A 259,509-nucleotide genomic window follows, 5' to 3' on the forward strand; every position below is an offset into this window, starting at 1 on the left:
TGGCATAGGTAACGAAAACGAATTTAAACGGCGTCGCCGAAAAAAGTATGAATAAAATTTGTAAGAAGATCATTTAGTCTCAGCTCGTGAGTAAAATCGATAAAATGCAGCAAAATTTTGATAAGTTTGACAAATTAGAGGAGTGTCTTAGTAAGTTAGATAAACTGGATAAACTAGATGCTATTGAGAGAAGTGTACGAGATCTCAATGTTAAGGTCTATGACATGGATGAGAGACTTCGCGCTGTTGAGACAAACAGTAAGGAGGTTCAGCGTTCAACGGAGTTCCTTAGTACTGGATATGACACTCTTAGAGCCCAGCAACTTAATAACCAGAAATCCACTGATGAACATTCTAAAATCATTGAGACTTTGTCTTCTGAAAATGAAACCCTGAAAAAGTCCATTAGCGATATAAGATACCTCCATGATGAGCTTAAGGCTCAACTCATGGACAGTAAGTGCAGAGAAATGCGTGACAATTTAGTGTTTACAAACATTAACGAAGTGATGCAAACAAGTAGAACGGGTTCGCAGTTCAAGGACACGGAACATGTGTTAAGGAGGTAGGTTACCTTCATATTTGTATGTGCGCATGTCCAACCGGAAGCTAACGTGACGATTTACGACGACGTTTACGACAAATTAAATGTGTTTGTATATTCATTCTCCTGAAAACAAATCATGAACCTGCCTCCGATCTGTTACTTTATGGTTTAATAATGCAGAAATAATGAATCAATCGCCGCAGAAACGCTTCAAAACAATGTTGCCTTAAAATGACGTCATTGACGTCATGTCGTTACGTGTCAGTTACCGCGCAAAATTAATAGCTTTTATCTTGAAAGTACGTATTTCTGTGCATTTTCTTTATTTTAACTATCTTCAAATAACAAATATTTGCTGAAATATTTGTTATGAATCTTTTGCTCTGAATAACCATCAATATTTTGCTTCTTTTATGTAGTTATATTGAAACGTTATGCGGATTGTAAGAAAATGGATGATGGTAACCAATGTTATTTGGAATATAGTTGGATGAAAGGTTACTTGTAACGGCCATTTTCAAATAAAAAATCTAGCAGTTTGATTTGTATTACCTATTTTTCAGGTTCCATTGATAATTTGTTACTTATATACTAAAAATAAGATCTAAAACTGTTCAATATTTAGTAGAAAAATGTGATTCCTTAAATTTAATTGATGTTACCATGGAAACGAAGCCCGTGACCTATGTATCTAAATGTAAAATTCAAAAGCGTTGACACTGGTCTATTTAAGAAACACAACTTCGGCTTTTTATTTTCATTTCAACAATATCCATAAGAATAATATCAGCATGCTGAACGATTTTTCCATGAAAAATGCCAGGCGAGGGGTACTGCCGTATGTATTCTAAGCTGTAAAATTTGTTTGAATAAATGCAAATAACAAGAAAATATAACTTACGTAAGAAATAATATGTTTTAAAGCTACAGTAACTAGAAAGATAATCTTATTCAATATTTTTTTATAAGAAATTACGACAAAAAGTAAGATATAAGCTATTTTAAACATCTATGTTGCCATGGTTACTGTAAACTTTAAGATAACTAGGGTACCATGTAAAGTGCATGGTATTTTGCTTCTAATATTTCCCAAATATTCCATGTTAGTCATTAACAGAATGCCACTTAGGCCGTCGAAAACCCCTATTTTTATACATAGTTGTTTAAAAATGAGAGAAAATGCGTTACCATGGAAACACGAGCCCCGCGACATATGCATTTAAAGCTTATATTAGAAAGCTAACGTGCATACTAGGAAAATTAATATTTATGCAGACTTCTACGAATATCAATGAAACTAAAATACGCTGAAAAGTGTTAAATATCCGTATTTTCCTTCTTCTTTTAATATGAAATATCTTTAGAGGGTCATGTTCTTCAAACCTAGATAAAAATTGAACTTGAAGGGACAGAGACAAACGAAATTGAGATTGTAGCAGTTAAAACAACATATTACACGAAATACAAAAACATGTTGCGGTTAAACTAACTTGAATTTACCCTTGTAACAAGGTAACCTACCTCCTTAACAGACTTCTTGTCTTCAAAACTCAATTTACATTCAATTAAATTTGAACGTGTGCACAGAATTCCCACGCGTCGGGATCCAGAACGCGCCACCCCACGTCCTATAGTCGCAAAATTCTCCTTTTTTAAGGACAGGGAAGAAGTTCGTCGGTCTGGGTACCTGTTACGAGGAACACGTTATGGCATTAATGAACAGTTTCCGGAAGAAATCGAGAAAAAGCGGCGTGAACTTTATCCTCTTATGCGATACTTCCGTGCACAGAACAAGCGGACTGTACTTGTGCGCGACAGGTTGTTCGTCGACGGTAGGGAAGTAAGAGCCGGGGAGGTTGATATCTCCCAGGAGCAGAGAATGCCACGTGGACCGTCAACCGGAAGCAGAGGCCGCGGACGCGGGGGCGATCGGCGACCCCAACAGCGGTGGACCCCATCTCAGCCTTCCGGCGGTAGAGCTCAACCCCAAGGATACGGCCGGTCACCAGGCACCGGAAATGCGACCGACTCCACGCACCTATAAGGGGGCCGTGGTGGACTTTCATACTCTTGCCTCAATGTTTGTGGCTTAACAGCAAAACTGAACATCCCTGAATTTGTCAGTCATGTAAAGTCTGTTGATATATTTTCTTGTTTTGAAACCCATTGTGATGATTTTGATCTAATTACCATTGACAATTATGATTGTTTTCTTAAAAATCGTTCTCAAATAACATCCAAAAAGTCCGGTGATATAGCAACTTTTATTAAGAAAGATATTTCAAAGTTTTTCTCTATAATCACAACTGAATGTGAATATATACAATGGTTTAAGCTATCTAAAGCTGTTTTTAATGCTGACGAAGATGTAATATTCGGTGCAGTATATGTACCACCTGAAGGTTCAAAATATTTTAATCAAAACCTACTGGATAATTTTTATGCTGAGATTGAAAACTTTAACTCCAATAATAAGTACGTGATATTACTTGGAGATTTTAATGCCAGAACATCTAATATTGCAGATATTGCAGAAGTAGACCAAAGACTATTTGAATTTATAAATATGGACACGTCTGATATTTTTGAAATTTATTTGCGTGAGAAACTACAAAATAGTAATATGTGCTTTGAACGTTGTTCTCAAGATAGTCATGTTAACCGTTTTGGTAGATTATTGACCGAAATTGTCGTGCTAATGATTTTGTTATATTGAATGGAAGGTCATTGTCTAATAAAACTGGACATTTTACGTGTAAAGATACGTCTGTTATCGACTATGTAATATCATCGTGTGAGGCTATTTCTTTATTTAAAGATTTTCAATGTTAACCAATATGAGACAGGTAGTGAGAAAATACGTAAATGGGATAATAGTAAGAAACAAGATTTTATAGATAATATTAATATGCATATTATAGAAGATGCGTTGCAGAGACTCTGTGAAAACGATGCGGATCTTGACCAAACTAGTATTAATGAAATAGTGAGTTCTGTTGATTATGCTTTAGTTGACTCTGCCCGCACTACGTTTGGTATATACAGTAATACCCAATCAAAGGATAAATGCAATAAGAAACAGTCTGCTAAATGGTTTAATGATGACTGCAAAGCAGCTAGGAGTAACTATCACAGATGTAAACGCAGATACAGTTATGTTAAAAACAATGATACTAAAACAGAATTGTTACAGTCATCAAAAAAATATAAAGCTATAATAAGAAAATCTGTTGTAACACATAAAAGAGAAGTTAGGAAAAAAATTAGAAATATGCGGAGTAAGTCGCCGAAGGAGTATTGGAACTATATTAATAGTTTAAATACAAAATGTAAGCAAACTAATGCTAACCCTGACGCCTTTTTTGAGTTTTTTAAAAATTTGAATGCTAGTTACGATAATGCAAATGAACACGTTGATGCTGATTTTCCAAATGTACATATAGATCATAATCTTAATGACGAAATTACAGTTGATGAAATAAAAAAGTGTGTAAACAAATTAAAGTCCGGTAAGGCCAGTGGCCTAGATAATGTATCAAATGAATATATTAAAGCATCTTGTGATATCTTGATGCCATTGTATCAGAAATTATTTAACAAAGTATTTGATACTGGGTTAATCCCAGAATCTTGGCTAGTTGGATCGATTGTACCTATTTTTAAAAATAAAGGGGCAAAGGATGACCCGCAAAATTATAGACCTATAACAATTCTGAGTTGTGTTGGAAAATTATTTACTGCTGTGTTGAACAACAGGCTATCAGAATACCTAGAAACTTATAATTTGTTAAACGAAAACCAAGCTTTCTGTTAATAATTAGTTGTCAAATTTTTTCCCTTGTGCAAGAGGTGTGCGTCAGGGTGAAAATCTTTCACCGATACTTTTTTCTCTGTTCTTGAATGATTTGGAAAGCTATTTGATGGAACATAATAACGTAAGTGTAACTATATCAGATGAAAACTTAGATATGTATTTAAAATTAATAGTTATACTATACGCAGATGACACAGTTGTCTTTGCAAATTCTGAAGAAGATCTCACGTCTGTATTACATACTTTTAATGAATATTGTACAATATGGAAGTTAGATATTAATTTTGATAAAACTAAGGTTATGGTTTTTGGTGATCAATTTCATAGAAATAGAAATTTTGTTGTTAATAATCACCAGATTGAAGTTGTAGATACATTCAAATATCTTGGTGTGGTTTTCTCAAAAAATAGAAATTTTGCCACAGCTAAAAAGCATATTGTTGAACAAGCACGAAAGGGTTTATTTAGCCTGTATAGAAAAATAAGAAATTTAGATTTATCAATAGATTGTCAACTGAAACTATTTGATTCTACTATATTACCCATCTTGACTTACGGATGTGAAGTCTGGGGTTACTCAGATGTTAACTTGTTAGAAAAAGTGCATACTGACTTTATGAAACACATATTACATGTTAAACGTAGTACTCCACACATTATGCTTTATGGTGACCTTGGTAGATACCCTATTTGTATAGCTATTAAAAAGAGGATAATTGGATTTTGGTATAATGTTATTACAAATAATGATAAACTATCGTCTTTTATGTATAAATTTATGTATTCGGACTACATCAGAAACGACAAAATGTACAGTTGGTTATCATATGTAAAATCTATTTTAGATGAATGTGGTTTAGGTTATGTATGGCTTAACCAAGGTTTTCTATGGTTCTAGAGAGCTTTTGTTAGCTAAAATTGAAAAATGTCTTCAAGATCAGTATATGCAAACCTGGCATAGCAACGTTTTTGAATCTAATAAATGTTTAAATTACCGTATGTACAAAACCGAACATAAATATGAACATTATTTTGATGCACTATCACCATACTATGTTCAGACAATTGTCAATTTTAGAATGTGTAATAACCATCTACCTATTGAAAAGCTAAGATGGGCAAATATAGAACGTAATGACAGAATTTGTAATGTTTGTAATTTACGAGAAGTAGGTGATGAATTTCACTATTTATTTAAGTGTACTCATTTTAATCAGCTACGCAAAAAGCTAATTCCTGAACGGTATCTAAGAAACATTAATTGTATACGTTTTGACTCTTTGATGAATGAAAAGGATGAAAATATTCTTTACAAGTTAGGCAATTTTTTAAATGTCGTTATGAAACATTTTAAGAAACCACCCGGCAGGCAACATACCACATAATTTAACTTTTAACTTGAAATAGTGTAGCTCAACTTGTTTTCTACCTCTGTTAAGTGTAAACTTATATTACCTTATCTTTTGCAATCTGTATTATATACTACCCGCAGCCTGGTTAATATGTTTGTAATAATTGAATTATTATACCTCTTATCTCATTTGTATGTGCTGAGTGTACTAATAAACTGAAAAACGGTTACTTAAAAAAAAAAAAATCGAGTCTGTGAAAGGTAATAAAATATTCGTCACCCTATACTCCTTGTAGCATCGGCTTAAGCGTATCTCTATTACATAAATAATGTAGAAATCTATTACACAGAATTTAAATAAATTCCATGATCACAATGAAAGTGAAAATATAACAACACAGAGTCCAAGGACTAAGAGACATTCTTCGATTGCCATACTTCAATTAAAGATTCCTGTTGTTATATTCAAGAATATCTACTCGATGTTAGACTCTAGGTCAAATATTTTGAACCAGTGATTACAGATTTAAAGCATTCCCGCAATATGTTTGAACAGGTGAAAGTGATGTTTGGTATGTTGGAGAAATTAGCAATACTTAAAACACCACATACCATTGAATATTACTGTATCTATGTAAAATATCAACTCAAACTAACTTCTGATGTGCGCATTAATTAACAAAACAAACGCATTATATTTTCTTTAAAAGCTTTAATTATGTTCCATTTTGGTATGCCAAAATAATTTAAAGGCTTATGTTTGGTCTAAATTACTTTTTGGCAATATTTTCAAGTTGTTTATTTATTTTTACACGTGCCAAATAGTGACTGTCATCGATAGCATGTTGCTGGCCAAAGATTGAACCTGATAACTATGAAACAAGAGAATAGTTTCTATATTTTGGTGAAAAATAAAGCAGGAACACTGGTTGTAAAATCAATTATTGTTGTTTCTAGATATACAAGATTCAAACACTGCTGAGATGGTCAGTAGCTCAGATATCACGGATATTTTATGCAGTATATTCACAATCTTGCTCACCCCAACAAGGGCGCAAATATGAATATTGATATTCGTTTGATCTAAAAACATTCTTCACTAGGCTTAATGTCGAATCAACATTCAAAAAGACGGATCTGGCTTTATAAGTTTTCAAAGAACAGATTTAAAGTTTTAAAATAAGATTCAGTAACAATGCTAAAATGCAAGTCCAGAAAACTATTTTGAAAACAATTTCGAAAGTACAAATTCAGAAAATAATTTTGAAAGTACAAATTTGTAATACATTCTTTAATCGGTAAATTTAAGAAATCTGCAATTTAAAAGAGTAAGTGAAAACAATTAATTTCTTCAGAGAAGCATTAATTTCTTAGCCACTACTTTTATCTCGTTTCATGATATATCGTCCAATTCCGGATCAATCCGTTGAAACAATTCCAAAAAGTCATCGGCCTCATCAGTTTCCATGTTGTGTCCTGAAATATAAACAATGGTTACATTTATAAAAAGATCTTTTTGAAGTTTATACTACAACTAAGCAAATTACATGTAAATTACTTAAAATCCGCTAATGCGTGAGGTATTCTTGTTCAGAGAGCTAAAAGAGAGAAAATCTAAATTATTATATTTTTGCGAGAAATTGACCTTTGCTTGTAAATGAAAATTCTCTAGTGTATCATGTATATAACAAAGCCTTTTCGACTGAGCCAATTCAAGACGACACGTGAGCAAGGTCCACGGTGTAAGATGAAATAGTAAATTGTACAAAGGTTTTCTTTAATAATCTACTCATCTGATATAATAAAAAAATACAAGTGACTTTTATCATTTGTTTTAAAACGTTCTCAATATTTCATTATTGCTGTTTTCACTAATCTATTTGTGTTTGCTGACATTCGGATTGTAAAATATCAACTGCTGACACCAAGCAATTTTTCATTTGAGGAATTTAGTTGTCTTACTTCATTGAGATGTCTAGCTCCAAAGAAAATATATGCATAAGTAGAGAAATATTAACACATATGAAATGTCTGTAACCACATCTTAACTCCATGTTGATTTCAAACTAATATAGTATAAACTCTTCTGTTATTCCTAAGTGGGATCATTTGTTATTTTACAGTTTTACACGATGAATAAAGTCAAATCTGACATTCTTTACACTATCGGAATTTTATGTCGTCTGAAGCAATTTTACTAATCCATTCAAGATGATCTAGTGTGTGTGTGCTCGGCTTTAATTTCTTTTTAAACAGTTTTTCAGTCATATAAATGACAGTCAAAATTATCTAATCAACGTCGTCTGTCATATCTTAGATATATCTTAGCGTATGTGCAATGGCGCATTCTCCTTTTTTTTCTTTCTTTTTTTATAATTTATCTTTATATAGTCATCACATGATACGTATATTTACATAACTAGCTAAAATGCTACAGAAACAAACACCATTTACTTTTATTAATTACTCAAAATTGCCATTTGCTGTATGTGATGAAGTTTTATAGTTATAGTGCAACAAAAAGATAAGTTTCTATTTAAAAAAAAAACCTGATATAACGCATTCTCTTGATAATTGTTCAGTTGACAGGTAAAAAGGTAGGTTAGATATTCTGTACCTTAACAAATTAAGTCAAGCTACGTTATTGAGTAAAATGAGCTGTGCTCAAAGGCAAAAAAAAAACAAAAAAAAAAACAGAAATATATGTTTGCTTTTAGGGAACAGGAAATTTGATTGAAATACAATTCCCATTTTGATAAGCTATTATGTAATGCAGGGAAATACGCCTATTTTCTTATTTCTCATTTAGCTATTCAGAGTCAATATACTAAGAGCTAAAGTGATATGTAAACATTTGGGTATCTAGCTGAATTCTAGAATGTCCTTTCGAATTAATCAGATACCCTCGTGTTTCTACAAATTGTATAAATTCTTCCAGAAGACCCTTTGAAAGCACAGAACGGTACAAAGTAAAATAATAGCAGACTCGGATTGATTAAATTTGTTTTTGAGAAGTAAAGAAATTACCATACCCTCCACGGCCCCTAGACCAGATTTAAACGGAATTCTATTAAAGTAAAATTGAATGGGGCCCCTAGATCCGATTTAAACAGAATTCTATTAAAGTAAAATTGAATGGGGCCCCTAGATCCGATTTAAACAGAATTCTATTAATTTAAAGTAGAACTGAATGGACTCCACACTCTCAGAGCCAAATGATTTTACTAAGGCAAATAAATACACATTATAAATATTGAAAGATAAAAGAATACTAAAATTTTCAAATAAATGTTTTAAAATATAGGCAAAATGATTATAAATATGTTTATCGAGATGATGTTATAATTAATCGAATAGACTGATAAAACAGCATACAATATGCAGACCAGGGATCATGCAGTAACTTACTATTATTGTTTGGCGATTTTTGCTGTACAGCAATTAATATTGGCCTATGGTTTCTATCCTGTCCTAACTCTCCAAATATTGAGTGTTCGTTTGCCCGTATATCCAAAGAATTTTCTTCATTCGCAAAGTCACTTAACTTCTTAATATGCTGTACGCCCTGTGAATAAGTTTCTGAATATTTTGGAAATGAGTTCTCTCTTTTTAACACTTCGTATAATTCAACTCTTTTTCCAATTCTAGGGTAGTCATTTTCACGGCTATTCGTGTAGAAGAGTGTTGAGCAGAACTGACAGCATGATATAAGTAATATTACTTGAAGACTTGTGCCTGCTGTAAACATACTGATGATACCTGAAAGACATCAAGAATGAAAAGCATAAGACAAATACAAAACAACTCCATATACTCCAGATGACAAGGATCACAACATAATGCCAGGTGTCCATTGTTTGAACGTTTATGAGTTACATAAACAGGGCCATACAATAATCGATGAACTATTGAAATATACAAAACAACAAAAGGGGATAGTGCATAAAAATGGAATTTATCCATACTGATAACTACGTTATTATTGCATTGTTTTAAAAGATGTAACAAATAAAGTATTTGTGGCCAAAATGAGAAATGTATTTTATATATCAGTCCGTCGATAAGCCAAACGGGCACGTCAGTACTATGATTTTATATCTTTAATTCTTGTTTATAGCTAGAGAAAGATATTTTATTGTAATAAAAGTAAAAGTTATATTTTACAAACATATAGACAACTGGAAATATATTTCATGAAGATTTACTCCAAACTACAAACAGCATTTACTAACGCAGTGTGTGTTGTTCTGATAGTTACCTGTACGATATACCAGTTGTGTATAAGGCATACAAAATTATCAAAATGGCATTTTGTTTTTCAAATTTTCAAAGAGTTCAAAAAACTATTTGAAAAAAGAATGAAGATGAAAGTCTGAGGAACTGAATCATTTTGAAATTAAATAAAATCTTTTCAAACCATCTCAATTTGAATCTTGGTGAACAAAAAGTACTTACTTTTTATTATCACATTTATCATACCTAGACCATCTAGTTTATAGAAACGTATGTTAGACATAGAATCAAGATTAAGAGAAATTGAAAGATGTTGTTAGTATTTATTTCTTTTAAACCGGAAGTTATATTGTATTCCAAAACACAAAAAATATTTCATCAAAGGTGGGAATACTGAAGTCAAACCTTCCCCCGTTTTTCGTGCTAACTGCTCCTGTAATGCGTAGGAACACTTATTTTCAAACAAGACTGCTATGATTTTCAATTAAATGACTGTCTGATTTGGTTTTGCTAAATACCATAAATATCATGTATTAAGTGCCGTAAATTATTGTATATTAGAAATGTGCGCCTGACATTTTGTGAGAAACACTTGTAAGGCAATCTGAAAACTGTCTTATATTGATATATTGTTGATATCAGAAACAAACAAGACATGGACACATATTCTTCAATTTTTATTATTTGTACGAAATGAATGTAATAAACAAATTGTTGATATCAGAAACAAACAAAACATGGACACATATTCTTCAATTTTTTATTATTTTACGAAGTGAATGTAATAAACAAGCTAATTGTTTTTGTAAAAAGTAATAAGCGGTCCGTTTATTATGCTCAACGTAACGGAGACTAAACGATTTGCGGAGTACGCGATACTGGTATACAGTCGGGCAGTTACACAACATGGAAACAACTTTCATTTAGGATGAGTCTCTCTGGGTTTATGTGTTGCAATAGCTGATTAGCAGCTTTCCAGTGCGATTGCAGTTTAGGCGATTTTATTGCTTCATTAAAATGGATCAATTATTGAGATCTAAACTTTTTTCTAACTTTTGTTTCGTATCCTCTGATTGGTCCATTGGCCATAATGGATCGGATTTTGATTGTGATTATTAAAACAAAAATGTAAAATAAGTTTTACAGTTTTTCCCTCATTTTGATCAATGGGAGATATTTATTTGCAGAACACATTATCACAGATTTTTTGTATATTATTAGAGCCTCTCATTTGTATTGAGGAAGAATTTGAAATCTTAAAGGAGTAATATATAACGTAATTTGTACTTGTTTACTGAGGAAATTTCTGAGATGCTCTTGAATGTCTCCCACCTAACTAAGAGGCCTGTACTGGTTTCTTCCCAGGAAAGACGGCTTCGCGTGTATCAGTGCTATACACCGAGCACGTTAAAGTTCGCAAAGAGCTAGGCTAAGTTAGCCGGACAGGCCTGTATCTAAAAATGATTTCTCCGTATCTATTCTGTTTTTTTTTATCTCACTCTGTCCCTCTGGTCAGATCGCTCTGTGTCTGTACTAGTATAGAATGAATTTCGCGCCCTGTGTGGCTGCGTTTGCTATATGCACAGCGCTTTCGAACGTATTTATCATGAAAAGGGTGCTATATAAATCTGGTATAATAAAAATATTAATAAAATACCTGACGCTGCTATATAGTTTTGAAAATCATGCGAATAAACTTGTCATCCAAGATTAAATCTTCCAGAACATACAGTATAATTTTAGAACATAAAACTGTTGCAAAATGTTGTTGTGTTTATTTCATGTTTATTCATCTTTGATGCTGTTAGGTTTAACGTCGCACCGACACAATTATAGATCATATGGCGACTTTCCAGCTTTTCATGGTGAAATAAGGCCCAGGCGCTACTCGGGGTACTATTTCATCAACCTTCCGTACGCCAGATAGATGGTGTCCTAAAATGAATTCTACGCCCGAAGTGAAGCTCGAACCCACATCGGTGAAGAGCAAGTAATTTGAAGTCAGCGACTTTAATTTCTCAACCGGCCATGGAGGCCCAAACATCGATCTACCTTTATTATCTTATATATGCCCATTTGTCTCTTCTATATACGCGCTTAAGAAGTTTGGCCATTAAACATAGAAATAGCATGACATCATCATTTTTCAACACGTTCCTTTTAACATGACTAAAAACCTAATCGCAGTATATGACATTAAATTAAGATCAAATGATATTTGATATAAATAAAAACTTCATATAAAACTGCATGTAGCAAGGAAAAGTGATTTCATTTTTCATACATTTGTAAGCAATAAGCAATGATTCATGAAACAAGATGAAAGAGATAACATCATCACATAAATATTATTGAATATTAATAATAGGTGCTTCCGCATAAACCGTGTTCATAAAATATATTTTATACTGCCATAAAAAAATCTTACGTGTATATTGTATCCAGATTTATGTCCCACTTTCGTAAGCTCAAAAAGTACTTTCACTTGTTCCAAATGAATAGTAGGAAGAAAACACTATGATGTGGAAAAAAACTGCAGTTGTTTGGTTATGCCCGTGTGTCGTCTGAAACTATGTAGAAATAATGAAAGGATCTATTTATTCAAACATTTTAATGCATTTGGACGAGACTTTCACATTCTTGTGAACCCTTTGTTTGTCTTTGTCCTTGTTTGTCAATGCCGCATCAAAGGCATGACCTGTCGCTATTGCATTAGACTTATTTCCTTACGTTTTTTAACCAAAGCGACAAAACGATCTAACAAAATCAAGCAAATGAACAAGATCTGAAATAAAATTCATTAGATACCTGTAAGGTAAGTATCTCTTCCCTAATGTTTTAATAATTGTTTTATAATAAGCACACTTGCGAGGTCGTATTTATATAGCTAAGCTTTTGATTAGATGATCATCCGCAAAATTTGCATAGCCACGCAAATTTCTGGGTCAAATTTTGTATATGTTTAAAAAACCCAACATTTCTTGAATGAATGCATAATGAGGTTTTTTATTATTCTTGGTATTTTATAATATAAAGCATTTCTGTCGACCAAACAAATGTATCGAATGCCTGTGTGGCGAATCAAACAACAGTAATATTTGATAATAGCGATAACATTCTTATTTCTAAAGAAAATATACAAGTATGTGTACTAACTTTTTCAATTAGATCTTTTCTATCTGATAAACATTGTCATTGTTTCGATTCAAATTGTTTTCTATTTTAAAAAAATGGGAGGAGAGCAAAACCGTTAAAGATGAAAACTCGAGGCTGAAACATATTTGCTTGGTATTATGAGCCATATTCATTTTGTTCTTATGCATGTGTAAAACCCTGCCATTTAATGTACATATCTATTATTAATTCGGGCCATTATTCAATTAAATCATATAACCTCCTTCCGAAAGCGTTTGCTCAGTAGAAATAGAAAAATAACTACATGTAGTTGGACTTTATATCATCTCTGTTAGAATAATATTGACCTATAGTTTTTTAGACTTTACTTTTCCCATTAAAATAGTGATTTTTATCTGAACATATCTTAAGAAAATTTTCAAACTTTAAAAAATATCATGCCGATTACAGTCGAACAAATATATTTAAAATGACAACGAAGTCAACCGGTGATTTATCAAATATCAATTTAAGAAAAACGTAATCTATAAATTTCAATTTAAACGAAAAAATTCTTCATGTTTTTAATGTATTCTTTTTCGTTATATAACCAGATAAAAAGTAGCCATAAGAAACATTTTAAGTTACTTAATTATATTGCAAGAAATATTATTATTTGTGTATATAGCTGAATTGTTTGCTTTTATGTAAGTGGTCATGAAATTAATGTGCGCCTTTTGGTGTAATACAAATTTTACTTACATGATTTAAAAGACAGATGCTGTGATGCCAACTGGTAATAAACTTTATAACTGACCTAAATTGAATCAGTGTGAAAAAACATAAAGTAATTCTTATCCTAAATCTAACTACCAATTCCAACATTAACATTTTACACGATGTTATAAAGTCTTGTAAACTATAAAACTGCTTTGCTCACCTAAGCTCTCCTTTCACATGCAAAGTATGGATGGTAATGGAAGACTTTGAAAGCGTACGAAACTTTATATTTCATTTATAAATAGACTGAAATGCAATGCGTAGTAGATCATTATGAAATCTCCTTTTCAAAAACCGAGAAAAATAAATAACAGAGAAAGATGAAGCAGCAGTAAGAAACGTTAATTTTAGATGGTAACTAGATATGCGGATAAATGTTAGAACGTATCATTTGCGTATTGTTAAAAGAGGTATTAAAGATTTGAGCTGCAAAATATTGATACAATTATAGCTCTCATTAACGCAGAAAAAAATTCTTGCCTTTCATAGTCACAGGATATGTACATCGTAATTGGCCTAACCAACAAAAGATAGATATCACGAACACTATATTTCAGTAGTCCTTGTTGCAAAACAAGTACTTGAATATTTAAATGGAAAAGTATGGTACGTTTTGCGGACAATCAAACGTTGACATCGGTGTTTACATGTACCGGTAAATTCATACAACCATATGAGTTGCTGACCTGTAGATTACCTGTGATAACATATGAAATTAAAGGTACAACATTACCAGCCCAGGCATAACTTCACAAACTTTACCACGACACATACATTTTCGGCTGATTCCTACGGGACATTTGTCTTTTTGTATTTTTGAACAGGTCAGAATGCATTTGAGCAGGCAAGAGTCATACAAAGCTAAGAGAGATGCATGATTACGGCTATTATAGCAACATGATGTCCAACATTTATGTATCTTTAACTAAATGAGCGAAATGGTTCACTGGCATCATGAAAAACTCACATTTCATTTTCTTTTATTAAAATCAGAATCAATCAAACCGAGCCTGATTTTATTTTGCTTTGTTGCGTTCTCTACTTCCAATTACATTTTCATATATTCAGTATTCAACTTTAAAGATAATTCCCTTTTTTTTAGTAAAACGGCTTACTTTTTGTAAGCACATGGATATAATTTAAAATTTATCTTTAGTATTAAGTTTGAAAATGTAGAGCCGTTAATAGGTCATGAGAGATTATCATATTTCAAAATATTCTTCTTCTCCTGACACAACTTTTTTATTCTACTATAGAATTTCTAAAAATAAAAAGTGATATATATTTTTAACATCGATTTAAATATCTATGAAATCGGAAAGTGTATTCCTGTTTGACTTTGCTAACACATTGAACACTTTGCTGTCATGCACAATTGAAGCAGAGATATATATGGCTTATTTCTTCGTGATGCGTTACGTAAAATTTGCAAATCAGGTGAAAAGTCAACATAAAGTGCTTCTTTATTCAATGGCACGTTATTATTTACATACATAAAACCTAGCACATCAGAAATAAATTCTACACTATGACTTTAAATTCAAATTTTAATAGAAAAATATTAATCGAAAAATTGCTTGACTGCATAGCTCATTGGTCAGTGCATACAGAAATGGTCGGCAAATTAGTTTGCGCTTGTTTTATTAGATTCGAATTATACCCACATGTCCTATTGCTTTCGTTCCAAATGTAAGCAGTTAGGAAAATTAAAAAAAAAGGAAAATAAAACAAATAAATAGCTTCTGTGCACATCGTGATCCAAAATTTAGCCGCCTAAATGAAAACATTTATAATTTTTATACTATTCTATGAAGTCTAGACAGTTGTTTTTTGTAAATTGATTACCCAATACAACTCTCCTTGTTTCAACGGTTACAGGATATAGAACGATTTAAACCCGTCTGGATATTATTGCACAATAGCGTATTCTGGGAAACGATTTATCCTTGTATAAAAGACATTCGGGAAAAGAAAAAATACAAAAATAATTTCAACTGTTAGTAAGGACATTGTTAATATAAGGTTAAGTAAGGAATACATCCGTTTCAGAATGTTAGAATAGGTTACAATTATGTCATTTCATTATCTTTTAAAGAACTTTTTAAAGTTTTGGCAGTTATTCGACTATTCGAATAAGTAAAAGGTAGGCGTTTAAAGGGTATAAGTGACGCGTCTTCATTCCTTCGTCAAGCATCAATTAGATAGAATATAAACAGATCATTGACGTCTGTGCTTACTTGTGCTTAAGACAACATCAGGATAAGCGATGCATGAATGATTTTCTAATAAACGCAAGAACATTGTTTTAAGTTCAAAACAGATTTAAGTCAGCAGTAAGTGTACTTCTTTATTCAATGAAAGAAAATGAAAGACGACACATTATCACATTGATACATATTTTTTAAAACTTGAACACTTTATTTTCAAAAGATATACAAAAACGCCTAGTATCTCGATCAAATGTATCTCCTTTAGCTTACCTTGATACTTAAACAATAGACTACATATATATATACATAAAGAGTACTTCAATGTATTCAATGTATTTATTTGCAAAAATGCGGATTTTCGTGTTTTATGTAAGTCAAATTTTTCATTTCATTGTGGTCGTATACCTGACATTTTGGTAGCATTTTCAAGGAAATATTCTATGTAAACAAACCTAATAACACATATATTCATACTCACATTTTAGCTGTCAGTTTGGAAGATAGTGTTGACCTATCAGACAATAAAAACTCTCTTAGAAGATACATGACCCCAACTATTCTTGGTGTTCTTTTGTAGTTTAAGTCATTTAAGAACATAAGGCTAGTAATCCTTTTTAAAATGCGCCTTACTACGTGTTACAGCTCTCAGAAGATTGTTAATTTTATATAGAACACATAGCAAATATATTTACTACCGTATACCCTAATATCATCTCCAAATAAAATGTCATAATCACCATTATACCAAACAAATTAAACAAATATTCGGGGAGTACAAAGCACTAACCTTACTTACGGTTTTTAAGAAGATGCCGTTTTGAATCCGAATATATAAGAGTTAAGAAAAATATTTTTCAAACTAAAGAATGGAAACGGATACTATGTACATTACCTCAACTGTATCACTGTAACTTACACAATAAAAACAAGAATGTCCATTGTCGTCCTAAATCTCAACCACCCTATTTAAAAATTCTAGTTCGCAGTATAACTGTTAACCCAACAAGAGATCTCCGGGCACAGAAAATGCCTCAGTGGTATTACAGCAGTTTACAGCCATGCGAAAAATAATATATCGCTTTCTTTAAATATATTTTATACGCAGTAAATCTTTATGGAAAACAATCACGTTTTTTTTTATCAGAATTGAGATTTAGAGAAAGCAAAAGAAAGGAATACAGAAAAGTAAAAAATGAATTTTAATGTCAGCATGCTTTTTAATAAATATGCGGATAAATGTTGTGTATCATGAAAAATAACGGGAGCATTTATTGTATTCAGTTCTCTAAATGGTGTTGTAGGACTCAATATTACAGAGAAATTAATCTTTGACTTCGATACCGTGCAGTGTATGTACAACAGGATTATTTATAATGGAAGCTTGATCTGGGATGCTATATTTAGCTCGAGTGGATTTTGCCAGGTCGGATCACACGAGGCGCAAAATCAGTGAGAGCCATATACAAAATCCCAGATCTAGCTACTGTTATAATGACCCTTTCATTATATACCTTCAGCTTTTTGTTTGTTGCTTTGTTATCCAACAAAATTTTCAATGTTTAACGACGTTGAAATCTAACAAGGTGTAGTTTTTGTGTGCGATATTTATAGAACTGTGTCGGGTCATGCATATTAGATGAAAGTAGCTCGGCAACATACAATACAAAAGGTACAATACATTTTTCTTTTCTTTTTTCTTTTCTGCCTGCACGTATTTCCTTACGAAATCAAAGTTGTATTTTTGACAGAATTTCTATAGGTATATGATACAAGAATTATTCTTGCTTCCAACCTCTGCTAACTATCTGTTGTTTCCAGCCCCTTCATTTAAGTACCCAGGTAGTTATTTCACTGTGCTGTTTCCTTGCATTCCGTGATACTCTCGTGCTTATCAGTATGTTGTTTATGTGATTTTTACTAATAATGCCTCACTAACGGTAACATATATGACAATTTTGCAATCGTTTTGACTATTTGTGTATTCCTCTCCAATATTCCACACAACAGACTCAAGATCTAGTTAAAGATAGCAGCTTAGCAGTAGGCAGCACAAACATACAAGAACAAATATTTAATCCCCATAGTTTAAAAACAGTGGAACCGCTTCGGCATTGCCATTTGAAACCGGGGGAAAGCAACAATAATACAGATTCAATGACATGTTGTGGTGGTAAAAGTCTCAGTACTTGAGACTCAGTGTTGCTATATCTTCATATCCTCCACTCCAAATTATAGATAATGTCGGTGGCTTCCGGAAGTTAACCAATTCATTATCTCTCTCTTTACAAATATCGCCTTACTACTTCGAAACTATACATTATAGTTAGCTTATAATATTTAAAATTAGATAGAGTTATGATTTCTATAGCTTATTGCTAACGCACCTGATGATGATTTATAAAATTAGATTTTGTATCTATAAGGATCATCACCACTGTGACTGAAGGTGACAACACTTGATGATATATGTTACGTGTATCATTGACTTCAAAGCTGCATCTACAGTAACTGTAACAAAACATAAACATATATCAAATACGTTCCAATAAGATGCAGGTGTTTGTCCAGTAGTAAACAAGATCCATATAGTATCATTTAATTAAAGGGTGATACAAAATGTCACAAATATACGTGCATTTCTGTTGATGAAGAGACCATATATATTACGTTTTTTAAAAAGGCTAAGTAAAACAAAAAGGCATAATTAAATCAAGACATAAAAAAGAGCGGAATAGTGTCATTTAGTTTACTATGGCGAAGAAGTTGTGAACTTTTACTTTGTACATTACTGAGATCTATACAAACGCGAAAAGAATTCTGTTGAAATACAAAAAAAAAAATAGTGTAATTTTATCACAAGGTTAACATTTGGCTAGAGCTAGTCAACGACCCGTTTATTATTCTCAACATTTCTCAACTGAAATTGAAAGATCTGTTGAGAACATAATATTGGTATGTCATCGAGCAGTTACACAAAATAGAAAAAACTTTCATTTAGAAAGTGTCACTTTCGGTTTATATATTGCAATAGCTATTTAGGCGTTATTGCATAGCTATTTAGGCGTTTTTAATATTACATTAACCCTTATCATTATGGACACGATTGATTCTGCATTTGCGACCATAGTAGGTTATGATCAGCCTGCACATCCATGCAGTCTGATCATGGTCTGCACCTTTCGCTATTCAGTCAGTATCTTTTTGGTAAGAACCCCTTTTTACCAATTAATGGTACTGTCCAAAATGAAAGATGGACAAGTCCATTATAGAACTTTAGCAGGGTAAGGGTTAAAAGTGGATAATCATTATATTATTATATTATTAATGAACCATTTAAAATCAAGTAAATCTCGTTTTGTTTCGTTCCCTCTGATTGGCCAACGGTTTTATTATAATTCCATTGGTTCTTTATGTTTATCATTTTAATGTTCATTTCTATAATTAAAGGTTTAGTCTTGTCTGATTTGTTCAGTCTGTATTTTTCTTTGGCCAGAACACGTCAAAACATTCTACATTTAAAGTTCACTGAAATCATGTAGAAACTGGAGAGGATTCGGACGTTTTCAGTTACTTTAAAATTTCTTTTTATTGTTATAAAAATTTGAACATGGTTAAGTTCGTGATGACTTCATCAGATTAAAGCCTTAGGACGTCTAGGCGGGGCAGGTTTTGGTAGACTCATTTTCTGTTTTATGTCTGCTTTTGTACATCTTAACAGCGAATAACTAAATTTACATTTTCTCTATTAAAATGTCATGTCACCAGTACAACATGTAACTTTTTAAAAGTAAAACAAAAAACTGTTTGCATTCAAATCAAAAACAAAACTTCACTGTGAAAAAATTGCATTCATTTCTTCATAAATATCTCACTTCCATATTGTGTTCTTAATGGTTTATTTCTGATCTATATGTGACACTCTGAAACAACACAAATGCAAAACTATTAGGAAACATGTATGTGAAACAAATACAAATGTGCTTCAAATCTATGATTAACTCTACATGACCTCACATGAACCAGGAATTAACCTTCTCTAAATGGCCAACTAGAATGCAGTGATGTAAACAAGGGCTTGAATAACTTATCATGGATAGATCTTATGTAATCCTTATGGTCAGTGAGGAAGCATGCTAAATTAGGACTGCTTATTTACAACATTTTTCGATACAGCTTCTTAATGTTGTGGGCCTACTTTGCGATGCATGGCTCTATGGCTGTGTTTGGGGTGCTCTGTGCTTTCGGGACATCTACCATTTCCTTTTATCTTAGATCATTGATAATTCACCCGTAACATTCATGAATGGAACTATTTCGTGTAGCGTATGCACATTTGAAGTGAATAGTAAAACATAAAGATTCTAGATAGTTAGAAATACACTTATAACTTTGGTAGCGGACCCGCTTCAAAAATAAGAATTGAAGTCGGCAGACTGTAACACATAATTAAAGGGGAATATGCAACATTAGGCAACATTTCTTATGAAAAAGACCTAGGTGAAACATTAACACTAACGAAAAAGTATCAAAATCGGACTAAAAACAAAAAATGATATAGCCATTTAAATACAATTTATGCACTTACACGGTAGCCATTCTGGGCACAGTGACATCATCATTCTTTCCTTATATGGACATTACCATAATTATGTGGAAAATCAGCGAATAACAACTAAGAGAAACATATTTTATGTGACATAATATAATATGAACCTTAGTGTGTGTGTAAAAGTGTATACCTTACCTTTAAGCTCAATGTTTATTTGTGTTTATCATAATTTAGCCATAAATACAATATTTGGTAATGCCCATATAAAGAAAATACGATGATGTCACTGTGCCCAAAATTGCTTCCGTTTTATTAATTGATAATATTTAAATTGCCATATCTTTTTTGTTTGTATTCCAATTTTCATATTTTTTGACCAGTTTATAGTATTCATTAAATTCTTTCTAAATATGTACATTGTCAGATGTTAAAATTCCCCTTTAGAAACAAGTAAACTACGAAAGATTCGAAAGTTGCAAAGACGAAACTCCATTCGACAGTTCAAACGACATTCCAATGCAATTGCATTTGCTCGCACAGAAAGCAAGGGTAAACAATCTGAATGGGATTCTATGGCTTCGGTCTTTTTCTTCAGTTGATATCATGGTGGTGAATTTATTTAAGAAATAATTTATAGTAAAAGAGTGTTTTAACAAACTCTTTTCCATGCACGATGAGCGGTTATACGTCGGGCGTAATAATTTCACGAGGGCGGAGTAACTTGAAGCACCCTAGAAAAATGATATTCACAGTTTTTTTGTGTGCGCGCGCGCGTGTGTGTGTGTGTGTGTTTTATAATTGTTTACCAATAGTTTGACGTTTCTTTTATTATAATTAATAGTATAATGAATTCTCTCAAACGTTTTGAACAGTGGCCATCACTTTGAAATTTGTCTCTACTTGAGCTTGAGGAAATATCATGAATTATTCAAAATTAAAAAATACATTCGGCATGGTAAAAGTTGATTGAATTTTGCACACAAGTCTCTTATTGGATACAATATATTGCTGTAACATTGTTTTGAGCATTTGAAATATTCACCATTAGATGGGTCATACCTTAAGTCACTGAATCGTAAACAGCATGTCTACAAACATGTACGACACCAACGCCTGGGCTACCACTGTAGCGCAGACGGCAAAGCAAAATACCCATGATCAATACAAAGATTTCAATAATGTTCAAGATAAGATAAAAATCAAATAAGGGATAAAAACTACACTTTTTATTGAAAAAAAAGGTTTGAAAAGGGTAATTTTGATTGAACAAAAATCAGTTGAAATATTAATTGTTACTGTTATAACAAACAAATTAATTTATGTTACAGATCATATTGTGGGATTACAAAATGCATTTACTATATATTAATACATATTATAATCACAATCTTCCAAAAGTTTGCATATTCTCAATCTCGTGTTTCTAAATAATATACATTAAACTGATTTCAGTATTAATTTTAGTATATCTACAAGATGACCTAATATTCTTATTGATTATATAGGACAAATAATGCATAATATTTCTTCCAAAATAATAACATTTTCAAACATGAAGAATTATGTACGCCCTTTACAAACAAACAAGTGTAATTCGTTCAAAAGTCGACTTTCTAGTATTTTAATCTTGACATCAACAACTTTGACCCTTTGGGTTAAGATAGCCATTGCTTCGAACCAATACCCGTATTTTCATCTACGTTTTGAACGGGCATAGGTTTTAGATATATGAATGTTCAAGAACACTCTAAAATAAATTTATCACAGTTGCCTGATGTGGTGAATCGCGTCTTCGAGCAAGTTTCATTAAAGTCGGAATAAAAACAACAATTTTAGCAATAATAATTAAAATTCTTAAGTTTTAAATCTATAGGTTGATGAATATGGATCCTGAACAATCGCTGAAATGTTTTCTCTTGGTTAGAAAATTGCGTCAAATTTCCTTTTGTGTAGGTGTCTTGTTCAATGTTCAACTTCACCAAAACGATACCAAAACAACAGAAAACGTATCAAAGATTTCAGTCATAGACTAAACCAGTCAAACCCAACTAAGTCTGACTCATTTCAGTAAAAATTGCTACAATATATATATTTTTTTGTAAAAGGGACATTGCGACATTTGGCGTTACAGGTGTGACATAGAGCGGCAAATGACGATGCCACAAACTTCACTACTTATATCAATATTATAATTATAACATCGTTTTTGAGCACAATGCAATTGCAATTATTCAGTAGTCAATGATTTTCTATTGTTCTTATTTTCTTTAAAGCCAGCATATCTATGACGTCATAACATTATCCAGTCTCTTGTCCGGATAGATATACATACTCATTACATTATAGATATGGTATAGGTCCCTGTATTTCTAAGTATTTTCTCACGGCGGTCCATACCCCCACAAAGTGCTCCCCCACAAACTGCTTTGCACTATAATAGGAATAACAGCGGTTTTATATCACTACGTACAATGTATTTGCCTATCTATAAAACATCTATGACTGGTGTCATCTGTGATATATTGCATCAGCCTGAAGGACTACTTAGAATACTTGCAAACCGATCACCATTCATCTTAAATTATACACTGAAGACAAACGCGTTATATCATACCTTGCAAGAGCCATACATATTAGTTAAAAATACAAACAGACGCATTTTCGATTAAAAAAATCTTATGTCAAACGTTAAACGCAGACTTTATGATGCATCATGCTAGTGTTTCTTTCAGTCAATGAGAATAAACATTGTCTTATTTGTTTAAAGAGTGTATATCCTATTGCAAAATCAGATTAAATAAATGTCTAACACATGGTGCTAAGCTAAATATGGTAAAAGAAAAATGTAAATACGCTCTTAAAATGAAATAGAGAATATTTCATTTCCAAAACTAATTTTGTCTTGATGATATTTTTATCATCGTATGTTTGGTTTAATGTCATACCTACACAATAAACGGTCACATAGCAACATTTTCAATTTTTGGTGGCGGGGAAACATCACAGGTGCCGGTCGTACATTATTTCAGTTTAATTTTTGCAACTGACCGTTCAACTGACCGTTCCAAGACAGTGTTTCGCATTGTTTTTGTTTTCTTCATGTATGTTTGTGTCTTTTACTTCTGTGTTATTAAGGGCCTCCCTTGCCGAGTGGTTATGGTTGCGGACTTCAAATTATTTGTCCTTGTGGGTTCGAGTCTCATTTGGGGCGTAGAATTCGTCCAGAGGGGCATTTGGGGTCTTCCTCAACCCTTCAAAAATGGAAAGTCACCATATGACCTGACACCTGTGTCGGTGTGACGTAAAACCCAGGAAAAACAAAACAATCTGTTTTATTTCTGTTGCATTCGTTTGTGTGAAGGTGCGCATGTGCTTTGCAACTGTGTTTGTGTCAGAGGGTGAGAAAAATGTGCAGCCGGGGGCTTCGGTTCCGATACCGTTCGAATGCGCCTGAGCTACCCGGCCGCCGACATATATATTCGGTCTTACAAATACGGGAATTGTTGTAAGGCTCCTGGAAATTTAAAGCTTCTACCTAACAAAAGTTTACAGATACGGGAAAGTAATATTCACTATCACAAAATAAACTAGCAATTAAGATAGAATATGACTTACAGTGAGAATGCGCATCCCAAACTCAAAATAAGACGGAATGTTCCAATATAAAAATATCTGGTCAAAAAGGTATACCTCGAGTTAAGTATGATATTTGGGGGAGGGTTGGAAGAGGGGTAAACGTCACGCCAAAATAATTATAGGTCAAATCTAGACTTTCCAGCGGGCGTTATTTCATCACGGGCGGGCACCTAGCTAGAACCACTGATGGCTTTCTCATAAGACGAATTATACGCTCCAAGCAAGGCTCGAACCCACATCAATGAAGGACAATTGATTTAAAGCCAGTGACTTTAAACACTAGGTCGGAGCCACACCCCTCCTCCCCCTGCCACAATTAGATGAAGAGTACAGTGTATAAATCAAACATCATTAAGTGCAATAATCATAAAAAAGTCGACTCTCGTTGCCCAACCATAATACACCGCAATCGACCGGCACACAAAACAAACATCCCTCCATATCAGGAACGGAAACACCATTGCCACCATTAAACACCAACAATATCATTAAACACTAACAGTCTCAACTTTCAACATTTGAAAACAAAAAAAAACCTCTTTTTCAAAAGCTGTTTCCACATCACAACAGTTCATAACTCTCCTTCTTAAGAAAAACTGAAAGCAGTTTGAAGGTAAGCATTATGGGACATGTCAGAGAACTAAATTGGCCTCATGTTCTATATGTTCAAGTTTAAAGGGTCTAGGTCGAATGGTTCTCAAGTTGATGTGCGATAATCATTTTGAAGGTTCAGGTCCTTGTGACCATTTACTCACTTACCCCGCAACAACATGAGTCATTTTCGTCATAAGGTCAATTATGCTATAACGTTTGGGTCAAGTGGTTCTCAAGTTATTAGACTGAAACCATTTCCACCATAGGAATCATTTACTTCATAAGCGCAAACATGCTCCAAGTTTGAAGGTTCTGTAAAAAATATTCTGGGGTTGTTTGGTGGAAACCGTTTTCCAAGTTGCAGCCCTTGTGACCTTGACCTTTGACCTACTGACCCCAATACGGTACAGGTCATCTACTTCATAAGTCAATCATCTTATCAAGTTTGAAGTTTATGGCTAAGGCTGTTCTAAATTTATTGAGTGAAAACCGTTTTCAAGGTTCCGGACCCTATGACTTTAATCTTCGACTTGCTGACCTCACAGATCATAGGGATTATCTATCTTATAAGTCCAATCATGCAATGAAGTTTGAAGATTCTGGATTAAATGGTTCTTAAGTTATTTGGCGGAAACCGTTTTCAAGATTCATGCACCTGTGACCCTGACTTTTGACCGACATACCGGCCGATCGATGCTACCGACAGGCGAAAAGCAAGTTTACACCCACTTCTTCGAAGGGAGGCATAATGAAGGTTTTCATTTGAAAAATGTTAGTTCACGTTTTAGTACGATTTTTTCTGCTTCAGTGGAATATGGTCAAACGTGTTTTTCCTTCCATGTTATTTGTCGCAACAATGATAGGAGAACATTTTCACATTCAAGGAAAATCTTTCAATTTAAAACAGTATTGTAGAAAAAATAGAAGTTTTAAATATCTTTAAAATGTAAATGTATTTGTTACAAGATTTTTGTCAATGTTTTTTTTTATCTAAAAAAAATGTATGATTAAATTGTTTATAAATTTTTGATATTTCCTTTTGTGATAGTTTTCCTGTTTTTGAAACTTGACGTCACATTGCATAAAACAAAATTACGTCGAAACTTCTTTTTTATTTCCTTTAATTCTAATCCTTTTAAGTTCCCTAATTTTTTTTTATTTTTGTCAGAAACATTGAATAGAATATGCATGGACACATGGTAAGAAAAATGCAGACTTCGATATTGCACATGAACTTGAACTGTTTGAGTCATAAATGGAGGTAATAAAAGACAACAGATTCAGTTATTCTTCGTACTTTGTAAATCAACAGAAAAACTGACAAAAATGAGGGAACAATTATCGAAAATTCAAGTTAATAAGAAATGAGCATATTTTATGTTCATTACAAACAATACTGCAGCCCCATTTTAAATTAGGGCATTATGACCCTGTAAACTTATACCGTGACAACAAATTCAGTGTTTTAATACGAATATAATTCTACCATAATAAAATGTCAAGTAGTTTTGCAATATATCGTTTAAAGCTATACCAGACCTAAATTTCGTGTTTTAAAATATGAACAATTACTGCATACAGTTTATACAAGCATGAAATATATTAACCGTATAGTGTGTCAGGTTTTAAATAATAAAAAAAACTTAACAAATATATAACAAAACATAGTATACACTGCAACTTATCAAATTGTGAGAACTTTTTTATCTAAAAAAAAAACAACAAAGAACTGTTGTTGCATCCCACTTAATCATGAATGCAGCTCTATATATACAATTAATTTCGTAAAATTGAATGGTTGGTGAGATTTTGTTTTTAATCTGAAATAAATATCTAAATAAAACATATTAAAAATGGTTGGAAACACGTGCAAGAAAACTGAAATTTAATCTGGATCATAGTGTTTGAAGTAAGCACACTTTCTTACCTGAATTAAACGGGCTGAATACCTTGATCCCTATTCCAATCTTAATTTTATTCCAGTGTGATTCCTGGTAAAGCTTGACCCGAAACGTTCAGAATTTTTATTATGTTTCATTAATTGTCTATAGATTCCGTCTCAGCTTTGATTATAAGCAGTTCATCATCTTCATATGAATTAGAAAATTATCATTTGTATGTATATGACTGTATTTTAGATTCGTAAATTTTATTTTCTCCTAATATGCGTAAGACTTTATTGGAAATGTCTCCACAGCGCAGGTTTATATATACGATTTCAATATGAAACGATATCACATGGCGTTAATTCATAAAAATTATCTCTTTTAAATATTGCAACTTTTCTTTTACCAATCGAATGTATGCTGGCTCCTTTTCGCCATTTTTCTTCTCTAAATTTAACACAGTGTAAATCTGGAAAAGAATCAGTTTTTGGAGAACTTATCTGCTTACTTTAGAACCAAGCCCTAGGTATTAGACATGAACATTGGCCATATCGCCTTTATTGCCACTAAGAGATCACAATGCTTCCCTGGAAAGTAATCCAGACAATGCTACCATAAGTGTTTAAAATACATTGATGAAAAGAAAGAATGACTTTAGACAAATGTACGTACATATATGCCAACTGAATCATTTTGGCCTCCCGGGTGTAAGCAAACATTTACTCCATAGCATATGGATTTATTTTGATACATATACTGTAAAACACGACAGGAACGATGTAACATATTTTTTCGCCGTGCTCCGTTATTTCAGCTTGTTTAGACTATGGAATGATTTGTCGGTTAATGAATTTTAATTTCGAATTACGTAGAGATATGCTCTTAAACAAGGTTAGATACTTTGACTATCATTCAAATTGGTCTCGAATGATCATGCAATCTGAATTTATCATTAAACTGGTTGCGATTAGTATTGGTATGATCGTGTATATCACCCTCAATAGACACCATAAATCCACTGTTGTTTGTGAATATCAATAACTCACGTAGGTTAATATTACAATGTTTAGAATAATACTGTTCCCCTGGGTAATAATCGTTTCGTGCTTATTCTGTCGAACCAAATAAAATAATTCTTGAATGGTATGTGAAACAATTAATTTTTACGACCAGTGCATGCATAGATTTGTTGCATTTCATTTTAAAGTCATATTACCAAATAAAGAAATGCATGTGACGGTCACTTGCATAAAGCATAGCGCAGAGAATGATTATTCTTTTAGTGGGCAGGTGGTAGCTAATTTGAAAATTCCGAAACGATGTGTTGTTACCAGTGAGAGAAAAACACGAAATACATGCAATCTATGTAACTTGAAAACCAACAAATCAAACCTAACAAAGGTTCAATATGGCCAATATGGTATGTCTAAACAAACATGATCAAGTGACTCACTTTACTTCTTAGATCTATGCATTTAATACCGTGTTCACACTAGCAGAACGGTTTTATTTTTATTAGGCACTAATTGGCTATAATTGGTATTTGACATTCAAAACCCATCAAAATATAATCTAGTTTGCGTCCACACTTGGCAAAGAAATGTGGTTTAAATATATACATGTAATGTTGAAAGTTAACAAATATCTTGCAATAAGCAAAAAGGTTACAAAGAATTGAGGCTAAAAGAAACACGAAGGGGTCATCAATATTTAAACTTCTGTGTTCATCTAAGAATTTCTGTTCATTCCATCTATTGTCCATTTTGAGCATCAGCATGACTCCATATCGCAATTTAATGTTTTTGTTTCAACAACAGTCCAATTACTTTTGCCAGCCACAGCATCAATTGTTTGATACAAAAGAGAAACACATTGAATCTTCCTCCAAAAGGTAAGATCTGTGGATTTGGGATTGTAAAACCAGTTATAACCCACATTTGCGTTCACATTTGTAAAATAATGTAGCATTACTTTTTAATGTAGTATTAAAACCACCTCCCAAGGTAGTTTTAATGCTACATTACAGAAACCACTTGACCTTTACAAAATTCACGTTTTACACCACATATAGTGTGGACGCAAACGAGTTTAAAAAATAAACCCAAGTTAATGTAGGATTAAAAACGTAGTCTGAACACGGTATTATTCTATAGATCTGAGAAAAATTGGCATAACCACTATGTTAATTTACCTTAGTAAATCACGGTAAAAGCAAAAACGTCCGTCCAAATTTGATAAAACACAAGAACAGTTTGAGTGAGAGCACTATACCTATGGAAGGTAAATGATTTTAAATGTTTTCATTAAAACAGACAGTTTGAATTTAGAGGTTTAGTACACTGACTTATTCTTATGTCTATTTTACAATCGGTGAACAACAAAATACAACAATGCTACTTTTTTCTATATAATGTAAGTTTGCATTTGCTTGGAATAATTCTGATTAAATTGAAAATTAAGATCAAACATTTAGTCTAAGATTAATGAGTCCAGAATTCACTGGACTTTATCTCAGGAGATTTAATAAAAACTAATTGAATGTGCATAAAGTTTGAATTTACTTTTATAAGGATGACCATTACCAACATACCGGTATACAACTGTTTGGTAGTGTTTTCCCCCCAAATATTTAAGGAAGTAATGCTATTGAAAAGTCTGAATAAATGCTTTCGTACAAAAAGTGACAAGTAGGGTTTTCAAAGAACAGCAATAAAATATTATTCTGTAAATATATCTTGGTTAGAAAAATTTGTTGAGTCAGTTTTACAAAGGTTTGTCTTTTCGCTCAATATTCATCCTGGATTTGTAACAAATACTACCTTAATTAACATTTTACCGTGCAATTATGGCTTTCTTTAAAAAATGTATAGCATATGCATTTCATTTAATTAATACATTATTAGTAGTTTATTGATTAATATACGAATACTGAATGTCTAGAAAAGATATATAGGACCATGTACGACTGCGATTTTCTCATGATTTTAATTGTCACTATCACATTTGCTAGAGGAGCACTCCATTCGATACATCTTTCAGTTCAAGATATTTGAAACACAAAGGTCGACTTTGCCATCCAAATTGCAAAGCTTTACCGTTACACATAATGAATCATTAACACTGCAAAAAAAGTGCGATTAATGGGGGATACGACCCCAAAATACACATATTTACCCTCATATATGTGTATTATGACGTAACTATTAAATACACAATTGACCCCTTAAATATGTGTGTTATTATAAATACACGTTTTTACACTCGAGTATCTATATATTGGCTTTATCTTAAAATAAACAAAACCTTATCTGTCCAAACAGCTGATATGATCGAGCCATATAGATGCTTTAAAACTGCTCCAGATTGAATGTATCTGTATCAATCTTAGAAGATTACGATAAATTTTATTAAACAGCAAACATATACTTCTATTCTTATACACAATACATTGTCATGTTCTGTCTTATAATGTTATATAAATATATTTGTGATATATTATATCTAACTACTTTTAACACTGAGAACTTAAAAAGACACTATTTAAAATTCAATAATACTTTAACACCAGTTTTTGTCCGTCAGTTTTGTTTAAAATGCAAACTCATATTATACATGTTATGAAAAATGATTTTTTAACATCCTCATTCAACACTCTTTATTTACATCCTCTGAAAATATTGAGAGAAAAGGTATGGTTAAGCACACTTTATTCCAAAAACAATCATAACATTTTAAAAGAGACGTGTATTTTTTAATATTTAAAGAGGAATAAAATTAAACATTTTCAGAGAGGAATGTATTTTGTTTTAACATTTAAAGAGGAATATATTTTTTCTATAACAAATAAATTATCATACTTCTCTTTAAGTAATTATGTAAAAAGAGGAATGCATTGGTAGTATCTATGTATGCTATATATGTATTTTTTTATAAAAACAGATGACAATATAGTTTGTTCCTCTTCTTTAGAAATAAAATATTTATATAAGAAGTAAGAGTACAAAAACTGAACTCTTCCAGTGAATGTACATCCGTATAAACCAATGTGTTGTTTCTTAAAATTTTCAAATATTTACAATAATCAAGAGTAGGAGAGGGAGGTTACATATATAAATAGACCTAACACACCTACCGCTTTTTATTTCTAAACAAACCAGCATGGGGCCCAGATGTGTTCCTTGTCACAAACAGTTTGGGCGTAAGAATAATCTTCATAGATATTTGGGTGCTATTCATGACATATCAGATAATGTTTCTTCTGTAGAGGACAGTGAACATGAATGTAGCGACGTAGAAAGTATTATTAGTGAAATGACTCTGGGTATGACTCTGACACAGACGCGTACGAGGAACAGGAAGACTTTGACATATGAAAATATTTTGTTAATCTTACATATGAATCAATGGAAGATGATATCAAAGCGTTTGTACAACAGTTACGTTAGGCGGAACTCACATAGAACGATTAAAGTTGAGAGATGAAGCATTTGAAAAATTAAAGTCACAGTACGTCTAACAGTTCGGACAAGTTTATACAAATCTTATTTTTAAAAATGATCGTCCCGAAAAAAATCCTAAAGATAGAAAAGGCTGCAAAGCGCTTGACGGAAGATGGTGATTTTTTTTAACTGATGAGGCGATTCAATTTGCAGCGAATAAGAGGAAGTATTTATTGGAAAGTATTATGGATGATTATACGTCCAGCGACAGTGATTAGCAATCTGGAAACTCATATATTTATCAATATTAATAGTTGATTTTATTTATAATTTGGTCGGAGCTAAATAAGACTCTGTTAACTTGCAAATTAAAAACAAAATACAGTATCTTTGTTTTTATATTGATTTGTATGGGTCTTTGTATATTAGTTAAATATGAATAAATACATAAAAACATCTATGTTTTGTTAATAACTACATACAGCATTAGTTATCTAATTTGCTAATTACAGAAAGGCAATGTATGATTAACATTGCAAAAAGAAAATTATTCCCTGGAAAATCAAATACTGATTTGTTAACTATGAATAAAGGTATGAATAAAGGTTACAAATACAACATGAACTTATTTAAGGACAGTGAAAATAGGCTCATATTCTGCTTGACCATACAAAAGGAGTTAATCGTATTAGTAAATAAGGATTTATTTAAAAAGGATTAAGCCCTTTCATTGACCCATGAGAACTGTACTCAGGGTACAAAATGCCAATGCCGCTGTATCCTGACCAGGACTGACAGATTTCAAAGTGAATGAGTAAAGTATTAGTAGGGTTTTACAAATGATACAATGCTGAAGTACAGTACATACAGTACTTGTATCTAGATATAGTACAGAAAGCCTTTATGATAGTGTCATAGTAAAGAACTTTGTATCTATTTGTGCTACATTATTTTCTAAAGACCAATGTTAAAAGGTAGTACTTTACAATCATGACACTGAATTTAAGTTTGGTCATGATAAACTAATTATTATTACAACAATAAATATTGCCTGTGTCTATTCAGTTTAAATTACTGTGATTTTTATGACAGAAACTCTGATCGTACTCTTTCTCCTTCGGAAATAACCTTTTATATGGTTATAGAATAATATGTCACCCACAATTGTATGTCTGAATGCTACACAGATGTAGCCTCAGCTGACAATTTTTTATGATATAAAATAAATTAATAGAGATAACAAAGCAATTTTAAATTCATAAAGTTACAAGAATGTGCTAAACCATAAAAAGGGATAGTAGAGAATAGAGGCTTGATAAAATCTTTCAACAGATAGTATCTGTTCAGTACAAACAAATGGCTGTCTTTTGACAAGATTAATCTGAAAAAAAATATGTACAGACCATCATAAAGTAACCTTGGCACTTGCTATAATCAGCACAGCGGAAAGATATATTTTTTCCAGACAATGTATATGTTGGTTCTGTCCACAACAGAATAAAATCTTACCTGTAAACAGTGCTGTGTATTTCTGGTAGATCATGTTATCAGTAGTGGTGAAAGAGATCAAATACCAACATTTATATCAAATTATAAGAGCTTATTGTACAAGATAAACAAGAAAAGTGTTTGGGCCCTTGACATTTCCCTCATTGAAATGTGTTTAAGAAACAGCACATTGGTCTATACGGATGTACATTAATGCCTTAAAGTATTTTAATCGATTGGAATAGTTTACTTCTTACAAAAATATTTTACTTCTAAAGAAGAAAAACAGACAATATAGTCATCTGTTTTATCAAAAAATATACATATATAGATACTGGTAGTGCATTCCTCTTTTAACATAATTACTTACTTAATAGTGATTATACTGTTCTTTACAAATATGTTTCAGGGGGAAAAAACACCACTATATCTGACTTTTTTTTCTATTTATACTTATACACTCCTCTCTGAAAATTGTTTATTTGGTACAGAAAAAAATATATTCCTCTTTAGGTTTTTTTTTTCAAAAAAGATACGCTCCTCTCTGAAAATGTTTTAAATGCTTTTGAAAAAAAAGTATATTCCTCTTTAATTTTTTTCAAAACATATTCTCCTCTCTGAAAATGCTATTGAAAAAAATCTTCCCCTTTAAATATTTTTTTAAATAAAACACTCCTTTTTGATAGTTTTATTTGCTGTCAAATATATATTCTTCTTTATTCTTTTCTTTTAAAAATACAATCCTCTCTGAAAATGTTTCATTTGCTATAGAAAAAAATCTTTCTCTTTAAATATCTAAAAAATACATTGCTCTCTGAAAATGTTTTATTTGCTTTAGAAAACAATATATTCCTCTTTAGATATTAAAAAATACACTTCTCTTTCAAAATGTTTTTGGAATAAATTGTGCTTAACCATACTTTTTCTCTCAATATTTTCAGAGAGTGTGAATAAAGTATGTTGAATTATGATGTTACTTTAATAATTTTTTTAACAACATGTATGTTATGTGTTTGCATTTTAAACGAAACTCACGGACAATACAGACTCTAATAATGAATGTTAAATAGTGTCATTTCAGATTCTCAGTGTCAGAGGTAGGTAGATATAATATATCACAAATATATAACACTATAAGACAAAATATGACAATGTACTGTGTATAAGAATAGAAGCATGTTTGCTGTTTAACAATTTATCATTTTCTTCTAAGATTAATACTGATACATTCAATCTGGCGCTCCTTTAAAGCATCCATATGACTCATATCAGCTGTGTGCACAAATAAGGTTTGTTTATTTTAAGATAAGGTCAATATACACATACTTGAGTGCAAAAGAATGTATTTATAATAAAATACATATTTAAGGAATCAACGGTGTATTTATATTTACGTCATGATACACAAATATGTGTTTTTGGAGTCGTATCACCCCATTCATCAAAGGTGTATTATAACAAGCAGTTTAGATTTCTTCTCTTTTAAACTTATTTCAATTGCATGTCTTTGACTTTTCTACATATTTTATAGACCTTTTAGGAAATAAACTCTGCTAAGAATATTTTCATTCATAATTGCTGGCTATTAAAATAACCTTTTAAATTTTTGAAACGACTGATATTAATTTTGAGAAATTTTAATTCCGAATACGAATAGAAATATGTCATTTGTAAAACGGATAATGTGAATGCTCCCCAGAGATCATAAAATGTTCTTCTTGCGGTTTTTTATGACATTGGTACACTTACTCCCCGGCTTCTGTTGACACATGGCGTTGAACCAGAACAACACCTATTGAAGAGATTATCAATTAGTGGATAAACTGGCGCTAAAAATATGGATATCTGTCATTTAAACAAATAACAGACAAAAACACAGGAGTAACAAACAATTCTGTTATTTGCAGAAGGCAAAAGACATTAGTTAACTGACTTATCTTACACATGTAAATCAAAGCACTGAAAGTGCTGACAGCAAGGGGTTCATTGCAGATCATGGATGTCAGTTGGACAAATGTATACATTCAGTAATACCAGCCTATTAAGTACCACCATTAAAGTCAGATAGATTCAAAAACCCTCTTTATTTTGTTGGATTCATGCCAGATTTCAAAAGAATTTCAGTAAGAACCAGCAAACTGTGAGTCACGACTCACATAAACAGGTCAATGACCAAGTATACGTCATTGGAGTGAGTAATAGAGATTGGCTCCGCAGAGCTGAAAGCAGTTGAAGTAGATATCAATATCTCACTTTAGTCCATGATCTTGATGTCTAACTGTTGAATGTTGACAATTATTGGCAAGACCATGACTACGACATGTTCACTCGTAATTACAAACTTACAGGAAAATCAGATTAACATAAAAGCTATCCGACAAAATCAACCCTTAAACTTACTGTTCAATAATAACAACGAGAAGATGACTACTCAATAATTCAAATCTAAACAATTTGCTTCCAGTGGCTTGGCAAACTTGCGGAGACACTTCTGAGGAGGATTCCCGGAAAACTGTTTTTGAAAGGATTTTTTTTTCAAATCTGAAACTTGCACCCAAAAACAAATGACCCGTATTGACTTATTTGTTATATGCATTGTATTAATATTGTCTAATTGTATAATCATTTCAAAACAATAACTCTATTTTGGTATAAATTCTATCACTAGAGGCAAGATTTATTTTTTCTAAGTCGAGTTTGAAACTGATTCCATTTGTAGTCTGTTCCACTGATCTGTCTAAGCAATACAGCGTCAGTAATTATGGGGGCAAGGGACAGTAAATTTGAAAATTTCACAACACCAGTGCGAAAAAAATCATTAAAATTCAATTTTGAGAAATTCCCGAAAAGTGTTGTGTTGAGCGGATGTATTGCATATATTTAACACTTCATCATGGGACATTTTCAGAGTGCCGATTCCGTTGTTTCTATAATAAATGACAGACCTAAATCATATGTGTATTTTTAAAGCATGTGAACAGACGAAAATAATGGTGGGAAGAAAATGGTCTCATAACCGTTTACCTTTTCCGCAAATTTGAGCTGAAGCAGGATGGATGGATGACCGTTTCTATTTTTTCTGACTTCCGTTACCTCGGGTAAGATTTTAAACCCGGCCGCCTACACGGAGCTAGGAAATTCGATTCAAGCATTTATTTTAAACAATAATTACTCGTACGCAGGAATCCTTAGTTCTATAAACACCATAAATAACCAGTTGAATATAAAGGCCTTTAAAGTACATCTACCTATTTTATTTAAAAAACGTAGGCCAAATGCAAAACTGTCATCTGCCACTTAACAAACCAAATACAAGCGTACACATTTCTTAGACTCTGTAAGACAAGGGAAGTAACAAAGTCTAACAGATTTCTGCATCAATACCATGATCCACCGCGTAAATGCTAATTTTAAAAGAGACAAGCTTTCCCTAAGAGAAATGTAGCACAATATAAACCTTAGTATGGAATGCTCCTAGAAAATATTCTTAATTCTCAAAAGCAAAAAAAAAAACTTGACTTGCGTATCTTCAATTAACTATGGAGGTCTCAACAATATACAATTGATAAGAGCAGATAATTCCAGTGAAAGCGTCTAATTCCATCTGATTACTCGATAAGCATTGTTCCATACAGTTCACGTGTGATAGGCATTATTCCATTCGTTGAAGGTCGCTGTCGTGTAGGAAGACATTTTTATTAATTCTGTAATTACAATATTTTAACAGCGAATTTTTCTCGGGTGATTTCTATTGAATAAGTAAAGTCACTTCAAGTCCATTTTCCAGCTGATATCGCAAATGCTTACCGCTGCTTTCTTTTTGTTTACCAAGAACTACTTCCTTCATGCGACCTTGGCGGTTCAAATCTAAAAGCTTTTGAGTGTTTTCGAATTTAACCTAATTAAAGCAAGTGTCCCTGGCGAGACCATTGCTAGAAATGACAAAACAAAATTGTTCGGCAACATTCGATTTATATGAGTAGTATACAGTGACATTTTTACATTAATCTAATTAAATTAGAAATTCTATCAGATTAGATGTTTGTATACTCATCTTAGTTCAAATATTTTAGCGAAAAATAGCATGCATGAACAACACTGACTGCAGGCAGCTGAGGTCGCGTTCGCCAGCTTAAACAGTGTCACTGGAGAGTGAAAACAGTCTCTGCTGACTGCACTTTATTTGCTAAAACAATATGAGAAACAAGTTATTATAAGTAAGCACAGGCCTACTAGCTCATCAGTAGAGATATTCGCAAGTGTGTGCTACTAAAACATAGCCACAAGTATTATCACCTATCTTTCTGTTTAAAGCAGATCTTGCTGAAATACAACATTCTCTCCTCTGACTTATATACTTGTACAGACTGATCAACGTATAGTGGTGGGTATCACATATGTTTAAGCAATATGAAAAATTCCGCATATGGAATATCTGTTTTGCTTACAAAAGCGTTGAAAATAGCCATCCCCAGCTTTTATTATATTTGACTGGCTTATCGTAGTAGGTTGTCCCCCTTGAAAATTATCCGATAATCAATATTGGTTTCCATACTGATATTACTTTGAGCAATAGATTATATAGGGAATTTATTTTCAATGATTGATTTCAAATATTTATTTTGGTTTGTGAATATGTTATTAACAAAACGCGATAACTGTGGCCTTTATTTACTAATACCGGATCTACCCATAACAATGAAATAGGGAATCAGGTGGAAACATTACATGACAAATATCTTATATCGCATAACCGATGTAAATAGCGGCGTGGTCTAGTGGTTAACACGTATGATTTGTAAGCTTACGGTGCTGGTTCGAATACGGGACGAGCTACTTTTTTTTATCTTTTTAACATGTTTTACCTGGAGAAGAATGCAGGTAAAACTATTTGTATCATGATTTTCTTGTGCACTTATACTAAGTACATATTAATATTTTTCAGGGGATCTCATATTAGAATCGATATTAAATCTATTAACATTGCAAATGAATAGAGAAAACTCTTGCAAGAATGAAAGCAAAAATAAATACAAAAGATGATATAAAAAAGACCCGCAAAAATAGAATTAGTAAAATCTTTTTTAAAAAGGACTCGAACCTACACCATACAAACATAAAAAGAATAGAGATCCAACACACTATCCACTTGACTACAAATTTGTTATGGAATGAAGCATTGTGTCTGGAGTAAAGATTACTACAATATACAAATGAACACCACTTATCCGAAAATACACCTGCTTTACCTGTTTTTGGATTTTACCAAGTACCGTTAAAACAAAATAGATTAATATCTAACAAAAAAGTCAGGTTCGGAGAACGCAATCCAATCAAACCACAACCTCATAACAGTGTATGTATTGATTTGTACACATAAACATATCTTCAAAATATAAATGAAGCAAAAATTGTAGACAAACGGGGGCAAAATGAACAATGAATGGGACACAGTCGGGCACCGTCTTGTAAATGTCAGTGGCAAATACACCGCGTTTTTTTTCAAAAGACTTATTATGTCTCCCCCAGGAGACATATTGTTTTTGCCCTGTCCGTCCTTCCGTCCGTCCGTCCGTACGTCACACTTCCTTTCCGAGCAATAACTGGAGAACCATTTAACCTAGAACCTTCAAACTTCATAGAGTTGTAGGGCTGCTGGAGTAGACGACCCCTATTGTTTTTGGGGTCACTCCGTCAAAGGTCAAGGTCACAGGGGCCTGAACATTGAAAACCATTTCCGATCAATAACTAGAGAACCACTTGACCCAGAATATTGAAACTTCATAGAATCATTGGCCATGAAGAGTACATGACTCCTATTGATTTTGGGGTCACTCTGTCAAAGGTCACGGTCACAGGGGCCCGAACATTGAAAACCATTTCCGATCAATAACTAGAGAACCACTTAACCCAGAATGTTGAAACTTCATAGGATGATTGGTCATGAAGAGTAGATGACTCTTATTGATTTTGGGGTTACTCCATCAAAGGTCAAGGTCACAGGGGCCTGAACATGGAAAACCATTTCCGATCAATAACTAGAGAACCACTTGACCCAGAATGTTGAAACTTCATAGGATGATTGTACATGCAAAGTAGATGACCCCTATTGATTTTGGGGTCACTCCATTAAAGGTCAAGATCACAGGGGCCTGAACATTGAAAACCATCTCCGGTCAGTAACTTGAGAACCACTTGACCCAGAATGTTGAAACTTAATAGGATGATTGGTCATGCAGAGTAGATGACTCCTAACGATTTTGGGGTCACTCTGTGAAAGGTTAAGGTCACAGGGGCCTGAACATTGAAAACCATTTCGGGTCAGTAACTTGAGAACCACTTGACCCAGAATGATGAAACTTCATAGGATGATTGGTCATGCAGAGTAGATGACCTCTAACGATTTTAGGATCACTCTGTTAAAGGTCAAGGCCACAGGGGCCTGAACATGGAAAACTATTTCCAATCAATAACTTGAGAACCTCTCAACCCAGAATGTTGAAACTTCATAGGATGATTGTTCATGCAGAGTAAATGACCCCTATTGTTTTTGGGGTCACTCCGTTAAAGGTCAAGGTCACAGGGGCCTGAACATTGATAACCAGTTCCGATCAATAACTTGAGAACCACTTGACCCAGAATGTTGAAACTTCATAGGATGATTGAACATACAGAGTAGATGACCCCTATTAATTTTGGGGTCAGTCTATTAAAGGTCAAGGTCACAGTGGCCTGTTCATGTAAAATCACTTTTTGGAAATAACTTGAGAACCACTTGACCTACAATGTTGAAACTTAATAGGATGATTGGACATGCAGAGTAGATGACCTCTATTTATTTTGAGGTCACTTGATCAAAGGTCAAGGTCACAGGAGCCTGAACAGTGACTTGAGAACCACTAGGCCAAGAGTGTTGAAATTTAGCGGAATGAATGGACATGCCAAGTAGATGATCCCTATTGCAGCCAACCATCAGTGTCTCTTTGACTTTCGCTCCTGACCCCTATTGACTTCTTGCCTATAGGACTTTGCATTGGGGGAGACATGCGCTTTTTTACAAAAACATTTTCTAGTTATCATTGATTTGTTATACAAAAGCGGAAATTTTTCATTTGATTAGCCATTTCTTGCTGTTTAAAGTGAATTTAACCTCTGATAAGGAAGGGTGAAGGTGTAAACATCTTTGAAAATACTTAGTTACATGTTGTAAAAGTTCTTGATTTTGCTCTTATTCTTTAGTTTACAAATTTTGGAAGAAATGTAGGTAGGTTTTACTTCTGCCCTATGGTTCTTTTTAAATGCAAAGAGCAAGGCCATAATTTTTTAGTGTTGGAGCTTAATTTCTGTCCGATTAAATCCTTTTACTTGAAGCTCCCCTGAAAAATTGTTATCGACAGTTTTACTTTGTGTTTTATAATTGTTACGCAATACTTTGAGGTTTCTTTTAGCAAAATATTTGGTATAATGAATTCTCTGCGATCGTTTTGCGCAGTGGTTATCACTTTAGAAAAGAAAGCGACGCGGTAAAAGTCGTTTAAAAATGCAACACAGTGCGAAATAATGTTAACTTCAGGACTGTATTAAGTTAATGCAATTGCTAAACATTACAGTTACGGGTCCGCTATCTTAATATAACCTGAAATACTGTTGAAAACGTGTGTTTAAACAAAAATCGCTTACATCTACGCCCCATCCCCTTAAGCAAATTAGAGACAGAGCACTTTTTACAATATTACTTTCAGCATTCGTCAGAATGTTTCTAAAACGAATTTGTTTAGTATAAAAATAGCCCCAAAAAGGACAAAACAACACAAACAAATTGGCGTTAAATCAAATAATATTATAGTTTCTATTGTTAATGTAAACATTTTTTCTGTAGCAAAATATAACATGTACGCTGTTTCGGTACACAAATCGTAAAATGTGGTCATTTGGTTCTTCTCACGTTATTGTGGCAATTCCACGCAGCGATTACGTCCCGTAGAATCTATACCAACTGATCTGAAAGAATTGATTTTTAAAAACTATGCTTCCCTTTTACATTATACATATTTTGTGCTCATTATTTATTACATTATATGCAAAATTATACCTAGTAAAAGTAATACTTTTGTTAAACATTTAATTGATAATGCGCAGTATAATTCATATCGACATTTGTTATGAATGAAACTGTGCTCGGAACCAGCGTTTGTTTAATGAGCTATTTATAGACCGAGGTCATAATCTATAACGAAGTGGCCGCTGGAATTCCTTTTCCATTTAAACAACATAAACATTATCTTATCTAAGTGTTTCGATAAAATTTTAATTCGATGTGGTGCATATTTTTGTTAAATACGTCTTACATTTCGTATGATTTATCAGCTTTATCCCTACATGTTACACACTGTGTGTATTATGTCATTGAGTTTTACATTGCCAAAGACGAAAATTTTCCATTCATACGGACATTTCATTCATAGGGGGCGAATTGATTTACATTCATTATGTAATATTTTCTAATGTTTTCTTAAAGGATAACAAAGAGATGCATGACATAGTCATTTACAGAATCACGTAGAAATTATAGTATTCTATGCATTTTTGACAGCTATAAAAATTTATATGACATACATGTTATTACTGTTCTGCGGAAATGTTTGGGGCAATTGTTTACTGCTGCTTGTAGGCATATGGTGTTAAGAGAATCTGAAACATATTGTTCACTCTGGGGCTAATCAACCCAAAATTGTAATATAATTAAGATTCATGAATAGATATAAAAGTGTTATCAAAACTCTAACTGCAAGATTTTAAAGGAGTTCATCACAATATTGTATGCGCAGCTCAATCGCGCAGCAAGCGATAACCACTGTAAAGTTCAGGATTCGCCGCCTAAAGTGCATAATTGTCGGATATGCAGTGCACTCGCGCAAAAAATATCGTATGTACTGACAATATAGGTCGTGCATCCATATTTTACCTTTAAAAGAGATGGTGTTTTATTGGAGGAGGAGTCGTAGGAAGAGCTCGAATCAAATACATTGTGGACAGCCAATTTGAAAGTAAACTATTTCGTCCAGTAATGATGCAGCCGACTCCAAGTCAAATAGAAATCCAGAAAATTTTAACGTAGATCTATCTCCTTCAAGTTCAAATGTGACTTCCTAAAAATGTTGTTATACTTTTTGTGCCCCATCCCGCATTTCACGTAGTAAGACCAGAGTTATGGCCCTTGACAGTCAAATTGTACATAAACGGTCTAAACATTTGTGTCGCATATACCTCAAAAGTATATGCGCCGAGAGTCATGAAACCACACGAGAATTAAATTGAGCATGCGAAGTTGTACACCAGTGCTTTATTTGAGGTTTCACTAAGTAAAAACAGATTTATGTCCCTTGACGTGGTCAAATATATACGTAAATGGCATGTGAAAGCTTGTGTAGCACGTATCTCAAAAAGTATTTGACCTAGAGGCATGTAACCTTAAAGGAGCATTATTTCGCATGTGAGTAAGAAAACTGGTTAAGAAACTGATAATAACATTGTGCAGTTTGTTTTGTAAGAAAAAAAAATGTAAATAATTTTTGGTGGGTGGGGTAATGAAAAAATACTTTTGTGGGTGGAGTGAATATTTTTTAATTTTTCTTGAAAACAAGCACGGGTTGATATTATTTTTTTGGTTTAGATTTTTTTGTCTTAGTTCTAGCTTACATAATATAAAATTAAGTAAAATTCTGTACACTAGATTTTTCATATCATTAAGAAATACTTCGTGATTTTCTCAGATTCAGATACTTTCGACATCCGTCAAGAGTAATTTTTCTGAGTTAATATATCTATATGTTGACTTTTTATGCATAGTTATAGTGGTTTCATTAATTGTGATGCATAAACAATAACATCAGAGTGAAACTTTGAATAAATAGTTGTTTGCAGTGGTTTTAGTATGACATGTATGTATTGTTTCTTCAGACAAAAATATCGATTTGGTGTTCTGAATAAACTTTGAATATTGAAAAAAGAAGCACGGGTACCTATCATTTTTATTTTTTATTTTAACTTGTCATACATCAATCTATAAATAAGCAAAGTTACAAAAAATTCTGTCCGCTAGAAATAATTGTGAAAAACATCTTTAAGTGCATTAGTTTGTGTACCTCTACTTAAAATAGACTATCCCACAATCTAAAACTAAATTGTTTCCATACATAATGAATGAGTCTTTACTAAAGTGAATGAACATGCAGGGTGATGTCACACCAGCCTAATAAAGAAACGCGTACTAATTTTGAATATGTAATTAGCGACGCCTTTATAGACGTCTGTTTTTACTTTCAAATATTTTTTTCTTTGATAGAAAAACACGATAATAAAATGGTTGAAAAAAGTTTTTATTGAAACAGATGAGTTTAACAATCTTTCAATAAATCCGTGGTAAAACTGATATACTTGACGGAACTATTTGAATTGGGGATGAAATGATTTATGTTGTCAGTCTCAGCATACAGTTGATCTTTGTGACTTTCAATTTGTGTTAATAATAGTCTGGCGAACGAGTTCGCCAGCCTAAAAATAGATACAAAGTAGTCTTTAGGAGGAGTATCAAATAAGCTAGTGCTTGTAGAGAACAAATTAATTTCGCAGTGAAAATGAAACTTTGGTAGACAAGTTTCCCCGGCCCCTATTAACCCAATTTAGCTTGAACATTAGTCGTTTAAACTTAACAAACAAAATGCATTTAAGTACTTACTTGAACTCCAGTTTCATAGAATCCACTTACAATTCACATTTTTTTTTCTCGAATCATTTGAACCATGAAACATCGATGTAAAAATTTCAAAGACGAACAAGTTATAACAACAAATTAGCTTTATTGCTCCGAAGAGTTCCAAACATTGTATGAAACATACAAACGAGACGTAGATGCATTTCAATGTGATCCAAAGTGGATATATTTGTCTAGATGACAAACCTTGTCCGAATTTCGAAAAGAAATTTAAATGCACGTTTTTGTTTCAATGTCTCAGTAAAAAGATTAAGTTTCAACAAAAACCGCACGGATAAACAGCCCGGATTTCTTTGCTAGCCTTAACTAAAAGGGATATAAACGGGTATTTAATGTAATTATATAATAAATCACATATCAATATAAACTTTAAATTATATAATTCTCAAAGTTCTAAATCACAGTTCCATTGCATGACTGGCACTGTAGATAGCTACAGACAACATGAATTAATTTAAACTTAAATGCTGCCTTGAACTTCTATCCATGACATACATTTAGAGAAATACATGTTAAATGATAAATCGTGCGTGTTCTTCTGTTGAATTCAATATAAAGGATTTTTCAATATTAAAATGTTAATCTTCGTAATACTGAAGTATAATCGATTCGCAATATTAGGAAAATAGAACTTTTCATAGACAATTTATATGTAAACAAGTGGTCATGCACGCAAATGCAAAAGAATGCATTGAGTTATTGCTTCTAAACTTGACGCATTTAAATAGAAAAATCAAAGCATTGTAAATACTGGAGGACGGATTGTCTTGAAATGTATTGACTCTGTCAGGTCCGAGATCAGCAATGTCCCTTCTCTGTTGGGACTGTTAAACTAGTAAATGGTTTCGGTTGTTTTTTTACAACAGTATGTCCATTTCTTTGCAAAATTTCTATGTTCATTGTGAATTTAAGAGTTTAATGACTAAATATGAACAATGCAGACTATCATGATCAGACCGCACAAATGTGCATGTAGACACATAAACAGAATTACAAAACAATCATATATTTTGTAATAACTATTGGGCAAACTATAATAACATAGGGAACAGAACTGAAACACATTTTTAAGGTCACTAATTATTATAACATTATTATAATAATATAGCAGGCACGATCAGACTTTTAAGGAAAACACATAACGGATTTCCGTGTTGCAAATTAAAATATATTGTAACAGCCAAATCATTTGAGCATGAAATATTTTGTTTTTACTCAATAAATTCCTTTCGCAATAATTTTCCAAGTATCATAAATCATTGGAAAAGTATTTTACTACTTTTGATTATCAAAAGCATCTATCAAAGTTTTATTATTCTATTTCACTTCTTTGTGGTGATTAAAACTAACAAATATCCGTGCTTTTACTTCCCCTAAATTCTGAATTTTTAGTACAGCTAATTTATTTGTGAATTCCATTGATGTAAAATCTTCAATGAAAAACCCGTCATCCAGCCTAGTATATAAAGCGTGCTTAATTAATCTATTGGTCAGCGGGCACATCGTCTGCTCGCGTTTATACTACACTAATCGTCTGAATTCAATTAAACCGCGCAGTGAAGCGTGGTAATTTCAGTTGTTCTATTTGCTGCCATTTGAGAACTATTTTCTTAGGCGGAGTGTGAAATATATGGTGGTTATCAAAAAATCGATTAAGCCAAAAATCGTATATGTATTATTGTGGTCCCACTGGACGGAATTGTCTTCGACAATCCGTCTAAAAAGTGGAAAAGCACAGGTCACCCAACGCGACACAAATGAAAATGTTGCAGGCTCGGTTTGACTGAGCCTGTTCATGGAGTACAAATGCAAACTACCAACCACGCCCATTAGCCCCTGGTTGAGCAGAACTCAACATTTTGACATGTTACAAGTACCGAAGTTAAATTTAGAGACACCCATAGGTGTATTCCTGCGGCAGTACCTTCAATGATACACAATGTGCAATTCCATGAAAAGCGCGTACGGTCATACTTAAAATACTCATCGGGCTTTTGGGCAGAACTTCACAAATTAAAACTGAGGTTTTGAAGCCTACATATCACAGAAACTGCCGAAATGCCAAATTAAGAAGCAGGCAATATAGCCTAGGGACGATTAAACAATACCCGAAGCTATTAAACCCAGAACGTTGGAGCCACCCAAGCCAAAATGTTAAAGCTGAAAAATTAAACAGTACACTAACACAACATAAATGTATTGCTGAATTTTCTCTGAAAAGACCGAAATATAACAACTCTGATTGAAAGTACAGGGAGACTTTGTACGGCCGCCACACTCAAACTAATTTCACTGCAATCACGTGTGCTTTTCGTGCTGAACATGTGTTTGTTTTGGAAAATAGGAGAGTTCACCATTTAATCAGTGGAAAGAGATATATGCTGATATATATTCTAGCAGGCTACATTGCATACAGAAATAACCCGAGCTAATACTTAGAATACTAGTATATTATATACAGGTGTATTTAAAGTACAAAGAAAATTCCTTTGCAAAGAGGTATTATTATGCTTATTCGTTAAACCTAAAGTGAAAGATGTATTACATGTGAACACTGATGAGTTAACTGACCGTCAAAAACTGTTGACAAATGGAATAAAACCCAACAAAACAAACAAAAAGTACGAGTAACAGTCAAATTAATACAAAAACACGAGTAACAGACAAATCAATACGAAATACAAATAACAAACAAATAAGTAAAAAAATACGAGTAACAGTCAACCTAATAAAAATCACGAGTAACAGAAAAAATAATAAAAGGCACTGATAACAGTCAAATTATTTAAGAACACGAGTAACAGACAAAAGAACAAATAGTAAGAGTGACAATCATTGTCATAAAAAAACAAGTAACCGTCAAATTGATAAAAAAAGCACGAGTAACAAACAAATTGATAAAAAGCACAGATAACAAACAAGTTTATAAAAAGTACGATTAGCAGACTAATGCATATAAAGCGACACTAACAGACAAATTGATATATTGTGTCGTAACGAAACCAATGATCACTTGTTCGTATACAAATGAAATATAGCTAAGAAAAACAAAACTTGGTTATAAAAGTCTATATCACATCAGGAGTATGTCAAACCATTTACTTGCAGGGTGGTACAAATACCATGATTAATGGTAGGGGAAACGAAAAAAAAGCATGAAAAAAAGATCAAGCAAGAATAACCAGGTTCCAAGCACACAGTTTCCTAAAATGTTTTGATGCTACTGACTGGCATTTACACAAAGTATACATAGACAAGGTAAATACAGTTTGACAATTATGACAAAACAAACAAATAAAGATACGGTTCGAACCTAGTACCGATGTTGCTCATTGCATATTGCAGACCTGGAGCGGTCTTGTGCGATGTCCAGAAGTGATTATATGTATCATTGGAGCGCACGGCAAAAATACGCAAATTATTGCATGTCCGCGCACATTTAGTGTATAATATGTATGATATACTGACTAAAGGTTACATTTAGAATTACCATGGTTACAAAATGTACACATTAAGATACTTATCATTCAAATCGCCTGAATCCGGTATTTACCGGAATCTGGCGCTCCAGGTCTGTAGTGAGTCACATTCTGAACCTACAACCTTGCTGCAGTTGTTACTCAGAGAAATATCTAATAGACTGATCACGATTAACAAAATTCAATGTCAAACTTTATATTTTATAGATGTAACATCACTTTTACACGTGAAAACTATTTTTATTTTTACCGAATAACATTAATGTTGTTGTTCAACTGGTTCTTAACCAGTAAAGATTTTTTTAATAATTGGTCGTTATATTTCATAGCATGTAAGTAAAACTGATTCACGCTATATTAGAATTTATCTGTTTATATACGTCTTATCACTGTACATCAATTACAACTACCTAAAATGAACAAAGACGTATGTTTTTGGAATAATCAGACATTTATTGAACTCTTCTTTCAATCTCATTTCCATGCACAGTTTCTCCGGAAAGCTATAAGTAATAACAAATGGCACAATGATCATTCCAGATCTAAATATAGACTTTCTCTGAAATTCGTGGACTGAGTAATTCGCGTTCGTGCTTATCTGATTTGTATGGACAAAAAACAATCTCGTCTTCCTTTACGGTAATAATTATTGGAAATCATGGATCATGAAATAACTGTAATATGACAACATAATCTTCATTGAACAGTCAAATATATATATATATATATATATATATATATATATATATATATATATATATATATATATATATATATATATTAAGGAAAAACTGGGACGCTACGTGCAAAATAGTCCGGCTACCGACTAGATAATCTTTTTAAATCATTTCTCTAATCCGGAGGAAGTGGCCCTGCAAAGGACGGGACGACGAGGATGGGCCATGCAGACTTCCAACAACTCTACACGGGGGAGCCATCCTACTCAATTTCGGTTGTTTATCAACAAAAAGGCTTCGACCACCCGGCTCCATTCAACTCGGGTGGTAATGATGGAACCCCTGCATGGTGATAGACGGCAATGAACAACAGAACGCTGCGGCAGATCTTCGCTGGACACTTCTGAGTGGCACAGTCGTGTAGACCAGATAGAAGACCTGCCAGTACATCGACGGATCCACTGACGGCATGCGGAGAAGACCCCGAGCTGCTCAAACTTCACGCTCAACGTGAGGGGCAAGCGGGGAGGGACATCAGCACTACGGGAGACCAGCCTGCACCTGCGGCATCAACCGCCCTTTTAAGGGCGACCCTTGCCACACCCTACCTTCTCATATTGTCTATTGGCTACCATGGGGAAGCTGTCATTTAGGTTTCATTGGCCGCGACAGTGACCCACTTTTGGCTTCAAAATTACTTATCTTTGGCATATACTCTACGGAAATTGCGTAGAGGTAAATTTTCACCATTTTGGCTTCAAAAAGCATCTTTAACGGCATGCCTGGTGACATGCCGGGGGTCTATACTCTACATAGCGAAAGCTATACTGTGCCCGAAAGGGCGGAAGGACCCTTATTGAACTTAAATAGTCAGTCAGTCTTGGCTCTGATTATATTCAGTGTTTTTAGAAGAAAAGAGACATAATTATACAAAATTTGAATAGCCTCAGGAGTTATCTCCGGTGAACTGAACACGGACTACGTGCAAAAGCGCACTACGTAAGCTGCCGTCTATGTCCTTCAGAAAGAAACATCTTGAACATAAAAAGAAACTTCGTGTGGGATAAAAAAATATAGTAAAAATGCAGTGGTAGACTTGTTTCAGAAAAATATTTGCGGATTATAAAAATGCATTTACTATACTATGAACGACCGTTGTTGAGACCACAGAGTGGACAATCTTATTAAAGATATTGTAGTAATGAGACTTAAGACCCATTAATTACTCACTTCTTGTCTATCTTTCCGGCTTCTGATGACCACATCCCCCCTAACAAACATTATATGAGGAAAGAATGTACATCTGGCTTCTGATGACCACATCCCCCCTAAGAAACATTATATGAGGCAATAATGTACATCTGGCTTAACACCAACCTTCAGCTAGCCACTCGGATGACTTAAGGAGTTCTAGACTCCAAGGATTCGAACCGACAGTAATTCAAAGATGTTCTTTTAAAATATAATCTATGGCATACGTTTAATACACGTAACAAAAGGCCAATAGTGATCATGTATCGCTCACTTGAGTTTCATAGCTCAAAAATGGTACAAAAAGATGGTCTGCAGATTAAGTGGAGAATATTCCAAGGAGGCTTGTAGGTAAAGATATACATTGTATTCGCTCCAGAAACCATGGTTATATCTATTGTTTGACAAATGCTGGTGGTTTTTCAGGAAAAAAAGGCTTGACGTATATACATATGTATATATAAATTGGCACAAATGTATGAAAATTTACTTTTCTTATAAAAGTGCTGAATAAGTCTGATTTTCCTGTCCAAAAAGTGCTGTTAGGATTTTATCATTTATTTTCGCGCTAAATTAAAACTTAAAGATTAAAAATTTATTACGTTTTAGTACTTTTGTGTCCTTTTAAAACGAGGCATGGTTGTATTTTTGTGAGTAAATCATTAGGTAACCTAGATTAATTCTTTTAAAATCTCTTCAAACAAAACAATTACCTGTTTGAACGTGTGCCATATTTCAGAAACGTAGCCTTATTAACATAAAATGTTTGAGAAACTGTTGCATTAGACGGTTTGTTGAGTGTATGCATGTAATTAAACAATCGGCTATTAGGGACCAAGCCTACAGATGGTCCTCGCTTTTTCAAGATACAAGAGAATGGGGATTAGTACTGGATGCTGTGTGTATGGAATAGTATCAAAAGTGATCACATGGGTTGGATGGAACTGAAAATGCCGCACAGCCAGGTAGGCATAAAAGATGCTAAAAGCTTGAATCCTTGGACTGTCATCATTTCTTTCAAATTATTCAGATGTTGGTATCTTTTGAGAATGCGAGTAGACTTCAAGATTATTTTGAAGTCAATGTTCATATATCCTAGAGTATTTGGCATATTTTATAAAGTAAACCAAAGTCGTTCAATAATTTTATCATGTCTGTGTGGCAGGACCATTCAAAAATATTAACAGCTGTAATTTTGAGACATGACAGTTTTTCAGTTGTAGGCCTACCGTCAACCTGATTGTTTACGTCTGTAGGCCTAAATGTCACTTGTATTTTGGCCACTCTTTTACGTAGGCCTACAGTTGTATAAATCATCAAAGTTTAAACAGACAAAACAAGCCCTATAAGGTCTACTGTCAAGAGCTTCTGTCATAATTTTGGTTACCGTCACAGTTCCGGGGGTCAGGGTCCGCCCCCGATTTGGGGAGGACAGTATAGGCCTATGCTATATGCAACTTTTGACCCAAAACTGTTATTTTTCTCAAAAATTATGTACAATAGATCTATCTAGATAGCTAATGAGAAAATTCCAATTTTAGAGAGCATTTCTAAAAATGTAAGGATTTGATGTGATGTCATTATATTTTTTGGAGGGGATGGCTGGTAAAAAATCAGAGAAAATATAGTTAAACTAGCCCAACTGCCCCACCCCCTCCCCACTCCCCAAATACTTTGAGATCACTGCTACGCCAATGCGTAATCTTAAATGACCTTGACACAAGTACTCGATTACACCAAGGAACAACATATTTTTCAATCAAACGCACCGCATATGTTTACATTCAGCTGACAAAATAGACAAAATAAGTCTGGAAAAGTACCTTGCGTTTCTAATACAATTTCAGTACACGCGAACAAAGTAATGAGTGCTGAAACCAATGGACAAGTTGGTGACCCAAGTACCAGTAGTAGTGGTTTGTATTAATGACCGGTCTTTGCGCATGTATAATAATAATGTGTTTTTGTTTTATAATTTTTTTTTTGCGTATGCATGCCATGGTATGAAAAATTATATATCACGAGAAAAAGAAACGCCTTATTCAAAACTCAATGTGCAATATTTTCTTAACTGTGATTCAAAATTAGAAAAGAGCAATTCCAGTTACAATCTGATTATTTAAAAGAAATTATTGATGGTTAATTAGACAACATTTCATCATTCATGGTTAGACAAGCTTACATGGTCACATTATGCTTCAGTCCGATGAGCACGCTGGCCAAGACAAAACATCAATGATGCTTGTCTGTAAAAAGTTCCGGGAGACACGTGCAAGGTCGTGCCTTGTCGTGCTGCAGAGCACAATTGTTAGCATAGTGTTCACGATGTTATCTTTAGATATGCCAGATATGTCCACAAGTTGAAACCTGACTCATCACTGAACACTATGTTCTGCTAACACTGACCACGATGGTTGCAGGCCCAAATAAGACATTGGTGACCTAACGTAGCATAAAAACTAGACACGGCAGATAAATTCCCGTACTCTGCAGCATGAGCTGATTTCTCACGGTATGTCGACTTATAGGTCTACCACATTTACCTGCCACTAAACATGACGTGGTTTCAGTGGTCAAAAATCTGTCACGCAAATGGCGCAGATGTATGTAATTGTACTGACATTAAACGCTGTCTACCCAAAGGAGGCCTGTCGACAAGCATTCCCTTGTCTCTGACATGTTGAACATGACGCAGTATTGTCAAACGAGAGACGTTAAAAGTCTAGCGACTTGTTCTTGAGTTCGCCCACATTTTGCCTCGCTTTGAAATTTAGCCTTGCCATTATCAGAAACTGATTAATTGTAAGAAAACCTCTATTATGATCGTATGTTGACTAGCTCTGTGTACTTGCGTAAAATTTGCTCAATAAAACCACATGGGTGACACACACGGGCTGCGCGAGAAAATCATGAGCAGGTACATGAATTTAACAATGGGCTGAATAAAATTGTAGGAGTTTCATGTGGCTGTGTTTGTTGGTCAGGGTACATGTAGCTCTACATTTCTGACATTGTCCAACAAACTTACACTATGTAACGAAAATAACGCCAACTTTCAATGAGGCTTTTCATTGTTTCATCAGTATACTATATTTCCATTTCACATTTTCTGCCACCATATCTGTGTGTCAGCAAGAGTGATAGATATTTGAAATTACCTACCCCTACCCCATTGTAAATCTTACATCAAGTTTAGGCAAATGCCAGCCAAAAATAAGGGTGAAATGTTTTTTTCGTGAAAAGTAGAATCTGTTTGGTTAAAATAAAATGGTACATTATTGGCCGTATTTTAATTATTTAGCATTACTTTTTGGCAAAACTTCTGCTAGAAAGCAATATTCAAAGAGACATTTTTCAAAATGGCAGATATCCTAAAAAAAACAACGCTTGTACATCCTTAAGACATCGAGCACTCAAGGTCTCAATAGGATGAACAAAATGCTGGAGTTATCTATACATAGAAAATATAATGGCAACAGCCGGAGACCTCAAGAATTGTTTGACACTTTGGTGTTTCACATAGTTGCAAAGAAAATGTTTACGCTTTTATTTGCAGACAGATCAGAATGGCAGCCCTGTTTTATCAAGGATATCAGAAAATGAAAAAAGCTTATATTGATTTGCTGTCTGACATGCTATTCTAATTAAATGGTACTTGTTGGTTTGCAAACTCAAGCTTTATATTTTACAGAGTCCTCTTCATCAAAATCATTTGAACCTCATTCTCTGAAGTTTCCAAAACATACACCGACTGATGCTGATGATACGTTTAAAAGTCTCGCTGACACGTACTACCAGCGAACGCTTCAGGGAAGGAAGGAGATATCGGCACCGTACAAACAGGCGAGCTATCCAATAGAGCAGAGGGAGGACAGTCAGTACTTTGAACGACAGTTAAGCACAAGGTATGAAGTGGAAATTTTATTAGGTCATCGTTAGGAAAAATGTTTGTTTGCTGTGCTAAGACTAAGACTTTTAGATTCTCTCTTTCTATTGTGCTGAAAGCTCTAGATGCTGGAACACGTAATAGAAATCGGTGAAGTCAGACCAGGGTGAGAGTTATTTTGGTAACTCATTTTGAACTATATATATCATTGAACATATCTTTTTATGCTTCCACATTTATGTGTGTGTGGGGGGGGCATATAGCGTTGCTTCTGTCCGTGTGAATATCGTTTAATCTTGTGTGTCCATCTCTTTCCACGTTATTGGGCCTGATTTGCTTCAAACTTACACAGAAGAACAAGCTTGATATACAGATAACCTTAAAGAAAGGAACTTTTTCTGTGATTATATTTACCACAGTTATGAGCCTATGGCTTTTCCTTAATTCACACAAAATAGGCCATATTGAAGAAATTTGTTGTGCACTTTCTGAAGGAGTGGAATCAGAGTTGTTCAGATGCACATCTTTATCTCAATTCAATTTGTTTCAATTTTTTAGTAGGACATCCTTCATGTTTTAAGATGGTCTTTACTAAAAACGTTGCTACTTAGAGGATGGCACAGTATGTGGGGGTATCCATGTCATATGGACACAATTCTAGTTATTATACTGCTTTGAACTAAAGAGATAGTAACAGAGAGAGAGAGAATCACAAGCAGACATGGATACTTCAGACATATTTTCTATCTTGTTTTTTATCTGTCAACCTGTTGTGAGCTTTTGTGTTCATCCATCGTCATCCGTCCTAAATTTCTATTGGACATGATAGAGAACCATATTTTGCAGTCATTTTTTATTTGATTTGCACACAACTTGTGTTAGCAGAATATATCGGTTCCCTCTGAAAACTGGCCAGATCCCATCATGGGTTCCAGAGTTATGGCCCCTTAAAGGACCAAAATTTGCTATTTTTGCTTTTGCAGCCATATAGAGACTTCGTTGATGGTTTGATTTGATACAAACTTGTAAAATATCTTTAACAACAATAGATTTTGGATTCCATGATAAATCCATCAGATCCAATCATCAATTCTGTAGATACAGCCCCTGATTGACCCCTGAAAGAGCCAAAATATGTTAATTTTTACCTTGTGAACACGATAGAAGTGACATTTTACATTCGATTTTAACCACACTTACACGTAACTTAAATCACAGTAAGATCAGAGTTCTAGGTTCCTTTTGAAAGCCGGCTAGATTCCATCAGGGGTTCAAGAGTTACTGTCACTGAAAGTGGCAAAATTTTATGTTTTTGCCATTTCAGTCATACAGAGGTTTCATTTATTGATTTGATACAAACTTGCACAAAATGTTTATCCTGATGATCTGTAGGCCAAGTTCGAGACTGGGTCATGTGGGGTCTAAAACTTGGTCACCAGGTCAAATCAAAGGAAAAGCTTTTGAACACTCTAGAGGCCACATTTATGACCCTATCTTCATGAAACTTGGTCAGAATGTTTATCTTGATGATTCCTATGCCAATTTCAAAACTGGGTCATGTGGGTTCAAAAACTAGGTCACCAGGTCAAATCAAAGGAAAAGCTTGTTAACACTCTAGAGGTCACAATTTTGGCCCTATCCTAACGAAACTTGATCAGAATGTTATCCTCAATAAAGTCTTGGACAAGTTCGATATTGGGTAATCTGGGGTCAAAAACTAGGTCACCAGGTCAAATCAAAGGAAAAGCTTGTTAACACTGTAGAGGCCGCATTTATGACTATATCTTCATCAAACTTGGTCAGAATGTTAATGTTGATGATCTTAAGGTCCAGTTTGAATCTGGGTCATGTAGGATCAAAAACTAGGTCACCAGGTCAAATCAAAGGAAAAGCTTGTTAACACTCTAGAGGTCACAATTTTGGCCCTATCCTAACGAAACTTGATCAGAATGTTATCCTCAATAAAGTCTTGGACAAGTTCGATATTGGGTAATCTGGGGTCAAAAACTAGGTCACCAGGTCAAATCAAAGGAAAAGCTTGTTAACACTGTAGAGGCCGCATTTATGACTATATCTTCATCAAACTTGGTCAGAATGTTAATGTTGATGATCTTAAGGTCCAGTTTGAATCTGGGTCATGTAGGATCAAAAACTAGGTCACCAGGTCAAATCAAAGGAAAAGCTTGTTAACACTCTAGAGGTCACAATTTTGGCCCTATCTTAACGAAACTTGATCAGAATGTTATCCTCAATAAAGTCTTGGACAAGTTCGATATTGGGTAATCTGGGGTCAAAAACTAGGTCACCAGGTCAAATCAAAGGAAAAGCTTGTTAACACTGTAGAGGCCGCATTTATGACTATATCTTCATCAAACTTGGTCAGAATGTTAATGTTGATGATCTTAAGGTCCAGTTTGAATCTGGGTCATGTAGGATCAAAAACTAGGTCACCAGGTCAAATCAAAGGAAAAGCTTGTTAACACTCTAGAGGCCATATTTATGACTTTATCTTCCTGAAACTTGGTCAGAATGTTAAACTTGATGATCTTTAGGATAAATTCGAATCTGGGTCCTGTCGGGTCAAAAACTAGGTCACCAGGTGAAACCAAAGGAAAAGCTAGTTAACACTTTAGAGGCTACATATATGACCATATCTTAATGAAACTTGGTCAGAATAATCTTTAGGTCAAGTTTAAATCTGGGTCAGGTGGGGTCAAAAACTAGGTCACTAGGTCATATCAAAGGAAAAGATTGTTAACACTCTAGAGGCCACATTTATGACTGTATCTTCATGAAACTTAGTCAGAATGTTAATCTTGATGATCTTTAGGTCAATAGGTCAGGTGAGCAATACAGGGCCTTCATGGCCCTGTTGTTTCATCCATGTGAACCAAATTTTATTGTTTTGGCTACAGGCTACATTAATGACCAGATTTAGTTTATACTCACACTCAGCAGTTCTTGTGGCAAGACCTACAAACTGACCTATATGTAGATGACCTTGAACCTCATGATCTTCACCTTCAAACTTAAAACCTAATATGCAACATTTTATGGTCATACAGCCCAATGAATGACCCAGTTTAGATCATAGTCACATTCAACAAATCTTGAGGTAAGACATGCATACAGTCTGACCTGTATATTGATGTGCTTGACCTTCATATGATCTTCACCTTTAAACTTAAAACCTCAAATAACATCTTTGGGCATACACCAGGGGGCATGTTTTTGGTTTTGAAAATTCATTTTCAGGCAATGGTAGCAGGGCCTGTTGGAAGATGATAATAGTGACTAAAAAGCAAATAAATCATGTTTTAGTGACAATGACATTTTTAGCTCGACTATTCGAAGAATAAGTAGAGCTATCCTACTCACCACGGCATCGGCGTCACACCTTGGTTAAGTTTTTTGTACCAGTCCACTTTTTGACAAAGTCTTTTGAGATAAAACTTTGAAACTTTCAACACTTGTTTACCATCACCATGTCCACTTGTAGGCAAGAGTACATAACTCTATCAAGGATTTTGGCTGAATTATGGCCCCTTTCGACATAGAAATCTTGGTTAAGTTTTTCGTACCAGTTCACATTTTGTGTTAAGTGTTTGACATATGGCTTTGAAACTTTTATCACTTGTTTATTATAACAGTTTCTATCTGTAGGCAAGAGTACATAACTATGTCAACTATTTTGGCAGAATTATGGCTCCTTTTGGACTTGGAAATTGGTACAATTTGTGTACAAGTCAGCGTTTTGTCAAAGCTATTTGATATGTGACTTTGAAACTTTTAACACTTGTTTATCACCATGATTCCCATCTGTAGGCAACAGTACAGAACTCTGTCAACTGTTTTGGCTAAATTATGACCCTTTTTTGGACTTGTAAATCAGTGAAGTTTTTCGTACCAATCTATATCATGCCTAACCTGTTTGGCATATGGCTTTGAAACTTTGAACCACTTGTTTACCTTCATAGTCTACTTACCTAGGACAAGGACTTGAGCTCGGTTATGGCCCTTTTCTGGACATAGAAATTAGTTAGGTTTCGCATACCAATCGATGTTTTGTCTATCAACTGTTTGATATATGGCTTTGACACTTTGAACATTTGCTTACCAACATGGTCACACATTGCATTATAGTGCAGAACTTACCGAAATTCATAAATGCAGGTACATTGTTTAAATTGTCTTATCTGTTCCTTTTCTTTTGTCTGAAAATCTCAGGTAATATTTTGACCCTATACTTCTATCAATGCTTCAAATAGTCGAGCGCGCTGTCAACAGACAGCTCTTGTTATTAAAGTATTTCATTAGAAAAGAAAATGACTCAAAAAGCACATTGTTCTCAATGGTTTACATGGTAACATAGATTTAGAAAGAGTTTTGGTAGGAATATGTTAATGAAAACTAGGATTTTTCTGAAATTTGAGGGGGATACAAACTGTTTGAGAGGGGAATAGGGTCACAAAGACACTAAAGCATGTTTGCTTGCTGGTGGTACATTGTAAGTAAGCAAAAAATTATTAAACCTGTTTTTATGGCATCAACAAATTTTCAGTATATTCTGGAATTGGTGTAACACAGGCATGATTATAATTATATATGAATTTAAAAAATGACTTTCCAGTTGCCACTCTGAAGCCTCTTTGGCAAATAATTGTCCTTATAATCAGGCCTGGTTCAGCCCCTACCTTAGCTGAATTTCATCCAAGAATATTTCTCCGTAAAAGATTTGCAATTTATATTAATACTCCAGCTGTTAAAAAGGCGCAAAAAATATTGTTTATTTTAATGTACATCTTTACAGTATTATATTTATGGATATTTTATAGTAATCACATACAGCAAATTTGTGATTCGTTGAATTTCTTTTTTTTTTACGTGTGATTTCATTATCTGTTATTTGAGAGCCAAGAGCCAAGACTCAGGATTTTGTTTAAGTGCTAATGAAAATTATGGAAAAACTGCTAAGTTTGCTATTCTGCCGTATTGAACCAAAAATCAATGATTAATATAGTAGATTTGCAATTAGTTCACAGGAATGACATTGTACATTGGCTTTTTTATCATCAGATTGCTTTTGTATTTTCCTAACCATACATAGCCTTACAGTTGTTTTTTAGCTCATCTGATTTTTTGAAAAAAAATGATGAGTTATTGTCATCACTTGAGCGGTTGTCGGCGTCTGCGTCGGCGTTGCCTGGTTAAGTTTTATGTTTAGGTCAGCTTTTCTCCTAAACTATCAAAGCTATTGCTTTGAAACTTGGAATACTTGTTCACCATCATAAGCTGACCCTGTATAGCAAGAAACATAACTGCATCTTGCTTTTTGCAAGATTTATGGCCCCTTTTGTACTTAGAAAATATCAGATTTCTTGGTTAAGTTTTATGTTTAGGTCAACTTTTCTCCTAAACTATCAAAGCTATTGCTTTGAAACTTGGAATACTTGTTCACCATCATAAGCAGACCCTGTACATCAAGAAACATAACTTCATCTTGCTTTTTGCAAGAATTATTGCCCCTTTTGGACTTAGAAAATCAGTTTTCTTGGTTAAGTTTTATGTTTAGGTCAGCTTTTATCCTAAACTATCAAAGCTATTGCTTTAAACCTTGCAACACTTGTTCACCATCATAAGCTGACCCTGTACAGCAAGAAACATAACTCCATCCTGCTTTTTGCAAGATTTATGGCCCCTTTTGGACTTAGAAAATATCAGATATTTTGGTTAAGTTTTATGTTTAGGTCAACTTTTTCTCTTAAACTATCAAAGCTATTGCTTTGAAACTTGCAACACTTGTTCACCATCATAAGCTGACCCTGTACAGCAAGCAACATAACTCCATCCTGCTTTTTGCAATAATTATTGCCCCTTTTGGACTTAAAAAATCATTTTCTTGGTTGAGTATTATGTTTAAGGCAACTTTTCTCATAAACTATCAAAGCTATTGCTTTAAAACTTGCAACAGTTTTTCACCATCATAAGTGGACACTGTACATCAAGAAACATAACTCTTTCCTGCTTTTTGCAAGAATGATGGCCCTTTTTAGACTTAGAAAATCATGGGTAGGACAATATTTCTATTATACAAAAAAAATCAGATGAGCGTCAGCACCCGCAAGGCGATGCTCTTGTTTACAAAAAATGTAAGCAGAAAAACAACAACAAAACTTAAATTAACACGCCTTCAAACTGTCATAACAATTTTTATGGAAGTTTATGACAAAAAATGTGATAATTAAAAAAATAGAATCCTTTATATATCTTTCGTCATATTTTGTGTTTAAATCTTATGGAAATTTGAATATGGATTGTTCTAGAAAGTATTCAAGTAAATACATGTAAGTACAGTATATTTATGTCTCCCCCAGGAGACATATTGTTTTTGCCCTGTCCGTCCGTCCGTCCGTCACACTTCATTTCCGAGCAATAACTGGAGAACCATTTGACCTATAACCTTCAAACTTCATAGGGTTGAAGGGCTTCTGGAGTAGACGACCCCTATTGTTTTTGGGGTCACTCCGTCAAAGGTCAAGGTCACAGGGGCCTGAACATTGAAAACCATTTCTGATCAATAACTAGAGAACCACTTGACCCAGAATGTTGAAACTTCATAGGATGATTGGTCATGAAGAGTAGATGACCCCTATTGATTTTGGGGTCACTCCGTCAAAGGTCAAGGTCACAGGGGCCTGAACATTGAAAACCATTTCCGATCAGTAACTAGAGAACCACTTGACCCAGAATGTTGAAACTTCATAGGATGATTGGTCATAAAGAGTAATTGACCCCTATTGATTTTGGGGTCACTCCATCAAAGGTCAAGGTCACAGGGGCCTGAACATTGAAAACCATTTCTGATCAATAACTAGAGAACCACTTGACTCAGAATGTTGAAACTTCTTAGGATGATTGTACATGCAAAGTAGATGACCCCTATCGATTTTGGGGTCACTCCATTAAAGGTCAAGGTCACAGGGGCCTGAACATTGAAAACCATTTCCGGTCAATAACTTGAGAACCACTTGACCCAGAATGTTGAAACTTAATAGGATGATTGGTCATGCAGAGTAGATGACCCCTAACGATTATGGGGTCACTCTGTGAAAGGTCAAGGTCACAGGGGCCTGAACATGGAAAACCATTTCGGGTCAGTAACTTGAGAACCACTTGACCCAGAATGATGAAACTTCATAGGATGATTGGTCATGCAGAGTAGATGACCCCTAACGATTATAGGGTCACTCTGTTAAAGGTCAAGGCCACAGGGGCCTGAACATGGAAAACCATTTCCAATCAATAACTTGAGAACCTCTCGACCCAGAATGTTGAAACTTCATAGGATGATTGTTCATGCAGGGTAAATGACCCCTATTGTTTTTGGGGCCACTCCGTTAAAGGTCAAGGTCACAGGGGCCTGAACATTGATAACCAGTTCTGATCAATAACTTGAGAACCACTTGACCCAGAATGTTGAAACTTCATAGGATGTAAAATCATTTTTTGGAAATAACTTGAGAACCAATTGACCTACAATGTTGAAACTTAATAGGATGATTGGACATGCAGAGTAGATGACCCCTATTTATTTTGAGGTCACTTGATCAAAGGTCAAGGTCACAGGAGCCTGAACAGTGACTGGAGAACCACTAGGCCAAGAGTGTTGAAATTTAGCGGGATGACTGGACATGCCAAGTAGATGATCCCTATTGCAGCCAACCATCAGTGTCTCTTTGATTTTTGCTCCTGACCCCTATTGACTTCTTGCCTATAGGACTTTGCATTGGGGGAGACATGCGCTTTTTTACAAAAGCATTTTCTAGTTTAATTTGTATTCTACTGTAGTAGCTATGAGTTAAATTCATCAGTTGGCAAAATGATTTCCATGATTGTTTTATTATGCAATTAGTAAATGTTTTTCATATAATGCATAATATGCATTAAGCAGATTTTTTCTATGTCACGAAAATGAAATTCATTCCCTACCTCTGTTTCATGTTGGAAAGTTGTCAAGATAATTTGTGTGGAACAAACAACAAACAGGCCACAACAAACAGGCACTCACTGAGATTAAATTTCTGATGTCATGAGAGTGTCTTTTATATATACAAAATGTAACTGTGTTGAAACTTACACTAGAAAATTAGTAAATAATAATGCACAATAAAGTACACTGTATAGTGAAAACATGATAATTTGGTTTTATTAACAACCAGTGTTTAATTGTCGGTATCATTATCACGAAAAAAGTCATAAAATTCAAAGTGATAATACATTTTATACCTACAAAAAATGGTAAATTTATTTTATCATAAACATGCATCCATTGTTGGATTTAGTATAGGTTAGTGTTTATTAATGTGTATTTACAAAGTTTCAAATCAGCTACGAGCGGCGCACTAACCTACTTAGTGTTTGAAATTATTTTTTGTTTCCGGATGACGTCGGAGCGAATAAATTCATTAATTAACACACCTTTAATGTCCCTTATATACACATGACTAACCTGATTAATAAACGACTGCAAGTTAATGCTGATTTACTAAAATAAATTTCCCCAAAATTTGAAAAGAACTGCAATGCCAATGGACAAAAAATAATTTAAACACTAATTTGAATACGAGGTTACTTGATACAATCAAATTATTGTGTTTTATCAATATAAATTCACAGGTTTCCAATGCTTTAGTTCTCTGTGTACAATGATTCAGCAGACGAGAGTTCATAAAATCTAAAAGGGATTGTCAGCATCAAATAAATTTGTATAAATTAAAGCCAAATCCTAATTTTCTTTATTCGGTATGGCAGAATGAATCAGAGTGAATATGCTGACTCTTCCTCTTATTTGTATTTAGGAAGGGTGAACATTGAATGACCTTAGTCTAACTTTTAGCGCAATAGTATGGCTTAGAATGCAGCTGGGACTTTGGAATCAGCATGTTGTACACCTTCAACTGATGGGAATAAGTTTAAGATTTGAAAACTGGAAATTACACTTCTGTGAAATCATTTAACTTTATGGGCATCAGTTTCATGTTTTTAGCTATTTCTTGGGGATATGAATTTTTGGATAAAAATTTCCTCTTGAACATAAAATGAATAGAAATTTTACTCATCAATGAATTGTTTCACAAAAGCCACAAAAACTATAGTCTCCATAGAATATAAGATCCCAGTGTTTAGAAAATTGGAGAAGAGAACATTAAACCATCTAAATGTGTAAGGAATCTTAGTGCTTTTCTAGACTCCAAAATGAGCATGGAAAAACATATAAACTCAGTTTGTAGATCAGGGTACGGACAGCTACGTCAAATAGGCCACATCAGGAAATATCTTAATACAGATGCTACAAAATCTCTAGTAAAATCACTCGTCACTTCACGCCTTGATTATTGCAATGTATGGTATTCCGAAGGTCTTGCTGAATAGACTTCAGAGTCTTCAGAACACTGCAGCTCAAATTATAACGAGAATATCGCGTTATGATCACATTACGCTGGTATTAAAAGAACTGCATTGGATACCAGTTACTCATAGAGTGGACTTTAAGATTCTAGTTCACACATACAAAGCATTGCATGACCAATCACCGGTCTATGTTAAAGACTTACTAGAAGTCTATCAGCCAGCTAGAAATGAGATCTAAGAACAACTAAAAACAACTAGTTGTTCCAAAAAGCAAAACTGTGAGGTACGGTGATCGTAGTTTTTCATCAGCAGCACCGAAGTTATGGAATGCTCTTCCGGCTACCATTAGAGACGCTAAATGCTTGGATGCTTTCAAACGATCATTGAAAACACACTTTTTCTTCAAGATCTATTGAAACTCACTTTGCACTGGAAAACAAGCTTTGCAATGGAAATTATTTCCTATTGTTAATTGTTCTTTGATAATATCTAGGACAATTAAAATGTAGAGTAAAACCTGATTCAGGCTAAATACCTTTTATTGTTGATTCATTTTTTTGTGTTGTATTGTATGTCCATATCATTCTGTGATATGTAGTTTGTACAGCGCTTTTGAACGTTTATTTTATAGATGAAAAGAGTGCTATAAAAATCTGGTAAATAATAATTTAGTGTACCACAGCTTTGTTTATGACAGAGAACTTAGTATTAGCTGAAAGAGCAGTATTGGTGTAAAATTTTATTCAAATCTGCAACATTGTCTCTGAGCACATATATGAGCTGTGGTGGCCTAATGAATATTCTGCCCCACAGTCTGGAGGTCGAAGGTTCGAGCTCTGTCAGTGGTGGGTTTTGTTACTGAAGAGAGACCAGTTGGTGAGCGGCCAGCTAGTTAAATAATGGTTATATACCGATTGCCTACCTTCCTGGTGCCTGGCATTAAAAAATAGGAATCGGGAAGTAATGCTGTGCAATGCATGTAGGTGTCTCATAAACCAAATTGGCTGGCCCTTTCAGTAGGGGTGACACAATAATAAACAAACACTTCTCTTTACTTTTTATATGAAATTGGCCAATGGCAAGGTAGCAGTATGGGACTAGTCAAGTCAGTTTTATGTTTGGAAACCCTGGACTTTTTTTTCTGAGTTTTCATTTAACAATTTTTTGTTGTTGATTTCAGCTATTATATACTGTAATTGTCTCCAAGAATCAATCATACTAATATGTGATTTTACCTTTTGCTAACACTATATATTTACTCTGTCTGTACCTTTCAGAGCAGCTCCTTTAATTGCGGAAACCCTCAGCCCAGTCCATGATGATCCTGTGTGAGTGATACATATATAATCTTGCACGCTTGTTTTGTATTTCAGAATGAAATATTGTGTCAGTCAAATTTAATGGATGCATTTTTTTTCTGTCTGTCTTTCACAATACCAGTTTAGAAATTTATCTGTTAAATTAAAACATGTTTTTATGTTTAATTAGATAATAATGTCAGGTGGGACAGACATCATTATTTCTAGCAAAGTTTAAAGTGAACCAAATACAACAGCTTATTGTAATTTTTTAGCTCGACTATTCGAAGAATAAGTAGAGCTATCCTACTCACCACGGCGTCGGCGTCACACCTTGGGTTAAGTTTTTCGTACCAGTCCACATTTTGACAAAGTCTTTTGAGATAAAGTTTTGAAACTTTCAACACTTGTTTACCATCATCATGGCCAGTTATAGGCAAGAGCACATAACTCCATCAAGGATTTTGGCTGAATTATTGCCCCTTTTGACTTAAAAATCATGGTTAAGTTTTTCGTACCAGTTCATATTTTGACAAAGTCTTTTGAGATAAAGCTTTGAAACTTTCAACACTTGTTTACAATCACCATGTCCAGTTATAGGCAAGAGCACATAACTCCATCAAGGATTTTGGCTGAATTATGGCCCTTTTTGACTTAGAAATCTGGGTTAATATTTCGTACCAGTTCATATTTTGACAAAGTCTTTTGAGGTAAAGCTTTGAAACTTTCAACACCTGTTTACCATCACCATGTCCAGTTATAGGCAAGAGTACATAACTCCATCAAGGATTTTGGCTGAATTATGGCCCCTTTTGACTTAGAAATCTTGGTTAAGTTTTTCGTACCAGTTCATATTTTTTTGTAGTGTTTGACATATGGCTTTGAAACTTTTATCACTTGTTTAGTATAATAGTCTCTATCTGTAGGAAAGAGAACATAACTCTGTCATCTATTTTGGCTGAATTATGGCCCTTTTTGGACTTTGAAATTGGTTCTGTTTTCATACAAGTCCATGTTTTGTCAAAACTATTTGACATAATTAAATTATGGCTTTTAAACTTTGAACACTTGTTTATCATTATGATTTCCATCTGTAGGCAAGAGTACATAACTGTATTTTGACTGAATTATGGCCCTTTTTGGACTTTGAAATTGGCTCATATATTGCCATTTAGTGCAAGACTTATCGAAATCAAAGTAATACAGGAACAGTGTTTGTCTAATCTATTTATTTCTTTTGTCTGAATATCCGTGGAAATATTTTGACCCCATTCTTCAATCAATTCTTCGAATAGTCGAGCGCGCTGTCATCAGACAGCTCTTGTTTTATTTTGTTCCATACATCTTTTGCCTGATTGTCTGAAACTTCACTTTTAATATTTTTAATCTTTAATCATTAATGGCATGAATACTGTATACATAAATGGGAATCAAACGATTGTTGAAATGTCTTAAGTTTGACTGATACTTTCAGACAGTGGTAGAGGAGTTAGATATATGTATGCATGTACCTTGGCCTGTAACTTGTTCTAGCATGCACTTTATGGTATATATGTATCTTGTAGGACTAAATATGTATCCAAGATTTACTAATTATTAATCCCTGTACGTGGCCTGTATACACCAACTCTGCCTATGTATGGAAGAGCCATTAGATAAGTTTTTCATTTAGTTCCAGTAATAAACACTGCTCTTTGTTGAACTTGACTTAAAAAAGAGATAGAGCCATTGAAAGAGATAGAGCTGTTGTTTACAGGTTATGCTAAAGTTATTTCTGGCAATGGGTGCACTTTTGTAGTCACAGATCACCCTGTATTTAGCAGTCAAGGGAGCAGCACAGTCTGGCTGCTGAAGACAGGTGGCTGCTTAAGACAAGTTGAAATAAGAACAAAATGCAAGCTTGTGAAGGTAGCTGACGGGCAGCTTATTAGGCAAGACAGCTTAATACAGGTGGCCACTATAGTATGTTCATCTGTATGCTGGTTTAATCCTGAACTGTCTAAGTACGCGTTCCATTAAATGTATATTAAGAGCAGAGAAAAAGGAGGAATAAAGAGTATGAATTTAGAATATTTAAGCATAAAGGTCTTGTGCATGAAATCTCATAATTTTTGCTTCCTTATTGCATTGCGTACCAGCTCTGAGCAGCTCTTTTCAGTGTGTCACAGCCTAACTATGTGTCAGATAGGGAGAAGTATTTCAATTTTTTGTAGGTAAATTTTATGAAAGTATGTGTGCAAGTATATACCAGATTTCCTTGTACAATGATGGCATTTAACATGCCAAACCTACTACTGGGCGTATCGTAGTTTTGCATTATTAATCTTGAAATCTTTGGTAAACAAATCCTTTGTCCAATTAGATCTTTGAATTGAATGTCTAAACATGATTGGTGAAAAAAAAAATCATGTGAAAATATGAACCTGCCTATAAAATTGCAACTTTAAAGCATATTTATTATTTAAGCAGGTATAATGGAAGACTTGAAACATTATTATTCGCTGTTTCGCATAATTTCAAGATTTTAAGCTCACCTGTCACAAAGTGACAAGGTGAGCTTTTGTGATCGCGCGGTGTCCGTCGTCCGTGCGTCCGTCCGTCCGTAAACTTTTGCTTGTGACCACTCTAGAGGTCACATTTTTCATGGGATCTTTATAAAAATTGGTCAGAATGTCCTGATGATATCTAGGTCAAGTTCGAAACTGGGTCACGTGCCGTCAAAAACTAGGTCAGTAGGTCTAAAACTAGAAAAACCTTGTGACCTCTCTAGAGGCCATATATTTCACAAGATCTTCATGAAAATTGGTCAGAATGTTCACCTTGATGATATCTAGGTCAAGTTCGAAACTGGGTCATGTGCGGTCAAAAACTAGGTCAGTAGGTCTAAAAATAGAAAAACCTTGTGACCTCTCTAGAGGCCATATATTTCACAAGATCTTCATGAAAATTGGTCAGAATGTTCACCTTGATGATATCTAGGTCAAGTTCGAAACTGGGTCATGTGCCATCAAAAACTAGGTCAGTAGGTCTTAAAATAGAAAAACCTTGTGACCTCTCTAGAGGCCATATATTTCACAAGATCACGTGTTGTCAAAAACTAGGTCAGTAGGTCAAATAATAGAAAAACCTTGTGACCTCTCTAAAGGCCATATTTTACATGGGATCTGTATGAAAGTTGGTCTGAATGTTCATCTTGATGATATCTAGATCAAGTTCGAAACTGGGTCACGTGCGGTCAAAAACTAGGTCAGTAGGTCTAAAAATAGAAAAACCCTGTGACATCACTAGAGGCCATATATTTCATGAGATCTTCATGAAAACTGGTCAGAATGTTCATCTTGATGATATCTAGGTCAAGTTCGAAAGTGGGTCACGTGCCTACAAAAACTAGGTCAGTAGGTCAAATAATAGAAAAACCTTGTGACCTCTCTAGAGGCCATATTTTTCATGGAATCTGTATGAAAGTTGGTCTGAATGTTCATCTTGATGATATCTAGGTCAGGTTCAAAAGTGGGTCACGTGCCATCAAAAACTAGGTCAGTAGGTCAAATAATAGAAAAACCTTGTGACCTCTCTAAAGACCATATTTTTCATGGGATCTGTATGAAAATTGGTCCGAATGTTCATCTTGATGATATCTAGGTCAAGTTTGAAACAGGGTCATGTGCGGTCAAAAATTAGGTCAGTAGGTCTAAAAATAGAAAAACCTTGTGACCTCTCTAGAGGCCATACTTGTGAATGGATCTCCATAAAAATTGGTCAGAATGTTCACCTTGGTGATATCTAGGTCAGTTTTGAAACTGGGTCATGTGCCATCAAAAACTAGGTCAGTAGGTCAAATAATAAAAAAACCTTGTGACCTCTCTAGAGGCCATACTTTTCATGGGATCTGTATGAAAGTTGGTCTGAATGTTCATCTTGATGATATCTAGGTAAAATTTGAAACTGGGTCAACTGCGGTCAAAAACTAGGTCAGTAGGTCTAAAATTATTAAAATCTTTTGACCTCTCTAGAGGCCATATGTTTCAATGGCTCTTCATGAAAATTGATCTGAATGTTCACCTTGATGATATCTAGGTCAGTTTCGAAACTGCGGTCAAAAACTAGGCCAGTAGGTATAAAAATAGAAAAACCTTGTGACCTCTCTAGAGGCCATATTTTTCATGAGATCTTCATGAAAATTAGTGAGAATGTTCACCTTGATGATATCTAGGTCAAGTTCAAAAGAGGGTCACATACCTTCGAAAATTAGGTCAATAGGTCAAATAATAGAAAAACCTTGTGACCTCTCTAGAGACCATATTTTTCAATGGATCTTCATGAAAATTGGTCAGAATTTTTATCTTGATAATATCTAGGTCAAGTTCAAAACTGGGTCACATGAGCTCAAAAACTAGGTCACTATGTCAAATAATAGAAAAAACGACGTCATACTCAAAACTGGGTCATGTGGGAAGAAGTGAGCGATTCAGGACCATCATGGTCCTCTTGTTTTTTGTTTGGTGAAAAGTTAGTTTTTAGCTCACCTGAGCATGAAGTGCTCAAGGCTAGCTTTTGTGATCGCCCTGTGTCCGTCGTCGTCCGTCCATTCGTTCGTCCAAGCTCACATTTGCATACTTAGGTGGCTACCTAGGAACAATAGGTAACTGTACTTTTTCTTTCATGTCATTCATTCCGTAAGGCTTTTATGTGGCTATTTTTCTCTTACGTGGCTAAAAGAACAATAGAGAGAACAAAAGAGTAGCCACATAAGTATCCATATGTAGGAACGTCCGTCCGTCCGTCGTCAACAATTTTACTGTTAACACTAGAGGTCACAATTTTGACCTAATCTTAATGAAACTTGGTCAGAATGTTACCCTCAATAAAATCTTGGACGAGTACGATATTGGGTCATCTGGGGTCAAAACCTAGGTCACCAGGTCAAATCAAAGGAAAAGCTTGTTAACACTCTAGAGGTCACAATTTTGGCCCAATCTTAATGAAACTTGGTCAGAATGTTACCCTCAATAAAATCTTGGACAAGTTCGATATTGGGTCATCTGGGGTCAAAAACTAGGTCACCAGGTCAAATCAAAGGAAAAGCTTGTTAACACTCTAGAGGTCACAAATTTGGCCCAATCTTAATGAAAGGTCAGAATGTTACCCTGAATAAAATCCTGGACGAGTTTGATATTGGGTCATCTGGGGTCAAAAATTAGGTCACCAGGTCAAATCAAAGGAAAAGCTTGTTAATACTATAGTGGCCACATTTATGACTGTATCTTCATGAAACTTAATCAGAATGTTAATCTTGATGATCTTTAGGTCAAGTTTGAATCTGGGTCACGTGGGGTCAAAAACTAGGTCACCAGGTCAAATCAAAGGAAAAGCTAGTTAACACTTTAGAGGTTACATTTATGACCATATCTTAATGAAACTTGGTCAGAATGTTGATCTTGATCATCTTTAGGTCAGTAGGTCAATAGGTCAGGTGAGCGATCTAGGGCCTTCATGGCCCTCTTGTTTTTGTAGGTAGGGCATCTTAGATGGAGAACTGCAGTATATCGTCTCATATATCAACAGAATTTAAACTAAATTACAAGTTAAATATAATATTAAGGTGTAGTAAGAAATTTATTACTTAGCACTTGATGGTTATTAAGTTTATTGTACCCCCCGAACAACAAAGTTGTAAGGGGGGGGTATACTGGTTTCAGGTTGTCTGTCTGTCCGTCCGTCTGTCTGTCCGTCTGTCTGTCTGTCCGTAGACACAGTCTTGTGCGCACCATCTCTCCTCATCCCCTTGACACAATTTAATGAAACTTCACACAAGTGATCAGTAACAACAGTAGTTGTGCATGGGGCATGTTAGGTTCTTTCAGAAAAAAAATTGCAGAGTTACGGGACTTTGTTTTTCGTTAACATACTATGTACATACAGTCTACATATGCAATCTTGTGCACGCCTAATCTTCCGAACCCTTGCACACAATTTAATGAAACTTCACACAAGTGACAGTACCAAACCCAGTATAGTTGTGCATGGTGCATGTTACGTTCTTTTAGATAAATATTCTGCATAGTTATGGGACTTTGTTTTTTGTTACTATACTGTATACATACAGTCTATATACATACAGTCCACATAATTATGCAATCTTGTGTGCGTGCGTCAGATTGCAATGTACTATGTCAGTGCATGCGGGGGGTACATTCATCACCTTTAGTGATAGCTCTAGTTAACTTAAGTGTACCCAGGAGATTTCTACATGCACTAATATATTGTCATATAAAATGTTGAGATTTCTGTATGTTATCCATTTAGGAACATAAAGAAACTAAGGAAAATTTGTTTCTGTAAACCAGTTTGTTTTGTTTGCCAAAGTTATTATAAATAATTGTTTTGTTTCGTATGAATATAGCTATGGGGGAGACATATTGTTTTTTGCCTTCGCTGTCTGTCAGTCCGTCCACATTAAGCTTGTCAGGCTTTCACAGGTCAATTAAACTGCTGGTCGGATTTCGATAAACCTTCACTGTTACAGGAGTGATTAGTACCAATTTTTAAGCCTAGTTGTGCATATTGTCGACACGTTTCACTTTCCTGCACAGAATGGCCACAAGAGCTAAAAATACAAAACATTTGTCCGACTTTCACAGGTCAAACTGCTGGCCGGATTTCAACAAAACTTCACAGGAGTAATCAGTACTAAGCCTTGTTGTGCATATTGCCACACATTCCGCTTTGCTGCACAAAATGGCCACCAGAGCTAAAGATAGAAAAATCTTGTCCGGCTTTCATAGGTCAAACTGCTGGCTGGATTTCAACTAAACTTCACAGGAGTGATCAGTACCAACCTTAGTTGTGCATATTGCTGGCATGTTCTGCTTCACTGCACAAAATGGCCATCAGAGTGAAAAATAGAAAAATCTTACATGGCTTTCACAGGTAAAACTGCTGGACCCATTTTGACGAAACTTCACAGGAGTGATTAGAACCAAGCCTAGTTGTGCATATCACCGACACATACCGCTTCGCTGCACAAAATGCCACCAGAGCTAAAGGTATACATAGGGGGGAGACATGTTTTTGTGACAAAAACACTTTCTAGTTAAAATTTACATTGTGGAAAAATTTCTACTCACGAAACTACATTTTATTTCACTGTATTATAGACCATGTGATTATTTACGGCTGAGAAGTTTCATTAAAATCTACATTGTGAAAAAATTTCTACTTATAAAAATACATTTTATTTCACCTTGTTACGGACCATGTGATTATTTACGACTTTGAGAAGTTTCATTAAAATCTATATTGTTGAAAATCTTAAAATTTTCTACTGACGAAAATGTTATGAAAATTGCAATTTTACCATAGACTCCCATTATCAAAACTTGTTTGAGGTCCAAATTTTTCAAAGCAGTTCAAACCAAAAATCAAGCACATGATTTGTTTTTTATTTGCCAAAGTTTCTAAGTATATTCACACCCTATAAACGACTGTATCCCCCGCTTCCTCTTGCGAGTGATCAAAACAATAAAATGACAGGGAAAAAGGGTAAGAATCGTCATTAAATTTCATTATTTGACTTACACTGTATGTGTATTTAATTTAAAAACGATAAGCCCTAACAAAAATATTGAATATGATGATATAATAAAATCAACGACAGTAATGTTAAAAAATTTTTGACTGATCACACTCATTGCATGAAAATTCTCTCGACCAAGTCACGAAATTGATGAATATCACGCCAGATTGATTTGTAATCCAATTATCCATCATGTTTTCTGTAATAAGTATGCATACTCCATAAATGTATGTAAATAAAATGTTTTGTTTCTGTTGCGTTTTTGAATGAAATTAATTTTTTCTAGTCGGTAAAAAAACATTTACTGTATGCCGCTTGCCAATTTTGATATTTGATCTGAATTCGTATTTGCGATGATACGTATTCCATCTTGCAATTACAAAAGGCGATTTATGTCCTTAAAATGCGTAAATGAAATAAAAAGTATGCGTACACAATTGTTTCTTTTGATCAGTCTTCATGTTTATAATGTCATTAAATGTCGAACCCAACACCCCCACCCCCATGCGATGCTTATACTAATCCATTCGGGGTGGTTGGATTCGAGTGTCTGTAACTCGCTATCCTACTTAAATTACTTAATTAAATAATTAACTGAATGCTTCAGCATCGTTTACATGCAAGTGTTCAGAGTTGGCCGTACACACATATACTATCAAGAAAATACAAATTAGAAACTGAATGTATAAAGCAAGGTCCCTACCATGTCTTGCAAAAAATTAATATCAATTTTCCTATGGAAACACACGAAGTAATGTTACCTTCCGATTTCAAAATATCAGTGAGATAAAACAGGAGAGGGCTATAGGTTGACCCCCCCGTCTGTCTGTCCGTCTGCAAAAAATGATCCTCGATTAAAAACAACAAACAAAACTATTTTCACCCGCAAGTATCCTGCGGATGAACGTATACGTAAAAAAGGATAATGAATATATTATCAGAAAAATCGATTAAGTCCTTTTTAGTAATTCAGAGTTAACTTCATGGTGAACATCAACAAGATTCAAAAAGCAGCACAAAATAGCTGAATGGCCTAAAAGGTTTAACCCCGTTTCCCAAAAATAAAATAAAATGTTATCGTTACAAATACAGCCCTCATGTTTTACTGACTGTCAAGATTTACCGCTATTTCTCATGTTAGAAGTAGTTTGCATTTGATAGTGAAACGCACACACGCCAGGAATATGTCCTTGCGGATTTTGGGCGGGTTTTCATTGCTTTTTACAGTTTACAATTTATTAACAAGTCAATGCTCATAATAGGCCTCTGACAACAATTGTAACAATAACAAGTCATAGTAACAAAATCAGATTGACATGTAAAACCTCGTTGCAGAAAAAACTGAGATGTGGAAGGACGAAAACTAACTATTTATCTAAAAGCAGACAAATTTTCTTACAGGAAACAGCCAGTTTTAACAAAGTATTCTTTTTGTAAATTTTTCATAAGGTCAGAAAAAATTTAGAGTATCTGGATATTTAAAATAATATTCCCTCTAATAAATTAAATGTATAGATGAATATTATATTGACAAAAAAATATATTACATTTTTTATCAACTTGAAAATATCTTTTGTAATAAAAAGGAAATTCCCTCTCCTAAATATGTTACTGTTACACAAATGACAATACTTGTTCTCCTGCATTGTTTTCAAATCTACCTTTTTCTATTGGCAACCCTGATTCATGCATCTGAATTTTTCAAAGTGAAATGCTAAGGTCAAAAGGTAAAAGCTTGAAATATTTACAAATACAAATTCGTGTTTATACATTCTATAATTTAAACATTTGCTTGGGTTATTAACTGAATAGTTCCAGTTTTGTATAAACTGATTTTTAATTTTAAGTGTTAACAACATTTTTGAAGGAGTTACAAGAGCGAATCTTCTGATCTAACGACTAATTAGATATACCAAGAGAATCAAGAATTCTTTTAAAAAAACATAACCATTGAATTTCTGTTTCGTCTCTGAGACAGTGAGAGAAGTTCTGTACAAAATATTTCAAATTTTATTTTCCTTGGAGTTATTAACTTACTCCAAAAAGTTAACACTCTACATTTAAAAACGACTCGAAAGTGGTAAAAAACTAAGATCACCATACAACATTGTTATTAGGGGTACCTGCTTCAAATTTAAAAAGTTTTATATTATTTCAACTGAAATATATCAACAATATCTAAATTTTCAACCCCTCCCCCAACCTCTGGGGGCCTACAAGACATAGGGGTAACCATGGTATCGAAAAGGTGCAACTGCAAATAAATAGTTAAAAACAACTTCCTGAATTTACTAATAACTGCAAACAATAGCTTGCGTGCTTGATCAACTAAATGAGCCTCATTCTACCGAACTTGCCATTGAATGAAAATTGAATACCTAGTATGAGAAGTAGTCAACACTTTCTAAAATATTACCACTCTCCAAATTGAAATACTGAAGCATTTACGTATACCTCCTTATTTTTCCAAAATATGACAACTTTAAACCCGTATGAGGTGCAATACTCTGACATAGCATTAAGAGCTGACTGGAGGTCATTAGGGGTCTCTGCTAAGGTGACTGTGTCATCAGCATATAATAGCAAATATAACTTGAAGAAGAAAACTTCAAAATCGTTATCACTTAACATATGACTACAATTATCAAAAATAACTAAAGACCATGAAATTACTAGACAAAAAAGCTATTAATCATTCCAGAATAAAGAAAATAGAAAAGGAAAGAGATTTTCACCTTGTCTAACTCCTGTAAACACAAAAAAAAATCAGACAGAGTATGTTTGAATTTTTCACAAGACTTCGCTTTAACATACATGTTGAGAATAATTTTAAAACATTTACCATCAATATTTTAACTTAGAATCTTTCGCCACAGAGCAATACGATGACTGAGTTGAGGGAAATTTGGTTAATCCACAAAAACACAGTACAGTTTTTATTATTGACAAAATACATATCTATTAACAATTTTAAAGAAAATATATGATCAACAGGGCTATAATGTTTTCCAAATCCAGCCTGTTCTTCACACAATATGTTTTGACCTCAAAAGTGTTTAACCTAGTGTTTTATAAAGATGTGAACACTTTCCAAAACAGCTTAATATAGTTATGCCCCTGTAATTGTCAGGGTTATTAATGCTACCCTTATCTTGTACAAAGGTAAATAACACCATTACTCCAGATATCGGAAAAATACCCGACAAAGACAGACGACGGACACAGGATAGTCACAAAAGCTCTTCTAGAGCACTTCTTGCTCAGGTGAGGTAATAGACCCTCATTTTTTTCCTCTAATGGCACTTCTGCTTGTAAAATGGGGACTTATTTCATTCGCAGAATTATTTCAGTAAAATAAGACAATGTCATGTTAAAGTTCATGTGTTTATGGCAAATACAAAGACACAACTAAATAAAGCTGATTACTGTGCGACGCTGTCAAGAAAGCGATCCACAAAGGATTAGTAGATTTAATCTCGCGCCGCCTTCACCCCATTTACTGTTCATATTCTCACATGTTATTAATTGCAGTTCCGATTATATATTAGTTGGTTTGAAATTCTAGAAAATATAGTCTGTATGAGACACATTGTCACATTACGGTCTCATGATGGTGAACATTTGTGTCAAGTTATTTCAAAATCCCTTAATGCATAAAGACGTTATGGCACTGATACGAAACACAGACCATGATTCACCTTTAAGTGTAACTTTAAAAAGAAAAAGGAAAGTAATAAGATGGACACTAACTACCCACCCGCAAAATCAGTACATTTGATGTATATAAGAAGTATAAATAAAGCTCCCCTCTGGAGTACCAAGTTAGCGTCATTGAAGTTGGCGCTTTAATTACTTCAGCTCGACGCAATAACTATGTATTAGCAATCAATAGGAAGAAGTAACACTGAAGGCCCGTCTAAAATATGCTAATTATGCATCAAATGTCTTCGTCAGGAAGTATCTTTGAAGCTCTAATGAAGCACAACTGAAGTCCCAGCTGTAAAAAATATGGAATTATGCCTCAAATACGCTTCGTTCAGGAAGCACAATTGAAGTCTCACCCACTAAAGTACATTTAAAGTTCCATCTTAAATAAGTAGCATTATGTGCTCAAATGTGCTTCATGTAAAGAAGTATCTTTTAAGTATATCAAGAAGCATGATAAAGTCCCATCTGAAGTACCTTTAAAGCACTATCGAAGAAATTTTAAGCCCCTTGAAGCTGTTACTGAGCATGTACCAGACAAACCCGACTAACAGCTAAATGTTGACAGACACAGACAGACGGACATCGAGCGATCACAATAACTCACCTGAGCAATTCAGGTGAGCTAAAAACAGGCTAGTAAGCACAAAAGTCTCCCTTGCGAAATGGACCATTGCCAACCATGGTCAACCTATGGCTGTATGACCTTCGTTTATCATGGTTTAACAAAATAACAAATTGCCGACCATGGTTCAACCATGATTAAGATATGGTCTATGAACATGGTTAAATGAGAACCATGGTCAAACTATGATTAGGACATGGTCTATGAACATGGTTAACCATGAATAAACATGGTGAGAGTATGGTTAATGAACTTGGTTCAACATGATTAATGGACATGCTATTTGAATATAATTATTAGAACACAGACAACTACTGATCACTGTATATGAGCACTAAATACAAAGGCTTCAGAGCTTTGCAGCAGAAAATGCCTCCAAAATTAGGTTTTCAACCTTTGAAAGAAATTTCAATCCATCTTGACCAAAACACATACCGTAATTTCTGATACCCACAGATGAACAAGTATTTATAACACTTAATGCACCTTCACCATTAATATAAAGGCTGCTTTGAGGATTAAAAATCTACACTAGGAACAATATTAAACAATCAAAAATTTATTCCATAAAACCTTCATTTTACTGATTAGCTTTTTTGCATTTCTTTTGAACAGCTTGCACCTTCAATGTTATTTCTGTGTCTGTTAGTGCCAGGAAACTTTTCTTTTAACACTTTGCTTAAGCAAGCATACAATCTTGGATCAATTTGGGTTTGGGCTCTGTGTTGGTGTTTGCTGTCCTACCATTACACTACGGTAGTAATGTAGTCAGTGGAAAACAGAGCCAGAAGTTTTTTACAGCACTCAAAAAGGCTGTCCTCGTGACAAATCATATCCTTCAATTGTGGTTCTGTATAGCCATTATACTCCTCACACGGTTTCTGTTAAGGGCTACTAGGACTTTCTGAATGGCTGGACAGGATTGGTCCTTCAGGCAGATTAGATGCTTTATTGCTGGATTTCGCAGAATCTTAAAACCTTTCGAGTTCCCGAACCCTCTTCTTTAAGTGCCTAACCTGATCTTGAGTTCGTCAAATCCCTAAACAGAAGAAAAACTTTAATCAGTACAATGCATGTATACATACTTAATGTACTCATCCCGGGGACACATACAAAATTTTCTCCTGTACAGAAGTAATACCTGAGGTAATGAATACTATAATCTGATCTGAACAAAGATACTTTTTCTTGCACACCAGCATTCCGTAGACAGATTTGTAATGCAATCTTTCCAAAATAATGCAAAACAAGAAACGTTTAATAAACATATGCTCCCCTCATCTGCTCATGACCAACCTGCTTATCGAGTTTTAGAGACCTAGGCCCAAGCGTTTAGTGTTTTAACGTCAATGTCACTGACCTTGACCTAGTGATCTCAAAAACAATAGGGCTCATCTACTGGTCATGACCAACCTGCCTACCAAGTTCGAGGAACCTAGGACCAAGCATTCCCTGGTTATTGGTGGATCAAAAACGGTTTTACTGTTCAAAATCACTGTGACCTTGACTTTTGACCTCAAAAACAATAGGATCATCTACTGGTAATGACCACCTGTCTACTAAGTTCCAAGACATTTACATATATAGTCAACACTTACTTATATTGCCTGGAGACTGCAACAGTCACCAGATTTGTATCTGATTCAGGAAAATCATCCCCCTCCCACCTTTCCTGAAATTTTCATTTTTCACTGACTTACCATTTTCAAAATTCTCTACCAATTCACTGATCTTGAAAAACAAATTTCCCTGATTTTTCAAGGTAGGTGGCAACCCTGATCATAGAGTATCCCTCACACCCACCGTTATTAACTGGAAACCAATAACTGATCAGTCAATGTGACTTTGACCTGATGACCTCAGACTTTGACCTGTTGACTTCACAACTATAGGGTTCATCTAACATCATGACCAACCTGCCTACCAAGTTTGATATGCTTAGACCAAAGCATTCTCCAGTTTTTGATTGGAAACTGTTTTATTGTTCAAGTCACTGTGACCTTGACCTGGCGACCTCAAAAACAATAGGGGTCATCTACAGCTACCAGTCATGACAAACATTGTGACCTTGACCTTTGGCCTCAAAACAATACGGGCCATGACCAATGGCAACCTGCCTACCAAGTTTGAGGAACCTAGGCGCAAGCGTTTCCTAGTTTTTCTTTATCGGAGACCATTTGGTCTAACAATCAACATGTGCAAAGCAATATATTACACCTTCTTTGAAGTGTAGCATAATAACTACCAGTATTATATATATTGTCTGACAAACTTAATTTTGCCATGTACCTAGCTCAGACATTGAACATAAGTACAGACAGGGTAGTACATATCCAGAAGTACACAACAAAACCCTGTATATAAACCTAGATAATACCTTTTTTTAACACTGTCAGTTTCCATGCTGGTAATACTTTCTGGTCTTGGCTTCATGAGAAGATGTCCAGCCTTACTGTCTTCAACAATAGTAACTGAAATATGACAAGTAATAACCCTTATTCATGAAAATCACCATTAGATGAAAATCACCCCATATTACTACTCTTTTTCTCACTTTTTTGTTTGTTTATCAAGCCCCATTTAGGCAACCCCATTTAATATCACCATCATGGGTACAGTAGGGTCAAATATTACTAGTCCTTACAACATGAAGATGGTTACTAAACTTGGCATTCCAAAATACTAGGGCAGTCTACACTGTGGATTGCTAGGCATGTGATGATCAGATCTGACCCACGAGTCCATGCTTACAATTCACAAATCAAACCTTGATTCACCTGTTACTTTTATGAATATAAGCCCAACTTAAACTGACAAACATTACAATATTTCAACTGTAATCTAAATCAAACTAGAGTCTAATGGTAATTCAGTAAGCCCATGTACGCGTCTATACCATTTTACGTAGGTAATGTTTTTTTTTCTTTTTCTTGTTGATGCATACACAGAATCGACAGAATGAAATGTATATTTTTCAGGCAGTGGTGTATGTGTTTAATCGAAAACTTACTACATTTGTAATTTTAAAAGCAATCTTCAAAACTATTTGATATAACGATCTGATTCTCTGTGGTTAACAATATTTGTGCTCATTTTTCAAGACAGACTCTTGGATGCCAGAGTACTCGCTACAGCTCTTATACGCACACATGGGTAATAACTACCCTTAACAAGAGCTGTCGAAGACAGCGCGCTCAACTATTCTCAGTGCTGGATAGTATAATATAAGCTTTCAATGTTAATTTCAAAAGTTTGAAAACAGAATAATTCCACAAATACTTGACAAACTAAAATCTTATATACAAAATGTTAAAATTTTCTGAGTTCAAAATGGGGGATAATTCTAGAAAATGCCTTACAGAGCTATGAGCCTTGATGGTATGATACTGTTATTAACACGGAGACATGTGAAATTTCAACCGAATATCTGCAATAGTATTGGAGATATGAACTCGCACAGAAAATAAAAACTTCTACGTTAAAAAAAGGGGCATAAATCAGTCACAAATAAAACTAGAGCTCTGTCCACAGGAGTGACGAATACCCTCACACACTGCTTTGCCACTGAATATTTTGCAGTTTTTGCCAGACCTAAATATTTTAAACCGCGAGTCAAATCACATTTATGCTGGAGCTTAATATTTACAACCGCGGCTAAATTATTTATCGGCCAATGTAATTCAATGTTAAATATTTTATGCTCGGTAGTTATACCGGAGCTAAAATAATTACCGCAGATTAATTCATATTTATGCCGGGGGTTAAATATTTATGCGGCGGCTAAAATCGTATTTATGCCAGAGCATAAATATTTTTACCACGGCTGAATGAATTAAATTTTGGTGGCGATGTCCAACCATATGCAGCTGCCTGAACCGATTGGACTTAATTCTTAGTTTTTTTTCCATTGTTCGTTAAATAAATACATAGTAAATTCCTGTCTGTACAATTACACTGTATACAGACAATACCGCACAGTTCATTTTGACAGCACACATGCTTTTCATTCAGTTAAGATGGATCGTGATGTACATTACTGCCTGGTCCAGCTATACTCTACAAAAATCAAACCGGCAATGGTAGATCTAGTCTGTTTTCGCAATTGGTGTACCAGTGCAGTGGTTTTATTAAAAGGCAGTGGCTAAACCGTAACTCTAGCTCTGACTCTATATAATAGTCTAGAGTTAAAGAACTTGTGTATCCACAGATGAAACACAAGAAAATTTCCTTGGTTACAAACGTTTATATTTTAAAATATGAAATTTAAAATGAAAACTTACTTGGATTAACAGTCATACTGGAATTACAGCACATTCATGATAATTACAGTACTCAAGCCAACCTGTTGTACTTGTTCGATGTCTTGCCGACTTTAAATAAATCTCATCTTATCTTCAACATGTGTAAAATAGCAGCCAGGGCTTTTTTTCCTTCTATAAGCAGGGGCCTTTACAGGTGCCTTCCCCTCAGAAAATTTCTTTAGAATTGTGCAGTTTTCCCCAAAATTGGTCTTTACCTCAAGATTTTTATTCTCCTTTTACCAAAACATGTAGCCTATTTTCCCCCCAAAATCAAGGGCCTGGGCCCCTTCCCCTCTGTGAAAAAAAGCCTGTCAGCAAGGCCAGTAACAGAATATTTCTTGAGGATGGGGCGGGGCCGCATTTATCACGTCCAATTTCATATAAAATACACATGTAGATCTATTGTACAAACGTGTTTCCAACTTTTTGACAGATCTATACTACGATGTATTTCACAGATGACAGCTTCGTAGCTGTTTTTCTTGCCAAACTGCGCCCTAATGATCTCTTCCTCCTTGTAGGCAAACTTGTTCTTTACTGGTTTGACGATGTGCTTTATGTCGATGACGGACATAAAGCGATCCTCCCACTGGATTAAGAAATACATTAAATCGTCTGCCATTTCTGCCGCGTTTAAAATCAGCCGTTTCCGAACAGCCGCTTACATCATAGAAATATATGATTCGCGGTCTTTCTAAACAGCCGAGACGAGATGTTATTGATGTTCGCTGTTTAATGCTTTCAAAAATATATTTTCAATATAATAATATGCACACCAGAAGCAGCGATATATTTCAGCAATGCACGAATTTCGTTTTTGTGAGGATGTGAGCGACCAAAGCTATCCGAAGTCAACATCGACATGCCTTTCAACTAGCTTTAACACCAATTTACGTTGCTGTGTGACAGTTTTAGTGTTCAGCTAGCAATTTGGTAAGAAATTGTATTATGCTACGACGCCATTTCCCCTTAAACGATCTAGCATTGATAACATTTCATGACAAGTGCACTGATTTTCGGATAGGAAAAAAACATCCAGGAAAGTGCTCGGCGAGAAACTATTCAACCATCGAAAATTTACATGAGAATTTAACGGCCGAACGGCTCTTGTAAGTGCTAATTTGTGAATAGCATAGTTATCAAACAAAATCAAAGTCGTAAAGTGAGGATTTGGAAATAAACAAACTGCTTTCAGGAGGAAAATATGTAGCCTCGATCAGGATTCTAACCTGGGACCCTTGGCTTACTGTGTCAGCTCTATCAATTACCATGATGGCTACCTGACAAGAGAACTACTACATTCCTCCCCACTATTAAGTGACATTTCAATTTGTAATTTATTGGAAAATGTGGAAACAAATCCTGGTTCGCCTCGAATACCCCAGCCAGTGCTTCGCCCAGTTGAGCTCCAAGGGGTACTTCAATTTAAAACTGGCCACCAATGAAACCGTTTTGAGGAGAAAAATGTGTACTTCAGCTCAGACCCCCTTTGCTTACCATGTCAATACTGTACCAACTGAGCTACTGGGGCCACCTGATACATAACTATTACAAAATTGGAGATATATTTCTTACTTGTTATTAGTTCAAACAAAGACCTAAATATACACAGATACACCACTTAGGCGAAGTCGCGGTAGAGCTCATGGCGGAAACAAGATCTTGTTTCCCGAAAAACGTTATCACGGGTGATGCGAACAATAAGCAAAACTCAATTTCTTGTCCAGTAAACATCATGAAGCAATTCTTATTCATTGTATGATAAAATATGTCTTCTTTTCAAAAAAGCACACTGGCCAAAAATTATGACAGTGTTTAATGAAATATTAAATCCTACCTTATATGACTGTTTATGACTGACCCTTTTGCTATGTCCCTGAATCTAATTAGATCTGGAGGTAAATCCAACATAAGCATTCTTAAAAATGTAAATCCGATAGGGTATTGCATATTTTTTGAGAATTAATCCATTTTTTTCACTTTTTTGAAATAAATATGTTGTTATCAATGATAAACCGGATTCATAGCAGAGGAAAATGAAATGGCGCTGTATCAGGTATTTCAAATTTCGCGTAGTTCTCGCAAGCGAAAGATAAACGAGACTCTTGTTAATGTTATTGGACCGGCCTGTTTCATATCTGTGTATATTTAGTCGACAGGATGTCAGTTCAGTGTACAGACGAGTAGTACTTTCCTTAAAAATTTATTGTTAAAATTACAAGAAAGCTTCAAACTTGACCACTGTTTTTTTTATTATATATGAACATGTCACTTCAATACACGGTAAGTCCTGTGTAAACACATCTGGACTTATAATAGGGCCAGAGTTAATGCTCTTGATTTTATAAAATTTGCTCTATTTTGCCTTGTTTACAGTCTAGAGGTTGCATTTTTTGAGTGAATCTTTATGAAACTTGGTCAGAATGTTTGCCTTGATGAAATCCTAAGTGCAGTTAAAACTAGGTCACAGGGGCAATCATAGCAAATCTTTGTTTACGCTCTAGAGGTTGCATTTTTTACTCCAATCTTTATGAAACATGGTCAGAATGTTTGTGGTTGCTATGGTAACAGAAATAGTCAAAATATGGCTCTAACAAATGGATCCTTTGATAACTCAAGAAGATTAAGGCTACCTGGTTAATGAAAATTAGTATGTGAATTGATGGCAATATGGAGATTATGCACAGTGACTTGTTTAAAATTCTTTGTCTCATGTGTAAATGTAAAATGAAGTGAATGTTTGTATTTCAGCAGTCATGGCCGCCAATGTGCAGATAAAAGGCAAAGCTTCAAAGTTTGACTGTCTCATCTGTAGCAGGAATCTGTCTTGAAGGCAGCGACTTGAGACACATATGCAGGCAAATCATAACAGAAGTAAGTCTAATTCGGTTGTAATTACTGAAAATGAACTGAAATCCACTTGAAATACCGAAATCTGCCTTTTTAAACCACTAAAAACTTAGGAAAATGTGTGAAATAAATGCTTTTTGTTACTGGTTTACCTGAGCTGTCTATCTTTTGTCCACACTTAACCTTGTGCAAGCTATAGACTGCATTTGTCACTGAATCTTCGTGTAACTTGTCCAGACGAAATCTAAGCCAAGTTCAAATATGGATCATCTGTGATCAAAAACTAGTCACCAGGTGAAATCTTAGAGAAATATTGTGTATTCAATAAAGGCTATATTTTACATTGGATTTTTATGAAATTTAGTCAGAATGATTGTCTTGATGAAATCTAGTTGGAGTTTTAATATGCATCATCTGAGGTAAAAAGACTGCTTACTAGGTCAACAGATCAAATGATAAAAAAAAACCTTGTGTATGCAATAGAGCTTGCATTTTTATTTGATCTTCATGAAACTTTATTAGAATACTTGTCTAGATGAAATCTAGGTTGCAGTAAGGCTTTATTGAGGAGAGAGTACAAACACAGAGAACTGGAAATGCCTTTTCAAGAAATATAATTCTACATGTATTGTCTCCCTTTCTTGTGTTAATTTGGTTAGTGGCAATATCGCGACAAGCACATGCTTTAGGGAGCATCATTCGGTTTTACTGATCGTCTAATCCTAATCTGTTTCAGGTTCAGTGGAGTCTAGCTACAAATGCAAACACTTTTGAACAGGATGCTTAAGTGTAGAAGCAGTGGACAACAGCAAAAAAATGTTGTAAAGTTGCAGGAAGACTCTTACCAGTCTCACCAGATGAATGCCGTGAAGGTCTTCGCAGTCAACAAACTCAACTTCTCATTGGATTTAAAAAAGTGTTTTCATGTTGAAATTATGGACAAAAGTACTCCAGTCAGGCATATCAGCGAATGAAAAAAAGAACTTGTTATTTTGTGGTTTGTCATTCAGGCGAAGTAGTTTCAGTCAAGTTTTTTGTTGTTAACAAGAAAAGAAAGTGTTTGCTGTTGTGAAAGTAATATAAAATACCTGATGACTGTTACATCCTTAGATCTAGTGGCAGACATATATTTAAAGTTGTATCAACTGAATGTCTGAAAACAATTCATGTGTCTGAGATCATGGATAAACTTTCTAATAGCTATTGACAATGCTGTATATGTGTATGTATGCCAAACATTCTAGCCAGAAGTGTGTTTAAATAAGGTACAAACAGTCCACCGAATGCCCCCCTATCCAGTGGTTAGACCAATAAAATACTTTTCATTAAAAAGAGTACTCTAGCAATTAGTATTGATTAGTGTATTTCAGAAAATAACCGGACAATATATATGGTTATAATTAGTCCCCTACCGTGAAACCGGAAGAAACTATAGGTTTACCCTCCGTCTGTCCATCTGTCCGTCAGCGAAAAAGAAGTGGATTATGCGATTACTCAAAAAGTACATAAGCTAGGTTCATGAAACTTGGTGTGTAGTTACAGGACGATATGTAGATTATGCACATCATTTTATTTTTCAGTCGACTAAAATTATGGTTGCTATGATAAAAGAAATTCCGTCTGTCCTTCAGTGAAAAAAAGTGGATTACGTGATTACTCATAAAAAAGGGTCCTAGCAGTATCTATGACAGCACAGGCCCAAATCAGCCTTTGGGGCACAAGATATATATGTACAGTTAATAGATAAAATTTTAACGCTTTTGTATGCTACACATTATATGATCATGCTTAATCGCACATACAGTTATACAATAAAAATTATCTCAAAGCAGGTGGATGTTTAGGAATTTTGTTCAGTATAAATTTTATGAAAAGTTCATGCCAATATATTTTCTGCTGTTTTAAGTGCGTAAAAAATCTTTGTTTCTGACCATGGTCTGTATCCTTTCCAACCATGGTTTACATACATAATGTCTGTGTCATTTGTTTTTTAACCATGGTTGTAATTTTTAACCATGGTAACAAAGTTGACCATGGTCAGTCATATCTCAACCATGGTCTACATCAGTTGACCATGGTGGCCTTTTTTTCAACCAGTCAACCATGTCAAAATTTCTGGTCCAACCATGGTAAACATGGAATGGCTATGCTGAACCATGGTTGTAAATGGTTGAACATGGTCATATTTCGCAGGGGGTTGTCACTCATTGCTGCCTTAACGCGTGTTAGTAAGTTTTTCGGTTAAGTTTTTTAAAATCAACATATCTCCAGGTTAAGTTTTTCAAACAGACCTTAGTCAAAGTTGAAGTGGTTAGGCGCTTGACTGTCAATCAAGAGGTCGTGCCAACCTCTGCGGCGATTACTTCCCCTTGCATTACAGTAACTAATGAACGCCAGGGAGGTAATTTCTGCGAATAGCTCGGAGGTCTTGAGGTTGTATCATGCCTTTGGTGCTTGAAATTTGAAATTAATAGAACATGCTTAAAGACCTGTGTAAATAAAAGATCAGAGCAGAAAATAAATATGAAAACTGTGACTGACTTGACAGTTATTGTAGTTTGGACTCCATGAACTAGACGCACCAAGAGTCAAACCTTAAGGTCTGTGTCCACCTTTGCTCCGGTCCTTACAGAAATTTTTTGATCTATTTTATGTATGCTTTCCGTTGCCAGTGCCTGGTACCTCCTATAAATGGTTATGTACAGTCCTTGCCAGTAGACTTGTCCCCCCATGTACCTATGTACTTAACTAACTCATTTCCAGTTTAAATACATTTTTTGTATTCTTATACTAATCTGCAGAAAATACATGGTCAACTTCTTCTATGGCATCTAGTCTCTCTCATTATAAATTTTGAAACAACTATTGAAAGAAACAGACAAGTTTCACCCCTTGATGAAAACCACTTCAGTAGGCCAACTCCATGCTACCGGTGCAAGGGTTAAAATGGTACAAGTATGGTAAGCTGTACCCCCGCCACTACTGAATCTTATGGATATGTGTGTGACATCAGAATTGTCAAACTTGGTATTGGAAATAAACAACCTGTTTTCTAGCAAAAACTGAGAAACGGACTATTACACTTTACACATAGTGCGGCTTAAATTGTCAGATGTCAACCCTAATGGACAAAGCTGACTTTCATTTACATGGAATTATTCTATTCTTGTGTAATTTACATATATGTGTTTTGAGTATTACGTAAATGGTATTTTTTTCAATGATATAACAAAATTAAGGAGGGTATAGGATAGTGTCAAAAAGCACAAGCTAGAATATGCAGATACTATTTTTAGTGCAAAAAGAATCCAGTTGAAATCAACTGTAAAATTTACATTATGTGGCACTGGGCTTAAGATTAGCAAGACAAAATATCTGACAACTTTAATTGTTTATTACAAATATACAAAGTTAGCACTTTCATAGTATAAAAAACCACTGCACATAAAATGAAGGAATCAATTTAAAAATAGAAAGTCACAGAAGTACATTTTAAGTTCCTTAGATGCAGGTATTTTTCAAAGTTAAGAAAGTATATTTGAAGTTCCACTTGAATCCTCAGTTGTTTGTTAAAGATTCTAAAGTATCATTGAAGTCCCCTAGTACTTCCTTGGAGTCCCATGCACAAAAGTGGAGCACAATTAAGGCCCCAGAGACTTCAGGGGAAGTATGAGGCAGAAGTACAATTGAAGTCTCCGGGACTGAATGCGAAGCAGGTCTATGTGATTGGAAGTACCTTTAAAGTACATCAGAAGTGTATTTGGAGCAGAGGGCTTACTTGAAGCTCCTACTATTTTTGTGGCTGGGTACATATGGCCGATGTTTGTATGAAAACTTTGAGAGAGGTAGGTGCAATAGCACTGAAGAAATTGCACGACTAAATATATGAGGACACATATACAAACAGATCGAACAGACAGACCGCATGGTGACTGCTTTATACCACCCTCCTTCAAACATTGTTTGCGGGTTCTAAATATGAAGAAATACTACAGGAGCATAGGAAACGCCGATATTTTTTAAAGAAGTCACTCACAAACAGGCATACAGTCTTTATACCAAACTCACAAGCACTTGTACAGAAATTAAGCAAGCATGCATACAGTCAGGAAATAGCATTGAGTTTTCTTTCCTTTACGGTTATAAACAAATTCGAGTATTTATCAATGGTTTTATTTCATTTTACCAAACTAGTTTTGTTTCTTTATCCATGAAACAGTGGAATTTACATATAGGTCATTCTTCAAGCAAGAAAATAAGTACTTTTGACGCTGACAATGTATAATTTCTCGACAAAATCAGTGATCAATCGAGTTTTTAGCTCACCTGAGCAATGCTCAGGTGAGTTTTTGTGATCGCTCGATGTCCGGCGTCTGTCTGTCGTCTGTCGTCTGTCTGTCGTCTGTCAACATTTAGCTTGTGTATGCAATAGAGGCTGTATTTTTCAACTGATCTTAATGAAATTTGGTCAGAATGATTATCCTGATGAAATCTTGGTCAAGTTCGAAAATGGGTCATCTGGGGTCAAAAACTAGGTCATTAGGTCAAATCAAAGAAAAACCTTGTGTATGCGATAGAGGCTGTATTTTTCAATTAATCTTCATGAATTTTGGTCAGAATGATTATCTTGATGAAATCTAGGTCAAGTTCGAAAATGGGTCATCTGGGGTCAAAAACTAGGTCACTAGGTCGAATCAAAGAAAAACCTTGTGTATGCAATAGAGGCTGTATTTTTCAATTAATCTTCATGAATTTTGGTCAGAATGATAACCTTGATGGAATCTAGGCCGAGTTCGAAAATGGGTCATCTGGGGTCAAAAACTAGGTCACTAGGTCAAATCAGAGAAAAACCTTGTGTATGCGATAGAGGCTGTATTTTTTCAATTAATCTTCATGAATTTTGGTCAGAATGATTACCTTGATGAAATCTAGGCCAAGTTCAAATATGGTTCATCTGGGGTCAAAAACTAGGTCACTAGGTCAAATCAAAGAAAAACCTTGTGTATGCGAAAGAGGCTGTATTTTTCAATTCATCTTCATAAATTTTGGTCAGAATGATAACCTTGATGAAATCTAGGCCGAGTTCGAAAATGGGTCATCTAGGGTCAAAAACTAGGTCACTAGGTCAAATCAAAGAAAAACCTTGTGTATGCGATAGAGGCTGTATTTTTCAATTAATCTTCATGAATTTTGGTCAGAATGATTGCCTTGATGAAATCTAGGTCAGGTTTGAATATGGGTCCTCTGGGATCAAAAACTAGGTCACTAGGTCAAATCAAAGGAAAAGCTTGTATATGCGATAGAGGCTGTATTTTTCAATTGATCTTCCTGAAATTAAGTCAAAATGATTACCTTAATAAAATCTAGGCCAAATTTGAAAATGGGTCATCTTGGGTCAAAAGTAGGTCACTAGGTCAAATAAAAGAAAAACCTTGTGTATGCGATAGAGGCTGTATTTTTCAATTGATCTTCATGAAATAGAGGCTGTATTTTTCAATTGATCTTCATGAAATTTGGTCAGAATGATAGCCTTGATGAAATCTAGGTCAAGTTTGCATATGGGTCACCTGGGGTCAAAAACTAGGTCAGTAGGTGAAATCAAAGAAAATATTTACTTATACTCAATATTTTTGCTCCAATTTTTATAATAATTGGTCAGAATATTTTTTTCCATGAAATCACTAGGTCAAACATGTTTACTCTGTTTAATATGTTGTGTTATGGAGTGTTTCTCAGGTGAGCGACCTAGGGCCATCTTGGCCCTCTTGTTTGTTATAATTCTACCTGTCATCAGACTAGCACATTATATACAGAAACAAGTCATGTTCAGGTTCTAATAAAATGTAAATATATATACCTTTAAAGCAAATCAGTCACTTTAAAATGCTGTTTTTCAACGTTTAGATGTCAGTTTATTGTTTTGATCACTCGCAAGAGGAAGAGGGGAAATACAGTCGTTTATAGGGTGTGATATTGTGAAGTTATGAAAAATCAGGATTTAATCAAATTCTACATTGTAGAAAAAAAAATTATTCGAACATGCTGAACATGATAAAACATCCTAAATTTTATGAAGTCAGAATGATATTCTTTTAAAAAAAAACCCACACAGATATAAACACTACGTGTAAAGCACCAAGCCAGAATAGTTTTTTAAGGCTGAGGATATATTCTTTCTCTAGATACATTAGTAAGACATGTACATTTGCATATTTAAGCATGGATCTCTTTTAACACTTGCAACATTTCTTGGTAGATTGTTTACAGAAATACTTAATGTATAATGATTTATTGTGCATGGTCTGTTAGCAACATGTTTAATCAAAGTCTTGAAAGGATTGATTGGCTGGTTTCTGTATTGTGTCAGTGACTTGTCTGCTTTATCATTGAGAAGTCATTTGCAGTGTTGATGAATGGAACTGATTTTTAGCTCACCTGTCACAAAGTGACAAGGTGAGCTTTTGTGATCGCGCGGTGTCCGTCGTCCGTGCGTGCGTCCGTCCGTAAACTTTTCCTTGTGACATCTCTAGAGGTCACATTTTTCATGGGATCTTTATGAAAATGGGTCAGAATGTTCATCTTGGTAAATTCTAGGTCAAGTTCGAAACTGGGTTACGTGCAATCAAAAACTAGGTCAGTAGGTCTAAAAATAGAAAAACCTTGTGACCTCTCTAGAGGCCATAATTTTCAATGGATCTTCATGAAAATTGGTCAGAATGTTCACCTTGATGATATCTAGATCAAGTTCGAAACTGGGTCACGTGCGGTCAAAAACTAGGTCAGTAGGTCTAAAAATAGAAAAACCTTGTGACCTCTCTAGAGGCCATATATTTCACAAGATCTTCATGAAAGTTGGTCAGAACGTTCAGCTTGATGATATCTAGGCCAAGTTCGAAACTGGGTCACGTGCCTTTAAAAACTAGGTCAGTAGGTCAAATAATAGAAAAACCTTGTGACCTCTCTAAAGGCCATATTTTTCATGGGATCTGTATGAAAGTTGGTCTGAATGTTCATCTTGATGATATCTAGGTCAGGTTCGAAACTGGGTCACGTGCGGTCAAAAACTGGGTCAGTAGGTCTAAAAATAGAAAAACATTGTGACCTTTCTAGAGGCCATATATTTCACGAGATCTTCATGAAAATTGGTCAGAACATTCACCTTGATGATATCTAGGTCAAGTTCAAAACTGGGTCACATGCCATCAAAAACTAGGTCAGTAGGTCTTGAAATAGAAAAACCTTGTGACCTCTCTAGAGGCCATATTTTTCATGGGATCTGTATGAAAGTTGGTCTGAGTGTTCATCTTGATGATATCTAGGTCAAGTTCGAAACTGGGTCACGTGCGGTCAAAAACAAGGTCAGTAGGTCTAAAAAAAGAAAAACCTTGTGACCTGTCTAGAGGCCATATATTAGAATGTTCACCTTGATGATATTTAAATCAAGTTCGAAAATGGGTCACGTGCCTTCAATAACTAGGTCAGTAGGTCAAATAATAGAAAAACCTTGTGACCTCTCTAGAGGCCATATTTTCCATTGGATCTGTATGAAAATTGGTCTGAATGTTCATCTTGATGATATCTAGGTCAAGTTCAAAAGTGGGTCACGTGCCATCAAAAACTAGGTCAGTAGGTCAAATAATAGAAAAACCTTGTGACCTCTCTAAAGGCCATATTTTTCAATGGATCTTCATGAAAGTTGGTCTAAATGTTCATCTTGATGATATCTAGGTCAGGTTCGAAACAGGGTCATGTGTGGTCAAAAACTAGGTCAGTAGGTCTAAAAATAGAAAAACCTTGTGACCTCTCTAGAGGCCATACTTGTGAATGGATCTCCATAAAAATTGGTCAGAATGTTCATCTTGATGATATCTAGGTCAAGTTTGAAAGTTGGTCACGTACCATCAAAAAGTAGGTCAGTAGGTCAAATAATGAAAAAACGTTGTGACCTCTCTAGAGGCCATATTTTTCATGGGATCTGTATGAAAGTTGGTCTGAATGTTTATCTTGACGATATCTAGGTCAAGTTTGAAACTGGGTCAGCTGCGATCAAAAACTAGGTCAGTAGGTCTTGAAATAGAAAAACCTTGTGACCTCTCTAGAGGCCATACCCTTGAATGGATCTTCATGAAAATTGGTCAGAATGTTCACCTTGATGATATCTAGGTCAAGTTTGAAACTGGGTCACGTGCCTTAAAAAGCTAGGTCAACAGGTCAAATAATAGAAACACCTTGTGACCTCTCTAGAGACCATATTTTTCAATGGATCTTCATGAAAATTGGTCAGAACTTTTATCTTGATAATATCTAGGTCTAGTTCAAAACCGGGTCACATGAGCTCATAAACTAGGTCACTATGTCAAATAATAGAAAAAACGACATCATACTCAAAACTGGATCATGTGGGAAGAGGTGAGCGATTCAGGACCATCATGGTCCTCTTGTTTCTAGTGCATGCACTTGTTTTGGATGTTGTTAAGATTGGTAATAGATTCTATGATTTTCAGAAGTATACTTATAATTGCATTGCCTCCCAACCCAAACTTAAACATTTGAATAGATCTTTCCCAAATTTGGTCAGTACAATTCTTAAATGGTCCTCTTATTATATTATTCTTATTTCAAAGGGCAACCATAGCTAAATAATTCAAAGTAAGCAATTCAAGTTGGCCGTCAAGATGCAATTATTAAAAGCATAAATTTTTTAGCTTTGTTCAGGGTGACCTATTAGTATAGATGGACGGTCCGGCATCCATCATCCTGCATTCTGGTAAATTCAGCATTTTTAGCTCGACTATTCTCTAGCTATTCTACTCACCCTGGCGTCGGCGTCACACCTTGGTTAAGTTTTTGCATGCAAGTACATACAGCTATTATTTAAAGACATATAGCTTTGAAACTTATTTATTCTTCTTCTAGGTCAATTACCAACCTCACTGGGTCAAGTTCCATAACTCTAACATGTATTTTGAGCAAATTATGCCCCCTTTTGGACTTAGAAAATTCTGGTTAAAGTTTTACATGCAAGTTACTATCCCCAAAACTAATGCAGATATTGAATTGAAACTTCACATGTGTCTTCGGGGTTATAAATCTAGTTGATAGAACCAAGTCCCATAACTCTGACCTTCATTTTGGTCAAATTATGCCCCCTTTTGGACTTAGAAAATTCTGGTTAAAGTTTTGCGTGCAAGTACATACAGCTATTACTAAAAGGCATATAGATTTGAAACTTATTTTTTCTTTTTCTAGATCAATTACCTACCTCACTGGGTCAAGTCCCATAACTCTGACATGTATTTTGGCCAAATTATGCCCCCTTTTGGACTTAGAAAATTCTGGTTAAAGTTTTGCGTGCAAGTACATACAGCTATTACTAAAAGGCATATAGATTTGAAACTTATTTTTTCTTTTTCTAGATCAATTACCTACCTCACTGGGTCAAGTCCCATAACTCTGACATGTATTTTGGCCAAATTATGCCCCCTTTTGGACTTAGAAAATTCTGGTTAAAGTTTTGCGTGCAAGTACATACAGCTATTACTAAAAGGCATATAGATTTGAAACTTATTTTTTCTTTTTCTAGATCAATTACCTACCTCACTGGGTCAAGTCCCATAACTCTGACATGTATTTTGGGCAAATTATGCCCCCTTTTGAACTTAGAAAATCCTGGTTAAAGTTTTACATGCAAGTTACTATCTCCAAAACTACTACAGATATTGAATTGAAACTTCACATGTGTCTTTGGGGTTATAAAACTAGTTGATAGAATCAAGTCCCATAACTCTGACATGTATTTTGGGCAAATTATGCCCCCTTTTGGACTTAGAAAATCCTGGTTAAAGTTTTGCGTGCAAGTACATACAGCTATTACCAAAAGGCATATAGATTTGAAACTTATTTTTTCTTTTTCTAGGTCAATTACCAACCTCACTGGGTCAATTTCTATAACTCTTAACATGTATTTTGAGCAAATTATGCCCCATTTTGGACTTAGAAAATTCTGGTTAAAGGTTAAAGTTTTACATGCAAGTTACTATCCCCAAAACTAATGCAGATATTGAATTGAAACTTAACATGTTTCTTCGGGGTTATAAAACTAGTTGATAGCATCAAGTTCCATAACTCTGATATGCATTTTGGTTAAATTATGTCCCCTTTCGAACTTAAAACTCTTTCGATATTTAACATTTTGGGTAATAATTTCCTGCTTCTGTGACAATATTTCGAATAGTCGAGCTTGGCTGTCTTACGGACAGCTCTTATTACTTAAACATCTTCTCTTGTGAAACTATTATCAGAATAACACCAAACTTGGTCAGTAGATCTTGGCATTGACCTCTATCAAATTTTTACAAATGGTTCACCTTGGCCCTTTTAGGGGCCACCAGAGCTAAAATAGAAAACCCTGTAACAACTTTTTCTCATGAACCACTTAATAGATCTTCATTGAACTTGGCCTGTAGCATCATTATAAGGTCTTCTTATCCCAGTTATTTCAAATGGGGGCGCTAATTATTAGACATACATTTAAACAACTTTCTCCCATGAACCGCTGGATGGATCTTCATCAAACTGGGTGTGTAGCATCATTATGAGGTCCTTTCAAAAATTTGTTCAAATGGGGGCAGTTGAGTTGACCCCTTTTAGGGATTGCTGGGGCTAAAAATAAAGATACATTTAACAACTTCTTCCCGTGAACAGCTTGAACATCATTATAAAGTCCTTTCCCAAATTTATTCAAATTGGGATGATTGGCCCCATTTAGGGGGCCACTAGATCTAAAAATAGAAATAACTTTAAACAACTTCTTCTCATGAGCTGCTGGATGGAACTTCATCAAACTTGGTCTATAGCATCAGTTTAAGGTCCTCTCTCAAATTTGTTCAAATGGGGGCGCTTGGCTCGAGACTTTCAGGGGTTGCTAGAGCTAAAAGTAGAAATGCCTTTAAATGACTTCTACTTTTTATATATCAAATATGTATAATAGAACATGACCCATTTTAGCTCACCTGAATTTGTTTCAGGTGAGCTATTAGTATAGGTGGATGGTTCGTTGTCCGTAAAGCACTGGTCCACAAACGTTGATAAGTTAATGCAGGGCCTGGTTCAGTTTTAGAGGTCAAAGTGCAGTTTTATGAAAATATAGACTTAGATGATTTTGCCAAGAAAATTGTGTATTGGCCAAGATGAAGCAAAATAAAATTGCCTACTTTACCATTATATGACTTTAGCACTTAGCATTGTATTACAGTAAATATTATTTTGCTAAAGGCACTGACCTCCAGATCTTGGCTAAAAAATTATTTTTCTTTCATTATTGAAGTTTGGTCATATTATGAACATTAGAATATGAGTTTTTGTTTCTAAACTATTTTTAAAATGCCAGATCAAGAAAAAAAGATGACTCCATTGGGAATTGAACCCTGACCGCCGCTGCAATATAAAAGAAGTTTTCTGCTGTCTGTACCAATAGCGCTATGGAGGATTTAGTGTTCAGTGCACGTTAAATATACATACTTTATAATAATTGAGGCAGTTTACCTCGTGTAAAGCATTTGTTCGATTTTCATCGTAAAGATTAGTAAAAACAACTAACATTCATGAGTTTCCATAAATGATTATAGTCTGTCAGTAATCAAGTTTCAAAGCATTCTTAAGAAATATAGCATTAATTTCCAGATGTCTATCAAAAAATCCTTTTTTTTGTTGTCGAACGATCTGGAGGCCTGGTAGTGAGTGCCTTTAATTAATAATACTTAGTTATTTTATATGTTACTTGTATGTTACCTGCATGAATATTAATTTGTGACTATTTCAGTGATGTTGAGGCCCTGTCTGTTATAAATGTGTCCTCGTAAGATAGTTTCTTGTTCTGTTCATATTTCGAGTGTTATATTTTACTTTGCTGTAAATTTGAGTTTGAATTTGATATTCAGTTATAGGGTTTAAGTATTCCTTGATGCTGTTCTCAGATTTATTTACATTAACCACAGGGTAATAAATACTGGATTACTTTAAGACAACCTTAAATGATATCTATTTCACATAATTTTAATTTGTAATTAACAATTTTCATGAATTTTTTGTTGAGTAATGTCATTGTTATACATTTGTAATAGGCCGTCAAATCTACCCTTCTCGCCATTGTTTCGGGTAAAAGACTATTTACCATATATAATTTAAAATGTGGCACACATCTAGATTCATGTCCTTTTTAGCTCATCTGATTTTTTGAAAAAAAAATGATGAGTTATTGTCATCACTTGATCGGCATTTGTAACCTGGTTAAGTTTTATGTTTAGGTCATTTTTTCTCCTAAACTATCAAAGCTATTGCTTTAAAACTTGCTACACTTATTCACCATCATTAGCTGACTCTGTACAGTAAGAAACATAACTCCATCCTGCTTTTTGCAAGAATTATGGCCCCTTCTGGACTTAGAAAATCAGATTTCTTGGTTAAGTTTTATGTTTAGGTCAACTTTTCTCCTAAACTATTAAAGCTATTGCTTTGAAACTTGCAACACTTGTTCACCATCAAAGTTGACTATGTACAGCAAGAAACATAACTCCATCCTGCCTTTTGCAAGAATTATGGCCCCTTCTGGACTTAGAAAATCAGATTTCTTGGTTAAGTTTTAATAATATTGTTTGGTCAACTTTTCTCCTAAACTATTAATGCTATTGCTTTAAAACTTGTGACACTTGTTCATCATTGCAAGAATTATGGCCCCTTCTGGACTTAGAAAATCAGATTTCTTGGTTAAGTTTTATGTTTAAGTCAACTTTTCTCCTAAACGATTAAAGCTGTTGCTTTAAAACTTGCAACACTTGTTCACCATCAAAAGTTGACTCTGTACAGCAAGAAACATAACTCCATCCTGCTTTTTGCAAGAATTATGGCCCCTTTTGGACTTAGAAAATCAGATTTCTTGGTTAAGTTTTATGTTTAGGTCAACTTTTCTCCTTTACAGTCAAAGCTGTTGCTTTAAAACTTGGAGCAGTTTTTTGCCATTAAAAGCTGACACTACACAGCAAGTACCGTAAGACTGCATTGCTTTTTGCAAGAATTATGGCCCCTTTTGGACTTAGAAAATAATGGGTAGGTCAATATTTCTATTATACAGAGGCAGAAAGATCAGATGAGCGTCTGCACCTGCAAGGCAGTGCTCTTGTTTTAGCTCATGTGAGCACTAGTGAGCTATTGTGATCATCCTTTGTCTGTCATCAGTTGTTGTGCATCTTCCATCGTCAACAATTTGACCATTACACTCTAGAGGTAACAATTTTAGAACAATATTAATGAACCATGGTCAGCCTCAGTATTACCTTAAAACAATCTTGGACAGCTTTGTTACTGGATTCTTTGGGGTCAGAAACAGGATAACTAGGCCATTTGATAGGAAAACCTCGTTAACACTCTAGAGGCCACATTTTCTATGATTGTCATCTTTATGAAACATAGTCAAAATGTTTGTCTGTATGAAACTAGGATAAGTTCAAAACTGGCTTACCTGAGTTCAAAACTTAGGTCACTAGGTCAAATCAAAGATGCAGTTATTGGTTGTTAACTGCATGCAGTTTTATTGAGCATATGACCCATGTCCTATAAATCTGACTTAGGGTTTTACAGAGTTATTCCTCTTTGTACTCTAAGAATTTTGCATGTCAGTCAATATCTCCAAAACATATGCATATTTTAATTTAAAACTTGCACATTTACACAATTACACAATATATCTATTCTTAGATAGTATATCCATAATTTAACGGCAAGCTTTCAATTTTAATATTATAGTTGAGTGTGCTCTCACTATACCTACATAGCACCATTCATAATTTTCAACATGTGTTTCTCTGTGATATTAGCTCCATTCATAATTTTCAGCAGTTGCCTCTCTGTGATAAGTTAGAACTTATTTCCACACGTAACTTTTATCAAGATTAGATACATGAACCAATATGTTTCCCCCCCCCCCCAAAAAAAATACATTCATCTGTGATTAAAAAGAAGAGAAAGAAAAAAGAAATTTTGTTCTAGATTATAAGGTTTTAATAGGTAAAGTTTCACAATCAGTGTAATACTTATTATTGTTTGTTAAAATTTTAACTGAGAGGTATACAGCCATGGCATCACAGACTTATGAACATTCAGCTTTTTTTCTTAGACTATTAGCAGTAATGATAAACAGTTTCAGAAGATGAATCTTTATGAGAAAAGTTTATAGCATTTCAGTTGTTAGACTTACCTGATACGTTTTTGTATATTTTACTAGTTCCGGGAGTTTTCGGCTTGCCAGTGGCTCAGACAGGGACAATGGGCATCCACACCTTGAACGCTTTCCTAGTCAGATTGAGGATGAATTTGACGAAATAGCAGAAGTGTTGGAAGAGTATGACAATGCTCCCCTCTTCCAGAGGATTCATATCAGTGGGGAAGACACTGCTGGAGTAAGTAGCACATGATACAGAAGTATGTAACAATGCTCCCGCTCCCCACTTCCAGAGGATTCATATCAGTGGGGAAGACACTGCTGGGGTAAGTATCACATGATACAGAAGTATATAACAATGCTCCCCTCTTCCAGAGGATTCATATCAGTGGGGAAGACACTGCTGGGGTAAGTAGCACATGATACAGAAGTATGTAACAATGCTCACGCTCCCCACTTCCAGAGGATTCATATCAGTGGGGAAGACACTGCTGGGGTAAGTATCACATGATACAGGAGTATGTAACAATGCTCCCTCTCCCCACTTCCAGAGGATTCATATAAGTGGGGAAGACACTGCTGGGGTAAGTATCACATGATACAGAAGTATGTAACAATGCTCACGCTCCCCACTTCCAGAGGATTCATATCATTGGGGAAGACACTGCTGGGGTAAGTATCACATGATAGAGGAGTATGTAACAATGCTCCCGCTCCCCACTTCCAGAGGATTTATATCAGTGGGGAAGACACTGCTGGGGTAAGAATCACATGATACAGAAGTATATAACAATGCTCCCCTCTTCCAGAGGATTCATATCAGTGGGGAAGACACTACTGGGGTTAAGTATCACATGATACAGGAGTATATAACAATGCTCCCCACTTCCAGAGGATTCATATCAGTGGGGAAGACACTGCTGGGGTAAGTATCACATGATACAGGAGTATAAAACAATGCTGTGCTCTTCCAGAGGATTCATTTCAGTGGGGAAGACACTGCTGGATTAAGTATCACATGATACAGGAGTATATAACAATGCTTCCCAATTCCAGATGATTCATATAAGTGGGGAAGACACTGCTGGGGTAAGTATCACATGATACAGGAGTATATAGAAATGCTCCCCGCTTCCAGAGGATTCATATCAGTGGGGAAGACACAGCTGGAGTAAGTATCACATGATACAGGAGTATATAGCAATGCTCCCCGCTTCCAGAGGATTCATATCAGTGGGGAAGACACAGCTGGGGTAAGTATCACATGATACAGGAGTATATAGCAATGCTCACCAATTCCAGAGGATTCATATCAGTGGGGAAGACACAGCTGGAGTAAGTATCACATGATAAGATTATATAACAATGCTCCCCACTTCCAGAAGATTCATTTCAGTGGGGAAGACACTGCTGGGTTAAGTATCACATGATACAGGAGTATATAACAATGCTTCCCACTTCCAGAGGATTCATATCAGTGGGGAAGGCACTACTGGAGTAAGTATCACATGATACAGGAGTATATAACCATGTTCCCCACTTCCAAAGGATTCATATCAGTGGGGAAGGCACTGCTGGGGTAAGTATCACATGATACAGAAGTATGTAACAATGCTCCTGCTCCCCACTTCCAGAGGATTCATATCAGTGGGGAAGACACTGCTGGGGTAAGTATCACATGATACAGAAGTATGTAACAATGCTCACGCTCCCCACTTCCAGAGGATTCATATCAGTGGGGAAGACACTGCTGGGGTAAGTATCACATGATACAGGAGTATGTAACAATGCTCCCGCTCCCCACTTCCAGAGGATTCATATAAGTGGGGAAGACACTGCTGGGGTAAGTATCACATGATACAGAAGTATGTAACAATGCTCCCGCTCCCCACTTCCAGAGGATTCATATCAGTGGGGAAGACACTGCTGGGGTAAGTATCACATGATACAGAAGTATGTAACAATGCTCACGCTCCCCACTTCCAGAGGATTCATATCAGTGGGGAAGACACTGCTGGGGTAAGTATCACATGATAGAGGAGTATGTAACAATGCTCCCGCTCCCCACTTCCAGAGGATTCATATCAGTGGGGAAGACACTGCTGGGGTAAGTATCACATGATACAGAAGTATGTAACAATGCTCCTGCTCCCCACTTCCAGAAGATTCATATCAGTGGGGAAGACACTGCTGGGGTAAGTATCACATGATACAGAAGTATGTAACAATGCTCACGCTCCCCACTTCCAGAGGATTCATATAAGTGGGGAAGACACTGCTGGGGTAAGTATCACATGATACAGGAGTATGTAACAATGCTCCCGCTCCCCACTTCCAGAGGATTCATATAAGTGGGGAAGACACTGCTGGGGTAAGTATCACATGATACAGAAGTATGTAACAATGCTCCCGCTCCCCACTTCCAGAGGATTCATATCAGTGGGGAAGACACTGCTGGGGTAAGTATCACATGATACAGAAGTATGTAACAATGCTCACGCTCCCCACTTATAGAGGATTCATATCAGTGGGGAAGACACTGCTGGGGTAAGTATCACATGATAGAGGAGTATATAGCAATGCTCACCAATTCCAGAGGATTCATATCAGTGGGGAAGACACAGCTGGAGTAAGTATCACATGATACAGGAGTATATAGCAATGCTCACCAATTCCAGAGGATTCATATCAGTGGGGAAGACACAGCTGGAGTAAGTATCACATGATAAGATTATATAACAATGCTCCCCACTTCCAGAAGATTCATTTCAGTGGGGAAGACACTGCTGGGTTAAGTATCACATGATACAGGAGTATATAACAATGCTCCCCGCTTCCAGAGGATTCATATCAGTGGGGAAGGCACTACTGGAGTAAGTATCACATGATACAGGAGTATAAAACAATGCTCCCCACTTCAGAGGATTTATACACTGCTATGGTTAAGTATCACATTAAACAGGAGTATATAACAATGCTCGCCACTTCTAGAGGATTCATATCAGTAGGGAAGACACTGCTGGTGGCAAGTATGACATAATACAGGAGTATTCTGTGAAATCATTAATATTCGTGGGGGATTAATTTTCGTGGATTTGAGTTTAGTCAATCCACGAAATTAAATCCCAACAAACAAGTAAAATTCCCATTCATTTGATGTTCAAAAGTTGAAATCCACAAATTCATATCCCAACGAAATTGCCGTTTTGATCAAAACCACGAAATTTCGTGCCCACGAAATAAAATGATTTTACAGTATAACAATGCTCCCCACTTCTTGAGGATTCATATCAGTGGGGAAGTCACTGCTGGGGGTAAGTGTCACATAATACAGGAGTATATAACAATGCTCCCCACTTCTGGAGGATTCATATTAGTGGGGAAGACTGTTGGGTTAAAGGTCACATGATACAGGAGTATATACCAATGCTCCCCACTTCAGGAGGATTCATATCAGTGGGAAAGACACTGCTGGGGGGGGTAAGTATCACATGATACAGGAGTATATAACAATGCTCCCCACTTCTAAAGGAATCATATCAGTGGGGAAGACACTGCTGGGGGTAAGTATCACATGATACAGGAGTATATAACAATGCTGTTCACTTCTCGAGGATTCATATCAGTAGGGAAGACACTGCTGGAGTAAGTATCACATGATACAGGAGAATATAACATTTCCCCACTTCCAGAGGATTCATATCAGTGGGAAGACATTGCTGGGGTAAGTTTCACATGAAACCGGAGTATATAACATTGCTTCCCATTTCTGGAGGATTCATATTAAGTTGGAAGACACTGTTCGGGGTTATATCACATGAAACAGGAGTATATAACAATGCTCGCCACTTCCGGAGAATTCATATCAGTTGGGAAGACACTGCCTGGGGGTAAGTATCACATGATACAGGAGTATATAACAATGCTTCCCACTTCTGGAGGATTCATATCAGTTGGGAAGACACTGCTGGGGGTAAGTATCACATGATACAGAGTATATAACAATGCTCCCCACTTCCTGAGGGCTCATATCAGTGGAGAAGAGACACTGTTCGGGTAAGTGTCACATGATAGGAGCATATAACCATACTCCCCACTTCCAGAGGATTCATATCAGTGGGGAAGACACTGTTCGGGTATCTATCACATGATACAGGAGTATATAACAATGCTTCCCACTTCTGGAGGATTCATATCAGTTGGGAAGACACTGCTGGTTTTTATCAGTTGGGAAGACTGCTGGTTTAAGTGTCACATGAAAGTAGTATATAAGGAAAAGTATGATAAAATTCAAAAGTTCTTTTATCTTTAGAGCTTGAAAGATTGTTTGCAATATAGCATACATGAACATATCTGGAGCATATTTTTCATAGGTGAAAAGCGAAGTATGAGTGAGTCTCTTTAAAAACACCTCATATTTCTTCATCAATATATTTGTTAATACAGATTCATACTGTTGGTCCGGTAAGTGGGTTTGTGACCCTTTGATGAAAGTTACATTTCTCCTGTCATGTATACAGTTACACCTTCTTTCCCCCTGTTGTTGCTGAATTGACTTTAAAGCATGTTTTTTGCAAGTCAAAAAATTAATCTGAGTTTATTGTTCCTTAAAACTGTAGGGTTTATTTTGCTCGTTTAAATTTTGTTATCACATTCCCAAAGAAGTGCGTGATTGTTTTCCTCAAGAAAAATGCTTGCAATACCTTGCAATTTGAAAATATCAATTTTTATTATGCAGTAAGGTCATGGTGAAGTTACATTGATTTATTATATACCTATATTAATTCTGTATAAAATCTGCTTGTATTTCACAATTAAATATGAACTGACACACAAAAATTCTGTATTGTACCTTTTAAATTCCGTATTGTACCTTCCGTATTGTATGCTGCTGGACTATTGTATGCTGCTGGACTTTGTATTCGGCTCTCGTGGATTTTGCAAGGTTGAATCACACTCGGCGCTTGCGCGCCTCGTGAGATCCAATCTGGCAAAATCCACTCGAGCCGAATACTGCATCCCAGATCAAGCTACTGTTTTAATAACCCTATTATATTTACTGAATGTAACCAGACTTTATGAATAACTCCAACAGTAATAACATGTATTGAATCGCATACTGGTGATAGTTAAAACTATTTGGACCTTGACAAACTATTTGGACCTTGACTGTTGACTTGTAAGCCATTCAATAAGTGTCTTAATCATTATATTAAATCAGAACTGACTATAAATTTTTTTTTTTTAATTTTGGCTAAAGTCCAACAAAAAATGATGTTAAACTTTAAACCAGTAAAATAGCACTAACTATGAACCAGTGATTTATAGGGTTTTTCATGTAATAAATTCTAATTATCTCCCTTTTATGAGTATCTGTTTGGATAGTAGAGAACTAATTTATTTGTTTAGAATATTAAAACTTATTGATTTGTCACATTGAACCAGTAATCAGTATTAACAGAATCAATTACTAGAAAGTTTCTGCATGGGATTTTCATTTGCAAATGTTTTATGATACTTATTTAAGGTTGAGAATTAGGCCTTGAGAAACAAAAATGAAACAACACCAAATCATAGAAAGAAAAGAGTTGTTTAACACGAAAATTTAACAGCATGTAAAACAACTTTTTCTCGACGAATACCTAAAATATTCGGAAAAAGTTGTCTCCCTTTGAAAATGAATGTCATTTGTACTTAAAATATTCAGAAAAAATGGCCTCCCATTGAAAATGAATACCATTTGTAAAGAAATAAAGATAAACAATTGCTGAAAACTGTGTTCCACCTTGTTATGCGAATTTTCACCACTCGCACGCCATTGCAAATGCATCAAAACGAACATGTGTAACAGTTCTTTGAAAATGGTGAGTTTTCAAAGGCGTTTGACTGTCCGGAAGTGGGGCCCCTTTAGGCACTCCTTTTCTGGAATTCAACGTTTATATCAGTACACTGACACTTGTTTCGTAAAGTAATATACATGTTTTGCATGCTGTTCAATTTTCATGTCAAACAACTCTTTCTTTCTATGATTTGGTGTTGTTTGATTTTTCTTTCTCAAGGCCTAATTCTCAACCTTAATGGGTTTTAATAGCCTGTTGCATTTTATTAGATTATTTCTTTGATTACTAAGATAACTGTAACCTAAAGATTTTTAGCTGTAAATTATACAGTAGTTAGTGATAAAGTAGACAGTTTAAAAGCATGGAGCTGTGTATCATGATTTACAGACGTTTTTTTCCATGCAACTTTTTATCACCCCTGGTGTAAAGTGGTTCCTATATGTACTTATGTTCGTTGTGGAAACATGAAAAAAGTCACATATTTTCTTGGCATGACTCTATCAAATCTGTTTTATGTCAAACTCAGTATTGCAATCTAGTTTCTTTGGTGAGAAAGATTTTCGATCTAATGTGATACTGCCACATGTAAATGAAAGATATTTTATTTCATTAATTTGAAAAACAGGTTCCCCAAAAGGACCTTGAACTGGCCTCTCAGAGTCTAGTGAAGGCTTTGATGATTCGTGAGAAGTATATGGCAATGGCTCAGCAGACGTTCCCGAAGATAACAGCGAGATTTCTACAGTGTCTGGAGGATAAAGAGGAGTTCCAGGGACTTACTGAGGGGATGAACTTGGCTGATAAAAAAGTTCTAGAAGGTAAGGGCCTCATAAAAGTGTATATAATTATGCAAAATGACATTGTATTTACCTGGCGCTGCCATACAGCTATGGACAATCTTGTGCAGTTGAGAAATGGGATTTTTGTATAGTTGACTGGCAAATTGAGGGATTTGGTTCAGTTTTATTTGCTTTTAATAACTGTTTTAAGAGATAAGTCAAAGAGCCTGCTTGATTTTGGATCATCAGGTTCTGTTGAGGAATTAGGCAATCCTGTTGCAGAAATCCATTGATACAAATTGGTGGTTTCTGTACTGCTTTTTGCACTTCTTGAAATTCGGAACAAACAAACACTGAGCTGACTGTGCGTTTGGGCAGTGTCAAATTAGCAATTATCAGCAAGTTAACACTCACAACAGTTATTCTGATAGACAACTCTTGCTCCTACTGGAGTAGGTGAAAGGGAGGTTACCCAATATGCAGTTGAAGTGATAAATTGATAATATTTTAAGGTCGACCTGGTTAGCAGGATTGTGAAAATTCAGATAACACAATTTCAGTTTGCCAAGCCAGGTTCTGGTTTGGTGGTTTTCAGCAGAGTTGTAGCTCTTGATTCATAAATTTTTATGATGTTTTGGCCACTTGTCTTATATACATGTAATATTATAGGGTGGATTTCCACTTAACCTTATAGGAGTGATCAGTGCCAAGTCTTATTGTGGATATTGTCAGCATGTTCTGGTATGGTGTTTTTCAGGGAAGTTATGGCCCAATATTGATCAAATTTTATCATATTTCTGTAACTTTCCCATACACATGTGGACAGATTTCCAGCAAACTTTACAGGAGTTATCAGTGCCAAGCCTAATTCTTCATATCATCGGCATGTTCTGGTTCAGTCATGTCCAGCAGAGTGTTTAGTGAAAATTCAAAATCTCAGGTGCAGATGTGAAAGATATATTTATCTTGCATGCAAAACAAACATTTGTTTGTTTTTTTCCTTTTCGTGTCTTTTAAATGCTTTCACTGTAGAATTGTAATATCAGATATTTTTCAATGCAGTATTCAAACAGTTTTTTGACAAACATGATATAAAATGTTGTACCTTAAAATTTAAATAGCTTTATGTTAACCCTTGAATTTATTACAAAATTTTAATTTTAAGCTAAATGTGCGAAAAATTCAGTTTGTTTTCATTTTGCTTATAATGATCCAATTCTGCTTTGAGTTCACATTATGAAAGATTTGGAATTTTGCAATATTTCTTGCTTACAGAATATTCGATACCTTCTCATGAAGTTTTGTGAAAAGTGTCCTTCAGTGTTTTGTGTATTGCATATCACCTTATTGTCTGAGAGATATGTTTTTGCACAATTGTTTTTATTACAGAAATGAAACGACAGTCAGGTATAACATAGACAGGGTTACCAACAAATAAAGATTCCTGAAATTAATTTGCTGGAAATTTTATTCCATATTTCATTGCATTGCTAGCTTCCTTTCAAAAGTTGTTCAATTTTGACAAAATTTTAAAGTTACTAAGGTACAAGAAAATAATCAAGTCTAAATATTTTTTACAGCAGTGATTTGTAAATAGTGTTTTTTCTGATGCATTGTTACAGTAGAAAATATAAAAAAAACTTTTAAGCAAGATCAGTGCTTTTGATGACCATGATATGGTTGAAATATAAGTTTATTTTTAATAGATCACAATTACTCTGTTGCCCTTCCATTTAGACTATATTTATGTATTAATAGTTTTTATGCTCCAGAAGGTGGGTTTATTAAAATTGCACTGTTCGTTCTTCCCCCATGTGTGCGTCTGTGCGTGCGTGCATGCATCCGTCCGTGTAAATAATCTTGCCCGGGCTGTAACTCTGCCATCCATGAAGGGATTTTGAAATAACTTGGCATAAATGTTCACCATAATGAGATGGTGTTTCATGCGCAAGACCCAGACCCCTAGCTCCAAGGTCAAGGTCACATTTAGAAGTCAAATGTTAATAGAGTCTGTTTCGTGTCTGGTCCATAACTCTGCCATTGATGAAGGATTTTGAAATTACTTGGCATAAATGTACCCCCACAATGAGACGACGTGTCATGTGCAAGATCCAGACCCCTAGCTCTAAGGTCAAGGTCACACTTAGAGGTTAAAGGTTAACATGGTCTGTTTCTTGTGTGGTCCATAACTCTGCCATTGATGAAAGGATTTTAAAATTACTTGGCATAAATGTTTGCTATATTGAGATGACATGTCATGCGCAAGACATAGACCCCTAGGTCCAAGGTCAAGGTCACACTTAGAAGTCAAAGGTGTTTCTTGTCTGGTCAATAACTCTGCCATTTATCAAGGGATTTGAAAATAATTTGACACAAATGTTAACCATATTGAGATGGTGTGTCACGCTTATGACCTGGGTCTCTTGGATCAAGGTCACGAAATGATGTGTGTTTTCTTTTGCGCAGTCAACTGTACATGTAGCATTCTTGGGCATGCTTCTGGTGGGTGGGGGGGGGGGGGGGGGGGGCATTTGTCATCAATAGTGACAGCTCTTGTTACTTTGAAAATACAGATTTTCTTTTCATGTTCAGCTCATTTTCTATTATCTGTTACTGATGTTTCCCCAAGATATTCTCATAAACTTTGATCTAGTATGGTCCAGGTGGGATTTCCCCCCCCCCCACCACCCACGAGAAATCTGAGTTCATTTTTTGTTATTTTAGCCTCTTTAGAAAGAATTCATAAATCAGACTTCTATAAATAATATGTGATAAATAAGAAAAAAACTTGTATGAAATAAAAAGAACATGTAATAGGATGTATTTGTTATTAAGGCTTAAGAAATATAAATTATACTATATGAAAAAATGTGTGGTAAATTAATTTTTTTATATGGCTGAACTTACTAAATGGCATTTGTGAAAAGCCATAGTCCCATATTCTTTGAAAGGTTACACGCTTTAGAAATTAAGCTGGTAATTCACCAGTGGGGTTCAGGTAATAAATTTTAATAAAAGTTATCTATGAGATAAGAGTTAAACACATGGAAAAAATGACAGTGAAAATGATATGCGTACATAAAATTGGATATTAAAATCTGTCTTGGAATGAGATGCTGAAAGTTTTTGCCCCCACCTCCACCTCCCTTAAAAAAAAATTAGAGGGAGGCACTTAGAGTTGCCCTTGTCCATCTGTCTGTCCATACATTGATCCGAATGTGTGTCTTGCATATCTCAAGAAATCATTTTACCCAATGAGTCATCAGACCTCACAGGATCATTATTCAGCATGTGAAGTTTTGCCCCTGGTGTTTTAATTGGGATTTCACTCAGCCAGACCAGAGTTATGGCCCTTACTTTGTCAAAAATATGCATAAATAGGGCATAAAACCTTGACTTAGTCAAAAATGTGCATAAAAAGGGCTTAAAACTTTGTATTGCATGTATCTCAAAAAGTATTTGACTTTAAGGGCAATGTAACATTAATGGAATATTATTCAGCATGTGAAGTTGAGTACCTTTGGTATTGTTAGAGATTTCACTCAGCCAGACCAGAGTTATGGTCCTTTAAATAACTTAATAAAAAGAATAAAATGGCATAAAGATTTGTGCCGCATGTGTCTTAAAACGTATTTCACCTAGGGTCATGAAAGGTACTAGGAATATTATTCAGCATGTGAAGTTGTGCACCTGGGGTTTTGTGTAGGATTTCTATTGGTCAGACCAGATTTATGGCCCTTGTTTGTCAAAATATGCATAAAAGGATATACAAGTTTGTATCCCATGCATTTCAAAAGTATTTGACTTAGAGTCATAAAACATTGGAGGATTGTTTTACAGCATGTGAAATTGTGCAGTTGGTGTTCTGTTTTGGATTTCACTCAGCCAGACCAGAGTTATGGTCCTTGTCTTAGTGAAAAAAAAACATTGCTTTAAAGTTGTATTGCAATATGTATCTGAACAATATTTCATCTAGAGTCATGAAACCATGTTCAGTGACAGGAAGTAGTGGAACCAGTGTCTTATAGACATATGAGCCGTGCCATGGGAAAACCAACATAGTGGGTGTGCGACCAGCATGGATCCAGACCAGCCTGCGCATCCGCGCAGTCTGGTCAGGCTCCATGCTGTTCGCTTTTAAAGCCTATTGAAATTGGAGAAACTGTTAGCGAACAGCATGGATCCTGACCAGACTGCGCGTTCTGGATCCATGCTGGTCGCACACCCACTATGTTGGTTTTCCCATGGCACGGCTCATATGTCTAGTCTGTAGACAGATTAAACTTAGGACCCTGAATTTCCTTATTTTTTTGTCAAATAGTTTTTGAGCTGATTTCCCATAGCGAGATAAGATAGCAAAATATTAAAACAATTGTATCTTTCCTGACTGAGTAAAAATATAATTTTAATTGACTGCCATTTTAAAAGTCATTTCAATAAAATATGACAAGAAATGACGTCCTTGTAACCTTACTTGAAGTTAGCATTATTGAGTAGATATTTAAGAAATACCAATCTCCAAACATTTTGCAATTTTAATTAGATAATTTTTTTAATACAGAATTGGTGTTGATGTTATAAAATATACTCCTTTAATAATGTTCTATAGTAAAATAACACAGTAAAATAGCTTTCACATTTTGTCATAGGAAGTTATTAAATATGATAAAAAGTTATTTATGATTTAGTGTGGGTATTTGACACTCCTGGATGGAACAACTTATCTCCAGCCAAGTCACCTCCCCAGCATAAATTTAGTTTTGTCTGATACTGCTGGAAACAGTTCCAGGTTAAGTGTTTATCACTAGTTGACATTCAGCTGCATCCAGAAATTTAATCTTCAGTCAGAGCTGCTAAACCACTACTCCATGCACTCCTTTTATTGTGATAGATTTTGAAAATTGATGTTCACATTAATACATCTGTGTTAATTAGAGAAGCAATACTTTTGATAGTTTTCATTGGTTGGTAACCCTGGACTTACTTTCAAGTTTGGAGTGCAATTTGTTTGTGTTTTCAACTTTTTATAACAACAGAACTTTAGTACCCCACAGAAATCACATGAGAGAATTTGATGGGGAAAATATACTGAAGCTGAAGAATATCAGTCTCAATGCTTAATTGGAATTGGTTTCAAGTGATTTTCAACACTTTGCTATGTTATGACTGTCCCTAAATGTAATTAGTGATTCTTGATTCCCAGTTAGTAAATGTAATTAGTGATCCTGGATTCCCAGTCAGTAAATGTAATCAGTGATTCTTGATTCCCATTCAGTAAATGTAATTAGTGATCCTGGATTCCCAGTCCCTTAATGTAATTAGTGATTCTTGATTCCCAATCAGTAAATGTAATTAGTGATTCTGGGCCTAATTTAATTAGTGATCCTGGATTCCCAGTCAAAAATATAATTAGTGGTTCTGGACCTAATTTAATTAGTAATTCTGAATTCTCAGTTAGTAAATGTAATTAGTGGTCCTGGATTCCTAGTCAGTAAATGTAATCATTGATCCTGGATTCCCAGTCAGTAAAATTAATGTAATATTAGTGATTCTGGATTCCCAGTCAGTAAATGTAATCATTGATCCTGTATTCCCAGTAAGTAAATGCAATATTAGTGGTTCTGGATTCCCAGTCAGTAAATGTAATTAGTAATACTGGATTCCCAGTCATTAAAAGATAATAAGTTATCCTGGATTCCCAGTCAGTAAGGCATAATTAGTGATTCTGGGCTAATTGTAATTAGTGATCCTGGATTCCCAGTCAGTAAACATAATTGGTGATCCTGGATTTGCATTCAGTAAACATAATTAGTGATCCAGGACAAGCAATGACTGAAAGGTTCCCCACATTAATCATAGTTGAAAAACTACTGACTTCAAATATGTTGTCTTCTGTCAAATTGTTTTAGAGAAAATAGTATTGCTGATGGATTGAACTTCTAACACATGAGTGGCAGTATGAATATTTTCCTCACATTTTTATGAAAAAAAGAAACCAGATATGCTTTAAAATCAGATATTTTTGCTAGGCTTTATGTGCAAATTTAAAAATAAGTTTTAGTTTTAGTTTGTGAAGTAGAATATTAACAAATTATGGACAGTCTGTTTTATATATCAAAAGCAGCACTTTGGCACGTACAGAATGCGAAAATGATCAGTCAGAGAATATAATGAAAATGAATTCCTTGTGAAAATTTCTGATTTTACAATATTGAACCGATACATTGAAGGTTTTAACATTCTCTCAGAATATTGACATGTGGTGGATTGATTGATGTGGCTAAAAAGTTAAATGATCGAAATGTTTTGCTTGGCAGTTCATCTGTATTTGCGTATTATTACAATGTTTCCCCATACTTTAGTTAAACCCTTGTTGAAACTGCATTGCTTTCACAGTTTTAGTTGTTCACATTTTACTACTAAAAGCTCTACTAAGAAACAAATGCTGGTCAGTACAGATTGCTTTGGAATCATTCATTAAAGATAGTGGACCAATTATGACAATTGAAAGTTCATGTTTGAATATGTAATTTCTGTAGACAATTTCAATATTTTCTGGTATGAGCAGAGTATAATTAACATCAGAAGGATCTGGAACAGCCTACACGTTTACGTAAACAGACAGATGTTCATCACAGGTTCACTACCTTTAATGAATGGTCATGCTGTACTAATATAAACTGCCTTTAGATAGTGATCACTGAAAATATATAAAGGACCACTCTGAAAATTTATACTTTCTGAAACTGATTGTTACAAATATTTTTTGTTGATGTGACAAATTTTGGTTACTTGAATATATATTATTATATAAGGTGTTTCCTTTTACACTGGCCAGCATTTGAAAAAAAAATGAAAAAACATTTTAAACAAAACATTTGACAGTTTTTCATTACTTGAGTAACTTAGGCACTTAAATAATATAGTAGGAAAGCAGCTGACTCAGTAAGACAAGACCGTTGGATGTACGTATAGAAAAACATATATTATTAACTAGTCATTCAGTATGACACTAGAGATTATAATAAGAGAAGAAACGAAATGCATCTGTACTCAGTTGTACAAGAAAGAAATAACTTTGTGTCATAGATTCTATAATGTTTATATTATATTCCAACAGAGCACCCGATTAATGCCCCACCCATGAGTGGCGACCCTTTCCAGACTGAGTTTCCAGACAGTGTGGGCTGTGCCTTGAAGATGAAGGCAGGTGTTGTACATGTTTACAAGAATGAAGAAATGCTTGAGAAAGATCAGCCCCTCGACTGGCCATACTATGACGTGAAGTCATTCCTGAATGACCAGAATATCATGTACTGTTTCATTATGGATGGTCCTTTGTAAGTGTGTATGTTAAGCTTGATTAGAATGGCCTATGCTTTGCAATCAAAGACACGAGAAATGGTACCAGTACGCTCAGCATTAAAAGGGAAACTGGCCTCTTCTCTCATACCCTCGTGGCAATGGATTCCATCAGGAATGAGATGTCCAGAGTGATTAATATAAGTTGTACAACTTGCTTCACAATCAACCTAAAATAAATTAGTATAGAAAAAGCATGTTCTAATTATGCATCACAATTTCTTCCAATGAAAAGTGATAAACTTACTGGAAATCTCTATGTCAGTTGGTCGTTATTTGGTTTGCTTGAAACCAAATATAACTCAAGCATTTAGCTCATCATTTTGCATCCATAAGTGTTAGGTGTTTTTACTGTATTTAAATGCTTTACTACTGAAGAACATCAATAAGATTGTAATGTATCAAACTTTGTAAGCATGTGTTTATAACTTCCCATTTTTGTTACACCAATATTCTTACATGGTATTTTGGTGAAAAGTTTGTTTTACTTGGTATTTTAGTATTACTACTTCCTTGCTTTAGTTTGTATTTTCTTCTCTCCTTTAGGAAATCATTTTGTTTTCGGAGATTGAGTTATCTATCTGCCAAGTTTCAGCTACATGTATTGCTAAATGAACTGAAGGAATCGGCTGCCCAGAAGGCTGTACCACACAGAGACTTCTACAATATCAGAAAGGTATTCTTTATGTAGTGCATTGACAAGTTTATAAACTGAAATCAGGAATCAGTCTGAGACTGCAGCCTTTCTATTAGTCTATTTAAACTTTTGATTTTAACCTAAGAACCTGATATAGAGAGTGAGGTTTCAAATGCTAAGTAATGTCATTTGATTGATATTGCAGTTGGACTCTTTAACTCTGAAAGGGGCACAACTCCTAATTTATGTCTTATAGGGGCACTCAGCCAGAGTTTTAACTTAAAGAGGCACACAGACATATCTTTAAGTGGCACACAACCAGATTTATATCTCAAAGGAGCACATAACCAGATTTATGTCTTAAAGGGACACATTACCAGATTCATATCTCAAAAAGCACACCATGAGATTTATGTCAGTTGTTAAGAATTCATCCATTGCTTTCTTTTGTTGCTACTTTTTAATGAAACAGCAATAAAGGGATTCAATGAGTTGTAAGCAGAGTCTTTAAAAAAAAACACTTTGGTGTGAAATATGTATGTGAAAAGTTTTCTGAAATGTTCAAATCAAACAATAGAAATCAGCTATATACTGCCAGACTTGTGTTAAGTAGCCAGTCAAAGGAGAAACACAATCTGGCTGCTAGATTTTAATTTATGCCTAAGTTACATTCAGCTTAGGAAGTTAGGCGACTGGCTGATTAAGCTTTAGCCTGCTGGCAGCAAGTTATTTTGCCTTTGCGACCAGTGCAGACCAAGATCATCCTGCACGTCCATTTGTGTATATCTTCAGCATTTTCCACGTTCAGTGATTTTTCGTGAATTATGGCTGTTGAAATGTCATATTTTACCTTGTCCGGGCAACTGCACTGATGCCATTAGGAGAAATTACGCCAAATTTCACAAAAGTGATCATTGCCAAGCCTAGTTGTGCATGTCATAGGCTTGTTCTGGTTTAATGTTTTACAACAGAAATGTGACCATTGAATCGTCAAATATTTTGATGTGTTAGCCTGTTCTCTTATATACATATATATATATATATATATATATATATATATATATAATAAGGGAGACTTCCACCAAACTTTACAGGAATGATTAGTGCCAAGTCTTATTGTGCATATTACTGGCATGTTCCAGTTCAGTGATTTTCAGAGGAATTATGGCTCTTCATTTTTCAAATTTTATATTTTGGCAACTTCTCTTATCTGGCTACTTATATCATCAGAATATTCTGGTTCAGTGATTTTAAGCAGAGTTATGGCCCTTTATTTGTTGTATGTCACTGTGTTTACACTACCTACTGTATACAGTTAGGCTGAATTTCACATCAAACCTCACAAGTGATTAGTGTGAAGTGTAGTTGTGCATATTATCAAAATGTTCTGATTAATTGATTTTCAGGGGAGTCATAACCCTTGATTTAAGAAATAATGAATCTGTTCCTATATTTTATCAGTTAATAAAATATGGGCAGGAGTTTGGATGCGTAATAATTAAATCATGAGTGTGGAGCACGAGTGATTTAATTATTCGCATCCAAACGACTGCCCATGTTTTATTAATTGATAAAATTATTGGAACATATTTATTATTTCGATTCTAACAACGCAAATAATTCGTATTTTACAGTACTTCATTTTCAGTGTAATACGTTATTCGGGTCATATGCTGTTACAATTTACCCACTATGTTTAGAAAGTATTGCATAGCCAATGGAACGTATAGATCAGGGCTCCGGAAATTTTGATAACTCAATCGGTCCGAAACGAAAATCCTGACATCGGCGCTACCCCACCCACCGCATTTCCAATACATGTATTACATATTTTGTAAAACGTGATAGGGTAAAGAAATAAGCATGTCATGCATTAAAACTGAGTTACTAGTCACCGCGCGTTACCATACAATGAAGACAGTTATTCAGTGTTATGTGTGATCGTTACCGTTTTGTTTAAATTTCGATGTTTTTCCGAGATAATACGAGGCATTGACACCGTGTGCGTAACTAGTCTAAAAGCCAACGCACGTGACTTCGATACCGTATACACGGCAGATACTTTGTGACGTTTCCTCATTCTTTGATGGAATTCTATAAAATACAATGCGTCAAAGTGAGTTACACGACACATATTCTCTGCTAAACAGCCTCAGTATTTAAGGAATACTCTGCCGCGGACCGAATGTGTACATTATTTGAACGCTGAGATCGAATTTCCCGCATGTATAGTACCAAAATGTCACGCGGGTTGGCCACGGATATTTCATTTCACTTACGTTGTACTTCAATAAGCAACTACATTTTATAAAGTTACATGTTCTCTTCTGATGTAAACAAAATTTCATTTTGAAATGTTTTTTAAAAGACCGATTTGATAAACAGTGCCACTCCGGTTTTCTTTATCATTCGTGGTTGCCCGTCCATTTTTTTCTTTTTGGTACAGTCGGGTTGCAAAGACGATTTTCTGCATTTGTTTCAACTGGAGCCCCAACAAATGAATCATGTAATTTTTTCAAATCAAGTAATTATAAAAATTATTTTTATCGGTTTTCCGTGTGATGTCTCATTAAATCAAAGACCTATAATGTACAATTATAGCTCTTTGATTAAATGCAGCGACCATTTGTTTGTTACCGTGATCAAACATAGCCTTTTGAAATAAACCATCCGTCGGATTCTAAATAAAAGAAGTGGATCCCCGTCGAAATGATTTGGATCCAGTCAGAAACGTTAGGAAACCAGTCAAAAATGTTTAATACACCGCAGTCGGCTGTCTGCAAACATTAAAGGATGTGCCGCGCGAGCACTGATTGCATCACGCGCTAATTACGGACGGATTATCAAAGTGACAATCAGACCGATTGACACGTTTATTGATTATCTGAAGGTGCGACCAACAATTTCCTACTTGGCAGGTGATCGTGTATTGAGATATCAGACCGAAATTTATACTTTTCTCCATTTTTACGGGACCGATTTTTTTCGTTTTTTCACTTCACGAATCGGTCTGAAAAGTCAAAAATCGGTCCAAAACCGACAAACCGGCAAATTTCCGAAGCCCTGGTATAGATATTTTTTCTTTTTCATCAGAATTTTGAGAAGTATTATAAATAAGTAATCTAACATCTCGCAAACTAATTATGAATAGGATCATCAAATTAGGCGATTTGACCCTGTGTTACGAGTGACAACTTAACTTTTATATGACGTCACATCATTATGACGTCATACTTTATGTCATACATTTATGACGTCACCGCTGAATCATAATAGAGCTAACTGAATTCGTTCGTAGAGATCAGAACGTGTTTTGCATGTTTTAGAAATGCTGTTTTCAACCGTTTGGCCCTGAAATAATTCGTATGTAATGGAACTGAAGTAGAATCTCTAATGTCACAATCATAGGGGGTGAAGTGTAACAGCCAGCCATATTTTATCGTAGATTCATGTATAGGCGATTTCGCTATATGTTTATATAGCAATTGCTGTGGATCGTGTTAGAATTGTCAAATTATTTTATCTGTTCTACTTCTTATATACCACTGGTTGGAATTGAACCATTTAACTTCTCAGAAGTTACCATAACCAAGCCTAGTTGTGTATATTATTGGAATGTTATGGTTCATTGATTTCCCCTGGAGTTACGGCCCCTTATTTGTGGCATTTTACAATATCTTTGTGGTAAGTGGTAGGAGATATAATAATATATGGTTTTCAAGAACAATCTCTAGTTTTCAATACTTGGGAAAGTGTGCAGAAAATCTTCCCGTCAAGAAGCCAATCATTAAAATTATAGGAGTTGATTGAAGAAATTAAAAAAATGTTTACTTGGTCACAGTTTTCATTTAATTCCAGAATTCAGTTATGTAGGCTGAGTAAGCAGAAATCATGCGCTGAAAATTCACAGCTGCGCATGCAAGAAACAGCTCAGTCATCACTGATACGCCTTTCAGTAAAAGACCAAAAAAAAAGAACGTATTGTTTCATAATACGAATTGTTATTTGCTAAAGTGTAACACAACTTAAGTTGCTGTAATGCTTTGCTGTTTTTATAAACCTTTGTTGAAAATATACGTCTGGCCTTTACAGGTCTGCTGGATGCTATATATATCAGATTTTATTTCTTTGCGGTAGTTGCAGATGTTTTACTGTATTTAATTGGAGTATGTATCATTATCATTGCTAATTAATTGATTCCTGGGAGTTTATGGCATTTGGTTGGTTTATATTCCCACTTGCTTGTAAAAAGTGATACAATATATATTAAATGGGAAAAGCTTTGCAGGTGTTTTATGAAAAAGAAAGGAAATCATTTCGAATGGTTTTAGATATGTGGGAATATAGCTTGAAGTCTGGGTTTGCAAAATAGTGGTATCTGGGTTTAATAATGTGATTAGTTATTGAATTCATCTGCAAATTATAAGTTAAATGGATTGTTCCAAAAATTTTATGGGTATACTGCTAGGTTAGATTATGTCTGCTCAAGCTATAAAAAGCAACATGTATGAAACATTGTTTGAATTTTTGTGCCCCCCCATGAGTGGAGGGGGCATATAGATTTGGTCTTGTCCGTGCGTCCGTCCGTGCATCGGTCCGTCCGAAGTTCGTGACGCGCCTAGCTCAAAAAGTATTTGATATAAATTGATGAAACCTTGCAGGAGTCTTTACCATGATATGAACTTGAGCACCTCCTATTTTTCGTCTGGCTCCGTCCCCTATTTTCAGAGTTATGGCCCCTGAAATAGTCAAAAATGAACATTTTTACCTTGTGACACGCCTAGCTCAAAAGTATTTGATATAGATTCATGAAACCTTGCATGAGTCTTAATCATGATATGAACTTGCGCACCTCCTATTTTTCATTTGGGTTTGCCCCCTATTTTCAGAGTTATGGCCCCTGAAATAGTCAAAAATGCACATTTTCACCTTGTGACATGCCTAGCTCAAAAAGTGTTTGATATAGATTCATGAAACCTTGCAACAGTCTTAATCATGATATGAACTTGCGCACCTACTATTTTTCATTTGGGTCTGCCCCCAATTTTCAGAGTTATGGCCCCTGAAATAGTCAAAATTGCTCTTTTTCACATTTCGACATGCCTAGCTCAAAAAGTATGTGATATAGATTCATGAAACCTTGCATGAGTCTTAATCATGATATGAACTTGCGCACCTCCTATTTTTCATTTGGGTCCGCCTCCTATTTTTAGAGTTATGGCCCCTGAAACAGTCAAAAATGTACATTTTCACCTTGTGACGCACCTAGCTCAAAAAAGTATTTAATATAAATGGTTGAAAACTTGCATAAGTCTTTATCATGATATAAACTTGCACACCTCTAATTTTTTGGCTGGCTTCACCCACTATTTTTAAAGTTATGGCCCCTGAAATAGTAAAAAAATGCACTTTTTCACCTAATTCTGTGCCTAGCTCAAAAAGTATTAGATGTAAATTCAGGAAACCTTGCTGGAGTCTTTAACGTGATGTGACCTTGCACACTTGGCATTCTTCTTGAGAATCTTAGCTCTTATTACAGAGTTATAGCCCTTGAAATAGCCAAAATAGTGGATTTTTTGTTTGTGATGCTCATAGCTCAAAAAGTATAGGGCCTGGAATAATGAATCCTTTTCATAAAATGTTTGTTGAGGCTCTACCCCATTAAGACTGCAAACATTTGAATTATTGCCCCTTATTTGTGACAAATGTACCAGTGGGGGGCACACCCTGTGTCCTACAGACACATTCTAGCGCAATGGCACCTTATCTCGACAGGTCCGTAACTTCGACACTTTTATACAATTATTAAAAAGTCTGCTAATTGCTTTGTTTCATTTAACACGTTGATTGACAATCTGATGACGTCAAAAATGCATTGACGTCATGAAAACTATCCTGCTCCAAAAGACGCTTTTCTTTTTGAAATTTTACTTTGCAAAGTTTTGCAGAAAATTCTAAGAACTGCAAAAAATCCCTTCTTACGGAAGCTGATAAGGAGCACACCTAAAAAGAGGTAAGAGGGCGGTTTTATTTTAACTAAATATTGTATTTTATATATCTAAAACACCTTATCTAATGTTGTTTTTGGTCATTGAATGTCCGGGTCGTGTCTCTTGTCCATTTTGACCTTGATGCCCGGGATGTCGAAATTAGGAATCCAAATATCGTCAAGCTCCTAATTTTGACATGTTTTGATACGATTTATATACTACTTAAAACGCAGATTTGACAGCTGTCATTGTAGCCGAGTGGTCTAGGGCGCCTGTACATATTTATTTTCTGTTTTGATGCGGAGGTCGTTGGTTCGAAACCCAGTCTTCGCAAACATTTTTTTTTGTTTTATTTTATTTTTTTTTCAGGTTTTCCATTGGTTGGTTGAAATTCTATTGTTTGAGATACTTTTTTAATATACATTTGTATATCTTTTCTGTAACTAAACAAGAGATCTATTTTTTGTCATTAGGCCTACAAATACTTAGTTATTTGTTGACTATTATTTGAATCATTGAATGTGAATTATTCAAAGCTTTTTATGTTTTTTACTTACAGTTACAACCATGTCCAAGCAAGCTGGTGCTGCAAAGTATCGACAGTATTCACCATCAAAGGTGGCTTCTGCGGTCTCCATGGTTGAGAGTGGAGCTATGACAAAGCGGAAAGCTGCAGTAACTTATGGTATCCCAAGAACAACCTTAATTGATAAACTTAGTGGAAAAGCACCCCTTGGTGCAAAGCCCGGGAAGCCATGCGTACTCACGGAGGCTGAGGAAGTTGTTTTGGTAGATTACGTCAAACTCATGTCTTCTATTGGCTATCCCCTGAAACGTCAAGAACTTTGTTATGAAGTAAAGAAGGTCCTTGACCATGATGGCCGAAAAACGCCGTTTAAGGACAATCTCCCGGGTAAACGCTGGTATCAGTTATTTACCAAAAGACACACAGACTTAAGTGAACGCTCTGCCATGGCTTTAGGCCACCAGAGGTCGCATATAAACTTTGAAATGATTGACGGTTGGTTGAACGGATTAAAGTCATTCTTGAAACAAGAAGTGCCCGACTGGGAATCCCTCTTGCAAGACCCCAGAAGAATCTTTAATGCCGATGAAAGTGGGTTCCCTTTGTCTGTGACAAGTGGTAAAGTGTTGACCGAAAAAGGGGTTCGGCATGTGTATCAAGTGTGTACAAGTAACAAAACCCAAATAACCGTACTTGTGTGCTTTAACGCCATAGGAAATTATGTGCCGCCCCTGATAGTCTACCCCGGTGAGAGGTTCCGTGACTCTGGAATCCACGAGTTTGATGAAGCTATTTACGGTCATACGAGTAGTGGATGGATGGATTCCGAACTTTTTGTATCTTTTCTCACGCACTTTAATGATTTTGTTGTCGACAGAAGCATTCCAAAACCTGTGATGTTACTGGTTGACGGCCACTCAACACATATGTCGCTTGCTGCTGCACATTTCTGCTTCACAAACGACATTATTCTATATTGCCTCCTAGAGAATGCAACTCGCGTGCTTCAGTCATGCGACGTTGGGTTCTTCTCACCCATGAAGGCCGCATGGAAAAAGGAAGTAAAAAATTGGCAACTTGAGAATCTTGGTCAAGCCCTTACGAAAAAACAATTTCCCGGGGTTTTTAAGAATGCATGGCTTAAAGTCGCAAAGCTCGAAAATGCTGTTCATGGATTCCAGAAATGTGGACTGTTTGCACTCAATCCAAGAAACATCGATTTAACCAAATTAAATCCATCGAAGGCCATCACTCGTGTGACGGAAAGTGGTGATAACCCCAGTGCTCATCAAGGGGTCACTAGCACTCAACCCACCAAAACTGGTGTTGAAGATAAATCAACCGATGTTGATCAACTAGACAAATCAACCGTGGAAATAAGCACCTGCAACCAAATCACTACTGCCGTCGATGACAAGTCGCCCAATGAATTGAGTACCAGCAGCGTGATTAACACTGTCTCTGGTGATCAACTCATTGCTGATCAAGGCACAAGCAGACAAACTACCACAGCTTCAGGTGACAGCAGCCGAAGGGAAATTCAAAGCATGTCATGTGTCACAAAGTCCAGGGAACAAACTATATCAAAATCTTTTTCTCTTTTACCTGTGCCTGAAATAAAGAAAAAACGGTCAGCAAATACAGTGCGAAATAAGCTCCCAAAGGCGTTATCAGGTAAAGAGGCCCTGAAGATATTGCAGGAAAAAGAAGACGCAAAACGGGCCGAGGAATTGGCCAAACAAAAACGAAAAGAAGATAGGTTAGCAAAAAAAGCTCAGAAGCTCGAAGAAAAAGAACAAAAAAGAATCCAATGGGAAAAGACTAAAAGGAAGAAGAAGCAAGCACAGTTAGAGAAACTAGTGGCTGCCCAATCAAAGAAACGCAAAACTACAGAATCTTCCATCTTCTGAATCTGATGTAAGTGAGGACGCCCCCAATTTGATAGATTCAGACGATGAATATAATGAAGAACTAACCTGCCCGGGTTGTATGTCGGATGAAGGCAGCCGAGGGAGTGGATACAATGCAAGGCCTGTGAACGCCGGTGGCACATCACATGCACTGGTGATGCAGTATTGTTTGAGATACCGGCTGAACACATTCAGAATTATCCATTCCACTGTGAATTTTGCGTGTAAAATGAACTAGTTACGGCACGTCATTAGAGTGACTATTATGCTTTGTTAATATCTAAATATGAGAAAATAATGGCAGATGTTCATATATTCAAATGTATCTATATTTTGTATATGGGAAAAAGTTAATGTAAAAGTCATGTATGTATTTTAAATTTCTTATTTCGGCATAAACTTATTTGCTCATTATTTATTTATATGTTTAAACAAAGAAACTGTTGTTATAAGTGTTTTAATTCCATGTGTTCCATATTGTTTTAAAACTTTATTAGGGTGTCGAAATTACGGCCCCCCTGTCGAATTAGTGAACCCAAAGTGGCCCAAGTCAGTCACGTATTGCGCTATGAAATTGAACTTGTATAACAGCTACACTTGATGAAATGCGCGGGAAATATTTATTTTCTCTAATGCCATGTCGAAGTTAGACACACAGAGATTGTAATAATTGTAACCAAGATTTTGTCTTAACCTGTCGAAATACGGGTCCTTTGCTCTAGTTTCATTTTTTTTGGTTAAATATTGCTTAATAAATTAATTAATACAAGTATTTTATATTATTAACCCTTATCATGCTGGACACGACTGATTCTGCCTTTGCGACCAGTGCAGATCATGTTCAGCCTGCACATGCATGCAGTCTGATCATGATCTGTACTGTTCCCCATCCAGTCAGTATATTTTTGGAATGCACACCTTTTAACAGTTAATGGTACTGTCTAAATTGAAAGATGGACAAGTTCATTATAGAAATTTAGCAGGGTATGTTAACTAGCTGTTTACTTCAGAATAGGTCATATCTTACAAAGTCAATTCAACCTACTTCTCCTGTACTTTTGAGACAGTGTCAAACTGTTATAAAACTAGCATACTTGCCAAAATTAGGTTATGGCTTTATTTCACTCTTATGAAGTAAAATCTGCAATACAATTATTTAATATGGCTATCCTGTATGGTATAAAATCAGGTCACTTTTTGCTGGCACACCCATGCCTGTTTCACACCTACAGAGAAAGCTCAGTTAATTAGCAGCTGATGATTATATGAGCCGTGCCATGAGAAAACCAACATAGTGGCTTTGCGACCAGCATGGATCCAGACCAGCCTGCGCATCCGCGCAGTCTGGTCAGGATCCATGCTGTTCGCTTTCAAAGCCTACTGGAATTAGAGAAACTAATAGCGAACAGCATGGATCCTGACCAGACTGCGCGGATGTGCAGGCTGGTCTGGATCCATGCTGGTCGCAAAGCCACTATGTTGGTTTTCCCATGGCGCGACTCATATATACCACAGAATGAAATATGCTGCTAATTTATATGATTGTTAATGAACCACCTGCATTTCCACCACTTAATTAAAAAAATGTATATATATATATACTTTTGCAGCATGGGGGTATTTGCAGTACATACACAGTAACTATTGAAACTGGTATATCAGATACCTAATACTGATAATTATGTCTCCCACAGGAGACATATTGTTTTTGCCCTGTCCGTCCGTCCGTCCTTCAGTCTGTCCGTCCGTCCGTATGTCACACTTCATTTCCGAGCAATAACTGGAGAACCATTTGACCTAGAACCTTCAAACTTCATAGGGTTGTAGGGCTGCTGGAGTAGACGACCCCTATTGTTTTTGGGGTCACTCCGTCAAAGGTCAAGGTCACAGGGGCCCGAAAATTGAAAACCATTTCCGATCAATAACTAGAGAACCACTTGACCCAGAATGTTGAAACTTCATAGGATGATTGGTCATAAAGAGTAGATGACCCCTATTGATTTTGGGGTCACTCCATCAAAGGTCAAAGGTCACAGGGGCCTGAACATGGAAAACCATTTCCGATCAATAACTAGAGAACCACTTGACCGAGAATGTTGAAACTTCATATGATGATTGTACATGCAAAGTAGATGACTCCTATCGATTTTGGGGTCACTCCATTAAAGGTCAAGGTCACAGGGGCCCGAACATTGAAAACCATTTCCGGTCAGTAACTTGAGAACCACTTGACCCAGAATGTTGAAACTTCATAGGATGTTTGGTCATGAAGAGTAGATGACCCCTATTGATTTTGGGGTCATTCTGTCAAAGGTCAAGGTCACAGGGGCCTGAACATGGAAAACCATTTCCGATCAATAACTAGAGAACCACTTGACCGAGAATGTTGAAACTTCATAGGATAATTGTACATGCAAAGTAGATGACCCCTATCGATTTTGGGGTCACTCTGTTAAAGGTCAAGGTCACAGGGGCCTGAACATTGAAAACCATTTCCGGTCAGTAACTTGAGAACCACTTGACCCAGAATGTTGAAACTTCATAGGATGATTGGTCATGAAGAGTAGATGACCCCTATTGATTTTGGGGTCACTCTGTCAAAGGTCAAGGTCACAGGGGCCTGAACATTGAAAACCATTTCCAATCAATAACTAGAGAACCACTTGACCCAGAATGTTGAAACTTCATAGGATGATTGGTCATAAAGAGTAGATGACCCCTATTGATATTGGGTCACTCCATTAAAGGTCAAGGTCACAGGGGCCTGAACATTGAAAACCATTTCCGATCAATAACTAGAGAACCATTTGACCCAGAATGTTGAAACTTCATAGGATGATTGGACATGCAGAGTTGATGACCTCTTTTTATTTTGAGGTCACTTGATCAAAAGGTCAAGGTCACAGAAGCCTCAACAGTGACTTGAGAACCACTATGCCAAGAGTGTTGAAATTTAGCGGGATGATTGGACATGCCAAATAGATGATCCCTATTGCAGCCAACGATCAGTGTCTCTTTGACTTTCGCTCCTGACCCCTATTGACTTCTTGCCTATAGGACTTTGCATTGGGGGAGACATGCGCTTTTTTACAAAAGCATTTTCTAGTTTTACTTCAAGATAACCAAAATTATGTCTCATCCTACACTTTGGGAGACATATTGTTTTAGCCCTGTAACTGGAGAACCATTTGTCTTAGAAAATTCAGACTTCATAGAGGAATAGGGCTTGGGTTGTAGATTGCCCATATTGTTATTGGGGTCACTCCATCAGAGGTCAAGGTCACAGGGGCCTGAACATAGAAAACCTTTTGCGATCAATAACTTGAGAACCGCTTGACCTTCTTAGGATGATTGGACCTGCAAAGTAGATGAACCATATAGATTTTGGGGTCTCTCCATCGAAGGTCAAGTTCACAGGGGCCTGAACATGGAAAACTGTTTCCAATACATAACTTGAGAACTATTGAAACTTCATGGGATGACTGGACATGCCGAATAGATGATCCCTATTGCATTTCAGTCACTAAGCCAAACATAAGTGTCTCTCCTGTCCCCTATTGACTTCTTGCCTATTAGTACTATGCTTTGGGGGAGTCATGTGCTTTTCTACAAAAGCATCTTCTAGTTTGACTTAAAAAAATGATATATTGTGCATGTGTTTTTGGGACAGGACTTTCAAGACATTTGGAATTTTGAGACAAGCAGTTTCAAGGAACAAAGTTTCAACTGTAATATATATATACAGTTACATACCGTATTAAGATTTCAGTTTTTATGCCCCCACTTTGGGGGGGGAGCATATAGATTTGCTCTTGTCCGTCCGTCCGTCCTTCCGAGAATGTTGTGTCGCGCCTAGCTCCAAAAGTATTTGACGTAGAGTCACAAAACTTTACAGGAGTGTTGGTCAGCATATGTAGTTGTGCACCTGGGGTTTCGCGTCCGGATTCATTCAGTCATGTAGAAGTTATGGCCCCTGACTTTGTAAAAATTGGTCATTTTAGTGTTGTGTCGCGCCTAGCTCCAAAAGTATATGACATAGAGTCACAAAACTTTACAGGAGTGTTGGTCAGCATGTGTAGTTGTGCACCTGCGGTTTCGCGTCCGGATTCATCCAGTCATGTTGGAGTTATGGTCCCTGACTTAGTAAAAAATTGGTCATGTTAATGGTGTTTCGCGCATAGCTCCAAAAGTATTTGACCTAGAGTCACCAAAGTTTACAGGAATGTTGGTCAGCATGTGCAGTTGTGCACCTGGGGTTTCGCATCTGGTTTCATTCAGTCTTGTAGGAGTTATAGCCCCTGACTTAGTTAAAAATTGTCATTTTAATGTTGTGTCGTGCGTAGCTCCAAAAGTTTTTGACCTAGAGTCACCAAAGTTTACAGGAATGTTGGTCAGCATGTGCAGTTGTGCACCTGGGGTTTCGCATCCGGATTCATTTAGACATGTAGGAGTTATGGCACCTGACTTTGTAAAAATTGGTCATTTTAGTGTTGTGTCGTGCCTAGCTCCAAAAGTATATGACATAGAGTCACAAAACTTTACAGGAATGTTGGTCAGCATGTGTAGTTGTGCACCTGCAGTTTCGCGTCCGGATTCATCCAGTCATGTAGGAGTTATGGCCCCTGACTTAGTAAAAAATTGGTCATTTTAATGTTGTGTCGCGCATAGCTCCAAAAGTATTTGACCTAGAGTCACCAAAGTTTACAGGAATGTTGGTCAGCATGTGCAGTTGTGCACCTGGGGTTTCGCGTCTGGATTCATTCAGTCTTGTAGGAGTTATAGCCCCTGACTTAGTTAAAAATTGGTCATTTTAATGTTGTGTCGTGCGTAGCTCCAAAAGTATTTGACCTAGAGTCACCAAAGTTTACAGGAATGTTGGTCAGCATGTGCAGTTGTGCACCTGGGGATTCGCGTCCGCATTTATTCAGTATTGTAGGAGTTATGGCCCCTGATCTGGGAAAAAATTGTCATTTTAATGTCATGTAGTGGGGGCATCTGTGTCCCATGGACACATTTCTAGTTTCCTATAGACTTACATGCATTTTTAACTTTTGACACTTTACTAAACAAAGATGGTTTACAAAAATAAACTTGTGCATGTTTTTATGTGAACAAACTGGTTTTGTTATTTAAGTCCGCGTCAAATCTGATAATTTATTTTAAGGGATCATTTCTCAATCCATACAATTTTTTTGTATAAACCATGCAAGGCATACGCTGTAAAGGTGCATAGGATGTGACAATATAATTTGCACCTGGCATTTGTGATAAAAACCAAACGTTCAAAGTGCTATACACTGGGCACGTTAAAGAACCAGGCTGTCTATTTGCAGCAAGCTAGGCTAAGTAAGCCGGACAAGCCTGTATCTGATTTCTGATCTCTCTGTCGTGGGGGCTTTTTCTCACTCTGTCCCTCTGGTCAGATCGCTCTGTGTCTGTACTAGTAGAGGATGAATTATGCGCCCTGTGTGGCTGCATTTGAACTATGTAAAGCACCTTTGAACGTGAAATTGATCATGAAAAGGGCGCTATATAAATTTGGTATAATAATAATAATAATAATTCTAGACTATGTCTGCATTCACTATTGGATTATTTTATGATATTATGTGAATGTTTGATAACTGAAATAATTAATTACAGAATGTGAAGTTGATGCTAAAATTAAATGTATTTTAACAGATAAGTCTAGGTTAACTCCTGTTGATATTAGTTTACCTGTAAATTTGTAGGTATATATAGGAGCTATTTTATAAATGAGAGAAATGATTTTTTTTTTTTTTTTTAATTTTCATTTGTTTGATTGCAAAAAGTTGTGTTTTTTTTTTTCAATTCTTAATGAAAATAATTATTCATATTGTTAAATTTGCAACCATTTCTGCATGTGGAACATTTTTGTGCACACCGCATTTGGCTGTGGGAACAATACGTAACTGTACTTTTTCTTAGATGTCATTCATTCCGTAAGCTTTTATGTGGCTGTTTTTTTTACATGGCTAAAAGAACAATTATTAGAGAGAACAAAAGAGTAGCCACATAAATACCCATAATTATGTAGGAACGTCCATGCTTCCATCCGAATTTTTTGGGGGGGAGGCACAACATCTAGTTTATTGGAAGTTTCATAAGATGTTGATAATTTCTTTCCAACAGTTGAACAGTTGTTTGAGTGTAAGAATGTACTCTTTAAATAAATTAGTTGCTTTATTTATTTCAGAAATATCAATAAAATAAATAAATTGCATAATGTTACTGTTGTACTTGTTTTGTTTTTTTTAGCTCACCTGAGCACAAAGAACGGATGATGAGTTTTAGCAACATTGGATATCTGTCCATCCACCTCCCACAATTTCTTTAAAGAACAGCTCATCCTCTCCACCAAGCCTGGGTATCAATCAAACTTAAAAGGAATGTTCCTTGGGTGATTTATTTTTAGATTCTTTCAAATCTAGGTCATCCATACATAATTATGCTTGCCATGGCCATTAAAAGGAAAAGCATCTCCTAAGTAGCTGCAGGCCTGATTTGGAAATAATTTCTCAGAAATGTTCTTTCTGTGACCCACTACCGTATTCCTTGAAATCATTTTGTTTTGATTAACAGCATGGCTGCCAGGGGATGAAGGGCTATATAGAGGATTTAGAAAATCTTCTTCTCTGAAACCACTACCTCGATTTAAAATAATTTCACTGCGAAATGTCTTGGGTGATCCACTACCAGATTCCTCCAAATTATTCTTTTTTATTGAAAGGGAGCAAAAGCTTGTTTTCCCTATATTGTTAAATGAAAAAAATGGGAAAATCTTCTATCAAGTGGCTGGCCAAATTTTAAAATAATTTTATTGCAGTGTTGCATATGTGACTCTTTACCAAATTCTTTTAAAATATTCTGTTTCTTTCAAGAACATGGTGGCGCTAGTTTTCTCTATAGTTCAAATATCCTAGTTTATATTTGATAAAAACTAAAAAAAAATCTTCTCTTCTGAAACCACTTGTCTGATTTCAAAATATTTAACAGGAATGTTGCTTTTTTTTAATACCAGCTATAGAATTTCTTTGCCTTGGGGCAGGGTGGGGTTTTCGTATATGGTTTTATGGAAAACTTAAAAATCTTCTCTTCTTAAACTGCTGCCCCTAATTCAAAACAATGTCACACAAATGTAACCAAATACTTGGGTGACAACCAGCCAAATTTATTCAAGCTCCCACCAACGTTACTTGTGCCCTAGACATTATTTCCTCCATCACCTCGCACCCCCTTAAAATCATGTCTCTTAGTATCATGTCATTATTATACCCCCACCAAACATGTTTGAGGGGGGAATATAGGAGTCATTTTTGTCGCGTCGCGTCCCGTCACATCGCGTCCCGTCCTGTCACGTCCCGAAATCTATTATCTCAGTTATTACCAAATGGATTTGATTCAGACTTAAAATACATGTTCCACCTTATCACCCACATCATGTGACACAAGGTGCATAACTCTTGACACCAAGTTTTCATGAATTATGTCCCCTTTTACTTAGAATTTAAGGTTAATTTTGTTGTATTTTCACTATATCTCAATTATTACTAAATGGATTTGATTTAAACTTAAAATAGATGTTCCACCTCATCACCCACATCATGTGACATAAGGTGCATAACTCTGACACCATTTTTTTATGAATTATGCCCCTTTTTTAGCTCACCTGAGCACGAAGTGCTCAAAGGTGAGCTTTAGTGATCACCCTGTGTCCGGCGTCCGTCGTCGTCCGTCGTCCGTCCGTCCGTCCGTCCGTCCGTCGTCAACAATTTGACTGTTAACACTCTAGAGGTCACATTTTTGACCCAATCTTAATGAAACTTGGTCAGAATGTTACCCTCAATAAAATCTTGGACGAGTTCGATATTGGGTCATCTGGGATCAAAAACTAGGTCATCAGGTCAAATCAAAGGAAAAGCTTGTTAACACTCTAGAGGTCACATTTTGGCCCAATCTTAATGAAACTTGGTCAGAATGTTACCCTCAATAAAATCTTGGACGAGTTCGATATTGGATCATCTGGGATCAAAAACTAGGTCATCAGGTCAGATCAAAGGAAAAGCTTGTTAACACTCTAGAGGTCACATTTTTGGCCCAATCTTAATGAAACTTGGTCAGAATGTTACCCTCAATAAAATCTTGGACGAGTTCGATATTGGGTCATCTGGGGTCAAAAACTAGGTCATAAGGTCAAATCAACGGAAAAGCTTGTTAACACTCTAGAGGTCACAATTTTGGCCCAATCTTAATGAAACTTGGTCAGGATGTTACCTCAATAAAATTTTGGACGAGTTGGATATTGGGTCATCTGGGGTCAAAACTAGGTCACCAGGTCAAATCAAAGGAAAGCTTGTTAACACTCTAGAGGTCACATTTTTGGCCCGGTCTTAATGAAACTTGGTCAGAATGTTACCTTAATAAAATCTTGGACGAGTTCGATATTTGGTTATCTGGGGTTCATAAACTAGGTCACCAGGGCAAATCAAAGGAAAAGCTTGTTAACACTGTAGAAGCCGCATTTATGACTGTATCTTCATGAAACTTGGTCAGATTGTTAATATTGATGATCTTAAAGTCCAGTTTGAATCTGGGTCATGTAGGATAAAAAACTAGGTCACCAAGCCAAATCAAATGAAAAGCTAGTTTACACTGTAGAGGCCACATTTATGACCATATCATAATGAAACTTGGTCAAAATGTTAATCTTGATGATCTATAGCTAAATTTCAAATCTGGGTTAGGTGGGGTCAAAAACTAGGTCACTAGGTCATATCAAAGGAAAAGCTGTTAACACTCTAGAGGCCACATTTATGACTCTATCTTCATGAAACTTAGTCAGAATGTTAAACTTGATGATCTTTAGGACAAATTTGAATCTGGGTCATGTCGGGTCAAAAACTAGGTCACCAGGTCAAATCAAAGGAAAAGCTAATTAACACTGTAGAGGCCACATTTATGACCATATCTTAATGAAACTTGGTCAGAATGTTAATCTTGATGATCTTTAGGTCAAGTTTAAATCTGGGTCAGATGGAGTCAAAAACTAGGTCACTAGGTCATATCAAAGGAAAAGCTTGTTAACACTCTAGAGGCCACATTTATGACTGTATCTTCATGAAACTTAGTCAGAATGTTAAACTTGATGGTCTTTAGGTCAAGTTCGAATCTGGGTCATGTCGGGTCAAAAACTAGGTCACGGGGGTCAAATAAAAGGAATAGCTAGTTAACACTTTAGAGGCCACATTTATGACCATATCTTAATGAAACTTGGTCAGAATGTTAATCTTGATGATCTATAGGTCAAGTTTAAATCTGGGTCAGGTGTGTTAAAAAACTAGGTCACTAGGTCAAATCAAAGGAACAGCTTGTTAACACTCTAGAGGCCACATCTATGACTGTATCTTCTTGAAACTTAATCAGAATGTTAATCTTGGTGATCTTTAGGTCAAGTTTAAATCTGGGTCATGTGGGGGCAAAAACTAGGTCACCTGGTCAAATCAAAGGAAAAGCTAGTTAACACTTTAGAGGCTACATTTATGACCATATCTTAATGAAACTTGGTCAGAATGTTGATCTTGATGATCTTTAGGTTAATAGGTCAGGTGAGCGATACAGGGCCTTCATGGCCCTCTTGTACTTAGAATTTAAGGTTGATTTTGATGTATTTTCACTTTATCTCAGTTACTACTGAATGGATTTGATTCAAACTTAAAATAGATGTTCCACCTCATCACCCACATCATGTGCCCACATCATGTGACACAAGGTGCATAACTCTGACACCAAGTTTTCATGAATTATGTCCCCTTTTACTTAGAATTTAAGGTTAATTTTGTTGTATTTTCACTATATCTCAGTTATTACTAAATGGATTTGATTCAAACTTAAAATAGTTGTTCCACCTCATCACCCAGATGATGTGACATAAGGTGCTTAACTCTGACATAAATTTTTTATGAATTATGTCCCCTTTTACTTTAAATTTAAGGTTGATTTTGATGTATTTTCACTTTATCTCAATTATTACAAAATGGATTTGATTCAAACTTAAAATAGATGTTCCACCTCATCACCCACACCATGTGACACAAGGTGCATAACTCTGACACCAATTTTTCATGAATTATGCCCCTTTTTACTTAGAATTTAAGGTTAATTTTGATGTATTTTCACTATATCTCAATTACTACTGAATGGATTTGATTCAGACTTAAAACAGATGTTCCACCTCATCACCCACATCATGTGACATAAGGTGCATAACTCTGACACTATTTTTCTTGAATTGTGTCCCCTTTTACCTAGAATTTAAGGTTAGAATTTTGATGTAATTTCACTATATCTCATTCTGATTGGCTTAGAGCCAAAGGGAAGTAACCTTTTTTTAACCTTTGTACTGAGTTTCTTCCTCTTAAATTCCAGGAATAAGTCTATTTTTAGAAATCCTATTTTTAGATTTTCAATATTTTAGGTATTTTTCTTACTTTTTTATTATAAGTCCTTTGTAAAAAGTAAAAACATTTTTCCGTGGTAACATGGGTCGGTAAGACACTTTTTTGTATTCACTTTTAGTGTATCTCTAATATTAGAGATTTAATATATTTACTAGTATTACTATACTAGTATTATACTAGTATTACTTATATGTGGAAGCCCAGGATGAAGTACTCCAAAGTATTTTTAAGATTCCTTATGGTTGCCATTCTTCTGTGACAAGACCGTATGGTGGGGGTATGAGTCACTCCTGTGACAGTTCTAAGTTTCTTTGCCCTCTGTCATTACAACCCCCGCCCTCCACCAACAAAATCTTCTTTTTTTTTGTTAACTATTTCCTGATACTGTCTCTTAGTATCCTGTGTAAACAGTTATCATCCATCTATCTATACATTCTATCTATACATTCTATCTATACATATACATTCTATCTATACATACTATCTATACATTCTATCTATACATTCTATCTATACACACTCATAGCCCACTCATATTTACTTTAGTTAGTGGTAACCTTGAAAATCTTCTTGTCAGAAAACAGGGCACTACTTAAGAAATAATTATTCCAAACAGTGTTGTTGTTTTTTTATCTGAACCACAAACAATGATTTTATTCAAGAAAAAATCATGGTTTGAGATATTTATTTTGATTCCAACATGACATCAAGGGTTATTATCTACGTCCTTAATGGAATCCACTACATTCACCTGTTTCATATGGTTTTCTTTTCCAGCATGCTACTTTAATGTTTGAAACTCGGGTGAGCAGTCTACAGCCATCATGACACTCTTGTTTTATTAACTGCTGTTCATGCTATTTTAGCAAAGGTTAAAAGATTTATGTTGAATATGAAATTATCAGGAACTATATTTTGAGACTTCATTATTATATAAGTTAATAAATATGTTTTCTAGGAATTTTTCCTGTATAGCGAAAAGCCACTTTTCAGGAAGTTTAGAGGCTCTAAGCTTTAATTGGGTGTGAACATTTGTTTGATTTACTAGCATTTTTTCTTCCTTTATGTATCCATTTCAGGAAAGGTCTGCATCAAATCATCATTATATTCCATTTGAGAAATGAATTCCAGTTTTTTGTTATTAATTTTGATATGATACAACTGTACAAAAACCAATATTTCTATAATAAACAGAAGATTTTAACTTTTTGTTCATAACAGTAGACATTGTATCAAGGGTGGTCAATCACATCTGTGCAACATTTTATGACATTTTTTAATTTTCATAATTCTGTCAGAGATTATTTAAGGAACAAAAAGAGCCTTTTCATATAGTTAGATTCCTATTGGAAAGGGATATTTTATTGCTTTTTATGGAATTTTATGATGTAAAAATATTTAAGGAGTGGACTATTTCTTTTTATTTAAGAAATAATATATCTCATTTAGTGATTTGTCGCTGAATAAATCATTGTTTGGAGTTCAGATGCAAAGGAATTAATATTATCACGAGGGCGCAGCCTGAGTGATATAATAATACGCATCTGAACGACAAACAATGATTTTATTCAAGAGCAAATCACTAAATGAGATATATTATTTTGATTCTAACACGTTATCAAGGACTTTAAAATATATCCTTGACGGCATTCATTAAGTATTGGCCAGTTTTCAATCAGTTTCTTTTCCAGTGTGCCGCTATGCCATTTGACGCTATGACGTAATAATTGTGACCTGTGACGTGATAATTGTGATGTCAGAACAGTGAATTGTTGTATAATAATTCACTGTTTTCAGCCTTCTTTGTTTAATAGGAAAATGAATAGGACCGTGTTTGAATTCAATGTAATGTCTAGTTTTACATTTGTATTTGATAAGAACTGGGATATTTGAACTACCTGAAACAAAAGGCAAGTTTTAAATAGCATGTAAGTTAGGAATTCGTCCATTTTAAATCTATCTTGGTTTGCGCAACCAAGATAAATAAATTGTGGAAATAGCAATTACATAACTTTGCATTTCTAATAAATTTTGGCAAAATAGGTACTTGTTAATGCAAATCTTTGACAAATTTAATACAATATAAGCGCTTATATTCATATTATTCCTTGATCTGAGTTGGGGTTACATTCTACCAATTCAATTCCTTATTTATTTCATATTAATAACAAAACATTCAGACCTCATTTTCAGCACTTTAGAGCATTTCAAAGATATGAAAAACATATATGGTCATTTAGTATAACATGTCTTCTTATCAAAAATAGATAAATATTGACATGTTATGTTGTATATAAGAAAAATAGTCTGTTCTGAGAAACATCACCCTCTAAAAATGCCCCCATGAAAACAACGCGTAGGTAGACATTTTTCGCAAAGAATAAAACTTATTCCAAGAAATTTACAATGAAAATGGTCTAGATCTATTCTCAATACAATAAGCAATAAACATAAGCCAAAAATTTAACTGTCACCTCCTCACTCATTACTTTTATGATTACTGTGTGTCTAACATATTTCTCCAGGTACTCCGGGAGTTGAAAATGTTACAAACCATGTACATTTCAAAACAATGCAAAAAATGCAAATAAAAGTAGAGCTGTGAAAATGACAGAAAACTGCAAAATGTCAAAAAATATGTAAGTTACCTATTTTCCTTTCCCAGGGTACCCAGATAAGTATGATAGACACACAACAAAAACAAATTGAGAGGAAAAAATGTTCAAAACAGAAGTTTGATATTTTCTACAAAACAGAACATGAACAGTCGAAGTACATGTGTTGTAAGACAAAATACATATTTCCGAACAAGGTGACCTCTATAGAAAGTATTTTCTAGTTCTTGTGAACAATTCCATATAATATATGCTATGAATATTACGGGTCTGTCAGGCATAATTTCAAAAGTAAAAATTTACCCGAGGGGTGTTCTCAGAGTCTTTACATGATCCTTAATATGGTGAATACAGCCTCCCAGTCCACTGACCTTTGAACTTGTTTGTTTGCTTCACTATTGCAAATGGTTAAGTATAATACATATGCAAACCTATATACTAGTAACACATATTTTGTACACAGTAGTGTAATAGATACTTTTGAAGATAATTTTACCTACTTGGACGAGTTTTGTGTGGTCGCTGGTTGCGTAAAGAAAAGTCTTTAAAATGGGATGTTTCTAGTATAGTAAAAACATTCGGGCAGAATTTTAAGCTGTAGTTTAATAGAAAAGTTGCTTAATACAGGTGGCCTGCATATACAAAGTAAAACTGTATTTAAAGACAAGCTTGTTTTAAAGATGACAAAAATCAGAATTGAAGTCTATCCAGAGTTATTTCTTAGTGGTATTAAATTCTATCAAGAATTACTTCTTGGTAGTATATTATCCAGAATCCTTTCTGGGTGAGTATTTGTAAAATAAGTCTCCCTATTTTTACAGGTTGACACGCATGTTCATGCGTCTTCTTGTATGAACCAAAAGCATTTGTTACGCTTTATAAAGAAGAAAATGGGACAAGTCCTGATGAAAAGTGTGAAAAAGACAAAAGTGGAAAAGTGATGACACTGAAAGAGGTATGCCATGTGAAAAAATTGACATCGGGTTTTCAAACATCTTCAGCATTTGACAAATGAGTGTACATGATTTAATTAGGGAAAGATTAGAAGACATTAGTTTAGGAGAAATTCTTCATATTTATTGGATTTTTCACAAATGAGCTGTGCCATGGGAAAATCAACATAGTGGCCTTTGGGGACCAGCATGGATCCAGACCAGCTGCGCATCGCGCAGTCTGGTCAGGATCCTTTGCTGTTCGCTATCAGTTTCTCTAATTCCAATAGGCTTTGGAAAGCGAACAGCATGGATCCTGATAGACTGCGCAGATGCGTAGGCTGGTCTGGATCCATGCTGGTCGCAAACCCACTATGGTGGTTTTTCATGGCGTGGCTCAAATGCTTTTTTTAGCAACCTTGCACCATACCCCTAGTTCTGTTTAAATGGTTTGAATACTCTGTAAAAAACAGAGTTCCCAGCGCTATTTTACTTTTAATTACAAAACCTTCAGCACCAAATATTTCCGTGAAACTCAAATATATTACACTAACGTGTATATTATGCACCCCCAATCTTGTATCAAACCTTGGGGAAAAAACATACTAGAATATAATACGCACGAAAATCAGTAGGAGAATTTGTTTACTATCGGGCCATTTGCGGCTTGTGGAACAATGACTTCGCATGAAAATGCACTCACTGCTTAACAGGTTGTAGACATCTAAAAAAATGTCATCAGTATAAGAATAGACACTTTTTTTAAATTAATCTTTGTTTTTAATTTTATTATTTATCTTGTTCTTTAAAAAAAAACATAGAGTGTCAGCAGTTCATGGCCATCCCTTGGATGTTTTGTGTGCAAGTCAGGAGGGGGCTGCAGCTTTCTTTATAAAAGAATTTTGTGACTTATAACATTCAGTCGAAATACCCTTTTGGAAATTTTGGCAAAATTGACTGGAATTTAAAGTGGCATTATGCGCATCTAATACTGCATATAGTGTGTTTTGGGTGGGGTGTTCTATAAAAAGCAATTTTCGGTTGCTGTGCATTTAGATGTGTTAAATTAACGATAATGCCGCATTAGTAGTGAAGCTGATGCTTTAAAATAAAGAAATCGGACGGATAAAATAATAGATATTTTTTTCAATCTTCTGCGCAATGATCTCCCTTACTGAAAATGGAAATTTCTGAGTAGAAGGGAGCAAACTCCTGCTTGCAATTTGACGTTTTTTAAAAAAAAACTGCCCAGTCAAAATAAGAAAAGTCGTATTTGGAAACTTATTATTTTGTACTGGTAACAGGGAAAAGTTTTGGTTATGTTGGGTTAAAAGCTATAATGTTCTCCATCCTTTATAACATGTACATCTATTTAAGCTTGATTTTACTTGAGAAATGCATATAATTCCACTTTAACATCTAAAAAAAACAATAAAGAAAAACAAAAATACCTCTACCAATACCCAGACATGTTCCAAAATAACATAGGCCCCCTTTTCTATATAGAAATAAATTATAATCACGATTTGGATCTCATCCAGGCACACACCTGAAATTGACAACAAATCTCAAAATCAATTTCTCTGGGCCTACAATTGATTAGTTGGTGGAAAACGCTAAACTACACAGTGCCCGTGTAAACAAATAAAAAAGAATAAACCAAAACAAAACATAATTATGTGACTTTCTAAAACTGTCAACATCTTCTCAGCAAGATTTATACGTGCAACAAACATTTAATAATTACAAGCACATCAAAGGATAAAATTTTAATTTCCCAGTTCTTTTTAAATTTGTTGATTTTCGGCGAATTTAGTGCAAATTAAAAATTTGGGGAAAACAAATAACCAAAAGCTCTGTTTTGGTGTATAATATACCCCCCTTTTGTGAAAAAATGAAAAAAAATATAAAAACATGCAAAATACTTTGATATTCAGATTTTTTCCCGTACTCTGTACTATGGGCCTTCAGCCTTTAATCCTTTTTACAACAACCCTTCGCAACTAGAATTATTTTTAAAAAAAAGGAGCCTTCACCCCCAAAAAATACTTTGTAAAAAACAGACCCTTTCCAGCCCCAAAAAATTTCCTTTACAACAGGGGCCTTTCGCACCAAAAAATACTTTGAAACAACAACCCTTCAGCACCTAAAAGCTTTTTAAAACAAAAGCCTTCAGCACCTAGAATCCCTCTTTCAACAGACCCCTTCACACATAAAATGTTTCTTTAAAAAACAGAGCTTCAGCACCAAAAATTTCCTTTTACAACAAAAAGCCTTAAAGCACCTAAAATGTTTTTTCCAACAGAGCCTTCAGCATAAAATGCTTTTTTTAAAAACAGAGCCTTCAGCCCCAAAAGGGGGCTCTTTCCAACAGAGCCTTTACACCAAAAAATGCTTTTTAAAAACGGGAGCCCCCAGAAACCAAAAATGTTTTTACAACAAAAGTCTTCGCACCAAAAATGCTTTTTAAAACAACAGACCCCTTCAGCACCTAAAAGGGCTTTTACAACTTTAGCCTTAAAACCCCCTTAAAATGCTTTTAAAAAACAAAAGCCTTCACACCAAAAAATACTTTTTAAACAACAGAGCTTCAGCACCAAAAATTGCTCTTTCCCAACGGGACCCCCTTCAAGAAACTAGCATTCTGTTTTACAATAGACCCTTTCCCGAAACCTAAAAAACTCTTTACAACAGACCCCCTTTCGGCAACTAGTTTTTGGTTAAAATAGAGCCTTCGCCCCCCAAAAAAATGCTTTTTCCCAACAGACCCTTTTTTCGCACCAAAATGTTTTCCTGAACAACAATTTTCAGCAACTAGAATTCTTTTTAAAATAGAGCCTTCAGCCCCTTTAAAAGCTCTTTACAACAGACCTTCAGAAACCCTAGAAATTCAAAATTAAAAGGCCTTTAAAAACAGACCCTTCAACACCTAAAATGCCTTTACAACAAAAGCCTTTCAACCCCTTTAAAATGCCTTTACAAAGCCTTCAGCACTAGAATTCAATTTTAAAATGCTTTTAAAACAGACCCTTAAACCCCCCCCAAAAATCCCTTTTAAAACAGGGGCCTTCCCAACCCAAAAAATGCCTTTACAAAAGAGCCTTCAGCAACTAAAATTTCTTTTAAACAACATACCCTTAAAGCCCCCTAAAATCCCTTTTACAACAAGCCTTCTGCACCCTAAAAGCTTGTACAACAAGCCTTCCCATCAAAAAGTCTTCCCACAGAACCCTTTTAAGCCCCAGGGGCTTTAGCACCTAAAATTTACTCGGGTACAGACCTTAAACACCAAAAAGAGCTTCAGAAACCAAAAATACATAAAAGTAAGAGCCCCCGGGCCCCCCAAAAAAAAATTTACAGCAAGCCTTCGGGCCCCCCTTTAAAATACCTGTACAACAGTCCCTTTTCCAAAAACCATGGTAATACCTAAAAAATTTTGTCCCAAAAAAACCCTTTACCCAAAAAAAATTCCCCATAGGCAAAAGCCCCTCTGCACCTAAAAGGGGCTTTTTCCCTAAGAACCTAAAATACTGTAAAATCAGAGCTTTCAGAACCTCAAAAAAAAACCCTTTGAAGCAGAACCTTTAGCATTTATTATTAATAAAAAAACCTTATATCCAGGTTTTCCCCCGCCCCTTTAAAAATATTTTGTAATACAAACCCTTTAGCCCCAAAGAAAACTGTACTAAAGAGCTATCCCCCACCTAAATACTTTGTATTACAAAAAACCTTTAGCCCCTTAAATAATCTGTACTAAAGCTTTTTTCCGGCCACCAAAAAAATTTTTTGGTATTTAAGAACCTTTACATTTAAAAGTAACTGAAACTACAGACCCAATTCCGCCCCCCAAAAATTATTTTGTACTACAGAACCTTTAGCCCCTAATGTAAATCTGTACTCGGGAGCAATTTCCGCCCCCTAAAAACTTTTTTACTACAAAACCCTTAAAGGCACCAAAAGAAACCGGGTACTTGACTATCGGAAGTTTTCCCTTAAAACATTTGGTATACAAAACCCTTTGAGCCCCCCTAAGTACTTTTGTACTTCAGAGCAAATCTGAAAACCTAAAAAAAAAACTTTGTACTACAAAACCCCTTCCAAGGCCCCCTCAAGACCTGTACTCAGAGCAAATCTGAAACCTAAAAAAAAAACTTTTTAAAAACAAAAACCCTTGCGCACCTAAAGTATGCTGTATTTCAAAAGTTTCGATTTTTAAAGAACCTTCACACCTAAAAAGAAACTCTGTACAAAACAAAAAAGCTACCCTTTGAAACCCTTTTTTAAAAAAAAAACCTTTGTTCCAAAACAAAAACCTTTCAGCACCTAAAGTATTTGTACTTCAAAAGAAAACCCTGCCCCTAAAAAATTTGTACTACAAAACCCTTTTCAGCATTTCAGCACCTAAAGAAATTTCGGGTACTTCAGGGGGCCTTTGGGCCCCCAAAAATACTTTTTTATTTACAAAACCCTTTAGAAACCTTTAAACCCCAAACCAAAAGGGAACTTTTGTATTTAAACCCCCGGTCTGCCCCCAAAAAATTAAAAATACTTTACCCAAAAACCTTGACCCTTTTCGCACCTAAAGTTTTTTTGTATTTCAGAGCCATCTCCCAAAAACCTAAAATACTTTGGATTTTACAGAATTTTGAGCACTTAAAGGCACCTAAAGAAACCCCGGGGACCCCGGGCCGTCTGCCCCAAAAAAAATACTTTGTCCTACAGAACCTTCAGCCCCTTCAGCACCTAAATCTTACTTAGACCCGGGGTTGCCCCCCTAAAATATTTTTTTGTGTATTTTCAAAAAACCTTAAAGCACCTAAAAAAGTTCTCGGTATTCAAAAGCCATCTGCCCCAAAAATTACTTTTTTCACAGAACCTTGAGCCCAAAGAAAGGCTGTATTTCAGGGGCAAATCTGCATCTACAAAAACCCGTCAGCACCAAAAGTAATTGTACTACAGAGCCATTTCCCACCAAAAAATACTTGGACTACAGAACCTTGAGCACCAAAAATTTTATGCTGTATTAAAAGGCAAATTTTGCATCACGAACCTTCAGAAACCTAAAGTAAATTGTATTTACAAAAAGGCAAATCCGCCCAAAAAATACTTTGTCCTCCCCGAACCTTCAGCCCCAAAAAGTACTCTGTATTCAGAGCATTGCCCCCCTTAAAAAAAATTTGTATTTTAAAAAACCTTGGGGCCACCTAAAGTACTCTGTATTTCCCGGCTATCTGAAAACCAAAAACCTTTTTGGGTAAAACCAAAACCTTCAGCCCCTAAAGACCCCCTTGTCCCTTCAGAGCAAACTGCAAACCCAAAAACACTTTGTAAAAAAACAGAACCTTGAGCCCCCTAAAGTATGCTGTATTAAAGAAGCTATCGGAATTTACCAAAAAACCTTCACACCTAAATTTACCTGGCCCAAAACAGAGTTTTCCCTGCCCCCCTAAAATATTTTTTACTACAAACCTTCAGCACCTAAAGTATTTTTGATTTCAGAGTTTATCTGCCCAAAATTTATTTTGGGTACTACAAAACCCTTTTAAAGGAAATTTTCAGCACCTAAAAGTTACCCGGTCCCTTCAACCCCGTTTTGCGCCAAAAAAAATTTTACTACAAAAACCTTCAGCCAACCCCAGCCCCTTAAAGTACTCTGTATTTCAAAAACCCCGTCTGCCCCTTTAAAATACTTTGTATTTCCCAAAGAAACCTTCACCCCCTTTCAGCCCCATAAAGTACTCTTTTTTCTAGCCGGGTCTGGGGCCCTTAAAAAAAACCTTTTGTACTAACAGAACATTGGGGCCCCCTTTCCCCAAAGCCACCGAAAAAAGTCCCCTTCCCTTTAAACCAGAGCCGGGCCCTGCCCCAAAATTTTAAACCTTTGTAAAACAAAAAAAACCCTTGGAGCAAATTTTCAGCACCCAAAAGGTCCCTTTCGGGGGGAAAACCTTCGAGCCGTTTTGCCCCCTAAAAATTTTTTTATACAGAACCTTCAGAAACCTAAAGTACCTCTTTTTAAATTTTTCCCCAAAAGGCCAAAAATCGCCCACCCAAAAATTTATTTTGAAAACTCCCAAGAACCTTTCAGCCCTTCAGCCACCTAAAAATACCTTCCCTTAAAGGAGCCATCTTTGCACCTAAATATTTTGGTACAAACAAAAACCCTTTTCAGCATAAAACACTGCAAAAAAAAAGATTTTAAAAAAAGGGGAGTGTACGGGATCCCGTATATTACCCATATGGGAAAAAAAGGGAAAAAAAAAGGGGAAAGGAAAATAAAAAAAAGGGGGCGTGTTTTACGGGGGTTTGGGTATAAAAAAAAGGGTTCCGTTTAAAAAACCAAATAAAAAAAAACGGTTTTTCCCGTAACTTTTTGAAATAGGGGAAATTCTTAGTATACGATACCCCGTTTTTTAAAATTTAAAAATGGGGGAAATCAAAAAAGGGGTTTTATTCTGATGGGTTTTCCCAACACCGTATATTCCCGTATTTTGCCCTGGGGGGTAGGGGAATACATAAACCCCGTATATTACGAAAATAGGGGACGTAAAAATTTCCCGTTTTATTTTTTCATATACCCCCCTTTTTTCCCGAAATTTTGGGGGAAATTTTAGGGGATATTTTGTTTGTAATTTCGAAAAACGGGGTTTTAAAATTTTCCCCGAAAAATTTTTTATTCGGTATACAACCCCCGTGTATTCCCCGTATATCCCGGAAATAGGGGGGATTTAAAAAAAATTTTTGTATTTTTCCCGAAAAACGGCACGAAAATGTCCCTAAAAAATGCTTGGTGTAAAAAACCGGTATTTTTTCCCCGTATATGCCAAAAAAATAGGGGTTTTAAAAAAATTTTGTTTTTTTAAAAAAATAGGGGATTAATTTCCCGTTTTTTCCCTTTGGGTATACAACCCGTAATTTCCCGTATATTCAATTTGGAAAAAATTGCCCCGGGTATGTATATTTTTTTGTATTTTTTGAAAATACGGGGGAAAAATTTCCCATTTAATTTTCGAAAAACAACTCCGTATTTTTCCCCCCGTTAAAGCCGGAAAACGGGAAATTTAAAAAATTTTGTATTTTTTCGAAAAAAAGGACTTTTAATATTTTCCGTATATGCTTGGTTTTCCAATTCCCGTATATTTCCCGTATACCCCCGGGGAAATTACGGGGAAAAATTTAATTTAATTTTTAAAAAACTCCCGGGAAATCCCCAATCAATTTTGGAAATGAAAAATTATATTCCCCCGGCCTTTAAAAGGGCCAAAGGGTTTTGCATTTTTTTCGAACTTGTACGGGTATGTGAATGAACCCAAATATGAAAGAAAAAAAAATTTTTAAAAACTAAAATGACAGGGAACTAAAAAAAAGCTCCCAAGGGACCAAAAAAAAGGTAAAAATTTTTAAATAAAAAATGAATGAATCCTTTCATTTCATCTAGCCCTTTTCCCGATTTATTTTCAAAAAATTTTAATCTAAAACCCGATTGGAAAAAAAAAAGGATTAATCAATTCATCCCTATTTTTTGTAGTGTTTTAAAAATACACCCTTGTTTCATCCCTTTGAAAAATCAAATGAAACCATAAAAAAAACCGGTTTTTTCTGCACTTTTTCCCAACGTTTTTGTCTTTACAATCCCCCAAATATTTATAGAAAAAAAAGGAACAAATTTCCTTTAATTTTGGTACTGAAAAAAGTATAAAGCCCAGGGTTTGGATACTTTATTTTATTAAAACAATTCTAATTTTTGAAACAGACGAAAAATAATCGATATAAAAGTGTCTGCGCCAAAGTTTCGAACAAACCCCTTTCAAAAAAATTTATTTTCTTTTTCTGTGCCACGGGGGTTACTCCCACTTTGCTTTATTTGGGGAAAATTTCCACGTGTGGGGGTAGAAACTACCCCACTTCCCACTGAAAGAAATTAAACCCACCATTGCCCATGTGAAAACAACCGTGGGGCCCCTTTGTTAGCTGATCAAAAAAAAAGCTGAAATCTGAAATTTTTCTAAATGGAAGGTCTTTAAAAAGGGAAAGTTTTATTTAAAGTTGGGTTTGTAATTTACAAAAAGGAAAATTGTTTTTTGTTTATAAAAAAAGGGCTGATATTCGTTTAGTTTCGTTGGTTTTTATTTCACTTTGCCCAAACGTTTTCAGCAAACCCAACTGCGAACGTAAATAGCAAAATCACATGGGGAAAGTTTTTACCCTAAGTTTATTATACTTTGCGACATTTTAAAACCCAAAACTTCGAAAACGGGGTATCAAAACAGTGCGAAGTGGGTTTAACACGGGTGAAATGTGATAAATTAAAAAATTTTTTCCTAGCCCCCTCTTTTTCCCACGTAGTAAACACGGGGCCCCTGAATTTTTTTTCTCGGGGTTTGAGGGTCCTTAGATTGACCGGGAAACATGTAAAATTTTTCCGTAAAATTTCCATAAATTCATTTTCTATTTCCAAACATAAATGGGCGTTTACAAATATTACATAAAAAATTTTTTAATTTTGATATTATACAAACGAAAGTCCCGGGTGGTAGCTGGGCGGCCCAAAGCATTTAGCTGCCGATATCAGGGAAAGTGGGTTCATTTTAAAACCATCCCTTTTCCCCCCCAAAATTTTAATTTGCAAACTTTCCATTTAATTGCCCAAACGCCCCGTGTTTTTTAAGGGGTCCATTTATTAAAATTTTAATCAAAATTCACCCTTTTGTAAAAAGTCAATTTTTAAAATATTCTAAACAAAAAGAAAGACACATTACCGTCACAAGCGTACTAAAAAAATAAATCTTAAGAAAAAAAAATTTAAAAAATTTTTAAAGATAAAACGGGTTTACGAACATCACATTACTTTATTTTTAAACCCTTTGAAACCGTGGAAAACGGGATGGGGGGGAACACTGTTTGGACTGTATAAAATCCCAAATTTTGGGCCTTAAAATTAACAAAAACGCTCAAAAAATTTTGGGGGAAAAGATTAATAAAGGGTCTTTCATTAAATCAAAGGATATAAGCATTTACACTGATTTCCCCCATCTCCCGAAAAAAAAAGGGTAATAAAATTTTTTCCCCCCAAACCCGTTTTAGGGGGGGCAACTTTTTAATTGTTTAATAATTGTAGGCATATAATAAATCATAGTTTAGCCCATGTCCCTTTAACCCTGGTAACCCGGTCTGCCCCAATTTTCAAAACATTTTTTACCTGCAAATTGACAATATAAAAAACCTAAAATGCCCAATAACAAAAAATTTAAAGGGGCAAATTAATTGGGGATCTTTAATGCATAGATATTGGGTTTTCCAAATAAATTTTGGGAGAATCCCCTTTCGTAAACGCTTCCCCGCTTTCAATACCCCAAAAAGCGTTAACTTTGGGCTCGGGGGATCCCCACGCGATAATCTTTTTGCAAAATTAAGAGGGAAAGGAAGTACGAGTAAGTACTTTTTTGATTTATTTTTTAAAAATTTTTAAAAAATGATTTTTTTTTTTGACAAACCCGGGGCCCATAAATTTAAAATTTCAATTTAAATTTCGGAAACACGGGTTTTTTTTTAATTGCTTTAAAAAAATTTTCAAAGCTTAAAAAAGGGGTCATTTTTAATTTTTTTAATTTTAAAATTTAAAAAAAAATTAAAATGGGCCTTAAGGGTTCATTTTTCCCATTCATTCGTTTATCATTTCTTCAAAAACCTAATCTTTAACTAAAATTTCATTAAATTCTTTCATCCGATAGTTTTAAAAAAGGATTTTCAGTCCCCAAAAAATGTTGATTTTGGGCAAGGTTTGAAATAAAAAAATATCGTGCAAAAATCTTTTGATGAATCCCATTGGGGTTAAACGGGGTTAAATTTGAAAGGACAAAAACAAATCCAGATAGAATTTTTAAAATTCTTTAGAAGCTAGGTAGCCAAAGGCTAGCTTAAGAATTAATAAGGGGGCAGCAGGGTTCATTCTTTCCGTTAAAAAAAGGGGAATTTTGGGGAAGGCTTTTAATAAATTTAAAAATTCCCAATCTTTTTTTTTTAAAAAGGGGTTCCCCGGTTTAATCGGGACAAAAAAAAAGCTTTTTTCTAATGGCACTTTTCCCAAAAAAATTTACAACATCTTTTTCCCTCGGCTAAGGGGAAAATGTTTTCCCCCCTGCGAAAATATCAGTGTCGAATAAAGAAATTAATACTATTACGGGATTTTTTTTATCCCTTCAGACTTTGTAAGTCTATTAAGCGGGTGTCATCCCTTTTTTTTTTTTTTAAAAGGATTATAAAAAAAAAAGGTTGAAAATAAAAACAATTTTATTTTGGGGGTAAAAATTTTGATTATTTTTGAAAGTTAAAAAAAAATTTTAAATAGTGACCTAAAATACTTTTAATACTAAAAAATTTTTTTCCCTTACCAATTTTTATTAACATCTTTAAAAACCGATAAAGCGGGAACAAATAACCCAAAATTTTTGTCGTTTTCCGTACAAAGTGTTGGGTTGTTTGTAACACGGAGTGGGGGGGGGGTAATCGTTTAAAAATAGTTTTGGGGTCTTTAAATTTTTTTTTTAATCGGATGCATTTACAGGAAAACCCGGTTTTAACTAAAGATTTTTACTTGAATGAATTTTAAATTAAAAAAATTAAAATAAAATGGGGAAAAAAGTCAAATATGTAAAATAAACTTTATTTTTTTGTAAAAAAAAAAGAAATTTTTTAGGAATTTAAAAATTTGGTTTTCTAAAATATTTAAAACTTAAATTTTAAATACATCAAAAAAAACCTTTACTTTCAGGCCCATACATTTTACAAACAATAAGGAATTCCCTGAGCTTGGGCCCTGTTTTTTTTTAAATGGGTTTTTCCCAACGCCCAAATTTGACATTTTAAAAAAATTAAAAGTGACGATATTTCCCGAGACTGGAAATTTTTTTCAGTTTTTCTTTTTTAAAGCCTTTTTTTAAAACCTGTAAATTTTAAATATGACCAAAACCTTTTTTTTAAAACCAGGGCGCTAAATATTTGTACTTAACAGTTAACCAAAAAACCATAAAATTTAAATACCTATCACTTGATAAGTGGGTTATCATATTTTTTGACCCCCCTTAAAAAAAAACCACTGCCCGGGAAAAAAATTTTTTAAACCCCAGGCAATTTTTGTAATACCCCTTTAAAATTTTAAAAGGGGTGAAAAAACTTTTTGACAAAATTTTAAATTTAAATCTTTTTTTTAAAGGTTGAAACTGTTGCAATTTTGGGGGTTTAAAAAAAAATTTAAACCCCCAAAATTTTTAAAACCCGAATAAACAAAAAAAAAGGCCCACTGGCCCCAGATGTCCGAAAAAGAACAAAAAAAAAAAATATTAATTGAGCTGGGGCCATGGGGAAAACCAACATGTTTTTAAATTTTTTTCGCCCCAGCATGGATCGAGCCCAAACCCGGCTTTCCGCGAATCGGCTCGGGATCCATGTTTGTTCGCTAACATTTTTTTCTAATTCCAATACCCTTTGAAAGGGGAACAGATGGCCTCCTGACCAACTGCCCCCGGAGGGGCGGGCTTGTCCGATCCATGCGGGTTTGCAAAACCCACTTTTGTTGGTTTTCCCCCAGGGCACGGCTTTAAATTTTTTTTAGTAAAAGGGGCAAAAGGGGGGTTTGAAAAATTTATCCCTTACGTAACTAAAACGGGGGGGGGGGGGACTATAATTTTGCGGAAACACATGAAATTTGATGTTTTAAACTAATTTTTACGTTTAAAAATTGTATATTTAACCCCACATTAAAAATTTAAACCCCCTCCCTTGCGTTAAAATTTGGTAACGAAGTGGAAAACTTTTTTATTGCCGCTGCGGTGGGGTTTCTTTTCCCCCGGCGCGACCACAGGTCATTTATTTCATAATTTTCACTTTCTTTTAATAGATATAAATAAAGACCCAAAGGGAAATTTTGCAAGAGTCCATTTGTTTATAATTTTAAGGGCCGGCTTTTTTTTATTCCAGGTTGACAAAAGAGTTTTTTACGGGAATCGAAAAGGGGACAAACATTTATTGTCACGATAGAAAAAATATATTATGTGTGAAGTTTTACATTTTGATCAACAGAGCAGACGGGACACCCCCGGATAAAGCCATTCTTTCTCAGTGACTTTCGTAACAACAGATAAAAGTTTAAAACTTATTGAGTGGGAAAAGGAATTTTTCCATGGGGGTTCTCATTTGAAACCGCTTAATACTTTTTTCCCAGTAAAAAACCCAAAACATGCGCTTTTTTAAAGAAACTTCCCCCTTTAAGAGGGGTTTTTTAAAAAAATTTGCCTTTTTGGGAAGACGGCAAATCGAAAAGCCTAAGCGGTAATCACATTAAAGGGGAAAAAACAAAAACATGTACAGCAATGGGAAAAGAATGTTACTAAACCTGATTTTAAAATCAAACCGGGGAAAAATTTTTAAATGGGCAATTGCATTTTTAAATTTCAGAAATGAACAAAAATTTAATAAAAAAAGAAAGCTTGATGTTTGATTACTCACTTTTTTAATTTGCTTTTTTCTTTTGGGAAACAAAAAGAAAATGATTCAAAACCCCCTTTAAAAAAAAACTGTTTTAAAAAGTATTAAAGGGGAATAAAATGTGATTTTTAATTGACATGTTCTAAATTAAAAAATTTGGGTTTTTTTCCCCTTTACCCTGTTTTGGGTCTTGTTTTTTTCAAACATACCGTTTTTTGCTTTTGTTATCCCGACATTAATTTTTCCATTTTTCAGGGGTTGTGCCCATATACAAAAAAATTTTTAAAAAAAAAAAAAAAATACGGGAAATTGGTATACTATAAAAATGCATTCCCGGGAAAAGTCGGTTTAAATGAATTTTTAGAAATACGGGTCCTAACCCCAAAATCCCAAAAAACCAAAACAATTCAGTTAAATGTAAAACAAATAGGGAAATCGTATACTTGCATATCTTGCATAAAGGGGGAAAAAAAAAAACCGGGCCCGTATATCAAAAACTCCCGGGGGCGTATATCCCCGTAAAAAAAAGTTTTGCAAATACTTTCCGTTTTGGGACCCCAAGTACGGGTCTGATAGGGGTTTAAAACCATGAAATTAGGGGAAACTAGTCAGTACCCCCTTTAAAAAAAAAAAAATAAAAAATTTTGTTTTTTCCCCCAAAAATTGACACAATACGGGCCCGAAATTGGGGATCCCCATGATAAAAACGGGAAAGCCCTACATAATCAAAAATTTACAGGTTTTTCTATATGCCCCGTATATGACAAAAGTACGGGACCCGTATACTTAGTATATCATGCGTAAAACGGAAAAAATCCGAAGCCCGATTTTAAAGAAAAAAAAAGGGCCCGTAAATGCCCCGTTAAAAGGAACCCCAGTCCGTATATGACAAAAATACGGGAAATTCCGTATACTCCCGTATATCATGCGTTTTAGGGAAAAAATAAAAAAGCCCGTATATTAGAAAAAAACAAGCCCGGGAATATGCCCCTATTTTCAGCAATCACAGCCCGAAAGAAAAAAAACGGGACCTGACAAATTAAAATGGGGAAAAATTTTCGGCTCGTAAATTTTTTCCGAAAATTTTTCTAAAATACGGGACAGTAAAACGGGGAAAAAATTCTAAAAGGACCCTCGAATAAAAGAAAAAATAAAAACTTAGTTAAACCCGGACAAAAAAAAAAATAAACACCTTTTCTGGGATTTTTTAGGGAAAAGTTCCGAAATTTTGGGCCATATATAGGGGAAAATTTTCCCCTTTATTTTTTCGGGCGTATACGGGACCCGTATATGCAAAACAAATATAAAAAATTCCCTTATACTAATTTTTTCCGAATAGGGGCCCCCTTTTATAATTGGGCCCGGGTTAGATTTTAAATAAAACACCCCCTTTTTTACGCCCGTATTTTTCCCAAAATAAAAAGGGAAAAAGTAAACTCCCGTTATTGACCCTTTTTCGCGGGTTAACAGTAAAACCTTCCCAGCCCCTTCAGAAACTAAAAAAATCTGGAACTTCAAGCCTTTAAAACCCTTTAAAATTCTTTATTTCCGAACCTTCTGCACCAAAAGTCCCTCTTTTATTTCAGACCCATCGCACCTTTGAAATTCTTTGACTGCAAAACCCTTTCGGGAAAACCTTTAAAGTACTCTGAAATTCGAGCTATCTGCCCCTTTTAAAACAAAAACTTCAGCCCCTTTAAAAGCAACAAATTAGTTTTTGAAAAAAAAAAAAGATTGTGAATTAATTCTTAAAAAATTTTTGGGCCTAGAAGCATGTTTACGGGCCCCTGAAAACCTCCCCCCCCCAGTACTGTAGGGTAGAATGCTTTATGTGGGGAAAGGCCTTTTCCCCCCGGGCTTACAGAAGGTGGGTTTGTTTCCCAAAGGGGTACCGGCCTCTCTGCTTAAAATAATGCTTAGAGGGGCAGATTGGGTCTTCCTCCACTATGAAAAGCTGGAAAGTCACCATATGACCTGTAATTGTGTTGTGTGATAATAATCCAACAATAACTCCAATACCTCTTCATAGTTTCTTTTTATAACGTTTCGTTTCACAACATGCAAAGCTTCTAGACGTATATCTGTTTTGTATTGTAGGTTTTCCAAAGTATTAATCTAGAGCCATATGATCTGAGTGTGGATCTGTTAGATGTACATGCGGTAAGTGATTTTTTATATATGATTTTTAGCTCAACTATACGAGTATAAGGAGAACTATCCTACTCGACCCGGCATTGGCGTCTTTCCGCGTCCCCACCTTGGTTAAAGTTTTTTTTACACTTTCTCTTTTTTCAACTTATCTCTGTTATTACTGAATGGATTTGATTCAACTTAAATACTTGTTCCAACATCATCATCCACATCATTGACACAAGTGCATAACTCTGGGACCAATTTTCATGAATTATTTCCCCCTTTTTACTTAGATTTTAGGATAAAGTTTTGATGCACTTTACTCTATCTCTGTTATTACTGAATGGATTTGATTCAGACTTAAAATAGTTGTTCAACATCATCACCCACATCATATGACACAAGGTGCATAACTCTGGGACCAATTTTTCATGAATTATTTCCCCTTTTTACTTAGAATTTTAGGATAAAGTTTTGATGCACTTTCACTCTGTCTCTGTTATTACTGAATGGATTTGATTCAAACTTAAAATAGTTGTTCACATCATCACCCACACCATATGACCAAGGTGCATAACTCTGGCACCAATTTTTCATTAATTATTCCCCTTTTTACTTAGATTTTAGGTTTAAGTTTTGAGCATTTCACTTGTCTCTGTTATTACGTGTTTGATTCAAACTTAAAATAGTTTTCACTCATCACCCACACCATATTACCAAGTCATATCTAGGCACATATTATGATATGCCTTTTGACTTAGGATCTTATGTAGTGTTGTGATACATTTATCTTACCTACTATACTTTAAGTTGTATTTTTGACATAGACTGCTATGTGCAATACTCAATTGGGTCATAAACACTCAAGTTACAGCTCTAGTTTCCTCAAATGTGCCCAGTTTCACTATCCAGCATCGAAATAGTCGAGCGCGCTGTCTCCTGTGACAGCTCTTGTATTCTGCCTACTTACCGGTAGCTCACTTGGGAGAGCTCAGATCTGCAGATTGTAGGGTCATGAGTATAATCTCTGGAAGAGGTGTACTGTTCTCCATTTTGATTTGATACAATACTTGGTGTCTAAAATCATCTGTCCTCCACCTCTGATTCATGTTGAGAGGTTGAGAAGAACAATTTAGTACTAGTACATAATCAAGGAACACTGGCTAGCTACCCGTCATGAAATAAATGAAATACATGTACTGTTGAAAAGCAGTGCTAAGCGCTAAACCCAAAAACAAAGATGAAAAAAAAAAATTATTTATTTATATGAGCCGTGCCATGAGAAAACCAACATAGTGGGTTTGCGACCAGCAAGGATCCAGACCAGCCTGCGCATCCGCGCAGTCTGGTCAGGATCCATGCTGTTCGCTTTCAAAGACTATTATTATTAGAGAAACCATTAGCGAACAGCATGGATCCTGACCAGACTGCGCAGATGCGCAGGCTGGTCTGGATCCATGCTGGTCGCATACCCACTATGTTGATTTTCTCATGGCACGGCTCATATATATTTGGTCTGGACTGTTAGAAAATGAACTAAGAAAAAAGGTAAAATATGATAGGGAATCTTCTATACAGTTTCAAACTACTGTGTAACTCATGTCTTATAGGAAATATATGAGTGTGTTTTATATAGGGTGATGGTTAGAAAAATTAATGCACTGGGATGCATTTCTCACTCAGTTATTACAATTTAATGCCTTAATAAAAAAACATTGAAATCATCGAAAGTATGATAGAAAACAAACACTTGAATGGAAACTTTAAATTTCAAAACTAATTTTAGAAACTTTTGATGAAAAAATGTGTTAAAATAAAAATATTATGATCCAATATTTTTGGCAGGCTGAATTGTAGCTGATGAAACCTGAGGTTTACATGTTTATGAATAATTGTAGCAAACTTCAAATCAGTGAAAGTTCTTAGCATCACTTAGTGATAGATAACTAAAATGATTAACTTCTTATAATTTATTGTGTAACATTTTGGTTTGCAGGACAGGAATACGTTCCATAGATTTGACAAGTTCAATGCCAAGTATAACCCTATAGGTGAGAGTAGACTCAGGGAGATATTCATCAAGACGGACAATTACATCAATGGAAAATACTATGCTCAAGTAATGAAGGTAAAATTAGTTGTTGACTTTCATAAATGTTACATAGTAGATAAAGTTTATAACTGTACACTTTGTTTTTGTTGTTTTGTCAGATATTGACATATTTCAGTGGAAGTTAGACCATTTTATTTTAAACACTTAAAATTATGATGTTGTAATGTTGGTGTTGGAAAAAGTTAAATAAGCCTTAAATGTTTTTAGGTTTATTTTATGTATTACTGCTGTAGAGCACAGATCTTTATGTTTTTAGCTCACCTGAGCCAAAGGGTCATGGTGGGCTTTTGTGACTGCTCAATGTCCGTCGTCCGTGTCCATCTGTCAACATTTCTAAAAAAATCTTCTTCCTGAAAACCACTGGGCAGAATTACACCAAACTTCACAGGAATGATCCTTGGGTGGTCTCCTTCCAAAATTTTTCAAAGAATTCAATTTCATGTAGAACTCTGGTTGCCGTGGCAACCGAAAGGAAAAACTTTTAAGAATCTTCTTGTCCAAAACCGCAAGGTGTAGAGCCTTCATATTTGGCATGTGACATCATCTTATGGTCTTCTATCAAGATTGTTTAAATTGTGCTCCAGGGGTGAAAAGAGGCCCTGCCCCAGGGGTCACAAGTTTTACATAGACTTATATAGTAAAAAACTTTAAAAATCTTCTTGTCTAAAACCACATGACTGATACAGGAAAAAAAACATTAAAAATCTTCCTGCCTGAAACTGCAAGGCCTAGGCTTTTGATATTAAGTATGTTGCCTTTCCTAATGTTTCTCTACTAAAAATTTTCAAATTATGTCCCAGGGGTGAAAAGAGGCCCTGCCCTGGGGGTACCAAGTTTAACATAGACTTAAGTAGGGAAAAAATTAAAGATCTTCTTGTCTGAAAGTTCAAGTCCTAGGCATTTGATATTCAGTGTGTAACATTGCCTGGTGGATCTCTAACAAGTTTATTCAAATTATGCCCCTGGGGTGAAAAGAGGCCCGCCCTGGGGGTCACTTGTTATAATTATGAGTTATATAGGAAAAAATACTTCAAAAATAATCAGGTTATATTTCCTAGACTGTTTAATTATAATTACCTGATGACCCAAGTGAATAGGGATCACTTGACTGTGACCTTGACCTACTGACCTACTTTCTTGTTTTTTAAGATACAGCCTTGAAATTTGGATGACATGTACAGTTTTGCACATCAATCTTAAAACTGTCTTTCAGTGACCATGAATGTGACCTACTGACCTACTTTCTAATATTTTAGCGTCAGTTTGCCATTTGAAACATCTAGCTCATATTACACAGGTGAGCGACTTAGGGTCATCATGACCCTCTTGTTGTAGGTATTTTTTCTATATCGTTATAAGAAATTCAGATATATTGACGAATATTTTTGGAAGGATTTGTAACATGCATAATTGTTGGCGTACAGGTGTAGTTCCATATCAGTTAAAACTATAAAACAAAAATTCTACAGTAACTGTCTGGACCAGTGAAAGTTTTAAATGTAATTCACTGTTATATTTCAATAAGCCACTGAAAAAAAACCATGAAATAAAAGCATCTACCTTGGTAAGAAACATTATATGTGTTATATTATTTTATTGCTGTCCTTGCAGGAGGTGATGCAGGACCTGGAAGAGAGCAAGTATCAGAATGCCGAGCTACGTCTGTCTATATACGGAAAGTCACATGACGAATGGGACAAACTGGCAAAATGGGCCGTCGACAACAAGGTGTACTCGGACAGAGTCCGATGGCTCATACAAATTCCTCGCCTCTAGTAAGAATATGTTTAACTGGGAAATTGTTTAATCTTCTAGGCATGAAATTTCGTTGGTTTTTGCCAATTTGATTTCCTCAAAATTTGGTTTTGGGATATGCATTTGTGGGTTTCATCTAAAGATAAAAGTATGGGAAGTTTGTTTGTTCGGAGTTAATTTCATTGGCAGTCTCAGAGGCCAAGTAGTCTTTGACTTTAAATCACATGCCTCACACCATTGTGGACTCGCTTGAGCTGTTTAATTATTTGAGGAAGCCATACAGCTGACTTACAGATGATCGGTGTTTCCATCCAGGTGCTCGCCCATAACTGAAACAATGGTCGTCTGCTGACAACTTTTTTGATAATGTTGAGTTTGTTTTGGTGGTCAGACTGACAGTTTGGTAGGTTAACTGACTGGCTGCTTAGAGCAAGTGGCTGTTTAAGGCAGGTGGCTGCTTTAGACAAGTCCAGATTAAAACAAACTAACAGTTTGGTAGGTTAGCTGACTGGCTGCTTAGAGCAAGTGGCTGTTTAATACAGGTGACTGCTGAAGCAGGTTCGTGTATAAGGCATATTTCTTTGTTTCTAGTGATGTCTACAGGACAAACAAACTGGTGAACAACTTTCAGGACCTACTGGAGAATATCTTCTTGCCCTTGTTTGAGGTCACGAATGATCCCAAATCTCACCCAGAGCTACATGCCTTCTTACAACATGTAAGTTTCCCCAATATCTCCAGTGTTTTTTAATTTTGTAATTTCTGTACTATTGATACAGGATAAGAAAAGCTCTTGTATGTGCAAAACAATACATGAACAAAATTTAATATGGAAGAAGAATGCTTCAGATTTATTAGTACATGGGTCAGGTACAGCACATGTGTAAGGACAGCTTTATCTATCAGTTCAAAGTGTGAAACTGTCTTGTTTTAGGATCAAGTTAGTATCTGTTATTAATCAGGTTGTGAAGTTAAGGAAGAAATTTTTAAAACAGAAACAGTGTTAATGTTTATGAATCAAACAGAATTATTAATGACACAGAAGAAATAATTTTAAAAATGGGATTAATGACAACAAATAACTTGTGTTGCCTATTATTATACCAATTTTCTCAGGTGACCGGATTGGACTCGGTTGATGATGAGTCAAAGACTGAACATATCAGGTTTGATTTTGACACCCCAATGCCAGATAAATGGACACAAGTTGAGAACCCACCATACAGTTATTATATCTACTTCATGTATGCAAATCTCGTGGTCCTTAACCATTTCAGAAGGTGAGAGAACACTAAATATATTGTTTCAATATACGTGATTTTTTTGTGCTGGGAATTGGTTTGTGGTTAGATGTTGAAACATGGTACAAAGGGTGCTGGTTTTCTTGAGTGCATTGCTGAAATGGTGCTTTCTGCATTTGAAGATGCATTATTTACCCTTTCTATAATAAGGTTCTTCCCAGATTACTCTTTGAACGTAAGACAATACCATTGATATTATACATTATTTTAGGGAGCTCTGAAAGTTGGGATAGGAATGTTTTAAGTTTTCAAAAAAGTATTGAATTCACAGTCAAAAACTGTTGTGACGGGATACGTTCCATAGCAAATTTCCATCGTTTTGACTCCAGAATTGAAAAATATCATTGACTTTATTTGTTAATGGATTGGTTATAAAACTCGCTATAACTTAGTTAACATAAATGCAGTGTTTCTTTTCAAATTTTTTTTATCAAAACTGTGATTTTGCTGAATTTTTACCTTGAGAAAAATGCATAATTATATTGGCCTTAAAATTAACATTAAAAATGTACTTAAAAAGATGAAAAAATGGTCCTGCTGCCACCTTTGGAGACTTTTAAAATGATATAAAGTGTATGTCTAGATCTTGTAAAATAAAGACCCATTTATGAATTAAGTATGTCAACTGCCAGTCACTTGCCCTTCTCCTTAATGGATTTAATCCATACCAGAAAGCAAATTCTTTACCAGGGGCTCATGTCTGAAGTACGGTATGTATCTTGTCAGCCACCATTAAACCTGGAAAGTCATCTTGAAATACAAATGAAGCATTTTCGGAATTAAAGTTATCTTGTTAAATATGAAATACAGCTTTACACTAATTTTAAGGATTATTAGTCCTCTACTGCTTGAAAACCAGTTTTTGGACTTTGGGATTGTGCTTTATCATCCATCTGTCCTGCACTTTCATGTCTAGTCCATAATTTGTTACTGATCAAGTGATTCTAATATTACTTCGTACTTTATAACACATAATGAGGCATTGTGTCATGCACAACATCCAGAGCTCTAGATTAAAGGTCAAGGTCACACTTGGAGGTCCAAGATCAAGAGGGCTTTTGTCTATTCTGGAACTCAGTCATCCATCAAGGAAATTTAAGCTCACCTGAGCCAAAGGCTCATGGTGAGCTATTGTGACCACTCGATGTCCGTCGTCCGTCGTGTCAGTCAACATTTTCTAGAAAAATCTTCTCCTTGAAAACCACTGGGCAGAATTACACCAAACTTCACAGGATGATCCTTGGATGGCCCCCTTTCAAAATTTTTGAAAGAATTTAATTCCATGCAGAACTCTGGTTGCCATGGCAACCGAAAGGAAAAACTTTAAAAATCTTCTTGTCCAAAACCACCGGGCCTCGTGCTTTGATATCTGGTGTGTAGCATCATCTAGTGGTCCTCTACCAGAATTTTTCAAATTATCCCCCTAGGGTCAAATATAGCCCCGCCCCGGGGTCACATGGTTTATATAGACTTATATAGGGAAAACTTTGAAAATCTTCTTGTACAAAACCACATTGCCTAGGGCTTTGATATTTGGTATGTAGCATCATCTAATGGTCCTCTACCAAAATTGTTCAAATTATCCCCCTAGGGTCAAATATGGCCCCGCCCCGGGGGTCACATGGTTTATATAGACTTATATAGGGAAAACTTTGAAAATCTTCTTGTACAAAACCACACGGCCTAGGGCTTTGATATTTGGTGTGTAGCATCATCTAGTGGTCCTCTACCAAGATTGTTTAAATTATCCATCTAGGGTCAAATATGGCCCCGCCCCGGGGGTCCCAAGTTTTACATAGACTATATATGAAAAAAAGTTAAAAAATTTTCTTGTCTGAAACCACAACACTTAGACCTTTGATATTTGGTTTGTAGCATTGTCTTATGGTCCTCAACTTGGTCAGAATGTTAACCTTGATGATCTTTAGGTCAAGTTCAAATCTAGTTTAGGTGGGGGTCAAAAACTAGGTCACAAGGTCAAATCAAAGGAAAAGCTAGTTAACACTTTATAAGCCAAATTTATGACCTTATCTTAATGAAACTTGGTCAGAATGTTAATCTTGATGATCAAATATCAAGTTTTAATCTGGGTCAGGTGGGGTCAAAAACAAGGTCACCAGGTCAGATCAAAGGAAAAGCTTGTTAACCCTCTAGAGGCCACATTTATGACTCTATCTTCATGAAACTTCGTCAGAATGTTAACCTTGATGATCTTTAGGTCAGGTTCCAATCTGGGTCATGTGGGATCAAAAACTAGGTCACCAGGTCAAATCAAAGGAAAAGCTAGTTAACACTCTAGAGGCCACATTTATGACTGTATCTTAATGAAACTTGATCAGAATGTTAATCTTGAAGATCTTTAGTTCAAGTTCCAATCTGGGTCAGGTGGGGTCAAAAACTAGGTCACCAGGTCAAATCAAAGGTAAAGCGTGTTAATACTCTAGAGACCTAATTTTAAGTTTGAAACTCATGGGAATTGATCAGAATGTTTGTCTTGATGACCTCTAGGTCAAGTTCGAATCTGGGTCATGTGGGGTCAAAAACTAGGTCACCAGGTCAAATGAAAGGTAAAGCTTGTTAACAATCTAGAGGTCAAATTTATGACTGTATCTTCATGAAACTTGGTCAGAATGTTAATCTTAATGATCTTTAGGTCAAGTTGGAATCTGGGTCATATGGGGTCAAGAACTAGGTCACCAGGTCAGATGAAAGGAAAAGCTAGTGAACACTCTAGAGACAACATTTATGACCATATCTTTATGAAACTTGGTCAGAATGTTAATTTTAATGATCTTAAGGTTATGTTTCAGTCTGAGTCAGGTGGGGTCAAAAACTAGGTCACCAGGTCAAATAAAAAAAAAAAAGCTTGTTAACAATCTAGAAGCCACATTTATGTCTGTATCTTGGTCAGAATGTTAATCTTGACGATCTTTTGGTCAATAGGTCAGGTGAGTGATACAGGGCCTTCATGGCCCTCTTGTTTCAAAACCTGACAATGTGTCATGCAAAACATCCAGACCCCTAGCTTAAAGGTCAGTGTCACATTTGGTGGTCAGTAGTTAAATTTGTAAGCAAGGTTCATAACACTGCCATCCATTAACTCATTAAGGACGCAGATCGCATTTATGCGTTCATTTTAACTCTTATTGAGTACAGCATGTCGTATTTATCCTTCAAAAGATAACAGGCGTGTATGCCAAGGATTGCATAAATGCGCTATCCGCCTGATAGTACTGTATGCCGCATGGCGTGATTTTACGTTTGTAAGAGTACCAACGATTGGACTGCTGTCAAAGTCAACCAATGAAAATATTTTACTCTAAAGATTTATAAAACCTGGAAGCGATCGAAACAATCAAAATATTTATCATGTAAGCATGTTTTTAGCTCACCTGTCACAAAGTGACTAGGTGAGCTTTTGTGATCGCGCAGTGTCCGTCGTGCGTCAGTGCGTCCGTGCGTCCGTAAACTTTTGCTTGTGACCACTCTAGAGGTCACATATTTTGTGGGATCTTTTTGAAAGTTGGTCAGAATGTTCATCTTGATGATATCTAGGTCAAGTTCGAAACTGGGTCACGTGCCCTCAAAAACTAGGTCAGTAGGTCTAAAAATAGAAAAACCTTGTGACCTCTCTAGAGGCCATATATTTCACAAGAGCATCATGAAAATTGGTCAGAATGTTCATCTTGATGATATCTAGGTCAAGTTCGAAACTGGGTCACGTGCCTTCAAAAACTAGGTCAGTAGGTCAAATTATAGAAAAACCTTGTGACCTCTCTAAAGGCCATATTTTTCATGGGATCTGTATGAAAGTTGGTCTTAATGTTCATCTTGATGATATCTAGGTCTAGTTCGAAAGTGGGTCACGTGCGATCAAAAACTAGGTCAGTAGGTCTAAAAATAGAAAAATCTTGTGACCTCTCTAGAGGCCATATATTTCATGAGATCTTCATGAAAATTGGTCAGAATGTTCACCTTGATGATATCTAGGTCAAGTTCGAAAGTGGGTCACGTGCCATCAAAAACTAGGTCAGTAGGTCAAGTAATAGAAAAACCTTGTGACCTCTCTAGATGCCATATTTTTCATGGGATCTGTATGACAGATGGTCTGAATGTTCATCTTGATGATATCTAGCTCAGGTTCGAAAGTGGGTCACGTGCCATTAAAAACAAGGTCAGTAGGTCAAATAATTGAAAAACCTTGTGACCTCTCTAACGGTCATATTTTTCATGGTATCTGTATGAAAGTTGGTCTGAATGTTCATCTTGATGATATCTAGGTCAAGTTCGAAACAGGGTCATGTGTGGACAAAAACTAGGTCAGTAGGTCTAAAAATAGAAAAACCTTGTGACCTCTCTAGAGGCCATACTTGTGAATGGATCTCCATAAAAATTTGTCAGAATGTTCATCTTGATGATATCTAGGTCAGGTTTGAAAGTGGGTCATGTGCCATTAAAAAGTTTGCCAGTAGGTCAAATAATGAAAAAATGTTGTGACCTCTCTAGAGGCCATATTTTTCATGGGATCTGTATGAAAGTTGGTCTGAATGTTTATCTTGATGATATATAGGTCAAGTTTGAAACTGGGTCAACTGGGATCAAAAACTAGGTCAGTAGGTCTTGAAATAGAAAAACCTTGTGACCTCTCTAGAGGCCATACCCTTGAATGGATCTTCATGAAAATTGGTCAGAATGTTCACCTTGATGATATCTAGGTCAAGTTTGAAACTGGGTCACGTGCCTTAAAAAAATAGGTCAGTAGATCAAATAATAAAAAAACCTTGTGACCTCTCTAGAGGCCATATTTTTCATGGGATCTGTATGAAAGTTGGTCTGAGTGTTCATCTTGATGATATCTAGGTCAAGTTTGAAACTGGGTCAACTTCGGTCAAAAACTAGGTCAGTAGGTCTAAAATTAGAAAAATCTTTTGACCTCTCTGGAGGCCATATTTTTCAATGGATCTTCATGAAAATTGATCTGAATGTTCACCTTGATGATATCTAGATCAGTTTCAAAACTGGGTCACGTGTGGTCAAAAACTAGGCCAGTAGGTATAAAAATAGAAAAACCTTGTGACCTCTCTAGAGGCCATATTTTTCATGAGATCTTCCTGAAAATTAGTGAGAATGTTCACCTTGATGATATCTAGGTAAAGTTCAAAACAGGGTCACGTACCTTCGAAAACCAGGTCAGTAGGTCAAATAACAGAAAAACCTTGTGACCTCTCTAGAGGCCATATATTTCACAAGAGCATCATGAAAATTGGTCAGAATGTTCATCTTGATGATATCTAGGTCAAGTTCGAAACTGGGTCACGTGCCTTCAAAAACTAGGTCAGTAGGTCAAATTATAGAAAAACCTTGTGACCTCTCTAAAGGCCATATTTTTCATGGGATCTGTATGAAAGTTGGTCTTAATGTTCATCTTGATGATATCTAGGTCTAGTTCGAAAGTGGGTCACGTGCGATCAAAAACTAGGTCAGTAGGTCTAAAAATAGAAAAATCTTGTGACCTCTCTAGAGGCCATATATTTCATGAGATCTTCATGAAAATTGGTCAGAATGTTCACCTTGATGATATCTAGGTCAAGTTCGAAAGTGGGTCACGTGCCATCAAAAACTAGGTCAGTAGGTCAAGTAATAGAAAAACCTTGTGACCTCTCTAGATGCCATATTTTTCATGGGATCTGTATGACAGATGGTCTGAATGTTCATCTTGATGATATCTAGCTCAGGTTCGAAAGTGGGTCAAGTGCCATCAAAAACAAGGTCAGTAGGTCAAATAATTGAAAAACCTTGTGACCTCTCTAACGGTCATATTTTTCATGGTATCTGTATGAAAGTTGGTCTGAATGTTCATCTTGATGATATCTAGGTCAAGTTCGAAACAGGGTCATGTGTGGACAAAAACTAGGTCAGTAGGTCTAAAAATAGAAAAACCTTGTGACCTCTCTAGAGGCCATACTTGTGAATGGATCTCCATAAAAATTTGTCAGAATGTTCATCTTGATGATATCTAGGTCAGGTTTGAAAGTGGGTCATGTGCCATTAAAAAGTTTGCCAGTAGGTCAAATAATGAAAAAATGTTGTGACCTCTCTAGAGGCCATATTTTTCATGGGATCTGTATGAAAGTTGGTCTGAATGTTTATCTTGATGATATATAGGTCAAGTTTGAAACTGGGTCAACTGGGATCAAAAACTAGGTCAGTAGGTCTTGAAATAGAAAAACCTTGTGACCTCTCTAGAGGCCATACCCTTGAATGGATCTTCATGAAAATTGGTCAGAATGTTCACATTGATGATATCTAGGTCAAGTTTGAAACTGGGTCACGTGCCTTAAAAAAATAGGTCAGTAGATCAAATAATAAAAAAACCTTGTGACCTCTCTAGAGGCCATATTTTTCATGGGATCTGTATGAAAGTTGGTCTGAGTGTTCATCTTGATGATATCTAGGTCAAGTTTGAAACTGGGTCAACTTCGGTCAAAAACTAGGTCAGTAGGTCTAAAATTAGAAAAATCTTTTGACCTCTCTGGAGGCCATATTTTTCAATGGATCTTCATGAAAATTGATCTGAATGTTCACCTTGATGATATCTAGATCAATTTCAAAACTGGGTCACGTGTGGTCAAAAACTAGGCCAGTAGGTATAAAAATAGAAAAACCTTGTGACCTCTCTAGAGGCCATATTTTTCATGAGATCTTCCTGAAAATTAGTGAGAATGTTCACCTTGATGATATCTAGGTAAAGTTCAAAACAGGGTCACGTACCTTCGAAAACCAGGTCAGTAGGTCAAATAACAGAAAAACCTTGTGACCTCTCTAGAGACCATATTTTCAATGGATCTTCATGAAAATTGGTCAGAATTTTTATCTTGATAATATCTAGGTCAAGTTCAAAACTGGGTCACATGAGCTCAAAAACTAGGTCACTATGTCGAATAATAGAAAAAACGACGTCATACTCAAAACTGGGTCATGTGGGAAGAGGTGAGCGATTCAGGACCATCATGGTCCTCTTGTTTTAATATACTCATCACAAAATATCGGAATTAGAAAGTTATTTGTAGGTATGCCTGTTTTATCTTCTCATTCCATTATACAGCAGAATCTTTCTTTTTTATTCGGTATTTTTAATTTTATTAAATAAAGTATAGTTTTGTTCTTTCATAATGTCATTTGCTTTAACGTTTAGCAATAGATGATATTTGAATAAATATAAAATAACCAAATAATGGGTGTTTTTCTATGTCCAATCTTTCTTGAATATTGCAGTTTTCCGTATTCATGTTACCGATACTTCAGTTGGAGTGTAAAACAATTTTGCAAATCAAAATAATAGTAAATTTCAAATTATTGATTAGATCATGAATTGTAGTACCAGTTGTGAAAATTTCAGTTTTATTCATATTTTATAAACAGATGTTTGTCCCTAATTTTGATCAAAGGATGCCTAGATCTTATCGATTATTGATTATCAGTGAAAATCCACAGGCGTACAAAGCAGATAAATTGATAAGTGGCTCAGGAATGTATAGGAAAATTGATACCAGTAATTAAGCGGTGATTTGGCTGCAGGTGTTAATGAGTTAAGTCATTTGGGACCAGCATGGACAAGTAACCCTTGTGACATGGCTAATTTTTGGTGAAGTCAGTTTTGTATGGTGGTCACCCTTGTGATATTTTTTGTTTCAGAGAGCGAGGATTGAACACACTGGTTTTGCGACCACATTGTGGGGAAGCTGGTAATGTAACCCATCTTGTAGCAGCTTTCATGTTTGCTGAGAACATATCACATGGTTTGATGCTTAGAAAGGTATTTTATCTGTAATGCTTTACTTTCAGCATATTTGGTTTAATTGTTCAATCACTTTTAAACAGTGGACTTTCCCTAATGTACTACTTAGAGCAATTGAAATCATATGTTCTGATCTGAACACAGAAAAAAGCACGAACATAAGACCCAATAGAGAATTCTTTTGGATCCACCAGCTCCACACTCTTCACCCAGTAGGGATCAATGTTTCTGGATAGAATGGGAATACTCAGTCATTTCACTTATATGTTATATGTTTTCATTCCCTTGCTACCAGTAAATATGCAAGTACTAATGTAGCATTGATATAGACCCATATATCTTAAAGTACAAGAATATGTACTAAATAGCTAATTAAGTACAAAAAACAGCTATAATGCCATATAAGTGTCTCTTATAATGCCGAGATCACTTAAACGCTTGAATGATGATGATAACATCATGTCACTTGACATCAACGTCATAACAACGCCGCAACAGAAAAACAAAATGTACATTTGCATCAACTGTGACAAAACATACAAGCACAGGGGCTTCTTCCATAGGCACAAAAGAACAGCACATTTCAATATTCGATTTGAATGCCCCATGTGCCATCATCTTTATATCAGGAAAGAAGACCTAAATAAACACATTCCTAACTGTGAAACTGGCCAGGTCAAACTTACAATTGAAAACACACCTGAAGAAGAAACTTAACCAGAGATGATCACAGGCAGGCTTTCAAGTAGTCCTACTTTTTTATGCCCCCACTTTGGGGGGGGGCATATAGATTTGCTCTTGTCCGTCCGTCCTTCTGTCCGACCGTCCGTCCGTCCTTCCGAAAATGTTGTGTCGCGCGTAGCTCTGAAAGTATTTGACGTAGAGTCACAAAACTTTACAGGAATGTTGGTCAGCATGTGTAGTTGTGCACCTGGGGTTTCGCGTCCGGATTCATTCAGTCATGTAGAAGTTATGGCCCCTGACTTTGTAAAAATTGGTCATTTTAATGTTGTGTCGTGCCTAGCTCCAAAAGTGTATGACCTAGAGTCACAAAACTTTACAGGAATGTTGGTCAGCATGTGTAGTTGTGCACCTGGGGTTTCGCGTCCGGATTCATCCAGACATGTAGGAGTTATGGCCCCTGACTTAGTAAAAAATCGGTCATTTTAATGTTGTGTCGCGCATAGCTCCAAAAGTATTTGACCTAGAATCACCAAAGTTTACAGGAATGTTGGTCAGCATGTGTAGTTGTGCACCTAGGGTTTCACGTCCGGATTCATGCAGTCATGTAGAAGTTATGGCCCCTGACTTTGTAAAAATTGGTCATTTTAATGTTGTGTCGTGCCTAGCTCCAAAAGTATATGACCTAGAGTCACAAAACTTTACAGGCATGTTGGTCAGCATGTGTAGTTGTGCACCTGGGGTTTCGCTTCCGGATTCATCCAGTCATGTAGGAGTTATGGCCCCTGACTTAGTAAAAAATTGGTCATTTTAATGTTGTGTCGCGCATAGCCCCAAAAGTATTTGACCTAGAATCACCAAAGTTTACAGGAATGTTGGTCAGCATGTGTAGTTATGCACCTGGGGTTTCGCATCCGGATTCATTCAGTATTGTAGGAGTTCTGGCCCCTGACTAATGTCATGTAGTGGGGGCATCTGTGTCCCATTGACACATTTCTAGTTTATCATGTGTCAGTGCGACGTTAAATCCAACAAAATAAAATAAATTAGGTATACTGTTGATGCAGTGAAATACGGCTAATCCGACCTCCTGGCGGGACTCAAACTGGCGACCTCTTAAGCACTGTTTAATGATGGGGTTGAGCCAAAAGTCACAAGGTGCCAGGTTGGGACTGTAGGGAGTGTGTGGTAAAGTTTCAATACCATGTGTTGTCAAACAATTTATTACCACGACGGACTTGTGAGCTGTGCGTTGTCATGGAGGAGCTTGATTCCACACATCCCAGTACGTGGGCGAGCCTCAGCGTAGTGCTTGACAACCACAGACAGGACTTTATCCGCGTAAAACCTTCCTGTGACAGTAGTGTGTTCAGGCACAGGCACTCGTGCTACCATCCCACCTGCATCGAAAAATAATGGGTACATAACGCATTTCAGACCCTTGGTCCTTCTGGCAGTTTGGGGCCTTCCTCCATTTTCACCGATCCAAACTTTATTTTCTTTTCCTTCAGGTTCAGAAAAAGACACCTATGTTTCATCACCTGTGCACACTTCATTTAGCTGTCTTGGATCACATCCATCATATTTGTCCACGAGTTCTTTGGCTATTCTTATGCGCGCTGACTTTTGTTCTGGGGTCAACAAGTGTGATATCCATCTTGAGCAAACCTTTCTGAGACGAAGCTTTTCCTTTAAAATGGAAAAACACCGTTGACGAATTCAAACCACATATCTGAGATATCTCCTCAACAGTATATCTTGCATCTTCCTTGACTGCCTCCTGCACAGCAACGACGTCTTTTTCATTAAATGCTGTATTCGGGCGTCCACTTTGAGGGTCATCTTAAACACTCTCACTACCATCTCTAAAGCGCTGTGAACAGTTTGCAACTGCGGGATACTTGATTTGCGATTTTGATATAGATACCTTGCTCTTCTACGGCCATTTTGACGTAATTCATGTATATTCAATGCGGTTCCGAGATACCTTACTCAGATATCCCGTGTGAAATACCTTAACTGTCACTATTTGCACGTGCCCCCGATAAGAGTATTGTTTCGCCATTCTGTACATGTACAGATCGTGCCTATTGGTTAAATATAAGCGGAGATACAAGCTTAGTGCACAGACTTTTAAAATGATCCTCATACATGTAAATCCAATAGCGTATTACATCAATTGAATTAAAAGGTTTGGTGCTCAGAAAGTTACAGAATTTCAAGAATATGTTACTTTGAGCATATCATTTTGATTGATTATTTGAAAGATATTTTAGTAGTATGTTACTTGGAGCATATCACATGGGCTAATGTCTGGAAAATTATGTAATTCCATTAGATTTTACTCCGAGCTTTTCACTTTAGCTTATACTAAGGAAGTTATATATTCCATTAGTGTGTATTGTCACATAGGATGATGCTCAGAAAATTATGTAATACCAGTAGTTTGTTACTTTGAGCATATCACATAGAGTAATGCTCAGAAAGTTGTATAATTTTAATTGTAACTTTGAGCATATTACATTGGCTAATGCTCAGTTTCAGTAGTATGTCTCTTTGAGCATATCACATGGGCTTATGCTAAGGAAGTTATGTAATTTTATTTGTTTGTTACTTTGAGCATAATACATAGGCAGATGTTCATTTAATCTGTTTATATTCAGGTTCCAGTATTACAGTACCTGTACTACCTGTCACAGATTGGTTTGGCCATGTCACCTTTGAGTAACAACTCATTGTTCCTCAACTACCACAGGAATCCACTGCCAGAATATTTTGCCAGAGGACTCAATGTCTCACTCTCTACGGATGATCCATTGCAGTTTCATTTCACTAAGGTAAGAGGTATTAAAAAGTTGTTATGTGGCATTGTAAAATTTGCATTTTATGCTTAGTCAGTGCTAGCTGCTTATTTCTCAAACCAAATGTTTTAGAATATTAGTTTACTGAGGATCAATATTTTTGCATATTTTTAGCTCACCTGAGCCAAAGGCTCATGATGAGCTTTTGTGACCGCTCAATGTCCGTCATGCGGCCTGTGGCCGTCAACAATTTCTAAAAAAATCTTGAATTCCATGCAGAACTGGTTGCCATGGCAACCGAAAGGAAAAACTTTAAAAATCTTCCTGTCCAAAGCCGCAAGGCGTAGAGTCTTAATATTTGGCATGTGACAAGCTAATGGTCCTCTATGAAGTTTATTCAAATTGTGCCCCAGGGGTGAAAAGAGGCCCCGCCCCGGGGGCCACAAATTTTACATAGACTTATATAGGAAAAACATTTACCAAAATTGTTCAAATTATGCCCCTTCGGTGAAAAGAGGCCCTGTCTTGGGGGTGCCAAATTTAACATAGACTTATATAGGGAGAAAAAAAAATCTTCTTGTCTGAAAAGATTTCAGCTGTCCCAAAGAGTTTCAAAACATAGTTTTAATGCAATATTTTGTTGTTTCAGATACAGATCACAAACCATTCATAACATAAAGAGGAATTGCATATTTTTTGTAAAGCCTGAAATTTGAGGTTTCATGTTGTGCAAAATACTTCTATATCCATTTTTGACGTACAAGGGCAAATGGTTTACACTTATTTTAGTTTTTCTGAAAATCTTTGACGAAAAACTAGTGTGATGCACAAAATTCATAAGAGACATGAAGGGGCCTCCATGGCTAAGTGGTTAAGGTTACTTGTCCCTCACGGAGGTGGGCTTGAAACCTCACTTGGGATATAGAATTCTTCTTGATTGATTCAGCTGGATTGAGGAAGGTCCTTGGTTCTACCCAGGTGCTTGCCTATGCCGTAAGAAATGCTTGGAGAGGTTCCTGGGGTTTTCCTCTACCATCAAGAGCTTGAAATGTTTCCATAGGCCCTAAATTGTGTTGGTGTGACTCTAATCCCAAGAACAACAACACCTAAGAATCATGGAAAAAGTAATTTGATTATGTGGGAAATCTGTATCATAGTTGCTCTCAACAAGTTTTCTAACTGAAGTCACATGAAAATAGTATGTTTATTCATATTTATTTGCAGGAAGCCTTGATGGAAGAATACAGTATAGCAGCTCAGGTATGGAAACTATCAACGTGTGACATGTGTGAAATTGCCAGGAACAGTGTAGTGCAGAGTGGCTTTCCACATGAGGTAAATACACGGAAATGTTTTATTGTAGCACGTGTATACACTGACGCTTGTCTAAACATAACAATCCTTTGCATACAGTGGAACCACTTTAAACTCAACAACCATGTGCATATGCTGGAACCACTTTTAATCTAACAGCCATGGGCATACACTGTATCCTGTCTAAACCAACAGCTATGTGCATACCCTTGAACCAATCTAAACCAAATAATCTTATGCATACAATATAGACCCTTTAAACCTAACAGCTGTGTGTATACACTGGAACCCATCTAATCCGGATAGCTGTGTGCATACACTGGAACCCATCTAAACTATATAGCTATGTGTATACATGCTTACTCCTTTAAACCAAACAGCCCTGTGAATACACTGTAACCCCTTTCAAACAAACACTGTGTGTTTACACTGGAACCCATCTAATCCGGATAGCTGTGTGCATACACTGGAACCCATCAAAACTATATAGCTATTTGTATACACGCTTACTCCTTTAAACCAAACAGCCCTGTGAATACACTGTAACCCCTTTAAAACAAACACTGTGTGTTTACACTGGAACCCATCTAATCCGGATAGCCGTGTGCATACACTGGAACCCATCTAAACTATATAGCTAAGTGTATACATGCTTACTCCTTTAAACCAAACAGCCCTGTGAATACACTGTAACCCCTTTAAAACAAACACTGTGTGTTTACACTGGAATCCATGTCAACCAAACAGCTGTGTGCATACACTGGAACCTGTGTAAACCAAACAGCCATGTGCATACACTAGAACCCATGTAAACCAAATAGCTGTGAGCATACACTGGAATCCTTCTAAACCAGATAGCTGCGTGCACACACTGGAACCCATCTAAACTGGATAGATGTGTGCATACACTGGAACCCATCTAAACTGGATAGCTGTGTGCATACACTGGAACCCATCTAAACTGGGTAGCTGTGTGCATACACTGGAACCCATCTAAACTGGATAGCTGTGTGCATACACTGGAACCCATCTAAACTGGTAAGCTGTGTGCATACACTGGAACCCATGTAAACCTAACAGCCGTATGCATACACTAGGACCAGTCTGAACCAAGCAGTGGTGTGTGTGTGTACTTTAATCAATATTAATCAAACAGACTTACATGTAGCTCCAAATGGTGCTTTCAGTTTTGATGAATTTCTTGTAGAAATTGTCACTGTCAAAAGGAGGAGTTTACTCAGGACCAAGGCAAGTGTTCCATTTGGAAGGTTTTACCCTAAAGAGGGGAGTCCAATTTAAAGTAATTCCAGCATATATAGCTTGCTGTAAGAGAAACATGATAAGTGCTGTTGATCATTTTTGTAAAGTTAATTAGTTAATTAATCTTTGGTAAGTTGTAAGAAAAATACCGTAGACATATAGGCAATAAAATTTGAAGATATTTTTATGTCTCTTGTTTAGTTGTTATTCATCGAAACGATTCTGTTGTGAGTGACTTGCCAAGGTAATTTTGGTTCTCAACAGTGATTAGACTGAAATACTATCAAAAATAATGATAAATAACATGAGGCCAAAGACTGTGAAGTCCAGAGAGCAAAGAGAATTCACGTGATATTTATTCTTTTTATTATCAAACCTAACTGTACAAGCATATGAAAAAATTATAATCGGTCTTTCTTGAATTTATCTTTGAATGTTCATGAAAAAAGATGCATTCCACTGCAAAAATTCATAATTTATAAACACTGTGGACATTTTTCCAGGTTAAACAGCATTGGTTGGGACTGAACTACACAAAAGAGGGGGTATTGGGTAACGATGTGAGCCGTACAAATATTCCCGATATTCGATCATCATACAGATACGAAACATTGGTAGACGAGCTGAAATGTATCTGCCGAGGTGCTGTCACATTCAATATGTCTTCCTCTAAAAGTTCACTAAAGAATTAGGGTGACAGTAGGTTGAAAAGCCATCAATGTCACCGGTGATATGTGTAGAATTATTATGTTAAACACCTTTATATACCAAAGTATTTAAATGTTATGGATCTTTTTATATGGCAGTAAAAACTAATGTTGCTAGCCTAAGTAAGGCGAAATTGTAGATGAGCACACTTGTGTAAAAACCAATGTTAGGGCTTTGGGACTAGAATGAATCCAGACTCTTAATACCAGTTACATGTTAGTGCTGAAATTGATAAACTAACAGTATGGATGTGATTGATCTGGATCCTTGCTGGTCCCAAAGCCATTCTGTTGGTGTTTCCATAGCAGCACTCGAATATATAATCAGATATAATTTACTTGATTTTTTTAAGAGTAAAAAATGGTCTAGTAAAAGAATTATTAATAAATGAATATTGAATCATTTCGAGATGTTTTGTTAAAAATTGTGTTGAAAAAAGGAATTAGAAAAAAGCTTTTATATAAAAAAGATTAGAATCAATTGTTTCTGTTCCATAGAGGTATAATTTAAACATCACCACTTGAAGCATTTGGTGCTGCCAGAATTTCTGGTATTTGAAAAATGAAAATGGGTTAAATTTCAAAAAAAGATACTTCATTTTTAGCTCACCTGTCACAAAGTGACAAGGTGAGCTTTTGTGATCGCGCGGTGTCCGTCGTCTGTCCGTGCGTGCGTCGTCCGTAAACTTTTGCTTGTGACCACTCTAGAGGTCACATTTTTCATGGGATCTTTATGAAAGTTGGTCAGAATGTTCATCTTGATGATATCTAGGTCAAGTTCGAAACTGGGTCACGTGCCCTCAAAAACTAGGTCAGTAGGTCTAAAAATAGAAAAACCTTGTGACCTCTCTAGAGGCCATATATTTCAGAAGATCTTTATGAAAGTTGGTCAGAATGTTCACCTTGATGATATCTAGGTCAAGTTCGAAACTGGGTCACGTGCCCTCAAAAACTAGGTCAGTAGGTCTAAAAATAGAAAAACCTTGTGACCTCTCTAGAGGCCATATATTTCACAAGATCTTCATGAAAATTGGTCAGAACGTTCACCTTGATGATATCTAGGTCAAGTTCGAAACTGGGTCACGTGCCATCAAAAACTAGGTCAGTAGGTCAAATAATAGAAAAACCTTGTGACCTCTGTAAAGGCCATATTTTTCATGGGATCTGTATGAAAATTGGTCTGAGTGTTCATCTTGATGATATCAAGGTCAAGTTCAAAACTGGGTCATGTGCGGTCAAAAACTAGTTCAGTAGGTCTAAAAATAGAAAAACCTTGTGACCTCTCTAGAGGCCATATATTTCATGAGATCTTCATGAAAATTGGTCAGAATGTTCAGCTTGATGATATCTAGGTCAAGTTCGAAAGTGGGTCACGTGCCTTCAAAAACTAGGTCAGTAGGTCAAATAATAGAAAAACCTTGTGACCTCTCTAGAGGCCATATTTTTCATGGGATCTGTATGAAAGTTGGTCTGAATGTTCATCTTGATGATATCTAGGTCAAGTTTGAAACTGGGTCAACTGCGATCAAAAACTAGGTCAGTAGGTCTAAAAATAGAAAAACCTTGTGACCTCTCTAGAGGCCATACTTGTGAATGGATCTTCATGAAAATTGGTCAGAATGTTAACTTTGATGATATCTAGGTCAAGTTTGAAACTGGGTCACGTGCCTTAAAAACTAGGTCAGTAGGTCAAATAATAAAAAAAACCTTGTGACCTCTCTAGAGGCCATATTTTTCAATGGATCTTCATGAAAATTGATCTGAGTGTTCACCTTGATGATATCTAGGTCAGTTTCGAAACCGGGTCACGTGCAGTCAAAAACTAGGCCAGTAGGTATAAAAATAGAAAAACCTTGTGACCTCTCTAGAGGCTATATTTTTCATGAGAAAATTAGTGAGAATGTTCACCTTGATGATATCTAGGTAAAGTTCAAAACAGGGTCACATACCTTCGAAAACTAGGTCAATAGGTCAAATAATAGAAAAACCTTGTTACCTCTCTAGAGACCATATTTTTCAATGGATCTTCATGAAAATTGGTCAGAATTTTTATCTTGATAATACCTAGGTCAAGTTCAAAACTAAGTCACTATGTCAAATAATAGAAAAAACTACGTCATACTCAAAACTGGGTCATGTGGGAAGAGGTGAGCGATTCAGGACCATCATGGTCCTCTTGTTTAAAATGTGCATTGAAAGATAGTTAGCTTCTTGGATCTTGTTAAAGATAAACAGTTAAAATTAATTTGTTTTTATGTTCGGTTTGTTTCCAAGTTTTCATAGGAATTGTAGGATTAGCTAGTTTATGTACATGAGTGAGTTTTGTTTGTGAGATAATTACTGTATAAATTATTTTCAGATCAAAATATTGTTAATAGTTTTTACGCTGCCCGAATGCAGAAGCATCATGTATCCAGTGCTTCGTCAGTCTGTCCCACTATTCTTGTCCAGAGTATTCCTTAGCAACCACTGTTTACAATTAAATGAAACTTCAGCAGATGAATTCTGCTTAGAAACTGTAACTGAATAATTTGATTAAACGCCAATTTCTATACAATGACATATTCAGTGGTGTTGTACATAATAATAACAGTAATAATAACGACAATAATGATAATAACAATTATAACAGCCTTATTTAAACAAAAGTCATGACCGCACCCTTCCCCCTGAGGTCATACTTAGGTGCTTTTAAATATGCAGTAACCATGTTTTGGGGAGCATTCATTGGTTTTACCAATATTTTCTTGTTCATTACAGATTTGCCTTTTACAAAATGTCAAAAACAAACTTTGCGCCATCACAGAGAGCTTGAAAATTAGTCGATAGTATCATAAATGACTGCAGTATGATTAGTTTTTCTTATATCAAACTTTCAGTTGAGATTTGTTACCCAAGTTCCAGTAATAACTTCTGATGTGCAACTTCTCACAGATAAAAATGATACAAAAATGTTAACCATCATTCTCATCCATTAGAGATTGATCATACACTCAAGATGAACCTCTGATTTACTTCTTACATCAATTTAGCAGCAGGTGCACTTGATATTACCATCAGAAGTGTTTCCAGTTGATATTTTCTTATATTTGACTAGCACATTTGAAAATTCAAGCACAAATCAAGAGAAATATTTGCTAGAAATGTATAAAGATTATGCAAAATATAGATTTCTAACTACAGTCGTAGTGTTATGTTATGGTAAAGGAACATTTTTGCTTCGCTAAATTATTTCAATATTAAGTTGTTTCTATTATGTCGATGTTGTTGATTTTGTATAGATTAGAATATTTATTGTTGTTTTGTGAAGTGTGTGCTTGTAGTTAGGTAGATAAAACAGCGTTTTAATTAATAGAACAGTAGTGTTTTACATTTTATTGTTGGTTTTTGTTGTTTATCTGTCCTTTTTATTGTATTTGTTAATCCCCCGCCGTGGCGGAGGGATTATAGGAATGGTCTGCGTCCGTCCTTCCGTCCGTCTTTCCGTCCGTCCTTCCGTCCGTAACAAAATCGTGTCTGGTCCATATCTCCTAAACCCCTTGAAGGATTTTCATGAAACTTGGGTCAAATGATCACCTCATCAAGACGATGTGCAGAACCCATGAGACAGCCTTGTCGGTTCAAGGTCAAGGTCACAACTCAAGGTCAAAGGTTTGAGCCTGCCATTTTGTGACCGCTCTATATCTCCTAAACCCCTTGAAGGAATTTTATAAAACTTGGGTCAAATGATCACCTCATCAAGACGATGTGCAGAACCCATGAGTCAGCCATGCCGGCTCAAGGTCAAGGTCACAACTCAAGGTCAAAGGTTTGAGCCTTCCATTTTGTGTCCACTCTATATCTCTTAAACCCCTTGAAGGAATTTTATAAAACTTGGGTCAAACGATCACCTCATCAAGACGATGTGCAGAACCCATGAGTCAGTCATGCCGGCTCAAGGTCAAGGTCACAACTTAGGGTCAAAGGTTGAACCTTCCATTTTATGTCCGCTCTATATCTCCTAAACGCCTTGAAGGATTTTCATCAAACTTGGGTCAAACGATCACCTCATCAAGGCGATGTGCAGAACTTATAAGTCAGCCATGTCGGCTCAAGGTCAAGGTCACAACTGTAGGTCAAAGGTTTGAGCCTTCCATTTCATGTCCGCTCTATATCTCCTAAACCCCTTGAAGGAATTTTATAAAACTTGGGTCAAATGATAACCTAATCAGAACGATGTGCAGAAATTATGAGTCAACCATGCCAGCTCAAGGTCAAGGTCACAACTAAGGGTCGAAGGTTTGAGCCTTCCATTTGGTGTCCACTCTGTATCTCCTTAACCCCTTGAAGGATTTTCATCAAACTTTGGTCAAATGATCACCTCATCAAGAACTCATGAGTCAGCCATGTCAACTGAAGGTCAAGGTCACAATTGAAGGTCAAAGGTTTCAGCTCTGTATCTCCTAAACCCCTTGAAGGATTTCCATGAAACTTTGGTCAAATGATCACCTCATCAAGACGTTGTGCAGAATTCATGAGTCAGCCATGTCAGTTCAAGGTCAAGGTCACAGCTAAAATCAAAGGTTTTACCCTTTCACTATCCATAGCAGTGGCGGGGGATTTAGCTGTCTTTCAGACTGCCTTGTTTGATATGATTTTCAATGCATCTGATTGATATTTATTATACCCTCAGACACAAAGTGTTTGGGGGGCTTTATTGGAGTCTGTCTGTCAGTCTGTCTGCAATTTGTGTGTGCTTCATGTATATTAAATTGGGAAGATTTTCATGAAATTAGGACCAATTATTTACCTCACTAGGTCCAAGGTCAAGGTTAGATCTAGAGGTCAAATAGTTAACTTTGTGAGCGGCTGCATATGGTTGAAACCTTTTGGAACATTTTCATAATCTTAGGACCAGTTGTGTACTTTATCAAGACTATGTGTTGGGCACATGACAACAGACACCAAGTCCAATGTTAAGGTCACACACAAAGGTCAAAGATAAACAATCTTAAATTTTTGTCAGCTCCACATCTTTCCAACAGCTTGGAAGATTTGCATAAAACTGGGATCACTTATTTACCTGAAAAAGACTATATGCATTTTCATAAAACTGGCATGAATTTTTTACCACATCAAGATGACATGCATTGCACATGACCAAGATCACTATTCAAGGTCAAGGTCACACTTGGTGGTCAACTACCTGATATTCTTGTCAGCTTCATATCTTCAGAACCCTGGTATCATTTTCATAAAAGTAACATCAGTTGTTAACCACATCCAGATGACATGCAGAGTGCACAACCCAGGTCAATATATCCAAGGTCAAGTACACACTTGGCAAAGATCGGTAAGCTTGTGTCTGCTCCATATCTTCTTCAGCTCTGGACAGCTTGTTATGAAACTAACACCAATGGTAACCTCTTTAATTCAACAGTCAGACTCCATGACCAAGTTCACTAGTTAGAAGGTCAAAAGCACATTTTACAACTGTCTGGGGGATATTAATCACCTTTAGTGATAGCTCTAGTTTTGCTTGATTATAAAATTGTTTGCCATTTTTGGACAACCTATGTTGTGTTGAATCAAACTGAAGCATTTTTTTTATTAGCTCACCTGAGCCAAAGGCTCATGGTGAGCTTTTGTGACCGCTCATTGTCCGTCGTCAGTCATCCGTCGTGCGTCCGTCAACATTTTATAAAAAAATCTTCTTCTTGAAAACCACTGGGCAGAATTACAAACTTCACAGGAATGATCCTTGGGAGCCCCCCTTTCAAAATTGTTCAAAGAATTGAATTCCATGCTGAACTCTGGTTTCCATGGCAACCGAAAGTAAAAACTTTAAAAATCCTCTTGTCCAAAACCACAGGTCATAGGGCTTTTATATTTGGTATGTAGCATCATCTAGTGGTCCTCTACTAAGATTGTTCAAATTATCCCCCTACGGTCAAATATGGCCCCGCCCTTTGGGTGACATGGTTTACATATATTTACATAGGGAAAACTTTGAAAATCTTCTTGTCCGAAACCACAAGGCGTGGAGCCTCAGTATTTGGCATGTGATATCATCTAATGATCCTCTATAAAGATTGTTCAAATAATGCCCCTGGGGTGAAAAGAGGCCCCGCCCCAGGGGTCCCAAGTTTCACATAGATTTATATAGGAAAAATCTTAAAAAATCTTCTTGTCTGAAACCGTAAGACATAGGCCTTTGATATTTGGTATGTAGCATTGCCTTGAGGTCTTCTACCAAAATTGTTCAAATTATATCCCTGGGGTGAAAAGAGACCATGCCCATACATAGACTTAAATAGGAAAAAAAATTAAAAATCTTCTTGTCTGAAACCACAAGACCTATCCTTTGATGTTTTATATGTAGCATTGCCTTGTGGTCTTGTAACAAGATTGTTCAAATTATGCCCCTGGGGTGAAAAGAGGCCCTGCCCCGGGGGTCCCAAGTTTTACATAGACTTAAAAAATATTTTCCTATATAAGTCTTCTTGTCTGGAACTGTAAGCCCTTGGCTTTTGATATTTGGTATGTTGCGTTGCCTAGTGGTCCACTGCCAAGATTGTTCAAATTATACCCCAGGGGTTGAAAGAGGGCCTGCCCTTTGGGTCCCAAGTTTTACATAGACTAACATAGGAAAAAACTTTTAATAATCTTCAAGGCCTAGGCTTTTGATATTTAGTATGTAGCATTGTCTAGTGGCTCTCTAACAAGATTATTCAGATTATGCCCCCGGGGTGAAAAGAGGCCCCGCCTGAGGGTCACTTAGTTTTTATATGAGTTATATAGGAAAAAATACTTCAAAAATTATCTGATCATATTTCCTAGGCTGTTTAATTATAATTACCAGATGAACCCAAGTAATTAGGGATCATTTGACCTTGACCTACTGACCTACTTTCTTGTTTCTTAAGATACAGCCTTGAAATTTGAATTACATATCCAGTTTTGCACACGGATCTTAAAACTAACTTTCAATGACCATGAATGTGACCTACTGACCTACTTTCTTAATATTTTAGCATCAGTTTTACATTTGAAACATGTAGCTCATATTACTCAGGTGAGCGATCCAGGGTCATCATGACCCTCTTGTTATTTTTGCCATACATGATCAAAAGCTTTGTATAAATCATATAACATTTTATGTTTAACTTGCACTCCAGCAAAAGTGTATAAAGTGTTTACATCTACATCTTTCACCCAACCGTCGATTTCCGACTATCACTGGGCGGTGTTTACATGGAGCATTGTAGGATATACAAACAATTTTTGAATGATTTTTCATTTTTTCACTGCAGATTACATGTAATGCCATTGTATTTTTGGTCAGCTAGTCATCTAATATTTTCATAAGTCATGCTTTTGGGAAACAAACATTTTGGGAATAAAACACTCTTTACTTTCAAAATGGAATCTTGATTAAACTATAAAGTATTTGCCGTAATCATAATACCATATGCACAATCACATTCATGAAATATACTTCAGTAACACATGTACTGTAAAAACAGAAATTTTCTTTCCATGTTTAATTTTAGTTGTTTTGATTATGCAAAAAGGTACCGTAACTTACAATCTTTAATTATCATCACTAGGTGCCTTTTTGCATTAACTTAACAATGAGTTCAAGAAAAGTATGACACTGCCTTAATACTTTGTATTGCTTGCAGGACTTAGTTTTGTTTTTGTTAGTGAATTGTTCCATTCATTTCTTACCATTGAATACAAATACTGGGTTTTTTTTCTGACATAAACAAGATATTCAGTATTTACAGTGGCACAACTGCATCATATAAATGTTACTTTGTATATACTGACATTTACATTTTTTATTTGTATTTTACTTTATTTTCTCTGATATCATATGAGCCGTGCCATGAGAAAATCAACATAGTGGGTTTGCGACCAGCATGGATCCAGACCAGCCTGCGCATCCGCGCAGTCTGGTCAGGCTCCATGCTGTTTGCTTTTAAAGCCTATTGGAATTGAAGAAACTGTTAGCGAACAGCATGGATCCTGACCAGACTGCGCAGATGCGCAGGATGGTCTGGATCCATGCTGGTCGCACACCCACTATGTTGGTTTTCTCATGGCACGGCTCATATATATAGTCTGAAGTTGTTAAGGTGCAGTATGTTTGGTTGATGCTTTTTAGTGACTTGCAGCTTTTTATGTAAAAACAAGGGTATCCCTAAAGTTAAAAGAGTTGCTTTGTGTTTTCACTTATTATGTATGAAGTTTCAAAAAATATATCACAGAAAAGTAAGAGACAAATATGTATATCTCAGATTTGCTTTTGAAAATCATACCAAAATTAACATTACGCATAGTTTTTAACTTATACATGTATATTTAAAATACCGGTTTTTAATTCCAAGTGTCATATATACATTTTTAGCATACTGTGAGTACATAAAGATACTCAGATTATCAACCCTATCTGTGAAAAAAGAAACTTTTAACTTTAAGTTATAAAATACAGCTGTTCAAATGTGATGACTATTATATTCTTTAATTTGTTCTTATATCCATTTTGTTTTATATAGTTATGCTATTTATTAAGCATTCCAACACTTAAGTATTATCAAAAGACTTGTATATATTGAATATATCAGATATTGCCTTAAAAATTTTAAGTGTTTAAACTTTTATTACAATTGTTAATCTGCCACTTTTATCTGACCAAGATAGGCAAGATTAAAACTGTATTTGCTGTTACAAACATACAAGAACAGAAACTTTTACTGCTAAGTAAAATTTCTAATTATAGAAAAATAAACTTGTAGCAAGAGTTTTTACAGATTATAAGTGTTTTATAATGGTATCAATTGTTTTCATACATGTAAAAAGACGACATTTAAAGTACTGTTGAAGTTGTTGTTTCCCTAAATGTTGAAAGGGATCGAAAAACAGTCATGAAGTATTTGCACAAATGTTAAATGATAAAAAGAAACATATACACAGGGAGTGTTTCCACACATGTTGAAATGGAAAAAGTATTACATAGACAAGATTTTTCCTGTCAATAGACAGGAAGTTTTTACACATATGAGCCACACCATGAGAAAACCAACATAGTGCATTTGCGACCAGGATGGATCCAGACCAGCCTGCACATCCGCGCAGTCTGGTCGGGATATATGCTGTTTGCTTTCAAAGCCTATTGTAGTTAGAAAAACTTTTAGCAGATGTGCAGGCTGGTCTGAATCCATGCTGGTCGCAAATGCACTATGTTGGTTTTCTCATGGTGCGGCTCATATGTGGCAAGGGCGGAAAACATCCGGTACAGAGAAAAGGAAAACTTGCAGTTAAGTGACTTGCCTGTCTTACTTGCAGAAAGTGTTTCTGTAAATGTTAAAATGGAAAAGGAAAACACCCAGTTAAGAATGCAATCTGTCATTGGACATTAATTTATCCACCAGTTTACGAAAGAAATCATGCAGGCTAGCCAAAGAAATCCAGCTTCTGAGATGTGTATATACTGTTGCATATCTGAGCTAAAGCAAACGCCATATTTAAACCTAACTAGAATTTGTGTCAGAAATCTGTCACTATAACACTAAAACTTCATCTTTTCAAATTCTATGAAGTTGCCTTTTACTTCAGTATAATTCTAATCCATTTTCTCTTGATACAAAATTATCCATGCAACAAAATTTTAAGGTCTAAAACATCCACTAAGATACTGTTGGTCTGTCCTGTCCTTTTGACATGAAGCAGTTCCCAAAATTTTAAAAGGAAAATACACAGTTAAGACACTGTCCAGTATTTCTGGCAGGAAATGTTTCTATATGTGTTGAAAAGAAAAATGAAAACACAAAGTTAAGATACTATTATCCCATTTGTTCAGTAGGAAGTGGCTTCACACATTGTGCTAAGGGAAAAACAAAACACATTGAGGATGGCTGAAGTCTTGTATGGTCTTTCACATACTTCATTGCTTGTTTTGTACATGTCTGTTTTATAGTGGAAAACACTAGAAGCAGGTTGTGATATTGCATGTAATATAAACATACTTGGAAAAGTTATATAATATTTATTATAATTACATAATTATAATGTATGAAATAGGATCTGATGTTGACTTTATAAAGCTCATCATAACGAAAGGTACCATACAGTATTTTTGATGGTAGTGTATGATATTTAGCTTCTCAGATCATAATTAGTATAGGCGGATGGTCTGTTGTCAGTCTTCAGTATTTAAACTAAAACATCTCTGAAAATATTTGTAAGTACAAACTACATGTATGTCTCTAGTATCTTTGCATGAACCTGTCTCAAGGTATATATATAGTTCCACATGATCCCAGTGAGGGACCACCTGAGCTTAAAGTAGAAAAAAACTTAAGTCCTTCTCAGGAACTATTTATTTTGATATTAACAAAAATTTTACCTCTAGGATTTGTTCAAATTTGAATTCTTTTAAGGGGGCACCTTGATTAAAAAAGACTTCAAAAGTACTTCTTATCGTGAACCATATGAAGGTAGATATTTGACATCCTGGCCTGCCAAAGTCAGTTGAGCAGCTTCTTGTTTATAGATTTCAGTTATATTATACACATAGATACATTGTGGTTCTTTGACGATAACTGGTGTATGAAAAGAATGGGAACCACTGCCTTACCCTTGCATGATTGTTTGGTGGGAGACATATGTTTTTTTGTGAAAAAACAATCTCTAATAATGATAAGTTGTAGTTGTAGTAGTATTGAAAATTTAACAATACATCGCCTTATGTTAAAATACTTGTTAAGATTTAAACATCAGCGTAATGGAAGACACATTCTGTTACATGCAGATAATAACTTCTATTGGATAATCTCTGTATATGATATACTGGTATATATCTGTTATTTGATGTCAAAATTTAAAAAGCAGAGTGTGATATATTCTGTTAACTTTTTACAGTTTATTGAAATGTAAATAACTATTATTGCCAAAATTAAATTCTTTTTTTTCTGTTCAGAATGACAGGCGTTTTCTGTTCAGAATGACAGGCTTTGTTCATTATAAAACCAAACTTTGTCCCATATTCATGTTATATCCCTATATATAGTCATCAACACAGTTAGGTGACTTTTATTTTATTTGTTTTAAATTGTTAACAAAATACCAAAGATAATTCATTCACAAAATTTAGGTGCAATATCATCCTGTAGTCTGACTGTTTTGTCCAGTTCCTATCACTTTGTATATATAAGTGTGTTTTTACATTTCAGTTTTACTTTACCACTGACTTACTGGTGTTCATAGAGACAATCCTTAGATATCAGAAATGGATCTTATAGATTCAGACAAATGTTTATGCTTGGTTCTTGTTTCTTGCCAATCTGGGTGAAATTAAAATGAGTCTTGTTAAAAAAATAACTTCAGATGGAAACGAAATACTTTTACTTATTCTGTCACTTCCGGAAAGAAAGAAAAAAAACTTGTCTTTATTTTTATGCCCCCGAAGGGAGGCATATAGTTTTTGAACCGTCTGTCGGTCTGTCCGCAATTTTCATGTCCGGTCCATATCTTTGTCATCCATAGATAGATTTTCAAATAACTTGGCATGAATGTGTACCACAGTAAGACGATGTGTCGCGCGCAAGACCCAGGTCTGTAGCTCAAAGGTCAAGGTCACACTTAGACGTTAAAGGTCATTTTTCATGATAGTGCATTGATAGGCGTGTCCGGTCCATATCTTTGTCATCCATGGATGGATTTTCAAGTAATTATGCATAAATGTGTGGCACAGTAAGACGGCCTGTCGCGCGCAAGACCCAGGTCTGTAGCTCAAAGCTCAAGGTCACACTTAGACGTTAAAGGTCATATTTTATGATAGTGCATTGATGGGCGTGTCCGGTCCTCACTTTGTCATTCATGCATGGATTTTAAAATTATTGGGCATGAATGTGTACCACAGTAAGACGACGTGTCGCGCGCAAGACCCAGGTCCGTAGCTCAAAAGTCAAGGTCACACTTAGACGTTAAAGGTCATATTTCGTGATACTGCAATGATGGGCGTGTCCGGTCCATATCTTTGTCATTCATGCATGGATTTTAAAATAACTACGCATGAATGTGTGGCACAGTAAGACAACGTGTCGCGCGCAAGACCCAGGTCCGTAGGTCAAAGGTCCTAAACTCTAACATCAGCCATAACTATTCATTCAAAGTGCCATCGGGGGCATGTGTCATCCTATGGAGACAGCTCTTGTTCTGTTTGTTTTCAGTCTTAGTAAGTTAAGGTTTTGAATTCAAGGGATCGAACCTTCAGAGCAAAGGCTTCTATAGTGCTAAAAACATGAAACACTAGACCTTGCCTTATTATAAAATTATGCTGACAAGGATATTAAGCTGATAATTAACTCAGATGTAACCAGTGAGATGTTTTTCTGACCATGTTCTGAGCATGTTAAAATAAGTTAAAGTTGTTGAATGTTTTATTAATTATTATACAAAAATAGGAAAAAGTCATATGTGATATTTTGTTTCAGCAGACATGTCAGTTTAAACAGGGAACAGATATCCCTCTCCCCTCTCCATCTCCCAGGTTTAGAGGGTAAATTACATTACTTTTTAGAAACTGTGTCAACAAAGTCAAATTTGAGCTCCATTAGCCAATTTATTTTGATGGTGGAAATTTGGGATAACCGTAAGAAAAAAATAGCTTGTTATGCAGCTTTCAAATTTAAAGTATATTTAAAGTATATTTCAGGGTATCAGTTTGAATGGTCAGTTACTTATCTGCATTATGTTGCAATCAGAAATTTTTTTTCTGTAATATGCATGTACATCCATTCAGTTGTTACCTGCTCCATGGTACAGTCCACACATGTTCAACGAAAAGAACGAGAACTATACATCCTTTTGTTTACATTTCTTTTTCAGAGAGGAAACAAATGCTAAAAATGAAATGTGTATGCGGAATATCTTAAAATGTCATGTCTCTTGTTTGCTTTTATTTTGAGCATGTAATTTTAGCAAACACGATTCAAAATAAAGTAATCCTAAAGTTTAGTTGTACACCTTTCGTTTAATTTCCCATTTAATGCATTACCATTTATGTCAGCCGAAATATAAGTTTTTGTGCCCCCCTCCACCCCAACCTCTCCAGCTATGAAAAAATGGGAGGGAGAATGTGCAGGTCCTTAGATAGTAAAACATATTTTAGTGTAATCATGTAAATATTGCTTTGAGTGTTTTTTTACGGAAATTTTGCCTTTTGTGACAAGGCATTTGATACTCGCAGGTTTCTTATTAACTAGTTTATGATTGTCCCTCACTTTTACACCAAGCTAGTATATGGCATTTTTAGTCCCATACCAGTGGAGCACTAGAGGGGATTATAGGAATGCCTTCCATCTGTCCACAAGTCTGAATCCTGCAATTACTAAAATGGTATTCAAGCTAGGTTCATAAAACTAGGTATGTGAATAGAGACCAATATGTAGATTATGCATGTACATGACTTATGCTTGTATGTCATAGGTCAAGGTCACTATTGAAGGTCAAGTTAAATTGTTTCTGCTCAATAACTTTTATATGATGGATTATCATAGGGCTACACACAAACGTTCACCATGATGAGACAATGTGTCAGCACATCTATGCTTGTCTGTTAAAGGTGAAGGTCACTGTTTAAGGTCGAGTAAAAATTTATTTTCCACTCAAAACCTTTTGTTTTACCTCCCACCAGATTCTAGCCCGTTCATTGGTTGAGTAGTGTCACGTGGTTGCCTTCTATATTTCTATAGAGGGTCAGTAGGTGACCCTACATGAGAGTTGCAATTCAAAATGGCGGAAATTTCCTTTATGATTTAATGTTTCATTTTTTAGGTTGCCTCGCCCTCTATAAAGCATACTGACCCTACATATTTCCGTGTAGAGGGTCAGTAACAAACCCAGTAATTAATATTATATGCATTGAAGGATTTTCTTACCACAATAATCAAATGTTCCTCGTGACCAGACAATATGTCGCATACATGACCCATGCTTTGTGGTCAAAGGTCAAGGTCACTTTTGAAATTAAAATAAAAATGGTTTTTGTTCCTTAGCTTCTAAAGGCCTTGAAGCATTTTTATATACACTCGCACATATGTTCCCCAAAACCAGATGATGTGTTGCTTGAATGACCCATGCCTATCAATCAAAGATTAAAGTTACCATTGAAGGTCAGATATAAAGCACTTGCATACTTGCATTTATGCACTTTTTAGTAATAGAAAGAGCATTGAAACTCAAGGGTAAATGATTTGTACGAGTTTCAATGTTTTTTCTGTTTTGTATCATAGCCATCCATATATGATTGTTGTAGCACATTGCCATATACAGCAGTTCAAGAGAGTACTTAAAATCCTTGCTTTACAAATGTGTAAAGCCCAGGTAAAATAAACCAATGCGAGAGCAGAAAATCAATAAAATACACTTCGCTGTCTACTGTTCCAGACACGCTGGCATACTTTCCTATCCAACAGTGCAGTAACTAGCGTGCGGGTATTAAATACCTGCACACTTTTAGTTACCGCACCCTGTACTCAGTGTATATGATTTACATGCACCAAATTTGTTAAGAAAAAACACCAAGCTATGATACAATTACTAGATAGAATCTCCAGCATAAACAATACCTTTTTAAAATGTGTGTTTTTGGATGGTGTGTGCTTGTAGCACAGAGCCCAACTCTATATGTGCTGCCTCACTGGAATATCACGGCGTAGACGCAACATGATACCCCATCCAGTCACCAGGTTTACCTCCCCTTTATTTTGTAAATGGCATCAACAGGGGTAGTGGAAGTAGCTTTGGTTAGAAGAAAAGAAGTCGGTTAGGGTCAAGCCCCTTTATTTTGCAAATGGCGTCAACGGGGGAAGTAACTTTGTTTTGAAGAAAAGAAGTCGGTTAGGGTAACCTCTCCTTTATTTTGCAAATGGCGCCAATGGGGTAAGTAACTTTGTTTCGAAGAAAAGAAGTTGGTTAGGGTAACCTCCCCTTTATTTTGCAAGTGGCGTCAACACTGGGGCCGGAGAAGTAACTTTGGAAGAAAAGAAGACGTTAGGGTAACCCCTTTGTTTTGCAAATGGCGTCAATAGGGGTAGGGGAAGTAACTTAGAAAACAAGGGTAACCTCCCCTTTATTTTGCAAATGGTGTCAACGGAGGTAGGGGAAGTAACTTTGTTTGGAAGGAAAGAAAGCCGGTTATGATAACAACCCCTTTACTTTGCAAATGGCATCAACGGGGGCAGGGGAAGTAACTTTGTTTGGAAGAAAAGAAATCGGTTAGGGTAACCTCCCCTTTATTTTGCAAATGGCGTCAACGGGGGTAGGGGAAGTAACTTTGTTTGGAAGAAAAGTTGGTTAGGGTTTGGAAGAAAAGAATTTGGTTAGGGTAACCTGCCCTTTATTTTGTGAATGGCGTCAATGGGGGTACGGGAAGTAACTCAGAAAAAAAGGCGGTAAGGGTAACCTCCTCTTTATTTTGCAAATGGAGTCAACGAGGGTAGGGGAAGTAAGTTTGGAAGAAAAGGAGACTGTTAGGGTAACCCCTTTATTTTGCAAATGGCGTCATCTGGGGTAGGGAAAGTAACATTGGTTTGAAGAAAAGAAGTTGGTTAGGGTAACCTCCCCTTTATTATGCAAATGGCATCATCTGGGGTAAGGAAAGTAACATTGGTTTGAAGAAAAGAAGTTGGTTAGGGTAACCTCCCCTTTATTATGCAAATGGCGTCAACAGGGGTAGGGGAAGTAACTTTGGTTTGAAGAAAAGATGTTGGTTAGGGTAACCTCCCCTTTATTTTGTAAATGGCGTCAACAGGGGTAGGGGAAGTAACTTTGGAAGAAAAGAAGTTGGTTAGGGTTAGTGATGGGCCGACAATCGGCGACAATCGAATAATCGTCGGCGTTGCATTCATGAGCGCAATCGCCAACCACTTTTCCCTGACCAATAAATTACTCGGCATCCTAAACGGATGATTTAGTTGTTTCTGACCCTTTTCTTTCTGGTATTTACAGTTCTTTGGGGCAATTATGCCAAGGGAAACTACTCTACTTAAAAATGGCTTCCTCCAAAGTCTTGACAGAAACTGAGGTCTTCTGTGATCACCCATATTTTGGAAGATATAGGACTTATACAAAATTAAACCTGGAAAACATCAACCTAAACTCTTGACATAAGTATGGCAGTATGCATAGCATGCGGTAAGACTTAGGCAAGCATAATTATTAGCAAAGGTATTTTCAATTTTTTATTTTGTGGGACTAAAATCATTCCAGTTGTTAACTAAGAGTTAATAAACTGTTGATACTTTTTTTTGCTCTGAACAATTTAATAACACAATATCACTGGATAAGTCATTGGTGAAATTAAGACGAGTACCTAATTTGAAGTTTACTATCTTCACAAATATTTTACTTTTATGCTATTAACTTACTTGTGTTTATGAAGGGATACAATAGAAATAGGATATTTGGTGTCTGTGAAGTTCATTTCTTAAGTAATGACATAAAACATACACTGTGAGGTGAACTTATAGATATGCAACTAGAGTAACCGATTATCCGATTAATCGAATCGGTTGGCTTGTCTGATTATGCCGATCAATCGGTTGGCAAATCTAACCGATTTGCCCATCACTAGTTAGGGTAACCCCATTCTTTTGCAAATGTCGTCAACGGGGGTAGGGGAAGTAACTTTGGTTTGAAGAAAAGAAGTATGTTAGGGTAACCTCCCCTTTATTTTGCAAATGGCGTCAATGGGAGTAGGGGATGTAACTTTGGTTTGAAGAAAAGAAGTATGTTAGGGTAACTTCCCCTTTATTTTGCAAATGGCATCAATGGAGTAGGGGATGTAACTTTGTTTGGAAGAAAAAAAGTCGGTTAGGGTAACCCCCCCTTTATTTTGCAAATGGCATCAACAGGGGTAGGGGAAGTAACTTTGGAAGAAAAGAAGATGGTAAGGGTAACCTCCCCTTTATTTTGCAAATAGCGTCAACGGGGGTAGCGGAAGTAACTTTGGTTTGAAGGAAAGAAGTCAGTTAGGGTAACCTCCCCTTTATTTTGCAAATGGCGTCAACAGGAGTAGGGGACGTAACTTTATTTCAAAGAAAAAAAGTCGGTAAGGGAATCCTCCCCTTTATTTTGCAAATGGCGTCAACAGGGGTAGGGGACGTAACTTTATTTCAAAGAAAAAAAGTCGGTAAGGGAAACCTCCCCTTTATTTTGCAAATGTCGTCAACAGGGGTAGGGGAAGTAACTTTGGTTTGAAGAAAAAAAGTCGGTTAGGGTAACATCCCTTTTATTTTGCAAATGGCATCAACAGGGGTAGGGGAAGTAACTTTTGTTTGAAGAAAAGAAGTTGGTTAGCGTAACCTCTCCTTTATTTTGCAAATGGCATCAACGGGGGAAGTAACTTTGTTTTGAAGAAAAGAAGTCGGTTAGGGTAACCTCCCCTTTATTTTGCAAATGGCGTTGATGGGTGTAGGGGAAGTAACTCAGAAAACAAAGTCGGTAAGGGTTACCTCCCCTTTATTTTGCAAATGGCGTTGATGGGTGTAGGGGAAGTAACTCAGAAAACAAAGTCGGTAAGGGTAACCTCCCCTTTATTTTGCAAATGGCGTTGAGGGAAGGAACTCAGAAAACAAAGTCGGTAAGGGTAACCTCCCCTTTATTTTGCAAATGGCGTCAACAGGGGTAGGGGAAGTAACTTTTGTTTGAAGGAAAGAAGTTGGTTAGGCTAACCTCCCCTTTATTTTGCAAATGGCGTTGATGGGTGTAGGGGAAGTAACTCAAAAAACAAAGTCGGTAAGGGTAACCTCCCCTATATTTTGCAAATGGCGTCAACAGGGGTAGGGGAAGTAACTTTTGTTTGAAGAAAAGAAGTTGGTTAGGGTAACCTCCCCTTTATTTTGCAAATGGCGTTAATGGGTGTAGGGGAAGGAACTCAGAAAACAAAGTCGGTAAGGGTTACCTCCCCTTTATTTTGCAAGTGGCGTTGATGGGTGTAGGGGAAGTAACTCAGAAAACAAAGTCGGTAAGGGTAACCTCCCCTTTATTTTGCGAATGGCGTCAACAGGGGTAGGGGAAGTAACTTTTCTTTGAAGAAAAGAAGTCGGTTAGGGTAACCTCCCCTTTATTTTGCAAATGGCGTTGATGGGTGTAAGGGAAGTAACTCAGAAAACAGTCGGTAAGGGTAACCTCCCCTTTATTTTGCAAATGGCGTTGATGGGTGTAGGGGAAGTAACTCAGAAAACATTCGGTAAGGGTAACCTCCCCTTTATTTTGCAAATGGCGTCAACGAGGGTAGGGGAAGTAACTTTTGTTTCAAGAAAAGAAGTCGTTAGGGTAACCTCCCCTTTATTTTGCAAATGGCGTTGATGGGTGTAGGGGTAGTAACTCAGAAAACAAGGTCGGTAAGGGTAACCTCCCCTTTATTTTGCAAATGGCGTTGATGGGTGTAGGGGAAGTAACTCAGAAAACAAAGTCGGTAAGGGTAACGTCCCTTTTATTTTGCAAATGGCGTTGATGGGTGAAGGGGAAGTAACTCAGAAAACAAAGTCGGTAAGGGTAACCTCCCCTTTATTTTGCAAATGGCGTCAAAAGGGGTAGGGGAAGTAACTTTTGTTTGAAGAAAAGAAGTCGGTAAGGGTAACCTCCCCTTTATTTTGCAAATGGCGTTGATGGGTGTAGGGGTAGTAACTCAGAAAACAAAGTCAGTAAGGATAACCTCCCCTTTATTTTGCAAATGGCGTCAACAGGGGTAGGGGAAGTAACTTTTCTTTGAAGGAAAGAAGTCGGTTAGGGTAACCTCCCCTTTATTTTGCAAATGGCGTTGATGGGTGTAAGGGAAGTAACTCAGAAAACAGTCGGTTAGGGTAACCTCCCCTTTATTTTGCAAATGGCGTTGATGGGTGTAGGGGAAGTAACTCAGAAAACAAAGTCGGTAAGGGTAACCTCCTCTTATTTTTGCAAACGGCGTCAGCAGGGGTAGGGGAAGTAACTTTTGTTTGAAGGAAAGAAGTTGGTTAGGGTAACCTCCCCTTTATTTTGCAAATGGCGTTGATGGGTGTAGGGGAAGTAACTCAGAAAACAGTCGATAAGGGTTACCTCCCCTTTATTTTGCAAATGGCGTCAACGAGGGTAGGGGAAGTAACTTTTGTTTGAAGAAAAGAAGTCGGTTAGGGTAACCTCCCCTTTATTTTGCAAATGGCGTTGATGGGTGTAGGGGAAGTAACTCAGAAAACAAAGTCGGTAAGGGTTACCTCCCCTTTATTTTGCAAATGGCGTTGATGGGTGTAGGGGAAGTAACTCAGAAAACAAAGTCGGTAAGGGTTACCTCCCCTTTATTTTGCAAATGGCGTTGATGGGTGTAGGGGAAGTAACTCAGAAAACAAAGTCGGTAAGGGTAACCTCCCCTTTATTTTGCAAATGGCGTCAACATGGGTAGGGGAAGTAACTTTTGTTTGAAAAAAAGAAGTCGGTTAGGGTAACCTCCCCTTTATTTTGCAAATGGCGTTGATGGGTGTAAGGGAAGGAACTCAGAAAACAAAGTCGGTAAGGGTAACCTCCCCTATATTTTGCAAATGGCGTCAACAGGGGTAGGGGAAGTAACTTTTGTTTGAAGAAAAGAAGTTGGTTAGGGTAACCTCCCCTTTATTTTGCAAATGTCGTTGATGGGTGTAGGGGAAGGAACTCAAAAAACAAAGTCGGTAAGGGTTACCTCCCCTTTATTTTGCAAATGGCGTTGATGGGTGTAGGGGAAGTAACTCAGAAAACAAAGTCGGTAAGGGTAACCTCCCCTTTATTTTGCGAATGGCGTCAACAGGGGTAGGGGAAGTAACTTTTGTTTGAAGGAAAGAAGTCGGTTAGGGTAACCTCCCCTTTATTTTGCAAATGGCGTTGATGGGTGTAAGGGAAGTAACTTAGAAAACAGTCGGTAAGGGTAACCTCCTCTTTATTTTGCAAATGGCGTTGATGGTGTAGGGGAAGTAACTCAGAAAACAATCGGTAAGGGTAACTCCCCTTTATTTTGCAAATGGCGTCAACAGGGGTAGGGAAGTAACTTTTGTTTCAAGAAAAGAAGTCGTTAGGGTAACCTCCCCTTTATTTTGCAAATGGCGTTGATGGGTGTAGGGGTGGTAACTCAGAAAACAAAGTCGGTAAGGGTAACCTCCCCTTTATTTTGCAAATGGCGTTGATGGGTGTAGGGGAAGTAACTCAGAAAACAAAGTCGGTAAGGGTAACGTCCCTTTTATTTTGCAAATGGCGTTGATGGGTGTAGGGGAAGTAACTCAGAAAACAAAGTCGGTAAGGGTAACCTCCCCTTTATTTTGCAAATGGCGTCAACAGGGGTAGGGGATGTAACTTTTGTTTGAAGAAAAGTAGTCGGTAAGAGTAACCTCCCCTTTATTTTGCAAATGGCGTTGATGGGTGTAGGGGAAGTAACTCAGAAAACAAAGTCGGTAAGGGTAACGTCCCTTTTATTTTGCAAATGGCGTTGATGGGTGTAGGGGAAGTAACTCAGAAAACAAAGTCGGTAAGGGTAACCTCCCCTTTATTTTGCAAATGGCGTCAACAGGGGTAGGGGAAGTAACTTTTGTTTGAAGAAAAGTAGTCGGTAAGAGTAACCTCCCCTTTATTTTGCAAATGGCGTTGATGGGTGTAGGGGAAGTAACTCAGAAAACAAAGTCAGTAAGGATAACCTCCCCTTTATTTTGCAAATGGCGTCAACAGGGGTAGGGGAAGTAACTTTTCTTTGAAGGAAAGAAGTCGGTTAGGGTAACCTCCCCTTTATTTTGCAAATGGCGTTGATGGGTGTAGGGGAAGGAACTCAAAAAACAAAGTCGGTAAGGGTTACCTCCCCTTTATTTTGCAAATGGCGTTGATGGGTGTAGGGGAAGTAACTCAGAAAACAAAGTCGGTAAGGGTAACCTCCCCTTTATTTTGCAAATGGCGTCAACGAGGGTAGGGGAAGTAGTCTTGAAGAAAAGAAGTCGGTTAGGGTAACCTCCCTTTATTTTGCAAATGGCGTTGATGGGGTAGGGGAAGTAACTCAGAAAACAAGTCGGTTAGGGTAACCTCCCCTTTATTTTGCAAATGGCGTTGATGGGTGTAGGGGAAGTAACTCAGAAAACAAAGTCGGTAAGGGTAACTCCCCTTTATTTTGCAAATGGCGTCAATGGGAGTAGGGGAAGTAACTCTGAAACAAAGTCGGTAAGGGTAACCTCCCCTTTATCTTGCAAATGGCGTTGATGTGTGTAGTGGAAGTAACTCAAATAACAATGTCGGTAAGGGTAACCTCCCCTTTATTTTGCAAATGGCCTCAATGGGGGTAGGGGAAGTAACTTTTGTTTGAACAAAAGAATTCGGTTAGGGTAACCTCCCCTTTTTTTGCAAATGGCGTCAATGTGGATAGGGGAAATAACTCAGAAAACAAAGTCAGTAAGGGTAACCTCCCCTTTATTTTGCAAATGGCGTCAATAGGGGTAGGGGAAGTAACTCAGAAAACAAAGTCTATAAGGGTAACCTCCCCTTTATTTTGCAAATGGTGTCAATGGGGATAGGGGAAGTAACTCAGAAAACAAAGTCGGTAAGGGTAACCTCCCTTTTATTTTGCAAATGGCGTCAATGGGGGTAGGGGATGTAACTTGTTTGAAGAAAAGAAGTCGGTTAGGGTAACCTCCCCTTTATTTTGCAAATGGGATTGATGGGTGTAGTGGAAGTATCTCAGAAAACAGTCGGTAAGGGTAACCTCCCCTTTATTTTGCAAATGGCGTCAAGGAGGGTAGGGGAAGTAACTTGTTTGAAGAAAAGATGGTTAAGGTAACCTCCCCTTTGTTTTACAAATGGCGTTGATTGGTGTAGGGGAAGTAACTCAGAAATTAAAGTTGGTAAGGGTAACCTCCCCTTTATTTTGCCAATGGTGTCAAGAGGGGTAGGGGAAGTAAATTTGGTTGGAAGAAAAGGTGTCGATTAGGGTAACCTCAATTTTGCAATTGGCGTCAACGGGGGTAGGGGAAGTAACTTTGGATGGAAGAAAAGACGGTTAGGGTAACCTCCCCTTTATTTTGGAAATGGCGTCAATGGGGGTAGAGGAAGTAACTCCTTTATTTTGCAAATGGCTTCAGCGATAGTAACTTTTGATAAAAAAAAACAAGTTAGGATAACCTCCCCTTGATTTAGCAAATGACATCGAAGGGTGTAGATGTAGTAACTTTAGATCTTAAAAAGGGACGGCTAGGGTAACATTCCCTTTGTTTTACAAATGGCGTCTACGGGGGAAGGTAACTTTGGATGGAAAAAAGCGTCATTGAAAGGAGAGTAACTGTTGATGATAAAATTTAGGTCGTTAATTGTACTCTCCTCTGTATTTTGCAAATTACAAGAAAGTATGACCAACTTTACACACCTACAAGTTTGCAAATTGTATGGAGGAAGAAAACCTACTAAAGGAAAGTTACATTTGATGTTGGTTAGATTTCCGAAACATCAATATTCAAATTCAATTGTATGACCTTTTATTTTAAAAGAAATAACCAACACAACAGTATGGCGTTTTATTCATTTTTCAAGCAGCAATAAAACAACACAGTCACAAATGACATTGTAAAGTATAATTAGAGTGATTAAGTTTTTTAATTCAATATATGTACAAGAATTAATTTAATTGAACTATTCTCTCAACTCCTTGAAAAAGTGGTAAGCTTACGAATATATTTAAAAGTCTGGCTGTTATTTAGCGAGCAGGAAAATATACATTAATATAACACAAAATATAAAATGTATGTAATTTATAGGTCTGCAACACAGACATGGTTGATAAATAAGAGGGGGAAACAGCCAATTTTCAAATGTGAAAATGCTCTCTTCTTAGGATTATAAACCAAAAAATATCTAACAACTATTAGAAGATAACAAAATGTTCACTGTCATTTCAAAATAGTAAATTTTCAAATGTGAAAAGGCACCGGTCTTTTGATTAAAAAACAAAAGATATCTAGTTGACCGTCATTTCAAAACAAAATAAGGGTTCCTTTCAGTAATGTAATGTCCTAGGTTGTGTCACCTTATTTTTAGCCTTTTTGCTCAAAATATTGATGATTGTTACTGCCGTAAAAATATAGAAAAGGAAACAGTTTGTTTGTGTCAGTGTAAGATCGAAATATTTTTAACCGAGTAATCTTAAATATGGTGTTCCCGAGTGAAAGATAATTCAATATTACACATTCTTTTTAATTCTTATCTATCTAAAAATTTATCCAAAACGTTCATTTTGAGCTTATGTTTTTTTTTGTCTTGTCGGATTAAAATCAGTTCATATCGTCATATCTTATTCAACCGCGCAGAGACATGCGCCAAGCGTAACGTCACGCTGTTTAATTTATGACGTCACAATGCTTATGTTGGAAAAAAGTTAAATAGGTCTACGACATGTATATGTTTGTTTTACATTTTGATGGTTTGGCGTTATTTTAGTATTTTGAAAGCATTACTATACATCTTTGTATTTTTTTATGTTTCGCATTCAAGTGTAGCTCTTTACTAGTGAAAATCATATTTGGATTTCACTCCGTTTGAAACAAAGTTTATCATTTTATTATCTAACTATTAATTCCAGTAATTCTTTAAAAGCGCAGATAAAAACCCTTTAAGTTTGCCCACAATTTTACAAAACATGCGATAAGCTTATCTTTTTACCCATCATTCCTAATATAAATCAGTCTAAAGTTGTTCCATTGTTTCTATAAAAGACAACGTTGCTTTAAAAGTCATTTAAGCCCCATAGGTTAATGTTAGTGCTCAGTTAGGTGTCGGTTATAAGTAATGGCAAACAGTGTACAATTCAGTGTGCAAGAAATGAGGCCAAATTGACTTTAAAAAGCTACACTTAGAAACGACCCAGACAAAGGACGGCAGAATGTGTGTTTGAACAAAAGAGCGTTTGAATAAAAGAGCTATGATTTTATTTTGCAGGAGTATGGAATTTCAGGTCAAGTTTTCAGAGTATTACTGAAATATAACGTTACATTATATCCTGATAAACCCAGTTTCAGACAGTGGGACATCCAAATGCAATGTTCACGTGCACGCAACATCAATTTAAGACGGAAGAATATGAATTACATTTAATCGAATAGTTTTTTAAGAAATAAAACAACAAAACATTGAAAATTAATTATATCAAAATGTAAGAGAAAAAATCTAGTAGAGCTATATAACTTTTTCCAGCATATATATTGCCATAATAAGAGTAAGCGTAACGCTGCGCATTGGGTGTGTCGTTACTCTGGTAGAACGTGTACAATATAGTTGTATACACAAATATTTTTATGCATAAAAAATAATTTGTCTGATCGAATTATTTATCACGCGTGAACACGTTTACATTTTCGCAAGTTACATATAAAATGATTTCAATATTTCGATCTTACACTGAACAAACAAATATCAGAGCTTATCTCCCTTCCCAAAATTTAGTATTTGTGAAAGTGAAACTTATTTTTTAAAACAATCCCTGTCCAGTTAAAAAAAATATTATAAAGGAGTAAAATTTTGAGATGAACCAGATCAATATTCTATGTGGCTTTTTACAAACATTTTTTATTTATCATAGTCAAATGTGCATTTCGTGTTCATAAAATTATATTTTAAAAGAATAACCCGATAAAGATTTCATGACCATAACAAACCAAGATAGAAATATACGTTGCGTCTAAAATTAGTCAGACTGTATCAGTGTTCTGAAAAAGATAATTTCATCATTTTAACTCGATATTTTTCCTAAAATTCAACAAAACATGAGAAAGGTTACTGGCATAAGTTATTTATAAATTATGTCAAAGTTATGGACCGGACACGAAGACCACATTATCAGTATATATGTAGTGAAAATTGGCGAAGTTCAACCAACGACTGTGACCTTGACCTTTGAGTTAGGGACCTGGTTGTTGCGCATGACACACTGTCTATCCATGCTTATTATTTGTGTCAAAAAGCTTGTCATAAAACTTTAACCAGCAGCACTATTTGACCCCAGTGACATTGACCTTTAGGATGCCTGACCCTAAACTAATAGATGTCCGCCCCTTACCAAGACCAACCCTTATGTGAAGTTTGGTGTTAATATAAGAGATAGTGAAATCGAGAAGGTTGCCATAAAATTTGAACTTGACTGAAATTTGAATTTGAATGGTGGCAGTGACATCGATACCAGGGCACTTGACTGCAATGGTGACAGTGACGTCGATGCCAGGGCAAGAACAATAACCTACATTATTCTTCGAAAAGTCGAGCTAAATGTCTTCTACGCCGTTTAGACAATATGGAGTCGACATGAAGTTAAGCTATTTGACCTTTAACCTCCAACAGTAACCTTAAGTTTATGCCTAGTGACTAGGTTTTACGCTCTGCACATGGTCTTGATGAGCCAGTTTTATCATATTCCCGGCGTACACGATGGACGGACGGACGAACATGCGTGACTCCAATATAGCCCCATATACTTTGTAAGTGGGGGTATAATTATATACATGTCTGACATATGTTTAACTAAGTTTGTGTCAGGGCGGCTGTGACGGTGTCATGCTTATATGCTTGTGCCAGATCTGTTGTTGATTCATCATACTTGGTTCCTCCTTCTGCAGATATTTCTCACTTGTGCCTTTGAAATCAATCTGGAAATGAAGATAAATACTTAAGACACGAAATGCTTTAAGATGTAAGGTCAAATCAGATTAAACTAAATCTTCCAGTTTTTTTTCTTTTAAAAGTAATCAGTAAAATTATATATCTCATCTTCCGAAAAAATAAAAAAATGGCAATGGAAATATTTGACAAAGGTAGCATATTCACAACAAGAAATAATTAGACAAAAAAATAAACAAAACAACCAGACTACAGGTGTGTTTCAACAGCGCTTTACGTTCTGTACGTAAATTTCAATAGCTCTGTATGTATGTAAATACTGAATGCGTCTTTGCCGACCTTCTAACAAAATGTAGACGAAATTATAACAAGATGGTCATGTTGACCCTGGATCGCTCACCTGAGTAATATTGCCTACTTGTCATCAATAACGAGAAACACCAGGTTGTAGACATAGTCCTAGAGATCAATCAATTATCCAAATAATAATCCTACCTTGAATTTACATTTACTCCTGTACGACGAAAATTAAAAGGCAGAATGCAGTAACTGTATGGTTAACAAGAGCTGTAACTAATGGAAACAAATGCCCCCGCAGCGCCTTGATCTTTGACCTGGTGTTTCGTGTCAGAGTTATGCATCTTGTGTCACATGTGGGTGATGAGGTAGAACATCTATTTTAAGTTTGAATCAATTCCATTTAGTAATAACTGAGATATAGTGAAAATATATCAAAATTTACCTTAAATTCTAAGTGAAAGGGGGCATAATTCATGAAAAGTATGTGTAAGAGTTATGCACCTTGTGTCACAAGATGGGGGTGATAAGGTGGAACATCTATTTTAAGTTTGAATCACATCCATTTAGTAGATATAGTGAAAATGCATCAAAACCTTAAATTCTAATTAAAAGGGGGCATAATTCATGAAAAATTGGTGTCATATTGGTGTCAGAGTTATGCACCTTGCGTCACATGATGTGGGTGATAAGGTGGAACACCTATTTTAAGTTTGAATCAAAACCATTTAGTAATAACTGAGATATAGTGAAAATGCATCAAAATTAACCTTAAATTCTATATAAAAGGGGGCATAATTCATGAAAAATTGGTGTCAGAGTTATGCACCTTGTGTCACATGATGCGGGTGATAAGGTGATACATCTATTTTAAGTTTGAATCAAATCCGTTTAGCAGTAACTGAGATAATAGATTTCGCGACGCGACGGGACGGGACAAAACTGACTCCTATATACCCCCCCCCCCCCCCCCCCCACACACTCCACCAAATATGTTTGGTGGGGGTATAAAAACAGCAACTGTAATTCTAAAACCCATGGTGGGATTTGGCTGGTTCTATAAAGGAACCAAGACCTTATAGTGATACAAGTTGTGTGCATGTTTGGCTAAATCAAATCATAAATGAAACCACCATCGTGCAGACAAGATCAAAAGCCAATTTTTGCCCTTTCGGGGGCCGTTACCCTGGAAATCATAATGGAAAAACAAACCTTTATCTTCTTTAACCCAGATTGCACCATTTTTAAAATATGCCAATAACTACTCTATACTCTATACTCTTCTCTACACTACACTACACTACACTACACTACACTACACTACTGTACTGTACTGTACTGTACTGTCATCATGGCTATTTTACCAAATCAACTTGTTACTTTGTCACAGTTAAATACATTATAAGCAATCTATCTACAGTCTAAAAATAAAATGAGTAATCAAGACAAATACCTCTAGATCACATTTCAGAAGATAAAAATTTCTCAGCTGAATTTATTCCATAAAAGTTGGATGCTATACATCAGCAAAACAAACAAGAAGGCCAAGATGGCCCTAGGTTGCTCACCTGTGTAACGCACCATAACAGTGGAAACATGTTTTACCATGTGATTTCATAGAGACAAATATTCTGACCAATTTGCATTAAGATTGGACCAAAAACCCTGGCCTCTTGAGTGTAAACAAACGTTTTCTTTGATTTGACCTAGTTACCTATTTCCCCACATCACCCATGAACTTGTCCAAAATCAAGAAAACAAACATTCCGACAAAGTTTCAGGAAGATTGAAGAAAAGCAGTGGCCTCTGGAGTGTTTACAAGCTTTTCCTATGATCTGACCTAGTGACCTAGTTTTTTACCCCACATGACCCAAATCTGAATTGTCCAAGAATTCATGAGAACAAACATTCTGACCAAATTTTATGAAGATAGAATAAAAAATGTGCTCCCTAGGATGTAAATAAGCTTATTCTTTGATTTGACCTGGTGACCTAGATTTTGACCCCAAATGACCCAGATAAAAATTCCTATGATATTTCATGCAGACAAACATTCTAACCAAGTTTCATGCACATCAAATGAACAAGAGTGTTAGCAAGCTTTTCCTTTACTCTGACTTTCTGACCCCATATGACCCAGTTTCAGACTTAGCCTTGATATCATCAAGATAAACATTCTGACCAAGTTTCAAGAAGACAGGGTCATAAATGTGGCCTCTAGATTGTTAACAATCTTTTCATTTGATTTGACCTGATGACCTAGTTTTTGACCCGACATGACCCAGTTTGGATCCAGGCCAAGAGATAATCATGATAATCATTCTGTGCATTTGTACAAAATCAAAGCATAAATGAAACCTCTATATGGCTGAAAGGGCCAAAATAGAAAATTTTGCCGCATTCAGGGGCAGTAACCCATAATGGAATCAAGCCAGTTTTCGTAAGGAACTGAGATCTTCTTGTGACTTAAGTTGCGTGTTAGTATGATTAAAATCAAACATAAAATGTCACTCCTATGTGTTCACAAGGTAAAAATTACCAAATTTTGGCTCTTTCAGGGGTCGTTCACGGGCCTAACACCAGAACCTATGAATGGATCTGACAGATTCATCATGGAATCCAAGATTTATTGTTGTTGAAGATAGTTTGCAAGTTTGTATCAAATCAAACCGTAAATGAAGTCTCTATATTACTGCAAAAGGCAAAATAGCAAATTTTAGTCCCTTAAGGGGCCATAACTCTGGAACCCAAGATGGGATCTGGCCAGTTTTCGAAAGGAACTGAGATACTATTATATGCCAATACAAGTTTTGTGCAAGTTTGAATATAGCTGATTGCAAAATGTTGTCTCTACCGCGTTCACAAGCCAAAAATAGCAAATTTTGGCCCTTTAAGGGACCATAACTCTGTAACCCATGATGGGATCTGGCCATTTTTCAAAAGGAACCGAGATATTATACCAATACAAGTTGTATGTAAGTTTGGTTAAAGTTGATTACAAAATGTGTTCTCTAACGTGTTCACAAGCCAAAATAGCAAATTTTGGCTCTTTAAGGGGCCATAACTCTGGAACCCAAGATGGGATCTGGCCAGTTTTCGAAAGGAACTGAGATACTATTATATGCCAATACAAGTTTTGTGCAAGTTTGAATATAGCTGATTGCAAAATGTTGTCTCTACCGCGTTCACAAGCCAAAAATAGCAAATTTTGGCCCTTTAAGGGACCATAACTCTGGAACCCATGATGGGATCTGGCCATTTTTCAAAAGGAACCGAGATATTATACCAATACAAGTTGTATGTAAGTTTGGTTAAAGTTGATTACAAAATGTGTTCTCTAACGTGTTCACAAGCCAAAATAGCAAATTTTGGCTCTTTAAGGGGCCATAACTCTGCAACCCATGATGGGATCTGGCCAGTTTTCGAAAGGAACCGAGACATTATGCCAATACGAGTTCTGTGCAAGTTTTATTAAAGCTGATTGGAAAATGTGGTCTCTATCATGTTCACAATCCAAAAATGGTAAATTTTGGCCCTTTAAGGGGACAAAACTCTGGAACTCATGATGGGATCTGGCCAGTTTTCGAAAGGAACCGAGATATTATGCCCATGCAAGTTGTGCGCAAGTTTGATAAAAATCAAATACAAAATGTGGTCTCTATCGTGTTCACAAGGAAATTGTGAACGGACGGGCGACGAACAGACGACGGATGGACGGACGACGGACGAAGGGTGATCACAAAAGCTCACAAGAAAAAGATCGTTTGGGAATTTTTAAGGTCGGATTTGGGGGGAAAAAAGAAAAAAAAAAGCTTGCAAGTTCCTTTTTTTCTCAACAATGTTTTGTTTTCTTTTTTTAGGAAGAGTCTTTGAACATATTATTTCTGGAATATAAAATTAACCTTTTTCCAAGTTACAGCTCTTGTGCCATAGGATGTGGGTGTTGATGAGGAATAACCGTTTTTAATTCGAAGCAGATCCATCAAGTAATTACAGAGATGCAAAGAAAATGCACCAAAACTTTAACCAAGGTGTGGACGCGGAACGGACGCCGACGCGGACACCGGGTTGAGTAAGGTAGTGGGTACAAGAATACAAGCTTTCATACAAAAACTAAATTTAGTCGAAAAATGGCATATTTTTGTAAGTGTTTAGAGTTAACCCGTGCACTGCATGTCAGATCATCACAGTGAATAAGTGTGTGAATTTTTAATCCATTCCCCTTAGTGAGTACTGAGATACCAGCTTACATACAAAAACTTAACCACATCGAGACGCATGGGCGAATGCAATAGCTTTACCTATTCCTTGAATAGTCGAGCTGAAAAGAGGGAATGTTTTCATCAAAATGACAGAAAGAGTTATGGAAGCTACGTTATTCAGTTGGTATTACCATGGCAAAGAAGTGTTGAAGTTTCCTTTAGTTGCGATGTGTAGTTTCTCAGAAAACTATTGCAAACAGAATTTTCTTGAAAACAAATGTCTATGTAAAAAAAAAGAGATATAATTTTACAAAATGACAGTACGACTTATGAAAGCTAGGTCCTTGACTTGTTGCTATTATGGGGAAGGAATGTGTAAAGTTTCATTCAGTAGCGATGAGAAAGAACAGAGATATCAGCTCGCTGATTATCATGAATAATGTTTCTAGGGTATAGGAATAGCTCACCGGATTAACGTTACGGCCAGCTTAAAGGGGGAAATAGATCATGAATGATCCGTGACAAAGTTATGGGAGTTATCTTACATGCTGTTGATAATAATGAGAAACTGAAGTCGAATCCAATGAATAATAGGAATGATGTACATGCCTCTTCAAAATGCTTGATAGAATAAAGTTAAAAGTCCATAAACGGGACATAACTCACAAAAAGCATACATTAAAATCCAAACCAAATGCACATAACCACTTTGTGTTGATAATCTATACCAAGTTTCATTTGAATTGATACATAAGGTTCAGATATAGTTGTAACACATATATTGTGAAATCCAAAAAGGCGCACAATTAAAAATAACAAGCAAATTCGATGAACTGGTATCCCCCGCCGAATGGGTTTGTGTGAGGAATGACAAAGAAATATATCCAGCAAAAATTTAAGGATGTTACTAAGAAGCAAGTAATTTCATTAGACTTGGTGTGGGTACAAAACTTCACATGTTGATAATAAATATTGATATTGATAAATATTGATGGAAAATAAAAAATGAAAAAAAATGTTGGGGGAGGGATGCTGCATGATCGGGGTGGTGGGGGTGAGACTGGGTGGAGGAGGGAGGTTTTTTTGTTTGTTTTTTTTTTTGGGGGGGGGCGGGGCGGGGGCAGGGAAGGGGAGGGGGAGTGGGTGTGACCAAGACGGTGGGGGTGACCGAGTGTGGGTACACTGGTGTTACTTTGGCAGTCTGACTGAACTTGACGGGCCGCATTTCCCTATAATGGTGAACATTTACATGAAGTTTTATTGAAATATTCCCAACCACTTCCTAGGCTCCGGACGGACGGATGGAAAGACGGACGGACAACGCCAAAACTATATCCCTCCGCCTTCGGCGGGGGATCATAATCGGACATAAAAGTCCAGATTATAAATTATGCGCACGCGCACTCCAGGCTGTTGATGTAAATTAAGTTGCATTTAAGTTGGATGGAATATGTATGAAGTGTTCAATACAAAGATACAAATGTAGATTTATACTGTAAAGTTAACAAGAGCACTGTCTGTGGGTGCCATCGCTTGTCTGTAAGTGCTGGACAATAAATAAAAAGCAAGAGCTGTCCGTAAGACAGCGCGCTCCACTATTCGGCGATTTGACAGTAAAATGAAAATATGTCTCAACAAGAGCACCGCCTTGCGGGTGCTGACACTCATCTGATTTTTTTTGTGTAATAGAAATATTGTCCTACCCATGATTTTCTAAGTCTAAAAAGGGCCATCATTCTTGCAAAAAGCAGGATAGAGTTATGTTTCTTGATGTACAGTGTCCACTTACGATGGTGAAAAACTGTTGCAAGTTTTAAAGCAATAGCTTTGATAGTTTATGAGAAAAGTTGACTTAAACATAATACTCAACCAAGAAAACTGATTTTCTAAGTCCAAAAGGGGCAATAAATCTTGCAAAAAGCAGGATGGAGTTATGTTGCTTGCTGTACAGGGTCAGCTTATGATGGTGAACAAGTGTTGCAAGTTTCAAAGCAATAGCTTTGATAGTTTAAGAGAAAAAGTTGACCTAAACATAAAACTTAACCAAGAAATCTGATATTTTCTAAGTCCAAAAGGGGCCATAAATCTTGCAAAAAGCAGGACGGAGTTATGTTTCTTGCTATACAGGGTCAACTTATGATGGTGAACAAGTGTTGCAAGTTTTAAAGCAATAGCTTTGATAGTTTAGGATAAAAGCTGACCTAAACATAAAACTTAACCAAGAAAACTGGTTTTCTAAGTCCAAAAGGGGCAATAAATCTTGCAAAAAGCAAGATGGAGTTATGTTTCTTGATGTACAGGGTCTGCTTATGATGGTGAACAAGTATTCCAAGTTTCAAAGCAACAGCTTTGATAGTTTAGGAGAAAAGTTGACCTAAACATAAAACTTAACCAAGAAATCTGATATTTTCTAAGTACAAAAGGGGCCATAAATCTTGCAAAAAGCAAGATGGAGTTATGTTTCTTGCTATACAGGGTCAGCTTATGATGGTGAACAAGTATTCCAAGTTTCAAAGCAATAGCTTTGATAGTTTAGGAGAAAAGCTGACCTAAACATAAACCTTAACCAGGCAACGCCGACGCAGACGCCGACGCCGACGCCGACGCCGACGCCGACGCCGACAACCGCTCAAGTGATGACAATAACTCATCATTTTTTTTCAAAAAATCAGATGAGCTAATAAGAGACCTCTACTTTAAAAGGAAGATACACCAAGGGGCATAATTCTGTCAAGAACACAAACTAGAGTTATTGGGATTGTTACCACACATGCAGATGATGATGGTAAAAATATATTTTGAGTTTCAAGTCATAACCTTAATGGTATCAAAGTTATTTCCAGAAAACGAAGATTGTCAAAAAAAAAATAAGTATGAAAGGGGCATAATTCGGTCAAAACTACAAAGCAGAGTTATGAGGATTGTTACCACTCATGCAGATGATGATGATAAAGATACATTTCAAGTTTCAAGTCTTGATCTTATATTGCACTAAAGTAACATCAAGAAAGCAAAGATTGCCAAAACATTTTAAGTATGAAAGGGGCATAATTCTGTCAAAAATACAATTAGAGTTATGGGGATTGTAAACACATTATAAAGAAATATTTTTAATTTCAAGTCATTATCTTTTAAAGAACCAAAGCTATGTCTATAAACAAAGCTTTCAAAAATGTTGAAGTGAACTTACAGTAAGATATAAACAATAGTTACAAAGATATGACAGAAACACAAAGGTTGCCGAAAAACTTTAACCAAGAAAGCTCACGCCGACGCCCACGCCGGGGCGAGTAGAATAGCCAAAGTATGTAAGTAGATGTATTATTGTTAAATCCAATAAAGGAGCATAACTCAAGAAACAATAATAGAACATGAAAGTCCTGACAATGTGCGCGTGTCTACTTCATACTGATGGTGTATACCGGTCTTCATTTGAATTGGTACACAAAGTATAGCTGACGTAGTTGAAATATTGTTAACCCTTACCCTGCTAAATTTCTATAATGAACTTGTCCATCTTTCCATTTGGACAGTACCATTAACTGTTAAAATGGGGTGCTTACCAAAAAGATACTGACTGAATGGCGAACAGTGCAGATCATGATCAGACTGCACGGATGTGCAGGCTGATCATGATCTGCACTGGTCGCAAAGGCAGAATCAATCGTGTCCAGCATGGTAACAGTTAAGACCAAAAAGTTTCAATTGAATTTGAAGGAAACTGTAGAAGGAGTTGAAAACACAAGAAAGTGTGAGATGGATAGAATGACAGACGGACAGTTCAAACTCTATATCGACATCTGGGACATAAAAAAATAAGTATAAAGTGGACAGTATTTTTGCAATATTGGTGCCAGGACCCTATGTCAATGATGTGGATGTGGATGAGGAACAAGTATTTTAGGCTGAGGAACAACATAGATAAAGTGAAAGCGCATAAAAACTTTAGCCAAGAATCTAGAATGGCCGCGGACGCGGACGACGACGAGGCAATGGGAGAGTAGGATAGCTCTCTACTTAATCCGTATAGTCTTGCGTTGAACAAACTATTGCAGAATAAATGACACAAAATTAGTCATAAATTGCTAGACAGATAGAGTCAATATCAAATAAAAAGCTTAAAAGGTATTACCTGGCATGTATTGGACTGTCGGCTGTCGGGAACATCAAACACAGGACAGCATGAAGATATCTGTTTTCTGCATTCGATTCTTTTTCTATGTCTCTAAATAATGTCAATCAGTGTCTTCTTGCCTTTTTTAAATCTGAAATAAAATCATTCTTTATAGACTCGATGCTAAAATAACCAGCGAAATCCATGAAAGTCAATGAAAATATGCTAAGCATTGCTTAAAGACTGGCAATCGATTGTTAGACATGTCGTTTTACAGTAAATTTAATGACTTTAGCAATCATTAGGGAATTTAATGGTTGTAACATTGAAATGCTTACTTTGGAATGACTTACTAGTAGTCACAGATTAAGAATTCTAACTGACAAATCAGACAACTGCATATTCATGTAAAGAGTTAAACGAGGCGTTTTTAAACGAACATGTAGCGATTCGCAGTAATTTAGAAGTCAGATTCAGTTTTTAACCTCGCGTGTCCTAGAGGATGCAAGAACTAAAATACTTTAAAGTTTCATTTGAATACTATATTGATTAAATACTTTGGTTTTAAAGCAGCATGCCTCCAGATTTGGCTAAAAAATAATCTTTCTTTCAAATTGAACTTTTGGTCATATTATGAACATTAGAATATGAATTTTTGTTTCTAAAATACATTTGCATTTTAAAAGTTCTAAATCAAGAAAAAAAAAAGATGACCGCGTCGGGAATCGAACCCCGGACCGCCGCGGCAATAATGACATTTTCCCTCGTCGTAACCAATAGCGCTATAGCTGAAGTAGTAAATAATGATTTCAAAATATGTAATAGATATTTATAATCCAGACAGTTTACTCGGAGTAAAAGCGTGACCAACGCTTTTCGATTTTCATCGTAAAAAGTAGTAAAAACAGCAAATTCTCATGTGTTTCCGTAACATAAAGTTTGTCAGTAATTAAGTTTTAAAGCATTCTTAAGAAATATTTAAATCTCTAGACATTGAGAAAAGATATATAATTACAAATGCAGGATTTCTCAAGACCACCTGAATCAATGTCTTTACAACCAAGTTAACAAACCAAACAATGGTACTGTGTAAATATGTAAATGTAAAATTTCAGTCGTCAAACCTAAAAAATATTCTGTGTTTCGGGGAACCTGACCCTACCTGTTGAACTCCCTCCCCCATCGCCCACCCCCCTCCCCCGACCCTAAAGTTTTTTTATGATTTTACAATTTTTGGACTCCAAGATATGGCCGCGCTACAATTCCACAAAGTTCACGAATAATTGCAAAAAAACGCTGTAAATGTTTTAGGCATTTATATGAATAATTTGATAAATGTTAAAGCTTTACCAAATTTATTAAAATCAATGTCTTCAACAAGCTCTCCAACAAGCACAATGCTAAGTGCGAAACCATAAGTGTAATTTGAATTCTTGCTCGAACTCGCATCGCGTAAATTGCAACTCTTAATTAATTTAATTAGTAGCCTACCTTGTTGAAAACAGTTGATTATTGTAATGTTGACATGGGTCCAGCGCACCTCTGACGACTGGCATCGATAGGGTACCAGCGTGCCTCTGGTGACCGGCATCGATAGAGTACCAGTGCACCTGGTTGTCTGCATCTTTATGGTACTGGCAAGGCAGTCCTACCGCAACTGTTGTCCCATTAACTTAAAGTTTCCTCCTCTTAATATATTCATTAATAGCCACATTGTTTCTTCCTTGATTTCTCACCAATACACCAACGTCACGTATAGAAAAGTTTTTCAATTTTCATTATAAATGAAAGCCATCTTTATTCTTATTTACATTTTACTGACAGAAAATAAAATTTCGTATTAAAATCTTACGGTTTGAAAACACGCATTTCAAACTTACACACCGATGGTCACGGATTCGAACCACGCCTCGGGCTGAGATGGTAGCACCCTGCCTTATTTACACCACATCACTGCAGTGAACCTAATAAAGCTTTCTTGATGTAAAATTACACCAATCATGAAAACATTTGACATTTTATAGTGTAACTTAACTGAATTATCGACTTGTATTCAAAGTGCGTTATAAATTATAAGCAAGTCCTTACGTGTATGGTCTAGGAAACTGCTCCTCGTTGGATAGTTCGGGTTCCTCGCCGAATGGTTTGAATTTCTCATCGAATAGTTTTGAGTTTATCGTCCGATACTTCTATTTCTACTTTCACCAAAGCCAGAAACTGTATGCCCATTCCTACGCTCTTGAATTACTCCGGGAGAATAATCGACTTTTGCTTTCTAAAGGTTTAAAGTTACGCACTGCTGACTGAATACTAGAAGTCATTACTAAACAATTAACAATAATGGGTTTAAAATAAAACAAGAATTAAAAGAATGTAGACTTATATGAAAACCAGAAAATACCAAATTTGCAGAAAATTTATTAAAATGAAAATAAATGTGCATAGCTTGGTTGAAAACTGAACGCCTAATATCAAGCTAGCCAATGAAAGAAACTAATTGTACAGACAAATCACATACCTCATTGCGCCCGAGACAAAGGACTGAGCTGCACCGTTCACTACACCATTGTGAAATCTACAACATGACATCCTTGCATGTGCTTGTATAGTCAACATCAGTCACCATTGCTGCACCGTCTACTAAACCATTGTGAAATCTACAAGATGACATCCATGCGCGTGCTTGTATAGTCAACATCAGCCACCATAGCTGCGCCACCCACTTAACCATTGTGAAATCTACAACATGATATCGTTACACTTGCTTGTAGTCAACATTAGCCACCATGTTGGAATAATCTGCAGAGAAATGCATACAAAATAGAATGATATAAGTAGTAATATACATACCTGTTCCTAATAAAGAGAAACGCACATTTTGTTTGGTCTGCATCTTCATATCCGTCTTCTTCTTTATTCTCCAAGTACCCCAGCATACTAGTAGAAAAAACAAAAGAATACAAAACAAAAAAGAATACAAAGCAGAAATAGAATAGAACATGGCGCGCGATTACCAAGGTGTCGTCTGCACCTTATGTCTGTCGTCTGCATATTTCGTGGAATGTCTTTCCAGCTATCTTAAATTGATGGGACAAGTGAAATTATTAAAGCACATCGTAATATTTTAACATACTGTAATAGTTTAGAATTAATATATTGTTCATGGCAGAAAGGAAAACACCTTGTAACGAAGGAAAGACAAAGAACTCACTGCGACAGACAATACGCATCAACAAAAACCCTTTTTGACAAAACATTACACAAACCATGACGTATACAACCGAAAAGACCACAATTAAGACACCCATACACCACCACAAACACCACCACAAACACAACAAACATCACCACAAACACAACAAACACCACCACAAACACAACAAACACCGCCACAAACACAACAAACACCACCACAAATACCACCTCATAGCCAATGACTGTGAACAAATAACGGACAAAACAGCAAACACCGAACACAAAGTATCATGAAAAAAAAATTCAATAAGCGCAGCTATAATCCAGATTTTGTTTTAATTCAAGCTTGTCGAAATTCATTTACAGGTCTTAGTAAGGCTTAGACTGTTTAAAGCTAAGCGTTTACCACGTTGCAGGATTTCTCTCACTGCTGTTTGCAGACTTGGAGGTCTTTCATCCATTTATACCACTGCCTACATGTAGATGTAAGTTTCCATGGTAACCCTGTTGAGTGTGTAGATACAGATAGACATGTGTAAAATCAGAAACAAATGTATCAAAGTGTTGCAACAAGAAAGAAAAATAAATATACACACCTGATATGATCCAAAATCTGTTGTATAACTTTGTACATCATCCATTTATACCATTGCCTAGATGTAGAGATACGTTTCCATGGTAACCCTATTGAGACTGAGTTTATACATACAGAGTGACATGTGTAAAAGCAGGAAAAAAAAACATATCATAGAGTGTATAAAAGAAAGGAAAAGTAAACATACACACCCTATATGCTCGAAATCTGCTGTATAACTTTGTAGATCGGTCATCCACTTATATAATTCCCTGGATGTAGATGTACGTTTCCATGGTAACCCTGTTAGCTGTATAGATACAGAAAGGTATGTCCAAAACACAGAAACAAACATATCATACTGTTGCCTCAAGATAGGAAAATTAGATATACAATATACGCACCTTTTTTGTCCCAAAGTCTGCTGTGTCACTTTAAATATCAGAGGCCTGTGCCCAGTTGTTCGAAACTTTAACCGGCTGTTAAACTAACGGCTGGTTAAATTTTGATTCAAAATATTAGTATTGGTGGGAAACACCAGTGTGGCATTTTGATTTTACATTAAAGACTTCTTTGTGTTCACAATCAATCTTTAACTCGTACATTTGTTTTTCTATGTCTTCTAAAATGTTGAAAAGTAACCCCAAAAGTTAATCAACCGTTAGCTTAATCGCCTGTAAAAGTTTCGAACAACTGGGCTCAGAACGTAATTCATCCATTTATTTCATAGATGCAGATGTATGTTTCCATGATAACACTGTAGAGTGTTTAAGACACAGGAAGGCATGTGTAAGAACAGAACTAAATATCAATTCAAGTGGTACCTTAGAAATTACACACAAAGAAAATTTGAAAACATACAGTTCATGCATGCTCCAGATCTGACAACACCTCCGTCCATGATCTGTGTGTATGTTCTTGATCTTTGCCACTAAAACTCAACCTAAAATGCATGAAAAAAGAAAACATGGTTTTGTTAAACGTAAATTTATTTGTCTCATTTGGCAATAAAACTATTATACAAAACATGTTTTCATGACAACATCACACAACACTTGCATGAGACAAATGACTCAAAATCAGTGACAGCGATCCGTGAACAATATTACAGCCAAGCTACTGAACGTCGGTTATCCGTCGGTTAGCAGATGAAGATTTACGTTTCCATGGTGATCAAATTGAGTACATGCAAGAGCTGTCCATAAGACAGCATGATCGTCTCTTTGACAACTGAAGTCGAACAAGAGCTATAACTTGGTAAGACTTAAATAACAGAGTCGTTTCATTATAATTTATTAAAAGTTAGAATTTTATTACGGCAACATCTAGCATGCAAAACTTAAATAAATTAAGGGGCATACTTTCAATTAATTTCAACCAAGAGTTTTTAACTTTGTTATGGAAGTAATTTTGATGAGGTAGATGTCTTGCGTGCAGTTCCAGTCGTTACTGAGCTACAGCTAGTTCAATTCACCAAGATTCATACAATTATGTGAAGTTTCAATCCAATGCATGTAGTTCGTACTGAAATATGGCTTGATAGTTGCATGCAAAACTTAACCGAATTTTCTGAGTCCAAAACGGGTGAAACTTTGAATCTAATTTAAATGATTAATTCAAATGGTTACTGCAGCAGGCTTGATAACTGAGAAGGATTGTGCGAAGTTTCAATCTAACACATGTAGATGTTACTGAGATATAGCTTGGGTTACTCGCATGCAAACTTTAACCCAATTTTCTTTATCAAAATATAATGATAATTTTGAAAAACGTAAATATCTTGCTTGTCATTTACACGACAACATCACTTGTATGAAATAAAGGACTCAAAATCAACGGAGGCAACCCATGAACGTTATTACGTGATCACCCAGTGAAGTAACTAAACTCCAACCATCCATTTCTATCATTAAGTAGATGTAAATGTACTTTTTTGTGTTCATCATTTAAGGTGTATAACATACAGAAAGATATGTATAAAAACCGAAACAAACATATATCGTTGTGTTTCCTTTAGACATTTCAGACAAAAAGGAAAAAGAAAACTTACACGCCCTATATGCTTTGTATGCTCCATATCTGACCTCCGTAAATGTTCTGTATGTGTGGTCTCCCATCTATGTCACCATGGCAACCTGGAAAACTAAAAAAAAAAGATTTTGTTAAACGTAGATGTCTAACTTGCAATTAAAGCTACCAAAGCAATTTTAAAAATTTGTTATCGCGGCAACATCACTTAATTTATGATACTTTGACAATCAATAAAACCAGATTGTTGTCACGGTCAAATGAATGAGATTTAAAAATGTTCCCATGAGAAAAACCTTGCGCAATATATAATTTCACTGTTTCCATAGCAACCGTTCATTTCGTGCAATAGCAGCATGTACAGGAAATAATTTCATCTGACCATTATCATGGCATGGGTCGCTATACGAAATGAATGTGTGTATAAAAATCTTTAGAACACACTGACTTTTCACTCCAAGTACAATACATTAAAGCTTTGAATATTCTTTAAGTAATAATCTTTATTACCAGTTCAAAGAAAACAGTAAAAGAAAGAAAATAGAAAAGAAAGCAAAGGAAGACAAAAATACATACCACTTTTGATGCGCCCCTCTGCAAACTGAAATCCCACACTAACGCTAACAATAACAATATGTAGTCATGAAATTTACATGCTAAGTGAACTAAGCATAAACAGTGCCCCGGGAATAACATGTTGATTGATTCACAAAGGGTGAGAGAATTGTGTAAGATTTGTGTCAATATGTTTGGTGCGAGTTCATTAGAGTAACCGGGTCATTGCACCGCACCTCTATTCTGTGTAGCAATTTATACCTTCGTAAATATTTCGTGGCGGGAATTCATACAAATGCCGATTCAACTAGATGACTGATAGACTTTGGCCAGGAGTTGCGGATCGTCCTCAGTTGTTGTATCTAATATGGCGGTACCTCGGCGACTTGTCTCGGGTAGCGACACGCCGTCGAAGGTCACATGTACACTATTTGGGTGGTACAGCAACTGATCAACTTCTCTGTTCTTCATTCTTTTCTATCACACCCCTGTAAGTTGGGATTGGACCGGTTGAACGTTGTAGGCTTATAAGACCAACTCCGCCTTGCCCCGTCTCGACCCGCCTCGCCCATTGTGCCGAATTCTTTTCATCAAACAAGATTTTCTCCAGAATGATGCTCCACTACCGTGGTTTATAACCTCAAAATTCACAATATTTTCGTACAAATGACAAGGAATATGGCTAAATTCTGTGTTTTACAGTGTCAAATTGGCACTTTCCTTCAAGTTAAATTACAAAATGTAGAAGCAAGTGCTTTTTTAAATATTGGCCAATCAAGATGTGATACGTTGTTTATCAAAAAAATCACTTTCACGCGTGCACACAAAACAATACACACACACAAAATACATTTTTGTGGTGAACTTCGCGTGTTTGGGACGGTCGTTTTGTAAATCCTAAGGTAGCATTAAAAATAACTGGACTCTCTGTTTGGATATTTCTTCTGCCCTGCTCCAGTTGGGCTAAGCACTGTGCTTAATGACCACAAAGAGAATAAATTTACACATTTTGTTCATGAAGCTATATTTAAACTATTAGCTCTATGTGATCAGTTTAAAACAATTAACGTTCTTTTCTCCTGCATGAAAGGTCCTATAAAAAGTTCGTTTATGGTTACTCAACCCTACCTATGAAACGGTCCTGACCCTATTTCTTTTCGAGCATTTTGTGTAATGTAATAAAATTGTTGGATTTTAATGAAACTTAGTCTGAATAGTTGTACGAAGCGGAATTGAGCATATTGTCTGACAGAGATGTTTCACTGGATGATTACGACAGAGTTTTGATGTAGAATTGAATCACATAACAAAACTTTAAAACACGTTGGTTAATGTAGATTCTGAATCAATAAATCAATTTTCAATTGTCCGACCAAATATATTCCTATTTTGGTGAAAGTGTTAGTCTCTGGAATTGGATGCAGTGGTTTGTTCGGCTTTTTCAACGACACATTTCACCTCTTGCACGAATCATAACTCAACATACACGCCTGAACTTTTTTTTTTCGAACAGGCATTTACAGTAGTGCCGCCGTTTTATTTTGACTTGAAAATATGATAAATATACTTTACAAAATTTCGCTTTTAACTTTTTTCTTTCAACAACTGAATAATCAACAAAAACATGTTGCTTTATGCGGGCTCTTTGTATACACATGTATTGCGATACGTATCGCGATACAAATCCATCTCTATTTCGCGATATTTAACGACAATTTTCCATGCGTCTGTTTTCGCTTTTAGTTTCTTTAAATATAATTTCAGATGTTTTGTTTGATAGAAGACGGTCGAAATTTAGGCAACATATACTTTTAGCATTTCTCTTTAAACATTAAAACTATGAAGATCTATACATTATTTAAACGTTTCTTTCAGCCGTACTAGTAGATTCATTGCGTATCACAGTTCTATATATAGTCAGGTTAGTTCATACAAAGTGAAGGTAAGTTCGTATCGTTGCACCCCCATTGATCGTAAGGTCTTGTTCCCATCAGGAAATAGACTTAAATGAGCGTTGATACGCGACAGCATTCAGACTGTGAGGGATTGCGGCCATTTAAAGATCATTATATAAATATGAAAATTATTTTCACACAACGTTTTTGCTTATGCCTATTAGACCACTATGCGACTGGCTATGCAGACATTTCATTACTTTTTCCATGTCTGACTATGCCAACACCCGCTTGTCGTTCTTTTACAATAATGCTGCTTCCATTCACTGTATTCATTAATTATTACGAAATTTGCAATAATTCACGGTCATCACTTGATATCGGCGCAACCAATTCAAGAAAGTGTTTGCACATGTCTCGGGGAATGTACACATCATCATCACCGACTTGAATCAATACGCCTTTCCGCAATTCCAGCCTCTTCCTCTATGCTCCATCTTAATTTTCAAGTAGGTGTGGTTTCCAGGAGCAGTCGATTTAAGGTTACAAGGTAGAGAAGGGTTTCTGGTGACAATATTTCTGTTATGTGTAATAAACTACAGCCATTTTCATGCAAGATTTTTTTTCTCGTTTGATGTTCAGCTGCAGACAGAAACCACTTAAGGTGATTTTAGTTCTTAATACATCATTCTTGGAATAAACATACAAGAAACCTAAATTAACTAATCTCCTCGGACTGTGTTGGTCAAATTAAGCAAGAAATCACAGACTTTTGCCACTTGCCTTGTCATTGTTTCATTCAGTTGAGTTGTACGACTTTCAGAAAGTATTCTTTTTTAACAGAATTTTATGCCCTGAGATTAAATGATGTGGGGGCGTTTTTGTGTTTGCTATGTTTGTTAATCACTAAGTTAAGCCTTGCGTCTTGATGGATCTTTTTCAAACCAACGTTACTCCTAGTCTCCAGATATTTACATTGATGTATAGAAAATTCACATTACCTTCAAACAGGTAACATATTTTCCAATTTTGGACATATCTTTTTATATCTTTATGAATTTCTTTCATAATAACAGACCTTCAAAGTCATTTTTTTCAAGGGCAAACACTTACCAAATTTATACATAACTTATATTCCAACTGCACTGCGCCGACCATATCTTTTAAAAGACAATTATTGTTTGAATTACTATTAGATGCCCAGTAAATTCAGTTTTCAATTCACAAGCTTAGGAACCCCTGTGAAAGTTTTCAGTTAATTTTATATGTTGCAAGCTTGTCGGTAAAATGAACGTTAAGTAATTATTTTCTACGAAAAACCTACGAGCCAGGTATGCAGGATTTTTGATATGAATCTTTCTGTAACGTCATTTGCTAGTCGGTGACATCGTAGGCCAAGTAAATGTTCCTGTAACAACAGGACACGCCTTTTCTAACGCCTTTATTAGTTAACCTGCGTATGAGTAGCTAAAGTTAGAAATGGGTAAACAATGGGGCTGATATCTGCCATTTCGTGTTTTCGCGCTGGCGGGGCGAAAATACAACAAGACTCGACAAAAACCTAGTATGTCGAGTTTTCGTGTCGTCGTGTCGGCGGGGCGAAAACACGAAATCACGACAGATTTTACGCGAAAACTTGACATTTAAAGGGCGCCGACACGACAAATTTATCTGTCGAGTTTTTGTGTTGGCGGGGATAAATATGTCCTGTCGGCGCCCTTTATTTGTCGTGATTACACGTTTTCGCCCCGCCGACACGAAAACTCGATAAAATAGGTATTTGTCTTGTTTTCGTGTTTTCGCCCTGCCGACACGACAACACGAAAACACGACAAATACATTATTTGTCGAGTTTTCGCGTTGTCGTGTTTTCGCCCCGCCGGCAGGATAACACGACAAATTCTTTTCAGACGTCTTTTATAAAATGTAGAGTTATTCTGAAGCCAGTTGCGAAGGTTCTAGAAGCATTTTTCCTTCTTTTCAAACGAACCGTCAATTCAAAATTCATTTATATTCACTAAAGCTTACAGATTACAGATAATTTTTTTCTGTATGAAGTATATCTAAAAAGGAACTTTGTATATAGCTTTCCGATCCACTGTTAATTATTTGTAGTCACATAAAAAAAACCATTCTAATAAATTCTTACATTTAATATCTTAGTATTCGTTCCATTTGATGTTCAGCTTTATTGCTAAAATGACATTAACTTTGTTCAAAGTAAACTGTTGTAGTATATAAATCTTGTCTCTGGAATATTCTTCATATCTTGTTTACACAATTTCGTAACATTTCTGTCCCTTGAACGGGTATTCTGTTTATATCAGCCGTACCTGTATTCAAGAAAAGCGAGCAAAAGAAACATCACAATTTTTGTGGTTTCCTCTATTAATATCATCATTTGCGTCAAGTTGTTGGTACGTTACGTGTTAGTTCCAGTACTGAAAAGGAGGCTTTTGACTTTGAAAAGAACACACAAGATTTACCACAAATTGTCTGGTTTCTTGCAATACGCCTTGTTACAAACACGGTTTGTTATATTGCTACATTTCTCATAGTAAAGAAACAAATGCAATTAGTGGAAGATATTCGGAACACAGTTTCTAGGACACGTGCCTTTGAATCAACAAGACATATCACGTGCATCATCATCGTGTTTCAACTGGTGCATATACCGTTACTTATTTCTCTTTCTGTTCTCAACTTAAAGGAAGATGGTTTAAAGAACACTTACCTCTCCCTTATTTTTATGTTACTTATGTGTGTTGTTAACCCAGTACTGTATGTATGGAGGTTCAAGGAATGCAGGCTTATTATGTTGAGATATGTAAGTTCCCTCTTTGGTGTATTTAACGAAAGAGTTGAAACAATGCGCATTGAAGTGTATGATATTGTCGTGCGCAACCCATGATGCTCCAGTCCTGCTGTTAAGATATCTATACTCGACTAAAGATACATAAATTTTTCTTTCATTCTTTTGAAAACCACGAACCAAAGCGTTGGAATAAAATATCAGATATTTATGTCATTCCGAAGAATATTCCTCTAGCCAATGATTGATAGTGGTTAGATTTTCTATATAGAAATAAGAAGGACATGTGCACAATTTCCTAAATAACAAATGTACGAAAAATAAGAATCCTTGTGTGCAAAAAGTTTATCCATTTTCAACATTTATTTCATCACATACTAGTTTTGCAATGAATCTTTAATTTTTACTGACCAACGTTATGATTTACAATGACATCATTTTATGTTTTTTCGTGTTTTTTTTATATTTATATTTTTTTTTTCAATATAAAATGTATAAGTGTAATAGGTGCGTATATTAAAACATTTCTTTTTATTTCATGTTCATTTATATAAAACCTTAGGTGCAAACGTTTTCTTATTCTCAATGAATATATATTCCATTATTTTAAAATGAGAATTTGATGAACCCAAATACGGTTTATTTTCACGAATTTTGAAGAGTACCTAACTTCAGTGCGAAGTTGTTGTTGTGCGTAAAATGCAGACGATTCATGACCAAAATGAGTTAATATTTTAATTTAATTCAAATGATGTATTCAGTGATAATTTCAGTTACAGTAAAACCCCTCTTAAATGTAATTAGATGACAAACTTTTAAAACCTTAAGATATGGAACGCTTAGACTGTCTTGACATAATGATTATCAGTTCGTCAAGCGCATTTTCCAATATATTCGGTACAAATTATAATTTGTCTAGTAGAAAAAGGAGTGTGTTTTGTACATTTACTAGTTCGTCCGGTGCATTTCTTATTTTGTGTTGTGCATTTACTAGTTTGCACTCTCCAATGTACATTTCCCATTTTATTCGGTACAAATCATAATTTGTCTTGTAGATAAAGCAGTTTGTTCAAATATCAATTAAAGTAAATCGGATTTGGTTCTGATATTTTTCTGACTGATATATATATTGAGAAGCTACAACTGAAGCAAAAGTTTTCAACATAGCACTTTATATATCCAGAAAATATAAATTAAAACAAAAAGAACTAAAAATATTCACCATTTTGTAAACGTTTTTCCTAAATCAAATTTAATGTTTTAGATGTTGGTGACCCCAACTGTTTTTCTTACCATTTTGAAGCATTTTATGTGTTATTAAAGCTGCAAAATATTTTTAAAATCTTAACGGCAGATTTTTTTTGTAGATTTGAATATGTTTATATCATTAAAATAAAGTGGGTGGGGCAAGTGTGTCAACATGTGAAAAAGAAAGAGATTTGTTAGTGACATTTATGCTTATATAATACTGATATCATCTTGTATTCATAGTAGCCTGTAAGGCCTTAAATCCCTATAGTATTAAGTTTGATATCCAAGATCAGCTTTTAACGAGAAATGTCGAGTATTCTCTCTCTTTATTATTGATTGTGTTAAAGCAATTACCTAAAATAGAATTGCCTCCCTTATATTAGCTAAAGTCGTATTATGCATGGCCCAAGTCAATAATTCTATGTCATAGATTTTGTTTTGATCTTTATACTGATTTGAGCAATACATTGAAATATGGCTCGCATATTACTACTTAAGAAAGAAACAAAATTTCTTTATTTGGGCCGTTTTCGATATAAAACAGTTATAAAGAAACATTATTTCTGTAAGAATATAAAAAAAATCTGTAAAAAACATAAAGGAGTTGATTTGTTTAAGTTATTATGAAATCGTGTTTTCATGTAACAGATAATGAAGACATTAGATGAATTTCTTTCCTTTGCTTTAAAACTTTAATTTCCATACATTGAAATCCGAGGATTATTTCATACATGAGCTTTCCCGAAAAAAAAACATGTATAGAAGTTTTGCTCGAGAAAAACGATACTATGTATTCCCATTTTGTTTGAATGCTCTTGACCATTTAATTAATTTTACATCCCTAGAGGTTTGCATTTTAAAAGTAATAAACTAAGCAATACGGCATTTGTCATAACCCGAACAATTTAACAAACTTAAAGACCTGCTCCAGTCGTACCTTTTAACCTTAAATTGTCACTGAAAAAGCATTAAATTCATGACTATGAACATTGACGCCTGTCAAAACAGAGTCTATTTTATATAAAATTCTATATAAAATACCTGTGGTTTTGCTTGCTAAAGTGTGACGTGGCCGTTAACTGATACCTATTGTAATCATGAATTGCATGTACACAATAGAATTTGAATAGCCGCGGAGCAGGGCTTTAAAGACAAATATGTTAGTAAAACACGCACGCACATTTGATTGATTGCCAGTAGATTAACTGGCCTTGATCCTTTCTGTTGTCAGACAACTGTAAACTGCAAGGTTTTCCATAGAAATCAATGTTTATACATAGAAGAAAGAAGGATTTTTTAAAATTAGGAAACACGTTTCTGATTTTTTTTTTGAGGCCCCAATGGGTGACCCCGTTTATTCTCCCCGTCACATGGTTAGACATGGGTCGGGGAACCATCCCATGCTAACCTTACAAATACATACATACAAATGAGTTAAATGTAGGATATAAGAAAAACATAGGAAAAAAAGATTCCGTAATGACAATGTTCAGGGGAGATAACTATACAATTATGTTTATGGTCTGAGGCCTCAGCACATAGTACAAGATAAACAGATACTACAAATATATAAGTATATATAAATAGCCATATTCACGTACAGAAACGCAATTCATTATAATGATATTTATAAAAATTATATCTATTTACAATTATTGACCAATTAGCTTTTGTATAAGTGACCAGTGAGCTTTAATTTTCCCAGCTTTATCTGTTTCGCTATTAATTGAAGAGGCAAACTTTAAACTATTTCTTAACCCTTGCAGCGATGGAATTGTTTCTTTTCTTTTACACAAAAATATATATCTTTTTATTTCCAGACTCAAAATGTTAAAAGTTTCTTCTTGGTTTTTAGTATACCCTAAAATAAAAGACTTATTATCTACGTAAAATTTTACATCAAAGCGTTTAATTATATTCGTTATATCTCCAAGTAATGATTGTATATAAGTACACTCCCAGAACAAATGAAGCAAAGTTTCTTTTTCTAGTTTGCAAAAAGAGCATAATTCTGTTGTGGATATCTTCATTTTATACAAAAGAACATTTGTTCCTAAAATTCGATGAACAATTCTTGTTTGCAGCCATTGTAAGTAGGAATCATTACTAATTTTGAAAACCCAGCCATGAATTTCTTCCCATTCTGAATTATGAATTTCAAAAATATTCATCCATTTATCATGACAAGTAGGAATGTCTCTGTTTCTAACAAGAATATTGTATATATGATTTGTTCCTTTCTTAGAGGATAAGATAGGTTTTAAATACAGTGGTAAAATAGGAAATTCACATTCAATATTTGTATCGCTTTCATTTGATTTTACCGTTTTCATTAATTTATTTAAGATATTTCGAATTGCTGCAAATAAAGGAATTTGATATTTGTACCAGTTTTTCTTTCCAATTCTATTCGATCAATTATACTGCCATCTGTATTCATTATATCTTTCACGAACCTTATTCCTCTTTGATAAAGATATTTCATGAAAACAGGTTTCGTATCGATTTGAATCAAATGGTTATAAAACAGTGGCGAATCTAGAATTTTATTCATTGTGTCAGTTGGAAAAACATCAATGAAATGAGAGTACGAGCACAGAACATCTTTCCAGAAAGGGTTTTTAATTTGTTTTACTAATATATCAACGTGATCTTTTCCAAAATTAAACAATTTTTCAAAATGTACAATATTATTTGTTAGACTATATCATTTATTTGATTGAACTGTCAATATTCTACGTAACCACGTTAATTTTAAACTTTTCATATAAGATACAATATCAACCATTTTAAGACCACCCTCGGCATAACTTTTAACTAAAACTGAACTTTTTATTTTTGGTGGACCTTGCCAAAGAAATTCATAGAATAAGGTCTGAATTTGCTGCAACATCTGTGCTGAAGGATTTGGTAAGGATGTAAAAAGATGCGTTAATAACGGTAAAAGAAGGGATTTTATTACTGTTATTTTACCTATTGGAGTAAGTTGTCGTTTCTTCCAGTATGAAATGCTGCTCTTTATTTTGTCAATTTTCTCTTTGAAATTAATTTCAATCATTTTTTCTAAGTCTATATGAAATGTAAGTCCAAGAAGTTTAAACGCATGTGTATTCCAATTCAATTTCCATTTTGTTTTAATTGATCTTGTAGTATACTTGAGAGATCCTATCCAAACAACATGTGTTTTTTCAAAATTAACTTTTAACCCTGAATATTTTGCGAATTCATTCAAAATGTTTAAAGTAGAGTTTAATGATTTATCTGTTCCATCAAGGAGTATAGAGGTATCATCAGCAAACTGACTTATTTTATATTCAACGCCATCTATAACAATACCTTTTATGTCTTTATTATTTCGAATTTTATGTGCTAAGATCTCTGCGCATAATATAAAGATGTACGGGCTTATGGGGTCTCCTTGACGACAACCACGTTCAATCCTAAAGAAATCAGACAGAAAACCATTTAACTGCACGGAAGTTTGCGTATCTGTATAAAACAATGAAATCCATTTTCTGAACATAGGACCAAACTTAAAGTAATCAAGAGTGTTATTAATAAAATCAAACGATAAGGTATCAAACGCCTTCTCAAAATCAATCATCATTAAAAGACCTGGTATATTATTATTTTCAGTAAAATGCATAATGTCATATATTAGACGTGTATTTTCGCCTATAAACCTTCCTTTAATAAATCCCGTTTGATCTGTATTTATAAATATATCTAGTAACGATTTTAACCGTTTTGCTAAAGATCCTGAAGCTAATTTATAAACAGTGTTTAGTAAAGTTATAGGTCTCCAGTTTTTTAAGTACTGTTTAGGTTTATCTCCTTTAGGTATACAAATAATAATGCCTTGTTTTTTAGTAGTTGACAATTCACCTTTCATAAATGCATAGTTAATAGCTCTTACAACAAAATGTCCAACTTGCTTCCAAAAAACTTTAAAGAAATTTGTAGTAAATCCATCTGACCCCGGACTTTTATCATTTTTCATATTTTTTAAAGTTTCAGAAACCTCAGTATAAGAGACAAAACCTTCTAAACTATTTGCTTGTGCATCGTTTAATTTAGGTATATTTACACCGGTTAGATAGTCATCTAGATTTGTCGCAGTTATATTATCATTCTTAGCATATAACTTTTCATAAAAGGTTCGAGCTTCTTTCAAAATTTCTTGTTGATTGTATATAACAGTTTTGTCATCTTTTTCCAAAAAAGGTATAGTTTTAGAGGTATAATGTTTTTTTTTCTAAATTACAAAAATATTTTGACGGTTTCTCTCCGTCATCCATTTAGCTCTAGAACGAATAAAATATCCTTGCATTTTTTCTTGTCTTAAAGTTTGTAATTCTGTTTGAAAAGTTGACAGGAGCACTTTACTATTTTCACAAAGATTTTCTTCAAGTTCTTTTATTTTGGAAATTAAATAATGTTCCCTTGTTTTACGACCCTTACTTTTGTAACTTGAATATGAAATGGTCTGTCCTCTTATCTCCATTAAAAGAATTTCCAAAAAAAAGCTGATCATGTATTGTAAATTGCAAACAGTCGTTACTTATTTCGCCAATATTAGATAAATTGTAAACTGGTAAACAGTACTGTAATTTAACTTCCTCTATTTTTTTATTTATACACTCAAGATAATTAATATCATATAGCAGTGAATTATTAAACTTCCAAAGACCTTTGCCGTGTGTAACTTCCTCAAAATTTAAAGACAAAATAATTACTGAGTGATCAGACCTATAGCTTATGTCAATAGTACAATTTCTAACATGTGGTAGAAAATCTTCTGTAACAAGTAAAAAATGTAGTCTCGCCTGTTGCAGAGGATTAGTTCTTCTCCATGAAAATTTACGTATAACACCATTCAATTCTCTAAAGGGATCATATAAATGTCTCTCGTTTACAGCTCTTAATAAAACTTCTCTAGCTTTTTTTATTATTATCTAGGGATCTATAATTGTAATAATCTAGGTCAGTGTTTAAAACAAGATTAAAATCGCCACACCATATGTATGTATCATTTCCAATATTATCAATACTCTGAAAAATGTGTTCATAAAAAGATGGTTTATCAACATTCGGTCCTTATATGTTTATTAAGGTGAAACGTTTTGAATCAATACTTAAGTCTAGTATAACATAATTACCTTCAACATCATACAATGTATTATAAATATTGAAATCTATATTTCGTTTAAACAAAATGCCCACACCTCTAGAATTTGTTTCGCCAAAGCTAAAGAAACATTCTCCATTCCATTCTGTGTACAGTTTTATTCATATCAGCTGTAAAGTGCAAATCTTGTAAACAATATATATCAGCCCCCCTCTCTTTCAGAAAACAAAACATATCAGCTCTTTTTCTACTGTTACGTAAGCCTCTACAATTGTACGAAATTATTTTTATGTTAGCCATTGTCATAAATAACACTTTTTAAAATTGTTTTACAGAACCAAAGTATACATTGCATTAAAGGTCCAGTTCTCTGTACATAAATATGACATTCATTGAAAAACGAAGGAAACAAGAAAAAAAAATACAAAAGAAAAAAAAGTGATAGAATTTTACTTGAAAGAACCGTTTACGGCATTGAAATGCGGAAACGGAATTTTAGCGTTTTACATTGATGTTTATATGCTGCATTATGAAACTCATATTTTAACATATATAACCATCATAACAATTTATTTACCAATTAAAAATCTCCATGAAAAAATTGCATTTATATAACTAAGAACCAATTAAATACCATACAATTGTGAAAATATGCGCTGTACTTAATTTACAAGGTATTTACACCCATCACCAAATGCATTCTATTAATGCATATATGTACAATATATATTAAATACTAATACATTACTCCAAACATAATTGTTTTAATGATTAAAGTACAAAAAACTTCAAAACCTGATTATTTCATTTCTGAGCATTTTGTTACGGGTTTCTCTCCACGCACTGATGTAAACAGGTACTGGACATTTGACCCGTTAGGGAAAAAAAAACCCTGACTGGGTCATCCATGAAAAACACGTGCTAGCACGCTTTGGTAGGACACGTGTGTGTATTTGTTTACTGTGAATTTAATGTAAATAATCTAAAGCAATTCGGATAAAACTTATTACACTCAGATCACTGGATAATTAAAACGGATACTTTACTTCCGAACATCTATTGGAATAAATGACACACGTAAGTTATAAACAAAGAAGTACAAATTAGAACAAAGATGTAACAATAACATTGGTGTCAAATGCACATCCTGTGAATTTTTTTCGGAAATCATATTTTTACCCGATTTTAAAGTCGCAGTCAAAAACTTTGAGCCGTTACTCAAATCGGACATTAATAACTCGGATCAACCTATGACAAAAATCTCGTAAACTGTAAGATTTTTAATCTCGATTACGGCAAAAGCGTTTATCACAAACATTTTTAATACTATATGGTAATAATGAACTTCATAATTGACAAACATGGTTTTTCTTCTCTATCAAAATCATTTTATCGTTTATACCACGTACAAGGCCATAACAGTATTGGATTATAAAAAAAAGACGCAGAATCTCCTTTAAAGTTTGTTCGGCGCAAGTTCTACGCACATACTGTATAAAATATTGTAATTACTTCATGTGTAACTCATGATTTATGTGGGAGTTATGAAGTAGACAGATTTACTACGACTTTGCGTACAGACATTGATACAATTATAGTTTTGTGTATTGGGGGGAGGGGAAGTTGGGAATTAGCACAAAAAGTAAACAAAAGCTAAAAATGCTGCCAAATATTTGAGAATATTTTGAATATTTGAAATATTAGCATAATTATAAAGGGAAAATTGACCATTATCGCCGTAATGTTTTTACTTCACGTGCAACTCATGATTTATGTGAGAGTTAAGAAGTATACATATTTACTACGATTATGTATACATTCATTGATAAATAGTTTTGTGTATTGGAGGGGGAGGAGTTGGGAATTTACACAAGAAGAAAAACAAAAGTTAGGAATGATACCAAGTAGTTCAAGTATTTGAGAATATTTGAAATATTAGCATGGTTTTAAAGGGAAAATTGGGCTATTATCACCGTAATGTGTTTACTTCACATCATGCTTTATGTGAGAGTTAAAAAAAAAGAAAAGAAAAAAAGACAGATTTACTACGACTTAGCGTACATTCATTGATACAATAGTATTACCGTGTAAACCATGTGTATTGTAGGGGGAAGAGTGGGGAATTTACAAAAGAAGTAAACAAATAAAGTATTTGAGAAAATTTGAAATAGAGAATCTAATAGCCTGATTATTCAATTTGAAAACTTTTGAATATACATGTATTTATCACTGTATTTCTTTATAAAGTATTTACTATAGTATTAATTATATAGGCTTACACTAATTATACATATAGCTAGTCTCTGTCATACATGTACATACATGTACATTTTCTATACTTCTCTTCTCTCCCATGGATCTGTCTTTAATTTTCTAACTTCTAGGAACACATTAATTCTTATTTCTACTATTCTAGTCTTGAGTTTCTCCTCATGCCTAATCTTATATGCTACTCTAGCTAGGTTTGACCTGATCCTCTTCATTTCAGATGGTAAGTCTGTAAGAATTCTCTTTCTTTCATCCCTTAAAACTGGACTTAAAAACTTAGAATAAACAAGGTCTCTATCTTCATAGGACACAAATCTTATTATGACTGGCTTTGGTCCATCAGCATCTGAGGGCACTCTATGACAGTTGCTAAATAGCATCATGTCGACTCTTTCTTTCTTTAATTGAAGTTTAGCTTTGAAGAATGTCTTCATTACCTCTTGGAGATTTTCATTTTCTTGTTCTTGAAATCCATAAAAAAGGAAATTATACTTCCTTTCATGTTTTTTTTTTAAGTAACAGCATCTGTTTCTTCATCTCATCCAGCTCCAACTTGACTTTGCCAATTTTTGAGTTCTGATTTTCTGCCATCTCATCCAACTTTTCATCTTTAAATGATACACAGTTTTCTATCTCATTTACCTTAGATTTAATTTCTGCCATTTCTTCTTTTGTGGAAGCTAAATCTCCCCTTATGAGACTGATCTCCTTCTTTACCTCATCAAATACACTGGTGAATTTATTTTCAATTTTGTTTAATCTTTTTTCCACATTCTCTTCAAATGAATGAAATAAGCCTTTTATTTCATCTCTAAACTTATCATAGTTTATGTCAGTTTGCCCGGGGATACTTTTATCTTTATCTTTTTCTTTCCCAGTTTTCAGCTTTTGTTTTTCATCCAAGGCAATGTTTACGGATTCTCTCCTTGCTGCGCCTCTTTGCGCCATCTTGATATTTTCACCTTTAGCTTTTATGTCCAAAACAGTTAATTTATTACGCCTATTACCTTTTGTACTGAAAATTGTATTGAATATTGTACACGATAACAAATTAATAACACTTTCTGGAATTGTCTGTTCGTGTAAAACCGGGTGGGTGGGGTGTTGTAACCTTATAACCTCGTACCGTAGTCCTTTAATTTCTCAATTCAAGCAGCACATTTCACAAAAGTTCATTAAGAAATCATGTAGAGAACACTTTTTTCAACCTTCATTTGATAATCAGCAGTCAATACCGACAAAATATCGTAAAAAACGCCATTTTTCCAACCCGCTTAAATTTTTCATACCGCCATGGCTCCACAAATCGTCTGATTTCTTGCAATATGCCTTGTTACAAACACGGTTTGTTATATTGCTACATTTCTCATAGTAAAGAAACAAATGCAATTAGTGGAAGATATTCGGAACACAGTTTCTAGGACACGTGCCTTTGAATCAACAAGACATATCACGTGCATCATCATCGTGTTTCAACTCGTGCATATACCGTTACTTATTTCTATTTCTGTTCTCAACTTAAAGGAAGATGGTTTAAAGAACACTTACCTCTCCCTTATTTTTATGTTACTTATGTGTGTTGTTAACCTAGTACTGTATGTATGGAGGTTCAAGGAATGCAGGCTTATTATGTTGAGATATGTAAGTTCCCTCTTTGGTGTATTTAACGAAAGAGTTGAAACAATGCGCATTGAAGTGTATGATATTGTCGTGCGCAACCCATGATGCTCCAGTCCTGCTGTTAAGATATCTATACTCGACTAAAGATACATAAATTTTTCTTTCATTCTTTTGAAAACCACGAACCAAAGCGTTGGAATATAATATCTGATATTTATGTCATTCCGAAGAATATTCCTCTAGCCAATGATTGATAGTGGTTAGATTTTCTATATAGAAATAAGAAGGATTTCCTAAATAACAAATGTACGAAAAATAAGAATCCTTGTGTGCAAAAAGTTTATCCATTTTCAACATTTATTTCATCACATACTAGTTTTGCAATGAATCTTTAATTTTTACTGACCAACGTTATGATTTACAATGATATCATTTTATGTTTTTTCGTGTTTTTTTTTTTTTTTTTTTATTTATATTTTTTTTTAATATAAAATGTATAAGTGTAATAGGTGCGTATATTAAAACATTTCTTTTTATTTCATGTTCATTTATATAAAACCTTAGGTGCAAACGTTTTCTTATTCTCAATGAATATATATTCCATTATTTTAAAATGAGAATTTGATGAACCCAAATACGGTTTATTTTCACGAATTTTGAAGAGTACCTAACTTCAGTGCGAAGTTGTTGTTGTGCGTAAAATGCAGACGATTCATGACCAAAATGAGTTAATATTTTAATTTAATTCAAATGATGTATTCAGTGATAATTTCAGTTACAGTAAAACCCCTCTTAAATGTAATTAGATGACAAACTTTTAAAACCTTAAAATATGGAACGCTTAGATTGTCTTGACATAATGATTATCAGTTCGTCAAGCGCATTTTCCAATATATTCGGTACAAATTATAATTTGTCTAGTAGAAAAAGGAGTGTGTTATGTACATTTACTAGTTCGTCCGGTGCATTTCTTATTTTGTGCTGTGCATTTACTAGTTTGCACTCTCCAATGTACATTTCCCATTTTATTCGGTACAAATCATAATTTGTCTTGTAGATAAAGCAGTTTGTTCAAATATCAATTAAAGTAAATCGGATTTGGTTCTGATATTTTTCTGACTGATATATATATTGAGAAGCTACAACTGAAGTAAAAGTTTTCAACATAGCACTTTATATATCCAGAAAATATAAATTAAAACAAAAAGAACTAAAAATATTCACCATTTTGTAAACGTTTTTCCTAAATCAAATTTAATGTCTTAGATGTTGGTGACCCCAACTGTTTTTCTTACCATTTTAAGGCATTTTATGTGTTATTAAAGCTGCAAAATATTTTTAAAATCTTAACGGCAGATTTTTTTGTAGATTTGAATATTTTTATATCATTAAAATAAAGTGGATGGGGCAAGTGTGTCAACATGTGAAAAAGAAAGAGATTTGTTAGTGACATTTATGCTTATATAATACTGATATCATCTTGTATTCATAGTAGCCTGTAAGGCCTTAAATCCCTATAATATTAAGTTTGATATCCAAGATCAGCTTTTAACGAGAAATGTCGAGTATACTCTCTCTTTATTATTGATTGTGTTAAAGCAATTACCTAAAATAGAATTGCCTCCCTTATATTAGCTAAAGTCGTATTATGCATGGCCCAAGTCAATAATTCTATGTCATAGATTTTGTTTTGATCTTTATACTGATTTGAGCAATACATTGAAATATGGCTCGCATATTACTACTTAAGAAAGAAACAAAATTTCTTTATTTGGGCCGTTTTCGGTATAAAACAGTTATAAAGAAACATTATTTCTGTAAGAATATAAAATAAATCTGTAAAAAACATAAAGGAGTTGATTTGTTTAAGTTATTATGAGATCGTGTTTTCATGTAACAGATAATGAAGACATTAGATGAATTTCTTTCCTTTGCTTTAAAACTTTAATTTCCATACATTGAAATCCGAGGATTATTTCATACATGAGCTTTCCCGAAAAAAAACATGTATAGAAGTTTTGCTCGAGAAAAACGATACTATGTATTCCCATTTTGTTTGAATGCTCTTGACCATTTAATTAATTTTACATCCCTAGAGGTTTGCATTTTAAAAGTAATAAACTAAGCAATACGGCATTTGTCATAACCCGAACAATTTAACAAACTTAAAGACCTGCTCCAGTCCTACCTTTTAACCTTAAATTGTCACTGAAAAAGCATTAAATTCATGACTATGAACATTGACGCCTGTCAAAACAGAGTCTATTTTATATAAAATTCTATATAAAATACCTGTGGTTTTGCTTGCTAAAGTGTGACGTGGCCGTTAACTGATACCTATTGTAATCATGAATTGCATGTACACAGTAGAATTTGAATAGCCGCGGAGCAGGGCTTTAAAGACAAATATGTTAGTAAAACACGCACGCACATTTGATTGATTGCCAGTAGATTAACTGGCCTTGATCCTTTCTGTTGTCAGATAACTGTAAACTGCAAGGTTTTCCGTAGAAATCAATGTTTATACATAGAAGAAAGAAGGATTTTTTAAAATTAGGAAACACGTTTCTGATTTTTCTTATCAGCGGTGGTATGTGTGTATCATACGCCTTTAGAAAATGCCATTTCAAATTTTCAAAAAATAGTTCCAATTTCTCCTGTCTACTTATTTAAAGGTCCAATACTAAGGAAAGTGAACATTTTAATTTCTTTTAAAAAGCACAGAAATTATTTCATTTTATTGGAAAATGAAAGTTGGTATGTAGAAATTCGAAATAAATCGCAGTATATGTACAATTATTTTTCTATGAAGTATGAAGAAAGTTAAAAAGACCTGGGGGTCATTCTGTCGATTCATTGAAATTTCAACATAATACACATACATTTCTTTGAGTTCCAAAGACCTTCTGTAAATTTTGACCTGCCAATCTTCATTATTTAGTGTCTTGCAGAAGTCTATGCACTGGCTATGAAAAAAATTGCCAACTCACTTTCCCTTAGTAATGGACCTTTAATAATGTTAAAGATTGACAAAAAAGCAAGACGTAGTCCTGTATAAACAATAATAAACATAAATCTATTAATAAACTTTGATAATGTGGCAGCTGACCTCAATACAATCGACACTGTTTATTTTACAATACAGGTAACTAATAATTATTTTGCAATATAGCCCTTAGATAAGTTTATGACGGACTATCTTTAAACAACCCTGGACTTATTAGACTCAACTGCCACATTATCAAAGTTTATTAGTAACATGTTATTCAGATACAGCTCGATTATTATGGTCATACGTGTTTACACGTTTTCAACCCAAAATTTCTCTACTTGCAAAATGACCTTTCTATTTTTTTATTATATTTTGTTTTAGCTTGAGCTCACGTGTTTCTTATACAAGACACACTAAAATATGGAACACTGAGTTAAGGTTACAAAAGCAATCTTTAATGTTTACAAACATAATGTTCACGAAAACGAACTTGTATCTGTTTGTACTTATTATACGATTCAATTATAAAATCAAATTTACCCGTGTAAACTAGTTTCTTTAGCTGTAAAGGTGACTGTTTTTCATGCTTTCCACGAAAACCATGTCAAAGGTACTAAGGTCGATATATTCCCACCGTATAAATTCATGGAAAGTATGCTGTTATAAATGTGTTTTTTTTCTTTCAAAGCTTGGATTTCATTTTAAAATAGACATGATATTGCTCGTCTGTTAATTTTCTCCTGTTTTGTACAGCTGTGGAATTCATGTAATGAATACTTTATTTCCTCCATTAGTGAAGAGCATGTGAATAATACAATGCAACTGAATACAAATAAGACAAAGTATATACGAAATACATGTACATGCGAATTACAAATGTAGTTGAGATACAAAATGTCCATAATTACATACAGAAAAAGATCTATATAGCAATTTCGCGTAGCAAATTAAGTTTCATATTCATTGTGGAAACGAGCATATATGAATGAATAAATCTTGTAGAATGGAGAAGAAATTAAAGAACTAAACTTATGCCTGTGTAATACTAGAAAGTTATTAATATAAAAATTCTATTTTTGATGAAAGCTGTAATGAGCAAACCATCTCAGCAGAAAATATATACAACAAAGGCACCGCCTACGGTTGCCATCGCTCGTCTGCAAGTGCTGGACAATTTGTAAAAAAATAGTTATAGATCAGACTTTCTAAGTATAAAAAGGGCCATAATTTTGACACAATGCATATCGTTATGGTTCTTGGCCTATATAGTCACCTTATGATGATAAACAAATGTGCAAAGCTGTGCCTCTTACAGCTTTTGAGAAAAGATGGACAACCAAGAAACAAAAATTTTCTAAGTACAAAAAGGGCCATAAACCTGACAAAATATTAGAGTTATGGTTTTTGGCCTACCAAGTCACCTAATGATGTTAATCAAGTAGGCAAGGCTTGAGAAAAGGGTGGACCTAAACAAAAATTTTAACCGAATTTTAGCCGACGCCGACGATCAAGTGACGACAATACCTCGTAGATTTTTTTTTTAAATCAGACGAGCTAAATACGACATCAGATCAAAAGCCGTAATCAAAACGAAGTGTTAAGACTATTACGATGTGCAAATACCTTAATATTATTATCATTTTTGTTTATTTTTACTGATCTTTTTTTAGTTCTTCTAACCAACTGTTGAACTCTCACAGAAATATTTTATAGCTTGTTCATCAGATGTACACACTTTACAAAAGCCTTAAAACTATACACCCAAACAAAATGATGTGAAGCCACGAAACATTTCAATTATTTGTAAGTCAGGAGAAAATGTGCACAGTGTTTGAAAGTGTTTTTTTTTTACCCATGCTTTTGGACAGTGTAACCCGTAACCAGGATCTTTTCGTTTCATTTGAAAACATGTTTACTCAAGTCATTCGTTACTTTCTTACGATTCGTGCAATGCGTTACATATTTTCTAGAAAAAAAAATCGGCATAATAAAATAAATGTGGATGCAGATTCAGCCTGCAGATAACTACGGATAACTACGGCTGAAATGCCACAGGTTACAGGGTAAAAAAAACCGAATGTACTAGTATAACTGATTCTGACTTCCATCACAAAGTATACGGGTTTTCAAGACAAACTCTGTTAAATTTTTATTGCTAATTTGACATTCCTGTTCCATCTACTTAGATTAGGAAATGTCCCTGTGTGGTAAAAGTTTAATATGAAACTTGTTAGACTTGTTAGATTGTATTTGTCCAAAATCATGTAGATATCTGGTATATATCCCTTTGATTTCCTCGGTGATAACATGAATGATATTAACCGGTGTACAAGACGTCTAGTCTAGTATCAAACTGGCAAAGTTGAAAAAATAACAATAATTTTCTTTTGTCTATCAAGTTGGCTATTGAATGAATTCCAGTACAACCCAGGGCAATATCTGTCGCAGTACTTGGTATTGGTTGTATGCGTTTAATACACTGGATATGGAGTTTCTTTAGGGGCAGTAACTGTGTATCAGTAACGCTAGTCCACAACTTGGGTACTCGCTTTCATATAAGGCTTTGGGCAACACAGTTGTCATATATCTTGTTTTTGCATGTAAGGCGGTGGATACCATTTCTATAAATACAGCAACCTATGATGCTAAAAAATGTATTTCGTAATTTGTCGCAACTTACTGCTTATTTTCTTTTAACTCAAGAGCTTTATTATATAGGACCCCTAAATGAAGGTATCTTTCCGTTTCGTGTATAAGATTAAAACTTTGGTAAGTAATTGTCACAGTGGTATTGTTAATAAGTTAGCTAAGTATATTTATCAAGCATTTGCTTTAAGAGGTTAATTGTAATGGTGTACTATAACTCATACCTAACACCTGTATGTCTATATTCATGTTTTCCTCATATTCTTTGTAATTGTTTAACATCGCCATATAGTACTGGCGATGAACATTGTATATGTTTTGCCAAATAAACTATTGAACATCATAGTGCACTGTTTCTGTTTTATCAGTAGCAGGTCTGCATGTAGAGATGTTATTGTTTCGTTTAGTTGCTCAATCTCTGTTTTGCACATACGTTTCTCCTGAAATATTGACGTTGCAGATAATTTACGTCGGTTTAACTTCTTTGATGCTGTTATGATGTTCCTCACTAGAGTTCAATTACACTGAGTAATGTGTGGATATTGTAAGCAATCTTTATGTCTGCTTAGTCACCTTTGTGTTGTTACATTTTCTGGTTCTTTGGGATCATGGAGTTCAATCAATAGATGTGTAATAGAGTTCCGCTTGGGCTTGTGCTAGGTGTCTGAGACGTGTTGCACATTTTATTGCCTCAAATGAACAGACTCGATCAAACCGAGTCTGCTATTATTGATTTTTGGTTGCATTCTATGCTTCCAAAGGATCTTTTTTACAGATTTTATTGCCTAGCATTTACACATCGTTTTTAATGCAGTATTGACGCCGTAAGGATATGCGTCAGACTCTCGCAATATGTTAAAAATATTTGCCGACTGTTTTCCAGCTTCATGTCCAGTTTGTTACACCCCAGAATCAGCATATAGACAAACATATCGGCGAGCAAGTCTCTAACCCACGTCTGCAGCTAATGAAGTTCAGCTAGATCAGTAGACGTACTATTATCGATCTGTAAATTTGCGCAAAGCAACACATTTAATGGCGTGCCCATATTTGTGTTACAAGTAGACGGTTGAGAAATCAGGGCTAAAATCATTTTAGCCTCACGTCTAGTCTTGCAAGTCGCATTCTGTTTAAATTGTAAAACTAAGAAGATTTATACATTATTTAGAAATTTATTTAAGAAGGTTCTTTGATCTGTACCAGTAGATTCATAATGAAAAGTAACTCGAGTATCACAGTTGTGTAGTCAGGTTAGCTTATAAGAAGCAAAGGTAACGCTTTCTTTACTAATTTTCTGTTGAGTCTGATCAGTGAATCGCAATACGTATCGCATCACGGGTTTGTCCGTATCGTTGCACTCTTACTGATCCAAAGGTCTCGTTCCTTTAAGGAAACAGACTTAAATGAGCTTTGATACGCGATAGCTTTAAGAGGGATCAGTCTGACCTCTGATGGACAATTTTCCAAGTTGTTCAAACCAGACTCTCCGAATGGCAGCACCGAGCACTGCCTTGCTGTTTTATTTATGCATATTAGACCACTATACAACTGGCTATGCAGACATTTCATTACTTCTTCCAGGTCTGAATATGCCAACACCCGCTTGTCGTTCTTTTACATTACGCCCGAGTTGATAATTTCAAAGCCCTTGTATTGCATCCCGAAGTTTCTTTTCTGTAAGACAGTGCTCAATCAGTTGGTATATTTCTTTTGCTGTATATAGCTTTTAATTTCCTTAATTGCACACCCATCGTGTTGTCTATGTCGGTGTCTTTGATGCTTCCGCGACACTAGTTGCGGCAAAAGAGGGAAGCACCTAAAATGTTGGGTCAATTAAGAAACGGATATGCACAACTTCGGTATAAAATAATGCTGCAGCAATTCACTGTATTCATTAATTCCTAGGAAATTTGCAATAATTCACGGCCATCACTTATTAGTCAGTTTTTTTATTTGATACCGGCGCAACCAACTCCAGGAAGTGTTTGCGCATCTCTAGGGGAAATTTCACATTATCAGCGCGGCAGAATCAATACGCATTGCCGCAATTCCAGCCTCTTCCTCTATGCTCCATCTTAATTTTACAGTAGGTGTGATTTTCAGGAGCAGTCGATTTAAGGCTACCAGATAGAGAAGGGTTTCTGGTGAAAATATTTCTCTTGGGTGAACATATTTTCCAATTTTGACATATATTTTTTATTTCTTTATAAATTCCTTTCATAATAACAGAGCTTCAAAGTCATTTTTCAAGAAAAATTTATACATTACTTATATTCCAACTACACTGCGCCGACCATATCTTTTCAAAGACAAATTCTTGTTTGAATTACTATATTAGACGCCTAGTAAATTCAATTTTCATTTCAGACAAAAACTATGACGACGAACCTCTGTGGAAGATATAAATTAATCTTATATGTTGCAAGCGTGTCGTTAAATTGAACGTTTAAGTAATTATTATCTGTTATCAACCTGCGCGCCATGTATGCAATTACATAGCAGCCAAATTGAGCCAATAAATGTGGTTGCATAATGATGGATTCAGATAGTTTTCAGGGTTTTATTGTGTTGTTGTTGTTGCTCAGAAGAGCATTTCCTCTGTACTTTTTATGTGCAATATTTCGCTGAATCTATGCTTTGACATATTTGTTGCATTTTCATCTTAAAATAGCGCCCACTGGAAATCCTCAGGAAAACAAAGCATTGAACTTGAATGCCTCATTTCTTTGGTGGTTTTTGATATGAATCTTTCTGTAACGTTATTTGCTAGCCGGTGACATCGTGGGCCAAGTAAATGTTCCTATAACAACAGAACACGCCTTTTCTTACGCCGTTATTAGTTAACCTGCGTATGAGCGGCGAAAGTAGTAATGTTAGAAATGGGTAAACCTTTAATTGCAAAGATACATTATTAGTTTGAAGCCTTTGAAGAGAAAGTACCGTCAGACAAAAGCAGATATATTTTCCGTTAGTTATAATTTACCTGACCGAAGCTATAGCTGTCCAAATAATCAGTTTTCCTTTCTTGCCAGTGGTAATTATCTACAAAGTGTGAAAGTTGTTTTTTGTTCCTTTGTTGTACCTTATTACAGATAATTTGCTTCTCTATGAAATAATCGTATCAATATTTTTTGTGAAAACGAGAAGGTGTTAAATGATGTACAATACGGGTTTAGAGATAAACGTAGTACCACAGATTGTATTTTTCTACATGCAATTATTCAAAAGGTATTGTTAAACAAGGCCAAACTCTACTGTGTCTTCGTTGACTACGAAAAAGCCTTCGATACAATTATACATGACGCTCTATGGATAAAACTAGTGCAGTCTGGTATAAGTTGTAAAATGATCAAAATGATTAAAGCCATTTATCAAAATGTTAAATCCTGTATAAAAGACTTGCATACAATGTCATATTCACATTATTTTGACATATCACTCGGTTTGAAACAAGGGGAGCCACTCTCTCCTCTGCTCTTTATCCTCTTTGTGAATGATAAAAATTGTATAATTGATTTTTCACAACTTACAAATGACGACATAAACTTGTTATCTATGTATATGTTACTATTTGCTGATGATATTGCATTATTTACTACCAATCCTGATACTCTTCAACTCCAACTCAATAATCTTTTTGAATATTCACGCAAATGGGGATTGAAAATAAATGTTAATAAAACTAAAATTTGTATATTTGAAAAGAGAAAATCTAGAAATAATTATAGATGGTTTATAAATGGAGAACATGTCGAAATTGTAGATTCTTTTTGCTATCTTGGAGTGAAATTTAATTACACAGGTACTATGTGAAATGCTGTTAAAACGCTAAATGACCAGGCTCTTAAAGCATATAATAACCTGTTGTCAGTATTTAATCGGATTAAGATGGACATTAAAACAAAATTGTCTTTGTTCGATTCTCTTGTAACTCCAATAATTCTGTATGGTTCAGAAGTATGGGGAATATATAACTACAAAGAAATCGACAAAATTCATCTCAGGTTCTGTAAAATCATTCTAGGGGTTCGTCCTCAGACTTCCAATGCGGCTGTTCTTGGTGAGCTTGGTCGTTTCCCTCTTTCTGTTATATGTAAAGAGCGATCTCTAAAGTATTGGTTAAATATAATGAAAACTCCCCAGTCACTTGTACACAAAATTTTTATAGAACAGTGTGATTTGTTAAATAACAATATTGAATCTACTTGGGCTTCAGCTGTTAAAAGACAACTGGATATCTTAGGATATAGTTTTTTTGGTGGAATAATCAGAACTATGATATTAATTATATGCCAATGTTAAAACAAAGATTACGTGACCAGTATGTACAAGACTGGAATGATGTGATAAGTAACCAGTCCAAATTGTTTTATTATAGAAAGTATAAAACGGTGTACAAATTTGAAAAATATTTAGATGTAGTAGGTAACGATTTACATAGAAAAGAAATGTCTCGTTTTAGGCTTTGTTCTCATAATCTTGAAATTGAAAGTGGAAGATTTTCTGGAGTTGAAAGAATCTTACGTGTTTGTAAACTTTGTACACAAAATGTATAATTTGAATATCATTTTCTGTTATGCTGTCCAATTTATAGAAATCTTCGTCAAAAGTATGGTATTGTTCAGTCATTTCCATGTATAAATAAATTTACAAGGACATTATCTTCAAGTAATAATAAAAATATAAGAAATACAGCCAAATATGTATATTATGCTATGCAATTAAGAAAGGAAAAACTTACAGATATTGCTGCTTCTTAATGATTAATATATATATTTAGAACCTATAGTTGTTTTTTACTGTATATTTTATGATATCTTGGCCATCCTTTTTATTTCTGTAAATGGCCAAAGGTATATTGTATATGCCGATATGCCAATAAATCTGAAACTATAAAGGAACTTTGTATATAGCTTTCCGATAGACAGGTGTGGTATCCACGGCTAATTATTTTTTCAGTGAACATTCTAATAAATTCCTACATTTAATATCTTAGTATTCGTTCCATTTGTCAGATGTTAAGCTTTATTGCTAAAATGACATCAGCTTTATTCAAAGTAAACTGTTGTAGCATATTAATCTTGTCTCTGGAATTTTCTTCATATTCTTGTTTACACAGTTTTTCGTATCGTCATGACACTTCTTAAAAGGAGTTATTCATTTTAATAAAAGAGTATTAAGTGGACAGTTTGTTTTATATTGATGGAGCAATCTGAAAATTATACTACAACTGGAGCTTCTAATGTAATCGCTGGACGTGTCTTTGGAAATAATATTTCAAGAGCTCTGTTTCTAACATTTGCATTTGTGGCGCTCCTCTGTGACATTTTCACTTTCGCTGCCATTATAAAAACAAAACGTGTTCCATTTGCAGCAAAGTTACTGACGTGTATAACATTATTGTGCGATTCGCTGTATCTTTCTAACTGTATCTTAGCATTCTTCCTGAGACTTGGAAATGAAATTTTCAGGGCTATTTTTACCGAACTTTGCAGAATCTTTGTCGTCATTTCATGGCTCGCTGTAACATTTCTGTCTCTTGAACGGGTTTTCTGTTTATATCAGCCGTACCTGTATTCAAGAAAAGCGAGCAAAAGAAACATAACAATTTTTGTGGTTTCCTGTATTAGTATCATCATTTGCGTCAAGTTATTTGTGCGTTACGTGCTAGTTCCAGCGCTGAAAAAGGAAGATTTTGACTTTGTAAAGAACACACAAGATTTACCACAAGGCACCTGGATTCTTGCAATATGCCTTGTTACAAACACGGTTTGCTATATTGCAACATTTCTCATAGTAAAAAAACAAATGCAATTAGTGGAGGATATTCGGAGCACAGTTTCTAGGACACGTGCCTTTGAATCAACAAGACATATCACGTGCATTATCATTGTGTTTCAACTCGTGCATATTCCGTTACTTATTTCTCTTTCCGTTCTCAACTTAAAGGAAGATGGTTTAAAGAACACTTACCTCTCCCTTATTTTTATGTTACTTATGTGTGTTGTTAACCCAGTATTGTATGTATGGAGGTTCAAGGAATGCAGATTTATTATCCTGAGATATATAAGTTCTCTCTTTGGTGTATTTAACAAAAGAGTTGAAACAATGCGCATTGAAGTGTATGATATTGTCGTGCGCAACCCATGATGCTCCAATCCTCTTTTTAGAATATCGGCTAAAGATACATAAATGTTTACTTCATTTTTGTCAAAACCACGAACCAAAGCGTTGGAATAAAAGATTAGATATTTATGTCATTCCGAAGAATATTCCTCTAGTCAATAATTGATAGCAGTTAGATTTTCTATATAGAAATAAGAAGGACATTTGCACAAATTGCTAAATAGCAAATGTACTAAAAATAAGAATCGTCATGTGCAAAAAGTTTATCCATTTTCCACATTTGAGCCATGCCATGGGAAAACCGACATAGTGGGTATGCGACCAGCATGGATCCAGACCAGCCTGCGCATCCGCGCAGTCTGGTCAGGATCCATGCTGTTCGCTAATAGTTTCTCCAATTCCAATAGGCTTTAAAAGCGAACAGCATGGAGCCTGACCAGACTGCGCGGATGCGCAGGCTGGTCTGGATCCATGCTGGTCGCATACCCACTATGTTGGTTTTCTCATGGCATGGCTCATTTATTTCATCACTAACTAGATTTACAATGAATCTTTAATTTTTACTGACCCACGTTACGATTTATGATGCCATCATTTTGTTGTATAAAATGTGTAAGTGTATATGTGCGTATATTTAAAAAATTTTCTTTCATAAAATCATATATATGAAACCTTAGATGCAAGCGTTTTCTTACTCTCAATGAATTAATCTTTTGAATGGTATATATTTCCTTATTGTAAAATGAGAATTTGATGAACCCAAATATGGTTCATTTTCACGAATTTTGAAGAATACTCAACTTCAGTGCGAAGTTGTTGTTGTGCGTAAAATGCGGACAATTATATTGCATATGAACACACGGTATCATGACTAAACTAGTTTACTAAATGAACAATTTGTATTTAGATGTTGTGTTCAATGGTAAATTCAGTTACAGTAAAACTCCTTAAATGTAATTTGATGACAAACTTTTAAAACATTAAGACATATTTTACATTATATTTAGATTAGCACTTAAGACATATATTAACAATGTTGATCATACAATTAGTAGATAATTGCTATAAAGAGGGGGTAAATAACTCTTATCAGAAATTATAAAAAATATTTCATTTTCAAAATATGTAAAGCTTCAAGAATTAAAATTATTTCTTCTTCTAAGGATTAAAAATCAGGTTTTGGCAGTATAGCGAACCGTCGTAGGGTAAAATAGCAATATCTGTAAATCATTTTAATGTTTTGGTTTTATTTCATTTTCCCCGTTAATGACCTGTCTGGTGTTCCGTACTTTTGCCAACTTACTCCAGTATTTGTATATTACACTACCTTCAGGTAAGATGCCAAAATACAACTGCTTTCGTATGGATTAAAGTCTTAAAGTTTGGCTAAAATCTCTAGTTCTATTACACCCACTTTTCTTGTCGCTATATCGTTGGTCAATCAATCCTGGCGAAAGCAGTGTAAGCCATGTATCTGCGCCGAAAGAGGAAATTTTACTCGGCAAATACCGATTTTCACCCGTTCATCATCTGCCATTACGAAAGCACTCAATAAATGACATTTTTATTAATTAAGTCAGAATCCGAAGAGAAACTTGTCATTTTTCTTTCTTAATTTTATATGAACGAACATTTCGCTTAAGTTTTAAGTCTTGTCCACTTTCAATGACCTCTTTCAGAAACCTCTTTCCGACTGTTCCGACTGTTACGCTTCTTTCGTAATTAAACTTATCCATCTTTCAATTTGGACAGTACCACTAAACGTTGAAAGGGGTGCTTACCAATACGATACTGACTGAATAGCGAACAGCAGAATCAATCGTGTCCAGCATGATATGGGTTAAAAGTGAAATGGTATTTATGCAAAATTAAAGAGAGGCAGCACTTCAAACATACAGTCATAACTACCCCGTGGAGTCAGAAAATAGATGCCAATCTTCTAAGTTCCATTTCTGCCAGGGCAATGTGAATTCAAGGTAATCTAACGTCACCGGAAATTGCAGCTATTTAAACAATGCTGTGTCTATAAACAACAACCAAAATTGCTGGAAGCTACGAGAGCGTAAACTCGGAAAAGAGCATAAAATGTGTTCATTTCTTCCGAAAAACAAGAGTTTTAAAATTGGCGAGTTTTCTTAAAAAAGGCCAAGTTTCACTTTCAAATAGGCGATTTATGCTTTATAATACCATTTCTGCCTTCAGCTTTAGCAAAGATGCAAACTATCAAGTGCTTTTGTCTAAAATTATATTCTGTATTATTCATTCGGATATGCAATCATTGTAAAATGTTAACTTTGTCTATAATCTGACTTCCGATATCATCTCTGCTTATTCGCCTCTCAATTCATACCGGCTTACAGTTTATATCTATTTCAGGGTGGCCACCGATGTGATTTTTCGATATCGTAAAGACATGGAAGATCGCTCTATTCATGTAACATTTTTGTTTGTAATTTCCTTATTACCTTATATTATATATTTTGATAAATTAAAAAGCGTCAAAATCAAGAATATTCAGTGCTATCTTTTGCATTAAACGGCGTCCGCTAATCGTCAAACACTTCACCCAAATTCAAGTGTGCACGTTATCTACACATTTGGTCCATGAAAAAGTATTTGGGCGTAGTATTTGAGTAAACTTTCAAGAATTTCTGTCAGACTCATTTCTTGTCTTCGTTGCTTTTTTCTTTATTACAATCTTTCGAATAATAAGAAAATTATAAGCAAAAATTTTACCTGAATCGACGGCCTTTCACCGTTTGAAAGATATCGAAAAGTCACGTGTATCTACCGGTATCCCATTCTGCAGCTTGAATAATTTGAACTAATCTAACCTGTGCCCCATCCAGAACGGAGCTGCTGCTTAAATTGCAAAACATGTGTTGTGCATTTTTTAAAATTATAGTTATAGGATCTGTAGCTAAAATGAAGACAGAAAGACAGTTCTTTACTCTTAATAAATGTTGTTCTACAACAAAATACACCTGATGAAAATCAATAAGAGTTATGAAGTACTTGACTGTGTGAATTCAGTGCATTATTATTTCTATCTTGTAAAATGTACTTTAACTAAAGGAGAAAACAGCGTTAGATAATTTCTGCTGTTTTCTTCTATTATAGAATTCTTTCGCATCTGAACTCATAATTTCATTTAACGACAAATCACTGCTTAGGATATAGTTTTAATTAATCAAATACAAAGACCACTGTACAATGTCTGACTCATTTTGTCACAATTAAAGAAACAGACTGAAGGATTGAGGTAAAAACATAAAAAAGATAAACTTATAATGAACTATCCAAACGACCATTTCATAAATCATTATAGAGCTATTAACAACGCACTAAATAAAAGATTATTGTGCCTATATTTTGTAATAAACTGAATGCTAAAAATGGCGCAGATCTAAAAGATAAACTCTAAATGAAATTTCCAAACGTCCACCTTATGAATGTCTCTAAACAATGATAGTGCTATTAACAACGCTCTTTCAATTAGAAATAAACCGAAAGCTAATTTAATATAGATGAAAGATGAACATTGTGTGACCTCATGAATCAGGAACTTACTTAAAATAAACAGTGAGCTTAAATGTATGAGCTGAACTACTCTATTATTGTTCATGAATTGTAGTTTATACTAATTTATTTAAGCTCAATTTAACCCGGCTTGTAAATCCTAAAATGTGGCCGAACCTTGCAAACTTTAGTAGACTTTAGATAATACATTTCTTAAAGAACAATACCAGATGATAATTTCTAAATATGGAACACTCGAATCAGTCAACCATGAAAGCCTGGCCCCGTGTTCACAAAACATTTTCAGTCTCAGCTGAGTTTGATAATGAAACTTAATTTCTCATTTATATCTAAATAGCATGTTTAACCCAAAATTTTCAGTTAATATTTATTTTAAAGTGATTATTCGGTATTGATGGTCAGTCTCATTTGGAATTTAAGCTTGAAGTTCTCGTAAAACTGATATTAAAATTTCAAACTCAAACTCAGCTGAGATCGAAAAATGTTTTGTGAACACGGGGCCTGGACAAACTGTTTTATGACGTCATCATTAGGACATTTGAATTCGTAAAAATAATTTGATCATGTTCAGCAACGTATACAATTTTATAGACCTTTTCTAAATTTCTAATAATCTGGTGACAAAACAATTTGGCTATGTAGAGCTTCTCAAATATGTAGAGCTTCTCAAAGTTACATTATTTTAAGAAATATTAAAAAAAAAGGTTACTTTGTGAATAATTTGTATGATAAGGGATAAATTATCACAAATCGTAAACTTCACATTCTGTTTTCAAACAAAGACAAACTTTTAATAAAATAGTGACATAAAAATGAGGAAGCATGTGTTTATAATTAGATTATATGGATTTAGAATTCTTCCGACCACAAATGCCTTTTCGGGTCATTTTAAACTTGTCCGCACATAAGGGAGAGATGCCTCATTTTTTTTTTGCACATTCTAAATGTTGTATATTTCTTTCTTGTGGATACGAACCAAAGCTCGTATTTATGTAATAATCAATACATACGTAGATCTTAATTCGAATTAAATACTTCTCTATACCTTTGCAGCGATATGTAAGTTGATATAACATAATGAAGAACAATGTAGAGTGGTTAATTCCACGACTATTTCGCAACAGAGCTAGGACTTAGGGATGACATATAAAATATTTAGAAAAGCAGACCCTTTCTAATTGTTAAAAAAATCAAGGAAAGGTAGATAAAACTGTAAAGAAAAAATATTCCCTTAAAGAATACTTGTAGGAATATTTCAGAGAAATTTTATTTGTACCGCGATGTTGCATACAGCTGTAAACTGCATGACAACATGCACTTACCAAATCTTCTAGCATAATACTTAGACTTTTTCAAATAACTTTCAAATTAGTACATGCACATTTTTTACTCATATAATTGTTAATAAAATGTCAAAATTACAGCTGATTGAAATATTCAATCTCATACACTTTTATTCACATCAATGCCCCAACACATTTAGAAGCGGTCGCAAAATAACGAATCAAGGAAGAACTTACATTTATTTAAGTATATAGCTCACATTTTATTGTACAACGGAGTCATTTAAAACATTTGTTTAGAACTGCATTTTCAAAAGTGGCAAGTGAGATAATGTGTTGACATGAACTAATGCAAGTTGACCCCGATAAGGTAAAATATTCGGAAAGGTATGTGTGTGTGTGTTTGCGGGGTGGGGGGTGGGGAGGGGGGTAACTCATCAGAATACACTTTTTGACTGATGAATAAAACCGAACATCTGCGTATGTTTGAAACGATTTCCTTGCTGCTTTTCAGTTGTTTTGTATTTTTACCTGCCAAAGATACATTATTTTATTATATAAATTCAATTTGTATATACTTACTTTTCTTACTGCTCTTAAGATTACACTTCTGTCTAACTTTGTCAAAACAATGGTGTTATTGCACGTTTTATGATTTGTTTTTGTATTAAAATTTTAAAATGTATTACTGTTATATGTTTTTGTGACTTTAAAACACACGGGTTAGGTCGTATAATGAGAAAAAAATGTATGATTGCTTAAATTTGTTTTATTGAAATTTCTGGCATAAACAATACTATGTGTAAATGTCTGCCAACTTTTAGTAATGTTTGAGCAAAAATTAGTTGTTGCGTTAAAAGCTTCGTTAGATGTATAATTATAGTCGATGTCTTAGAACATGCCATCAAAATCGCAGAACATTGCGGTATTACCATAACATGTTTGTCATGAATTGTACAATTATAGATCTAAATTGAAGATGTAATGTTGTATTTGATAGCAGAAATGCTTGAAATGTTATTTTTTTTATAGTGTGGCGACATTTATCTAACCTATTTATATCAAACTGTATTTCCCCAGTCGGATAATATACTGTGCTAGTCTTTCGTATGACTGTGGACAAAATATTCATAAATGTACATTTTACATAGTAGGTTTCAAAGTCAGCAAAGTGTATTGGTATTTTTACGGGCTACTTCATTAGTATATGTTAAAATTGCTTCTGCATTATAAACGGTAAACCTATGTTCCATTGCTATGATGTAAGGTAAAGGCGGAACAATTGCGGTTTGGTAAATGTGTTTGGAAAAGTGCATTGCGACACGACATTAATACGTTTGCCATTCTAACAGTCGCTGCAAGATTTTCGAGAAGTATAACTCCCAAAATATGTAAAATTAGAGAATTATCATCATCATGATTTAGAAATTTATATTTTAGTATGAAATATATGTTTTTTTGTTTAAAGTGCGTTTGAAGACTACCGGCCCCTACAAACTATATAAACACGTCCATATGTTTCATACCCAAATGTGAACTACTAAACCACAGTCTATTTCTTAATGAAAGGGAATGTAAGGTTGACATAAGTATATTTGTACACCACTTAGTACTCTAAAACGATTGCATTTGATGAAATGAAATAAATAGTTGTACCGAAGTTAGTTAGCTTTTCCAAAACGGGGCTACAAATATCGCAACGCTTGGATGTACGATTGTTTACGATTGTCATTCTGGACATTTGTCATAAGACAATTTCATGATGATGCATACTAGTATGTCTGCTGTTCCTATAGTTGCCGTAAGTTGAAAAGTTTATCGTTAAAAAAGCCCGTAAAAGTATGCAAAACTGAATCAGTGTAAACAATGTTAAAGAAAGACCAAACAAAAATGTATTTATATGATATAAATAGCGGTTTAGCAGTTTCCATTTTGGTAAACACATAAACACGTAAAAAAATTATGCTCAAATGAACAGTACTGTCGCGATTTTATTTCTTAAGTTAATCAAACTGTGTTTATATCCGACAAAAGAATATTTATAGAGTGAATGAAAGTTGACATTAGAACATGATTTAGTCACACAAAGCATGAAAAAGTCTTACAGAGTAATTATTGACCTATCTTCTCAAAGGTCTATGACCAAAGTGTAAATAAAAATCAGCTCAGAAAAAAACATATTCGGTCACAATCTGTGTTGGCTTAATACTTTGATTTGTTATCGGAATATAAATCTTGTATTGCGTTAGTTTGCAAAAATATACAGATTTCAATGATATTAAGGACATAAATTTCCTTGCGGAATGATACAGACATCATGACGTCTGTTTTGTTAGATTAGATTATATACATTTCACTTAAAATATAACACACATGTCTTTATATAAATCACATTGTTAAAAATATCGCATTGTAGTAAGGTATATTTAAAACATTTTGGTTCAATTCATGCGCATCTGAGCTCTGAACCGTGATAAATCAGGTGAAAAAAAATCACTCGAAGGCCTTAGTTATTTTTTTTCTTACATGGTCATTGAAATGTTTCGATAAAATTTTGCTGGGCTTCATTTATCCAAGTAGTAATAAAGCGGACGTCATGCGACCATTTGACTTCATAATGGACTTCATAATGCTCTCTTACCGATCCACGCGTCAACCGTTGTTTATCGCAGATTCTAACACGACCCAATTTATTTTCCTAGCTGAATATTGTGTATTATTATACAACAATACATTTCCTCACGTCATAATTATTACGCCAAAGCGTTAGACGGCATATAGTCGCGCAGGAAAAGAAACCAACAGGAAACAGGCAAATATTTGATGGATGTCGTCAAGGATGCACTTCGTAACGTTTTAGAATCGAAATAATAATCTCATTTAGTGATTAGCTCTTGAATAAAGTCATTGTTTGTCGTTCTGATGCGTATTATCATATCACTCTGACAACCGAATCCAGCTATGTCAGAATGTGCAATTTATTTAATGGTAAATTGCTCTTTTTTTCATATGAGATCGGTGTATTAACTGCAACTAGACTAGTAAGACTTTGTGAAAACATGAACAATATAATAATGTTTGTATTTTTCTATGAATGATTCCTCTCAGTTATTCTTTTTGTGACCACGAACCTTTTAATCTAAATACGCAAGTGCCCGGATACTCATAACTAACCAATATAATAACACATTAAGCACAGTAATGCGACAAATATGCACGATCTATTTCCATGTACCGATAACCTCCCTTTTAATTATGTTAACTGTTGATTTTTGATAGCGGATAATGGCACAAAATTGTAAATAGTATTGTCTTAAGGGTTTTGTATTGAAAACAAAATGAATATTATTTTACACACATTTTACGGTAATTTTGATAAAAAAAGGAAGGATTGATAGCTGTATATAAATCACAATGAATTATTTTTTGTCTTTTTCTGAAATATATGATTTATTTACATTGTTTCAATTTTGCATTCCTATAAGGATAAATTAAATAACAATTGTGTCAGGTTTCATTAAAATATGTAACTGCTAAGAGCGTTTTTATCAAAATTACGGAAGTCGCTGTGCATGAATAAACTTCAAAGCAAACATGTTTTTGTTACTATAAATAGACAGATATTATTACAAAACACTTAAATCCCCAAATCTTATCTTTTTTATACAAAACTGAGCAAAATATGGCGATTTAAAAAGATTTTTTCTGAAAATATCCTTTGTATCAGTTGTCTTCCCCTGCCAAGAGTAGGTGCAAAAAGTCAGTGTTCCATATCCAGATTTCTATTTGACATAACCTTCAATCATTTTATGTTCATTGCTTGTCTCTACTAAAATGTGCAAGCTCGAATAACTTATAAGCGTAGCCTCAAGCGTATTTGAACCAATCTAGAGTCCGCTTCCTGGAAAATCCAGTAGTGGTGTCACATGAGAAGGCATGGTTGTATCCCCACAGAGGCTTGAACCCACGAACCACGGGCGACATCTTCACCGCTAAACTACCGCACCGCTTTTAACTGTATGTTGCGTATGAACTTATTTTTTTAATTCCGTAGTATTGTAAGAAGCAATTGTATGGCTCTCAGAAGTATACTTTTAACACTGGTAGCGGGTAACACAGCCTTGTGTTTGACCTGTATATGTTACCGAAATATTTCGTCAAAATAAAAGTAACATCTTACATAATACCATTATAAAGACAATTTTGTAAGAGTATCTCATAAAACTCATATTATAAAATATGTATAGGCTATATGCAACCCACTTTAGTAAAGTGTTTTCAGAGAATCAGATTCCAAACTCCGTGTTAAATATGTTCATTAATTAATCCTTTCCGTTCTATTTTAAAAAGAATATCTGTACAGCAAATCAAATAAAATTGTATTTAAAAGAAATAAAACTGTGATCCCAGTGAGATTAGAACTCACGGTTCGGAGTTTTAGCCACTGGGTTACAGAGTCAACTTACTATCATATTGTCTACAGGTATTTGACAATTGAATACTTTTTATATAAAAAAAAATAGATTTTCCATTAATAATTTAAATCTTTTGAGATCTCGTTTCGAACTTGACTTAGATTTGATGAAGAAGTCAGATTTCATGTTATCGGATCGGAATGTTGACTCTAGAGTGTTAACAAGGGTGGTTTTAATGATTATTTCTACTAATTCAAGCACATAACTATATAGTGTTACTAAGGCAAAATCTTGCCGGCATATGCATGCAAAGTAAGTTTCATGAAAACTTGCCAAAATTGTTCACAGTAAGATTGACGATGATGGACACATTGCGTTTAAAAATAGATCAGTTTCTTGCCTGGAATATCGTTGATAACTTTTGCTTTGTCAAATATTTTTACATTAAAAAGTAACTATTGATTGATGCTAATTAGTACTAATTGGCGTTTACAGAGTCTCTGGAATCAGCGCCTGGGTAAATGCGAGAAAGTTTCCATGAGGCTACCGGTAATTGAATTTTCTTAAAATAGCTCAATTAACGACATGATCAAGCATTCGTCATTTTCGTAGATAATTGTGTTTATAATTCAATGTACAATTTGACAATATTAAATGAAGTACATTCAAACTCATACCGACATATTTGAAAGTTGTTACTTTTTAACCAGAATGCCTAGTGATATTAAACATATATTTATTAGTAGACCGGAAACGTATGGATTATTGTTTTCCAAAGTTATCGGTGTAACACAGGTGGTGCCCCGATCAAAAAATGTATTTCCTCAGGTGATCAATTTTCTATAAGAAAACGAATGTTGAAAATTGTCAGACTGGTTCCTCAGACTATAGATTGCCTTATGGTCATATTATTTTAGATGTTCTAAAACTGAACATGATTCCATTTGGCCATTTGATATACGTCCTGATAGCTTGAGCAGTTTTTGTAGAATACGTACATACAGCTAAGCAAAATCACTTGAACAACATTGGAAGATATTACAATGAAGTAAATGTTCACCCAGACGGCGGACGACGGACAAACAAACGATAGGCGGTGAGCAATCACACTAGCTTTCTTTTATCATTTTATGCCTAAATATATTAAACTGCTAAAAATATATAACTTCCTTGTAAATATTCCTCTTGCACTGTTTAATAATGGCTGGCTGAGACAATCTTGGTGCATCAATCATTGTCATTATGTTCCTCAAATGTGCAGCATCGCTACCTGTCACCATGATCTCAACTCCGTCCTTACATTTACATCAGTTTTAGAAATATTTTCAGTCGTTGTCATGCCATTATTTTGTAACTCAGACACAATTACAACTACAGATTTGTCCGTTTCATAAGTTTCTTTTAAACAGTTTTCAATGGTAAACTTGCACTGAAAAGGAAAAAATGCAGGGATCAGTCTACTAATTTATTTTTTTTAAATTCCTATAACATATTCTGCATCAAATATTTTATAACGGTATAAAATTTGAAAGTTTTTGTAAAACTGAAATAGAATTAGGTATGCACTTCTTATGCTTTGATTTAAATTGCGGTTCCGGCGACGATCCACACATGCAGTACACATGCAATACGGCACTTACTACCACAGGCTATATAACAGGGCGGGAAACGTAACACGGTACGCCCAAGACGGAATGCACATTGAGGTTCAAACATTCGAGTAGTAACGTCTCACGCGATGACGTGTATGGGCTGCACATACAGGTTCAAACATTCGAGTAGTAACGTCTCACGCGATGACGTGTGTGGGCTGCACATACAGGTTCAAACATCTGAGTAGTAACGTCTCACGCGATGACGTGTGTGGGCTGCACATTGAGGTTCAAACATTCGAGTAGTAACGTCTCACGCGATGACGTGTGTGGGCTGCACATACAGGTTCAAACATTCGAGTAGTAACGTCTCACGCGATGACGTGTGTGGGCTGCACATTGAGTTTCAAACATTCGAGTAGTAACGTCTCACGCGATGACGTGTGTGGGCTGCACATACATCGGTTACCAACATCTGCTGACTAAGTTAACCGTCTCACGCGATGACGTGTGTGGGCTGCACCTACAGGTTCAAACATCTGAGTAGTAACGTCTCACGCGATGACGTGTGTGGGCTGCACCTACAGGTTCAAACATCTGAGTAGTAACGTCTCACGCGATGACGTGTGTGGGCTGCACATACAGGTTCAAACATCTGAGTAGTAACGTCTCACGCGATGACGTGTGTGGGCTGCACATACAGGTTCAAACATCTGTGTAGTAACGTCTCACGCGATGACGTGTGTGGGCTGCACATACAGGTTCAAACATCTGTGTAGTAACGTCTCACGCGATGACGTGTGTGCGCTGTACATATAGGTTCAAACATCTGAGTAGTGGACTGCAACCGAAAACAGTATGTCTGTTGCCTCGCACGTTAGTAAAGAAAGACTATAATGTTTTCGCCTATGGGATCAAAAAGTAATACGATTCGCCTGCAATGCTGCAATGGATGTATATTCGAATGACCGGCACAAATCAAAACTATTGAAAAACGTCTGAAGGGCTGAAGGTCAGTAGTTTTTGACTATTTACTGACAAACCATTTATTATGTGTCTTATTACATGACATTAAATAAGTACAATATTTCTTACGAAATGACACAAAATTCCTTTCCCCCAAATCGCATGTTTTCCAGTATGGCGTAAATATCAACACTTGATTGACATATGGATATTACTCCGCATGGTTCAAATTTTACAGCTTTAAGGATAACATGGTGTAATAGCCATATTTCATATCTTGTAACTGGATGGTAATATTTAAATAAAAATTGGTCACTTTAAAAACATTCAAAATTAAAAACATTTCACCGAGAGATTTTTCGAATTTTATCATTTTTGGGGGAGATAATCGGTATTGAAGTTAACATTGATGCCTATGGGAAATATATAATTTCTTTGATAATGAGAATCTGAGCTTGAGTTTCGAGAAAATTTTGCGGTAGAAAGCTGCATTATATGATTCTGATACAAATATCAAAAAGAAATCTAAAATTCCCCATAGGGAAAAGGAGAAAATTATTTTTTCTAGTTTTCAGGGGAGATAACTCATGAAAAAAATTATCAAGGGAGGTAATCTAAAGGAAATTTTTGAGAGCTTCTGTCACTATATAACTTGTCAATATGCACCTTATTTCTATCGTTTGACATTTTCAAAGCTTACAGCATCAAGCTGTACGTACGCTTTTGGTGAAATTGAGGCCTATTACGGGTAGTCATCCTTAATAACTGTCATATTCGTAAAAATAAAGACGGTTTTTGGTAGAAAATATTCCCAACGTCCACACAAATATTTGTTGCGGATGTAATTTGGCTATTAGTTGCCGCGTTGGAAGAATTTGATCACTTGTTCTTTAGACCGTATTTGGGACATCCAGGAGGGAACATTAAATCGGACAATATGGAAAGTACCGGTAATTTTGTCTTTTTGTTGAGGGAAAAAAGGAAAATATGTTTGTTTTTTGTGTAAAATGAATTTTATTTTGTGACTTCGCCACTTGTTAGATTTTGTTGAACTCACAAGATGAAATAGAACACATCTTACACACAAATAGAAACAAATTGCTTGTGTATTATACAGGACAATACAAGTTACTCCAGGTCATGAAGATGCTGCAGTAACATTGATGGTCATAAATTTCCGTACTTGTAATCATGTATTAAATATGAATATTGATTAAATCCACTGTTTTCAACTTTTGTCTTTGCACTTTTATTCTAGCCTGTGAATCCAGTCTGAAATTTCTATCGTTTGTTCTTTCTGCAAATTTGAGCCGTGCCATGAGAAAACTATCATAGTTGCTTTGCGACCAGCATGGATCCAGACCAGCCTGCGCATCCGCGCAGTTTTATGCATAGATATTGAGTAGTGTTTATTTGGACAAAGCACAAATCATCAAGGACTTCCCAGGCTACCATAATTTATGTATATCACAAACGATATCATATAATATCATGTTTATGCAACATGCCACTTTTACATGTTACTAGTTACTGAATATGAAACGTATTAATTTGAATATCTGTATTATAATATCTGTACTAAGTTATTATATGGGCCGTTCCACGACAAAACCTGTATTTGTGACAAAAAAAATCAAAATTGAGGTAACAAAATATTCATAAAGAACATTCTAGAAACCATCAGCGAACAGCATGGATCCTGACCAGACTGCGCGGATGCGCAGGCTGGTCTGGATCCATGCTGGTCGCACAGCCACTATGTTGGAGTAACTTGTATTGTCCTGTATAATACACAAGCAATTTGTTTCTATTTGTGTGTAAGATGTATTCTATTTCATCTTGTGAGTTTCAACAAAATCTAATCTTTCAAAACTAAACTTTTAAAGAAATTATCTTAATTATTTCAAGTTTTACAATGTTTTAAGTAAGTACCAAAGGTATTTAGAGACAAGAACGTGACGAATGCAGATTCTTGCATAAAAACTACTTTTTTCACTGGATCCGCCCATGTATAAACGGGAGAAAAATCGTGTGCAAACAAGGTAATTCACGTGCTGTTAATACATGATTTTTATTTTTGAAATGCTTTGCCAGGGACGTCTGTATGTATTTCTGCGCAGACTGATATTTGGCATATGCATCTTGTTTCTTCCATAATAACCTCTTCTTGTAGCATTATAGATACAATGTAATCCATAGTATGTTTAGCTGTATTAGTTTCCAACCCCAAACGTACTGCCCCCATCAATGTACGCTTTAGCTTCCCTTAGAGTTTACTCCCTTTACAAAGCGTCTGTTCAGTTATTGTAAATAACTGTGAATAAATAAGTATCGCGTGTAACTTGTGCTATTGCCCGTTTTTAGGTATTATATTAATGATTTTTGTTAGTATCAGTCGGTTTGTTTTTACCTGATTGTTCGCAGAATTCATATAATAAACCTCGAAAGCTAGTCACTAGCTTCGTACTCATCCGTACTCTGTTTGTTCGTACTCAAAATAATTAAAATGTAAAGTTGTTATTCTTAAAATAATTGTGTTCCTGTTTATCAAAGTTTTAAGTTATATGCAAAATTATGTGTAATGTAACGTTTGTAATAACTAAAATTGAAAATAAGATTGCTCAAAAACCTTCAAATCACGCTTTTAGTAGTGTTGTTGTTATGTGTGCCCCGGTTATGGATATTTAAAACATGTTTACCGTTTCCAAGAACAACAAGAATGGTAAATAAAAAATGTACCAGAATCGTCAAGTCATCACATATGAAAACAATGCATTTAGTCGTCGTGTAATGTTTTTTTTTTATGCAAGAATAGCGACAATACACGTTTGTTTTGTGTATTAACGCCTGCAGAAGCCCTTGGGATATGTTTGTGACCTCGACCTTCGGTCTCGGTCACAAACAATCCCGCGGTCTTCTGCAGACGTTAATACACAAAAAAACGTGTATTATCCCTACAGTGACGTAGTCGTGCATGGTGTGTATTTTTTCATATCATTTATGCGACAAATTATTCGTATCTCTAACTAAACGTCATACATTTGAATATTTAGTAACAATTTAAAACAATTTTAAAATTGGGTTTTTGGACCTTTTTATCCATTATACACCTCCATACTCTCTAGGAGCATGGGTGTTTTGGAATTTAGGTTGCCAACACAACATAATAAACATTGATTTGTAAAATATGGTAGAATTTGATTTATCTTAGATAACTTAATTACAAAATACTAGTTTCTGCATGAACATCAGAAAAACAATGAGTTTACAGTATTTTTGACACTTTATATTCAATAATTACATCATGTAACTAATACAGGGTTTCTCATGGAACAGCCCATATTTTTAAGAGAAAAAAATACAAGTAGACTCCCTGGAAGTATTGAGCGCTGCAAGCACAGCCAGAGTCAAACATCGCAAAGTAGGCCAACCAAACATTTTATGCTAGTTTGTCATGTAGGAACATCCGTGTTAGACAGAAGTCTCGCACTCAATTTTTTTTTGTAAGTACAATTACAAAAAGTAACGTCATCCAAATTAGTTCAGAGCGTATTTTAAGCAAACTAAATTGTACATTTTTAATCAGTTGACTCGTCAACGAAAAAAGTATCAGTGCTGGCTTTTTCGCTTTTGCTTATGCACCACCGTTCTTTGTTTCCCAATATCCAGTATTTGTATTTTCGAGAGGAGTTATACATGCCCTTTGATACACATCAAATACTTCATATCATGAAATACTTTTAGATATCTAGACTTATGAGTCTTCCAATCAAAACGCGCCTGCTACTTCCTGTTTATATTCGTGGTGAAGATCATTTAACAACTGATTAAAGCAGTACATTTTGATTGGTGGATGAAACAGTCCACAGGTTTCGGAATGGAATAGACACTATTTTCTTGAGGGGTCTGAACTGTATTGTTAGACAGTATAATCCGTTGCAAGACTCCTGTGGAAATAGCTTGTAAAACGTCATAAAATCTGAATCCCCTATGACAGGGTTCGACTCTGCCGCTCTGTTACGAAGTGACCTACAGTCAACTCGTCCGCTAGTCAACTCATACCCGAGTCACCCAGTCAACTCGTCCCCATTTTGGTCATTTCGCATCCCATGACGATTTCAAAAAAATGGTCATTCTCCCCCACCCACCACGCACACACACACACGTACGCACACACGCGCGCGCGCTTTTCAGGCCGCCCTCCTTTCAGGTCTTATTTTTTGGCAAAGTTTCCTAGATTATGATAATATATAAATTATGATGTAAAATTTGTGTTCTGTAAAACATGAAAATTTTACTTTAAAAACTAGATTTGAGCCGCGCCATGAGAAAACCAACATAGTCCGCGCAGTCTGGTCAGGATCCATGCTGTTCGCTTTTAAAGCCTATTGGAATTGGAGAAACTGTTAGCGAACAGCATGGATCCTGACCAGACTGCGCGGATGCGCAGGCTGGTCTGGATCCATGCTGGTCGCAAACCCACTAGGTTGGTTTTCCCATGGCACGGCTCATTTTGTTTTGCTTTATAAATACCCGATTGTATTTAAAGTGCAGAGTACATGCACGTTTCGTAGCTTAAAGTGTGCATTGGCTAATGCGGTCGTGTATCTTTTTTAAAGTATTTTGCCTGTTTCATACGATAAAATTGCGTTAAATGTTTCAAATTCAATATCAAATATTAAATTTTTAGTTTCAGTTAAATCTCACTATATTAATAATATTCTTCATCAAAATTTCAAGTAAAGACCAAATTTCATTCCGTCAAGCGTCCAATGTCCAATCATTATTAAACAAAACAATCCGTTATTATATTAATTACAGGAATGAATATACGTCTTATTAAAATTCCTGTAGTAAGGGATTTTGATAAGCTCATTTAATTAAATTCATTGGAGACGATATTGCAGGGAATGAAACGTGATTGAAATACGAAAAAATCTAAGAAATATGTAGCCGTTTATCATATTTCATTTGGGCATTGAAAACATGGGTGTGTTTATAGTTACTTAGACTATGATTGGCATCTTAATATATTAAAACTTTTGTTTTCGTTTTCATTCACATCATTTTGATTTAACCAGAATTGCAAAATCTTTTACAATTACAATCTCAGAAACTATAATATATTTAATTAACGGTTGTGTTTACTACGGAAGCATGGAGGGGACATCGGATTTTTTAATTTTAATTTATCTCGTGGCCACGAGATATAACTAAGAAAAAAAAGAAAAACAAAATATGTAATCCCGTGGCCACGAGATATAACTAAGAAAAAAAAATGAAACACTTCCTTAATTCGTGGCCAGGAAATATAAGTAAAAAAAAATAAAACAATTTCTTAATTCGTGGCCACGAAATACAACAAAGAAAAAAAACTAAAAAACTATTTTTGCTAATTCGTGGCCACGAAATATAAGTAAGAAAAAAAAACAATTTTTGCTAATTCGTGGCCACGAAATATAACTAAGGAAAACGATTTCTGCTAATTCGTGGCCACGAAATATAACTAAGAAAAAAAAATCGTATACACGTATAAATACACAAATGTCGATGTTGTCCCGAAGATCAAACTCGAAAAGGTTACCAGGAGACTATGAAACATAAATATTTTATTTATGAATCCAACTAAAATCAAAACCATAACACAATGCTTGTAAGGTTATCCAGATTATATCTTCAGAGGCAATTTTCTAGTAGTAACAAAATATATTTGACCAGACTCTTTGTCAACACACACGGTTTATCCTTTTGGATTTGTGTTGTTGGTTTATACATACATACATACATACATACACGGTTTTAAGTTGCGGTGGTAACGTTCATACATACATACATACATACATACAGACATACAGACAGACATAAACTCATACATGGTTTTAAGTTACGGTGGTATCGTACATACATACATACATATATACATACAGACAGACATAAACTCATACACGGTTTTAAGTACGGTGGTATCGTTCATACATACATACATACATACATACAGACAGACATAAACTCATACACGGTTTTAAGTTACGGTGGTACCGTTCATACATACATACATACATACAGACAGACATAAACTCATACACGGTTTTAAGTTACGGTGGTATCGTTCATACATACATACAGACAGACATAAACTCATACACGGTTTTAAGTTACGGTGGTATCGTTCATACATACATACATACATACAAGCATGCATGCATATATACATACATACATACAAGCATGCATGCATACATACATAGATACATACATACATACATACATACAAAGATACATACATACATATACACATAAACTCATACACGGTTTTAAGTTACGGTGGTATCGTACATACATACATACATACATAAACTGATACACGATTTTAAGTTTCGGTGGTATAGTTCTTGAAAACTTAACTATTTCTTAGATGTGTATCCCTGTTTCTATTCCATTATGTACATACATGTAGCACTATCGAAATATGTATATATCTTCAACTCGAAATGCCAGACTGCGGTCTTATGCATGTACACATGACAGAAAGCAAAATCAACGGCTGGAAAGACTGAGGCGATTGAGATGACAACGAAGAAAAATTATTTTCCTTTCAATTTATTTATTGTATTTTTCAAGGAAGAAATGAAACTAAAAGCAAAAGCGAACCAGCTCTGCATGCGCAACCTGTTGAAGCTGGTATAGTGCCAAAAGATATTGTTGCCAATAAGGTTGTTCTCCAGTGACACAAACTGAAAATGTCACTTTATTTAACAACATTTTACTACAAAAGCATTTATCCGACAATTTTATGATTTGCAAACACACTAGACTAACAAATTCTGTTGAGATCAAGACTAGTAATCTGTAATAAAGATGATATTTTTTTTCTCATAATGACACTGATAATTTCTAAGAAAACCCTTTTCTTACTAGGCTCATCTCAACAGTGATAAGAGATATTGTATTGTTATTCTTCAGAAAGTGCTATTTGAGATGATATTCGTTTCTATTCCACGACTGATGCCAATCTACGAACACACATGACCAACGGTTCTATAACAATATGAATACTGAAAATCATCATCTGATGATAAACTAATTGAATTCAAGAAAAAAGGTAGTAAAGTATATATTTTAGCAATTTTCAAGTTACCTGTATATTCTTACACAGTATTCAATAGTCAGCTTTATTATCAAGTTTGATATGTTGTATTGATTATGAATGTGAAACACATATTTTACAGGTTTAAAACCCCATTAGAATGGCGGAGGTCGAAGCGACTGTAAAGTTAAAGAGGCAAACAAATCATGCGCTGCATCCGAGTGGATGCGGAGTGTTCAAGAAAATGTGCAAGAGAGATTGAAAAGTCAAACTCTGTGTCTGTTTTTTGAACAGTCAGATTCAATAGAGAATAAAACGCTTTCTGAAATTATATAAGACATGATAAGGTAGTTCTTCATGTTTTGAGAATTCCACAATGTAAAATTTGACTCTACCCTGTTATTTCAAAACTTCAGGCTATCCTTAGAAAAATCGGCCAACAAAAAATATTGTAGTTTCCTTGAAATTTTGTCAGACTAACTGGGAAACATTGGACCAAAAGCAATTTTTTATAATGAAACTTCTCACAGTTGTAAATTTACTCAAATTCTATGAAACTGTCGGATATATGTTTATACTAAATTCTAGATCCATTTGTTACCTTAACCTACTCTTGGGGAAGGGCCGTCGCTAATGTTGCGAAAACTTGTGGCCCAACCCTTTTGCTTCTGATTTCAATGTATACATTACGTAACATGCTTTTCTAATTTTCATTAATCTATGTTAAAATAACGCATGTGTTTATTTGTATTATAAACATGTATCGTTTACAATAAAACATATTTAAACTAACTGTTGAATAAAATGTATATGAATGTATTCTTAACTTGGCGATATTTGTCCATTATTAAATAGACTGGCAAATTTCAAGAGGACTTTATGAAATTACTCGGATCTTTGCGGGTTTTAAAATTTTTGTTTTGATATTCAATCAGTTATATCAAAGAACGTTGGCTGCCATTTACTGGTGGCTTGGGTAATGTGACCATATGTCGGATCCAGACAATATAGAAATCCGTATAAATGACGTTGCGGTTTATCGAACGTGAAAAAACTACAGGTACCTCAAGGGCTAGTCTATAAACAGTAACGCAAGCTCTTGCAAGCAACTTTTACAACTACAACATGAACTGTAGATGGCTATAAGAAGAGAAAAAGAAAGTATTCTATTCTTTAAAGAGGCACCACAAAATAACTGTAGTTTTGTAACTTTTGTATTTCCATGATGGTAATTATAGATGCTTTGCATGAAGAAAATGAGAAATAATAAGTATCTAGTTACAAATTGACAGTGAAATATATTAGGCCAAGACAATGTGTGTAATGTCTTAACATTTTATTGAATTACTGTAGCAATATGTACAGAAATCAGTGCATTTAGTTAGATTTCAATCACATTTTGTTTCTACAGTGTAAGATAGTTATTCATCTATATTTTTGAAACTATGCTGAAAAGAGATATTGTTTTGACAACTTCATCTGCAAACTTATTCATTCAATCTCTTTCCAGTATAGTTTTAAAAACATAAATTAATACAAAACTTTTCCTGTAGAAACAAGGTGTTGTCTAAACTCAACACACCAAATACTGTACATACTGCGACATTCATTCAATAAAACGTTTCTGAGACACGAAACACATTTTCTTGGTCTAATATATGCCACTATCAAATTGTATCTAGATACTTGTATGTCTCAATTTTTCACGCAAATCGTCATAATTACCATCATAGAAATACAAAAGAATACAGTTATTCTGTGGCGCGTCTTTAAAGACCTGCTCCAGTACTACCTTTTAACCTTAAATTCTCACTGAAAAAAGCATGAAAATCCTGACAATGAACAGTGACGCCTGTCAGAATAGAGTCCATTTTATATGAAATTCTATATACAATACTTGTGGTTTTGCATGCTAAAATGTGGCGCGTGGTCGTTAACTGTTACCTATTGTAATTATGGGTTGCATACACACAATAGAATTTGAATAGCCCATGAGCAGGGCTTTAAATTAAAATAATACAAGGTAAAGAAATATGTATAGACGCAAATCTCGCCTTCGGTAAAAGAGCGTGTAAAGCAGAAAAAGATGGAATGAAAAAATTGTGGCAAAGAATAGACTAGATCTTAATTTTTTAAGTTTATTAAGCATTAAAAACGTAAAAGTGGGATTAACAGATATTGCCTTTATGAAATAACCGCATTCTCTTTTTAAATGTGACGTTGACACACGTCGCCTTAAATGGAAGTTAGAATATGACATCGGAATTTACGATTATCGCCTTCAATAAAATGGCAGTCTTCTTTTTTCTTTAAGGGGAAATGCCACAGTTGCCTATATGTATATAGGGCAAAACATTTCCTACGGGCAGAATTTCTTTAAACTTTGTGTACTGACTGGGAAACAAGTTTAAAACAGAAATATATGTCAAAAATCATAGGCAACCAGGCTTAATCTTGAATAATCTGCCCTTGAAAGTGTCAGTGTTTTCCGACTTTCAAAGGCAGATAATTCAAGACCAAGGTTGGGTTCCTATGGTTTGTTTTATTTCATGTTTCTGTTTTTGATTTGAACTCTGTCAGTAAAAATAGTTTAAAGAAGAAATTCCTTCTGTAAGAAAATTTTTGCCCAATGTCAATATAGAGACTGTTGCAAATGTCGTTAACTATGAACATGACAAAATGATACCGCATAGTCCTAGTCTTTCCCATGGACCAAATTTCTTTAAATGTTGTATACTGCAAATGAAGTCTGAAACAGAAATAAAATTTAAAATACACATTTCTCTTGCCTTGATCTTGAATTCTCTGCCCTTGAAAATTGGATTTTTTAGTATTTTCTGATTTTCAAGGGCAGATAATTCAAGATCAAGCCTGGGTACCTATGCTTTTTAATACATATTTCCGTTTTAAACTTGATTCTCAGTCAGTACACAAAGTATAAAGAAAATCTGCCCGTAGGAAAATGTTTGCCTATATACATATAGGCAACTGTCCCATTTCCCTTTAAACATTTTTGTAGAATTTTTCTTTATCCGAAAGCAGTCTGAGTTAAGACATGTCTGATATGCACTTTTCTGTGTGATGCAGAACAATAAACTATAAGAAAGGGTCACTATTTTCTCATATCTGATACCTTTAACATTGTTTTCTTTTGAAATAAAACAAATTCAATGAAATATTTCAAACTCTTTTCTTTCTTGTGCAATAGTATTCAAATGAATAATACACAATTATTAAATTATCGCTAATATGGGGTATACCAAAAACGGAAAGCTCTCTGGTTTATCATATGCCATACGCTATATGGTTTAATCTGTTTTCATGCTTAAGTGGATAAGGAAGAAGACAGGCAATACTAAATAACTTATTTTCTCAATCATTAAATTCAGTCAACAATATGTTGTATTATTACGACTGTTTTTTACTTTTGATATGGAATTCATTCTATTTTTCTTTAAGTTCAAGAATTTCATTCAGATACAAAATAACAGTAATTATCATCTATGGTTTGTGAACTTTAACTACAGTTTCGGCAGCGATGAAACAAAACTGACTAATGCTGTAGATATCCCATGAACTTGTCAAATACGGATTCGGACTTCCACCTTTTGATTTTCTCTGTTAGAATTCATTTGTGCAAATCAAAGTTGTACTTTTATAGGATATTCTTATTTATGTAAACAAAGTGAAGGATCGTCAAATGTATACTCAACGCATCTTATATAGTTCCTTATATAAATAAAGACTATTAAAGCAATTTAATATGACAGTATTTCTTGCTTATTTGACAGGTGTGACAGGCGCTGTTTTACATATAGGCAAACGTTATCGAGTGCAAAAGTCAAGAAGTTTAATAAAATGACTTCTTTTGTGTTAATTATGCACATTTATCTGCTAAAGCTAAAGTAGAACATCTGCGATAATGTGAAGTCAAGAGCATGTTACATAAAGGCTCGACATTCAATTTGTAATTTGTCAGCATAACACATTGTGAATGCAAAAATTCCAAGTTATTGCTTGTAATGAGATTTAAAACTGATCTGATAAATTAACGGTTAAAATCTACACTAACACTTTAAGGAATAGGTATACCATAAAATTTCAATATGAACGTGTCCTACCAGAAGCGGAATGTGATAATTTACCACAAAATTTGATGCTTATGATTTTTACATGTAAATGGTTGTTTGTCATTCTCCCATACAAGAGGTAGTGGGACAAAATTGCTCTTAAAGAGTGTCATTTGACAATAATGACATTTAAAAGAATTGCAATAGTCTGTGTTTAGGATTATTAGAAGAACATGAAATATCTACATTCAAATTTTTAATCACTATTTTCAAACATTCGCACGAAAAGAGAAATAATTCTATTTAACTGGTTTCTATTATCATAATAATTATGAATATGATTAACCGTATAACGGAAATATTTTAGTTATAATTAATTCTAATCTTTGTGCTGTAGTAGACGTACTTCTTTTTATTTAGAATAAGAATATATAATTTTAATGTGGTCTAAGAATCATAACAAACTGATGTTACATTCACGAATTATGGATTTAATAGAACATTAAACTTCATAAAAAAATCTGTAATACCAGGTATTTCAATAAATTTACGTTAACACAACTTCTTAATTTCTTTATAGGGCACTGATGTTGATTTATCAAAAGAACTCAGAACAATGTCATTCAGACAGCACCTAATAGGCTAATTTCATATTGGTTTCCTATAAATTATGATGTCCATTTTCTCTTTAAAAAGATAAGTTTTAAAAAAAATTCTAAGATTGCTATGAAGCATGAATAGTGTCACGTCTGACTTGATGTTGCACCAACATCATCCTAAATGCGCTGATGCCATGAGGTTGAGCATGATGTTATGCAGGATTAATGTGTATTTTTTTAAACAAAAACAACAACTGTCTGTAACACATGAACTGAAAAGAAACGTTGCATTCCCGGATTCAGAAATTTGTATAAGAGAAACAAATTTACAGCAAACGCATGATCGTTAAGGTGAATAACGCCGAGTGTAGGTATGTACCAAACGGGTATATTGGACAGTTTTAAATATTAGTATGTATGTAAATACCTCTGGTGCACATCACTATTATCTTTAACTCATGAACACTATTTTCCATCGTCAGCCTCTTGACACATTTGAAGAATGATTAGCTCTCGTTCATTTAAAC

The 259,509-nt window shown here is 35.2% G+C and overlaps 2 protein-coding genes and 1 long non-coding RNA gene across 3 annotated transcripts; 1 reads left to right on the plus strand and 2 right to left on the minus strand.

The window, feature by feature from the left end:
* Positions 1-6,114: 6,114 nt before the first annotated feature.
* Positions 6,115-43,891, minus strand: LOC128559850 (uncharacterized). Its single transcript, XM_053552599.1, has 3 exons — positions 43,380-43,891; positions 9,121-9,471; positions 6,115-7,188 (listed from the first exon to the last, which is right to left on the minus strand). The coding sequence occupies exons 2-3, from the start codon at positions 9,458-9,460 to the stop codon at positions 7,106-7,108; spliced, it is 423 nt and encodes a 140-aa protein (XP_053408574.1). The 5' UTR covers positions 9,461-9,471; positions 43,380-43,891; the 3' UTR covers positions 6,115-7,105.
* A 6,678-nt stretch (positions 43,892-50,569) lies between these two features.
* On the plus strand, positions 50,570-181,106 carry LOC123559535 (AMP deaminase 2-like). Its single transcript, XM_053552600.1, is given in 20 exon segments — positions 50,570-50,738; positions 52,514-52,727; positions 63,397-63,447; positions 96,753-96,927; positions 101,136-101,153; positions 103,155-103,347; positions 104,698-104,715; positions 110,429-110,648; positions 111,217-111,346; positions 133,648-133,717; positions 133,720-133,781; positions 148,339-148,401; positions 150,371-150,502; positions 152,099-152,262; positions 152,834-152,960; positions 153,359-153,522; positions 161,239-161,359; positions 164,686-164,859; positions 166,048-166,158; positions 167,901-181,106. Coding segments are annotated over 20 exon segments (2,448 nt in total). The 5' UTR covers positions 50,570-50,686; the 3' UTR covers positions 168,090-181,106.
* An 11,777-nt stretch (positions 181,107-192,883) lies between these two features.
* LOC123560445 (uncharacterized) lies at positions 192,884-204,020 on the minus strand. The gene is made up of 3 exons (XR_008372682.1): positions 203,832-204,020; positions 202,359-202,491; positions 192,884-193,756 (listed from the first exon to the last, which is right to left on the minus strand). It is a non-coding gene; the product is annotated as an uncharacterized LOC123560445 (long non-coding RNA).
* Between the last annotated feature and the right edge of the window lie 55,489 nt (positions 204,021-259,509).

The sequence above is a fragment of the Mercenaria mercenaria genome, chromosome 10 (genome assembly GCF_021730395.1).
Source record: "Mercenaria mercenaria strain notata chromosome 10, MADL_Memer_1, whole genome shotgun sequence".
Taxonomy (NCBI): Eukaryota; Metazoa; Mollusca; class Bivalvia; order Venerida; family Veneridae; genus Mercenaria; species Mercenaria mercenaria.

Bases quoted from the DNA above. Each gene is read 5' to 3' on its own strand.
- LOC128559850 (XM_053552599.1), bottom strand. From the start codon at position 9,460: ATGTTTACAGCAGGCACAAGTCTTCAAGTAATATTACTTATATCATGC. The intron at 7,189-9,120 runs GTAAGTTACTGC...TTTATATTTCAG, and splicing joins AAAATCGCCAAACAATAATA to GACACAACATGGAAACTGAT.